At 39.3% G+C, this 243793-nt stretch overlaps 3 protein-coding genes and 1 long non-coding RNA gene across 5 annotated transcripts in view; 2 read left to right on the top strand and 2 right to left on the bottom strand.

The window, feature by feature from the left end:
* The first annotated feature begins 1798 nt into the window (after positions 1-1798).
* LOC104145547 (uncharacterized) lies at positions 1799-117788 on the top strand. 2 transcript variants are annotated; one of them, XR_694359.2, is made up of 9 exons: positions 1799-2178; positions 5274-5342; positions 10086-10147; positions 11007-11122; positions 32939-32991; positions 76647-76727; positions 113960-114024; positions 116907-116973; positions 117701-117783. It is a non-coding gene; the product is annotated as an uncharacterized lncRNA (long non-coding RNA). The 2 variants fall into 2 exon arrangements; XR_694360.2 differs by lacking the exon at positions 116907-116973 and having other exon boundaries at positions 117701-117788.
* On the bottom strand, positions 117035-160638 carry LOC104145548 (probable RNA-binding protein 46). The gene is made up of 6 exons (XM_068942358.1): positions 160042-160638; positions 159378-159465; positions 141024-141185; positions 132248-132715; positions 130123-130905; positions 117035-118635 (listed from the first exon to the last, which is right to left on the bottom strand). Exons 1-6 carry the CDS (start codon positions 160588-160590, stop codon positions 118610-118612), a joined length of 2076 nt encoding a protein of 691 aa, XP_068798459.1. The 5' UTR covers positions 160591-160638; the 3' UTR covers positions 117035-118609.
* A 4320-nt stretch (positions 160639-164958) lies between these two features.
* Positions 164959-233723, bottom strand: LOC104145627 (uncharacterized). Its single transcript, XM_068941048.1, has 20 exons — positions 233558-233723; positions 233195-233295; positions 232647-232716; positions 231592-231722; positions 228986-229074; positions 226327-226426; positions 224944-224987; positions 223652-223729; positions 212892-213088; positions 211256-211320; positions 208018-208124; positions 204853-204964; positions 198024-198123; positions 188288-188327; positions 186765-186816; positions 182675-182786; positions 177292-177375; positions 175613-175736; positions 168175-168265; positions 164959-167035 (listed from the first exon to the last, which is right to left on the bottom strand). The coding sequence occupies exons 1-20, from the start codon at positions 233721-233723 to the stop codon at positions 166961-166963; spliced, it is 1938 nt and encodes a 645-aa protein (XP_068797149.1). The 3' UTR covers positions 164959-166960.
* Positions 233724-241457: 7734 nt separating this feature from the next.
* Positions 241458-243793, top strand: part of FGG (fibrinogen gamma chain) — a 6260-nt gene continuing 3924 nt past the window's right edge. Inside the window, exons 1-4 of the mRNA XM_009677123.2 lie at positions 241458-241796; positions 241890-241934; positions 242385-242568; positions 242681-242774. Of these exons, the coding sequence (XP_009675418.1) occupies positions 241725-241796; positions 241890-241934; positions 242385-242568; positions 242681-242774 (395 nt within the window). The 5' untranslated portion in view covers positions 241458-241724. The remainder of the gene's footprint in view (positions 241797-241889; positions 241935-242384; positions 242569-242680; positions 242775-243793) is intronic.

Genomic DNA, 243793 nt, shown 5'->3' with positions numbered 1-243793 from the left:
CTAACCTTTTCTGTTCTACTCTGTTTTCTTTCACCATCCATCTAGTTCTAAATACCCAGCACAGCAGAGCGCTCCTTTGCTTTTTACTGTTTTTCTCTATTCCTTCTCTCAGTTCAGAGAAAAGGCTGAAAATGCTGAGGAGCTTTCCATTACTCCTCACCAGAAGGTGTTTTTATGTTGCAGAAAATACTGACAACATTTTTATTTTTATATATTGCTAGCTATTTTGTAAAAGGTATTCAAAGGCATGCTTCTGACACTTATTTATATTCACCAGGCATCATAGCATCCCAGGACAATTATCAGGTTGCAGTTTTGATATCCATTTGCTGTGTCACAATGCAGAGAAAAGTGTGTCAAATCATGTTGCCTGGAGAGGTGCTATTTTTGAGCAAAACGTTGAAACATGGCATCTCCTCTTTCATTTTCCTGGACAGTAGGAGAGCAAAGAGCTAATCATTGAAAAAAAATCTCACACGCTTGTTATCTGTGAGAAGCTAGCATTTGAATTAGTAGATGATGATTTGCTCTGCCTATAGTCGGTATGTTCCTGTACATAACAGCAAGAGTAAAAACCAAAATCAGTCATTTTCTTACTGCTTTTAAATTTAATTTGGTATTGTTTTCATCAGCTTTAACTGAGCTTTGTTTATTGTAGCTACATGAACAGAAAAAGAGCTTTACTATAATTAGAGATAAGAATTTGTTTCTGTTTAAAGTGCTCTAAAATCCACTGCTCATTTCAAATGCTGTGGAATTTAGTGGGTGTCTAAAGGGTGTATTAGGATGTGTTAATATTGAAATCTGGGATAATTTGAGCTGGAGATTGTTGAGGAACAATCCCCCAGGCAGAAACTTTTTTTTTTTTTAAAGTTTGAGAGGTTCTTATAACGCAGTGTTGACATTGTCCCCAAACAATCAAATCACAATTCTGATCATGCCTAATTGATCTCAGTTGCTTGACATTTCCCACTGCTAGCACATAAGGCTCCCTACCCAGCATCAAGTAAGGAACCAAATTTTAAAGAACAACATTCTCTAAAACCAGACGAAACAGTTCCCTCCTCACACTCCCACGCTTCATCCATCTCACAGTGAATTCAGCTGAAGCCACTGCAGCTCTTTTCCCTGGCTGTAGGAAGAGAATAGAGGCTGCTGGCAGGCATAGCTTAATTCTTCAGGGTTTTTTTTTTTCAGAGTTCTTTCTGCACTAGATATCCTGCAAATGTAATCATACATCTTCCTCTGTCATCAGCCTGCATAATTAAAGGCTAAATCATGACATTGCTTTGCTTTGAAACATGAGAGCGAATACTGTTAAGCTGTCAAGGAGCAAATCTGGAAGCAGAATAGCTGCATCTCTAGTGCTGTAGATGCCAAAATCTTTACCATTTACATAGTAAGTGTAACCCCTTGGGGTCAGCACTGAGAAACGCCCTTTTTGGTATGCCCCAGGGAAAACTTCAGTGGCATCCAAGATTTAAATGACCTTTGAAGGCTCACTAACCTTCATACTCTCCTGAATGACCAAGAGTACCCATAGTAAGAGTTGCATCCCCTAAACCATTATTGCAGAGGCAAGTGTGATGCAGAGCACCTGTGTCAGCTGACTAAAGGTAAATTGTGAGCATCGCCTATGCAGCATTTTCTGAGTTCCCTAGCTTTACGTCCCCAGCAGTAAAAGCACTAAGAACCTGTTGAGACTACACCCATTTCCATCCTTGGCTACCCTGCATGGGGGAGGTGGCTGGCTCCCAGACAGCAGCTACTCACAGACTCAGTAGATCATGCAGGGAATCAGCGTCCTTACAACTCTCTACTCCCTACCTAATCTTGATTCAGTCCACAGTGGCAATCCCAGCTGGAAGCCTAAGAAAAGATCAGTAAAGCTGTATTCTCCTTAGAATCAGTTTGAACTGGATTCTCACTTCTCTTCTCTCTGCATGAGCACTAAGCCCCAATTTTCTCTGTCTGTCAATATATGTCCATTGTACAGTCTTCCTCATGCTCCTTCCTTTGATTTCTTTTCATCCTCTCTTCTCCTACAGGTCTCTCTTACCATTCTTGCTTTATCTTTAAATGACTGAAGAAACATAGAGTCTTTTTCAAACAGCACAGTGTTTTACATCAGCTGTAACATAACGTACCTCTTTACAACTGATCTGCCTCCCTCATAAGGTAAGATACTCTATGGATTTTGGGAAAAGAAGGAAAAGAGGCATCTAAAAAATAACTCTTGTGGGTATAGAAGGGAAAAAATAAGTAGTTCTATAAGAAAAGATCATTAGCCAAGCCAGCTGTGATTTTGGACAGTGTTCAGAAGCAAAAGTACAAAGGGAGATATACAGGTTGCATACCTGCATGCACATGAAATGGTTGTGTCATTTTTCCAGGTATTTTTACTTTTAGGTTGCTGGAAACAGTTAAAATCTGAAAAGTTGGAAATTATCTATCTTTTGGCTGAGGCAGAGCCAGCTTTCCAAATCTTGTAATATTATTGCCAGTATCAATGCACTGCTAATGTTTTCTCTTTAAGTCCCAGGTGCTAGTAGCAAGAGATTGCAAAGGAATATCAATTTTCATTTTTTGAGTGTATTTTGAGCCCTTCTGCTCTCCGCGAAAAGTTTGATGCTTCCTCAGAAGTGTAGTCTAAAAGAATAAAGTAGGAAGTAAACAAACTAGTCTCACACTTTTCCAAAGGTATGGATTTGGAAGATTTGAAACTGATAATACTGTGTATCATAATTTTAATCCAGTTGCAGGAAAATATTCCTGTTTGTAGTACTTAAAATGTTATTGAAAATGCAGTAAAGGGCTTTCTTCACTGTAACCTGTTATGTTCAGGTGCTTTCCTGATTCAAGACCTTTCTAAAGTTACAGTCTGAGCAAGACAAAGAAAGAAGTTAGTTGCTTTGCAAAATTAGACTCAATTACATAGACAGAATTCGTGCCAGTGCTGAGATTTGTATCTACCAACTTTAAACGTAGAACAGATTTCTTACTGCTAAATTGGAAATGCATGAAAATTCAGCTTATAATGAAACCGTTACACCAACTTTAAAAAAGCAGCAAAATTGTAATATAACAAGTCTTTCTCCCAACAATCTTTTATTGATCTTTCTAGTAACTTTACAGTTAGATGAACTAATATCACAGTAGAAGTAACTTGTGTCTAATAATTTATGTATCAGCTATGGCACGTTTATATACAACACAATATACAGAGCTGAAACATGTCAGTGCACAAATTTTGTAAGCCATCTGCATATACTTCACTGATGGAAAACAATTTTAAACTATCTTCCCGAATTACTGCAAAGTGCAGCTTTCACATTGAAACGCAGAGTATATTCTTAGATGCTGTAAAGATTGCACCTCAGTGTAGGCCAGAAAAATTGAAAGAACTGTTTGATATAGGTCGTCAGTGAAGTTCACTAAATTTGTGCTGGGTCAGGATTATAAGAAATTCTAAGAAGCACACCATTCTATATAGAGAATGGTCCCTATGCGACGCTCCAGAAAAGCTGCTGATCATCTAGTAGTGCATTCAGCTTCCTCTGCATAGGGGTTCTCCTGTGTACAGTTTGACAGGCATTAAATATTCAGTTGGGCCATTTCCCAGATTCTTCTTTCAGGATGCCTTTAGCGTTGTCCGTGAAATAAACGTTCTACAAACTGCCATGTAGTGCACTAGTCTGCCTTTGAATCCTGGCTGCTCCTCAAGCTCTCAATGGAGGTGAAGTCTATTTTATTCTTTGACTTTGAACACTTGTAAGCTGTGCTTTAAGGATAACATGTTATCCTTTGTTCTACAGCACTTCCCTTACTGAGGTCATCTTTCCTATTGCAGTGTTGGGGTTAGTGTCTTCCCATTGAAGACACTAATATTTGTAGCTTATTTCAGCAATGATAATACATACTAAGGGAAATTAAACACTGAGTTAAACGCAGAGAATAGAGGTTCACAGGATTTGCACTAACAAACCTGCCCCACTGATCCCTCCCCAAGAAAATTCTGTGAGCAAGGACATTTGAAATAGGCTCAGACTGATGCTTGTAGCGACCAGCAGTGAGATACGTGCTGTTATATGATTATTTTTTCTATGTTTGTGCTTGTCCTTCCAGCCATTGAGAAACATAATGCTTGTAGGAGGTTATGCTTGCCCTCATGGACTCAATAGGACCATTTCTATTCCTTTCAGAAAGAGGGATTCTTGCCGATGTTTTTTATATCTCTTTTGTTATATGGGGGTGATCAAAATCTAAAAAATGGAGACAAAACAATTGGTCAACATTCCAGAAGTTTTTATTGCATGTTATGGTGTCTGAGAAGAATGATTCAAATCAAAATGAAAACGACTCTCAGAAGATTGAAAATAGCTTGGTTCATCTTTGCACAGGAGAAATAAAAACAAATAAGTAAAAACTGTTAAGTGTAACATTGTAACTGCCTACCTAGCAGCCTATATTCAGGTGAACTCCCATTGGCTTAACCTTATTCGGTGTACATTTCATCTAACAGGTCCTTTATCACAAAGATGCTTTAAATACCAAGAAAGACAAGACAGGAGACAGAGGCGGCCTTTTAAGAAAAGATTATAGAGAAGTATGATAAAAGTAAAAGGGAAATAATTTCAAGCAAAATCAAGAGTGATCGTTGTCTGACACTAGAATTAATAATAAACAAAATGAAATGCAGCCAACATAAATGAACTCAAGTTTCCCAAATGTAAAACTCAAAGAATTTATTAAATATAAAATCATAACTCTATCTTTATTCTGTGTGTACTTGGCTCTATGAGTATGAAAAGTATGTCGTAGCTGGAAAATAACGTAACTGCTGCTTGGTAAGTAATACCTTTATTTTGTTTGCCTTTTTAAAGATGTAGATTTTTTAGAAGCTGCCATTTACATCCATGCTTTTTAGTACTTTATGGCTATGAAGCAAGCTTTGAAATGCTGAGATAGTTCTGATTTCTTGGATTGGTAATCGGCTCCTAAAACAAGACCTCTGATAGTGTCATAGATTATGTGGAGGATGTTAAAAATTATCTTCTTAGGACCTTGTCACGAAGGGCATTCATGTTCTTGCTTTACCAGGAGAAGAAGTTGAGACATTAATACAGTTAATATTAAGGAATAATAGGAAAAAAAAGCAGGAATAATTATGCATGATTACTTAATATAATTCAGTAATTCACCTATATTGGGTTAAGCTGTGCTTCTGTTTCTTGAACTATATGATTTACACGCTATTCACTCTTTTGTTGCAGGGCTGTAACAGTACGGACAACAACTTAAAGAATCATTGAACACTGTCCTCAGAGGACAACTGCATCCTGGTAAGAGATGTTATACTACTATTGAGGAGCAGCGTTTTAGGACCTCACACTGCATTTTTATGAATATAGGTGCACCTGAGTCTGCATCACATGCAGAGAAATGTTTCTAGTTCACATCAAAACTAGTTCACATCATTTTGTGAGGTCAAAATGTGGTTATGTACCTCTGCCCCTCATATAATGCATATTGTTCTGGAAATGTTTCCAGACAAGATTTCCGTATCCAGATAGAAATTAGGCCTCTGCCTTGGCCAAAATAACATAAAGCTGTTCAGCAGACTACAGATCAGAGAGTTCAATTATTCAAACACAAAAGAGTGAAGATGAGAGAAGGGAGAGCTGCAGGTTGGTTGACTTCCAAGAAATTTGTGCCTGACCTATGGCACGTGACACTAAACAGCTGCCCGTGGAGACAGTTATGGTCTATAAGTTGTCATTACATTCAGTGGTCTTAATGCTGACCACTGTCAGTTCGTTTTTAAGCATACTCCGTTGAGCCACAGGTCTAAAGGTTTGATTGTCCCTCTATAAAGAGTGAGTAATTCCTCTGCTTTTAGCAGTCTGCAATACAGGAAAAACTCTGTTATGCATGTGCGGTTGTTTTTCATGGTTGAGAATTTTTATGTAAGGATTCTGATTTATAAACTTTGCAGATGTGTATTTAAGAGCAATTCAAGAATTTACCTTCCCCCAGTTGTCTGTGTGGGGATGGTACTTTCCTCTCTGCCGGAGGTCGTTGCTCTTACAGTAGAGACAACTGAATGGGTGGTGCACATGTGCATGGTTCATCGCCTGGCACATTGATTTCAGCTTACATTATTTACAGGCTGAGCTATGAGTGTAGTGTAGGAATGCTTTGATTCATCATCCCCATGGGACTTATCATCTCTGTTGCACTTAGCGGCAGTAGCTAAAGTGCTTATCAGTCCCCGCGGGTTATAGCCAAATTCCGCGGGTATTGTGGACAGAGTCCTAAATCCACCCCATAGGGTGGACACTGTTTCCCACCCTGTGCAGCTCGCTCTTTGGAAGGGGGCAGGAGGAAGATTAACTGGCTTCCAGTGTAGCTGTGTCAGCACAATCAGCTACCCCTGCTAATTAGGAGAGGGCTAGGTACATCCAGGCTCATTGTCCCGAGAAACTTTGCACTCAGGAGTTCAGGAAGCTGAAGTGCTAAAACTGGCCATTTGGGATTAAACCTTCAGAAGGATTTGGAAAAATCAGTAACTATCTTTGTAAAGCCTAGCTTTTAAACAGGGAACTGACCTGTAGGAACCGTTATCCTGTATTAGATACCAAGGCTGCCACATATAAAGGGAAACTGGCCACCTAGGAGAAAATCCCAGGAGGCATCAAATCAGGGAGAAATTGGGAAAAGATTGTGAGTTGTAGGACAAGTTCTGAATAGTCAGCCCTCCAAGGCCAGCTACTTTCCTAGCCTCGCCGTGGAAGAAGGCATCAGCCAGGATTCTCAGTTCTGGGAGTGCTACTGCAGTTGGACTCATAAACCAGTCTAAAGTAAAAATGGCATTTCTTAGATCTTCCTGGGAGATCGGTGATCCCAGCTGTGATTTCACCTCTAATTGTTTTCCATATCTATCTCTCCTGCTTCCCAAAAAAGTACCCCCCCCACCAAACTAGCAAAGTATTTCCAAATGAGTATCTGCTGTATTTTGTGTATGGTAGAACATCTTGATGAGAAATGCAACTTCTACATCTGTTCCGCTTCTGTAGAAAAAGAGATTGAACAGTTGTCTCCTACATGCCAAATAGACTAGTTTACCTTAGCAAAATGCTACTGTGGATGGTACTCATCTCTTTTCTTTTGTTTGAATAATGTGCAGTCTGAGAGTGACTATTCTAACAGACCTTTCTGGGATCTAGTTTGTGTATACACCTGGAGCTACTTGGCACACTCAGGATTTTGTGAATGTCAGCCAGCAGGAGGCACTGAGGGGCCACTGTGGATGTAAACCAGGAGAATTTAAGCACCTCTACAGTTAGAAAGCAGTTACTCAGAATTTCTGAAAATTCTTAATAACACATTTTAGAAATAGACACCTTAATTCACAGATCCCTTTGTGGATTTGGCCTTTGTAACCTGGAAGGTATTTCAAAATGTGTTGGTGAATCAGTGGGAGTTAAGGGCTTTGATATCTTGTGTGCCAGATTCCATTTTTAAGCATCTAAATACCTTTAAATGTCTGGGCCCTGAAGAGTTCTCTGAAGCACACCAAAGTGTCAGGCTTTTCCACAGACAGAAATGACCTTCCTTGAGCAAAGAGGTTGTAGCACAGAACAAAGAAATGCGTACAGTGTTCAGTAAGATCAGAAGGTTCCTTAGAGTTATGCATTCCTATGTAGGAAATAAAACTGTAGAAGATATCCAGGCATTGATAATTATATTCAACCCATTAAGTGCAAGCGTCATACAGAGAAGAATCATTTAGAGTTGACAGGTTTTTGTATTGCCACCCTTAGGCTTACCCCATGTTTAGAGTAACCCCCATTGCTTTCCATTGACATTAATGACCCACTAACAGTTAGATTCAGTGGTTGGCAGAGTGCCAACTTTCCCCTATGCCGATCCCCACCTCCTGCTAGCTAAGCTCTCTTGTTCTCTGGATGCTGTTGCCAAGCTGGGGCCAAAGGGTGGGGCAACAGCAAGTGCACCAGAACTAGCTCTTCCCAGCATAAGTTGGTGTTACGGCCACAGCTTTATCTTTGGGGATGATGGCAGCAGAAAGTGTCAGTCTCCAAGGATAGCCTTCATCACTTGGCAGCCCAGCTCTGCTCCTTCACCTCCTTCCAACCCAGAAGGTTCAGCAGTTTGAAGGGAGCCTGCTGCAGTGAAGCAGGGGGAGCCCTACTTCTTGCAGGAGTGGAGGCTGGAGGTGTTTGACTGCATGGGGATGGGTGCTGGGAAGGGGGTGAGCGAGGAGCGCATCTTCCATGCCTAGGGAAATGGGAAAGTATACGGGGATTCTGGGAAGAGAGGCATGATAGAAAGCACAGAGAGAGGGAAAGAGGAAAAAAAAAAAAAAGAAAAAAGAAGGAATGAGACCTGTCTGTCTTGCCAGCTTTCTATAGTTCCCTGAAACCTTCCCTTCACCCCCCTCAGAGCTCCTCAAACTTCAGTATTTCCCACTTACCCTCATTCCCTTACTCCAGGAAGCTGATGTCTTCACTGACTCCTTCCAGTCCCACAGCCATACCCCTGAAGCCGTTCATGATTGGTTCCAATCTCCCACCCGAAGCGTCACCTCCTCAAACCCATCCTAGCCCCTCTGCTCCATCTTCACCTCCCCATAGCCGTACAGTCCTTGTGTAGAAACTGCCCTGCCCCTCCTCACCAGCCAACGGGCTTTCCAGCCGCAAGGGCCCCTGGGGTAGGCAGTCTGGTTTGCATTGCAAGGGAGTCTGAGTGAGCTCTGACTGGCTGCTATAACTTTGCTCCAAGGGGGAATGCTTTCTCACCCAGCAAAGCCCTTTGAAGTCAGCGGGGCTCCTCTCATGTGTAGGTGCTCACTACTGAGATCAAGGAGTGTATAATCAAATCTGAAGTATTCTGCCCTGGAGCAACCATTTGTTGCACTTCTCCCAGGGCCTGAACAATCAGTACTTCTGTGGGTCTGCACCTCAGTGTTGTACATAGCTGGTACTTACCTTAAGCTTGTTACTTTGACAAAGGTAGATAATTATTCCAGTATTTCAGTCTTCTGTTTTACTATTATCCTTCTTTGTCACAGTTCTCATACAGAGAAGAATCCTGTAATAATTATATTCTGTGAAGTTCATATAAGGCCAATGTTTCTTCTGCATTTTGCCTTTGTGTAACTATCTTCTGTCTGATACCAAACTCCAATGTTGAAAAGTAATATTTTACTCAGTGATCAGCAAGGATGGGGTTAACTATACCGTTAACTATACCCTTACAATATATGCATGTTCTTTGAAATTAACCTTTTAATTTTGATTAACATCCTGGTTAACAAAGTGTCCATGTATATTTTAGATAAGAATATATTTGACTTTTGAATACATATCTCATCCTATTAAAGGTTAGTTACTTCAAATTATGTTAGATTTATGGAACAGATGCCTACTGATTCTTTCTCTCCTTTTTTCTTATTCTTCAGTTTCTCCTCACTTGAGTCTGATCTTTTTGAGGCAGTGGAATAGGTTGCTGATTAGAAAGAGAGTCTTTTTCACACTGCTTTAAAAACTAGTTTGGCATGGGATCAGATGTAATGTGATACCCGAGTAAAGATGTGCACATAGAGCATAGTGGGTATAAATGACACAGAAAAATAACAAGAGAATAAGTTAGTGGAAACTGAGATTAATAGAGAGAAAAATAGGGGAGACATAGAAATAAAGCAAACAGCAGAAAATAGAACTTTATTGCCTCCTGCTATTGTAATAGCCTCACTAGAAATGCGTAAGTTGATTCAATTCATAAACTGTTAAATCCTCTTCTCCAGATGAGAAATGGTAACAATGTAAAATTCATGGTATTGTGACTGCCCTTTATCGACAATGAGCAAACAGCCATGACTTCTGAGCAGCTTCAGCTGCTCAAATAACATCTCCACTACAGCCTAATGCTAGAACTTCAGACTGCACAAGAAATGTCACAGAAGCTTAAAAATTTCTTAACATAAAGTGATTATTATGTATCCTAGTCTTATTGGTCTCCCAGCTATTCATATTCAGGCTTTGAACTGTCTGCTTTTATTCCAGCTCCACCATCCCAGTTACATAGAAATTGTTCAGGAAATCAGCACCAGTCGTCTTTGTGACTGGTAAGTAAATCAAAAAACAAGTGGGGAAAAAAGCAACAAGCCGTTTGGGAAACTGAGAGGTTCTTTATCACACTTGCTTGATGATACTGAAGCTACTATAAAATGAGCTATTTTTAAGGCTCTCAATTAGGAAGGAATGAATAACGGAGGTTATTAACGTTAGAGTCATTTGCTTCAGGACTGTTATTTCAGCTCTCATTTAGGCTGATAGTTGCTGAAACTTGTTAGCGGCACAGCAACTCTCTCCTGGTCTCAGTCCATTTCTAGCAAATTAGGGCTCACAGAACCCTACTGGCATGAACTGTCCTGTCAAAGCGACCTCTTATAAAGATGCAAGATTTTGATGTCCGCACATGTCAGTTAAACATCTCCTAAAGGTATCCTCAGGCATCCTGAACTGTTTGTAGGTGAACAAAAACTCTAAATTTAAGAGGATTCTGACTTCTTATTTATGCACACATACAAACAGAGTGTTCCCAGATGCTGAGATTATTGATTTGCTCTGTTTTGCTAAGAGAATAACAATGGCATAAAGAACAGGAGTTTTGTTGGAGAAATAATGAAGTGAAAAATAAAGATCAACAACAATTACACTAATGAACAGTTATATAAAATCCATTCATTAAGAGGCAGGAAAAGAAAAGGGATTATAATCCTGAAAGGATTTTAGACATGGAAAAGGTAATACAGTGGATAGCTAGATCTGGTATTACCTCACAAATAATGCTGTATATGAGAGGAAAACCAGAGAAATAAAATTTTCCTCCTAAAATTTTACCTACAGGAGAAAAAAGAGTGACTTGAGGCTGCATAAAAGAGGTGTTTTACTAATACCTGTAATAACTTTTTTTTTCTACAGGACTACCAAAAAATAGGGACTGACCAGTTTCCCATCCAGTCACTCATCTTGGGACATGCCATGTGCTCTATAAAGAGAGTAAAGAGTGGAAAGTTATGGGGAAGTCCAAACCAGCAGTAAGTAACAAAGAAGAGAATGAAATATGTTTATTTGAACCATTAAAGGAAATCAAGCTTTTATCACTGCAGTTGCAGACTGATATGTAGTTCTCTAAAATCTGAAGAAGAGCTTATTAAAAAACAAAAAACATGGAGACAAGGTGGAAATTGCAATTGCCTTGGTTGGCTGCCTGCCTGAGATCCCAAAGAACAAAATTTAAAAACTGTGTCTTTAAAGATGTGATGCTTAACTAACAACAGCAATAAATCTCTGTCAGATACTCATTTGCCTCAACAGCACCCAAACACAATGCAGATAACTTACTAGTTTATTGCAACAACAATAAAAACTGAAAGCACTAAAACGCACAAAATTGAGCCTGAATATTTGTTTGCCCATATTTTCCTGCATGTTGCAATGTAGTTACCAATTAGTGGAGCTCAGCTTGACTTTCCTGTGATCACAGATTCACTCTTATGTCCTTGTTTTTTAAGCAGTAACCATAACAAATCCTTATATGCTTTTGAATCATGATTATTACGTTCATGAAAAGTTTCTGAAAGTAAAAATATGACAACAGTATCTTTGTCTTGAGATAAGTTTTCTTACCAGCTTTGAAGTTGTTTTTTGTCTGAAGCCTTATGTCCAATAATGTTAGAACATTAAAAAGCAAATGATTTTGACATTTCATTTTAATAGCCTCACTTTGCTTTTGCCAAATATGAAAAGTTGAACTTCTGGGACATGTACTTTCCTCAACAGTGTATTTTTGGGAACACTGAGCTGGGGAGTGAACAAAAGGGAAAAAAACAATTGACTCAATATCAGAATAATAACCCCTTTTGGCATGAATCACAGGCTTTTTAAAAGATGGAAGGAGGGAAGAAAAAATCTTGCTCCATTCTCCATTCTGATATTTGTAAACATATGAATTATTCACAATGTAGTCTAGGCCTCTGTCTTGTTCAGACAATAAACTTAAGATTCCTCCCTTCAGAGTGTTCACACTTTGTGAACCCAGTGATGCACCACCCTAAGCTATGTAAGAGAAGAAGATGCATTTTAGAAGATGCATTTAGTTTAACAGAAGAACACACTGCACATGCAGTTTTAGGAGAATCCTAGATATTTCTGCATGCCGGTTCCTTATAGCTCAGAAACACATGAATGTGTCTCCTTCCATGGGACCAAATGGAAAAAATCCAGAAGCGAGAGACAAGGATGATCCACAGAGGAAGAAATTGCCCTTCAAAAACAAATTGAAGGAATTGGCATTTTTTTCTCTAAAGGAAAAAAGAAGATTGTTGTCCAGGTGCCCTCTCTAGCTCATGAAGTCTTTGTATCGTGGGTTGGTAGAGGTTGAGAGGTTGTATGTGCCCCAAGAGAAAGAGCCTGTGTGTCCCTCCTTTCTACTCATCTAGCACTAGCCACTGTCAAACACAAGATATTTGACTAGATGGATCTCTGATACGACCTAGGAAAACAGAATTTATCCTTGCACACAGCGCTTGTATTTTTATAACCTTCCTGACTGTTGCAATTGATAGCTTAGGAAGTATTTCAGAAAAAGTGGTAATTGAAAGAGGAATTGATGTAGCAGGAAGACCCAGAGAACTGAGAGAGGATCCTGGTCAGCATTGTTGCCGGATGGAGAAAAAAACAAGATTACAAACCAAATGGAATGTTATCCATGCAGTTTTTTAACAAGATATAACAGATTGTCACATTTGGAAAGATCCATATTAGTTTTACAGATAATCAAACACTGTCTGAATTTTTTAAACTAATGATACGGAGAATATTTCTGTCTTCTATCTTTTTCTTTTTTGGTCAACAGTATACATGTGTTAGGAATGGAGATTCATAAGAGTTTGGAATTTTGCAAAAACTCTAGGATTCCTTATAAAAGTGTGGGTTTCCACCAAAACAATCTGAAGGTGGAAGTCATTTCCTTTGTACTCTTAGAATAGATTTTTCAATTACAGTTTAACAGTGTGTGCTATTAAATGACTGGAGAAGAGCATTTACCTGTGCACAGATCTACGCAGAATAATCTAGTACAATAGGAAGTGCAAATTGTCAAGAGCATTATAAAAATACAGGCACCAAGTGCAAGAGTAAGTCTTTTGAGACAGTCTGTTAAAAACTGAGGCAGTTTTTTTTAAGCTCTGGCATACTGAAGTAGAAAGCATCTGTGCCATTAGGTGTTTTTTATAGGTAGAGGTAATTGTTCTTAATTATAGCTAAGAAACTTGTTTGAATCTGATCCCAAGAAACTTACAGTTCTTTTCAGAAAGAAGCCTAGACATAGTCTGTGCTTCAGAACAGTACTTTAATGCTCTTGAAACAGCCCTTTCACTTGCCATCTAAGGTTCCCAAAGTAACTTGTTCAAATTGTGCTCAATCCCACCTTAAGAATAAAAACCTATTGCAGAAAAACTTGTTCTAGTAAAGTGCTGAGCCCCTACATCAGCTCAAGACAATTATATGAAGTCCTGTTCTTACACTGAACAGACAAGTGAAGTCTGGAAATTTTTGTGTAACGCATTTTTTCGGCAACAGAATAAAGTAGTACAAATTGTGTTGTCAGAGAGGAGGAAGCAGTTACATTTTCTGATTTCAGTGTGCTGCTCTGTGGGAAATGTACAAAATACCATCTAAAAGCATGAAATAAAGTAGAGGCCGGAGGATTATCTCTCCTAAGCAAAGCTGCCAAAAATATTTATGGAACTGCAAATCTCAAGAGCATAAAGCAATTCATACCATGTTAATGTTTGTACTGGGAACTTTCCATTAGTAAATATATGAGAGGGAATAATCATATCCATCCATCTGCTTAGTGGCTGTTCAACCATGGAAGTTGCTACATGTCAATTATTAATCCACCTGGGATTAGCAAACCTTTTATTGAGGGCTAGTTTTCTCTTTATTTGTTCATATTTTTTTCTGCTATTTAAAAATATATTTTCTTACATATTTCTTGCAGATATTGCAGATGTTTTCTTTTCACTGATATGTTCCTTTTTTGATACAGTTCTACAATCAATCGCATTACTTTTTTCTAATAGAGTGATTCGGGTAAATGAACCAAATCATTTTCAACTTACTCAAGTTCTTTCAAGACTCTAACTTCGATGCCTTTGTTACAATGAAAAGTTTGTTCCACTGATAGTCATTAAGATTTTTGAACAGCCATGCTGTTGTTATTTTTGTTGATCAGGTAGTGAACTTGCCTGTTTCTGGCACAGCAACTGACAGGAATGCCAAAAAGTGTTCATAAAACGAAACTCAGAAGTGTCTATTCCAGATAAAACAAGAAACCAGTGAGAAAGGCTTCTGGTACTAGTACTTAAAAGCTAATCAAGCAAGTGATGTGTAACATTAAAGAGAAATTAACTTCAGTGAAAGAGAGTCATTTTTTGAAGCCAGCCAGTAATACCACACTGAGAAATCATTGATTTTAGCTGGAATCAAGAAAGGTCATTTCATTTTTTGTTGCTGCATGATGTTGCTTTTCACGAGTTGATTTCTGTCTGGACAGTCTTCATTACTAATGCCACTGTAATAGCACAGGGGTATAATTACATAGCATCAAAGAAAATCTTTGCAGTAAACATAGGTATTAATTCAACTTACTGATCAGAACTGTTGTAGAGAAAAAGCTAATTTAATCATGCTAATCACTGAGCATGACTCATCATGAACAACTTAATTTTGCAAATGCATGAATAAACAAAGAGACCAAAAAATAAGCTTCATGCATTACAAGATATTTTTTCTTATTTTTTAAATTATTTTAGAAGAATACAGAAACCATTAGTAATAAGATTACAAATTCCAGCTTAAGTTTACCTATTAAGTCCTTACCAAAAGGCAGGTAAGTAGTGTTAGGTATATAGCCTATATGAAAAGTTTGCCAATACTAAATAGCAGTGTTTCACTCTATCTTGCTGTGTTACTATTCTCTAGTAGTACCGAGAAAGCCAAGTGAATTAGAATCCCACCACGCGGAGCATTGTCATGCAGATGCACACAGTAGGAGATAGTCTGTGTCTCAGGGACATCACACTCTGTATAGACACAGGTCCTTGGCAGAGAAAAGAAACAGATAACTTCACTCAAGTTCACTGACTTTCCAAGACAGTTCAGTAACAAAACTCAGACCAGAGCCCAACAGTGCCAGCAGTCGCCAGCCTTTCATTTCAGTCTTTTGTGCCCTGCCTCCCCTGCCAGCATAAGCAGCAGGACTTCTTGGCTCTTCTGCCACAGCTTTTACTCTGCGCCAGGCTGAAGTCCTGTTTTTTTCGTTCTCTTTCTTCTAAGAAGACTGAAAGTGGACTGGATACAGAAAAGTTAGAGGAACTAGAAAGAGACAGATTTTATTCTTGACCAGGGCTGGTTTATATCCTGCAGACAGAGTTCTTTGGAGGACTGTCAAGACCAGAATGCAACCTTAAATGAGAAATCCCTATCTCTGTAAAGCCATAAACATACAAATGCGTATGCAGCCAAGACTTACACAAGTATCTTCACTTTTGAGAAACGGAATTGTGGGTGGTCAGCCTCGGCAGTTACCTTGCGCATCTGTTTCCCCGCTGTTTCCTTGGCCATGAAAGTATACCATAGAATCTACCTATGGAAAATACCTGCTGAATCCTGAGCAAATAGAACAGCCAATAAATCAGTCAGGCTTTAAGTCTCTTACTTTATGTTAACTGGTTTATACATTCTTAATGTACAGTGTGCAGCATTAAAGAAATATATAGATGACATTTGTGGGGGGTTAATGAAAGGTAACTTGCGCATTAAATAGATAGAATAAATACATCTTATGAACCTATTTCTGTCAGTAGTATATGGTGTTTTTAATGCCATGAAGTAATGTCATTTCCAGGTGGTTTACTTTCCCAGATTTCTGATAAAGTGAGGGGAAAGTAGACATACGGCTTTATTTATTACAAATTATTATTATTTGCAAAGGTGTTTTAAAATTGATTTTTTTGCATAAACGTAGCAGATTTCCTTGTTTCAAGGCAATAATGAATTCACAGTACCAGAAAATTCCAACAGATATATTGTGATACATTTATATATAGTATATATCCTATATATATTAATAATTGTGATGTCTTTCCACTAGTATAAAAGTGATGTTTGTTCTCATAAAAGCTTATGCAACTGTTGCTTTGCATTTCTCTCAGGTCAAAACCCACAGATTTTCTGAATAAAGTTCAGTTAGAAGCACTAAGCTTCACCTGCTTCCATGTCAAAAGCAAAGAAATAAAATGCAAATACTCTGCCATTTCAAAGCACAATCACAAATCAGTCCCCGTGCTGATTGGCTTGCATTGAAAAGTTGGCCAAGATTTGAGAATTTCTTCAAATACAATCTACCAGTCAAATCTGAAAGGAAAAGCAAAAACTGACAGATTTTGCCAGGTTTTGGATTAGTAACTTTTACGGTACTTTGGTGGGTATATAGCTTGGATAAGAGACCTTCTCACGTTTAAGGAACCAATGTCTTCTAACACTGTTCCCTATATTCTCTCTGAATGTGTGGTGTTTTGTTTCTTTTTTTCTTCTGCATTTAAATGAGCACCAGCTGTAAAACAGGGATCCAAATCCTGATTCAGACTTCTCCCAAATTCAGAAGTGTTTGGTTCTATAGTTTTAATGTGGGCCCATTTGTCCTTTCAAATGCTCTGAGACAGCAGTTACACTTTTTCTTAAATGTAAATCCCCAGGAAAAAATCGCATGCTGAAAGCTCAAACTGACAGCAGCTCACTGCTTGATAGTGCAGTGCCTCAGTTCTAATGAGGAGAATCAAGATAGTAATGATACTTGCATATGTGCTCAAATACCTTTATGCTTTTTAAAATTGATGCGTTTCTTAGAAGATTTTTGTATAATTTTTGTATACACCTGATACGATTGTTATTTATCGCTTCATAGTGAGGTTGCAGTTCTTAGTTTGATGGATTTACCAAGCAGAAAACATGAGGAAAGTTTTCTGCAGTCTGGAGCTGGAGGATGTGTGTCTGAAAAAGTGTATATTTGCAATTTTTTCAGACTGAAAAGCTTTCTTCAGTCTTTATCATTTTTCAAGGGCCCTATTCTGTCTGCCTGATGAATAATTGTAGAATGATACCTTTGTGAAATAGCCTGTTAGACCAAAGTAACTTGATTTTCTGTCTATCTCTGTTGTGCTTAATTTGTCTTACAGTTTTTCGACAAGGTATTTGATAGGGCCCTTCAGATACTACGTGCCTCACCTCACCTGCATTTGACCTTACTAGTCAAACCTTGAGTTCCATATCTACAAATTAAATAAGCAGAACTGTCTCCTACCCTGATGGGACTGGGCTTATTTGCCATTACAAAGTCATAATGACAATTTTGCAGAGGCAGAGTAATCATAAAAAAACGTTGTGAAATCTGGACGTTACATAACACACTCAAACTCCAGATGGTGAAACTAAGTTTTCTACAAACGCTTTTTAGTATTGCTGGGGGAAGGGTTGTGGAAAAGGAAAGTCAATACTGTGCATATGAACTGGAATTTAAACCCGCGCTTACCGTTAACTGAGCAGGGGAATTGTCTTGTTGCTTTTCTTTTTGGCTCATTCCCATGTGCATCACGTATGACTTACCATGCAGGATAGGATATAAAATTGTGAAGCGTTAAAACTCTGGACAGAATTAGCTTTTTCAGAGGCTATCTGTTGCTGCTGTGGCACTTGGAGGATCATATCATGGGCTGCAGAACAGATAAGTGTTTCCGCAGGCAGCAGGGTGAAGCAGATCATGTCTTCAGATGATACTGAAACATCTAGGTTTCTACTTCTGAAAAGTCAGGATCCATAGTAAAAATCTGACTCAGTCTCCAATCGGGGGAAAATTTTTTTTGGCTTTATTTTGTGGCTTTTTAAAGTTTATTTAAAGAATACATTTTAAGCTCATATTTTGCAACCAGAAAAGGCACAAATACTCTACCCAGTTCTGAATAACACATAGATATTTAAGTATTTTGCTGCCATGTGAACCAACTCATGTATCTCTAGACCATAGCATAGCACTCCATTTGTCTCCTCCACTGCTTTCTAGTACTGATGTCTTTTAAAGCAGCTGAACATAATTGTGGATTTTATTGGTTAATGACAGCAGATTCATGATTGTCCTCGGACATACAGTCGGAAAAAAAGCATGCAAGAACCAGAGAAAAATATCCCTTTTCTGTAACCCCACCTGGAATCACGATTCTTCTCTCAGCAGTCATGATATGTTAGTAACTTCTCTAGAAAGCATGAGGCCAGAACTGTGCTAATCCTGACAGTGTGGCATTTAAATCAATCCTTGTCACGAGTGACAACTGTGTAGTCCTGTTTCTGCTGCTGTGACTGCACTTTATTTTAGCTGTGAAGAATTGTAGGCATTTACATTTGGAAGTACCTGACCTGACTCTCAATCCTTTACAAATTGCTATTCTGCGTTAAATCCAGTGGCTGAGACTCTACTAAAATACACAGACCTAATAAGCTTTGTCATTATCTCTCTTCACCATCATAATATAGCAATGTCATCTAAACATAGGTAAAGAAAAATAAATTCTCTAATCTAAGAAGAATGGTCTTGGGTGCCTTCTTCAGCTGCTGCTTTCATGTTTCTAAAACTTATGTCTGCATAAAGCAGTGAGAAGAATAAAAGATCAGGGACTGAGTCAATGAAGTTGTGCCAGGCTTGTCAAAGCATCCTTGTCCGAAGTTTTTTCTTCTAAAACTGAGCTCCTGGATTGCAATGCTTCTTCCACTCTCTGCAGTTGCCTTCAGCATGATGTGCTCTGTGACATTTTGGCTTTTTCCTGCCAGTGGCAGTCTCAAGGATGTTATGGCTGAGATGTTTTGACGTGAATGTAAATTATGAGCTACATTTTAACAGTTCCTATAGATACTTGGACTCTCATCACCATCTGTTATAGCTTCTTCACTATTGATTTTAAAGCCAGGTGTGCTTCATGGGCGATTCCAGAGCAGAAAGTTCCCAGCTGCGAACAGCCAGCCAGGATCCAGGACCAGACACAGCACCCACGACACCCTAGCTCAAGTCAGTGCTAACAGAGCACGCTCTGTGGTGCACTGTTTAGGCCTGCCCAGTGGCCGATACTATTTTTTGTAATAGCCAGTGTTCACGCATGAAAAATACTGGAAAAAAGCTGCTTTTCTGTTGACTTTTAACAGGAAATTTCTAATTCCAAAATGCTGCATGTTGTTTTGAAAATCCGTCCATTTAGAGTGAGAGAAAACATTCAAATATAGTTGTTTGAGGAGAATAGCATGGAAGCAAGTGCACATCCCCAACACACTCTCTCTCTGGCTCATGTTAGATGCTCTCTCCTCTTCTGCGTTATCAACATCAAATTCACCAAACGTTAAGAACATCTAAAGGGAAGATGTTCTTCTGCAATGAAGCAGACTTATATCTCCAGCACTCCACTTCTATCAAACTATTACTGTCTTCAAGTCTTCACACAGTGTAGATCAGACTAGACTGAAGAACCCTCCAGACCAGTCTATTGTAAAAATGATACTGATTTTCCTTTAATGTCTGTAGCTCAGACAGTGTTTGTGGATAACCTCCAGTGAAGTACTCATTATTTCTGTCTTGAGAAGTTTGAATTGCACTGTATTGGAGCATCTCTGAAAGCTGTCTTCCCCCTTTTCTCCAAATCTTCAGCCACACTCGTAGCTAATGCCAAAGCATTAAGCCCAAGGTGTGATCTTCATATAACACTGTGGAGAAAGAAGAGAACAGCACAATCTTATTGTATGGGGCAATTAGTAGGAAAATTCAAGGAATGAAAATTATTAAAGTAAATGGACTTCTAACTTGAAAGGAAGCAAACTGAGATTGAGGGAAAGGGAGAAAAGAAAAGATTAATTAAATATAATTAAGCAACAAAATAAGACAGGGTGGAATAGCCTACTTAGATATCTAGGTTATAGAAAAAAATTAATAGAAATAAATAGTGTAATGGCTGTAATGAGAAGTGTATTTGTTTGAAATAGGAAGGAGAAAACAATGATAGCAATTTAATACTGAATTAAGATCAGCAAGACTCTAATATCTTTTAAAACAGAATGCTGATAAAAGCAAGAGAGAGCTCTAAATGAGGCATTTCACGGGCCAGTGTGGTGAGCTGCAGGAATTAACATTTATGGAGAGTCTCAGGGCTTTTTTCTTATTTACTGGGATTTATTCTGAGATTTCATAGTCGTATGGCCTTCTTACAGCCCACTTTCTTGGCTGCAGTTCATTTTGGATAATTATACTCTGCCTGCCGAAATACATTCTGTGCTTTTGCCTTCCTGTGAGTATTTTCTCCAGCATGTGAGCCTGAGGCTGGGTCAACGCAGGAGCGGAAAGTGAGGAGGCAGGGAAAGCTCTCTTCACCTTCTTAGGCTCTGGGAATCTCTGTCGACCAAGCCGCAGCCGGCCTCTGACGTTCGTTGAACTGATTATCAATGGTCTCGGCTATTGCGCATTCTAGTCGTATTTTCAAACGTGGTGTTGCAATGGGGATATGTGTTTACAGATGAGGAGCATGTGCATAGTCTAAGGGTTAGACTTTCTTAGCAAAACACCAGTGTTGTGGGTTTTATAGTTATTAAAAAAGAGCTATCTCTTTTCGGTGCAATGTGCTGCAGAAAGCCATGGAGAAGGGACTGTGATCTTAATTATACGTGACGTTTGTGTACATCTGGGACTATTTGTTATAATGTAAAAATAAGGTAATAGATGCTGTTGACAAATAGTGCTTTTGTTGTGAGAAGTTAAAGGAGTTCTGGAAGAAATGAACTGACTTTATGATACCACTGACTAGCTACAGAATAGTGCTGACCCTTTAGAAACCACAGACTCTTTCAAATGCTCAAGAAAGTACCCTGCTGATGAAAAGATCAGCAGCAATCTGCAAACATATTTGAGCTTGAAGTTTCTATATTCCAACTGTGGAAACTAGCTAGAGGGATTTTTTTGCCACTTCTAATGCTTCGTTTTAGTCTGGACATAGGAAATGCAGCAACCAGTCGCGTGTTCACATGCCTTGTACACAAGATTAATATGTTCAGCCTTTTGATTGCACTTGTGGCACCCTTGCCATGCTGGACTCCTTTTATCAGTTTAGCAATATGGTTTTGAATTTCTTAAGCACTTGGAACCCTATAACAGCGCTCTGAGGAACTTCGCAATGGCAAAAAAGGGTGAAATGTGAACTCAGAACCCATCTGTTACTGAAAAAGGGTATGGACACTGCTATACTTTATTATCTTTCATGTCTCCAAGATGGCATGACATTGTCCAGTGAGCCTTTGCTATGTCTGCTCTCTATCATCTCTTTTGTTTAGTTTTACCTGCAGTGCAATCAAACTGACTTCATAATCAAGTCAAGAGTTTTTAAGGAGAAGCAGAAAGAGGGCAGTTAATGTTTTAAAAACCATTTGCAAGATGAGGAAATGCAATAAAAATTCTGTTCTGGTTTCTATGTTGCAGTAGAATTACCCCCAAGATACAAAGGTAGTCTTCATAAGAAAGAAGCATTTGTCTAGTATCCTAGTAAAGTTCTTCTCTATTTAGGTCCTTTCTTTCAGCATCTGAACTGTTCATCAGGCCTGCTGTAGACTAGTTCAAATCTGCCAGTATCTATCCCAGAGCAACAACTTTACAGCTGTGGAAGGAAAGGCCTCCTTTATGTAGTAGTATCCTTTTAAAATATGAGATTAAATATTAAGGGCTTCTGAAGAACTGCAAATCTTGTGAAGAGCTGAGATCTCTCAGTATATTTCATGGTTCAGAAAAACTGTGTTTCCATGGCATTCGCATGCCCGCTTTGCAGATCGCTTTTGTACTGGCCAGTGGTGCTGCATCACAATTAGAAATAACCAAATCTCAATTCAATTGCTGAATCATAAAGGCAAGGGGGAATTTTTTTTAAAGAAACAGAGGGACGGACCATTGACACCCATGGCAAAATACAAGGTAATAATCACATGCACCAGCAAACCAAAACAGCTTGTATGGTGTTCTTCTCTCAGAAATACAGTAAATTAGCAAGAAAAAACTCTTTCAGGCTGACCCAAAACACATTGTTTAACTTAAAAGGAAATATTTGATTTCATTCTGCACCGATTGCTTTGCTTTTGGTTGGGTATTTTTTTATTTTGTCTTTAATACAATTTCATTTCAAAATAATGCATGATATTTCAAAATTAAAAATTGAAACATTTTATTTAAATCAAGCTGAAACAGAAAGTCCTAAGACTTTTTTTTAAACAAATCCTCCTCTGTGGCATGAACCCTTCATTAAATTTACCTCAGATTCTCAAAAGCTTTGGTCCCCTCCCCGGCCGTTTTTCTCTAAATTTCCTAGTCACTGAAAAAGTATTGTCCAGCTCTAATTACAGTACCTTCCATTTTCAGTGGATTTATTTTTTAGTCAAAGTGTGCACTCCAATCAGTAAAGCAATCTGGTAAACACCCTTTATGAGATACAACATATCATAATAATTTTGCTGCCATACAGATTTGTTTCAACCAGCTGTGGTTCCAACAACCTTTTATCACATGAGGGCCTAGGAATATGTTTGCAGAAGTAAGTGCCCTCAAAGTAGGCAGCGTACAGTCTAAGTAAGGGATGCTGAACAAGTAATATAAGTAAATATAACTAAAAAATATATATATGTCACATTTAGTTAGCATATGCCAGCCTTCACTGTAGCTATTTTGACAGCATATTTTCTGCTGGAGAAAATACTGAAGTCATTTGCTCTTCTGAGCCCTCTGAAATCAATCAGGATTTCTCTCTTTATGAGGCTCAAGTTTTTACCTGCAATATACAGTGAAGTCAAGGAATCGTGTAAACGATGTAGTACATGATGATATGAGACTAGGAACAGTGACAGAACACTTCACTGAGTAAATCCAGGTGGAATGTGTATTAATGGATGAGAAATATGAGAGGTCAAGAATATTTATTCAAATATAAACTTCCATCTCAATAGTTATTTTTGACTTTCTGTATTTGTTTAGTACGCTTTTCTGTTGGATTTGGTCAGTGGAATGCTATACTAGTGTTCCCGCAATGACTTATGCATGTGCATGTAGTTGAAGTAATCCCACCAAGTAAATGCTCAAAACAGCTTTTCAGTACAGCTTCATGACTTATTCATGAGGCATGCTGTTTGCAAATGAGACTGCAAATAGCATCCACCAAAGGAACTTTCTTCTGAATCATTATTAATGGTGTCTAATAATTTATACACAAAGCTGCATATAAACATATGTTTTATGTTATAATTGGTTTTGTACCAAACTATTTCTAGGTAAGTCAGATAATGAGCAATAGCAAAATACTTATCCCAAGCATTACATTTTGCTACTGTCTGCTCCTGGAGATACATTAACTACAGTATTGCTTTAGAGATCTGTTTCTTTCTTCATAATCAGACTGTAACTGTGGTATTTTTAAGGGGAAGATATTCTTCAGGTTTCCATCCTTCTTCCAAGTTTCCATCCAAATGGTTTAGAGAATAGAATTACACATAGTGCTTCAGCTGTTTTATGTATAAAACATGTATATGTTTTATATTTATCTGTGAAATACAGGATTATAAATTTAGCTGCCAAAAAAAAAAAGAAAAGAAAAAGATTTATTGTCAATAGCTTCTCTGTAAATCAAGACATTTATATTATGAAAACAACTGAGACTTTCTTGTTACAGTATCTTTCAGAGAGTCATCTTTCTTTAAGCATATGCCTATAACTGAAGAATTTTAGAGCCAGGAAGCACTAGTGTTCTCATCTGCATTAAAATTAAGTTTCATAAGGAAAGCACAGACTTGCTAAGGATGAGTTAGTAACTGTCTTATACACGCACGTCTTAAAACTCCTTCTCTGTATAAGTAACTTCTTAATTTACAGGTCAAGGTTCCAAATAACAGTGAGTGTTTATAACTGGATTCTTTGGGAAAAAAGCAAACATTAAAGATAAATAATTCTGAAGTTCTGCTTTTATACAATATGTTACGTTTTGTCTGTGTTATATCCAGAATAATTTTGAAATGGTTGCTTCATGCACATCATGATTCACAAGGTTCTTCCCCATGTCAGTTTAGAAGTAAATAAGGTGATCTTCATACCTTCAGATGGTCTTTTGCTGAAACAGTTGTTTTTCCCTTCCTATAACTATTTTGTCAGTATTTATTTTTACTGTGTGTCACCTTACTGTGTCCTGAAGAAACTAAGCATTTTCCAAGTAAGATATTCGTCCTTGGAGAAGGAAAGCCTAAATTCCAAGAGATGTCGATATTGCAGTATATGACTTCCGTGTCCCCCAGCCACTGTAACAGTCCTGTGTAAGGTACCCCAGCTCCCTGCGCAGTGTTAGAAGAAAGTGGGGCTCATAAGAAAGGGGTTCATGAAAGCCAGCAAACTGGTTCACATGAGCCTCAAAAGTAGGCAGGTACTGCAATGTAAGGAGAGAGAAGTGTCTAGTGAGGATTCTTGGCCATAAGTTGTGGTGGGAGAGGAGTTACCTACAGTGGGTCAAGTGCCTTCATTAAGGAATTAGAGACTTTGATTAAGGCACTCTTTTAGGAGGTGGAAGGCCTCCTTTCACATCCTCGCTTTGCTTAGGTTACCCTGAAGACTAGCTGTAGGTCCCCCACATCCCAGCAGAGCATCTTTACCCCTATGCTTTTGGGGTAGTGAGAGTTAATGCTTTCCAAGCTGTTTTTGCTGGAGTTGTTTGTTCCAATAATTGGACATTTGTTTAGACAGAGGCTTGAACATGACTCTGTGGTCTACAGACTCAATCTCTTCCTTGCAGATTCTCTTTTTCTATGTGACTCAAAGCATATTCACTTACTAATGGAAAGTTAACCATCTCCAGCAGAAAAGGTTATGATTGCCTCCTCTTAGCACAACAGTCCCTGGTGACTGCAGCATTTTGCTATTTTCTGAGAAACCTCCATGCAATCTTTATTTTGTAAAGATTGGAGTTGTAAAAACAAGCTTTTTTCACTTTGTGAGTCCTCTAACCAATGATAGTTAGCAAAAACACAGTATCTACATGAAGAAAGTTTTGTCCCCCAGTTGTCTTTTGTGTGAAACAGCCTGGTCCAAGAACATCGGGCTAACTCAGTCACTAGAACTGAGATAGGCAGGGGAAGGCCTAGGTTGAGAGTTTTGCCTGAGCTGTAACTTGGTGCTCTTTGGTGACATAAGGACATAGCTGCTTTTGTACATGACTACTAGAAGAAAAGTAGGTGTGTATGCCTACATGGTAGGTGACAGATCAATATAGGCTTTAAGGATTGTAGTGACACCTAAGTGTTTGACATAGGTCTCTAGGGTGGCAGTTAGGCAACGTAATTTCTTTGTGAATCTAGCAAACTACACTCAGGCATAGCAAAAAGGCAAGAACTGCAAAACAATAGAGAGAGATGGGGAAAGGATAGCAGTCATTAAGACTATGTTGCTACTTATCAACAGTTAGTTCATAAGGTAAGTTGCTATTACTGCTTCTTTTAAGATAGTAAACACTTAAGCAAATAATCTTTGAGTAGATCCATGAGGACAAATCTGATTCAAGAAAACTCTATAATGCTTTGTGATTGTATCTCTGACTGAAGAAAGGGAACTTTGATCTCCTCGTTTCTTTTGTCTGTTAGTATTTGTTGAATATTTCTCATTCGGGTGGCTGGAAATATTTGGCTGGAAATACTTGATTCTCAATTTCCCATTCAAAGGTTAACAGTCACCATGTAGTAACTGAAACACAGGAGAAGCAGGTCTGCAAATCAAACTGTAGCATCCTCTTTTAATTAAACATAGGTTTTAAAACTCATGCTATTGTTCCAGAGTTTTCCCTCAAGAAGTGTTTGCCTCACCTTCAGCTTAATACTCTTGTCCTTCTGTGTGTACAACGGGAACAAAGCGGTTTTCCTTCAGTAATACCAACCTTGGAGGATTGTATTTGAATAGAAGCTAGCAAAAAGCCTGGAGGTTTACACCAACTTTCTGTTATAATAGGCCTGTGTAACTATATGAAGAGACTAGGTAATACTGAAATGCTGCTCCTTATCAGAAATTTTCCCAGCAGAAAGCTTGGACTGACTGAGTTGAAGTGAAAGTTAAATAAGGGTCAGGATGGCTAAGGTTTTGGACCAAAATAAATCCTTTCTTAGATCTTTTATTATAATTTTTTGCTAACATCTTTTGGGGAGAGCTAAATGATCCCATAAATTCACATGAAGCAGCAGCATCCTGAAAAAGGAATTATTTGGCATTTTCCTGAAATAGCAAGACCAAGAAGAGCTCCCGTTCACTTGTTGCTTGTCAATGTACTGGGGAAGCTACTGGGGAAGCACTGAGTATATGAGACTTCCAGGAAATAAAGTTTTATACAAGAATGGGGATTCCCAGAAAGCGTTAGTCTATCATCTAGTGCATTCCATTTTCTGAGAAAGAACCATTGTCACCAATCAGGAGCAAAGTTTCTACTGACAATGAACAAGGATAAATATCCTGTGGTCTGGGAAAAGCTTAACATGAAGAATGGGAGAATCAGCAAAACTTTCCTTGCCAGAAGACCTCTGTTGTCTCTTTTACCTTTTAGCAAATTTGTAATATTGTCACAAAGCCACTTGGGGGCTGAATAGCTTACTAAACATGCACAAACATATGAAACATACACAAATTGCTAGGCTTCAGTCACTCAAATATATACTTCTGATCTATCTCATTTCCAAAACATAAACCCAGTGACCAGTACCAAAGAGAAACTCAATTCTTAAAGGTATTTTTTAGAGAATGACATCCCCAGCCCTTACCACCTAAGAAATGTCATAGTCAGCAGACAGGCTAGAAGGAAGAACAGCGATAAAATTGTTGGTTGGTTTGAAATCTGTAGGAAATGATTTGGATACTAATGCATAGTGCAACGGGATCAGATGTGAACCGTCAAACATTTAGAAATTTTTACATCTCATTTGTTATTATATACTAACTATTTTTTTAGGACAATCAAAGGAAAAAAGTCTCAGTCTGAACAATTTTAATATCATTCAGCAGTGGGTTGCTATCATTTACCATTTTTCAATGCTCTCAGGCATTTCAGTGTTTACAAATAATGAGTATTTTTTGCTGCTCTTCTTTTCTTTTGTTGTGATTGTTCTTGTTGTTGCCTCTGTAGCTGAAAAGCCAGTGCAATTTAGTATCACAACTGTTTGTACTTCCAATCAACTAAAATCATCCCAAATGTAAAATCTGCTCACTTAGGCTTACACCCTAGATGAATTTGGGCACAGAAGCCATCCATTTTGAAGTACTATCAGGTGATTAAGTCATCCTAGAATGGAACATTTATTCATGTTTAGCAACAGGAAGGGGAAGAGTTTGCTTAGCCTTATATGAACGTATTTAGATTGAGGGAACTCACTTCACTTTTGCGTCAGTAAAAAGTGGAGTGCTTTAGCGGTAGAGATCAACACTGGATGAGTTTTAACTTTCATGAGAGCCTCCAGATTATAACAACTCAATAGGATGAGTCCAGTTACATGCAGAAATATAGTGCATTTATTACAGCATAGCACATGAGAAGACAGTTTCTTGGTAGATACTTCAGTATTTGTAGAGTCAGTGATTGCTTAATCACTGACCAAGTTTTGTTGTCAGAAAGTTTAACTCAGCACAGATGCTTGTTCCTGTTCATTGGTTGCTTTTCTGCTTGAATCCAGATGCATCTTTTAACAGCAGTTCAATTAATCCAGGATGACAGAAGCCAAAGCAAAATGGTCATTTTTGACAATTTAGGCAACTGGAGAAAATATTAATAATATAAAGATTCAGAATATAAATATTATGAACAATATTTAAAAACAAAAGAATATAGTTTGTAGTATCAAAACGAGGCTCTCTTTAGAAAAAACAGAAGAGGTCGGAGCTTCATAGGGCTGCCCTAGCAACGCATCACATTACTGGTTCCTATCAGCAGCTGAATACCTTTTCATGCATAAAATGAAATGGCTAGTTAGAGAAACAGGGATCAAAAAGGGAACATGCTTGAACGAAATACAAAATACAAGATTTTCTGCTTTAATTCTCTTAATGTTATTAAATGAGTAAAGAGAAGTGTAAATAGCAAAGATTAGTAACCCAAAGCAGCAAAATGATCAAGAAAAAGTGAAATCTTGCCTTCCTCATTTCTTCCTACACTCTCTCTTCCTAGGTAAAGCATTAGAGCCACAATCCCTTCAATACTACCTGCAGGATACGACTTAATATTGAAAATATTTGAGGAAACAGTATAGCACATCTGATGCTATAGAACACTTTTGCAGGAGAGTTCCATGCATACAAAGTAAATATCTGGTGTTGTGTATTAGGGGAGCTATTATCGTTAGGATTTTGCATAAAATATGCTTTTCTCTTTAACATTGTGCAAATATCTTTGACTTTGTCGAGCTACAGCTGCTTACAAGATCGTGCCGAAGCTACAGCAACTCTTAAGGGCCTATCTTTCACAGCCTTGTTAGATACACATGAGCCAGCAGTCATTCTTCCCAGATACAATATCCTTCTGTCAATTAGAAATGGCTCTTAGCTTCTTTGGAATACCTAAGTAGTGGGAGATAGAAAATTATGTCCTTTAAAATGGGTCTATGGGAATTAGGACTTTGTAAAAACAGTTTTCAAGCATGAGTAAAAAAAGAATCACTGAACTAAAACTCACGAGCAAAGTTATCCTTGAAGACTCTGAAAGAGAAGTCACACAAATAGGCATGAATCAGTCCATTCTCCCTCTTACCCCGGTCCTGAAATACACTTTCTTGAAACTTCTTCTGGTTCCAGAGTGTAGGAAAGAATATCAGGTTAAAGTCAATGTCCTAAAAGAGTCTTAGTGCTGGAAAATGCTTTTGCAACTCTGGGATTTACATCACAGAAGATCTGGCCAAAAATTTTCTTCATTCAGTGGGAGAAGATTATGCCTTTAAGAGTACTCCCATATTGTACTCAGGAGATGAAATTGCATTGGATATAGACACATCTGGGCGAGTTTTATTCGAGTGTTCTGGTTAATACTACCAAGGAATCCAGGGCATCGTGGTTTTCATTCTCCTCTGCACGATATAACTTGGAACTACAAGCGTTTCTCTGGGTATAACAGCAACTACATTCCATTTTACAAGCCAGGTTTAGGATTCCTTGTTCATCACATGTTAACAGCTATTGGAGAGATTTTCTGCAGCAAAATCTCCAAGTGGAGTCCACTGGAAGTCCACTTGCTGAAACTATTCAATATCATTCTTGCAGGAAGCTCCATAAAACCCCAGTAAAACTGTAACCCTCGGTGCTGCTTTTCCACCACATAACAAATATTTAGCTAACAAGCTACTTAGCTCCTGACTGGCTAGGGGAGCTCTCTGGTATTCGTGAGGACAGGGAGCAGAGGAAGAAACACAAATGCATATCTTAATATTTTGTGAAGTTAATTATGACAAAGGGCTCCAGGAACTTACAAGGCAAGAGGAAGGACAGCAAACACTACCCCAGCCACAGCTCTAGTATTATCTCTATATTCCCCAGCAGAGTAATGTAAGGATTGTGGTGACCAGAGGAGGAATGGCAATTCTATTTTTGCAGACCTAGGTCACTTGTGGACAGGGGCATGACTTAGTTCTATACCTGAACTACCATAAAGTGAATTTGTTTGAACATTTAAGTGACTAAAAGAGAAGTTTTTACAAGTTCTAATTCATCTCAGAATTCAGTCCGTATTAGCTTATAGAGGTAAATGTAACTTTAATTTGAAAGATGCCTCTTGTGACTCATAACCTGGTTGTTTCCTGTCAAAGAAGATCCTTTTTTAAAAACAGGAAGTGCGTAATAGATGGTGCTTCATGACCAATTACATTATTATTGAATAATTGTATTAAGGGTAAAACCAGGAGCACTGGCCCTTGTAATGAATTGGAATTGGTCACATCTAATTAATGATCATAGGCAATGAAATTATGTAGCAATTAAAAATTAATGCAGTCTACAGATAAAATTAAAAGGCAAAGTTAATGAGTGGGAGCCAAATCCTTAGGTGGTATCTATCAGTAGAATCCCCCTGCAATAGGACTTCACTAGTGTACCTCACCCGAGAATATGGGCTTTTCAGCCATGTTATTTAGATATGTTATCATTTACTCCTCTTACATGTCTCTAATTTTAATAACCTGAGTTAGCTTGGAATATTATTTTTACTCACCTGTTTTCCAGAGAGATGTCATGATGACTGACAGAGCAATCACTTGTGAATCAGCAGACACGGTTACTATCCCTGCCATAGCCACTGATTTACTAAATGTCCACAGGCAGATTAACCTTATCTCCTTCTGTCTGGATTTTATCAGTTGTCATGTAAGGATAATAAAACAGTTTGGAGCTGTGAATTAAATGTTATTGTATACATTGTTGTACCTGTTAAAGTTGCAAGTCTGTTACCAACTACAGGCATTTAAATAAAAAAATGTTCTATCATTTCACTGACTATATACAGGAAGAGGAAATCGCAGAAATTGTTCACACTAGGGTCTGGGGTTTTTTCCAAGCCTGTTCCAACAGACCACTAGAATTCCTGCTTCAGCCAGTCTTTCTAGCACTAGGTTCAGGATGCCAGAAGTTTGGCCGTTCTTATGTTCTTAGGTGTCTACCATGTGTGTGCAGTGGTTGCTCTTGTGGCTGATACAACAGGGACTTCCAAACCATATAGCATAAACTGGCACAGCTTAAATGAACGTTCTTTTGACTTTCACCAACAGAAGGTATATCCGCATCAGATATAGATGTTTTGAATACACTTGTCTGCCCACCACCCAGATTCAGAGTGAAAAATCAGATCTATCTTTGCAACTGGAATATAGCACCTGAGTCAAAATCACCTTAAACTTTAAGTCAGTATGGTTCAGTACAGTGTTGCATGTATTTATCCGCACAAGTCCAGAAACAGTTTAATGGTAGGCTGCAACTGATGCGGCTACAGTCCCACTGTCTTTGCTCTGGATTTCAGATTTCAGGTCTGGCTTACACATAGCCAGCTGTGGGGACATATGCATCCAGTGTAGCAATAACTTGAGGCCTCCAGTAATTTAATTCCAAACACCTCCTTTTATGCAACAACCCCCAAACAGCAACTGAACTAGGGGTATATGCAACTGAAAAGCTGAGGAACATTGCCAATTCCTGTGAAATTTTCTAGAGGGAGAGAATGTCAGCTGGAACTGCTAATGTGTTGAGGGGAGATATGTTAATGCCCTCAAAGAGTTTAGGCCCACGTGGAGGAAGGCTCCTGTGGCTGGCAGATCATGTCTCCAGGGCTGCAGGCACTCTGTTGCAGCTGCTCTGGAAATTCTCCCTTCAGCAGCCTGATTAGTCTCACCCTGAGGGAAGGTAAATGGAAAGCAGATAGCTTCTTGTTTGCCTATTTCTAGACTAGAAGGCTGTGGTACTTCTACTCTTCCTTCCGCCCTTTGCCTTTGAGAGGAGAATGCAAAATCTTGATGGTGAGGCTGGTTTAATGGGCAAAACTGACCTAAGCAGCATTTAGCAAGCAAGTAGTGGGTAGATGTAGAAGTTGTGGAGGACTGATGCGTGGGCTGTGGGTCACAACCTGCTGCATGTAGGCTGCTGTAATGCAGAACTAAAATCCCTTTCTTGGTAAGTTTAAGTTAATGCCTCCCTTTCTTCATAGTGTGTATGAACAAAAAGAATTTAAGAGACCAAGGAACACTATGGATCTTAAAGGCTGGTTTCATGGCCATGAGGGATGTCAAAGTGCTGACTCCTCATTCCCAAAAGGCCAGAGGAGTAATAGGGTGTTTTGGGAGGTGAATCTAGCAGTACCTGCTAAAAACAAAAGACAGTCACTTGTAGCTAGGGTTGGATGTGGTTTTTAGACGTCGAAGGTGCAACAAATACAGGTTGCTGAGAGTGACACATTCCTGAAACTGCTGTGAATAGTTCTTAGACTTTCTCACCAAGCTTACAGTCTTAGATGCTTTCTCTTGTGAGTTATTTAGAGTCTGCAAGGTTTAATCAGAATTGCTTAGTGCCCTACAGCTTTTTCTCTTGATCAGCACAGAAGTCAAAGCGAAGACTTTTTTATTACTATTTTATTTTTATTTATTAATTTGTTATTATTTTATTGATATCTATTCTATCATCAGTAGAATCCAGCTTTCAGCTCATTTTCCCATTTATGATGTATATTCCAGGAGCAGAAAGGGAGCAGCATCTTCCTTGTTAATAGTATTTCTTGTTTCCTGTTGGGACAGACTGACGTCTTAAAAGTATTATCTCACAAGTGACCTAAGGGCACTCAGCAGCCCTCAGGATGCATCAGGATTGGAATCTTACTTCTAGAGAGGATTTAGAGCATGTTACAGCTTTTTGTAGTAGTGTTTCATAGTTTTGGTGTCCTAAGAACTTCAAAGCAGAACTGTTTGTATCTCTGTTGTCTAAATCATTTTAAGTTGAAAAGGGGAGGATGAAGGAGAGAAAGAAAGCTCCATTGTTATGTGCTAATAAGTTAACCACAAAAACACATAAGTAAGTTAGAAGTAAATATATAAGAAAGACAACAAGCAACCATTAGCGAAAGAGAGTTTTCCATTTAAAGTGGGAAATACAGGACATTTTCTGGTAAATATGCCCCTTGCTTTTATTGATGAATGGAACTGTGACTTGTGTAAAAGAGATTAAGTAAGTCTTTTTTTTTTTTTTTTTTTTAAAGGGTTTCAACGGCAAGAGTGAAATTTGCATCAGCAAGAGTTCCTCTGTCCACAGGTAACAGGTGTTTTGTCTTGCAGGAGGGCTGACTAGGGGCTATTAGAACTTGCTTCATTAGCAGCGGTGGCCTTTGCACCTGCTACAAGGCTTTAGGGAAGAAAGATTTCTCTCACAATTTTAGACCGTATTTAAGCCTATGAGTTTTGGCTGCAGGACTGTTGTTTTAGCAAGGACCAAACAAGACTTTTACTTCATTACACACAGAATTGCACAAACTTGCATGTTGTAAGCAGTTATGTAATGCCAGAAATATAAAGGATTTGCCAAAAGTGGTCAATTTCTGCCTATGTCTGCAAACAGACACACTTAGAGGGTCAAGTGGCATACTACTGAATCCAACAGAATTTAGAACAACAGCATAACTTGATTCACAAGAGTAATGAATTTAATATGAGAGATCTAAGACAGAATGGGAACTTAAGGAAATTTAAGTAATTTTGGAGGTAGATGCTTTGGTGCTTTAAATTCTTAAAATGGTGAGGTAGCCCCTACAAAAGAAGATAAGCAATGATGTACTTTACTGTCATTAACTCTCAGATCACTTTCACCTGAACCTAGGCCCTTTTGCTTTGTGGGGCTCAAAAACATGAGGTAAGTGCATGATATTCTTAGCTATTTGAGAAGAATATTGAACCTCACAGGATGACTTTTTGGGGAAGATGTTCAGGCTGTTTCAGTGTTACTTTTTTCTGAAACTGAAAGCTTATTGTTAATAATCTGTGGTACATAATTGGTGTTAACTGTGTATCCCTTAATCAGTAGCTCCCCAATTAGTACTTGGACATCATTTGCCTGGTGAAGTGGAAATAAGCTGTGCATGTGAACTAAGTTATATTCTTTTTCCTACTGACAACAAAAACAGATCACACAAAACGAGAGGAAAAAATGGATATGTTGTGCAAAGGGGAGTGTAAAAGTGTTTGTTTTGGAAGGTTTACCGGGGTGATAAGGGTAAGGAAGAAGCAGATCTCTTTCAGTACGACTGGCCTGTAACTGGAACGTATGCAAGCATGAGAAGGCCTATCCAACCCCATTCTGTTTATCCATGTTATCTCATCCAACTGAATGCGAATTCAGGTTCTCTGGTCAAATATATTCAATCCGCACTGGAACCCACGCTATCATATCTTCACGGCTGGCTTGTAGACAAACAGCCATTGAAAAGTAGTTTTCATGTATTTATACTTGGGGCTAGGAAACCTTTGTGCTGTGGTACAGTTCCATAAGAGCTTCTAGGGAAGAGTGACTATGAGGGGTACCCAAGCATTCCCAACCGGGAATATAGATGAAGCAGTGAAGGGTGTTGTGACTCCAAAAAGATCTTTGCTACTGTGTCTGTGATACGGTGCTATAGGGAAATACAGAATGGCTGAGCCTGTGTAGTACTCTTCTTAATGTCCATGGTGTTCAGCAGTAAATAACAGAAATTGTTGCAGTACTTGCTCTTTCGTATATTCGGATGTATGATATAGTGTTCAGGCAGAGTTCATCTCTTCCCTCTTACTGACATCTCTAACAAAAGAAAAGTTTTGATGAAGTCCCTAAACCTAACGTGATGGGTCAGTATCAAGGGCTACTCTAATGTACTGTGTCAGTGGTCAGCAGTGGATGCCTAGGGAAACCTACAAGAATAGATCAAATAGTGATACTTTCCCAAGGACCAATACTGCAGGTCAGGAACTTCCTGATGCCTGCTGGTGTGTGCCTTTTAGAGTCCTTTTGGGTTCAGTTCTATAAATTTATCCTGAGGAACTAGGTGCAATTTTAACTGTGCTTTGCTTGTTTGTTGTTGTTCTTGTTTGTTTGTTTTTTACAAGTTTCTTACAAGTTTCATTGAATTTCCCTGGGTCTTGGAACTACCACTTATCACTTACCCCTCCTTGGCCCTCTCTCATGCTGATGAGACCTAGCCCATTGAGTCACTCTTCATATGGAAGCTGGTTCTTGATGTCCTAGTTGTCCTGTATTACTGTTTTGTTTGCATATAGAAAGGTTAATTTCAATGAGAGCATTATTGTTTGTATATGATTTCTGCACTCCTTACTCAGGCAGAAGTCCCACTGATATTGATAGGGAATGGAAAAATGAATCCTGTATATCTATAAATGTATTTATCATTCCCCGCCAACAGTCATACCTTAGGTACTGGGTGGATTTTTGATGCATATTCCCAGAAACCAGCTCTGCATCCTAAAAATGTGGAATCCTTTTTTTTTTTTTCCTCCTTCCATTTTCCAGCCATTCCTCTGCCGAAATAACAGCAGCTAAACCACAGAACATGCTGATTTTTTTTTTTGAATTACTGTACCATGAAATGTCAGCCTATATAGTTTCAAAACACTGCATTGGGCTAAACACAAATATTAGCTCCAATAGGTTTCACAACCAAAACCTCATGCAATGCTCTGAAAATGTATAAGAAATTTCGAAGAATTTAATAATAAAACCTAGTAGATGGCCAGAAATAGTAAATACTTGTAAGCTTTAAATTAGAAAGTTGCTTTGTCTACTTGTTTGCAATTCTTGTGACTTCAACAAAGTCAAGTGACTGCATAATCTTGGGTATGCAGTGACACTTTAGATTCCCTTGAGCGTCTAAGACATCTTCAAGGAGCTGGCAGATAGGACATGTAACATACGGGAGACCTACAGCCTTCTGCAATGGCAGCTATATGCTGGATAGGATACCGTAGGCATTTCAAGTGGCGTTGGATGCCTGTGTTTAGGAAGCTATGTCCTGTCCTTTAAATCCTGTATTTTTCCATCCATTCCTTTGCCATTAACTGTGACTTGGAAGTTAGAACAGGGAGTAATAAGCTGAGCGTTATTGTTTGTAGGTAGGAGATTGCTCAAAAATACTATGTGAAAACTCTGACAGTCACATGATTTAATTTCAGTGACACCAAATATTATCAGCAAATCTGAAAGTACATATAATTGGCTATATTAAAGGTTGTTAAGCAACATGGTAATACAAGTAAACAGGAACACATTCTTAAAATCTAGTTACTTGGGAATTACACTACTTGGCATGCATCTTATAATGATTCTGGTTTTATTTTTGCCAAGGCAGGCTAATAAAGCCTTCTGTTAAGTGGGGGAAATAGATATGATTCCTTGCTTGTTTGGCACATACATAGGCTAGACCTCAAGACTATTTTGCTGTAGGGGCATTTTGATAAGAGATCTGCAAGGTTAGGCTATACCAACAGAGCTGCATAAATGATCTTAGTATATAAATTATATAAAGTGAATAATTATTTAGTCAAATAGAGTGTAGTTAGGAGAACACGTAGTTAGGAAAATATTTGCAATATAAATGATATAGCAGTGTAACACAGCATGCTTGAGGGGTTGTTCTTTGGAGCAGCTTTCCCTGGACAATAGCTTTAACAGCTATTGGTTAGTTTGTCTTTTATGTGAATGAAAAGAATAACCAACTGGTTAGTATTTTTGCTTATTAGTGTTCCTTTTACTGTATTCATCATAAATGTTATGGCTTATTTCGTTTCTCCTATCCCAGTTGTACAAAACACACGGTAGCAGCTTTCAGGTAAATGTCCAGCTGTTCAAAAGGAATAGCTGAATTATTTCCCTTGGCTCTACACTCGCATATTTCTCATTCAAAAGGAACTACAATTTGATAAAACAGAACATTAATTTAAAAACTGGTCACTTTTCAAATAGAAGAGAGGGTTTTTAATCTGTTTTGAGCTTTCAGTCTTTTTTTTTTTTTGGGGGGGGGGGGGTAATATTTTTCCAGTATATTTTCAGGTATTTTATTATTGCACTGTTTAAATAACTATTACATATATGTTAAATAAGATTCTGACCTAGAGCCTGTGGAAGTCAGTAAAGTCTCTCACATCACTTCAGTGAGCAGTGTTATCACACTGAGATTTACTTAGCACCCAGCAAGGATTATTATCTGATATCTGGCCTATGGAATATTACAGCATTTTGACAGCAGTGATATGGGGGTATCTCTCTTTTCTTCTTATTCCTGAGCTCACTTTCCAGCAGTTATCAGGGCTTAAACTTACTTGTGTAAGTCAAGCTTTGGTAACTGTTTGTCAAGGGTATATAAACACTTTCCATAGTAAGTGTGAAGACCACAGGTGTTACAAGTTTTAAAAGATAAATTGGTAAACAGTATCTGTTTGGTCATGGTAAACATGTTAAACTGGCACAACCAAGAATAATGACGATAACTAAGAAAAACAACTTTGAGGATTCTTAGCAGCTTCTTCAAGGAGTCTCAAAGTTTTTCCAAATAGTGCTACAGAGATCTGCCAAATTCTGAAACTGTGAACTCACTGAGAGTTTCAAATTGAAAGAGAATCAGCTCTTTTTCTGTATTACACTTCTGAGCTGTTTATCAAAATTCAAGCCACAGAAAACCTTTCTCTATAGCAATTTCATTTATTCTTGCCAACTCGCACCCTGCTGCAATTTGAAATGAAGCATGAAGGCTGCTGAAATTATCACGTCCCTTTCACTGAAACAGCTGCTGCCAGAACAGGTTGTAGCTCTTTGAACATTTATCTATAGTACTAATGGCATTAGCTACAGACATATGGATTACAGGTCAATATCTTCTGTGATTTCTTTAAAGACACCAGATGGTAATGATACTCTCAGAATGAGGGACTGCTACCAAAGTGAATAAGGAGCTCCAAAATCATCATAACTTTGTGGGTGGTGGGAGGAGGGTTGGAATGGTCTTTATAATTTCTATAGGTCACAATTTGATTTTTCAAGTATCAAATGGATTGCCTCTACTATACTGAGAACAGTGTGTATTACAGAACAGCAAACAAATTTCAGCATAAGGGATAGAAGAATTAACTTTCAGGGATATTCAGAGCTTATATAAAATGACTGACAGCCTTCTATTGGTATGGGTATTAAAACTACTACTATAGACAACTTTGTAAGTAGCCTCATTTAAAGCACTAACTGTATTCCTCATTGCAGTCATATATAGTATGTGCTATACAGGCTAGGAATAATAAGAAAAATCAGTGGTAGATATGTGTGTGATGACTAGTATTACCCATGACTGCTATAACTGACACATTTCTGAACTAGTTCATTTTTTCAAATCATTGCTTTTGGATATATGTTTAACAGTCAGCAGTATTTAATACATGCCAGTATTGAATATTTTGTATTTCCCGAAGGTTTTAAATATCTGAATTAGTGTGGCACCTCAGAGATCATTTTATGGAGAAGTACAATAGGAATGATACAAAAGACTGCTAACCAGTAGTCTTCTCTCACTAATGGCTACTTCCTCGGAGTTTGTATGTTTTGCACAGTGCTCCTTTGGACTATGACTGTTCCTAGAGTGTTAGGTGTGTTGTCACCTATTTCATGGGCTGAAATTCAACAAATATACTAGAGAGAATAAAATATTTTTTTTGTCTGTTTTAAGCAACTATCAGATATCCGGTCGTCTGCCTGCATATGCCGGTACAACATTTTTTCGAAGGCACCTTTTGTGACGCCGAAGGAAGGCTCGGGTCTCTTTCCGTTAAAACATTTCTCTGTAGCGTGAGTTATGTATCAGTTGCTTTTATTTTGTCTAACTCCTAAAACAGATGGGCAAGGCCAACTCTTTAGTCTTTCTGAAAGTCAATTAGGACTCAAATTTTAAAACTTTTAGCTTATCTAATTCTATTTAACAGTTGTTTTGCATCATTATTACTTGAGAAGGAGGCAATGTCTTTTATCTGTTAAATAATGCATGCGCTGTAATATGCTGAACATACTCTAAAGTTGTAACAGTTCATTTGCAGTAAATGACAGAAAAAGCGCAAGCAGAGAGAAATGCATCTGCCAAGATGTAAAATTAAAAGAACAGATTTGAATCAGAAAACATCCTATACCAAATTAAGTATCTTGTAGCTTCACTGCAGCTGAGACAGTAACTACTCTAATCAAGGCCGAGGAGTAGTTACTTGCAATCTGTAGGTACCTGCAATTTGCAGTTTAACCAGCAATCAATGGTTCCATCCATTAGTACTTCAGGATGGGTGGACTAATGATACACAATACTGACGTCCTCTGTAGGCTAAGTCTAACCTGCAGGGTTGGGAATACCATTTCTGGCTTCAGGTGCATATTGCAGCTGCACGCTGTTCCATATTGAACCAAGGACAAACAGTCTTCATGCTCCTTTTTCAGGTAGGCTGAAAAGGGATAGTTTGTCTCAGCCAGTGTCCTTCTATGGACAGCTGCAGGAACAGGACTGTAGTGAATGCTGGGAGTTCTCATGTCCTCGTGGCCCTCTTTGGCCACTTTTATTCAGACACCTTTAGCGGTGCACAGAAAGACTCTGCAAGCAGGATAGATACAGCTTAAAGGCATACAGCAATTATTCACTGGCAAATGTGCACATAAGACAGTTGAGCTTTAATGATCTACTTGGCTAAGCATTAGTATGCTCACCACTTCTAACAGACTCCCAGAGACTTACAGCTGGTCAGGGAGGTATCAATCAGGAGCTGAAGGGTCAGGCTCTGCTTCTCCCGGGAAGAGATCCTTGATGTTACTTAATTACCATCTTCCACCAACTATTTTCATGCCTTCAGAATTGTACACCTTCTAACTGATGTTTTCCCTCTTGAATCCTTGAGCTACTAATAATCCCCTTCCTAATAGTTCAACCTCTGCTTGTAATTCTAACTTTCTTGTCTCGTGTGGCTCTACAGAATTCCTCACAGCTCTCTCACATCTTAAAAATATCCTTAGAAGTCTGAGGCAAGGTTACGCAGTTGGGATCTAACAGAGAAAAGGCCTTGGGTCCTTAAAGTATAGCAGAACCCACAGTGGTGTGAGTATTGCAGAAAGGGTTGCACAGAGCAGGCTACACCCTGCAATGTAGGTATAATTGAAACGAGTGATATTTTTTGCTGTAATTTTAGCAGAGTCAGAATTTCAGCTGTGGAACGGAGAACTGTATTGACAGATATTCGTTCTCACCCTTGACCAAAGGACTTTGATAGAAGTTACCATGGGAGATGAAAGATGGCATTTAAATATCTTTACCTCTTTAAGCATACAGTGTTCATTTCTAATCTGATACATTCTGAGAAATTTTAGCATCAAACCATTTTTTAAAAATATCCAAGATGTATCTTCACTTCAAAATGCTTTCTTTTCAGTTGCGCAATTAAATAATCTCTATTTATTTTATATTTTATGCTGCAGCTAGTGAAGATTATTTTCCTGAAAAGATTAGCAGAGTTGTAATCATTCTGCCTCAATACACAGAACAAAAGAAAGAACATGCAAATTTAGGGGTGGGGGACGACCTAAAAGAAATGACATTTCTCTTCTACTCTGTTACTTAGCTATAATACACTGTTCATCCATTCTCAGGGTAGATCAGTTTCTGCACTTCTTTAAATATTGGATAGTTTGCTAAATAGATTGTATATGAAGACATCTGGAATACTGAGATTTTTCTGATGATTCACAAGAACAGCAGCCTCTATCTTTGTAGGTGCTGTTACAGCAAATTTTACTCAGAGACGCAAGTTGCAGTTTCTTGGCAAAGTGTGCCATGTTCCCATACATCTGAATGTACTTTAAAAAAACAGAGCAGTGATTTAATAACAGTGATCATGCAGGTTTAGGTAATATAAGTAGAAATGTGTTTACCTGAAAGATCCTTTTCCTGTATCCATTATAGCCTGCTGCCCCTGGGTAGGCCTGCCATTCCCTCACCTGCCTACTTAAACTCTGATTTTGAGAGTAATCCAAGCATGCAGGCTTCTGTGAGATTTATTTTCAGTATTGGTATCTTTCAAGGCTTATGATTGTACATAAGAAAATTCTATATATATGTTTTGTGATAGAACTTCAACCTGCAACTTACTGGGTAGTAGGGAGCTGGGGCTCTTTTTTAACCTGTTAAAAATCAAAATATCAAAGCCTCTTTTTTAGGCCCTGAAGTACTAGAAAGGAACAATTTATGCTGTACAATGTCTGGTGCAAACATTTTGACAGTGATACTTTTTTTTTTTTCAGTGTTAGGTTGTGAAGCATATTTCAACATGAATTTTTAATTTACTGCAAGCTGTACAGCATTGATGAGATACAAGCAAGGGACTGAGATATCTGGTTAGCTTTCCCCCACCCCTACCCCCTCTTTCTTTTTCTGAATTCTGGAGAACACTCTTGGTTCTGGAAAAGTCCTCTCTGTTGGAGACAATGCGCTGTCCTGTACAGGTCCCTACATGAGGTTACCTTCTTTCACCTACTCTTTCTCAAGGAAATAATCTCTTCTAGTGTTCAGTAAGAATATGAAATGATTTCTATTCTTTTATCTTGATTCTTTTACATAACCTTCTGTTCCTCCCCCTATGCCCCCACCCCACAAAAATATCCCCACCAAACAGGCAAAGCTCACAGAAGGATGAATCTTGCTTCATGTGGGGCAACTGTTCCTCAGCAATGCAGATGCTCACAGAAAGCTCAATCTAACTCTGTGTAAGAGCAACAAAGCTATTTTCGTTGGCCTCGTCCAGAATTAGGTCATGCCTGTTGCCTTTACCGTAACCATAAAGGGAAATGCTTTCTAATACAGTTAATAAGTTATAAATATGAAAATTTTCATCACTTAAGGAGTGACTTTCAGCATCCTTAATGAACAAAGGAGAGTCTGAAGGAAGAGCAAATGAAGTCATGAAATGAAAGGAAATGCTAGGGTAGGGACAAGAATACTTTCAGCTCTTTTTGTTTTTTCTAAAATCTGATCTTTAAAAGACAATTTCCTTTAAACAAATGCTCAACCTAGATGGCATCATACATAATAACTAAAAAGCTTGGATTTATAATGTAGAAAGGCAAAAAGCTTTGAAAGGTTTCTACTGTGTGATTGTGAGGAATGACCTCTGAGGAATAGAGCTTAATACGGTTTTGCCCTTCCCTTCCTGATTAATGACTTTCTTATTGTGAGAGAAATCTATCGTTATTAGCAAGACTGTTGTGACTGCTTACAAAGATCAGTTTCTCATAATTCACTGGACTCTGCTTTTTTTTATAGAAACTATTTTGTTAATAACAAATTGGCAGCATAATAAATTCCCTGCTGCATACCTCTTTTTTTGAAAGTTACAAGGACATGATACATATTTCAAAGCAGGTGCCCTGAGGTGTAAAATATTTTCTCTGAAAGGCCTACCTTCAACATACACGAAACCTAAGTAGAAAATACCAAAGAACTTACGACTTATTTCACATATAATACTCAAGACCTCACTAGCTATTAAAAACTTATCAAAATAAGACTGTGATAAGAACCACCTAGCAATACTATATGAATCGCTAGCAAGTAAAAGCTTATAGTTTAAAAAAAAATGCAAATGAAAAGAATTGACAGAAATGCATTTATGTGGTTGTATTCTTTCTCACATTCTTAACCATGGAGAAAACCTGTGAATGGGGCCTGGTTCCACTTCTCAGTGCTTGAGTATAAAAGGGCCTTCATTGTAAGCCTCTTTCTATTTTGAGGAGAGAAACAAATTATTCATAGTACTTTCAACATTTTAAAATAAAATTAAATTCAAATGCATATTTTCAGAGAGGAGTAGATAATTTCAGAAGTATTTCTAAGACCCTGCCAATGAGTTGCCTCATATACCTTGCAGTAACTTTCAAGGTATTCCGTAGGTGTTTCATACACCACAATGTGCTTCATACACAGCAGGTGCGTTTCCTTCCTCTGCCCAGCTTGCATCAGCATCTCTGTCTTCTTCAGTTCACTCCTCCCGTTGTCTCTAGTCACAGGATTAAAAATAATCTTCTCACCTTTTGTGTTTCTGAGGACCCCTTCTAGTTCCTGACTGGTTTTGGTTTTTTGGTTTTCTTTTTTCCCAGCACTCTCTCAATGCCCCTCCCCCTTCCTTTATTTAGGTCTCTCTCATCACAATAATTGGCATATCACAGTTCCTCCCCATGAAAACACTTGGATCTTCTTTTCCCTCCAAGCACCTTTACCACTTCTTTCCACTTGCAGTCTCACTGGATGGAGTATTTAGCATGACTGAAGTTCCTTTTCTCCTTCCAGTCCCCTTCAGTAACCTCTCCAGGTGCCTTCCCCTCCACTAAAACAGATCTCACCCTTGCTTTAACGCCCTCCTCCTAGCCAAGTCTCACAACCAGTCATCTACTCCTACCCTTTGTGAACTCCCAGTGTCCTTGGAGACTACTGATTTGATTCCACTCACTTTACCTTCTATGGCATTGTCCACTCCTGATTTTCATCTTGCCACTTGTTCAGTGCATCTTCCAAAGGGTTCTCCTGCACTAACAAATAGGAATATAGCTTTTATTACAACCACTCAGTGGATTTTTTGCATTCTTTTAAACAAAGACTTTTTAAAAAAAAATTCCTCACGCTCAGTTTCTTTTGTCTTTAATGTGGTAGAGCTGTTTTTAGCTGGTTAATCTAGATTGTCTGTGATTATGAATGTCAGAAGGAAAAACTGGAGACTGTGACAACACTGGTTTGCAACACTGGTATTGCAATCAATAAAAATTCATGTTTTGCCTCAGTCGCCAATTTTATCTTCTTAATTTACCTTCTGCCTCAGAAAAATGCTCATCCAGTAGCTTTCCAATTTTCATTCTGTTTGCTTGTTCATATTCTCTGCATCATCAGTAGCATCTCTGAGGTTATTCATTTTTTCTCCCTGCTTCCTGGCTGTGGTCAGAAGCTGTGCGCTTGTCCAATTTTGATATGAATAGGGACAGAAATTTATTCCTCTTCTTAGGAACTCATTTCTTTTCAGATTTCTGGTATGTAGCTGGGCCCAGAGGTATGTGCGGACATCCACATTGATGCAGTGGGACAGTGGTGGAAAAGAGATAGGACATGTGTTTGCAGAGCCACGTGTAGTTCTGACACACAAGCCAATGGCCCACTCCTGATTTTTGGCATGTATCAGATGGTATAAAAGGGACCCCTCTGATGTCCCAGGTAAATGTAACAGGATAGCATGGTCCAGCTCTCAGACTCCAGGCTGGATCCTGGCTGCAGGCTAGTTCTGCCCACCTCTGGGGTGGGGATCTGGAAGTATTACTTCTTTTGCCAAACCTTCCACGGGGATGGCAGGGTGCACTGCACAAGGAAGCCCCTTGATGACAGTAGCAGCAAGTCAATTTTTTTAGGGCTGTAGCCACGTAGGCTGTCCTCTGCAAACACCTAATGTTACTGCTGCCAAAGTGGTGGCTGAGAGTCAAGAAGCTGTCATTGCTTGTTCTTCCTGGTAAAGAGGTAACCCTTAGTAAATGTGAACAAGGATACAGAGAAGCTACTCATGGCTGGATCTAATCTGGCTGAGGCCCTGGAAGAGATTAAAGTAGCTTCAGTGATGGTGCATGTTATGTAATGCTTCTTGTTCTTCATTCTGCCATCCTCACAGAGAATGAAATGAGTTGAGATTTCTTTTAGAGTCCAAAGGGATTGTCTTACCTGTTGGGGGGGGGGGGTACTTCATGCCAGCCCCATCTGCATATTCTGCATTCTGCTTTTCTCGGAGACTGTGCAGCTCCAGGTGTCCTCACCCCCCACTGCAGCGGAGTTGTCAGAGGGCTCTGTACAGTGTGTAAAGGTGCATCATAACACTGTTGAAGAGGGCTGGAAGCTGGTGAGCTCTCGTAGAAGGAGAAAGGCTCTTGCTCCTCCTCAAGACTTACCCTTGAAGAACAAGTTTAGTGCCCTCCAAGCTGAGGAGGAGCTGGGCATGGCTCCAAGGGAGGCAACTGGCCTGGCAGACCCTGTGCCATGCAGGAACCCCCGGAAGAAGCGGCGAGTGATTGTTGTGGGTGACTCCCTGCTGCAAGGGACAGAGGCACCTATCTGCCGACCTGACCTCTTGTCCAGAGAGGTTTGCTGCCTGCCAGGGGCTCGAATAAGAGATGTCATGGAAAGACTGCCAAGGCTTGTCCATGCATCAGACTACTACCCTCTGCTGCTCTTCCATGTGGGCGCTAACGACACGAAAGGCAAACTGGAAACTGTCAAACAGGACTTCAGAGCTCTGGGAATGGTGGTGAAGGGTCTGGGAGCCCAGGTCATTAAATCTTTCCTGTGAGGGGAAAGGATGGGAGGAGGAGTAGACGAGTTTTCCAAGTTAACAACATGTGCCGCTGGTGTTGGCAGCAGGGCTTTGGTTTCTATGACCATGGGACCCTGTTTGAAGATCAACAGCTGATGGGGAGCGATGGGATCCGCCTTACCAAGCGGGGCATGCGCGTCTTTGCCAACAGGTTGGCCAGCCTGGTAAGGAGGGCTTTAAACTAGGCAAGATGGGGAAAGGAGAGTGGTATAGTGGCAGGGTAGTCAGTAAAACACCACTCAAGTCAGGATGCCTCCAGCGGGTGCATACAGCCAGGGGAGACAGCATGGAACATGGCTATGGAGGATCCTCTTGCACCTCTCCTGGGAAGCTTGCATGCTTGACTGGCTCTCTGAAATGCCTGTACACCAATGCACGCAGCATGGGGAATAAACAGGAAGAGTTAGAGATCTGTGTGCAGTCACAGGGCCATGATCTCATTGCAGTGACAGAGACATGGTGGGATAGTTCACATGACTGGAATGCTGTCATGGATGGCTATGTGCTTTTTAGGAAAGACAGGCCAGGAAGGCGAGGTGGTGGAGTTGCTCTTTATGTGAGGGAGCAGCTAGAATGTATGGAGCTCTGCCTCGGGGTGGATGAAGAGCAAGTTGAGAGCCTATGGGTAAGGATTAAAGGGCAGGCTAACATGGGTGACACTGTTGTGGGGGTTTACTACAGGCCACCTTACCAGGAGGAAGTCATCGATGAGGCCTTCTACCGACAGCTGGAAGTAGCCTCACGATCACAGGCCCTGGTTCTCATGGGAGACTTCAACCACCCTGACATCTGTTGGGAAGACAGCACAGCTAGGCACAAACAGTCAAAGAGGTTCCTGCAGAGGATTGATGATAATTTCTTGACCCAGGTGGTGGAGACACCAACGAGGAGAGGTGCATTGCTAACCTTGTACTAACAAACAAAGAAGGTCTAGTTGGAGATGTGAAGGTTGGGGGCAGCCTTGGCTGCAGTGACCATGAGATGGTGGAGTTCAGGATCCTACGAGGAGGGAGCAGGGCAATGAGTAGGATTGCAACCCTGGACTTCAGGAGAGCTAACTTTGGCCTCTTCAGGGACCTACTTAGGGGAATCTCCTGGGGTAGGGCCCTAGAAGAAAGAGGGGTCCAAGAAAGCTGGTTAATATTCAAGTATCACCTCCTCCAGGCTCAAGATCCGTGCATCCCTCTGAGTAAGAAGTCCAGCAAAGCAGGCAGGAGACCTACATGGATGAGCAAAACATCCTGACAAAACTCCAACAGAAGAAGGAAGTATACAGAATGTGGCAAAGGGGACAGGCCACTTGGGAGGAATACAGGAACGTTGTCAGAGTGTGCAGGGATGTGACAAGGAAGGCTAAGGCCCAGTTGGAATTAAACCTGGCAAGAGATGTCAAGGACAACAAGAAGGGGTTCTTCAAATACATCAATAGCAAAAGGAAGACTAGGGAAAACGTGGGCCCGCTGCTGAATGGGGCGGGTGCCCTGGTAACAAAGGATATAGAGAAGGCAGAGTTATTGAACGCTGCCTTTGCTTCAGTCTTCACTGCTAAGGCCAGTCCTCAGGAATTCCAGACCCTGGGGACAAGAGAGGAAGTCTGGAGAAAGGAAGACTCTCCCTTGGTGGAGGAGGATCGGGTTAGAGATTTTTTGTCCAAACTTGACATCCATAAATCCATGGGCCCTGATGGGATGCATCCGCGAGTGCTGAGGGAGCTGGCGGATATCATTGCTAGGCCACTCTCCATCATCTTGGAAAGGTCCTGGAGAACAGGAGAGGTGCCTGAGGACTGGAAGAAAGCCAATGTCACCCCAGTCTTCAAAAAGGACAAGAAGGAGGAGCCAGGCAACTAGAGGCCAGTCAGCCTCACCTCCATCCCGGGAAAGGTGATGGAACAGCTCCTCCTGGAGGTCCTCACTAAGCATGTGGAGGACAAGAAGGTGATCAGGAGTAGTCAGCATGGATTCACCAAAGGGAAATCATGCTTGACCAATCTGATAGCCTTCTGTGATGGAATGGGTGGCTGGGTAGATGAGGGCAGAGCAGTGGATGTTGTCTACCCGGACTTCAGCAAGGCTTTTGACACTGTCTCCCATCACATCCTCCTAGGCAAGCTCAGGAAGTGTGGGCTAGATGAGTGGACAGTGAGGTGGATTGAGAACTGGCTGGATGGCTGAGCTCAGAGGGTTGTGGTGAGTGGCGCAGAGTCTAGTTGGAGGCCTGTAGCTAGTGGTGCCTGCCAGGGGTCAGTCCTGGGTCCAGTCTTGTTTAACTTACTCATCAATGACCTGGAGGAAGGGACAGAGTGCACCCTCAGCAAGTTTGCTGATGATACTAAACTGGGGGGGGGGGGGGGGGGTGACTGACACACCAGAAGACTCTGCTGTCATTCAGAGGGACCTGGACAGGCTGGAGAGGTGGGCAGAGAGGAACCTCCTGAAGTTCAACAAAGGCAAGTGCAGGGTCCTGCATGTGAGGAGGAATAACCCCATGCACCAGGACAGGCTGGGGGCTGACCTGCTGGAAAGCAGCTCTGCGGAGAAGGACCTGGGAGTCGTCCTGGCGGACGACAAGTTGACCATGAGCCAGCAGTGTGCCCTCATGGCCAAGAAGGCTAACGGTATCCTGGGTTGCACGAGGCAGAGCTTTGCCAGCAGGTCGAGGGAGGTGATCCTGCCCCTCTACTCAGCCCTGGTGAGGCCTCACCTGGAGTGCTGGGTCCAGTTCTGGGCTCCCCAGTACGAGAGAGACATGGAGCTGCTGGAGAGAGTCCAGCGGGGGGCTACCAAGATGATGAAGGGACTGGAGCACCTCTCCTATGAAGAAAGACTGCAAGAGTTGGGCCTGTTCAGTCTGGAGAAGAGAAGACTGAGAGGGGATCTCATCAACGTGTATAAGCATCTGAAGGGAGGGTGGCAAGAGGATGGGGCCAGCCTCTTCTCCATGGTGCCCAGCGACAGGACAAGAGGCAATGGGCAGAAACTGAACCACAGGAAGTTCCACCTAAACCTGAGAAAAAACTTCCCTGTGAGGGTGACAGAGCATTGGAACAGGTTGCCCAGAGAGGCTGTGGAGTCTCCTTCCCTGGAGATACTCAGAAGTCATCTGGATGCAATCCTGGACAACGTGCTCTAGGTGACCCTGCTTGAGCAGGGGGGTTGGACTAGATGATCTCCAGAGGTCCCTTCCAACCTAAACGATTCTGTGATTCTGATTCTCCCAGCAGGCATCTTCAGGCTGATACTCAGCTGCTAATATAAAGCTCTCCCAGGGAAAGGCTTGGAATCTCAGGTGGGATGTATCATTGGAGACATGCTGATCTACGTCAAGATGAGAATGTGGCCCTGCAGATGTGCAGTTAGGATTGCAAAGTGCAGAGTGAGGGAACATCAGTGCACTAAGGGCATGTGTTGAATATAAATACGTGAAAAAACAGTTCAAATGCTGAGTAATAAAGACAAATTGAAATCTGTTTTCTTCTGCTGCATTCTGTTGGGTTTTTGTGGTGCACTTGCTGTTTAGTGATTTATATGTGCAGCCCTCAGAGGTTTATAATACTTTTTTTGGTTGGGGTGTCAAGTCGTGATCTATTTCCACTTCAGTTCGAATGTTACCTTTTAATCACAAACATCGTTCAGCTATGCCCGGAGTTGTCAAGCTCTGTATAGCTCCCTCAGATTGCACCAGAACATGCCTGTTTATAGCCAAAGCCCTAAGAGCTCTGTGAGGTGGAAATTGCTGCAGAATGAGATATTCACTATGGAATTCATGCAGTGCCATGGAAAATGCCCCCAGTTATGACCAGCAGACTGCGACTATGGAAGGTATAGCCTTGCATTCTTATCTTTCAGACCCTTGCCAGCTCTTGCTGACTAGAAAGACATCTTGGACTTCAGGAGGAGGACAGAATTGATGAACAAAGGTGGAGGAAAAGCAGGGAACTTGACAGAAGAGAAAAACAAGCAGCACAAACTCTTTTCCATCCAATAGAAGCTTTACATTTCTGTGAAACATGTAGAATAAATGGATGGAGTGAATGTCTTAAGTATTCCAGGGTTACCCAGAAGCTGTACATGGCACCTTGAATTTGGCCTAGTTCCAAACTACCCCGGTTCTAGAAGAGTTGGAGGGCTGATTCAGATAATGTAACTGAGAAAAGGCAGCTTCGATAGCTAATAGATGCCATCTGCGGACACCACAAATAAAAATGTTTGTTCAATGGTGTTTGTAATGGGCTTGGTGCAATAACAAGAAAAAATGCAAGGTAAGACTGAACTCAGGAGGAGCTTTGTTGTTGCTTTCATAAAATCAGTATTTCATTTGGGGAGTTTTCAACTAATCTGAGTTGGTCGGCTGTGCGTTAGGGGAATAGCACAAAAAAACTGACCACAATAACTGGATTTGCTGTTTACTGGTGTAGAGCTGACATACACCATAAAGCACAGAATGGATAGACCCCCACCTAGTACATCCAGCAGTGTCTAATAACAAAGTATGGGATGTGACAGTCTTACAACACTGAACTACACATGCTACTACATGCAATTGACTGAGACCTTCTTGCTCTACCTCCGTGTTCAAAAAAGCTTCTGCTGGAAGACTTTCGGTTCTGATGGTTAGGCTCCCTTCTGTAGTTTCCTACATTTAATGTGACTAGTTTATACCGATTTGTTCTTATGTCAAGACCGCCTTTCAGTTTAGGTAACTCTTCTCCCAACGGTGCTGCAGATATAGCTCCTGCTTGTTAATCTTTTGACATGGATTCTCTGTTCTTCTAATCATCCCCCACACTTGTTCTGTTCAGAGTTCCTTGCTCTTGAACTTGGTGACCAGGATTATATGCATTTCCTAGTGCCTTTTATTATGGGACAAATACCTGCTGGTATCTCTAGTCTTAAAAAGTCTAACCTTCATGGACTAGATCCCAAATAAACAAAATATTCAGACCCCCATGATTATTCTCCCTCTGAAAACTGTACCCCACTCTCCTTTCCAGAACTTTATTCCTTGCCCTGTAGTGCTCATTTGTATGCATATCATGGAAATCCTAAATTGGCAATGTCAACAGCAAAGGGTCAGAGCAGGCTGGAACAGGTTGGGAGAGAGGTGCAGGGAGGTGTGTTATACTAGGGCAACAGTGTTGATGACTAACAGGCAAAGATACTTGTCAGTATCCAGCTACCCTGGAATCCAAAATGCTATAAAGTATGTTCAGTCAATATAATCTCCTTGCATCTTACTTGCAATATGCCTTTCATGGAGTTTTTTTAGAATAATGTATTATATTGTTTTTCCATCTGGTCGAAAGTATTGCAGTCTTGAGACTTCTGTTTCTAAAGTCACAGGAGAAGTATAGCAGTATATATAAAGTAATGCTTGCCTCTTTCTCTCCTGGCTCTTTCTCTTTTCTGTTGCTGGCAGGTTTTCCAATTCAGTTTTGAAAAGAAGATAAGATTAGAACTTATTAAAAGATAGTGTTACATATCCCTCACTTTAGTTTCCAGAATCTTTCAGAGAGGGAAGTAGAAATGATAACCGGACTCCTTTATTTGAGGCCGATTCTGCTTTTCTTGCTTGGAAATTCCAATAGAAGAGACAATAAAGCCTTCTTTTTGCACCCATTTCAGAAGACTGGAAATTTAACATTGGTGTCAGATTGCAAGGAGAAAAAGTAAGAGCGCGAACTTGTAAACCTCAGCAACTGTCTCATTTCTGGTTCTTCTCCCTTGAAGAACTTAGCCTATATTAACAAGAAGTTATTAGATCTTAGCATTGGTGCCATAAAGATTTCATGAGCTAAAAAGGATAGGTTAAATTAGCTAGGATTAAATTAGCTAGGAACAAATGAATTGGACAGGCTAGATTAAAGCATATAAACAAAGAGAGAGATTAGATTAGAAGTAACGGATTAGATGGACTAGGTTGCTCTGTGAGAAGTGCTTCTGAGAAGTGGGAGGGATATTCAGTAGTTCTTGGAAGGTTAACAGAAAGAAATCCTTCACTCTGAGTTGCCAAGGTGGTATAGTCATGATAAAGACAAATGAGACCTAGAATGCACACTGAGAGGCATTTTCAGTAAAGGGAGGCAAAATATTGAAGCCACTACAGAAAGCTCTAGTGAAACCTTATCTGAAATATGGCTACTGTACTAATCATTCAAAAAATGAATTCAGACTGGAAAAAATGCAGAGGAGAAACAAATATGAAGATGAGGGAAATTAAAGGTCTTTTTTTATGAGAGGCTAGAATTGCCTTTCATTCACAGTAACTGGGGATATAAATATCAACCAGCAGAATAGTGGAGCATGACCTTTTAAAAAAAGATTTTATGATATATATGACAGCAGCAGACTGTCTAGGTCAATTAGGAGACCTGGCTAAGTCTGTTTCAATCAAATATATTTTTGCATGGTGCTGAGATAATAATCACATATTTTAAAATAACCATATCCTGAAACACAATAAAAATTGTACCTTAGTGGAGAAGCTAAGCAGAATTTGCCTTGTGCAAATAGAAGACATTCAACACCTCATAGAATTAGACACACTGTCATGATCTAACATGGGTCATGCTAGGTTCTTTTTTTAATTTATTTTTGTCAAAAATTCACAGCTGTGTTTGGTAGACATTTTGGCTCTTAACCAAAATAATGTAGTTTTTTATTAATGTACTGTATTCCAACTTTTCCCTAGAGTTAATTTTCTTGATTCAGAAATTGAAATGTTAGTTTCTGATGAAGAAAAATTAAACAACAAAGCTGGTAGAAATAAGTTAAATATTTTATTAGCCATAAATGCATGTGCTTTTTATCAGCATCATTATGAACAAGGTTTAACATACTAACCTCAGTGCAGAATCTATTCACCGAAGTCTAAATGAATCCTTGGAAGCTGACAGTTCCACGGCTGCTGATGTTGGCACTAACGTACTTTGCATTAGTTTGCCACAGCTGGAGCTCTTGATTCACAGGCATGAAAAGAATCAAATTAATTTCCCTTCCTTCCTTCCTTCCTTCCTGCCTACTTACAAACTTATTTAAATCACAGTGTAAATTATGGACCAGCAGCAAAATGTTCCTGTGGAATATGAGGCATACAGACCATTACACAGAAAAACAGACCATCAAAATATTTCAGTTGTTAATATGGAGGCCAGACTGAAATGCATGTAGATGAGGAGGACTGGGAGACTCTACATCCAGTATTTAGAGTATGCAGTAGAAACATCGTAATGGCTAACTTTTAGACAGCTAAATACCAGACCCCAACAAAGCATATAAGCTCTAAGCTTTTCCCTGAAATAAATTAGGAACTGATGTAACAGTTCGTGTTTTACCGAATCTGGGCCATGGCACACTTTTTTCTCCTTATCCTCTGTGTCACTGAGGCTGATATGCAGAAGGCTCTCACGGAGATCATTTCTAGTTCGGTCAGCTAAAGAAGCGTTGCAAGCTACTATATTGAAAGAATATGTTCTAATTAGTTTCTTCTGGAGGATAAAATGGGAGAAGGACAGTTGGGGAGGATTAAAGAGAAAAATGTCAAACATGGTACTGATGTCTTTGCAGGTTGGAGATGACAGATGTATGGAAGGGTGTTTGCAATTCCTGTCTCAAACTGAATACAAAATGTCAGCAGAAAAGCTATTAACTAGTCAAAAGATAAAAAAAAGCTTCCTCTTTTATACAGGTGTATGCAATGACAGTAATAATTCAACAGTCATTATGGCAAGGACAGTTTCTGTGCTCTGTGTCCGTTGTTTGGCTGACATCGTATCTGTTACCAGCCAAAGACTTCAGCATGCCTATTCTGTATTTCTATCTCCTGTTGATACTAAACAGGAAACGTCTCTTCTTCAGCATAGAAAACCTGTGCTTTGTTATTACCCTGTTCTGAGCAAGAACTGCTTTCACCCCTCTGACAGGACTAGGGACTGGGTAGCGGTGAGCACCCCTGCAACAACCCTTCTGGCACTGTAGTTTAATTGTTGTCAGAAGCCATATCCTGTTTAATCATAGTCATGTGGTAGGAACCAGGCCTGATAGCAGGATCTGCAGGATGGTGAATATGAGACTGCAGAGGAAAAAGAGTACAGAGTTTCCTTTCCCAGAGGTAACAGAGGATGGATATGTTATCTGCCGTAAGGGTGAATTTCCTTTTTTTTGCTTGAGCTCTTTCAAGGCATTAATAACGTCCTGAGGTGGCAATTTCATAGAAAGTGATAAATATTAGTAAAAATATGCAGCCCAGAAGTAATGCAGAGAACAGAGAATTTACCAGAAAGGATGGAGAAAGCGACTGCACTCCTAAGATCCAGGCCTAAGATTGATTTACCATCTCTTTGGCATGCACTGGGCTAACGCAACTCCTGTACGCAAGACAACCATTTCTGTTTCTTTTGAGGAATATTCAACACTTACAAGGACCAGACCCCACACTTACAAAGTTTTCTTTAAAGATCTTGAAGTTTACAGTGATTATAACTTCTGCTCCATTAACAATATAGATACTTTGTGATACTGATATTGCAAAAAGCTATGTATTTTTTCTGCCTCACTTAGGTAAAGATTTATCATAGGCTTAAGAGAATCCCACTGTGTAAAGATACGTGCTAAATCAATTCCTTCAGTTTATCTTGGCCCAGCATATGACAGTGTACTTTAAATTGGTTATTGGAAGTTCCTCAGGCATTTAGTCCTGTCTAATGCCAAAACCATTAATCTTGTATCTGCAAGATATTCTACCTGTTGTCACTGGGCATGCATTAGATATGTAATTGCCTGCAGTTAGTGAGCAACACCAGTCAATTCATTTCTCTGTTTTGCAGGATTTTTTCCAGACACCCATTCATCTCTTCTGATCTGTTTCTTGCTGAGCCGTAGACAGTAATTATAATTAATATACTTCATTTTGTAGGGAAATTTGAAGTATGAATATTAAAATACAAATTGTTCTAAAGTTTCATCCTTCTGCCGAGAAAACAGGCATTTCAACAGCCTATTTAATTAGAAGGCAGTAACTAAGCTAGTAAGTTATGGACCAATTCTCATATAGGTCCCCACTGCCAAATCAGTATATGCATTGCTAAGAACATCTACACATAACCTATAGAGAGTGTGTACCTACATGTGGATGTAGGTATGTGAGAGTGGTAGAATCTGGACTCAATATCTAACATTTGAAGGTGAGCAGAAGGAAACTTTGTATCTTCTAAGTGACTTAAAATGTATACTCCATAAGCATTGCGTTAACCTGTCTACCAGTCTGTGAATATTTCACATAGTGTGTTCTGCCCTCCCAAAGAACTCTTGGACACTTTGGAAGTCCTGGATACATGTCAGGTTTCAGGTGGCTCACTGCTAAGCTGTGAATTATGAGCCTTGAAGCTTTTCCTCGGGCTCAGGGCTTCCTCATAACAGAAGGTTGATCATTGGAAAGGAAGAGGGTAACAACACATACATGCGCAGAATTGTTCACGTTATATTGCTGTTCCTCTCAGTTTTTGATTTAAGGCTGAATTCTAAGCCAAGAAGCCAGATGAAGCAATTCTGTAACATAACCATAGCTAAAATCCAGCCAGACACAGGATAAAAATTCAAAAGACAGAGAAATCAGCCAGACATGTTACATTCTGCGTTGTATAAGCTCACATATCTTCCTGCCTGCAGAAAGTCCATTACAGTGCTGATGGCCTGGACCAGATTGTAACTGCTTCTGGCAACATTTAGAAAAGGAGGACGAAAAAGTCCTTTACAAATGACAAGCAGTGACACAGTTATAATCCCTCCTAACTCACAAATTGGGTAGAGGGGAGGCTGAATCTGTTTCTTCTACAGAGAGCTGGCAGAGGATCTAAAGACACTTGACAAAATGTGATTATGCAGTGCAAGACTAAGATGGCCTTTATGCCTTTCCTCTGAGCCAGGACATTCTAGAAGTGCATCTCTCAAGCCATCTTCTAAAAATACTGTGACCCGTCCCCACAGATGGCTTACAAATGCCTGAATTTCAGAGGCAGCACAAGTTCACTAGAAGTCAATAGGCTCCAAAGTATTCCGTACTTCTGAAAGTCTGGGCATAGTTTTTTATGGTACTTTGTAGAAAGGGAAGGTCAGAAAGCAAAGCTATGTGAATATTGCATAGATTATAACTGTGCGCACAAACCCACATTTACACAACCAAGTACTTTCCTTTATATATTCAAGCATGCACAAATTTTATAAATGAACAAAATGGATTTGCTTTAGAAGATGGGCATTTTTCTTCAGCCAGCTTGTTAAATTAAACCCAGCTTACTAATGGCAAAGCAATTATCTCTATCGGAAGGCACTATATTTAAAAAGAACTGGATCAGACACTCTTAGATTAATAATTATAGGAGTTTATAATCTTTGCTCAAAGATAGGGCCAAAATACAAAGAACGCTGTTGGTGTTATCCTAAAAACAAAGTGTATCTACTAACAATTGAAAAGCAAAGTGTCAGAATGATCTAAAACAGAGTCTATATCATGTAGTAACAATCTATCATTCGCCGAATAAGTTTGCAATTTAACTATCACATAATGATCCCAAGGAAATACGTACATGGAAAAAAGATGTTTTTTCAGGGAACTCTGCAATGAACCTCAGATCGTTTAGTCCCTTGCTGAAGTGAATCTTGCATAAAACAATAAGCATAGATTTTTAATTTCCAAGTAGCCAAATACAATAGCATTTAGTTTCAAAAAGATCTGTTTTGCCAGCTATAAATTCATAGCCAAGTTAAAAAATCAAGAGAGAATCATCACTGCAAAGGAAATATGCATATGAAATATAGATATGTCAAGGTATGGTTAATTACATGCTGCAATGCCAGAAATACATACTGTACTTCTTACATTTCTACAAGAAATTTAAGATTCTAATTATTCAGTTTTCTAAAGCGCTGACAGAAGTCAAGTTCTTATTTTCATTATATTATAATCAACCTAATAATATTTTCTTTTCCTATCATTAAGCAATAATTTATGGTGCAGTGCAAGTAATTCAGCTTAATTGTAAGAACTGCAAGAATCATCTACCTATTTTGAACATGATGTGTGTTCCAGTGTCCTGACAACAGTGAAGTGAGTTTGAGCTCTTAAACATAATTTTCAACTTGATTTCAGCTTCTACCTCCCTACATGTTCCCTATGCATCTCATCTAGAGTTATACTGACAACAAGCATCCTCAGAACACACTTTTATGGATGAGAACTAGTGATACATAGTCCAGTGAAAACTGGCTGAAAACATATACTCTTGGGAAGTTGATGTTTATTTACAGGCTCTATTCAACTACGAAAGCCTGGAACCACCAAATGTTTATATCACGTAATGGGATTCATTAAGTAGTGACTGAATAGTGTAAAAAGAATTGAGAAAACAGTTGTACATGGGGTCCTGTCTTGCTGACCTGTTCCAAAAAAAGATGGAGGAATGATTACATGCAAACTACTAATGTTACTTAAGGAATAATGTTTAGGGAGAATGTCAACATACAGAGGGTAAAAATGCAAAGGAAAGTCTGAAAGGCCTGCATTCACTGCCATTTATAACTTTCATGTTCAGTCAGGGACATTTTTCAAGGGTAAGGGTAATGTCTGGAAACATCTTGACTCTTCAAGGAAAAATCACTTCAACTGCTTACAAGCCCAGAAGATGCTGCTTTCAATAAGTGCAGCTTATTCAATCTTTGCAAAGGTATGGGGTGTTCCCTTTGTTTCCCATGGGATGTCTCCCCTGCAGTATGCAAGCCAGCTCTTTTGGTGAACCAGCAGGGTGAATTGGGAGTCAAAGCATACATGCTGGTGTGAGCTGCTGTGTTCTTTTTAAAAGGTATAGTTTCTCCTTTCTTGGAGTCTCACTGGAGCCCAAGGGAAGGTGGTGTTTCTTTGTTTAAATATTCTGTTCAAGAGCACTTGCCTGATTACAAAATTCATGACTGGAAGTAATTCAAGGAAGTCTTTTGCAAGTGTAGCAATTAAGCTACTCATTCTAGGATTGCTTGGGAAGATGGCAGATTCAGTCTTCTGGTTTAGGAGCCTAGATGCAATCTTAAAAAGTGCAGATTTTCAAACATACCGAGGTGCTTAAAACTGCTGTTGCCTGTTTAGAAATCCTCTCAAACACAATCACAGAATTGCTGAGATTTGAAGGGACCTCTGGAGATCATCTAGTCCAATCTTCCCCTGCTCAAAGCAGGGTCACCTAGAGCAGGTTGTTCAGGGCCATGTGTAGTGGGGCTTTGAATATCTCCGACAATAAAGAGTCCACAACCTCTCTGGGCAGCCTGTTCCAGTGTTTGATCACCCTTGTAGTAAATAAATGTCTTCTTATGTTTAAATGACCCATTGCCTTTTGTCCTTTCACTGCATACCACAGAGAAGAGTCTGACTCTTGTCTGTTCTACTCACCCCCATCTGGTATTTATACATGTAGGTAAGATCCCCATGAGCCTTCTCTTTTTCAGGCTAAACAGTCCCCACTCTCTCAGCCTCTCATCATATTGGGACAGATGCCCCAATCTCTTAATCATATTCATGGCCCTTCACTGGACTTGCTCCAGTATGTCCATGTCTCTTGCACTGAGGAGCCTAGCACTGGACCCAGCACTCCAGATGTGGTCTCACCAGTGCTGAGTCAAGGGAAAGGATCACCTCCCTTGACTTGCTGGCAACGTTCTGCTTAATGCAACCCAGGATACCATTGGCCTTCTTGGCCACAAGGGCACATTGCTGGCTCGTGGTCAACTTAGTGCGTACCAAGACCTCCAGGTCTTGGTCTCTGCAGAGTGGCTTTCCAGCCAGTTTGGCTCTGTACTGATGCACGGGGTATTTTCTCCCCAGGTGCAGGACTGTGCATTTCCCCTTCTTCATGAGACTCCCGTTGGCCAATTTCTCCAGCTTGTGAAGGACCCCCGAATGGCAGCACAACCCTCTGGTGTATCAACCCCTACCTCCCAGTTTTGTATCATCTGCAAACTTACGGAGCGTACATTCTCTCCCATCATCCAGGTCATTAATGAAGATACTAAACGGTACTGGCCCCATTATCGACTCCTGGGATATGCCGTTACTGATCGACCTCCAGCTGAACCTCCTGCCACTTCTGACAACCCTCTGAGACCAGCAGTTTAGCCAATTTTCAATCCACCTTATTGTCAGTTTGTCTAACCAGTTAGATGCCAGTTGTGGCACACTGGCAAAAGTTTTGCTAAAGTCAAGCTAACGGCACCCACTACTCTCCCCTCACCTACTGAACCAGTCATATCATTGCAGAAGGCTATCAGATTGGTCGCGCATGATTTCCCCATCATAAATCCATGCTAACTACTCCCAATCACCTTCTTGTCTTTAATGCGTTTGGAAATGGTTTCCAGGATTATTTGCTCCATCATCAGGGATCAAGGTGAGGCTGACTGGCCTATAGATCCTTGGATCCTTCTTCTTGCCCTTTTTGAAGATAGGAGTGACATTTGCTTTATTCAGCTGTTCGGGAGTCTCCCCAGTTACCATGACCTTTTAAAGATAATCGAGAATGGCCCTACAACAACATCTGCCAGTTCCTTCAGCGCTCATGGATGCCAAAGTGCCTCAGCAACTTAGGATCCCCACCTTCATTGAAACCAGACTCATAAATGTGGCAGAAAAAATAGGAAGTGGCGAATGAATCTGAATTTCTTTGAAAATTTGACCCTTTGGCATATAGGAAACTGAATTTCACAACAAATCTGCTGGGATCGGAAAGGGAGAATATAGAGTTATGGTTTTAAAAATATGTAACAATGCTAAAAAGATGTTAAGCATAATATAAACTTTCCAGTATATAGAAGCATTATAGGCCAGATTCAAAATTCTCTGCAGCCATGATTTCAGCTAGTTTTGTGAAGAAGTTGAGTAGCAGACACCAGGCCTTTTGGCAAGGACTTCAAGTTGAACAAATATGGAAGCTTTGCTCTTCTGGAAATGCAGATCACGCTTTAGATAAAGGTTCCATTTATATTTGGTTCTAAAAGAGCTAATGAATTTTTAGCTATCTCAGTAAACAGTTAATCAGTTCCTAACAGAAGTTTGTAGCTTATGATAACCTTCATACTGCTTGGCTGTGTGCATGTAACAGTTATTATACAGGCTACTTATATCTGTAGCACACTTCTAAAATCTATTAATAATTTAACTACTCTTTATAAATTTTAAATCAAGTCCTGATAGAAAGTGTAGCCAAAAATCCAGCATTTTCCTGACTGGAAAGCACAGTTCTAAGAATCTGGTCCCAAATGTAGATACAGAGCACTTGAGTTTTGGGCTCAAGCCAAGAATAGGTAAAAGAGCCTTCAACCAACTATGTTGGCTGGAATACTCAATCTGTGAATCACAAGAAGAAGATTAAAGCCTGGCAACATAGCACATTCACTATACACTGTAACTATTCCACAGTGCAAAATTCATATTTTACTAATGAATGTACTAATCAAATGGAGCTCATAAAACATAAACCCGTAGAGTTTTCATAAAACTCAAAGTTCGTGAAAGATGATGTGAATGTACAAAATACTTTTGCCAATAAATGCAAGACAAAGGTACTACCAGAAAAATCTGCAAAGAGCAAACTTTTTATGTTCTTGCTGTAATCTGTACTGTTTCAATGGCAAATGCATATAGAACACACCAGGCACCATACTAAACCTGTTTATCTTGAACAAAATAGAAACATGTTGCTTTTAGGGAATATTCATTAATGTTTTTTCAATTGTACTTGTTTTCTCAGGTACCTCCAACATAAACCAACCTAGTATTTTGTAATTAAGTTCTTTAAAGTCAAGTAACTTTCCTTTTTCTCCTTTCCTGTCAGTGAAATCATATTACAGAAGCTTCTTCTACATTCAGCTACACGGCTTGCTGTAAAGTGCTCGCTTTTCTCTTAAAAAATAGACATGGCACATAGCCACCCCTCAGTACGGTCTGTCATCAAATCACCTGTGTGGCATAATCCCCACCCTGTTATGTCAGAAAGGTAAAGTGTATGCAGCTGTCTATCATTCCTTTATGCCTATTAAACCTTTGATGAAGTCAATGTGAGCCAAAAGAGAAAGTGGAAAAGAGATGATCCTTTCAAAGCTTTGTGAAAGGGTATGCAGACATGCAGTGAGTTAAAGAAAAATATACTATATAAGTATGAAAAGAAGAACAGATATCATGGAAGTGCATACTATTTTTAGCTTAAATTACCATTAAAATGACGGTCTGCACTTATATATTAATGAAAATTGCCTCTGTGCAGCTTAGTGGCAACTTTACTGTAAGTTTTATGTAGATGAATTAATTTAAAACAATTAAAATGTTACCATTATTCTACTAGTTCACTTAAGATTTGGAGTGGAAGACAGACAAGTCTGTCCATCTTATCAAAGGGAATAAGACAGCAAAATGCCATCATGGCCTTATTTATTAAAAAAAAATACCTAGATATATATTATATGGATTACATAAATATTTTTATATTTCTATAAATACACCCTTTAGATCTATGTCGAATTTGTTGCATGCATTGGACAATACATAAATACAAAGCTAGTGTTACACCAAAGACTTTTTCACTATTTAAGAGGCATAACATCATATATTTGTGTAAATTGTTGCTCAGTTTCACAGAATCATAGAATGGTTGAGGTTGGAAGGTGAACAGGACCTCTGGAGATCATCTAGTCCAACCCCCCTGCTCAAGCAGGGTCACCTAGAGCACGTTGTCCAGGATTGCATCCAGATGACTTCTGAGTATCTCCAGGGAAGGAGACTCCACAGCCTCTCTGGGCAACCTGTTCCAATGCTCTGTCACCCTCACAGGGAAGAAGTTTTTTCTCAGGTTTAGGTGGAACTTCCTGTGGTTCAGTTTCTGCCCGTTGCCTCTTGTCCTGTCGCTGGGCACCACGGAGAAGAGGCTGGCCCCATCCTCTTGCCACCCTCCCTTCAGATGCTTATACACGTTGATGAGATCCCCTCTCAGTCTTCTCTTCTCCAGGCTGAACAGGCCCAGCTCTCTCAGCCTTTCCTCATGTGAGAGATGCTCCAGTCCCTTCATCATCTTGGTAGCCCCCCGCTGGACTCTCTCCAGCAGCTCCATGTCTCTCTCGTACTGGGGAGCCCAGAACTGGACCCAGCACTCCAGGTGAGGCCTCACCAGGGCTGAGTAGAGGGGCAGGATCACCTCCCTCGACCTGCTGGCAAAGCTCTGCCTCGTGCAACCCAGGATACCGTTAGCCTTCTTGGCCACGAGGGCACACTGCTGGCTCATGGTCAACTTGTCGTCCGCCAGGACGACTCCCAGGTCCTTCTCCGCAGAGCTGCTTTCCAGCAGGTCAGCCCCCAGCCTGTCCTGGTGCATGGGGTTATTCCTCCTCACATGCAGGACCCTGCACTTGCCTTTGTTGAACTTCAGGAGGTTCCTCTCTGCCCACCTCTCCAGCCTGTCCAGGTCCCTCTGAATGGCAGCACAGCCCTCTGCAGTATCAGCCACTCCTCCCAGTTTTCTGTCATCAGCAAACTTGGTCATCCAGGTCATTGATGAGTAAGTTAAACAAGACTGGACCCAGGACTGACCCCTGGCAGGCACCACTAGCTACAGGCCTCCAACTAGACTCTGCGCCACTCACCACAACCCTCTGAGCTCAGCCATCCAGCCAGTTCTCAATCCACCTCACTGTCCACTCATCTAGCCCACACTTCCTGAGCTTGCCTAGGAGGATGTGATGGGAGACAGTGTCAAAAGCCTTGCTGAAGTCCGGGTAGACAACATCCACTGCTCTGCCCTCATCTACCCAGCCAGTCACTCCATCATAGAAGGCTATCAGATTGGTCAAGCATGATTTTGTTTTGTGAATCCATGCTGACTACTCCTGATCTTTGAGTGAGGGAGGTTTGATATTTCCAACTGCTAAAGAAAAATCTCCAAACCATGAGATTACTTAAACAGACATGGGTTTTTTTTTTGTCTTAATTAAGTTGTCTTAATTAAAAATATGTATTTTATGTGCACCTTGATTTTGAGTTTCTAGGTGCAGTTTTTCCATGTTTTCAGTCATCTATTTCTGCAACCCTGAGGACTAGAAAATTTACTTCCATGTAATATCTGAAACTCATTAATTTCATGACTGCAGTAGCTGTCATTAACATGCACAGGTCACAAAGCTGCTAATAAAGTCTTAAGAACTGGCCGTGCTGGCACAGCACATTTCGTTCGGAGTGGACTAATGGGCCCACTTTGGGCCCACTGCATCTTCGCAGGCAGAAGCACCAAAACCATCCCTCCAACTGACTATCCCACCTGGATTTTTTTCGTTATCGCTCCTCTAGTAAACTTGTTAACCAGTTGTTAGTTAGGTAAAGAGTGAGTCCCCATAGGAAGCAGTACCTTGAGATATGCAGCAGCAGCAGCAATCGCATGGCTTCTTGTAATGAGAAGTGAGCATGGCATGCTCTGCTGATACCCCTTGAATGTCAGCATTTTAAGAAATAGTTTATTTTATGCCACTGGAAAATGGAAACATTACATAATACTCAACATCTACAATTTGTGTTTAGGATTCAGAAGAGAAGGTGTAATGAGAAGAGTTATCCTCTCTCTTTCCCACATAAAGAACCTTTGCAAGTTGAAAGGAGATGTAGTTGCTATCTTTTAACTTAAGTATGGTTTTGCCACAAAAACAATTATGCATAAATGAATGTCCATCAGAATTTTCTCAGCTAAAACAGAGTTAACCAGTTGTGAGATGAGTATAATGACATAGAGATTTTAAAGGTAACAGCTAGTTCCATCATACTAGTATAATTTGAGCTGACTTAGAGAACCCATGAACACATGGACTCTTACACCAGTGTACAGCCTTTGACTATATTTTTTGTTAGCAGGTATTGCAGAAAAGCAAGACCGAATATGTAAACAGCTGATGCTGAGGACTTACCCTGGACAATACACATTTTAGAGATTTAACTTCAGATTAGCTGTAACCTGATCCCATGGACTGCACCCCCATTTACAGTTAGAGCATATTAAAAGCATCCCTGCAATGCATCTTCTGTTTTAGTTTCATCCAAAAGGAATCATGTTTGCATGGTTCATGACAACTCTGGGATGCAGTCCAGAGGGCAGTAAATGGGGGTGGTTGAAGATTTGCTTCAAAAGTGTGCTTCTGATCTGAAATAAGGTGGTAATGGAGAAGCTCCCTTTGTCTTATTCACTAAACCAGCAGTCCTTATCCATGAGGACTAGATGAGGTGATCAAGAGAAAAATTAGAAAAAAAAAAGAAAAAAAAGAGGTTGCATTTGTTGGTTGCCCTACTGTCTGCCTTTAGGCAAGGAATAAGCAACAAGAGAATGACAATTCTGAAGATGGATTATTGTTCATCTGAATTTTTTTTGGGCAGTCGGCATCATTGCAGCATGTTTTGCATTTCTTCATTTGCTGATATGCAGAGTGACTAGGAGATGTGAGCATTTATCATCTAAAGAAGTCTGATGCACTGGTATGCACTGGTAAATGCATAATGGAATTGAAGTTCACCTTCACAACACTATATTAGGTTTGTGCATTCATGCATGTAATGACTTTGCTGAAAAACGTATAAAGTTTGGTGGTCAAGCTGAGAAAACCAAGGCAAGTACAAAAAAGGAAATAGAATTTTTGAGCTAGAAGAGAAAGATTACAGATGTTATACTTTGGACATGAGAGAAAGCAGACCAGTTACCAGGGGAAAGTAAGAATGTGGAGAATATGGCAATCAGGTGAGCACACGCATGACATCTACCACAAAGTAGGTAGAACAAGCCCCGTGCAAACAAATAGATTTACTATTATGGTTATATAACAGATCTATTTTTTTTTAATTCTCCAAACACAGGACAGTGCTGCAGACACATTTGTAACTACATCCCTTCTCCAAATCCTCTCTATTTACTAGTAATTAGATCAACTGTTTACTAACAGTGGACACCATGCTAAGCATTATTATGTACTCTGATACTGATTTTTAGAGCAACAGACATCAACTTTTCATAGAAATGGGCAAATTTATCTTGATTTATCTTACACTGAAGTATTCAGTCATTAAGGGAAGAGCAATGACTGCATTCTTGTGGACGGTGCTGTATCACTGGGTCTCTCTCACATCTGTCATGGTTTGTTGCTCTGTAAAAATTGTACTCTGTAGATATTACAGCAACTAAAACACCTGATTACTTCACGTGTATTATAATATCTTTTTAGGCAGCAGGAAGATGCATGTATCTGTTTTTATCCTGCTAATTATATACATATATACAAAGAAATAGGCAATGGAGCATGAGGAAAAGCCATAACAAATCAAACGAAGGGAAGTGTTTAGTATTCCTGTCTGTCTGTGATGAGTTTGGTATGAAAGCAAGAACTGTATGCAGTCTGACATGCTCTGTGTGAAAGTCGTCACTATTGTATGCATTCGGAGAGAGAGAATTAATTGCTTTAGTCCACCACTTGTTTGAACTCTGGATTGCTACCCTCTGATGCAGTCAAAGAGATGATTTTGGACTCTCAGATCTAGAAGATTCATCCACTTTCTCCAAGCCAGGATGGGCTGTCTCTATGCCATTCATAGCAGATGTCTGTCTGCTGTGTTCTTTTGTACTTTCCCTGATGAGGATTCCTCCACTTTCCCAGGCTACATACTCCAGTGCTTTGCTATCCTTACTAGTAGAAAGGCTTAATGTGTGAAACAAATCTTCTCTGTTGCAATTTAAGACCAATATTTGTTCTCCTGTCCTTAGTGGACATGAAAAACAGCTTATTCCCTTCCTACTTGCTGCAGCCTTTTATATACTTAAAGATTGTTCTCATACCCCTTTCTCTATTTTCATTTCCATTCAATCATTCCTGACAAGTCTTTTCTCTAAAAGAAGTGCCACTTAATTAAATTACTGAATGAAATTGCCCTTTCTCAGCAAAGCTTCAAGTAATAATAGATCTAAAATGACCTCAGCTTGGGCCTAAAGATTTGCACCTGGAATTTTGTATGCATATGTATGCATACATATCTGTATGTTCTAATGATCTTTTAAATAGTAATAACAGTAATTCTGGATGCTGCCTGTGCTTGACGTTTTGCTTCTACAGGCCAAGAATCTTTATTAAAGCCTGAGTGAAAACCTGAATTTCAACACTGAAAATCTTGCATAGCAAGTACCAAGCCACAAACCCAGGCTTGTGAAACTCCAGGCATTTGGAAGCTGAGGCATAGAGAATGAAGCTGAAACAGGCAGAAAGACACTACAGCAGAGAGAATAAGGCAGGCAATTAGAGAGGGATAAATTGATTCAGTTTAAATGAGGTTCCTCATAAAAGCAAACCAAAACTCAATCTGCAGAAGGCTCAGAAAAGTCATGTGCAACTCTTCATTACTCTTCTGTCAGCAGTTTTCTCTTTTGGAGTTTTCTCTTTTGGAGAAGTCTGCTCTTCCTGCTGGCAGCAGGTGCTCTGTAGTTGTTGCAGAGATGTGCAAATAACTTCAAGAAACATGAGTACAAGCATTCTGACAACCCCACACGTCCTTCTAGAGGGTTGAGCATAGCACTTAGTGAGTGGCTTTGTTCTCAGGTACAAACACACTTTGCTCACAGCCTGTGTGCTGCTGAGAGAATCTCTGACCCAAGTAAGTTTTCCATTAATTCTCTGGTGGTGATTATAATCAAATTGCAAAATTCTCCATTGATCTTTACTTCTGTGGCTTTATTACTTTAGAGTGATCCTAGGGTTACCTAGGCAAAAAGTATCTGAGCCAAATCCTAGAATGTACACCTATTTTTCATTCTATCCTAATGCTTCAGTAGAAGTAAAAGACTGAAAGCAAACTGCATAGAAATTGAGTAAGAATCTTAATATGTGGCTTCTTGTTACAGAAATTTCATAACAAGGAGATTCATGAATTTATGTTTTTAGAGATATGCAGTCATTAAAATGATAAGAGATTATAAGGGATAAAGATAAATACATTACTGCAGTGCAAATAAGGAAATTTTTGCACGGTAATTCTCTCATTGGTATCTCTTTTTCTTCATGTTCTAAGTCATCATCAACTAAAGCTATTGATATGATTATGAAAAAAATATGAGAAGATTATTTCCTGCACTTACTGCTACATTTATGGATAGAGAGCTTCAGTGGCTGATAGAAACAATTCCCAAGCGATAAAATAATTGATCATATTTCAGAAAAAAATGTGCTTTTCCTTTGTTGTGATTGTACAAATGATAAATATGACCCAAATGATCCAAGGAAATTCTGAAGAAAACAGAACTGTTTTTGTTTGAGCAATGAGAACAGCACTGGGATTTAAGTGAACAATTCTAATAAGAAACTTATCTGCAGAACTATTAGTATAGTTCACTATGAACAGGTACATACCATCTCTGACTGAAGAATCCCTGCTGTTAAAATTTTCCCCCCGGCCTTAATTAACATCACCCTCTCTTGTAGGATTTACCAAGAGGCATACAGCTATCTAATTCAGTTCAGTTGTTGCCAGAAGTTTGCACACTAAAGTTAAAGATAAAAATGTGTTAAATTGTCACATTTTCAGGGCCAACCTGAGCAGATCCAGGGGCAGATATGTCTCTAATAGCTTTGTGGGATATGAGAGAGTAAATTTTAAGTTCCCAGGTGAGAACCAGCTCAGAGCAGGCATTCTAGACTTACTGGGGCAGTCAGACTGTAGGAGCAAATGAGTATGTCTCCCGTAAGCCCTGGCTGTCAGGCCTTCATGTGCCCCAACTCCCCTCTGTGCCAGCTTTGTTCCCCACATCTATTTATGCAGGTGGATGGTGTTGCAAGCTACTGCCTATAGGCACTCCCAGTGCAGTAGGTGTTCATGAGACTCTCACAGGCATGAGGCCATGTGTATGAAAACAAGTGGCACATGCTTAAATCTGCCTGCAGTCAAGATAAAGGCAATGGCCAGACCTTTAGGGATACTAAGCATCCGTGAGTCTCACAAAATTCAATGGAACATGCCCCTGTAGAGCCAGAATGTTAGAACTGTCAAGACTTGACGATAAATAGAAGATAATGTAGCATCTTAATGAGGTATTGTCACCCTCGATTAAGTCAGTAAGTGTTTTAGTATGGTCTTTAATAACCAAGGCTTTCATCGTATGTAATCATTGAGAGTGCATTAGAAGAGCAATATGAATAATAGCTGTGTGCTCTGAAAATTGTGGACAGATGCATAAGCTATAAAATCTCTTTCTAATACACTAAAGAAAGAAGAGGAAACGCCTCTGGAGTTTTCCTAAACAAAGTAGAAACATGAAATCGTTAAAAATATGTGCCACATGCTTTTACCTATTGTCATATTATAGCAGCTCTGGGCGTATGAGGCCACGGTTTGTAGTGTGTTGTTGTTTAAATACAGTTTTTCTTTCTCATCTGTCTGATTCTTCTTGCAGACCCACAATGATGATAATAAAAATAACTTTTACATCATTATTAGAAAGAGGATAAACGGACTATCCATTTGGAATCAAGGGATGAATAGTCAACATCAAGGGAAAGTTTATAAAGCATTTTCTGGTGTTACTACACCCACTCAAGCTCCAGGGAAAATGATTATCAATACTTTGTACTGAACTGTTATCAGTTTCCTTAAAGGCTTTGCTTTTATGCAAAATTACAAATAATTTAAGATCAAAAGAAACATATTAGCATGGAAAATTTGTCTTTCTCATAGAATTAGTAATAACAAAGATAATTGGCCTGCTTATGAAAGATTATTGCTTCTGAAGAAAAAGTTAGATATTTCATAATATTCAGATAATGTTACATTTGTTAAGTAAGACGAGTAAGCACACATAAGGGTTAGTAATGCAGTAAGGCATATATGATCTGATATCCTGAGGAAATCATGTAAATGTTCTGTTTTCATATTTGGGAAAGGGGATTGATTTTCTAAACTTTATCTGTGATTAATAAAATTGCAATGAGTATTCATATCCTACTTTGGCCATATTTTTATTAGATATTTTATATCTGTACAATAATTTTAAATATCATTAATAGTTTTTGATATTATTTTAAAATTTGAGCTGTTCCTTTCTCACATGAGTTCAATTATCTCCCATTTAAATATCCATTATCTTGCCAGAAGGAGGGAAAAGAAGTTCCACTGAAAAAGATGATAGACTGAAGTGAGCAAATGCATCCCATAGCCAACAAAATACCAGCAAAATACCAATGTGTACCTCATGGGATAGAAAAGAAAGCCTGTTGTTGTAGTCAAAGGGAGAAAATGATTGTAAAGTAACTGTTCTTCAAGAGCTCTTTTCCTGCCTTTCAGAAGCCTACATTACCACCGTAACTTTCTGACCTTACATAGCATACCCAGGTGGTAGATAGAACAGCTGCATAAAACGAGGATAAATGGCAGAAATGCAGGGACAACGGACAGAAGTTGCCATTTGTGCAATATTAGAAAGAGCTTTCTTCCAACAGCCATATACAAAGTACTGGACAGGAAACTGGCAGAAAGCGTGCACTTTTCTAATAAAAGGAATTTGTAAAGTGTTGCCAGGCAAGGAGAATATCTGGTGTTAAAGGTTAACAGGGAGTTAATAGGATAGTCACCATCATACTCACAACACCACACACTTACACAGTCAAAAATACAAATTTCAAGAACTTAAGATAAGGCTATCTCTGTGATGAATAGGACAATGTGCCTCGTCTATGCGTTGCAAGAGAGGGTAGGCTGTACCACAGACCCTAGCACCTGCAATCAGGTTTTCTCAGACTGTAGAAATCTATATTGTTTTCTGTTAACTTGTCTACACAGGCACCAAGTAAAATGCTTATTCCATCAAAGGACAGAACTTGTGTGATCATTGGATATATTGGGGTACAACTATACACATGCTAAGTATCTTATCTCTCAGCAGGACTTCTTAGGAGAACATAGGCCCCTATTAAGTCAAAATGACTTGTGAATGAGAGCTCAGAATGTAGTGGAGATCGTGCATGTTTCCTTGCACGTGACATTGGAGATGTGTCTCTGCTATATTTTGGGGACTCTCTAAAAAGGACTGTCCAGGCATGTTGTATTTCTCCTTGTAAGAACCCTCCCATTGAAGGGAACTGCCAAGCACACTGATTTTCTTGGTTCCCCAAAGTCCTATAGATGCAAATGGTCTCTCTCTGTCTCTGGCCGTCTCAATCTAGCAGAATGCAGCTCGCTGGGCAAGCACAAAGTCTGAAGCTCTGTTTCCCCATACCTCACTCTAGCCCTATAACCCTGTCTCCAAATTTCTCCATGGATTACTTCAAATATAATCTCCTCCTTTTCCCTTGCAAAGCCTTTCAGAACCTTCCCTTCCAATCTCAAATTCCTTGTTTAGTGCTGAGGTGGGGCTGCTACCTCTGACCAGCCCTTAGTGCAGTTTTCACCTCTGAACCTGCTACCGTTTCATAAAAGCATTTTCATCCCTTTCCCCATGCTGCTGCTCACTTTTGGGAGGAGTTCCCAGTAAGCACCAGCAAAGCTATGCCATTCTTCTCCTTCAGTCTCCCTGCTGAAAAATTTCCTTTGTCCAGAGGCCAACGAAGCAATCAGCAACAGTTATGCTACTGGCATGCTGGGAGCTATCACGATGGCTGATCTGATACAGTTTTTCTCATATTCCTTCATCTGTCTCTGCACGTCATGCACTGTCTGCTGCTGTAGATTTCAACTATCAGCTGTCGGGGACAGGAACCACCCTTTTCTTCAGATTTTGTGCTGTGCCTAGCACAGTGGGGGTCTCTATTCTTAACGTGATCTCCTCATCCTAGCCAAATATAAATTAATATATTGCTACAATATAAATTCATATATTGCTACAGTAACAATCAATTAAAAATGTGCCTAATATTGAAGTAATGCATTCCTTCGCAAGAGTAAAAAAATGAGCAAATCTCTTTCTCTTTACAGATTACTTAGGTTATTTCTTAGGAGCCTTATAAGAGATGCTTGTAAGGTAGGAAAGAAGGTAAGGACATCAATATCTAACCCACACAACAACATTGCAAGGGCAACTTGTCCCACTACCAAATATTTTGTGCTGTGGGAATTTAATTTTAGCTTATGTCCGTTTCATGGAAACTGTAACCTAGATACAGAGCCACCAAACTGATAAACATAAATAAATATTTGGCATGTTATGAGCAACTGTATTTCAGAGGAAATTATTTGAATTCATTTATATAGATCATAAACCTAAAAGTAAATTACAGCCATGAATTGTGGCTCAACAGAGTTCTCTGAACTGTAATAGCAGAGAGGTTTAATATAAGGTCTGTTTTTCTGATTCCAGAAAATGGAGTAAAACTTCCCTTTCTTAAAATAATGTCAACCCTGCCTCTATGCATTTGAATCTATAATAACATTTAATTATAAACCTCATTTTTCAGCAGAGTTGAACTAAGTGACAAAGAAAAATACTTCAGGTGAAAGGAAGAGCCACAGATTGGAAACAAATGGTAAACAATTATGCTCACTTACATAGCAGAGGAAAACACATGATGTGAAAATCTCAAAAACAGTATTAAGCTTTCCAATCAAACAGTCATAGCAGTTCGACATTTAGAGATGCCATAGATTATCATCCGAATCCCGTGCTGATTTTGACTATTTACAGGTTCACAAGCAAAACAATCTAAGAGCAGAATATGGGCGTCCTTCACTTCTCTAGGCTACTGACTGTCACAAAATCCTCTATTGAGAGGAATGGAAGATGTTTGAATTTCCTTTATATCATATGTCACCTCTTTTGATCAATTATGAAATGACACAGGTAACGATCTTAATTGTATACACTTAGGTTTGAATCTTCTTATTCTTATCAAACATCTTATTCTTAGGCAGTATTAAAGCACTACAGAAAAAAGTGAATGCATCATAAAAATGTAAAATAATTTAGAAAGCCAGCACTGCTTTGCTTAAAGCTTGTGATTATATCACCAAGGAATTTACCATGTCATTCTGTCTGGCACTATTTTATTTTACTTTTGAAATGCTCACGGGTTTCTGCGTACCTCTGTACAAATGAAAACGTCTTTACTCTTAAATTTCACATGGCATTCACATGATTTAAAAAGTAAACAAGCTTGCGGGGTTAAGTTCCCAAATTCAGCTGAGCTACACTCAGCATTGAGCTTTAAAGGAAAGACAAGAGAAAAGTGACTTTTGTCATCTTGACACTCTTTGCTTTGTCTTATCCCTGGCAGTAGCAGGAGTCTTTTTGAGAGTTCGTTCATATCAAGGTGCTTCATATTTCATCTGTACCATCTTCATTTGTCTCTGGCAATTATACATTTATCAGGCTGACTAAAAATAACTGAAAGGATGACTTTGTTCGCTCTGTTAGGAATTTTCAGTATATCTGATACAAGTTATGCAGTGATAAAAACTATATAATTATGTGATTATTATTCTATTTCACTGAGTAAGTGATGCATAAAGTTTTGTTAGTGAGTAAAAGGGATAGTCCTCTATTCACTGACACATTACAATTATTAGGCATTTAAGTGTGAAAATAGGTAATTAATTAGGATTGCCACTTAAACTTAGAAAAGTCAAGATGTGAAAAAGGTTGATATCCTCTCTAACCTACCTACTGGTATTTTCTTGCCTGATCAAGCCCAAAATACTACTATTATTAAGTTTTAATTTCTGGCCTTCATTGTTTTATTACCTGTCTGAAAGGGTAATATGTTCTGTTTAGCTTTAGAATTAAATTGTGCGTAGTTACTTGTCATCTTTTGCCACATTTTCACTTTCTTTCATATAATAGGTCTTAAGACTGCCAAGCTTGGACTTAGGAGAGAATAAAGAGTGCCTGAATTATGAAACTTGGTAGAGAAAGTTACTAAATGCCGTCAGTACTGATCAGATAGGGTAGTTGTGATTGCAAGATAGAAAACTATTCATTCCAGTGAGACTGCAGAGTTGTAATGTAGGCTAGAAATCAGTTCCTGTGTTGCCAGTTACTCAACAAAACTCACCTTCTCTTAGAGAACCTTCCATTTTAGTATTTCAGCTATTTTTGAGCCCAGATTTTAGAGGATGTTGTGAATCTTTGCCCCGATGCCTTACATGAGAGGAAACTAATAAACATAGCTGGAAAGAGGGAGAATAACTAGAAGGAACTGCTCAGACTCCTGTCAAGAGCCCATAAATAAACCAGACTTTATTTTCTTCTCCATAAGGTATTGCAATGCTTCTACATACAGCAGAATCTCGTTATTTTGCACTTCATTATTTATATTCTGAAAAATTCTCACAGTCCACACAGAAGTCAACAAATTCTTCCCTCATCCAGTAAAAAAGTAACAACAGAAGCTGAAGGGATGCTTTATTTCCAGCAATTTATTGGCTTTACAGAAAAAAAAAAAAGATGGCACTTTCACTTGTCTGCAGATAATTAAGACTAAAGATGCATTACCAACATTAATTAAAACTAATTCCCAAATTCTACTGTACTTCAAGATAACTGTACTTATATTCATCAAGAATGCACTCTCCTTTCAGAGGAGCAAGAAATATAATGCTCCCCACAGAATTTCAATGAAGCTTTGAATCTTTCCTTTCCATGGGGAAGTATATAAACAGATGAGTAAAATAGAAAACTTTATTTAAAAAATTGAATCAACGAGAAAGAATAAATGATTTTTTTTTTTAATCGTCAGCATGTCCCTCACTTCTGGATGGACATATTTTCAGTACTTTCAGCTGAAAGAATTTATTCTATTCATATTGTCCAAGGATCGTAGAAGCCAGCTTTTCTGAATAATAACTCAGTGAAACAAGTCAAGTATGGCAGATACACAAACAACACAATCAAAGATAAGATCATTTTTCTTTCTTAAGAACTACTTCATATTTTTTCCTCTATTATTCATTTATAGCGCATAGCAGCCTTGGTTTTGGCAAATAATGCCAAAAACTGAGGATTAAACTGAGTAATATCATATAAAGTAACAGATAGGAAAAGAAATGGTTTAAACACAAAGCTAAATCCCACTGCTGTGAATTCAGCGCAAGAAAAGGCCCAAAAGGCCATTTATTCAAAGGACAAAGTCCAACAACTGAATGGCAGGAAACGCATAAATATCCATCTGTGCAACATTAACAATGAGAACATCTGTTTTACTAAAATTATTACAAACCTCCAGGTTTAGTGCAAGACATTCTTTTTTATGTATAAGCCCATCATGCTAATCAACAAAGGAACAGCACTGCAAATGTGGGATCCAGCCCAAAGGTTTTGTGGTGTTTGGAGCCTTATAGGCTTTTCACATCTTTGTAATTTAATTGGTAATGAATATTCTGGCTATTGCTTTTCAGCCAACTTCTGCTTGCATGTAACAAGTTTAACACCAGATTTCTAGTCCCACAACAAAATCAGACAAAGGTGGAGCAGAAGAAGATACTGATTTTTGATTTGTGAGAAATACTATATAAAAACAAGTAATAGAAGAATTATATTGTTAAGGGAGATACTGACTGCTGTTACAGGAGATATGGACCTGAACTTTCTCATGCAATCTCTTTATTTAGCACAACTCAGATTTTCTAATCTGGTGCTGCTTTCTCCGGAGGGCAACAGGAGTAGCAAAACAGCTGATGTAACTTTTCCCACTGCCAGAATGTCTATGACATATTCAGTACCAGTGGAAAATGCAGCTGCTAAACAAATTCCTAACTCAGGTCCTCGAGATTGGAAACCTAACCAAAGCATCCCACAGTGCCCACGTGGCTCAAGTGTCTAGCTTTTCCCCCCTGGGTACCTGAGCACGGTAAGAATGGGACACACCTGGGCCTTGCTCTCACGTGTGCATGAGACATGCACTCTGATCCAAGATCTCAAAAGCACTTCCAGGTGTCACAGTATAGACTTTAATTCAGTGGTGCCTGTTACAGTGGTCTCTTGGCTGTTCTGTCAAACTCCAGAAAGGAACAGGTAACACAGCTGGTATCTCCAAATGCTGTCTTTCTCTCCCAGTGCAGAGCTCCTGCACTGCAAGAATCCAGTTTGTAGAAGTGTAAAAGTCTAGAAATGGCTTCACACAAAGTCATTATCCCTGCATGTTTTATGCATGCTTCAAACTTTTGCTATATATTTTTGATACCTTTTTGGTATGCTTTTGATACCTTTTGATCTATATCAGGTTGACATTTTAATCGATATTTATCAATCACAATACTATAAAATATAATTCTGTGTAAGGGAACGTGAGCTGAACAAGCAGTATGGGGGAAATAGAGGAAAACTAGGAATTCAGAGTGAGCCTAATTCATCACAGACACATGTGCAATTGTCTGCAGTTCTAACATTTAATTAAGATTCGTGTGTGCGGGAAAACAGATTGAAAAATATTCTTAAGCCGATACTTCAAAAGCCAGAAAAGTCAATGTAAAAACATCTATGAAGTTTTTAACATTTTATTTTACTATGTGATTTTGTAGGCAAAATGAGGCAATTTACAGAGCAACTAAATGTTCTGAAATTTGATGACAGTTACATAATATGACAGTGGTTCAAAAAAGAATTATCACATAACTTTCTGGCTCAGATGGCGTAGAACATAAGGTTACAATGTAGTTAGTAATCACCAGCCAACTTCCTATCTTATCAGAAGCTATTTAAATGTATCCAGATTAAACTTTACAATAGCACAACTGGGCAAAGGAGCTTTCAAAGGCTTTCTCTAGTCTGCAATAGATCAGGAAAAGTGCAAGGACAGCTTCTTACTTTGAAAAATCATTGAATACCTTTTGCTCCAACCAAAGGAAGATGAAACTGTTTTGAAAAAAAAAAAATTGACTTTTTTATTTTAAAGAAGGTTTGATTTGAAAGTGTCCTTGTTTTAAATTATTTGCCTCACACAGATTAAATCTCTTTCCAGCTGTCTCAGATATGGCCCTCTTCAAATCCATTCACTGGCTTTCTTCCATCTACTGCATTAGATTTTATCTCTAAGGACAAAATCTTCCTCGCCATACACACCTCCAAGTGCTTTCTTCAATAATGTTGAGATGTCACCTTTACACCTTGAATGTAAAGCTTTATACCTTTACCTCCAGCCTTGCTGGATATTCTGATCCTTCCCACAGTGTGTTTACCACCAACCTATTGGCTCCAGTTTGTGTCCTCTCACCTCATATGTGCTGACCTTATTCCTCCTTCTCTGTCCGGTTTCTTCTGTTTAACAGCAGTTTCCTTCACATCACTCCCAAGAAGTGCTAATCTAATAAAACAAAGAAAAATGGGATGATGATGATTACTGTCATTAATCTCCACTGATTTTATATGCCACCACCCATTCCTTACATTTCATCTGTTTAGATGGAAAAAAAAAAAACACTAAAAAAACCCCACTAAATCTCTTTGTCCACAATAGTCCTAAGACCAATGGGTCAGGCAGGAGCAATCAGTTGCACTTCATAAGCTACGAGATAGCGTTGGGTGCTGCTGATCCAGTCACCCATCAAATGTCCGATTTCCTTTTGACAACAGTTACCCAGCCACAACTTGCTTGTCCTTCACAGTTGCACAGTGGGCTTATATTGAAGGATCATCTCCAAACTAATGCTTTATAGTTTGCGTGGCAGAAGCTCACTGAAGTTGCCTTCTGACATGGAAAATGGATTACTGAACCTTACTGATAGGAGTCATCACACTTTTAGGGATAAGAAGTGTGGCATTCCATCTAGCTGTAAAAGATCTCATGAAAGTCTCATGCTCACCCACACTCCAAAAAGGTCTGTTGAACACCAAGCTCCCTGTTAGTGTTCCTAACTCACAATGCTGGCAAATAAATTAACATTTTCACGCTCCAAATAATTGTGTAAGTCAGTCCACAGTCTTCAAGTATCAGTTCCACAGGACCATGTTACTTTGCCAATGTAGATGAATTTCCATCAGTACTGTGTTCCAGTTTTCTGGTGTACTGTGCAAGATACAACCAGGATACATCAACACTGATTATTCTCTGCTTACTCTTTCAAACAGTTACTAAGGTCTTTCAGGCTATGATCCGATGAATGGAGGCTGAGCAGTGGTTCCATTTATATAGCGAATTGCTGTCTATCTATGTATCTGTCCTCTACCCTGTCAACATTGCCAGGCAAGGCCAGCTGCGTATGAGGGTGAATGTTGTCAGCACCATGTCTTGCCCTGAGGCTGGTAATTGTTCATGGAGGTGAAGGACTCTTACCAGTTTGTGCAGTTGTTGTAGCAGATATACAATATGCCAGTCTAGCTAGTATTCAAAGCAATTTGACTTTGCCTGCTAACAAACTCACAGCCAATGTCCAAAAAAGGGCTCTGGTGGGTGACTTGTTCTTGCATGTGACTAAATAACTTAACCTTTCACTTGAGCTTATAGATGGTTAATAGAAGATATGTTTCCTGTGTCACAATAAATAACACTTTTTCTCCTCCATATTTAGGCTTCAGCTTATAATGTTTCTTGATTGAATCATTTGCTGGACTTCATGTGACTTCATAGATAAAACTAGTCTTGCTGAGAGGTGAGTCACTGTTGTCCTTTCAATTAGCAAGGACTTATTTTTCTAAAGAATGTGAACATTTCTTGTTATGCAGAACAAATATTTAAAATCTGAATCATCACATCACAATCTTCTGTGTTGTTTTTGTTCTCCTCATACTCAACGCGCAACCAGTAACACTTGTACTGATAAATATCTTCCACAGCCACAAACGGTTTGCTGATGATAGCTAAGGTTCTGCTGTCTTTCCTTGTTACAGCACCATACACTTGTGTTTCAGCAGGTAGTGTATTATACCTACACAGCTTTCTACAAGATCTCCGTCCTTCCAAGGGTTTGTTTTCCCTGTGAAGCTACATTTCACATGAAATATTGCTGCTCCCATGGGAAGCAGCCTCAGGAACTTCCCAGAGCTTTCTCCCTTCATGGAGGTGTTGTTGCCTACATCCTTTTATAGACTGGCCAGATTTTAGTAATGTCTAAATTGGAATGCAGCTTACATTCTGGGCAGCATTTAGAAGAGCAAAGTAAAACCATGTAAGAAGATATGTAGATGCATGGTGGAGCTATGCCAGGGGTGGTAGGCAAAGGTGGTGGGAAAATGAATGCTGGCATACGGCTCGGGTGAAGTGGTCCATTTTCATTTCTTAAACGAAGGTCCTTGTAACTGGCCTGGGACTGTACTTTAAAAGTATTTCCATGCCCAGGAAATTATGAGGAAACAGTATGTGCCAGGGTTATTCTGATCCCTGTGTTAACCTTCTAAAAGCAGTTTTTTAAAAAATCATACTTTTAAATGCGCATACGGTATGGCAGGATTACTAGGCATCCTCTGTGGCAGAGAGACAATGTTACACAACAGAACTTACCACTGCAAATGTCACTACTGGCAAATTTTTTAAAAAAATATACATAAAAAACATATATTTGCATATCTCGCACAGCAAAGGTTAAAACCCTAAATACTACCAACTTTATCTAGCAAATAGCTTCTACTTGCTATTCACAGTGTCTTTTAGGGATTCTTCAAAATTGTCAGAGATAAACAGGGTTAGCTTTATTGGCAAATATGCAAACATACATACAAAGCAAACTGTGAAAATAGCTAATCCGGATGACATCTGTTTACTTCCCATTTTTAACAGGTACCTTCATCAGCAAATTCCATAAAGGCCAAGGAGGCAGATAACGTTAAAGATTATGTTGTTTCTGTGTTTGCATAGATTTTCCTCCTTGGTCCCAGCAGATTTCCCACACATCTCAATTTAAAAACATTTCAGTTAATGACTCATATGGTGAAATCCCCATATCAGCCACACTGTTATGGAGCAACAAACCCAGTCTGGCACAGTGACTCCTAATACTTAGCATCTGAAGAGATAACTCACAAGAAGAAAGAGAGAGTGAGATAGAAAGAGATGTAAAATTCAAAATCACAGTTAAAGAAGTGAAACTCCTGGCATTTCCCTATGTCCTGTTTCTCTTACTGTACCAAGTGCAAAATTGTTTAAGGTCAAGTGTTCGCTAGGCAAAGCAGCGCATGCTCAGTGTAGCATAAAATACACTATCCTTATTATCACAGAGTCCATTTAAACTGAGAAAATGAAAAATGTCACTATGCCCTAACTTGCAGGAGAAAGAACAACTAATTCTAAGAAAGTTCAGGGCTGAATGGTTCTGTTATAAAAATGATGACATTTGCCTCAACAGAAGTAATGCCTACCTGGATCAGTTCATTTTCTTCCTTATCTATTACTGCAAACCTGTTGTTATTTGCCTTGCAACATTACAATCTCTCTTCGGCCAACGGTAAATCAACTTCAGGCTAGTACTTGCAGGCAGTAAATAAATAAAAATAAATATTTGCCACTAAAAGTCTCAGAAATATGGAGGTCATCTTTATTCTGAAGATTTGTAAAGGAAACATCTTACTAAGTAGTTTTTAGTATATTTCTAGCTAAGACGGTTTCACCTGAATTTTTCCCTTCTCTCAGCTGTCTGCCCTGTAGGTACTCTTCTGTGCTTCATGGGGTCTAAGTGGATATGAAGAAAGTGCAGAGCCCAGGGCTTACATACTCTCGTAGTACCTATGAGGGAAGCAATGAGCTATATCTACCAGCTTCCCTACAGTCTGGTACAAAAGTCATTGACTTCTTTATACCAGTAGCAAGTGGTATTTTGGGCAGAGAAATAAATTCCTCATCTCTGTGACTTTGGAGTGACACATACTTTACGAAGAGCTTGATCCATGCTTAAAATGTGTTCTACCTTTTTTTCCTCTCTGAATTTTCTGGAAGTTCAATATCCATGAACAAAGCTCTGCTCGCTTCCTGATCCGATGTGATGTGAATTACTAATGATTGGCTTGATAACTACGGAGAGGAGCTTGCAGGGGTTTGCAGCTCTGGTACTGCCAAGGTCTGAGGAAAGTAATTCTGGCTCTGGCTTTTACTGACAGAAGATGACAACCGTCTCCATGCTGTGTTTCCACTTTGAAATGGGCTGGAACAACCTAGCTGTATCCTGCCCCCAGTCTGTTAGCTGGCCATCTCTCACACATCAGTATTCAGACACCCAGCTGCTGGGCCCGCTCAGCCCCTGCTGTCAGTGAGATGACATGGCCCAACCCAGGAGCTTCATTTATACTCTCCGAGATCCATATGCTGTTTCAGAGCCATGGGCTAGCCCCTCTGACTTAGAAAGGCAAATAAGGGAATGCTTAGGCCTAGGCTCTGCCATACTGAAATACCCGTATTCCTCACAGAAGTTGCCAGGATGTTTGAAAGGACCTGCTTCTTCAAATCCCTTCTTGTCTTGCTATGGTTCACATCATATGGTAAGAATGAACGGCAATAACATCCTCATTTCAGTCTCTGCCCAAGAGATGCCTATGTTATCAAATTCTTTTTGCAACAGAATGTGAGATAATTGGACTAAAGAAGCACTGTAAAAGAAACGTAGACAAAAACCGTAGTGAGGTGCTTGCAGATAATTCCATATGACTTGGAGATATTCCTTTATCTCTAGAAAGTGTATTTTCAAAGGGAATAGAGGAAACCAGAGGTCCAGAAGTTTGCTTTCCCATATATCATCAGTGGGTCCCTGGGATATTTATTTGGTTCCTTATCTTTATGAGCAAGAATTTAGGGATTAAAAGTTCTTTAATAAAACATGACATTCAATTTAGGAGCAGAATGACTTGACTTTAAAGATGTCCCTTTTTCTGATGCATGCACTGCTGCAATTTAGCATCCTGAATCTATCTATGGAGAGGTCAGAGAGTCAATCTAATTTACAGGGTAATGCTGGGCAAGAAAGGAATCCCAGCAGTTGAATTCAGTCTTTCCTTAACTTCACTGGGAGCTGGACCAAGTTCTGTCCTAGACCAGCCACGAAAGTAAACATTCCTTTGTACGGCAAGATTTAGTTGCAACATTCATTCAGGATATGGTAACAGACACCGAGACTAGCAGTTTAAGGCCAGCTAGTTTACTGTGAAATTGTGGAATACTAATAAAGGCAACAAAATATTATCATGATTCCAGTCAAAGCAGCAATAAACCGAGCTACATTCATAATCTTGAGCTAGGGTTAATATCTGGGTGTGTAAGGACTTACAAAACTGTGGGTACCTTGAGGAGTTGAGGTTTGTTGAGGAGTGGGAGGTGCTAGACATGTAATTACAGCACGAGCCAATATTAGCCTAGAGTTGCATTACATCTTTGCATGCTTGTGCCTCCAGTGGAAGCCTGAAGTGATTTTCTTAATACAATAGATTCAGTATCTGGGGTATAACAGCAATGACTTAAGCACAGAGAAACCCCAGATGTACCTGGTATTACTTTTAGAACATATGTTAGTGATTGTTGTGCAAAGCACTTAAAGGGACTTGTCTGTCCTTCAGTCAATGGGGTTTACATTCGTTCGATGATATTCATTAAATGTGCTGATGGTTTTAGAAGAGCTAACATTTTTCTTGTTGCTATGTCTTGCTTTCACAAGATTAATTACTGGCCACCTGTTAGAGTATATGTGCTAATGTATCAGGCTGAAAACAGTGAATATGAGAAGCCTGCTTTGACTGGCTGAACGAGCGCTTTCCCGGACTGAAGTGTGCAAAATGAAAGTACATTACATTAACAGCAGAAGTGCTTTCTGACATACTAAATTGCTTGAAATGGAAGAATTTCACTTTCTTTCTGTTCCTGTGTCAGGCAACCAGTTCAGAAAAGCTGAATGCTAAGTAAGGTAAAATCTAAACAGAAATGGCTCTGTACTAACTAAAGGCAGCTCCACTCTGAAAATCTTGCAGCTATATCATTGCAGCACTGGGTCTGCCATAGTATAATGGGTAATATAATCTCCCATCTCAGTGCTGCAGTTTTCAGAGCTGGCTGGCATCAGATAGTCTTGATGTGCAGATAAGGTGGATGTGTGACTGCACCCTTGTAGATGCAGATGTTCCGGTAGATCACCTCAAAGGCCTCTTGCAGGCCAGCACAAAAGGCTGATAAATTGATAAATTTAGTCAGTCAAAGGCCTTTTGTTAGTGAACCTACGCTGCATATTGTTAACCACCATCCTACCATGTATATACTCTCTTTTGGATTATCTTATACACAAATTTTACAAGGAGCAAGTGGGCTTTGCTTTGAACTAGCCACCAAGACTTGTGGAAAGTGTAAGTGTTTTCGGTCATTTCTGTTTGCAAGACCATCTCGAGAGTGGAGAAAAACTCCTCTTTACAAGTCTCCAATATAAAGTTCTAGCGTAAACCTGCATGTAATCTGAAATTCTGTTCCTTACAAAGAATATGTCAGGGGACAGAGCAAGTATTTTGTTTTCTAAAGCTCCTCAGCAAGAGTATGGAAAAGATGCAAGACAATACAAATCTGCTAAACCATTCCGTTAATAACTGAGATTCTTTCACAGAGTCATTAACTTCTATTTCTGAGTGTCTTGAATGCCATAAATAATTCATATGTATTGATAATTTGCCTTAGAATCACAGTATCTTTCTGATTATTTTGAATACTTACATCTAAATACCACTCATTCTTAAATAATTAATTTTTTATTGGCAAAGATTTTGTCTAAAGAATCAAGACTATGCATTCAGAAATAATTAGGCTACTGTATTGACTAGATTAATTCCTTGATTTTTTTACTAAGTGTTTCTAAATAGAATCTTAAGCCTTTATATTCTCTGTTGTTACAACTTAAAAAAAGGTTACTAAAGCAAATATGTATACATATGTGTATGTATTTTTACCTATAACAGTTAAGTGATTAGAATTACCACCATTAATAGGCAGTCTGCAGTGATGCCCACACCAAGGAAACAAATATGAATTACACATCATAAAAGCAGTCACCTGAAATAATTGCAGCTATCAAAGGACAGATCAACCAAAGACCAAATTAAACCCTAGGGAAGATCTATCTATGCAGAATTGAAATAGACAAATCGATGACATTAATTATCGCTAATATGGCCTTGATGCAGTTGGACAAGCTAAAGAAAAAGATTTTGGACAGTGGGGTGGACGTTTTTTGTAGAGAGAGGGGTGGACAACGTGTCGCTCCCTCCACAGAAGCCAGGTGAGATGGGCCTCTGCGGTCCTTGCAGACCTATTAGTACCGTTTCCATGCTAACATGGAAAGGGTAAGCACCTTTAGAAAAACAATTCACAGATGGAAATAGGGAAACAGAATATGACAGGAAAACAAGAACCGAGAGTGGCAAAAGAGTAAGGTTTAAAGACTTCTTTTTGTCCTGGAACAAAAGCTGTTTCTTTAAAATGTTTTACAAATAACCCCCCCTCCCAAAAAAAAAAAACAAGCAGAAAACAACAACAACAAAATTCCACCTTTAACTCAAGGAAATGAGTTCATATGTCACAGCTTATTCCTGTGCAGACCCTTGAAACGGAGTGTCTCTGAAGGCAGCCTGCACATCACACTGGAAAACATTAGATGTGCCCTCTGTTGCACATGCTATAGTGCTTGGGCAAGCAGATGTAATTTTCTGATTGAGCTGAATGCTGGCCTTTCCAGAAAAAGCCTAATTACAGCAACTTTTCTCATAGGAACACAAACAGAATCATTGCTTTAACATTTTTGACAAAATCATACCATTTCTTGCTTTCTTTTCCTTTATATATTTTACATAGAAAATAAGCTCTCTAGCACGAACCTCAGAGAGAGTTTGTTGCTGAAATCAGTCTTCCCAATTAAAAAAATTGGAAGTCTGGTGTCAGAAGAGGGAAACAAAGTGCATACTTACAGCCTTATGTTTTCCCTGGTGGAGAAATGCTTTACAGACTTAGAGACAGGCAATTCTTGGCTAAGGGTTTTTGCTGACAGCCACGACGTTTATTGATCGCTGGAAACCCCAACTGGAAGACCAACAAAAGATCTAATAGCAGGAGTGCTCAATACATAGCCTGTTGATCTACCTGGCTGCTTAAAAGTATAGTTCAGGTTTTTTATAAGAATTTGTCAGGGCCATGAGAGCAAAAATAGACCTTCATGACCCTGACTGGCCTCCCCTGGGGCCTCCACCACCCCTCTGACCTGGGGCAGCGTTTCCTTCCAGCCTGGGGCCACCAGTCCCTGCCTGAGCTACACCTCGATGTGCCTGCCCTAGTCCTGCTCCCAAACTGCTGTTTGGGTTTCCTGGTTTGACCTCGGGTCTGACTTGTTACCTTGTCTTTACCTGATGCTCCCTGGACTGCTGGCGGGAGCTGTTGCCCTTACCACCCCGCGCTGCTCGCCCGGCTCAGGTGCAGGGACACTGCACCCTGCTGGTGCGGCCACCCGCGGCCCTCGCCTTGGGAGCAGCCCCACTCTGGCTGTTCCCCGGCAGAGTTGTGTGTGAGATGATTTTAAAACATCCCTTTAAAGGGCAAAAGCGCTTTCTCCAGCTGAACATGTAATATAGTAATGTGTTATTTCTTGAGCCTTGGTTCAAGGCCAGATTTTCAGGCCTTTTATGGTCAGAGTGGGAACAGGAGTAAGATTTTTTTCCTACTACTTGCAGGAGCTCTATAAACACAGCAATTAGTCTCCTGCACCAGGGAAGACGTTTTAGCTGTGGCACTTCCCGCAGGAGAAGCTTTGAGGAAGGAAATGTCTTTTAAGTTTTCTGTTGGAGAGTTATTCTCTGATCACAGCGTTGTCAAGGCAGATAACTGGCCGTTTGTGAAAGCCTACAGTGTTCAATGCCAAACGTGGCAGCTAGAAAGTCACAGCAACTTTTGTGAAATTCGCAGGCTATCAAATAACTAACTGGCCCTCAGGAATCTCACCTACTCCTGTCTCTTCAGTGGAAACCAGATACCAGACCTGGCTACACGTTTCTCAAGGAGCTCCAAATATAGAAGGAATAAAACACAATGCTAAAAAGCGAAAAAATCCTAAAGCTGTCTCCAAGAAACCCATTACAGAAAAAATCCGTGACCTACACAAGATGCCTTGGGCTTCTGAAAGCAGCTATCCACCTACAGATTACAAAGAAAAAAATGCAATTGCCAGAATATTAGGATTGTGTGATTTACAGAGGTTTCTGGGATGCCCCGGTCATACGCGCAGTACTGATTTACACTGGCGTTCTCCTAGCCAAAGAACAGCGCTCACAGCAACATTAGATGTGCTTTTCTGAGGACTTTTTACCATGGGACCATGACAGCTCTTAATTAGGATGTTTTCAGTGGTAGATAGTGGCAAGAGGAGAGGAAAGGAAGGGGAGGGAAACGTGCAAACCTTGTTCCTGTATTCCGGAACTGGAGCCAGGAAAGGTTTCCGCCTTCCCTTTCTACCTCGAGTAGAAATCTTGAAATCTCTAAGAAGCGGGAAAAATGAAGGCCAGCAGTAATTTACAGGGGAAAGACAATTAATACATTAAAGCTATTTCAGAAAATAATCCCTTTTGCTCCATCACAAGTGCTTTCTGTCATCTCTGCTGAGAAAGGCTGCAAACTCCACAGGCAGGCTGGAAAGCACCACTGAAAATGACTGAATCACTGTCTTTCTGAATAGGAGCTCTGCCGGAACACCATGCCTTTGGAGTGAAGGGCCTGCTCAGCGATCTCCCTTCTAACCTTGCAGAGAGGCTACGGGGAATCAGGGGCTGCTGGCAAATTGTCGGAGCACTTTTCTGTATCCTAGGGATACTGAGGACGTTTTCTGTTGTTGCTTTTGTTTTGTTTTTTTCCAGGCCAAATTGCAGAATATGTTTTACTCCTTTATTTATTTTGAGTTGGCAGTATGATCACAGTTTACTTAACTTCGCCATCTAGTGCCCAAGTTCACAACAGACACCTAAAAAAAAAAATTAGCAAGATCCTAGAGGGTGTTCGTAGGAGGTTTAATGCGGAGAATATTACACCAAGGCTGTGTTATCTTGCATTTGAGATAACTTTGTTTTGAGTCTATTTGTGTAATTCCACAGTTACTCAGCTAGCTTTATTGGGCGACTTGCTGCAGAGGCAGTACCAATTTTAGGGAATTAAAATAAATGAGCACCATGTCTAATGCGAAGAAGGTTTCAGGCTTTGCATGGGGCTTTGAAATGTTTTAAAGGAGTGTTTCAAGAAGTAACTAAATTCTTGCAAAGGCTGATGGTAATGATTTCTTTACACTCTGCTAGTACCAAAGACATGATTTTTTTTTGTGTTGATAAACCTTTTTCACAGAAACGTTTTGTGATCATAGAAGAAATTGTCTGAAGAAGTTTGTTTGCAAGTATTATCATTATAAATACCAATTTTGCAGTCCTTTGTAGATTTATACATGCTAACTCTTCCTGTGGTTGGTGTCTGAATCTAAAGGGGTTTTCTTCAGCGGCATTGTAAGTATTCCACACGGCTTTTTGAATGATCAGTTTAGCTTACAGGAAATTTCATAATAAGATCTATTAGATCAGCTGCATTAGAGCTAATTTATCATAGCTACCTGTCACCTCTTCCTCTTCTTAAACGCTGAAATAGATGCACTTTTGGGGTACAGAGCAGGTTACACATACCAGCAGGGAGAATGTGAAAAGACACCAGCTATCCTCAGACACAGGAGTCCGACTTTGAATGAGGCTAGCACAAAACCTCAATATTGCTGAGTTGCAGTGAAAACTACTCCACTTTGTTAAATATCTTCCAGTATAACTAAAGTGAAATATGTCCGTGACCATCAAGCCCTTTCCTACAACCTGAATGTAAGAATCCAGCCATTCGCAGGTGCCTAGAAGAGTGAGGTAACTCTGACCAACTTCATGCTATGAATCTGTCACCTGCAAGTGCTCAGATACACTGTAATGGCAGGCAGCAATAAAAGCTTGAGGGCAAAGTACATAAACAAAGTGACTGCCAAGCCATTTGAGCAGAGACTGACAACAGTGACTGTATGAATTCTAACCCCACAGTAAATGTAAGATTCAAAACAGAGAGAAAAACAAGCAAGAAGAAACAGATTGCATGTACTGCTGGGTATGAAAGCATATTTGAGTAGTTACCAGGGAATCATTAGTACACAGTAAATACACATTTTAGCTTGATTTATAGTATCCTGCTCATGTAACCGAGGCTTAAGATAAATAGATGTGGTGTGAAATCAGTAAAAATAATTTGCAACTAGTGGGAGGTAAACAGAGGGGCCTGGGCCTTGCCTATAGCTTGGACTAGGATTCTGAAGTCCTTTGCTTGCCTATAGAATATAATATCAAAAAGACTTTTTGTAAGACAAGATGTGTGCAGGAGTTAATTTCTGTGGGCCTTGGATTGGACCCAAAATACTCGAAACAAAAACCTGTCCTTAAAGATGGAGACCACTTGTCAGCAGAAGCTTTGATTAATGACGTGTTTCAAACAAATATTTAAGCTATTCTTGCCTGAACTGTATAAAGATTTAAAAAAAAAGAATAATTAAAAAAGCTGTATGTGTTTCTTGGCAACAGATTATTTGGTTTGGCAGAGGAAAATGCATTTTCATAGGATCTCTGATTGAGCTTTCCAGGAGGGTAATGCACACAAAAGTCATTTGAGTAAGCAGTATGAACTAAATGGCTGCAGAGTGATAAATGATAACCCTACGTTTATTTTATTATTTATATAGTATCTATATTATTTATATAGTACATTTTAAAAATAATAGCACTTTAAGATTTTCAGCAACAGAATCCTAAGAACTTACAGTATCCACAGAAATACAATCCAGTGCTGCATCAAACAGTTCAATGGAGATTTACACCTTAGAGGAACCAACCTTTCCCCAGGCTAAAGGATTTTTTTTTTAATTCCATGAAATTCTGAAAAGATTTGAAGAATAAATGTTTCATCTGTCTTTCCTTCTCCCACTTCCTGAATAAGTTATAAATAATCCTCCAAATGCTGCAACAACACTAGAGTTCACTGCACTTGCCACATATGGTTATGAACACATGATATGCGATCATGGCTATATACACGGTCAATGCAGCAAATCTTTGAAAACAGATTATTTATTTATTAATGTATACTCCAAATAAGTGGCTTTCAGGCATTTGAATATACATTTTGTTAGTGTGGCAAGGTTTAATGATCCCCGTGATCCCATCAAGGTTTAATGATCCCATCAGTAGCTCATCTCAGGAGAACAGGACTTTGGAAGAAATGAAACCTTCTGTTACAGCAGGGGACTCAATACTAGAGGCTCGTTAAGCCTCCCCCAACAGTGTACCTTGATGAACAGAGGTGACACACTGAGAGGACAGACAACAGCCACAGTGATATGCTATCTCAGTCTGTCAGACTTTTACAGGGAATACTGGCGGGCCAAGTGGAAAGACTGCAGATGTTCACTTAGAGTACCTCTGTTACGTGGTTGTTGGAGAAGTGCACGGGAGTAGGCAACATAGTAAGAAAAGACACTACAGATGAAAAAACAACAATAACATCAGAATATCTCTCATTTGACTTTAGGAATTTGCTATTTAGATCAGCTAGACAGTACTAGCAATATAAAGCCAAAAATCATAAGCACCTTCTCCAGTCCCTGAAATGTTAGGATCAGGTGTGTTGCTGAGGTGAATTTGCCTCAGTTGAGCCACTCCAGAGAGGAACCGTGCCTTTTCTGTTGCACGCTCGATAGTACCTTCCATCTAATAACATCTCTGCTGCCAAAGCATTTAGTAATTCCAAACTGGTCTGTAGATTATGCAGAGGAGATGTCAGACCCACTGATTTCCAGAAAACCCTCCTGTGAAAAGTAGCCATCATTTTGACAGTGCACAGTGCCAGAATGCAACCCGAGAAGAGTGAAGTGGCAGGAGGGTCTGTGGTGTGGTGTCAAGCACAGCGCTGGAATTCCTAGGCAGAGCTATGATAACCGCTATTTATTTTTGGTTCCCTGGGCAAACTAAAAGCTCACAAAAATACATTTGGGGTCAATCTCAATGTTTCCCTCAGCCTGAAAATAAATATTTCACAATTGTTATGTTTAATATTGTAATACATTGTATCTCAGTTTAGTTTACAGATGTGACTAAATCAGAGAAATTTGGACTCCAAACATTTTTTAAAGAAGTTAAAATGTGTTACACATGAAATGTCTAAAAGAAATACTTTGATTGTGCTCATTTTCCTCTTGGAGCTTGGCTTGAAGGAACCCAAAAAGGCATTTTGGTAAATAAACTCTTCATCTGAAATACTTTTACCAAGCCTCTGGTCTAACTTGTGCACTAATGCTGGTTTTCTATAAACACATAAATTAAATTTTTAAGGTGTTTTTCCCACTGTGTTAAAGGAGTTGGTGATACTTTCTCCCCAGGATGGAAATTGTGAAGTAAAGTTTTTATATTGTTTAAAAAACACATTACATAACTAGCAGTAATCAAATTATGTTACAGTTTAGGAAGAAAGCAAGAAATACTGAAACCTCAGGGAAAATGTAGATAATGGAATGTAATTAGTTGTATTAGTTTCTGGCCAAAAGATTAGATTTTATATCTATACGCTTATTAAAAGTTTTACTAAGTGATGGCAACTGATGAAGACTTTCAAATCGTATCCAAATGTTTGATGGCTGACCAACATTTTATGTGAGGAACTGCCTTTTTTGAATTGCTGGGCAGACTTTGTGATAGGTCTCAAGGCAGGTCTCAAGATTTGAAGACTCTTTTGAAAAACTAGGATCCATTCTTTAGCCACTCTGTTCTTTAGAAAGAGCCTGATTGATCTGTGATATCTGATACAGATCTTTGATGAACTCACAGCAAGGAGATGGGAGGCCTGTCTTTAAAAAAGTGGAAATACTATTCAAAACTGGCTTTGACTAAGATGCACAATACTCTACAAATGGCATCTGTTTATAATCGGTGTGGTTCACTGCTTATCTAAGAACTTTACTGTGGCTGAATGTTACCAACTGCTAGAGAAAGACACCTTGGAGGTCATTTACTTGATATCATAACTGATGATAACTTAATGCCATCATCTGCTAGTAACTGTTCCTAGCAGCCTTGGCTGTTCCTGAGACCTGTTCTCCTGAACTGAAGTTCTCAAATCTGCAATTTGCAGATGACAACTCATAACTGATGTTCACGGTGCAGCTGCATGGGTCAGCTAGAATGTTTTGCCTTGTGCTGAAAGGTCTTTCAGACCCGACATAGAGCCACCAAAAGCAGAGCAGCAGTGGGTGGTGATCTGACAGTGCTGTGCATGATCTGATAGTCCTGTGCACTTCTTGGAAAAGTTTCGCGTTCTGATTCCCAAAGTGTTGTGGAGTTCGGGGAGAGTTCACTACAGAGCTGATATATTTGCAATTACTTTCTTTCAGAATTTTGCATTTATAGATTTCTTAATTTTCAGTTATCCTAGTAGATTAAGACCTGTTCTTAAGCAAATGTTTTCTGGAACACAACGGGAAGATAAACTTGCTATATGAGTAATAGTAGGCATGGCCTGCAATGCAAAAGATACAGATTTTTCCTAATCTAGATGCCAGAGGTTCGCTTATCTACTGAGTCTTCATTAGACTGTGATGATATTTCTTTAAAGACTTTTATTTGTTTGAAAATGTCTAGACGTTGATATATTTTACCAGCTTCATTTTTCTGCCTCTATTAGCAGCTGATTCTTTTATAGACTTTGCTTTCTTCAACACAAAACAAGGGTACTGAACACAAAGGCAACTTGTGCAATTGATATAATTGGTATATTTTAGTTGTGCTGTGAAGAAATACACACTGCCAGAGATGTGTTCAATACTAAAGAGGTACATGTTAACAATCTCTATTGCAAACAAATCCGTTGCAAACATTGTAGTGGCATTTTAATTATAAGGGTGCTGAACACTAAAATATATGAGACTAATTTAGTTACTCAGACAATGAGGCATTGGGTTCTATTATCTTTTTTTTTTTCCAGAAATACAATTTTTAAAACTCCACCAGCTTTGATAAATGCAAGATAACAAGTGTCCCACCAGAATTTCTTGGAACGCTCTTGTACAGAAAGATCAGATTGTTTTTATCTATTTGAAAAAAGCAAAGTTCTCCCCACTTGAGTAAAAGCTTATGGATTTTTCAGTTGGGACCTGATTTTCCAAATTGCGCAGAAAAGATATCCCTGCTGAAGCAGCTCTGCATCTTTTCCATGAACGTGGGCCTGAAATGGACTGCTAATAGTCACCTTTTCCCCGACTCATAACTCTGAGCAGCAGTACTACAATATACTAATTTGAACTAACTGCTATAGTAGTTTAATAAAAAAGGTTGTTATTTTTTTCCTTTGGCAGGCCATTTTAAGGTGTCAGCTCAAATTTTTGGCACTGACATAAACTCTTTCCACAGAAAAGCTGTTCCTATTCTCCACAGGGCTGTTAAATGTAAAAGCAATAGACTTCATTCTTCACTAACTGTAATTTTTCCACTCTCCTATTACTCTAATTTTCCACCATGCTATTGACAGGCTTGTTGGCTCTGCCCTACCAGAAGAAAGGGTTTTCTTGATTTATTTTGTCTTGATGACATTTTTATCACAGAGGAGGAGGTGGCCTCCTGCTTCTGCATACACAATTTGTTTTCACATGGAAAGGAGAGGAGCTGTAGCAGCAGCTGCCCCTCCAGCTGTGAGGCTCCCTCAACCACAAATGTGGGCTTGTCACTGTGGCGCGACGACCACATCTGCTGGGCCAGGCCCTTTGCTTGCACCCTGCAGCTGTGCTGGGAGGTAGTTGCTCTGCTCGGTAGAGTAGAGCAGTGAATATTCAGCCAATGTTGCCAGGGACTGACAGGAAGGTAAAATACAATCAATTGTGCAACTCTGGGAGAAATCACACCTCTGTGAGGGTGGTCATATTAGCCTTCTTCATCAGTCCCCTGGGTCCATTAGATCCAAACTCCTAAACTCATTCACTCTTGAAAGTCCAGTGCATATCACAGTCCCTGTGCTGCACTGTGAAGCATTAGATGGCATCCCCGTCACACCAGGTCACAGCAATGAATAAAAGGGATGGTGAAGGAAGGAGCATTGTCTTGAAATAATGAGTTCTCCTATCATCTCACGAATACTGTCCTTAGATTCTCTCTAAATGTCCATGTTTCTCTGAGCTGGTTTGTAAGACTGTATTAAACTCTGAACACATATATGAAGCAGAATGTATTTGCTAAGCTTTGTGCTCACAGTTATATATTTCATAGGAAGAAAAGTAACAATGATAATAGTAACGATGATGTGTGCAATAACATTTTACAACGCAGGAAGTTTTTCAGATCATCCCTAACTGAACATTCCCACAAACCACTAAAAAAAAAAAAAAAACCCTTAACTGTCCCTATCTGAACATATTCTTCTATGAAGATTAACTAGGACCCAGATATCTTTGCCCTTCTCACAAAGACTGGTGTCTTAACTGCAAAAAGTTCCTCTAGTTTCATGATTCTGTTTGTACAATAAGGTGGTGCTCAATAGGAGTCATTTTGAAGACGTTATGAGGACAATCACATCATAAACTCAGGAAAGTGAAAGAAGAAAGTAACATATCAGCGTAAAAGTAATTCACTAGGAAACTGCACAATGCAGCGAACCTATTCTCCACATTTAAATGCCTCACCCCTCCCAAGTGCCTTTGAATTCTTACTCCAAGGACTTGATGTCTCAGGTAATCACTTACAGCTGGAGCAAGGCACTCAGGTAAGGTCAAGGAGTTCTGACTTGAGCTGCACATGATTCAGGCTTAATGTCAAGAGATATTTCCTACGCGGTGTGAATTATTTCTGTTGTGTCAGCTCAGGAAGTCAGGAAAGCAAAATAATTAGAAATAGGATGTCAGACTTGCCATCATAAATGTTTGGGAGCAGAGAGCCAGTTGTTCTGCTTTATCTATTTAGCCAGGAGTGATGTGCCGTTTGGAATTTTAAAATCAATATAAGGTGGCTTCAGTTAGTTTTGATCACCTAGCAGAGGTTTAATTCTGTTCTGCCCCTTGTACTGCTTTTAAAGAAGCAGGAAGCAGATTTTAAAGTGATTTTTTTCATTGTCTGGTTGATTTCTGGAGCTGTTGTCTTCCAGAGAGAGCTATAATAGAGATCAATGTGTGCTGACAAAGGCAAGCGCAATGAAACTCATAAGCAGTGAACTGATACGTCTGTCGTGGGGAGATGGTTTTTCTGCTAAAGGAACAGGAGATAGGAGTACAGTTGTTTTTCTCATTGGATTCCAGGTTAAGAGATACTGCAGCCCCAAAAGAGCTCCCTCATCAGAAGATGTGGAGAGATATTGTAGGAGAGACCGGACTGTTTTAACTGTTCTAACCTTAGCTCCCTCAGCAGAATGGTTTGAAAGAGGCTTGTTGAACTTTCTGCAACCACGAGCCCCACAGCTAGTTCTCCTAGTCCAAGAAGAAGGTTTTCTTGCCCCTGCGCATGCACGGAATTCAGCACAGCTGGTAGGATTAAATGCTCGCTCTTCTTTTTTTGCAACACCAACAGTCTTGCCATCTATAAGTGAGTTTTTTTGACTTTATAATATTCAGTATTATAATTGTCTCTGGGAGCTGAAAGATGCGTGAAATGTTAACCTTTATAAATGAGTGATTCCCCAATCACTGTGCCATGAAACAGTTGCTTAAACTAACTGGAGAAAGAGTGGAATAGATACCAGCTCAGGAGTTCAGGTGACATTAAAAATGAAAGAGAGTATATGAGTGAATAACAGATCATACCGTTATGCTGCAAATGTATTCCCGTGTTCTTTTGAACCAATACTTTAGCCTTGTACTCACAGACAGAAGTCCCTCGAAACGGCGTTAAAGAGGAGTGCTAAAAATTTGACAAAATTTGATTCTGTTCCAGGCTCATTTTATACATATGCTGAGTTTGATGAGAATTTGCCTGAGTAATTAGTACAGGATCTAGTTTGAGGATGACTAGCTTAGACGTCCTGGAACAGTAAAAGCCTGTTAGTCCGCCTTGAAAATGAGTTGTCTTCGGAAACAGATAAGGCCAGTGAAAAGGCCAAGAGATGGTAGGTCTGCAGAGCAAGAAACAGGCTCGCAGTGTTAATGGAGAATGGGAATAGTCTGTTTTGACTTGCATTTGCAATGTAGCCCCTTTGGCTTGAAATCAGTCAGTTCCCTCGCTCTAAGGCCTCAAAATAACAATACCAAATTCTAGTGTAGTTTGAAAAATTGCCAGGAGAAGAAATGCGCTTACAGTCTTTGAACAGGTTTTCCTTTCTTCTTTTCTCACTCTTCCTCTTGCAGTTTTTAACGTTTATGACAAATAGAGGATGACACTCTCTTGCCTACTGAGGGATCCTGCATATCGAAGCTGCAGCTCAATTATCTGCAAAGCTTTTCAGAAATCTTTAGTGCTGCAGAAGAATTTAACACAGATTAACTTCCAGCTGGGAAAATAATAGGTGGAGGTTTTGCTCCTTTATATCTAGGAGAACAAAAAAATAGATATTTCTCATAAAATGGTGGCAATTTCTTTCCTCTGTATAAATAATTACTGTTCACTTGAAGGGGAAGGAGCTAATGAATTCACACTCAGTCCGGTACGTACATCTTTGTATGCCTGATCTTTTGGCCTTGTTCATCTGTTTAGTCATATTCCTTCAAACGTTTATGCCTTTTGTCTGCTGAGAACACTAACTACAAGAGCAAAGGAGTGACAGTAGCGAGAATGTTCATTTGAAACCTCATTTCTAAGCTGCTGCAACATCTACTGCAGCATAACATTTGAAAGAAAAAAGAAAGGCTTGGGATTAAATTCCCATGCCTGTTTGAGTCTTTTGAAATTGCTGCAGATCAGAAAACCTATCTGACCCCTCTGTTTTAGACTGGAAGCAAGCAACACCAATTCTTGCCATTCCCCAACTTTGAACGGATGGTTTCATAGCTTTTTGACTTAGGCTGACCATGTTTAAAGTGACAATATTGCACCTAATCCTTCTGGAGCTTTAGCCCTAAAACAGTGGACAGAACTATTCTGGCTACTCCGTTGTAACCTCTCAGGCCATGTTCCTTTTGAGAGAGAAAAAGATGCCAGGGTGCTAAGCACCAAAGAGGTTTTTCCTCTGCAGGCCAAATTAGCCCTTGCTGTCAGCTGGGGCTCCTCGGGGCCCAGGGCAGCCCAGGTGCTCGTTGCAGGCCTGTGCAGGTGACATGGGTTACAGCTAAGCAGCTGTACTGTTGGGGGGGGAGGTGAGCAGGACCTGGCACTCACCTTCTTTGTTCCTTGTGGAAAAGAAGTAATACAAGTGTCTGTTTTTATTGTGCTAGGGGAATACACACTGGACATGTGCAGGAAAAAGCTCCATTAGGTAAGGGAATACTATTTTTAAATGTCTTCTTTTTGCATTAGCTTTCATACTAATAGTGTACTTCATTTGTTCTTGTTTCACATGATGACTGGGAACTTATTATGGGTGCTCTAAATCCCATCTATATTGTTTAGTAACAAGTCATTTCTCACTACTATCATCAGCGGAGAGCAAGATAACTTCTGTTCTGGTTCATGAATCAGCCAAACTGGTGGTCGACTGCAGAAATCTTATTGATGGGGATGATGAGAAAGGAAAAAAACAGCTTGTTTGTAGCTTAGCTCTTTGAGCATGAGGTACTGGTAGTCAGAAGTAACTTGGTCTGCTTTGTACATTGGGAAATATAGACATAGCTGAGGAAGATGAAGTGTGGGTGCTCCGTTTCTTTCTTTCGTGATTGTTCTAAGCTGGTCTTTTAAGTTATTGTGTTTCCAGGCTGAAAGGTTGTGTTCCAGCACATGATATAAGTGTATGCAGAAGTATATCTGAGATGTAGTCCTAGAGTATCCCCTTCTTTCAATGTTTAAAGGTTCTTTCAGTAAGTTGACTGCAGACAGCTATGCTGGTCAGAAAGAGAAAAGGGGAAAAAATGGTCTGTTCTAACACTTTCTGTCACTGAAGAGACTAATTGGGGAAATATTGTGGAGGTTAAAAAAAACAAAGCACCTGTGCAGAGGGGGGAAAAGAAATTGGGGAGGGAAACAATACATATATTTAGATTCTGAGATGAGGAAATGAATGATATTTGTTAAACATTCTAGTTGATACTAGCACAGTGGTAGCTGATTACAAGAGGAAGCATTTATGCTAATGGTCTTATTTTGTGATTCAATTTTATTTCAACTTCTACCATCTGTTTTAAAATACATGTTTCTGGTAGGACTCTAATAAGTACATGCAGTTTAATACTGCATTCTAGCCACTAGTAGCTGTCAGTGATTTAAATGCAAATTGGATTTCACCTGAATTTGGTCTGCTAGATCTGGTCCCTCTTTGAATTATAGTTTCTAGGCAGTGCTAAGGTGAGGGAGACATTTATAGTAAGATAAGTTTATACGTCTCCTCTTCTTTATTTGGAAACAGTCCATCAAAATGTAGCTAAATGTTGTACTGTTTGGAATGATGTTTTGGGTCAGTGGAACCCACCTATAGCAGGTAAACGCCTGGTTTTCTTCATTAGCTGATGCACAGTAGATTTCATGATTAAAGGTGGACCATTTGAGCATTTTCTTCAGTTGTAAGTGACATTAATCCAGCTAGAGTTAAATACAAGTCTTCCAAAATGTGAAATTAATTTGTTGGCGTGATATGAAGTTTCCCCTCCAGCAAGGAAGAAATCAGTGGTTTCGAATGCTTTACTGAAAATGCTTCTCAAAGGAGTAATAGTGAATGCTCTGTGTGCAGGATTTATAAGAAACTTTGGATGTCTAAAGCCTCTGAGGGCTATGGCACAAAATCAATCTCACAGTGGAAGTTTTCAACACCACTGCTCCCCTTGCTCCATACCGGAGTGTTTAGCATCTTATGTAAGGCGTTCCTCTTCCTCAGTAAAAAGCTTGTGTGTGTGTGTACAGGTGTTAAAGCATATATTTTGTTATGGTAGAAATTACTTCAAAGGAATGCTTTTACTTGGAGTCTGAGAGATTAACTGGCTCTGTGGTACGTTGCTGGTCCCCATGCTAGTACAGGAGGATGCTGGTGGCCGCCTTGGTTGTGAGGGGTATTTGAACATCCCATCTGCCTTGCTGGGCACGGTCATCAGCGAGCAGCGTCTGGAGGCTGCGACAGAAGTGACCATTCAAACTTATGGCCTGGGATGTGGAAAGAAAAGGGGCAAATGTGGAATCCTCGCTCAGCAATAAAAGAAACAACAACCCCAAAGTCTTCATTTTATTTGCTCTTGTGTTTTGTAGCTGTGCAGGTCTGCGTCATTTTCCTCCCAGAGTCCATGAGAAGCAAGGCTCACGCTCCTGCGCTGAATTTGGCTGGTTCGTGGGGTTCTGTATGACTCGCCTCTTTCACAGTTAGCTAAGCTTAATTCGTCACTTGGAGCTCAGTAAACACAAACAAACTAAAAGACTAGTCGGAGACCAAAGGATGGTGTTGATTTCCTTTCCTCTGTGACAGCCTTGAAAGCTAATACAACTTAACAGTACTTCTGATAGTGTTACAAGATGACTTGCGGATGAGCAAGCTGTATATAATGTTTTGTCTCTCTCCTCGTCTTGCCTTAGCCTGATTGTTGCCAAAATATATGTGAGAATATATGAACTCTAAATAGAAGACGCTAAGCACTGTGGGTTGGACTTCCATTATATAACGTCCTTTTGTTTTGTAGCAGATGCTGGCCAACGTAAAATGGGAGTTGACGTTATCCTTGCAATTTAAGGTTTGCCTTACTGTCAGAGCATTAATTTGATCTTCTTTAACCAACTGCAATAAATAACTTACAGATTTTAACATTCAAAAAATATAATGTAGTTGTTTTCATGTGCAACATTTCTTCCTTTGAGATGTTAATTTTTTTTCATCTGAAATGACAGCTGCGCTAGCCAGGAGAATTATAACAGTTCTTGCCCTACTGAAAAATAGATACATCTTCCCAAAATGGGGATTCTTTTGCCTGAAAGAATGACCTTTAACTGTATTTTAACTTACTTGATTTCATAGATGGACATTAATGCTAAGAATCCCTCTGGATTTGCATTGTATGTCTTTTTTAGTACCAAAAAAATCATCATGACTAAATTAGTTCTTAGCACAGTAATAAAACTTAATCAGAAGTAACTGTCTTTCATTTTGAATTTTAAAAATTACATACTGGTTTTGTCTTTAAAAAAACATATTTAGAAATATGTTATTAAAAAAACATATTTAGAATGAGGATTAGAAGAGATCTTCTAATCCTCATTCTATTTCATCACTTTTTATTAATAAACTGTAAATACTCATTCTAACTGTGCCACGCTCACCATGGACCTCATCCCAAGAGACACTGATTATATGAGCCCACGTGGATCATCATCAACGTCCTGCTCCACCATTACTTCTGGTTAAACTAGAGCTGTTTTGTCCTCTCTTGTCCTGGCTTTGGCTATATGCCATCAGTCACTGTTTCTTCCAAGGCAGGCTACCAGCATATTGTGCTTCTTAAGATTTCTGTGTTTGAAATAAATGTAGCTGCAGCAGAACTGAGAGGGTGTCAGGCCTGCAAAGGCATGCTTGTACTTAAATTTCTATGTTCTGTATTGCACTGGGCCTTACTTGCATGCATGTATTTGCATGGCTTGGGAAGTGTTATATTACATGAAGTAAGATTAAAAGTTGCAGACGTTTATGTCTTGCTGCACTTTAAGCCTGCAGTCACAGGTGGTGAGGAGGGAATACTCACATGTGCAAAAGAAGAATGAGGGATTTTAACACCAATACTGAGTAATGCACACAACGTAACTGCAGTTAAAATTTGTCCATCAGTAACTTCACCCCTCCCCCCACCCCCATGCAATGATACATAATAATGTTGATGAAATCAGTTAAGCTTTCTTCTGACTTTGACTTTTGACTTTGGCATAGTCACAGTTTTGCAGATTGTCGTTACAATGCCGCTATGAAGGGGAGAAAGACTTGAAATGGATGTGAGTAGGGAAATAGCAGAAGGAAAAAATATGTTGGAGGCACCTAGTGCAAAGGGGAAAGCGATGGCATAAAACGCCTACTGCTCCCCTTGCAATACAGTATGGAAAGTATGGAAATCAGCTGAACAGCATATTTCTGGTAACTCCATCTAAGCAGTTTTAGTTTTATTGCTTCTTACGATATTACAGTGTAGTGCTGTGCCAATAATTGAGTGTGATAGCAAGTCCATAGGGTGAAGAAGTCTGAGCAATTACCAAGGACAAGTTGCCAGGTTTCCTGGGACCTATCAGGAGTAAGCTGTGAGCCACCTGTGACTTTTTTGGTAGCAGCAGGATATGCCAGACCCTGGAGGCTTCCTACTGTACAAAAATAAGGGTACATGCAGTCATAAAGTGGGGAAGTTTGAGGAGTTATGGAGAAAGAGGATGGCTGGAAGGTGTTTCCTCTGAAGAACGTTTCATCCTATCCCTCACTCTTCTCAGTCTGCTCTTAAATCGTCCCTAAAAAAGAGGGAGCCAACCTGGCATTGTACGAGATGTGCTGATGGTGGCCAGCTGCCAGTTGGAGATAGACGTTGGCTTGGAAAGTCTGGTGCAGTGCGCTTGTTCACTGAGGCAGCAAGAGTGAGATCAGATGGGGATCATCTGGGTGGGTGCACGTAAGGGTGGCCTGCGTGGCTGAAAGCTTTTGATGTCCTTGCATTCTTGGTCTTTCAAGAGTCTGTTGTTTGACTTTCTATTATTTCTTTCGTGTGAGGGAAAATCAAAGAGAACAGTAATAAATTACATCTTTTCAAGGCAGTATCATGGTCGGTTTACCAGTTTGAGGAAACCTGAGATTTGAGACTGTGCAAGCTTAAGCAACTTGTGCCTATAAATCTGTCTGAATTTATGATTTATTTCTCACTGACTGTAGTTCTCTCTTCTCCCAGACCGGCCTGTACTGCAGTTTTCCACCCTTAAAATAACAGAGAAATGTTAGCTCAGAGTAGATGTGAGGAGAAATGCATCTGAAATCCTTCTTTTGGTTATGAGGGTAGCAAAGCCTTAAGTGCCTCCTGATGTGAACGTGGTGGTGCTGCTGTGTCCCTTGCTGGAAGTTCACTCCCGTTCGCGAGCCTGCTGCCCAGTCTGTTTTTTTGGCACTCCACAGGCCTCCTGTGGGAGCAGTGCAGCAAGCTTCCTACCAGGCAGCTGGCAAGAGATGATAGTTTATGCCCTCTAAATTGCTGAAGGCTTACCCAGCTATACAGGGCAGCACAAAAAGGCAGATGAGGGTGAGGATGGGAAAGGATCAGTGAAAATGGCATGACAGACTGGAAGGGCAGCGGTGTGATCTGCTGCTCGCTTTTTGTGTTCTTCGCATCCCAGCCTCCTGCTCTGAAACTACCTAAAGTCCACACAGAAGCTTCATCTGTGTGAAATTAGCTCTGTTAATAATCTAACTTGCCTGAAGCCAAAATCTGCTACTGCTTAAACGGTTACGAACTGTGAATAACTACACTGAAGCCCATAGTAGTATGCAGAAGAGATTAATAAAAGAGATGGCCTGTTTACCTTGATGAGAAGATTGGAGGCATTTGGAGAAAACACCAGATGTTTTACCTGAAATGAGATGCAACAAGCTCTGTCACCAGGAGAGAGGCAGGCCTGCCCGTCTGCAAACCAAGTGCTGTTTGTGGACCCTGTCCACGAGCAGTTGCTGTGTTCCTGTGCCCTCGCTCCTTTGCAAAGAGGCACCCGAGGGTCGCCCGTGTGAGCAGCAGCCGTTTGGGCAGGTGCTGCCCTTGGGGCCTGGTGCTCTCTGAAGGGCCATCCTGGGGGAACCCTGAGGACAAGGCTTCCCTTGCCCTGCTACTTTAGGGTGGCCTGAAACGTAGCCACGCAACCGCTCTGTTTCGTTTTCATTTCATACAGAATTTTTCTTGCTGTGAGAGAACACGTGAACTAACATTTTGCTGGATGATCTGCTAAGAGTGGCACCTCAGGACCTTAAACACCTCTGAATGATGGAAAAATTGCCTGGAAAACTTCCATTTCGAGCGCAGGGGAGGCTGCCGAGGAGAAACAGGATGTGCCTCCAGCATCTTCTGCAGCAATGATCTGGTTCCTTCAGGTCACCAAAATGAAAGCAGTTTCCTTTAGGGAGCAAAGCTCCTGCTGCTCTGTTTGCCAGACAGCTCTGCTCAAACAACTGGTAGAAACAAATAGAGATGGCCTTGGCAAGGCGGGAGGAAAACTAAAGAGATGAAAAATAATGAATGAGTTTTCTGTTCATCGTACCATGCAAGTTTTAACAACCACCTAAAGGAAAACATTCAAACTTGCGGTAACCCTCGAAGTCTTGCACTTATTGCAATGTTGCCAAACTCATGAGACAGACCTCTCAAATCTCATGACCGTTACACTAGGATAATATACCCAATGCTTTGTAGGCCCTATTGAAAATGTATTGTTTGTCTTCTGTTTTTTGAGATTCCAGAGTTCCCCTGAGTCATACTTAAAACTTATTCTTTATAACTCGAGTCAGTAGTAAAACTTTGCTTAATTGATCAGACAATTTATTTTTTCTCTCTAGCAGCTGGAGCTCTAATAAACTCTGACGAAAATGTTTCAACGAAGTTGTGAAAGCTGATGATGCTGAATTTAATCAGTGATGAATGCATTTGAAAATAGAAACAGTAATTGTTCTTTCTTTTGGTAAAGTATGACCAAGGGGGGAAAGATGACTGCCTGTAAACCTCAGTGCATAAACAGCAGTGTATCTTAGAGGTGTCAGAAAAACTGAGGAGTGTAAATTGGCTGTGAATAATCCTTGGTCACAAAATGTGAGGAAAGTCCATAACTGTCAGAGCAGTGAAGATCTGGAACAAACCCTGTAATAGTAGTGGGAGCAGCAGTGTTTTCCTAAGAAGGAGGGGACTTGCCTTACGGAAGGAGTTGAGTTTGGTTGTCTGCTTTCTCAGGGAGCGTCTTAGGATGATTTGCGGTCTTCCTAAAGAGAGAAACTCACACTATGATAACTCCCCAGGGATGCTTATCTGTAAGCAAAGCACTTCTAAACCAAGTGCAAAATGTTTTAGCTTAGCTATTTTATTTTAACTCTATAGCAAGAGACTGAAACTTACTTTGAGATGTAAACCAAATAATGATCTATAAAGTACTTAAATATGTGTCTAATAAGAGATCTAATTATATATGTTAGACTGAGTCTTTTGTTAGCATCTCCTAGATCATGCTGGGACGCTAGCCAGGCATGATTTCAGGAAGCGTAAAAAGACTAAAGAAAATTAACTGGAACTTGTTTAATTGTAGCTTGTGGCTTTGTTGTTGTGTTTTTGAAGCATTCAATGTTTTAATCTCCCTCTCTTCTCTCTCTCTCTCTCTCTCTCTCTCTCATTTTTCTCTTTTTTTTTTTTTCTTTCCCTGTAAATATTCTGGTCATCTCAAACAAATTTTCATTGGCATAACTTGTGAGAGAGGAAACATGCCCTCTAAATGAAGACTTGTGCAATCATTTCCTTGAAATTACAGTATAGGAAAATGGAATTAATATTTTGCTGTGACTCAAAAGTGACCTTTCCCAGACTGATGCTGTCTCTAACAGCAGGCTTGCTCTTACAAATGCACTGCTCTGGAAAGCTGATATGTATGTTGGGCATATTAAAATAAGAAATATTAGCTGATTTCTCTCCTCACCCTGAGTTCTCACTGGCCTATCACAAGTTATTATGAAAAATGTTGATGGCATATTCTTTCTGAGACCTTCATGGTTCACGTGCACTGCTCGCAAGCCTGCCAGCCTACTGCAAGGCAGAGACCTTTCTGCATTACATCATTTGCTGCAAAATGATCTCGTCTACGCAGACACCAGTGTTACCAGCTCCTTACCTGGCCACAACAGTTATGTAGGGATGCAATTAGTAAATTTTTGGATATACTGGGAAGTCTATATAGATGTGATTAAATGCTGTGAGACTAATCTGCTGCCTTGATGTTTTAAGGATTGTGAAACTAGATTTAATTCAAGCCAATTTAAGATTAAAGCAAAGAAAAAGAGTTTATTTACAGAATTCAATCAGGAACTGCTTTCAAAGGTTTATAAAGACACAGGACAGAAAGGAAAGGAAACTGCATGCAATCAGGATGTTAAGAGATGAAATCTTAAAAGTTTCTTTTCCTGTAGCCAGGTGACAAATGGATTTACCAAACGTGCACTGGCCGCGGACTCTTGCTCTGTTGTACGTTCCCATTCCTCAGGCAGCATTTGTAGCAGCTCTGCCCAGACGTGGGGGGCTGACACCTTCCTGTCCCTTCGGTTCATGGCTTGCTAGGGGAAAGGAGTGCAAGGGCATCCTTCAGTCTCGCACCTGCCTGCCCCCATGTGTCTCATTTCCTGACTTAGTCACACCTTTGGAAATGCTGATGGCCCTGGGCCTGACCAGCTGTTGCCACCTCCTATCCAAGTAGCGAACAGTTCTTGCTCAGCATTACCCTGTGTGCTTTCTGGAGTCAGAACCTTGTTCAGGTAGGAAGGGACCTCTGGAGGTCTCAAGTCCAACCCTTGCTCCAGCAGGGCTAACTTCTAAGTCAGGTCAGGCACATGGAGGCCTTGTCCAGTTTAGTTCTGAATATCTGCAAGGACAGAGATTCCCCATCCTCTTCAGGCAGCCTTTTGCAGTGCTCATACACCTTCTTTGGGAAGAATTTTTTCTTTGCCTGGTTGCACTTTCCCTTGCTCCTACCTGTGACCATTGTTTCTTGTACTGTCAGTGTGCAACTCTGAGAAGGATCCAACTCTGTCATTGTGGAGCCCCCCAACCCTTGCATCTGTCAGATCCTCCCTTAGCCCACCCTTCTCTGGGCTGAATGTGCTTGGCTCCCTGAGCTGCTCCTCGAGCATCATGTGCTCCAGCCCTCAGCTCTGCCTCTGGCTCTGTGCTGGGTTCTCTCTGCTGGGTGCATCTCTCACCTGCTGTGGGCAGGGAGCACAGCTGGACACTGTGGTCCACGTGCAGCTTTGAGTGCTGGGTATTGGGGCATAATTCCTTCTCTCAACCTGTTCTAACTTAACCTCTGTACGTAGTGAGCCTTTTCACCATGAAGATGCTCCATCAACCTCAACTTCTCATCTGCCTGCCAGTCCTTTCCCTGCAGAGCTGTTCCCCATAGGACAAGTCGGTCCCTGGCCTGGGCTGTTACGTTCAGCCAAGCCCTTGATGAACCTGCCGCATCTGCTCAGCAGCAAAGGGTTGGTGTTCTGGTTAACTGTGTAATCTTCCTCTCCACGTACTGAATCTTGTTTTGCATGAAACACATTTCTGTCACTCATATTCCAAATAACTGTGTAGATAAGTATCTCTCTCTTGCTAAAGACTAGACTTGACAGTAAAAAAAGTACTCCAGAGTGATAATGGGTGATTTAAGATGACTGAGCTCCTCCATCCTCTCTCTGGCATGCTATGTGTGAAAAACATGTATTTGACATAGTATTCTTGTATATGCTGGTTAATAATGTTTCCTAGAACATTTTTTTTGTAGGTCAAAAAGCTGTGGCTGAATCCTCTTCTTGATGTAAGACATGTTTGACAAGTTATTGCTGAAGCTATGGACTATTTATAGATTATTTTACTATTTAGTTCTGAATGCATGGTACCTAATAATAAAAACAATACTCTAGAATCATCAAGTATTTTTAGGTACTTTCCAGTATCTTTCTGTTAACACTTTACTTTGAAATTTTTCTGTGAAGTAAAGAGGAAAGACAGTTTTAAAATAGTTATTTCTTTCCTTCTAAGGGGAAAAAGACACAAAAGAGATAGCATATTTCTAAGCCAATACCTCTAAAAAAATTATTGCATAATAAAATTTTGAAGGCTGAAATATCACCTCACCAAAGTCAATGGGATTTTTTACCAGTAATTTTTGTGCTGCTGAGCTTCCATTGCACCCTCCTCTTGTTGAAGGAAGGAGGTTGAATCAGTCAGTAACGTGAGCACATTGCCTATAGGGAATTCAGTTTGGGGGAGTTCAGTGAAATTCTTCGCTGAGCCAGAACAAATTTCTGTTTGTCCTGCCTCCTCTTTTGAATGCTATTTTTAGCCTATTTTCATTGCCTAAGTGGGTTTAAGTTGATGCCTCCATCAATAAACGTGGTTGTCACCACTGGCATCACAGAATGGTTGAGGTTGGAGGGGACCTCTGGAGATCATCTGGTCCAACCCCCCTGCTCAAGGAGGGCCACCTAGAGCACGTTGTCCAGGATTGTGTCCAGACGACTTCTGAATATCTCCAGGGAAGGAGACTCCACAGCCTCTCTGGGCAACCTGGTCCAGTGCTCTGTCACCTTCCCAGTAAAGTTTTTCTTCATGTTCAGATTTCAAGCCTGAGGGGAGTGGGCTGAGAAATGGGGAAAAGGAAAGAGATGAGGAAAGGCTTTACGTCTCGGGGTGGAAGAGCTTGGATTCGTCTTCAGTAATCCAGTTAGTGCAGGTAAACATACAGGAAAGGAAGCATGTTATTAAGGACACATAGCTGGGACTGTACAAGCTTATTCAGATCAAAAGACTGTGTTTGCAATGCAAGTGCTAAAACCAGTTGGTGAAATCTTTCCGGCTTGTGCAAGTATTCTCATTGAAATCAGAGGGGCAAGAAAAGCAGGAGAAGGTACTGGTGTTGTAGCAGTTGCCCTTCAAGAGCTGCTTCTGCCTCCAGCATGCTGAGCAGGGGGGTGCTCTGTATCACCTACACGTGCCTTGTTTTTCATGTGATGGGCTACTGCAGAATTATAGTTCATCTATCTCGGCCAATTAAGTCTGATAATTAAAGTGGCTTTTTTTCCCTCTGTCAGATTAGTCTCTTTAGCCATAGCATTATAATTTTTTTTTAATTCATCTTTAAAAACTCATTTTCTGTGTCTGTGTGTTGAGACCCTGGCTCAAAATAGCAGTGCAACAGCAAAAGCCGAGCTGTTCTCACTGGAGAGACGCCAGTCCCATTACCCTAAACGTACTGAGAACTGATAGAATCTGGCTGCCTTAGTGACTTGAAAGACGTTTTTAATTTCTTTCAAAAATGGAAGTTAGCCAGATCCCTGCCTTTTGAGAGTGCTGACATTTATTGTATGGCTGGAAGGGGAAGTTTCTGTATATTTACTGCCCTGTGATACCCCTGGGGTCCCCACTGAGGCACTCATCCCCACAGACCTACCTCTGGAGCCCTGGTGTGCCCCCGCACCCCGCTGCTGTGCAGCAAGTGCTGTCCGTGACAGCCCCACGCAAAGCAGCAGCCCTTGGGAGGGCAGCGCCTGCGTCCACACACCCGGAGGAGTCTGAGATGGTCCCCAGCCCTTCTCCGTTAAACTTGTCTGCAACAACTGCAGACAAATCCTTCAAGGAGAGCCTCGCTCCCTTCCCCTTCGCCTCTTCCCCGTCCTGAGTAACGTAACTGTCTTGGGCACAAATACATGCAGGTGTCTGAGGACTATTAGATGTGCACACTTTTCCAAAACAGGTGTGATATTAAACTTTCGATGCTGAAGATCTTTGTTCTGAGTTTTGGCTGTGGAGCTGTTACACTGAGTAGGCTCTGGTCCATCACAGCTGAACAGAATGGTGACAGGCTTGGGGCTCATCTTGTTGTCCCTCTGTGATGCTCATTCACTTGCAAAAGCTGAGATATTAGTTTTAGTATAGAGGCTTTTTTCAGGGAAAACTTATTCCAGGAGGCTGTTGTCATAGTGAGCACCTCTGATAAACACAGCATGAGCAAGCGCTTTGAAAAAAGGCATGGAATATTAAATAAGAGACTCCTAGTCACACTAGAACCTGTTTCTTGAAAGCCTCTAAATTTTTTCAGTTATTTTCAGGTATTGCAGTGTTGGAATTTAAACAAAAAAAAAAACCTTTAAAAAGCTAGAGTTTCTTCCATTTCAGAAAGTTGTATATTAATTTAATAACCAGAAAAAGCCTTTGTCTAGGTAATCTAAATTATCATTAGTTTTCTTGTCATCACAGGCTGATGTTAAAAATGAATATTACATGTTGCTCTCAGTCTGGTACCTTGCACATATAAGGATTCACTGTGATAACACATCATCTTTCATGCTACATAACTGCCTCTTACTCAGGTAGCGTATGAGCTCTGCTGTCTTCAAAGCCTAACTTGAGATGCTGACTTTGTTCCACTGATTCCCATCATTACTTGGTCTAATATGGATAGTGTAGTTGTATTAGAAATTCAGTTTAACAATTCTCTGAAAGTGGTGTGGGTTGCAAAGCAGAAGATGGGTTTTTTTTGCTCGTCAGGCTTGCATTCATAGTCTTCTCATAATAGGTGTATCACGCCTTTCTAGCGCAAGTGAACATATGGTATGAAACTTCCTGGTACTAAAAAAACCTTTAATTTCAGGAGTAGAGTTTCTAGAAGAATCTAGCTGAAAAATCACAATCTTCCCTCTTTTTTCCCCATGTTGTAGTATAGCTGCTGAAGACTTTAGTCTGATGCAGATAAGATTTGATTGTGTTTAAGAGCCAACTTTAAAATTCTTATGTGACATTTAAGAAGTCACTGTCCTAATGTTGCTTTTCAAAATTCTGATGCATATCCACTGTACTAGAAAATGAACTTCTTGGAGTTTTTTTTTTTTTCCAGTCTGTTTCACCAATAGCATTAACGTTCTGTGAATTAAATACTTGTAGACTTATCTCCTGATCCCTTATTAAATTAGTGCTTAGCCAAATATTCATATTTGGCTTTCATAATCTTTCTTCATACATCCATCCCTCCAGATAGCTAGTCACTTTGATGCTCTTCTCTGAGCTCCCTGTGAATGTATTTGTTTTGGATTATTTTCCCCCATAGGTAATAGTTTTCTTATTTTCAAGCCAAAAAAAAATCCTGTTACTTTCCATCTGCCATCTTTCCATCTTCCATCCTTGAAACTCTTGGCTTGCTGACATTGATCTCATCTGAGGACCCAACACTTGAGAGCTGAGGACCTTTGGAAATGTAATAAGGAAGTACTTTGTCTTACAGGTCCAGACTTAACATGCGTGTATCAGCAAGTACACACATGCATCAGATATTCCTTCCTGGTTTGAGCTGGTGTTTGCTTTAAATGTCGCTTGTTTACGGCCCTTCCAGTTCTCCACCTCTAACTTACTGAGCAGAGGAGCAATTGCAGAGGCTGATTCACCTGGAGGGCTGGTAAGGGCCCTGCAGGCCCTCCGTTATCTGCCACAGCAGGGTACCACAGATTATCCTAGATCCGCAGCGCTGGGGCTTTCCTGCAGTCGGATGTCTGAAATTTCTCTTTTCCATTCTTTGAACTTTGTGCATTGGGGACTGTGTCTAATCAGGTCCTAGTAGCCTAACCTAATGCCTCTGGACGTCAAGGAGTATCAGACAAATGCCAAAAGATCAGACACTAAAAATGAAGGCAAATAAAGTAGAGAGGCAAGCTATTGCGTGTCTTTATGTGTATTAACTGGTTGTTTCGTGTATTAAAAAGAAAAAAAAAAAACTATCCTGACTAGTTGGGCATCATGCAGAAATGTGTATGGAGTACTCTGCAGGTAGAAAATGCTGTTGTACTTGCCCAAGCGAAGGCAAGAGCCTGGCAGAGATGTTTCCAGTGTGGTGTTGACAGTTCAGTTAAGCAAATTCTTCAGGATGGAAAGGGAAGAAAGGGAAATTGCTATTAGGCTTTTCTTCTCCCAGATACAAGAAATAGCTCTTTCCTACTGTCATAACCTTATGTCTAGTTTCAAAAAAACTCCATTATATATCATTTGGAGAATGATTATATACAGGACCCAGCTTTATGATCATCAAAATAAAATAGCCAGTTATTTTTCTAACATCATTAGGAAGGTTGGTCCTTCATAAAAATAGTTATCTGGAGAAGGGACTCCCAATGTGCTGCAGGAGCCTTTTGATTAGAGCAGCTAACACAGGTGTCTTGGCAACCTGGGCAAGTCCCATGTTGGGGAATCTAGCCTGAGGACTTTGGCAATGAGCTGGTTTGGGGAAGTGAAGGTCTGCTGTGACCACTGTCTGTCTGCTTTCCTGGCCTGGGGAACTGTTATTTCTGAAAGCTGTTCTTAGCTTTTGGGCTTTTCATCCCATATACTTCTGTTACTGAGACCAACTTAACTATAAAGCATCACAAAACGTTCATGTGCTTCGTCGGTACTTCACGTCCATCCTTGTTTCCCCTTGCAATCCCCACGTCGTTCTCAGCAGGGATTCTGGCTGATGCAACCTACATTTCTGTGTGCGTTTTTCTTGCACCTTCCACCCTGTCTGTATCTCCCAGAACTGTCAAGATAACGAAAGTCCCCACTAAAAGTCCCTGCACAAAACGTGAGCACAAGAGACACAAAACTGTTTGTCAGGTGCTTAATGAATGAAATTGCACATTTGCAACTATTCTGCGAAGATGCTGCTTCTAACCCATACTGTTTCTAATGTCATCCACAAAGCCCGTGGAGGTGCGAGTCCTTCCTCCAGGTGCATAGCCCTTCCTCGCCCCTTGTCCCCAGACGATGAGCGTTTTGCCCTTGGCCCCTGAGAGCAGTCCCATGAAGGAATGTAGATACTTCAAGTAAAATGAAGCAGGAAAAGGAGGCTGAGAAATAACCATGGCTTGCTTTCGTGTTGTCTTAGCACCCGAGCCACGCTGATGCCTGCGACGGGGCGTGCTCAGGCAGGGCTGCAGGTCAACTAAATGCACAATAATTCTTTAAAACGCATGGTCACGTAACAGTGTCTTGATCCTAGACCAGCAAATTTATGTTAATCCTTTTTCTTTTAGTACTGCCACGGTACCTGCTTATTAGATATATCAGCATAAATCGTATCCCTCGATCGTGGGGGGGTATTGTTCCATTAGGCGGATATCTGCTTGCCAGAGAGGATCATTAGAGATGTGGTAGAGGCATCAAACTCTTCCTCTGTATAACAACATCTGTAGAAGCTTAATCATAAGGAAAAAATTGAGATTATATTCGCCACTTAGCAGAAGCCTGTAGTGTAGGCTTCCCCTCGCCTGGCTCTGGAGCAGGTGTGATGGACGCAGCGGGGCTGGCAGAAGCCTGTAAGCTTGTAAAGCTAAATCCGTAGTCAAAGTAATATCTTAGTAATCTTATCCCCAAAGTACCCTTAAAGATGGATGTATTCTCTTTGGAAATATTCTAAAAATGTATACAAACAGGATGTTTTGCTAGCAAACAGGGGAACTGAGAGAGGTCAACGTTGTTTTAAATAGAAGAATCAGAATAGTTGTGCATAAAGGGCGTGCCGTGGTTTTGTTTTGTTTTAAGAAAAAATAGTGTGAGCAGACAGGGAAAAAGCAAATAATCTTCACAGACTTCATTATATATATATATTTTATGTAGTAGTAGATTGAAGCCTGTTGTACAAGAACAATCAGTGACATAGTGAGAAGAATATTTAAGGGGAAAAAAAATGCCAAGCAAGGTCCACAAAATGATGCAGCAGTGATAAAGAAAGAATCTAAAGAGAGTTGATGAGAAAGATAACATAATTTGAGATATAGCTTGTTAAATTGACTTGGCAATTAGGCCAAAAGCAGCAGATGACTTCTCTCTCACTACTTTTTTTTTTTTTTTTTTTTTGGTCTGGGTCACCAGTAACCTCTTTGTAACATCGCTTTCGCCCAAGAAAGTAGTAAGCGTGTGTCAGTGGAGGTTTAGGTACTTTAATAGTTTCCTGTGATCCTCCCTCTGCAGTGGGCTTCAGGAGCTCATCCTCTTCTCCTGTTGATACAGATTGAATATCAAAATTACATTTTGCCCTCTGACACTTTTAGCAGCTGACAGTACCCGGGAAGCCCTCTTCTGCAAGAGGGATCCCCCGGGGCCGGGAGCAGAAGCCCCGCTGGGCTGCTCCTCACTGCCCATCTCCAGCGGCCTGAAGCTTTAAGCAGGTGATTTTACTGTGCTCTTACCTGTTTGCTGCCAGGTGGGTTTGTCTATCCCAGAAAGTTGCTTTTGCATTCAGGCTTACCGGCTTATTCTGGTGTAATCGCTTTGACTTGTCAGGTGCCCTTATACAGGGTGAGACGGAAAGAAGCACCAAGGCGTTTAAATTTTTTTTAATCAAAACAGTATTTTCCAAATTAAGATTGTGTGTTTTTGCAGGCAGTTACAAAGAAAGAGTAACTGTTCATCCTAGTTAATATCAACTGTTCATTAAACAGTTACTCCTGGTAGTTATTGAAATATGTTCTACTATTTCTGACATATTTAAGGTAGAACTTAGTCAAAAAGTTAATCGTAGTTCATTTTCAGGAGCAGTAATACAGCTGTATCTTATCTACAGTGACTAAGATTGTTTGGATATAATATTATCATTTATAGTCAAATATCCACTCACCCTAGCATTACGGATCATCAAAATCAAGCAAGTTTAAGCAAGTTATGAAGCACATATCCATGTAAATGCAATTAAGAACGCCCACTGGAACGTAGATTTCTATCCCTTCTTTTCTCATCTTTTCCTCAACTCCCTCCCATGCAATGGTAATTGAGTTGCCTTTTTTGTCGTCTTTAAGCAAGCTGTTAAACTGCCATGAGTCTAAGTATAATTCCTTTAAAGTGGAAATGTAAACATTTTTCCAAAAAATCCATCATAAACTCTTTCGAACTATTTAATAAACTATTTCAAACAAGATCCTGAAACGAAGCCTGCTCAAGCGGTGCTGTTCCTTCTCTTTAGACCGCCAGTGATTTCTTCCTTGGTTCGATGCCTTTTCCCCGTCTCTCGGCTTCTGCTTGACCACCGGTGCGCCTTAGAGCGTGAGTGCGTAGCATAACCATCTCTGGCTGGCAAAAAAGATGAAGTGTTTAGAAAATTGCGGGCTCACTTCTAATAAGGCTGTTAACAAGCTGGAGGAGTCTCTAATCAGATTGTCCTCTGCTACGCTGAATTTTTTAATGGCTTGGAAGTGCAACATGGGTTTATTTCTTCTTGAAGCAGAAAAGCTGCAGAGCTTCTCCACGGTGAGGTGGGAAGAGAGGATGTGGAAGAGTTAATGCCAGGATAAAAACCTCTGAAATAAGCAAAGCACTTTTTTTTTTTCTGTTTTCCTCCCTTAATAGAGTATTTTTTCCCCATTCCAGTGGATTACTGAAAATTTAAGCAAAGATAGCTTGTAAAAAGACGAGTCACATCTGTACAGGAGAACAGCTTCTTTCCATTCTGGAGTACTGGTATATCATACGACCGAGTGAATCCAACGGGCGCAAATCTAGTACGATATGGAAAAGCTGACTCTTCGGGCAAGTAATTCCCCGTGAAGACGGCAAGAGTTTTGCAGGGAGGCTGCTGCCGCAGGGTTCCTGGGCCAGCCGTCGCTACCCACCCCGAAAGGAGCTACGGCGGCTTGCTTTTATTGGGCTTCGACATTTGGGGGAGGAAAACAGAAAGCCGAACAAGACGTTGCATTAATAATGTATTAGCTAGCTGTATTTAGAAGCACTTTGGGGTTCACTGAATTCCTGCCTTAAGTGGTACAATATATGCTATATATCCCAAAGCGCTAACACTGAACGGTCCTAACTAGCAGAAGAGTTTGCAAAAAGAGACAAGAAGATCTGATGCTCTTAATAACTGAATCTTATTTAAAGAATTCCTATTTTTTTTCTACTTTTAGATGAAAATATGTCACATGGTGTTAGGTTTTTAAGTATACATTTTTGTCTAAACAACGCCTGACAAATTTTCTCTGACAGACATACCGTCCTTTTGTGAATGCTTGCATCTGCGTTTGAAATGTCGTATGAAGGGAAGATAAACGTGCTGGCGTGCTCCTAGTCTGCTCATTAGGCCAGGGCCAGCAGTCGTCGTACAGGCTCATTTCCTTTCCCTCTTTGCTGGGACTGAGCCTCTTTGCTCAGGACAAATCTTGAGGTTGTTCAGGGTGCGCTGAGCTAACAGGTTTCTGACCTGGGCTGTGTATCAGGCACTGCCCTCCCTTCCTTTTCAAATGATTCATTTATCAAAACTGGTCGGCGGCAGTATGTTAAGTTTGGCTTTCCCACGTGCGCGTTGGGCGCCGGGAGCCCCGGCTGTGCCCGGGAGGCGGGAAGCGGCCGCCCCCTCGCGCTGCCGTTTTCTTGCCTGGAAACCCGCGGCGGCAGCGCCCAGCGCTGCTTTCTGCCCGACCTCGAGAGCCGCCAGGGGTCTGCCGCGGGCCCCGTGGACGGGAGGCAGCGTCCTCCCTCGGGGCAGATAAACCCACACCGGAGGAGCGCGCCTTACTGACGTGCAGCCTGTGTTTGGGGAGCGGGCTCCGTCGTGCAGGTTCAACTGGGGTTAAAGGTAATGGCGTTTCGCATGCTGCACAACTCACCAGAGTGCTCCCATGGTCTTATTCACAGCAGCGTTAAGCGGTTACTAAAACACCAGACAAACTTCACACAGCGCTGCAAAAGAGAAGCAGGGAAACGTAGCTGACAGATATTAAGAGAGACGAGCTGTTACCAGCATGGAAAGCTGGCAGGTAGCTGTGAAGAAAGTTTCCTGAGCCCAAAGCAGCGGGAGCTCTCAAGAGTTTAGGAAATACTCTCTGGATGGGGAGAAAATCAACTATTTCTGCAATAAAATGCTGCATCTGTTTAAAGTTAGGAGACCCTGATCTGATTTATGTTGCAGTATTTGGCACCTTGTGGGCTTTGATGAGGCCTGTCTGGAAGATGTGCTTTTGTGAGATACGTTACTGGGCTTGCTCCAGAGACACAGAAGGAAATTTAATCATGTGTTATACTGCTGGACAAACTGAGTGATCTAACGGTTTCCTTTGGTTTTCATTTAGGAAATTCATAGCCTAAATGGTTGACCAAATCCATGAATAAAATTAATATGATTTCATGGTAGCTGAAAACCATATGCTTTTGTAAGGGGGAAAAATTTATAGTGAAAATTTCATCAAAATACATGCCTTAGTGTTGAAAGAGTCCAGGTAGCCTTCTCCTGTGAATGTTGCTTTAGAAAGTGGAGGTAGCTTTCTCTTTTTTCAGGTTTTTGTTTGTCTAGTGAAAAGAAATCTGTAATCAGCGTTCCTGTGATCAAAACTAAATGTTTCACTGTAAAACTTGATGTGCGGAAGGTCTCCACCACCCCCTTTAAGAAGCTCATGTTAGGAATGAGCTGTTAACTATCTTCTGATATGCCTCTGTTTCTTGTGGTTAAAAAAAGTGTGTGTGTGTGTGTGTGTATATATAAAAACCAAAAATCTCCTTGGATTCTATGAGGAATTTGACCTTTAGCCTAAGCTGCCTTAACCAAGATGGAACTGAAACTGGGCCCTCGCACCCTCTTGTGTGGGCCCCAGAATCTCAGTGTCCTCCTGTAGGTGCTGAGTTGACTTTTGTCGCACACCTCCATGCCCTTCTTTGCCATTTAAGTTTTGGAGACCCCTGAACTCCTCAGCCAGCACCAGCTGATTCTTGGGAGAACAGAACAGCTTCGCGCCTGAGCCCAGCCAGCCCTTCCTGTTACTCTGCCTGGTCTTCCTGAGCCTCTCTTACCTATCCCACATGTGCCTATGCTAAGTATGGACTTGCAGACAATGTAATGACCATAGTCACTTGTTTTGTTTAAAAAAAAAAAAAAAAAAAAGGGGGGGGGAACAACCCCTCCCCCAACTCTGAGAGGCTATTGGTCTTTCCCTCTTATACACAATACTGGAGTTAAAGCACTGACCTAGGGTATGCTGGGGAGGAGGGGGGACGAGGGGTTAAAGGTCTCTTCCTTCATCAGTCTTGAATCCAACCTACTAATCTCCCTTCTCTAGGAGATGGTTGCAAATATGAGATTCTGCCTATGAAACCAAGAGGGAGGCTCCCAAATCATAAAGAGGTGAGATTTAAGGCGTATCTTTTGTATTTCCCATTGGTTTGGCAAGTGTTTCCTTCGCTCAGAGCGCTGACCGTTGTGAAATGGTTTTCACTTGAAATATTTTGACTTCTTGCAAACTGCTTAACTTGCTGGAAACTATTCTTGCCAATCTAGCCCTTTTGTCTTTGCTTGCACATAGCAACTTTTCCAGCTTTGACAAAAAACATTTGACTCTAAATATGCGTTTTATACACTAGGGAATACTTCCCTCTGCAGGAGACTGTAAGTTAATAGCAGTTATAGCCTGTGGTATGGTTAGGTTTTCCAAGTTATTTCTGTTGAGTTTCACAGATTTTTCACTGGCTCTTGACCATAGATAAATACTCCATCAATGTCCACGCAAAATATTCTAACTGTGGTCAAAGCTGTTTAAGTTGATTAAAGTTCTTGTATTGTCAGGTAAGAGATGGAGAGAGAGGGTCTTCCTGCGGTCAGTCATGGCTTTCTAAAGGCATGTGGCTTCCTACCTAAACTGAGCTTTAACGTACAGATGAGCCCCTGTAAGCTAAATTAGCCTTTGTAGCTGCTTCTGGTTCCTGCACTGGTTATTTCAGGTTTTGATTGTGCCAATTATTTTGTGGCAGTCAGTCACAAGCTCCTGTACCTCGCTGCTTTCCCCTCTCCATCTAAAAATGGCAGTATTATGCCTTCTTTTTGAAGCACAATTTTTATATACGTGCAGAGTACAATCACTGTTGTTTGATCTACAAGCCAGTACTGTACTCGGTTATTAGTGTGTGTTATTTACCTCTTTCAAGTCTATGAGTTTTAGCTCGTTTGCTAGCTTTGGTAAAAGCATTGCTGGCTTCTCAGAATGCAAGACTGGAGCTAGGACTGAACTATCTTGGCTTTGCAGGCCTCTGTTTTGCATGTATCTAGGGGTCTGCAGGCTTTCTGAAATTTCACCCAACTTCAAGCATTACCTAATTTAAAAAAATCCCATGAGCATGTATTTGCATTCTAGAGCCTTAGGAATGTTACCTGGTGTGACAGCAAAGAGTCATTTGATTGTTTCATGTCTGTTGTTTACATTTTATTAGAGACAGCAAGAAAACCTTTTTTTCAAGAAAAAGACAAGCCTTACAATAAATTAAGCCTTTCTGCAGCAAGGCCAAAGCCATGTCAGTTGGATGGAAGCCCATTTAAACAAAAAGTTGCATATTTTAATACTACCCTAGGCTGTAACATAGCAAGGTCGGGGGGGGGGGGGGGGGGGGAGAGAGCCTTTTACCCTTTCTCTTAAGGGTACTTGTTCAGCCGCAGAAAACGTGGCAGCTACAATGTGACCTGGTTGTTGTACTGGCCTTGTCAGTGTGGTTAAAACCTGGGGAGGGTGGGGGGGGCTCTGACTGGCTACTCTACTTTTTCCCTCTTCTCAGCTGTTTTTGTGCCTAGGGATAGTAGGCTGCTATGCCCAGCATGCTTGCTCTGTAGCATAGACTTGACTCCTACCTCAGGATAATAAAGAAATAAAATAGATGGAAAAGAGAACTAAGAAAAAAATGACAACCTTTTTTAATTTAGGGCAGCTTTTTAATGCCATGGGTTTAGTGCAAAGGAAATTGGACAACCCTCTGTTTCACTGCAGTTAGTGACCTCTACTTTCAGAGGGGCTTTAGGTTTTTACACCAATTGTAGCACAGGGGAGCATATGGATTCATTTTTGACCAGCATGATACAATATTACTGTTTAAAAAAAAAAAAAAAGACATCATTTCTCCTTTTTTCACAGTTTTTTAAAAAGAAATACGTCTGTGTTTTTTCCTGAAGGTTAATAAGCTCCAGTGAGACTCTCAAAAATCTGAAAAAATATGCTTGCATTTTTGCAGTGATTAGAGATTTTTAATGGCATGTTCTAAATAAACTTCAAAAACACTGAATTACAGCAACTGAGTTCAACTGCTTCCTCAGCTGCTTATTCCTTATACCTTTGATATTATCTGCAAAACAAAGACCCAAATTCTGGCTGAGGGCTGTAGCTGGCATATAGCCACACAGGTTTCATTACACTCAAACTTTTGATCATGGTTTTGTACAGTGACACTTGCTGGGAATACTTAAAAATAATTGACAAACAACATGCTTATGTTACTGATGATAGGAGTTGCTCAGTTATTTCTATCAAAACTGGTTTTTACATGAAACTACTTCAACGGTGGGAGTAGGGTCTAAAAGCTGAGCATGGAGGAGGCTGCAAAACTGAAAAGCATAATCCCTCAGCTTGGTGCAGCACTGACCATAACTGCTTCTGTTCTCTGCGAGCCACCACGCTCCAGGGCTGCACCATCCCTCCAACCTTCTTGCAGGGTCCCCGCAAGTGGCCAACAACTCTTGTGGTACCAAGAGTTGGTTGGCCCAGACTCCCATTAGAAGTACTACAGGATATTCTGCTTTATGAAGTCTCTTTTTGCACATAAAGTTTATCATATTTGCAAGGTGTCTATTTTAAAAAGTTACAATAAAAAAAAACTTGAACAAGACTCTCAACAAATAAAAATACAGCTAATTTTTGCAGTTTGTAGGCTGGAATTCTGTCTGACAGGCACAAATACCTTGAAATTACTTCCCCTCATCCTGTATCAACACTATGTTATTCTGTCTCAAACACTGAATTTTACTTTAGCCTCAGGGTCCTGTCACTGAAGTTTAAATACAAAGCAAAGCAAGCTCCCATTCCCCCTTCCTCTCAGCAGAGTTTCTTAGGAAATCAGAGGGTTTAACAGCTTTTGATCATGATGGAAGCTATTAAGCAAACATGCTTTTTAAAAATGACCTTTTTTTTTAAAAAAAAAAAAAAAAACAAGGTTTCAACTAGACACTTAATTATACTTCCTTCTGTTCAGCAAAGTACCTGAACTGGAGCCCCTGCTCAAAGCTGGCTACTAGTGAAAGGAAAGTGAGCTCTGCAAAGTAAGTTCCTGAAGGTACCACATGAAAGATTAATCTTAGAACAATGGCCACACACCAAATACTAACAGCATAAATTTAATATCAATGTTCAAATTCAAGTACAGAAGTCAAACACATGATTTCAACATTAAAAATTACAACGCTTAAACAGTTACTATGTATCTAATATCAAATACAAATTAAGCTTAACTATTATAACTGCACCTAAATTAACAGCCAAAAAAAAAAAAAATATATATATGTATATATACTGGTGTAACATGTTTGTTTAACTAAAATACGTATAGGACCACAGTAGCTGACTGCTTTAAGAAAAATTATTCAACTTTAAAGAAATCTTTCCATTGCATAGTTTTCTGGCTACATAATATTCGCTTTTGACAAACGCTTTTCAGACAAAACAGCTTACAACCAACATTTGCATAGGTCAGGCCATTAGACTCTTAACATATGCCACTTGGCCCATACTTTGGCCAGAAATTGAAACTATAAACCAAATTTAAAAAGAAGGTTGATCCACTGTACTCATTTCAGGAAAAAAAACCCTGACCTTTATTCTTTTGTCATTCGATAAATAAAGCACTTTACTGAGCAGCGCTAAGTAGTCAAGCTACAGAAATAAAGATAGCTTACTCAAAATGAATTACACATACCCGATTTAAAAACTTTAAACTTCAAAGTGAAAATAGTTTTTATGTAAAATGATGTTTTTTTTTTTTTTTTTCAGAAGAACACGGCCTGATTAGAGAGTGAGCAAGCTGCTGTTCAACATGGCTACTGCAAGTGGAACTGCGGGTGCCGAAGGACAACCCGGGTGAGCGCGTGGCCTTGAAGGCAGGGAGCACCCACGTGCTGCAGCAGGGACCTGCCAACAGCAGGAAATGCAACTTACCGAGCTGTACGTAAAGGTACAAGGAATCTGTATGTGTTAAGATTTTTGTCCATTTTTGTCTCAAAGAATTAGCTAAAGCAGTGAACCCCAATGACTGCAGTAGTGCTCCTGGCACAGCCTGTTGCTATGTTGACATAAAGCCCTTCAACATACCAGTCCTTTATTGGTGTAATACTATACCAGAAGCAAATATTTTATTGAATGTGGTCTTCCTGTAAAATTTTGCATTAAGTTACAGAAGCAAATCTGAGTGTGGTATTCAAGTATTACATTAGACTGAGGAATGAAATATTGGGAATTCTGTTTATTTATGAAAAGGCAGAGTAGCCAGTTGGATTTTTTTTTAAAGCTTTGCTTAAGATTTATTACTTACAATACAAACTAAAAAAATTCTGCCCAAGACTCAATGTACAAGGGTAGGAATTAGAGCAAATTATTTCAACACTAAAAATAAGCTACTACTACAGCTAATAAAATATTTTTAAACAAATTATCTCTTCAAAACAAATTTAATCAAACATTAACTAAATTTAACATTTAATTTCACTAATCTTTAAAGTGAAAAGTTTAAAATACACATGCTCTTTGCAAAATTATTAGCCAATAAACATGTAATTTGTATTTCCAGTAATTTGTGCATTAGTGCGGTGTTGTTCTTCCTTTCGTGGCAAGATCCAAAGTAACAAGTTCCAAACTTTCCAACTACTCAACTATGCTCTTCAGGGCAACGTTCTCCAGGAAAATTCAAGCCAAATAGGGTGTACAGTTGGCTACAGAGAAGGGAGGGGGAGGAAAGAAATCAAACTTTTTATTTTAACAAGCATACTGCATTCTCAATTCCAAGAACTTCAACTATTAAGGAACTTAAGATAAAGGTGTAATGAAAGCTTTTATGGTTTTTTTTTTTCCCAGACACTGCATTCTTCCCCTTCCTCTCCCCCCCCGTACTAACTCAACTGAGAAAAGGTTTAGTCAGCAGCTGAAGCAACATCAGAAAGGACCTAGTTAAAAAGGAGAAATTAAAAATGAGAAATAATCTCAGTTTTGTTTTCTTCCACTTTCAAACCTACAAAAATATATAGCACATTAAGTAAATGTATAAAAACCTTATACTTTAAAAAATTTTCTTTGGTTTTGAAGCTCAGTATTGTCTCAGCCTTTAATTCTTTTAACCAAACTTCACAATAATGACCCTTTGTTTCACCTCCGTTGAACAGAAAATATCAATGAGGACAACTTCAATGTGTGTATTAGATCACTAATTTTTGTATTCATTAAAATTATGAGTTATTAATTTGTTACATATGAAAGACTGCTGCTACGGTATTGTTATATTAAATGTATTTGGTACTTTATATCAAGGGAAGTACCAAGTTCTGCTACACACACTCCATAGACAATCCCTGTCTTCAGTGTGGTCATCAACTGACCAGAGAAGGGCACTAAATTCAGTGCTATTTTGAAGCTACTGACTCCACTGGAATCAGTCATTTGGTCTAACACTGTTAAATGTGTTAGGTGTTAAATGTTTCTTAGACATTTTTCTCCAAGTTCTTCTATAAAGGCCCAGGCTTACTTTATGTTCCCCTGTCTGTAAGCAGCAAAGACACAAAAATAACTGAATCTTCGGGACAAATGCTGAGTGACTCAGATTAGAAGCTTCCCGCAGTAAAGTTAACACAGTGCATGGATTTAACGCTATTTTCAAACTGCCTTATAAGCTTTAAAAAAAAAAAAAAAAAAACAAAAAACTCACGACGCTCAGGAAAGATGGTAATCCCCATTTTAAAAAATGAAAGAGTTCTCAGAAGTGACAGACAACCACACATAACTAAAATTCATCCACAATGGCATGTTCCAGGAAAGCGAGCACTTATCTTTCTGGAATAAAATGCAGAAAGCTAAAAATAAGTTATTCTTTGCAAATTCTAGATGATGTAAAACATTAGACTTTTTCTTTCACAGGAAATTGACTACCCAAAGAAAAAGTTCAAGTCATCAGTGTAATAACTCCAGTTCTGAACATAAATTTAAACCCATGCTGCAAATACAAGTAATTCACAGATGAGATTGGGATCATCTTAAGAGTGAAAAACCATAACCTTTCTTTGAGTGACACTACTGACGTGGTGATCCATCAGCAGATTGACAGCAGTAGAGCCTTGGTCTGCTTTGAAAACCAAGAGGGCCTGAACTGACCATTTCTAAGAGCTTCCTATAGAGTACGCTCATGCAGAAATAACCCTGGGACCAACTTCTCTTAACAGCCCAATCAGTGCAGCCGAGGCAAATCCTGGAGGGAATACAGTCTTTCCAGGTTTATTCACCTCTATTCCACTATACTGCTTTCAGGGACAGCAAAGCTATGTGCCTGTTCAGGGATAGTGATAAAATGCACATATGTAGAAAAGTCATCTGATAAATATTTAAGGCTTCCAGCTGTACACCATAAAGGAGTATCTTACATGACACTCGAGACTTTCTAAAGCCACACAGACAGACAGACACGCACCCCCCCCCCACTCAATTTATATTTGCTAAACAAACAGCAGCTTCTGTATTTTTTAAATTTAACTTCAAAGTTAAAACAACAACTACTCTCTGTAGTGCAACAAACTGCAGTTCCTGATTTTAAGAACAGACTTTTACAAAGAAAGTCAAATAATTCAGAGGTGAAATGACTCTTAAAAATCAAAGCATCACAGAGAAACTGAAAAGATAGATACTGAATAATGACAAAAATCAGCATAATGCTTAGATAACTATAGTTTCTAGAAAACATACAGTACTTCGCTGTAATTGTTCCAATACCAATAGAGTAAATTTTAATAAAGCCAACCAAGACTATGTTCAAGTAAAGAAAATCTATATTATGAAATAGTAAAATAAAAACATTTCACTCTTGAATGTGACACCATTAAAGAGAATGTCCAAACTCTAAAACAGCAGCTTCTACCTTTACCTTTGCTCTGAAAACCAGATGCTGAGTACAGCCCCTTTAATTAGTTTTTACAAATGTTAGCCTTGTGAATTGCTACTGCATGCGGTATTTAAGAAACTTAAACACAGGAATTCATAAAATGCGTGAACTGTTTCAGATAATGAACAACATTAAGTGGTGAACTGGAATTAAACTCTAATTTATATGCTATAATTAGTGGATAAAATGCTTTACTTTGATACAGATGCCTCAATGCCTTTTTAAATTTTTCCTACTATTTTTAAACTTTCACTTTAATGGAAGAATTAATTAATTTCCTAAGTAATTTCTCAACAAAACATTCCTATCCTGCCCCATGGAAGCCTGTGCACGGGAACAAATACCTCGGTTGTGGAATATGTTTCTAAAACCTTTCAGAGCCCTGAAAAGTCTTTACGGAAATGTCTTCCTTCTTCCCTCACCTTCCCCCACTACCCTCAAGTCAGACTCAGTTGGGAGAGAACTCCCAGGACTCAGCCTTTGCTACACAGGGTGGTATCTGAAGGACTAAGAAGAGGCTCTGCATCTTCTGATCAGCTGTATGGGTCCACAACTACTGACAGGCTTTCCTCTCCCTGAAAGAAATTTCAAATTACAAATTAAAGAGATCACTTTGCATCAGCACTAAAAGAAGGATAATCACATGTTGCACAGAAAAAAAAAAAGGCGTTTCGCAACATCAAATGCTTGACACCATATGAACTAAATGGTGAATATCCACCTAGTAGAAAACAAAGTTTACTTAATTTTTACAGGATAGTTTAGGCTATCCAGTTCTCGCTGTGCTCACCAGCTTGATTTGCGAGGCACTCTTTGTTTCAAGAAATCTTTTAGAATAATAACAATTAAAAAAAAAAGTAAGCACTGTGAAGGCATTCAGCAATCCTTGGTAAACTCTGCAACACAGCCTTAAGGAAGGGAAAGCTGGGATGTGTTAAATCAAGATACAAGACTTCTTGTACTATAAAGACCTGTCAAAAATTATATAATTCTGTCTCTTCTAAAGACAGAAATAACATAATTCCCAGTACATTCTTAATAGAGCAGTTTGCTGAAGTTTCAGTTTTTCTATCTGTTACTCCTAGGGGAAACACCAGTGCAGACCTATGCAAGAGAATAAGGGGAAAAACTAGGGGGTTTTTTTGTTTTTTTTTTTTTTTAAAGTTTTACGATAGATATAAGAGATATTTTATAATTGTCAAACACCACAATTTTGCTACCCTTACTTATTATCAATTTGTTTTACTCTACACAACATTCCACTGAAATCAGATGGGCTATTTAAGCAATATTCCACAAGACCACCAACTACTAGAATTTGCTCTTTGCTTTATTTCTAAAATGGTTTAAGATAAGTAATTTAAAGACAAAAAGCTCAACATGCTAATTTTATTATTATAGAAATAACAAAACAATGTGGTCATTTATTTTGCAAAATAAACAGTACAAATAAAACTTAGATTTCTGCATGTTTTGTCTTGGTCTTCACGTTTTGCAATATATATGCTTTGTTATCAGGCAAGGCATCACTGCTCATAGCTTTTTAACTATTTAAAACAACAGACTAATTTTCACTTGGACTAAGAATGGTGCAAATATTTTTTCATACCTAAATTTAGCTTCAGCTGTGGGAAGGGGGAACACCTGTCAATCTACTCAAAAAAACTCAACTAAATGATGATGTAAACTCTTGAATTCTTATAAACGCAAGAAATTGCTAAACATACCCTGAATTAGTTCAGGTATATGTCTCCAGAATACAGTAGGAATAACACTGCGGTATGAAGAGAGAGACTATCACCACACTCTAAGACTCATAGCATCTTAATTAAAAAAAAAAAAAAAAAAAAAGAAACGTTATCGCACTTACTAAACTGACTGAATCCCTAGGAAAACTTTCACGTTTTGGGACGCTACGTGAAATAGAGTTCTGCTCTAATTTGGCTTTAGTATAGGACTATGAAAGTCTCCTCCCCTTTTATTCTCACACAAGGAAACTGAAGGGACTACTCTGTCTTTCAAACACATCACACAGGCAAGAAAGATGGGAGGGGACAAGCTACAACCCGGGGCCCTTGTGACTCTCCCTCACTTCCAGCACAGGAATGTGCCTACAGCACATGCAGGACAAGAATCCATTCTTTTAATCAATGCCCACAGTTCTCAACCAAGTAGAGAAGTTACTAGTAAACACAACAGAACAAGTTTTGAAGTTGTTTAAGTTAGATTTGCACACACTATTACAACTGACTCCATTTTAAAATAAATGCCTGTCTATGTAATTACATGAACTGAAAAGAAGCCAGCACAATATCACAAGGAAATTTAGTGCACAATTTTTTTCCTTTAGGAGATTGGTCATAGCCTGTGCATGCTTTAATTATGTAATTGTATGCACTGTTACATTACAGTGATTTTTTTTTTTTATAATAAATAATGCTTCATATGTATTTATAAAAACAATTTGCTCTCCAACTGAAAATAGTGCATTATCCTGAAACTGTGAACTGGCAAATATAATCTGTAAAAGTATTCTTTAACCAACAATTTAACAGCTGTTCATCAATGTGATGTGGACATGCAATTATAATCAAGTATGTATACATTTAATGCACCAAATTTTACAAGCACAATTTTCTAAATAAACCAGTTTAATCCATAAGCTAAAAAACCCAAGTAGCAAAACTGAATTTCCCCGAACCAATGGAATTCCTCCAGCACTGAGTGAAAACAAAAATTCTCAGAAGAACGTTCTGCCTTTTCGATGTTCAGATGCTTATTTTCACTGAAGAAAGGGAGGCAGAAATTATACAAGCAGAGCGTGGCTCCACCACTTCAGGTTCTCTTGCCTATAGCTCAAAGTCATCTGGCTGGGCCAGCTTGATGCTACAAACTGCAGAGCTACACTAACGAAGCCGCATACCTGAGTGACACACACACTGCCTCTCGGTAGGCTTAGCTTAGGACTGCCATTGCACTAATACAGCTTCTGGACCGAACGTGGGATACAGATTCACAGTTAACTAACGCAACTATGTGGTCTTCAAATTAGAGCTGCCTCATGTCTAGTCAGCTTACAGCACAGTCTGTAGAGGTGAAAGTAGGAAATGTTACATATCGCTTTTAACTGCGCACATTTAACGGCCAAGCATCTTTTGCAAATAACTCAGAAGTTGCACAACAACTTGGATCAGACAAACTAAAGTTTGTGTTGAAAAGCTTTTACAGTGCGTTCAGCTTTTTTTCTATTCTGTTCTCCACTACCACCTTAAACACTCACCTTCAGGAACTTCAATATGTAGCCTTGCTCAGTTTTTCATATAAACTGGCAGTTAGGCATGTAATTTGCATATATTTAAACAAGCCTGAGGTTTTCCCCACCTTGTTCTATTCACAGTTTCTATAGTAACTTTAAAAACATAGCTTATTCATCTTTCAGTGCAATCATATGTTTTTGTTTTCTCTTGAGCATCCTTTTCAAAATATTCTGGTGACACCATGTGGTAAATTGTTGTACCGCGGTCTGTTTAGGACTACTGCATATGGTATCAACCAAGTATTCTGTTATGTGCAATGGAATACAAAAATAAGTAGCACCAAAAAAAAAAAAACCCAAGGTGCTTTGTATTAGATAAAGGAGATTAACAATCATAAAATTATTTGGGGGAATACAATGGATTTGAGATATTTTGCTTACTGTGTTAAGGAAAGAGAAATACTGCTGTACCAATATCTTCAAAAGGAGAAAACAATTTTATGTCTATTTACAGTATAACAACATATGGATAAAAAAGATACACTACCTGTAATAACCCAAGAGAAATATACGGAAGTTCCAGAATCAGTATTCAGTGATTATTTTTACATTATCTTTGTCTGTAGAAACCTTTACTCTTGCAATTACAGTTCTGCTTTTTCTACTGACTAAATATAAACAATATCTGAAACGATCATGGAAAAGAGACTTCCTGTTTAGTTTAATCATCTCCAAACTCTGTCAGGTGCAGAATTTATTTGGGAAAAAATTTCTCGTTTTATACATTCAACTTATATTGTACAAGATAAAATTATTTACATAAAAAGAAGTGTTTGCGTAAGAGATCACTGATTGTTCTTACATCACCAAAAAACATGAAAGAATAAGAAACAAGTCTCTGTTCCCTTATATTAAGGCAAGCTTGCAGAATCCTCACATGGTAAGAGGTTAAGTATCAACTAACTGTCTTCTCTCAAACAAATCATCCTCTCCACGTGCAGCACTTAGCAAAGCACCTTGAAAACTAATGTTTGCAGTAGTGCAGTGCTACAGTGATTGCTCATTGTTACTCCATAACTGCAAAACCTGTTGAATATGTAGTTTTTCCACATACACCCTTGGGAACACAGCATTACAGCACGTTTCCAGCCACGACCATACTAGTCTGCTGAGAACTTGCTGACCCCAAGATGCTGGCCTGCTTTCATATGTACTGCTACTACACAACATTAAAATGTTGACAGTATTTCCGACTCCTTTTAACCAGAAGGGTTACTAACAGCAAATAGGAAAGGGAAGGCTTACACACCTCAAAAGAAGAGAGCTGTGATAAGCTATTAAAATGCTATCTACTCTGCAAAAACATTTACAACTTTCTGAAAAACTCCATGTCTCAGCACCAACATCAACTCCGTATCTGAACAAGAAAAGAGTAAATAAACCAAGAGAGTATTTTACTTTTAAGAAGCAGAAACCTTATGAAAACAGAACCTAACTTGTCTAAATAAATCCAAACAAGGCATAGGGAAAAAAGGATTAAGAGAACACTGAGTGTACCCAATGGCTTCTCTACCGAGATCAAATCAAGCGGACTATTTATAGCAAGAAAATTTGTGATTGTCCAGTGTAAGTAACAGCACAGGGAACCTGAATTTCAATTCACTTCTTGAACTTCAATTCACTTGCAACAGAAGTGAGGAAGATAGAGGCTTTAATGCTATGCACCATTCAAACCCTATTCAAATATGGGGGCGGGGGTGCGTGTCAAAGCCTTGACTCTGTCTTCCCCACTAACACCAGTCAGCAGAGATTAAACTGTAACAGGAAGAAAATGCAACTATTCAAATAATAAAAAGTCTTTGTCATAAAGGAAGAAACGTCTGAAGCATATTTTATTACCTCAGATTTTGCAGACAGCTTTCCTTCTTTCTTTGTTCCTAAAAACACTGCAAGAATTATGTTCTGCTGCTAACCTTTATAATAACCCTCTGGCAAAGTCACACTCATGCACGCTGGAGGCTCTCTGGACTTTAGCATGGCACAGAGTACTAGACAGAATTTTCTCATTTTTCATTCTGGTTGGTAACAATTTTGTCTATGCAGTTAAATTTTCAAATTCTCTCAAAGCAGCCCCTTCTCATCCACTTACCTTAATCTGCTTATATGATTCTAAAATAAAAAACCATACGCATCACAAAAAATTAAGTGGGTATTTTAAGCTCCTATAAGAGAAGTTATTAGCAGTAGCAATTCAACACTGTCTCATCTTTGCACACTCATGTTTACAGCAAATTGCTTCCAAGAAAAAACACACTGATGCTTTTCTCAGTATCACTGCTACTTACAGGGACACACATGTCCATAGAGCATCATTCATCAAACATGCCAGACCCTATAGCAGACACTTCAGCAAGCAAGAGGGATCCTCTATCACATCCAGCAACTCTTCTTTAGCTTCAGACAGTTCTTTCAAAATACTGTGTTAAGTTAGAACAAAAACAACCTCCGCAGATTAGTTAGGGAAGAACTTTTCTATTTCTTGGGTCCTTAAGGCTATGTTTCAGTATCAGGACAATTTTCAACACCAACACGTTTATCAACATGAAAAAGCTGTATCTTTCAAAAGACAGTGATATATGTCTGCTTTGAAAAAGGACTCTGCATGCTCTGTGCTAGGGCAAATCCTCAGTACCAAGAATGTACAGAGGTCACCAAAATAAAAATAACTTTTGTAGTTCAAAGATAATAAGACAGCATTACAAACACTAGGCCATTAGTTGGACTGCTTTTAAAATCTAAACCTGGGATCTGGAAATCCCAGTAGGTAAGAACTCACAGCATTTGAAGCGCTACCAAACTTTTAAGAGAGAGATTGTTAATTTCAGTTCACCTTAAAACGTCTGCCCTAGAGTACTTACAACTGTAACTGAGAAGATGAAAAAACTAAAACATACTTTCTTAAAAAAACAAAAAAAAAAATCAAAACAAAACACTTCTTTACATTCCGGTTTTGACCACAGTTGTGAATAATCATTCTTACTCAACTATTTCCTTGTAATTGTTTTGGCAATTCTTTCTCAGAGCAATATGAGAGAGAAAATATTTTTTATCTTAGACAATGCTAGCTGAAAGGCCCAACATGGACATGGATATGCACAGCCAAGCACAGAACGTGAAGCTGCCTCCATTCTTTAAACAATAAGAACCCCACATCACTATTTCAAGTTTAGCATTGTTTTAATACTTTGTGTTCAGGATTACACAGTTAGAAAGGTATGCCCCTAATTATGCTAGCTATGAAGAAAATGGGAAAAGATAATTAGCCTTACACATTATCTAAATGCATGCAAAACCAAGCACAGGTACTTTACTGTTTTATTGTTAAAAATAAATAAAGAATTCAGTTCACTCTGACCATCTGAAAATATCATCCTTCTGTAAGTGACAAACTAATGCAAATGAAACATACTGCTGCTAAAGTAGAGAAAACTCATTAGGTTTTGTATTTTAGAGAGTCTTCTTCCTCTATGAACTTTTGGACATGCAAAAGCAATAACAAGGAGAAGCAAGCTTCTGAGCATGAGGAAAAAGCTTGTTTGAATTTTAGTTCTACGTTACAGTAAAAGGCATCACAGTCAAGCCTGAAATAAGTCAGCCACAAACTCCATCCAAAAGGAAAACCTCACCATAATCTAAGCATCAAGAGACTTCCAGAACAAGTGTACAGTAGCACTATTAGGAAGAGAAGGATGGCAACACTTTTAACAGATTTTTACCAGCAGGGACTTTTCCAACCCAACAAAACTAAAACAGGGAAAAGAAAAAAAAAAAAAAGAAAGAAAAAAAGGCTTTCTTATAGCACTTATTATTTGTGCTTCCATTTCCCTGAAAATTTAATTCACTGGGCCAAAGTTATCAAGTAAAATCATCTGAAAAAACATTTTTTTACCTGCTCTCATTTTGTTTTCTTCCATTTCTACAGCAGAATCAACAAAGTGAAAATCTTACCCAGTAGCAGAAGACATCTCAAGAAGAGATGGCAAGAGCTCATTCTGACCTTAGAAATCAAGGCTATACACATTCAGTTTTCTTTAACAGTGTCTTTTTAAAGTGGATGCAGTCCCAAGCACGCACAGCAAATCCAGAAAGGATGGCTTGCTATTAATGCATTGTATGATCGCATTGCACTTATATTCCAGAGCTGCACTACACGTGCTTATATTCCAGAGCTGCACTACACAGGGTTACCAAGTCTGATGCTAGAAACACTACTTGGACCACACAGAGCAGACACTTCCTCCTGAGAATGCCACTTCTTTCAAACTGGAAGCCCATGCCTTAGAAGGCTGACATTCTAAGGCATCCTTTACTTAAAACTAGAAAAGTGAAAAAAATTAGTGATCTATTAATACACAGAAATAATAGTACACAAAAGCATAACCTGCTTGAACTTCCTAGATATTACAAGAGACTCAAAAACAACTTGTTTATCATCACAGCAAAACACAAAAACAAGCAAATGAAAAAATGAAACCACCTCTCCCCCGCTCCCTAAACAACTTGGCATTGTTCCTCTTCTGAACTGTCATAAAAAACTAAAAAATAAAACAAAATACCCCACAAAAAACTGCTACAGACAATGAGAAAAGAAACTAGTTTGCATTAGCCGACCATTTCCACTGCAATTTACACAGAAAAGAACTAAAGAGCTATGACTCTAGGACTCACTGGAGAGGTATTTTGTCAGGGTAGAGAAATATTAATGTCACTATGCAAAACATTGGTAAGATTTTAGAATACTCTATGTACAGTCCTAGTCATGCCCAAAAAAACCATTCAACAGATGCACAAGAATGCTACTCAGCAGCTCAGAATAATGAAGTGACAGTTTCTAATACTTGTCAAATTACAAAGATCCGTTCTATCTCTTTTTCAAATATTCCATACCTAAGGGCCAGAAAGGGAAAGTGAGAGCTAATTAAGCACAAGGAGAATTGTTCAAAAGAATGAATGGAATAAGTCATACAAAACTTTGTCTGGAAACCTAAGGAATTTCAAACCATCATGGTACGTACGGTTCTGCAACAGCCTTCAAATCTGAGTACCAAGGAGCCAAGAATCCAGTTACTTTTAGGAAGGACTCTATCAGATGATTACTATATTCACTAATGAAACTACTTGGCATTAGTAGTCCAGTTCTGCATTCTGGATGCTATACTACAATATTACAAAAGTGGAAAATGCCAGACAGGAACTAAATGGGAGAAGTGTTACATGTTATATTATTTATGTATATCAACTTATACAGCAAGAGGGATAACATATACTGACAGAACTGGGGTGAACTGCCTCCTCAGTTATGAGAAGAACAGACTTATAATATCAAAACTCCCCTTTTCTAGCAGTCACATTTTAATTTTACAAAGTGGAATATATATAAATGAAGATGTTAGGCTTGGAAGTAATTAGGAATAACTGCATCCCTACTTTCTCCCACTTACTTTCTCTTTAAAATAAATAACAACCACCCGTACTAAATGACAGCGGTCTTTACCCAAAGATGCCTTCAGCAGAGCCCTGTAATGATACTCTGCTATAGCCTTGAGAATGTCTACAGAGAGAAATCAAACAACAGCTTACCAGAGCTATTTATTTATCTGAATATGCATCAGCCACTTCTGGTTTACCTCTCAAACATTAAATCAAGAATACAGCAGCCTTTCAAATAAATTTTCAGCATCATGTAGATGACCTTATACCTACCTAAGCCACTAAACAGGTCATCTAGTTCTTCCTTATAAATCATTAAGGCAGATAAATGAAAGCAAAAATGCCCCCACATTTCAACAGTATAAATGCTGACACAGTGTTCCTTCAGTTCCTCTCACCCTGCTGTTCCATATTGAGCTGAGTATGCAAGATATACACACACAGGACAGAAGATGTACACATAAAGAGCAATTTTAAAGCAACTTTTCTAGCTTCAGTTCTTAAGAACTAATTAGAAGCATTTATGCTTACCTAGATGTAGAAGTGTAAACTGTGCTGCCAACTCCTTTGCATCTTCTAATGTTGTACAGAGTTTGTCTGGCATGAAATAACTCTGGGAACCGTTTGCAATACTAGGAATAACTATCTTGTACACTAAAAGTATTTTCCCATCCTGACTTGTGGTTGAATACAAGTAGTACTCTGGTGGTGCCCAGTTATTTTTATTGCAATAATAATCCAGATGCATTACTGCAGAACTGAAGTGACTGGATTTTAAAGAATACATGCTAATTGGAGTAAGCTTTGTTCCTGGAAAAAAGGGGTATGTGGACCTTTCAATTTCAGGAGGGTTTGGACTGTGCTGGCCATTAAGACGAACCGAAAGACTTGCTGTTTTTCCTAAGGATTTTTGATGACCATCTTCTTTGTTAGGAAACCCTAACAGATTTTCAGAACTGGGACTAATTTGACCATTAAGATGTTGCCTCCAAGTACTCTCTTTGTTAACTGGCTTTGCCAGTGTTACCTCAATACTAGCTCCATCAATGCACTTTCCATTCATTACAGACATAGCAGCAACTGCATCCTCTCGGTTGAAAAAATGAACAAAAGCATAGTCTCTCAGCTTCTTTACACGTTCAACTACTCCTGGCTTGAACTTGTTGAATTCAGCTTTAATTGTGTCTTCTGTAGTAGATATCATTAAATTTCTTACATACAACACTTTAACTCTCTGCATTGTTTCTTCATCAACTTCTTTCTCTGGGTCTGCCCAGTCTACTTGAATAGTGTGACCCCAGAGTTGGAATGTTCCTACAGCAAAGAAGCATTATGCCAGTAAGAAAGATGCAAGGGAAAAAAAACAAATGATATCTAGCTCTTACTAATTACTTCTAAAAAAGTAAACAAACATGGTACACATTACATGAAACAGTGTTTTGTTGCCTGCATCCACTTAGCAAAATATGAAAAAACCCTACTACTTGATACTTGAAATTATTAAATAAAATAAGACTTGGCAAAAAATTAGAAATGTTCATATCAGTACTCTTTAGGTTCATTAAGCATCATTACTTGTCAAAACACAGATTTGATCACACACACACCAGCCATGAGCATGAGATTTTACTAGTTGGTAAACACATTATCTTTAATAAGATCAACACCTAGAAAAATAAGCGTAACACCTGTAAAAAGTAATCTGCATGTATACGCACTAGCATGAGCCTTACCGTATCTTGCAATGGACACTGAAAACATCCACTTAAAACACGCGCACACACACAACTTGTTAGTCATTTCAAGTCAACATTTTGAGTAGTACAGAACTGGTTTTACATTCAGCGATCTGGACATATTTCTTCCATCACTTTGCAAGGCCTATCTAAGTCTTAGATAATACTCAGTCACTAACTATTCTTTGTCAGCCACTAACACGAGACTGGCTGAAATCTTGGAGTTGATAAATACATAGAGTTTTGTCATTCATTTCAATGAGATCAATGCTGTATTATCTGTTTTAGTCATGCTTAACTTCTGTGGTTCTCCAACAATGCTGTTTTATTTCTTTCCTGTTACCCTTTAGCTTCCTTTCTTTACCTATTCCCTCCTCTTCATTTTCAATTCTTCCTACTTTCTCTTCCTCAAAAGACATAAAATAAGGTGTGAAGAAAAGTCTTTTTCTACTTGTTAAACTCTTAGAATCATTTTTTTAATAAAAGGTTAAAGACTGACTTTCAAACACTAAGATATGGAACACCAATAACATCATTCATTCTACTCAAAGGAAATAAGGGACACATTCCAACAATTACACTTTTAAGCTCTCAACTTTAAAAGCATTCATATGCAAGGACTAGTACATGCAAATGAAGACTGGATGTGTGCCCAAGCAAATACATATCTTGGTGTAAATTACAGTAACCTGTGTTTATAAAGCAGACATCTGTTCATTCGTTCTCAAAATCACTTAAAAGTTGTATTTCTTAACAAAAAAAACAAAAAACCAAGAACCTGTTTATTCATGAATCAAAAAGAAATCCTCTTCAGCTGAAAGGTAGCACTGCCTAATTCTATAACTCTCAAGATACTATAAAGCAACAGCAACAAACATGAACACTCCCCCCAAAATTCTGATCAATTAAAAAAAGTTTACCTGGGATTAGCCTTCTTCTAGCCATTGCAGCTGCTCTGTGAGATTCATATTCAACAAAAGCAAAGCCACGATTTTTAGTTTTATCAGTGGCATTTGGATAAACAATGACATCTACCACTCCTTCTGTAACTTTTTTCATTTCATCCAGTATTTCTTCCTTCTTCTTTTCTTTTGGAATTGCTCCAATAAATAGTCGGCAGTTGTCCAAGCTTACGCAGACACCAATAAATTTCCCTGGACGAATTTCATAATTATTAAGAATCCTAATGGCTAGTTGGGCCTCTTCTTTAGTAGTGTACATCACAAAAGCATAGCCTCGATTCTCGCCGCTGAATTCCATCATCAGCCTGAACTCATAGATCTTCCCAGCTCTCTCAAAAACAGGAACTAATTCATCTTCATACATATCACGAGGAATCTTACCCACAAACACTTCACATCCACGAGGTGGAGGAGGACCTTCCCAACCTTAAAATAAATTATCCAAAAACAATCTTAGTACAAATGCCAGACATGCACTTTGCTCACACATTTTGGGGATGGGGAAGGGTATTTATTCTTAGCATCAGTTTAGAACTGAGATATTCTCATCAAATATTTAAATCTTGCTTCTGTTACATTTAAAAACTAAATTGCTGGCTTACATCACTCTCTGCCCCCCCCCCCTTTTTTTACTTCCTTCTTCCATTTCCTTCATTTGAATTTGTATGACAGCCCATTGCAACTAGCATTATGTAAAATACTGACAGGCTTGCTGTAAGAGTCTATGTTTCAAAGATTTTTTTCCCCTTAAAATTACATGCCAGTTATTAATATAACTGATACGTAATAATTAACCGAACTGCTAGAGGAAGACTAAGTTGTATTTTCTACCCTAATATCAAAATGTTGCAATTGTTTCTCTGCACTTCTTGCCTACATTTTAATAAATTATGGTCAAAGTCCTCAGTGCCAGTATTATTTTCTCCTTCACATCATTCAAAAGGTCTGAACGCTTTGGTTCCACTTTCTCCTTTCATGCACCAAAAGAGGGTTCCCTTTGGAAGGTAGGATATGGAGCTATCCCTTCTTCAGCAGCCAAAAAAAAGAGAGAATACCTTTCTTCCAAAAAACAGCAAGCCACAATTTTCCACTAGCTGGAGCTGGATGGTAGGAAAAAAAAAAAATCATCTACAAAACAAGTGAGTTCCTAGTTCACATCTGAAAGTTACAAGCAGATCCCTGTTTCGACCATTAAGCCAAGTGGACACTCATATACCCTTTATTTTGTATCCCTGCCGTGTATGTTGAAAGATATATTCAATACATAACGTAAAAAAATGCATAAATACATTTAAAAATATGAGGATAAGGTCTGCAGAGCAAATATGGCACTCTAATAAGCATTTTACAAAATATTTTTAATAAATTAGGCAAATGAATTAGAAGTTTCAGATGCGGATAAACAGTTAAATCATAACTAATATTTTTTTCCTAAAGCTTTGACAAGAAAGGTTCTTAGCAAGAGAGAAACCAAGGAGTACAAAACTGGCAGAAAAGAAGAAACAGCTTGAAAGATGAGTATGAAATGACAAAGCATAAGGAGGCAAGGGAAAAATGATGACAGTTGACAAGTTACAACAGGAAGGCGATAAAATATTTTACTTTGGCTTGAAGTTCAGAATAAATTATACGTACATGACTTTTGTAAATAATTTACAGTTTTTTCCTTCATGTAAGTATCATCAAAGCCAAAGTAATTTAATCCTGATTTTTTTTTTTTTTTAAATCAGAATCATTGGGCAATTTCTGCCTTCTTGCACAACAACTTTTCTTCTACAAGCTGTGTGCGGTACACAAGGCATCTACTAAGGTGATCTGAATTAGCATTCATTTGGAGCCACAGTGTCGCAGCTAACTTAGGGAAGTTTTATGCAACACTGTTCACATAACACTGTTTTACACAGCATTCAACCTTTATATCATTTTCAGCTTTTTCAACCTTTATGAGCACTTCAGCTGAGGACTGACAGGACAAGGCAAATAATGCAGGATGCAACCAGTATTGCCATCATTCACTGCTTGCCAGTTACTTCCCCAAATAAAAATGCCTAACCCAACATTACATCTTTCAGGAGCTCCAAAGAAAAGCAGCAGCACACGCCTCAGTCAAGAAAAAATGGAGGAGGCTATGCTTAATACTGTAAGGAAGTCATGGAATTAAATTACAATGTTCATTTATTAGCCAGACTCCAACTTCTACCATCATCCTCAGACTGGTAACTGATTAACAGTCATTCGAAGTAAAAGTCAACTATCACTGAAAAAACTACCTTCTACTTTTAAAGCTACATAAAAATTCATCATTTGTACCAAAAACATACAAAGAAATTACATGTTCAGAGTTTTTAAATTCTTTTAAGATATCTGAGCTCCTAGAGCCAACTGGGAGTACAGTTTTGACTCCTGACTTAGGGACAACCTGGTATATGACCTATTTGCCAATGCTGGGTAGGTATTCAGCAAAGCAAACATGGAATCAGTTGACCAAAAGCACCATCACTCCAACAGTTACCAACTGATTCATAAGTTTCCTTCATAAGGTACCTTATTCATCGCTGGATGAGAGATTGTTGGATTCCCTTTTTGCAGCAGTTCAAGTAAACCAACTTTAACCAACATTTTAACTATAAACCTCCCACTGGTTACTGGGATACAATCCATCTCAAATTTTCTTCCATGTAATTCTCCTACTGACTTATGTATCTAATTTTTACATCTACTGCAATCTAAGCACAGGATCCAAAAAAGCAATGAAAAGTCACTGTTTTCATTGCCATACCTTATACCTTACAAGTACTTTTTCTACAGGTAGCATATGCTGAGCAAGAACTGTGCTGCTGCCAAGAGAGGTTAAAAAAAAAAAAAAAACTTTTGTAGTGTTAACTTTCAGCCAGATTAGCTCCTTGTTCTGGATAACCTGCCAGCCACACAAACAAAATGGCAACAAGAAAACACAGCTGATAATGAAGCCATCTCTTTCCATAGCAACACATCCCTTTAGAAACCACACTGTAAGCAAACAACATTCATAACACAACCCTAATTTGCATACTATAATTGTAATTTAACAGAATCACAGAATGGTTGAAGGTGAACGGGACCTCTGGAGATCATCTAGTCCAACACTTATGCCCCACCCCGGCCTCAACTTCTAGGCAGGACTGCCTAGAGCATGTTGCCCAGGACTGCATCCAGATGACTTCTGAGTATCTCCAGGGAAGGAGACTCCACAGCCTCTCTGGGCAACCTGTTCCAATGCTCTGTCACCCTCACAGTGAAGAAGTTTTTTCTCAGGTTTAGGTGGAACTTCCTGTGGTTCAGTTTCTGCCCGTTGCCTCTTGTCCTGTCGCTGGGCACCACGGAGAAGAGGCTGGCCCCATCCTCTTGCCACCCTCCCTTCAGATGCTTATACACGTTGATGAGATCCCCTCTCAGTCTTCTCTTCTCCAGGCTGAACAGGCCCAGCTCTCTCAGCCTTTCCTCATGTGAGAGATGCTCCAGTCCCTTCATCATCTTGGTAGCCCCCCGCTGGACTCTCTCCAGCAGCTCCATGTCTCTCTCGTACTGGGGAGCCCAGAACTGGACCCAGCACTCCAGGTGAGGCCTCACCAGGGCTGAGTAGAGGGGCAGGATCACCTCCCTCGACCTGCTGGCAAAGCTCTGCCTCATGCAACCCAGGATACCGTTAGCCTTCTTGGCCACGAGGGCACACTGCTGGCTCATGGTCAACTTGTCGTCCGCCAGGACGACTCCCAGGTCCTTCTCCGCAGAGCTGCTTTCCAGCAGGTCAGCCCCCAGCCTGTCCTGGTGCATGGGATTATTCCTCCTCACATGCAGGACCTTGCACTTGCCTTTGTTGAACTTCAGGAGGTTCCTCTCTGCCCACCTCTCCAGCCTGTCCAGGTCCCTCTGAATGGCAGCAGAGTCTTCTGGTGTGTCAGTCACCTCCCCCCCCCCAGTTTAGTATCATCAGCAAACTTGCTGAGGGTGCACTCTGTCCCTTCCTCCAGGTCATTGATGAGTAAGTTAAACAAGACTGGACCCAGGACTGACCCCTGGCAGGCACCACTAGCTACAGGCCTCCAACTAGACTCTGCACCACTCACCACAACCCTCTGAGCTCGGCCATCCAGCCAGTTCTCAGTCCACCTCACTGTCCACTCATCTAGCCCACACTTCCTGAGCTTGCCTAGGAGGATGTGATGGGAGACAGTGTCAAAAGCCTTGCTGAAGTCTGGGTAGACAACATCCACTGCTCTGCCCTCATCTACCCAGCCACCCATTCCATCACAGAAGGCCATCAGATTGGTCAAGCGTGATTTCCCTTTGGTGAATCCATGCTGACTACTCCTGATCACCTTCTTGTCCTCCACATGCTTAGTGAAGACCTCCAGGATGAGCTGTTCCATCACCTTTCCCGGGATGGAGGTGAGGCTGACTGGCCTCTAGTTGCCTGGCTCCTCCTTCTTGTCCTTTTTGAAGATTGGTGCGACATTGGCTTTCTTCCAGTCCTCAGGCACCTCTCCTGTTCTCCAGGACCTTTCCAAGATGACTGAGAATGGCCTAGCAATGATATCCGCCAGCTCCCTCAGCACTCATGGGTGCATCCCATCAGGGCCCATGGACTTGTGGGTGTCCAGTTCGCCTAAATGATCTCTAACCCAATCCTCCTTGACCAAGGGAAAGATCTCCTTTCTCCAGGCTTTCTTCCTAGTCTCCACAGGGTCCGGAATTCCTGAGGACTGGTCTTAGCAGTAAAGACTGAAGCAAAGAAGACATTCAGTACCTCTGTCTTGTCTGTATGATATATTTGAAGAAGCCCTTCTTGCTGTCCTTGATATGCTTTGCTAGATTTAATTCAAAATGGGCCTCAGCCTTCCTTGTCGCATCCTTGCATACTCTGACAATGTTCTCATATTCCTCCCAGGTGGCCTGTCCCACCTTCTGTATACACTTCCTTCTTCCGTTTGAGTTTTGCCAAGAGCTCTTTGTTCATCCATACAGGTCTCCTGCCCGCTTTGCTTGACTTCTTGCTCATTGAGATGCACTGCTCTTGAACCTAAAGGAAGTGATTCTTGAATTTTAACCAGCTTTCTTGGACCCCTCTTCCTTCTAGGGCCCGATCCCATAGGATTCTTCCAAGAAGGTCCCTAAAGAGGCCAAAGTTAGCTCTCCTGAAGTCCAGGGCTGTGATCCTACTTATTGCCCTGCTTCTTCCTTGGAGGATCCTCAACTCTACCATCTCATGGTCACTGCAGTCATGGGTGACCCCAAACTTCACCTCTCCAACCAGCCCTTCCTTGTTTGTCAGCACAAGGTCCAGCAGCACATCTCTCCTTGTTGACTCCTCTATCATGTGTGTCAGAAAGTTATCATCAGTGCTCTCCAGGAACCTCATGGATTGTTTGTGCCTTGCCGTGCTATTCCTCCAGCAGATATCAGTGTGGTTCAAGTCTCCCATGAGAACCAGGGCCTGTGATTGTGAGGCTACTAACAGCTGTCTGTAGAAGGCCTCATCTACTTCCTTTTCCTGATCAGGTGGCCTGTAGCAAACACCCACAATAGTGTCACCCATGTTAGTCTGCCCTTTAATCCTTACCCATAAGCTCTTGATTCGCTCATCATCCACCCCTAGGCAGAGGCCAATACATTTCAGTTGCTCTCGCACATAAAGGGCGACTCCTCCACCTTGCCTTGCTGGCTTGTCCTTCCTAAAAAGCATGTAACCACCCATGGTAGCATTTCAGCCATGCGAGCTTATCCCACCACATCTCTGTAACTGCAACGAGATCAGGGTCCTGCAGCCACACACAGAACTGTAGTTCTTCCAGTTTATTCTCCATGCTGGTGCATTTGTGTACAGGCACTTCAGAGAGGTATTCAAGCGTGCTGATTTCCCAGGAGGGGTGCTAGAGGATTCCCCATGTTCTTGTCTTGTAGGTACTTTCTTAACTGCATGCAATTGCATTTCTTACAAACCTTCTCAAACATCCTAGTCTCAGTTGGCCTAGGCTATCACTTACAGTTAAAGGGTAACTTCCAGCCTAAGTAAGTAAGAAAATACATGAATAATTAAAGGAGAGGTATGTAATCCATGTTAATGAACAGATTTATGGAAGATATGTCTTTTCAAACACATCTAATTTCCATATCTGAAAAGGTTAACAGATTTTAACTTTGAAAAAGGAATACATTTAATACTGCCTAATGTTCTTATTAAACAACTGTCATTATACTGTAACTACAATTTATTAAATAAAATAAGAACAGGCTGAGCTCTCAGAAAAAGTTTAGTGCTGCACTGGAGTTCTCTAACCAGTGCCATTTTCAAAAGAATTTCAGAGGGCTCCATTCACCTCTTTCATGGAGGCTGGTAAAAGCATGTAGGTAATTTTAGATAGGAGAAACTTCCAAAGAGAAATCACTTTGATGCAGCTGTATGTTAAGCTAAACGTGAGAATAAGCAATACAGTTCACGCTTGCGGGCATGATTTAAAAACATACAGGATCACAAGCCACAAGTAAAACCAAACTGAAAGAGCAGCACAAAGAATTTACATTCTTTCTGCCTGAGTTCATGACGTTGATTCAAAAAGAGTAATTCATAGTTTATGTGATATAACCATGACTAATGGCAAAATTTAGCATACATTGCTGATGTCAACAACAACATCATAAGTATTTATTTTGCTTTAAGTATTTTTTTCCAAAGACTTAAGGAGTTAATTCATTTAAGTCAGAAGAAAAGGAAGAACTGGGATAAAGGTATCTGACAGATTATTATATGGAAAAATAATAAGAATTAGGTGATTCATCAGGAAATTCATAAAAACAATCTCGGACTAGAAATAAAGCTCAAATTCAGCAGGGAAGATACTAAGCATTTTAACAAGCTACTCAGAGTAGGAACTAGTAGTTAATCCCATCTTGTAAAGTCTCACAATCAAAACCAGACACTCTTCTGAAAATATCTGTTAGCTAAAAAAGTCATCAGGCTCAACACAGTAGTAACTGAGCAGGAAGAAAATGCTTAAGATAATCAACAGCTCAAACTAAGTGATCCAGAGGCCACCTCTTTCCTCACCATGCTTTTGAGAAAACTAAGAACAAAAAATGCACCAATTTTGTAGGGTGAAAAAAACCACCATATTTTATCTCTAGGATATGGGAACAATGACAAAAAACGCTTACTAGGGAAAGAACTAGTGAACTTAGTGAACTATTTCTCTCCCTCAAGCTTCTTCATTCAAAATAACAACAAATTCATTTGTTTTTATCCCTTTATTTCACAAACTTTCAGCCTTTGCAGCACAAGATAAACCTGTTATTTCCCAGTATTCATATAACCATTCATTAAACTGGAATGATCCAGCACTATCTTCAAGCAAAAACATCTTTATCAGTCCTACTCAAACCTGCGAGTTGTTTTAAATTTGCCTTCCAAAATAAATTTAAGTGCTGAACAAAGGCTTTTTTACTTGCACTACCTGTGAACGTGTTACACTTAGTTTCCTATAAACTAAATCTATAGCAGTAGTTTCAACCAAGTGTTTATTTAAGCAGCGTATAGAGGGATTTCAAGGTGTGAGATTTACTATTACCAAGTTACTTAATTACAGTACTAGACATAGTATTTTAAAAAGATATTTGATACACAACAAAAATAAATCTTCCAAAGCAGTGACATCCTAACAAGTTTACTATATCTGATACTACAGCCGCTGTTTCCAAATCACAATGTACATACCCTATACAGAGTTTACTTCTGTACTGCAGGATTTAATTCTGTATTTTGCCTTTGACTTCAGCAGAAATGTAACTGGGTAAAAACCATCTAATGAGAAAGTTTGTTTTCACAGCAGTAACGTACCAATTCACATGCAGAAGCCTCCCACTTGTACAAAGGTAAATCCCAACCACAAATGTAAAAAGGGAACTATTAGTAGTTATAATGTGAATACTGTCCTCCTTGTTCTCTGGAATTTTTAACAGTTTTTTTTTTTCCTGTTTACACATAGGTGCACACATAACATTTTTTCTGTTTTCAAAAATATTGAGTGACAGAACAGCAACACATTGACAATAAACTGACTGTTGTACTTCGCTGTTAAAAACACGCTTGCTTTTCCAATTAAGGTTATAAGCTCCAGAAGCTCAACATTTATTAAATTTTCTTCTCAGAACAAATTTTTTTTTTAAGTTATGTTAGATGTGGGGAACAGATTAGTCAACTCTGAAAATGAAATGATTTAGGTTATCTTCATCAGTGGTATCCCCAAGAGCAGGTTTGTCAAGAAATGCTCATGCCAATGCAGGTGGTAACAAAGGAGACATACTAGTTTAGGATATGGTCTGCCTGCTACCACTGATTTGTTTTAAGTGCCACTAAATGTTTCCATGCATGTTCTCAGTCATATGGAACATACACAGCATTTTCAATTCCACATTTGCTTTGCCCCAGACAACTTTAACTGCTCTTACCAGCTGTGACTTCCTAAGCCCATCAAGAGCTATTCAACATAGTTCTGGCACAAGAAATCTCAAACTGCTGAAGCTGTAAAAGCACACCAGAACTCTGTATGTGTTCTGTTTCTTATACTCTTTCCCTAAGCATCTGCTACTGATCACTGTCAAGATACAGGCCTGGGGACAACATGAATTTTTGGTCTGACACAGTATAGCTATCTTTATATAAAATAAACTCTAACTTCATAATCTCTAAAGAAACGCCTACCTGGCGGAGGACCACCAAATTTTCTTTGCCCATTTTCTTGAACCATGCTGTATCCAGTCTTCTCCATCAGAGCCAGTAACGCAGCCTCATTCTGAGTACCACTTCTGACTTTGCCACATCCATTTGTTACATCTGTATTTTCCTCATGCATATCTGCAATATCTTGAACAGAACATTGCATGTATTTTAAATTAAAAGAATTCCAAGTTATCTACATACAGAAGCTACCAAAGCATAGAAAAACAATTTATGCTATACTTGACTATTCACTGTGACTTTAAGCTTAGCATAAAGCCTCTAGCCTTACATCCAACTACAGTCATCTATGTACTCGCTTTGAAAACATTAACCAGCAACTATAGAGTCTATATTCAAACTTTTGTAGCATGCAAGTCACTCTTCAGTGGTATCACAGCTATTTTATAAGCAGGCTGTCTTTCAAGTACACTAAAGAATTCTTTCATAAATCATCATGTGTTATTGCAGTTGTGTACACCTATACACTATTCAAAGTAACAAGTTCCACTTTCTTATTATCATGTTTTATAGAAATTCCAGCAACTTTGAAAACTGTATTTGAGTCCAACAAAAATACTTAGGAACTGCATTTTAAGAACTACATTAAGTCCATGTCTAATTAGCGCAAAGAGTTCAAAGAACTCAGGAACAACAATACAATCTACCTAAAACTAGTATATAATAAAACTAAGCAGAACAAGCTGACAAAACTAAGGAGTTGAGATAAACCCACCTCTGGGCATCCTTATTCTGATGCTGTTATCCACTTTCACAATGGCCACAAAAAGGTTTTATTACTACAGTTATTACCTCTCCACCCACTACTTCCTGGTATGCCAAGACCCCCTACCACAGCTTTGCGTTTCTGTCATCTAGGTGATAGTAAACAACACAAAGGAACCCATATGCTATTACTAAGTCCACTAGTCAGGCTCCTTAAAGAAAGGAAAGTAGTAACTTAAAACCTAGATTTTCTCACTGCCGCTCTTTTTTTCCTTCCCCATCCTACTGCTTCTTTTCCCAAGATTTTCTGCCTTAAGGGTCCACAATACTCTGCCAAAAGCAATCTTCTTCAACACTGGTATGATCCCCTGCACAAAGAGTAAGCAGAGTGACTTAAAACAGCCCACTCCCTGAGCTTTGCTAGTCTGATAACATCTAAGACCAACTGCTATACCCCTCATTCTCCAAAATAAATATTCCAAATACAAATCACCACCAGAAACAGAAGCTACAACTCCTGTTTGTTCTTTAACACTTTTTGTATGCTCAGCTTGCTTTGTCTTCACTGTCAGACCCTAATAAATAACATCCTGAAACCTCCATCATTTATTTTCTCCAAGAAAAGCATTTAATGCCAACTTCAATTCCACATACAAAACGTCTTCTTGTCAGCACACTATTCGCTGAATAATGAAGTCAAAGTTTCTTAGTTAAGACCTCAATCAAAAAAAATCTGGAAAGCTGAGTATAAAGAATACTAAATCAGAGAGCAAATAGTGCATAAATATTCACATGTCTCTTCACTAGGCATCCCATTACTTAAGGGCCCAAGAACTCAATTAGTTCAAGCACTGCACCAAACCCAAACTAAGTCCACTGCTGCACTAAGCTGATGAATGCTGCCAAAGGAGAGGGAAGAAGAGTTCAAAAGCAGCTATGACTTTATGTTTTCCCCTACAGATTGAAACTACAGCCACTTTTTCTTCGTCCTCCTTGTGGCTTCTGGTGGCTTTGTACAAACCAAGGCTGAACTCTCTTATCTAGTCTGACTACCTAAATCAGCTATTACCTACACATTTCATTTATTTCACATGACAGCAGATTATTAACTCCATACTTCTAAAGAAAAGAACTGCTACTAAAAATAAAGCCATACTTAGTAGGTTACATACAAACATTACTCCATCTCTCTACATAGTTTTCAGATTATTACTTGTCATACTACACAAGCATAAGTTTCCACACTCAAAACATTAAACTTCCCCATGGCTGCTGAAGCTTTTATTCTTAACATATTCTACTGAAACTACCTCAGTATCTCAAACTAATATGATTTTGCATATGTTGAAAGCAGATTTTTAAAGTATTATATGCTGTAATTACTTATGGCTAGATTGAATTTCACGATTAAGAAACCCCTTCCATTGCTAGTTTTGAGCATGCTATACAGTGGTCTTCCTGTCTAGAGCTGGATATGCTCTTTTGCCCAACAGCTTAGAACGACTTTGAAACACCGTACTGTCAAAGCTGCTCCTATTTGCAAACATACCTTCTTCTTACAACAGTCTTCACATAACATTATAACAGACTGTATACAACCATTATTACAATGGTAATAAGGTAAACTATATTTTTTTTCCTAACCTAGAAAAAGAATGGGTTTTTTGTGCAAAAAATAAACAGTTCTTTTTCTATCAAGAATGTACTCATTTTGGGGCAGGAAGCCATGTAAGCAGCCATTCTGGAGAGAAGAAGTCGTTCATATGACACCCATCACAGGTCATTAAAATAACCAATCCCTAAATGATCCCTGACTTCATCAAAATCAGATTCCAGAAAGGAAACTGGACACAGCACAATGAAGTCCTGGAAGTCAACAGCTACAGACAACAGCACGACTTCTATTTGCTAAAATGGTGCTCCGTCTCCTCTCAGCAAATTCATTACATTTACCGTGTTTCACAGCCTGCAGGCTGCACGCAGAGAGATGCAGTAATCAAGAAATCTCTTGGTAGACTCAGGGCTAACAAGGTATGGAGAGACCCCGATAAAGTCTGAAGTGAGACAGAGGTAAATTAAGTTCCTCCTTCTCTTATCCAGTTCAGCCAGCCAGCCAAGAAGAACTTATCTGTAAGAGTAGCAATGAGACACCAGATTAAATCATAAAAGTTGCCGAGGGTGCTGCAGCACACAGCTGAAGGCAGGGAAACTAAGAAAGGAGGCACTGGGGAGTGAGGACAAGAGACCAGGGGACAAAGTGAGAGGAGCAGGAAGAGGCCCGAGGCTGAGGGGGTCGCCTGAAGAGACAGGCCAGGCATGTGGGACCACGGGAGCAGTAAGAGGGAACAACAGTAGCCCCGGGAACACCCTGCTTTACTCGCCGCCGACTTGCGTGTTGAGGGCAGCCACCACCGTCCCATCTCCTCACGCCCTTGCGTCCCTCCCCGCCGCCTTCACCTTTCCCCACAGTACAGCGACGACACAAAGTCACCACCGCCCCCTCCCGCAGGAGGGCGAGGCCGCAGTACGACTCCCCGCTAGCCTCCAACAGCTCTGCGCCACACCGGGAAACCGAACCTGCTGGAAACGGCCCCCCGCGGCACAGCCACCGCCGCCACCCCACCCACCGCCTCGCTCGCTCGCTCGCTCGCTCGCTCGCTTCAACACCGCCGCTACACGTTTCCCTCTCTCCGCCCCAAACAGCCAATCACCCGCCGGCCGAGGTGGGCACGGGCATAATTGACGGGTGATCCTAACCAATCAGAACGAGGGGGGGGTGTGAGGCCTCGCACACGAGCTATTTTAAAATGCGCGGCCGTTGGCGGAAAAGTACCGGCGGTGCGCGTGACGCGGGGCCGCGAGAGCCGTTTGGAGCGTTGGGCGCAGGCGGCGCCGCGTGACCCGCCGCGCGGGCGGGGCGGGAGTGCTGGCCGCCTTGTCAGTGCTCCCCTCCCTCCTCCCTGCGAAGGGAAGGCCGTTAGCCAGCCTCACCATTAGCTTCTCGCAAACAGAGTGGTCTTTTTGGTCCCCTCTCTGAAAGTGACTGAGGAGGGTCTGGTGTGCGCTTGTGCTTCAGGGAGCATCTGCTGTCCTGCAGGCTCCTCTTGAACGTTAATAGCTAAGCAAGATAGGTCTCTCTCCGCTTCCCGCTGTTTTAAGTAGTATTTCTGTTACCTTAATTCAGTAACAGGAGCGGGCCCTGCTGGGGTCAGTCGGCTCCCAGGCCTGGCCGTGTAAGGCGGCTCCGGAGGGCTGTCGGCATCCCTCGGGCGGGCCGCTGTGGCCCTGCACGGGCGGCACCCTGAGGGGCACGCGTCCCACGTACCGAAACCCGATGAAAAGTACCGCATTAGTTTCAAATCCTGTAATTTGTTGCTACTGAAATGTTGTGGCCTGTTGTCTCCATCTAACAAACGAAAGACTCCCAAGGAAAAAATGCTGACTTACATTACAGATCCACTACCCCCCTCCCCCCCCCAAAATTAAATGCTTACATGTACTTTTTACTAAGCCAGAGAATCCCAGAAACTTTATCTTAGGGACCATCCTTATTGTAAATAAAGTTTATAGCAATCTAATTTTAGATAGGTATCACTATAAACGTGTCTTTTAATACAGGATCTTAGACATTTTACCTAGTTAAGTTTGCTTATTTTTTTCAAAGGGAAGGCAATTACACTGCTTTTATAAATAATATATTCATTGTATATTTTACAAATTCTGTCTTTATTAAAAAGTGCTGAATGGCTTACATACCAAAGCTATTGCCTTTAAGATTAAATTTCACCACCTTTTCATTTCAAGTTTCCACAGTTTTTTTTTTAATCACATCTAATTCAGCCATGAAACCTCTAGTAAGAATGACTTAGGGGTATATTACATTAAATGAAGTTTGCAGCATTTGGACTGCAATTCAGTGTCCCTGTTACCTTGGAGACTGCTTACTTCCGGGCAGAAATGTCCATGTGTTTGAGATCTTACTGCTGATTGAAGGTATGCAGACAAGTCTCTTCTCATTTAAGAAAACTCTTTAGCATTTTCTTTGTATTTCATGTATGTGACATCTTACTGGATGGGTTACCATGTACAGCCATTTCTGGAGTACAAATTACTCTTTGCTACTGCAGGATACAGAAGCTCAACAGCTGTTCAACTGGAAATTTTTACCCATGTCAATATTTAACAGCAGCAGCTCTCTAGAAATCATATAAAGTTGCAGTCAGGTTTTTCACTTTATGAAATGGCATAAATAAAGGAGAAAATCATAATAACCAAAAAGGGTATTCAATGTCTACCTTATCATATCCTAGAAAACATCAAAGTCAAACCTAAGAACTAAAAACTAATTTGTTTTTCTTGCTGGCCGGTCTCTCTAAAATAAATTAATGATCTTTTTTGCCCTTTGTTCCACAGGTGCTAATTGGGTATTACTGTTCTCAATACCCCCTTGCCCACAGGTGCTAGCTGTTTTTTTCTCTCTAGTAGTCTAATCGTTCAGCATAATTAGGTTTTACTAAGAACAACTGTTTCTAACCTGTGGATTTTGCTGTGACTTGTCAGATGTGATGAAGAAAGTCTGAGCTGAGGGGTTTTATGCCTTTTCTAATAGGAAGCAAGGCAAGGTTTATAGGGGAATATTTTTTATTAGCTGAAAAACAGTTTCCTTACCTGAAAGGTTCTCATAGCTAAAACAAAACTATTCAACTGAACACTCTCTGAAATGCTGCTTTTCTTGTATTAGAAATAGAAGAATCCTCAGCAAGCAAACCTGAGTCCATCTTCTACTTAAAAAAAATAGATATAGTTAATTTTAAGATTTTATACAATGTGTAATTGTATCAAATAAGTTGGAATAATTGTAGGGTATAAGCCATCTGTATTCCTCCTCTAGAAAGGCACTTCCATCAGCGAATTCTACCTTCTTTTCATTTCTTCCCCCTTTTCTCATATAGCACTTGATTGTACTGAGCTTTCAAAAGATATATCCCACTCATTTATCAGTAACCATCCTTTGGAAAACTGATAGGAGGAGGAGACTGATTACATTTTCGCTCCCGTTTCTAGGAGTGACAACTGTTCACAACAAAGTAACAGTTTCTGTCAATTATAATTTATATATATATATATATATAAATAAATAAATACATATATATATATGCGCACCACTCTTCCCAACTAATGCCATATTTTAACTGACTTATTCCTAATAAAGGCTTACTAGAGGATGGGAAAAGAAGGCCAGGCTCAGAAGAATGTTTGTTATTTATCAGAGTACTTAACTTCTCCAGTGCTTTATTGAATGAGCACCCTAGTACATATTTGCTTAATTTTTAATCTTGATAAATAGAAATGTGGTTGAAAGGAGATCATTTTACAAGAGTTATGTATTCTCTGGAAAAAGCACTTGGCACAAATTCTACCTAGAAAATGACTTACATATGATAAAATATGATATTTGCCCTAAAGTTTTATAGTGTTCCTATTAATCTCTAAGAGACACTGAGTTAGTTTCTTCACAAATGTCTGCTCAAAACTGTCACAGATATGAGGGAGGAGGAATAAAGGGCAGAGTTCTGGCAAGATTATGACATTTATTCCTTTGGGTAAATTTGAAAATGTGAAAAAGGTCTTTTTCTAACATATTTTATTTCACAGTGCTGCACCAGACTGTTGCTGTAATGCAAAAGTCCTTGATGTTTTTTAACTTCTGTTTCATTGGAATGCTAGCAAGCCCCAGCGCATATATTCCTGGAGTGGACTATTACTGCAGTTGTAATATGTTTTAATAGAAACATAGCTTTTCTTTCTTCTTTCTTTTTTGTCAGAGTAAGTTTTACTATGGCCTAGAGGAGGAAAAGAGGGTATGTAGTATTTCTGCACAGTGACAGGTTTGATATGTAGGTAGCGCAAATACTTTAAAAGGAAGCAGACATCCTTTGAAGTTTACACAAAGGTCTCTGTAGAAAACCGAGACATAATATGATTGTAAATCTAATTATAGTAAGCTGTCCAGAAAGGCTTAATTTCAGTCAATCAATCCATTTTATTTCAGGTTCCATTTTATCAAGTAGCTGCAATGCCTGTTCAGTAGGATCCTCCTAACAAGGCATTCTAGCGCCTAGTGAAGGGTCTTTCTTCTTAAAAAGGTACAATTTGTTCTTGTTCAATTTTCTTCCTTAAAAGAATAGGGATCTTTTTTAATTATAAAATCTCAAAATCAGATATTGCTGAAATAAGCATTACTGTAAAGAGAATTAATTGTGAAGAAAATAACATACTGAAGTGCTCGCTTTGCTTTGTAAACCACTTTGAGGCACACATGCAGAAAATATGCGACATGATTTTAACAGGCACATGTGAAAATAATATCAAAAAATGAATCCTGAAACATGTTCTCTGTTCAGGTATACTGATAAGAACATCAGAAATTTCACTCAAGTGAATTAAATCAGCTGCTGAGTGTAGTGATGTAAAATGTGCATAACAACATGTAAAACCTGCTTACTTGGCTTTTCCCTTGTGTCCTTTAGAACTACTGCTTACTGCCACCTTCTGTATCTGACTCTTAAAACTCTGTACCCTCTGTGACTAAGCCATATTTTTAATCGCTGAGAGAAACAACTGTTCCCTGGCAGTACAACTGACCTGTGGAAGGGAAGGAGCAGACTGGAATCACTGAAAAAAATAACACTGCAAAGGATTGGTGGAAGAAATAAATGTCAGGAAATAGATGGGAAGAAAGGAAGAGGAAAGGGCCAAAGGTGATAGAGAGTCCTTCCCATAAATACTGTAATTTTTTGATTCTGTATGGTCATAGAGTGCTTTTCTGTCCACGTTTTAGGCAGACTTTTTAAATGAATTCTGAAATAGCAATATATCCTGTGCATGTCTGTACAGCAGCAATTAAAGAGGTTTTACTTTTTTAGTACTTCTGAAAGTTACTACTGCCCTAAGAACCTTGAGACCAAACTTTTTTTCCCTACAACTATGTGAAGCACAAACAGCTAGAGAACAGATTTCCTTTATTTTACCACGGATACCTCTCTCAGTGCTCATCTGAGAACTCGAAAGATCAGAGATAGTTCACTCTCAAGTATTGCTCAGTTTTTGATTCCTCTGTAAAGATTGTCAGAAATTAGCTCAATTTATGGTAGTTTTTATGCAAGTTTTATAACATGTTTTCAGCACTGGAACCAAATAGGCATCAAACTATGAAGTCTTTGGTCATATCTGATCTGAGCAAGACATTAAATGGAAGTTTATCAGTGAGCCTAGAGACTTCTGTATCACATTACATTCTGCACCTTCTTTAATACTTCGGTAAATAAACTAGATTGAGTGGAACAGTTGAGAACAGGATTTTATTTGTACTTTTCTTAAATATTTAAATACACCAATAGAAAACATTTAATATTAAATAGTTCCTCAATATTTAAATTATCTTAACTGTAGTTTAGAAAACTGAGAGAGTACCACTATTTCTTTATGCTGTTCATACCCTGCTTTGAACTCCAGCTTATTCTGAGAATCCTAAAAGACATGGATTTATCAAGCTCACACCCTTTTAATTCATAATGCAGCTGCTGTGAGCTGCTAACTAGCTGTTAAGTCAGGAAGCTCAGGAAACTCAGGACTGTCAGTGCCAATTATAGTTAAACAGCTTATGATGCTTCCCTGTAATGTTCTTTACATTTTTCCTGAGGCTTTTAGGAGTGTTTAGACATGCAATTAAGAAAGTCTAAATCAGTGTAACCCGTTGTTTTTTTTTTTTTTGCAGTTCTTCCATTTTTATGTCTAACAAACACACACAATCCCATGACTTATCCCTGTTTTATTTTAACAGTATTTTTCAAGTAAACCTGAAGGAGTGCTTTTTAAAAGCTTTTTTGTGCCTCGTGTCATACAAAGCCTAATGACATAATCAAAACTGTAATAAAAAATAAAACAAGAGCCACTACACTACAGAAAACAATAAAGAAAAGTGGAGTGTTCTACAAGTTAACTGTTCCTGATTTCTGATTGATAAGGTATTAAAACAGTGAAACAGGAAATCAGAATAAACACTTTTAAACATACTGATCAGTTACCCCATCTTAGTAACGATCTGTTTTGCTGATTCCCTTAACGCAAGTTTAAGAGTTAACTATTCTCAATTTAGGGAAAAGACAGCACATTTTACCAAACGTACTGTAAGAAAGGATGTGCTACTGGTAAAGAAATTGATTCCTACGTTATTAGTTATGTCTTGGATAGCCACTAGGTGGGAGTATGTTATTTTAAAAGAAAGTACGTCAAACTTGGATGTTTTTATTTTGAAGTAGCGTGCAACTTTCTTTCCCCAGCCCATGGGGGGTTATGTAACATAAGCCAAACCACCTCGAGTCCTTAACTGATTTTGGATACGCAATGCTTGTGTCTGTACTGCACGCTCTGCAGAAACCGCCCTCTTTGCTGTTCCCCCAATGGTAAGAAGGGTAGAAGCCGTAGGACGCTTGTACGTTGTCAACTTGAAGGTTGCAGGCAGCTCGCTATGTCCCTGGAGCTACCCTAAGCAAAGACTTACTAGAAGTGGCACCCTTCAACAAGCAGAACTCGTATCCAAACAAGGAACACAAGCACTCTGCATAAGCAAGTTACACAGGGACAGTGGCCAAAAAAGATTCTGAGGATCGACTATAAAAGCTAATAATAACAAAAGCCTTGTTACCAGAAAAAACCCAGACATTTGCCAGATAGGGAACAGACAGATGATAAAGATATGAAAAGCGCCTTGTGAGGGAAATTAGGCCATAACAAAAAATCTGAATAGATTTTTTTGGCAGTAATATTCAGTATAAAAGCGTTCAGAGAAATTCTCACCATAAACCCATCTTTTCTAGCATGGAATATAGCCTCACTCCAGTCATAAACTGACAGTGTCAGTAGAAGCCATTTTAGGACAGGTTAGTAAAAATCAAAGTAACAAGTTGACAAGACTGGGTGCATTCAAGAATTCTAAAGAAACTCCAGTATGAAATTGTTGGGCTGATAGGTGCAATTCCTGAAGGCGGCTGTGATACTAGAACTATTGTGCCAAGTTAGAAAGGCATTTTTAGAAGAAATTCAGCACAAATTTGTGAAACTGCAAAACAGTAAATCTCAATTCTACACCAGGAATATTTGAGAATTGTAAGACTATAAATGGAGAAAATGAATGCAAAATCATTATTCATTGTTCCCTGCAGTATTGGGGGGGTGGGGGGGGGCAGCTAATGTAATCGTCAGGCAGCCAATTTAAAAAAAAAAAGTGCTTTTTCATATAAAACAATTAATCTTACCACAGAATGTTTCAGAGGCCAAACAGATAAGTTAAAAATGAAGTAAGACAAGTTCATGGAGGGTAAGTCCACTGGTGAGTATTAAACATGATGAAATGAATGCAACCTTCAAAACAGGAAGTTCATGAATTGTTGCTTACTTAAAATTTTGAGAATATACCAAGAAAGACTCTCTCTGTATGCATACTCTGTCCCTAAGCACTCACTATTGCTCATTGGTGGAGAAAGAAAGATATGGGGCTAAACTGACCTTTGCATATTGCCAAGTACATTCCTATATTCTTATATTGCTGAAAAATTTGGCCCTCATCTTTAAGCTTCCAGGCTCTCAAAGGTAGTTAAGTTGTTAACAGCGTCTGGCTCTAAAGGACGCTCTTGCTACAGCTCTGCATTGAGAGTCCAAGTTTCCTATAAAATTAATGGAAATAGTTGTTTTCACAGAAATATATCTTCAGAAGCCAGCTGAAGAACGCATTGCCTAAACTAGCAGAAAATGAGGTAGAAATACAGGTGGCAGGATAGAAGCAACTGTCTGTAGACAGCTATGTGAATAGATTTGAAAAACTACAAAAAATTTAAAAAGCTACGTGATTTATAGCCTGTAAAAGTCTTTAAATCGTAATTCAGTGTAAGATTCATAGTAATCAGGCAGTTCATTTTTGAACGTCATTACTGTTTTTCCCCAGGTACGAGATATTGGGGAGGTCAGGGAATGGGAGGAAGTATTTCATATCTAATCTTGCTCCCTGTGAAGTCAGTGACAAAGCTCCTGTTGATTTCAGCCAGAAGAAAGGCAAGTCACTGGCGCTGCTGTAATAACGAAGCTTAGAGTACTATGCACTTGATGGCGGATCTGATGAATTGCTCAGAATTTGTCCTAGCAGGGTAATTTTAAATACATGGTGATAGCAAAGTGAACCTTGTTCTTCTCTTTTGGATTTTTTTTAAATATAACTTCCCTTACTATTTTTAATTAGGATCAAATGTTTTGTCTACAAACAGATATCTTGCTCATGTCCCGCTTTCTCTTCCTGCTCAATTATTCAGTAAGTTTACAATTAATATGTCACTAATTGAGCGTCCTTCCCGTAACAACAGACTGTTGTTGCAAAGGTTTGTGTTTAATTGCAGGATTGAGTACTGTCTGAGAGAGAGAGCTCTTTAACACAAATACTCCCCCAGCTGAAAAATGCAAATGACAAAGTTATTGAAGGAAAGTAATTTCTATAACTGGTTTGGGTGGGTATTTTAAGTTTGCCTGTAAAAATATTCTTTACAAGTCATAAAAACCTCATAATTTTGGAACACGTTTCATGACTATTTATCAGGTCTACTTCCTGTACAATTGTCCATGCTTTAAAAGTGTTAGATTTACTGGAATTCATCAAAGACATCAGAAATAGAAATGCTCCATTCCTCATTGGAATTTCAATATATTGGCCAAGAAGAGTTATTACAGAAAAAATTATACGGCTTTCTCCAGGCAAGTTTTTGAAAAGACTATTCCCAGTCCAATCCCTGTCTGCTAAATAAATGATGAAATTGCACAACTAGCTATTTTAGTTAGTGGTTCCTACATGCAATGTGACTGAAACAACGCTACTTGCTCTCAAAAGCTGGGAGTAATAGTTAAAGAAAAAGATATCTTTGCCATGTGACTGTCAGTGCTAAATGGCTGGTGTACTGAATGAAGAGCTGTTACTTCTGCCTCTATTTCTCAACGCCACATCGTAGTTTATGACACATTTAGAATTGCAAAGGAGCTGAGCTGTATATACACACTGAGCTTTGTGCAAGACCAACAAACAGAACATGGCTGTGTGACTACAGGTAGCATAGGCTGCATCTTCAAGTATACTTGAGGCATTGCAAACTTGCACACCTTCTAGTCCGGGGTGATTCTCAGCCCTCAGGCATTCAGGTTCCTCTTCTAAAGCCTGGGATGAGTTAGATACCTCAGGAAGGACTCCTCAGAAACCAGCTGAGCTGGAACCTCTGTAAAGTAACCCATGAATAATGAGGCTTGGGATGGGACTTGAGTAGTTTGGGGAATATTTGCATGACTGAAAGCACACACTCCTAAGCTTTTGCTTCAGGCAAGTTGGTATGACTACAAAACACAGGACAGTTTTTGCTTGAAATTAAGTACAATCTTGTCTGCAGACAGAAACAGTAAAAGTTACCCTGTTTAGTATCTAACTCCAATCTTTCCACCCGAGGTGCAGGAGACCTCTCGTTATCTTCACACCCACTTTACTTTTGATTAAAATTAATTACTAACTTATCTTTCCTACTGTGTGGCAGTAGCAGACATATCCTTTCCTATATTTCTATGCAGTGTTAAATGGAAACATGCAGGTCCACAAAATTGCAAGGATTGCAGGTCCAAATCTGTTTTGGGTCTAAGACTGCAGAAGCTTTAGGTAGCCTGATAAGTTTAGCAGAATGTAAGTCTTCATTTGCATGTATTCTTAATTACATAAAATAGTAGACCTCCTTAGCCTCACAGAGTACTGATTTCACAGGCAAAAATATTGTCTTCTGGTTTAAAAAAAAAAAAAAAGAAAAGAAAAGTTTTGTATTTATTCAGTACATTTAACGCAAGGAACCCACAAGCTTACGCACATATTAACGAACTCTTGTAGCTGGCCAGTGTATAGGGAGATTATCATCCCAGCTATAGAAGTGGAAAAGAATAAAAAAGAGAAACTAAAGGCAATCGTTAAAGAGGTATTTGACTAAAATAACAGTACACCAAAATAGCAAACCTTTGATCTAACCTGAGTCTCTTCCTTATTTTTACCTGGAAGTTTCCTGAATGACTGCAGCTTGCGTTGTGTCAAAGTCAAAAATGTCCCAGTCTTGGTGTTTCTAGTTCCTGGAGAAATCTGAGGTCTAGTTCCCACTCAGAACCTCACTGAGGCCCATAGACATGCAAAGCAACACTGAGGGCCCTTGAGGGCCTAATATGCAGAGCCCAAACAGAGCTTAATCCAACACAAAGTGGTCAAGGAGCCATCTTCTCTCTCAAATTCAGAGCCATACGTGTTGCCTGACTTTATAAAAATAGTCCAATAGAAACTGTCCTAGAGCAGGAGGTAAGATTAGAAAAGGTGAAAACAGCCACTTGTAAAAGCCCAGAGACTCTCCCGGAGGAGCACAGTCCCCTCAGACTGAGGAGGGCCTAGGAACCAGGCCTCCCACATCTCCAAGAGCTCTGTAACCATTCCCCTTTTGCACTTGTTTAAACAGTAGTATAGCTATTTTCATTCAAGTGCTGCTCCATCAGGAAGGAACTCAAAAGTTTTGAGTAACAAATGGATAAAGGCAGGTCTACCTGAAAATTCTGGTCAGATCCATCAAATAAAAATCAGAGCATAGGTCTGTGTAGTTGTACATGATCATCCATACTTTTTAACTGTTTGCACAATGCCAGTTGCAGCCCATGGTAACTAGTGGTCTCTCACTTGGGACAACACAGGCCTGGGAGCATTACCTGTAAAGGTGAGAGGGCAGCAGAGGGGAAGCTACACTATACCGGTGAAGAAGGGCATTTAGCTATACAGACATCCATCACCACGCACCACTACATGATCAAAAAATGGGCTCTAGGCCCATTTTTACCACCAGCTTACAGCCTGCAGCATTTACAGTGCACCTTTCAATGTAAGGGAAGGCATGATAATTTGTTTCATCTCAGCCCTTACAGGAAGCCGTCTCAGACCCCCTAAACTCGAGCTGAGACAGGAGAGCAGACATCACTGTGCCCCATGTGCCTGCCTAAGTAGCTCAAGATGAAGCTCCTGCGTTCTCGCTCTTCAGAGGCGTGCACCTCTCTGCTCACCAACCTGGCCTTCAGCATGTCTACTAGGGCCTGCTCTCACAAGTAAAAGAAACTTACTTATCTACCTCTCTTACTTTCACTGCCTCATTCAAACAAGTTTTTGGTGCTGTGATGCAGTTTTAGGGGAGTATGAAGCTGATTTGCTCAAAATCACACTATTACAAAGCAAAGATGATTCCTTTCTAATTACCAGATTCACGACAAAGAGGAGGCAGCTGGTAAAACAAGGGCCCAGGGCTTGATAAAGTTCCCTAGAAACAACAGGATTTAGAAGAAAAGCCTTACAGAGCATCTCATAGAAAGGTGTCTACTCCGTGAGAGACAGATACAGTAATCATAAATTAGCAGTTTCATCACAGACAGAACTGCTGTCCTGCAATCAACATAATTTTAAGTCTCCTGTAGATCCTGCCATTTCTTAAGCGCTTAGGACCCTATCCTAAATGTACTTTTTACTTCAGAAGTTAAGTTATGCCCTGGCGCACAGCTGAGAATCTAGTTTTAAGAAATTATTACCAAAAAGCAGCCTCAAGTATTCTTGGTGTTACATTCCTACAATGGAGGAGATGGTTTATTTTGTCAGCACAGTATTCTGAAAGATTCCTGTAAGGTTTACAGGAAAGTGCAACGTGCTACAGCAAAGAGCCACAAACTAGTAAGTTTCTGTGTCTTAATTTCAGACGAGTAAATCTGTTCCTAACGATCTGTTCCTAGCTGCTTAGAGGGATCAAGTCCTGAGCTGTCGTAAAGGGCAAGTAGCAACTGGCTCCTACAGTCACCTGAGAACTTTTTTTTTTTCTCATTTTAATGGAAAAAAGAGATGCTAGTGACTGTCTAACACTGTATCATTCAGTGTTGTGTGATACTTTATTTAATGTGAGAACATGCAATATATAATACTCCACCATATCATCTGTGGAGATCACAGTTCTATTGTTTCCTGTTGCCACAGCTTGCTTTCTAAAACCTGTCTGGATGATGTCAAGTCACACACAAGTTTAATTCCCTCTTCCCGCCCCTTCAGACTTTAGTAAGTATTGCTATGATTTTGTTTTCATTAAAAGTCTCAGTGGTATTTATATGTAGCGTTCTCCTTCAGCACAGGAGGACCCAAAGGTGAAATCAAGCAGAAGATGACTGTTCAGCCACACAAATGAATCATTATTTACATTCCAAGCTAACATAAATACAAACAGAAAGCTCAGTGTTCTAATCTCTTCATTTAGCAACATTTTTTTCTTTAAAACACAAGTTTTGTAAAAACATTACTAGTGTTGTAAATGGTCATTTTATTTCCGTTTTCTTTGGAAAGCAAAAGTGAAACATCTATCCTTTTAGCTTGATGTCTTCACTACTTGCATTTCCCAGTGGCACAGTGGTGATGGTTGTATTTCTCCATTACATATTCAGGTTTAACCAAACAATTTTTCCAAACAGCACTACCACTAGAATGAAGTGCAGCTCTAGATTTACACTCCCCATCACCACCACTTGCAGTTAACAATGAACAATGTCATTTCTAAACTCCCACATTTCCAAACAGCTGTACTGCTCCAGTTTCCAGTGTTTTTCCTTTATAACTAGCTCCTTCACTTCAATGGCATCACAGTTGAGGTCAAGTCTGAAATGCAGTGCTCCACCTAGAGCAAGTAGTTATTTTTACTCAACTTGTTACAGAAAAAACAGTTGACATTGACATTCACCAAAATATTTCAGGGCAAAACCACCACCCGCTGAGCTGAACATGAGAATTCATGCCTGCTAGACTTGTTTTTCCCTCTCAGTATGACTGATCTGACTCATGCTTGACTTTTAACAAAACTTCCAGGTCTCTGCTAGTATGACAGCTGGTAGAAAAAAAAATTCTAAACATATAGCTCAAGTTCTCCCCATATACCTCTACTACTTATCTCTAATGAAAGGATATAGTAGGACATTCTAGACTGTTTCATGGTATTTTGCAAGCTTCTTAAAATTCACACTTTAGAGCACTTCCTTTCACTAATGCGGCTAGAAGTCTGTAAGGAACTAGTTTCATTTCTGTCATACTGACACCTATCAAAGTCCCGACTTTGTCCCCCAATCTAACTTGGATGCTTCCTTCTCAAAGGAATTGCATTAGCAAAGCAGCAGCATTGGTCCTTTGATACTTCTGAAGCTACAGCGACAACTTTTCCCCGCTGTCCAACAATACTACTTATGATTTGGTTACTAGTCATGACCCCGTTGCTTATTGTATAAATGACTCATACAAGTTACTGGAATTCTTAAAAATCTCAAGTAAATAAAGGGGAAAAGAAAAGCCACCTGTAATCACACACCATGTAACTGCATGTTCATGGACTGCTCAGTGCCCTACTGGGATATGTTAGAGAAAGGCTATAACGTTATACGCAGTTTCAAGAGGCAGGTAGACATTTTAAAATGAATAAATTCTATTTATAGAATTACATTAATGACCACAGTTCATACCTTATGTACAGCAAGTAAAAAAAAAACATGTTGGAATTTATGCAAATATTACTGATGTATACACTATGAAAAAGCAATTTGTGTTAATTAAAAAAACACCTTAACTTTTAAAGTTTACCAGAGACAGATACACAGACCACTGCAATCTCTGAAAGCAGAACATAAGCTGTTTATAAGGATCCAACAATAATTGATATCCAACTGCTTTGGATCTGGGTTGCAAACTGAACCAGTACTGAAAACTGGGCTGAAATCCCCTCTCAGTTGGTGACAGCAGCACTAGCGCTGTTGTTTTCTGTGAGACTGGAATTTCACCCCAGTCTTTACATTCTTTGTTGGTTAGAGTGGAACAGCCAGAAGAAGAAACATTATTAAAGACAGCCAAGGGGACTCACAGTTCAAGAATCCAATCTTCAGACAGCTGTAGGGTCTAGAGGAAGGAGAAGGGAGTTCAATAGTACAGTTAAAATGAGTATTACTCTAAAAAACATTTTGAAAAAATGGAAACTTCAGTAGCAGAGCTGATTACAGGATACTGAAAACCATATACAGAAAGAAGTCAGTCTGAGGTTCAGTCCTTGGTGAAGACACTGTTGTGTTTGCCTTGGACTAGAAAGCAAGGCAAGCACAGTGCATGAACAAATAAGTGCATGTATACCATACAAGACATTCCAGGAGCTGAACAATTTATTTCCATACATTGAGACATTACTAAGAAAAGGAAGGGAGGAAAAAAAAAAAGCAATAGTCACTCAAACAATTGACTAGATGATTTCAAATCAGTTTATACTTTGATAAACAAAAATGCTTTGACATTGAAGATAACGCTTTTTTTAGCACCAGCTGCCAGCTTGCAAATGAATGCTTTTTCACAAGTCAAGAAAGATGTCTTCTTTCACAGAGAGGCATCCTGTTTTAAGGTGGTACCCAGAACGGCAATATAGCGACCAAAGGAACTGCTCCAGTGATCCCCAATGCTTTAAGGCACTCACATGGGTCCTGTTACTGAGGGACAGTAGGAACTAAATTGGCTTCCATTCTCCTCCTCGCTGTGTGCGCCCTGGAACACTGGGAATTTGCTATGGTTTTTATGATACCAGCTTTTACAAAGCAAATTGGTTTCCTCCTATATCTCCTAATCCCCCCCTCCTATAGTCATTTATGTTAGCTAACAGCTAATAACAGCTGTTATTAGTAAGGAAAAGGCTGAAGAATTGCAGACTTTCCCCACCACTAATCCAATCAAAATATTGTTAACTACAGTAGCAAGCGTCCACAAAATTTACATGAACAAGAGATCTGCGTACACCTCCCAGAAATGAACGCAACAGCAGCCAATCCAGCCCGATGTGCTACTATAGCAGAGAACACTCAGGCTAGAGGTTCCCTCCCCCTCCCCCCCCCCCATCAGAAAGGGTCAGTTTAGTTCCTTCTGTCTCCATTAAAGGACATTTTAGGAATAGAAACAGCAACTTCTGAATATAAACTGTATGTATGAAATTAAGAAGCAAGTAGTTTGTTCTCAATATCCACCACTGCATGATGCTCCATCATTTGTTTTTATTAATAGTTATAGCATTCAGGTACACCGCTAAGAAACTGAAGAACATAAAGGACGTTATCAGAATCACTTAGGGCTAAGGGCAAGCAGCAGAACTGCACTGCACCCCTACTTTTGCATGGCTTTAAAGCTGTGTTAAAACGTACCAACCGAGATTTTCGGGAAAACTATTACTTGGCTTACACAGTAAGCTACTCCTTGTGCACTGTGTTCTAGACAAAGTTGTATTTAAAAATGGCACACAAGGTTAAGAAATTTTGCTTTACACAACGCTGATGAGTAATTTGTGTTTTTATAAATACAGTAGTATACATCCTATATACAGATGGTGGCCACAGACCTCTGGGAAGGCTGTTAGCCAGCCATCCACAGAAAGAAAGGAATAAAGATAGTGGGGAGCGTGGTGGAGGGTGCCAAACCTAGGCAGACTATGGATGCCAATCCCACGAGCACTGAAGCAAGAACGCTCCTCTGGTCCCGAATAATCATCTTCACTGTTTCACAGAACTGCAAGAGAGCAAAACGTCAAGGTTGAAGAGCAGAGCTTTAGAAAAGAAAAGCTTTAAGCAGACAGCTTCAGATAGCTCCTCTCTATTAAAGACTGCCTATTTTACTACTACAGCCCTTCCATGGGCTACCTTGAGCCCAGTACAAAGTGGAAATAGGTATACAGCCCTCTAGAGTCACTCCAGCACCCGCTCGTGACCTGAGCTTTATTCCTGCTGTAACAGCACACGGTACCGGGCACTGACCAGCCCAAGCGCGTTTTAAGAGCGGGTTGGCTGCGGCCTTACGAGTTCAGCTTCGCTTTCCTTGCCAATCCAAGCCAACAGAAACGACGGCAACTTGGCCCCCAAGTAGCCCGGCCCCTGCCTTACTGCCCTGCAGCACCACGGCCCGGGGCACCTGGCGGAGCGGCCCCGGCCCCGGCCCCGGCCCCGCCTCCCCCCCCCGCCGCGGCGACCGTTGGGCGGCCGTTGAGCGGCCGCGCGGGGCAGCTCCGCGCCCGGTACGCGCGGGCACCGCCCCTCGCCGGGGCCGGGTGGCCAGGCGCGGCGGCGGCGGCGGTGAGCGGCGCGGTACCTTGTCGGTCTGGAAGCTGACCGGGGCGCCGTAGCGGCAGTAGGTGACGAAGTGCTCGCAGTTGTTCCAGAGCAGGCTGTAAGCCGTGGCGCCCACCAGCTTCTCCGCCCGGCGGGCCGCCTCCTCGCTGCCCAGCACCTGGTCCTTGAAGAGCCGGTCCATGTGGTTCACCAGGATGCTGCCGCCGTAGGCGAAGTCCTCCACGGTGTCCACGCGGATGCTGGCCACCTTGGCGATGACGCCCAGGATGAGCCGCTTGTTGGTCACCACTTGCTGGATCTGGCGGCGGTCGTCGGTGAAGGCGGGCAGGATGTCGGGCATCAGGTGAGCGACGCGGTTGTCGCCCAGGTAGATGCCGAAGTGGATGAAGAGGGTGCGCGGCACCTCCAGCAGGTCGCCCCGCTGGAAGCGGCTGGTGTCGTAGCAGCCGGGGGCGGGCGGCGGCGGCGGCCGCTCGCCGTCGGCGCCGCCGGGCAGGGGCCGGACGTGCACGAGGAGCAGCAGCTTCTCCAGCAGCAGCGAGGCCGCCTGCGGCACGGCGTTCTTCATGGCGCCGCGCCCCCGCCGCCGCCGCCTCCGCTCGGTGCCTGGGCCGGCCGCCGAGCACCCCCGCGCCCCGGCCCCGCTTTTCTAGGCTACCGGGCGGGGCGGGGCGGGGCGGGCCCCCGGCCGGCCCACTGGGCGAGCGGCGTGCGGCGAGCGCCCGCCCCGCCGAGCGCCCAGCCTTGAGGGGGCAGCGGCGGCACCGCCACGGGGAGACGGACGGGCGGCCGGTCGCCTTTCCCCTCCGCTCGGTTTCTAGGCGGGCACCGGCCGCCCGTGGCGTCCCGGCGGGGAGGGGAGGGGAGGGGTGCGGCGCGGCGGGGTCGCCGCTAGGCAGAGCCCCCTCCTCGCCCGGCAGGTGGGCACCGGGCGCGGGGGCAGAGGCAGTGTCCGTGCCCGGGGGCAGCGGAGCGGCAGGGCAGGGCAGGGCAGGGGCGGGCGCTGCCGCAGGGCCCGGCCCGCCGCCTGGTAGCGGGTCGGTAGCTGCTCAACGCACCCTTCTGCCTCGAAAGAGGAGGGGAGAGCAGGACGCGGCGTTTATAAATTTAACGTGCCCTAAAAACGCGCCAGCTAAGGAGGAGTGGGAAAACGCGGAGGCCCGTTCCTTCGCGTTTTGTTTCACGCTAATCCATTATGTAAATACATAAATCCTGGCAACAAAGCCCACAAAAGAGCAGCTCTGTCAGGTCAACAAAGCCTCCCCGTCCGAGGCCAGTAAGTTCCAGTAGCCGAGCAAATTCCCGCCCCCCGGGGCTGCGGGATGATGGATGGGGCAGACATTCATCTTACCTGGAAGATGACGGGCTGGGAGAGCAGTGGAGCAGGGGGCCGCTCTCTCCTTTCTCCACCGCCCCAGGGCTGTGGCCTGCCACTGAGGCCCCGCCGCTATCCCCCAACACGTCGCCATCCGCTTTTGTTCATGCCACAGACGCTCCTGCTTCAGTGTTTTCACTCTGGCTGAAGTGGGAAACTTTCGCCTCCAGCTGAAACTCAGAGCGGCTTGGGGAGAGAGGAGGAATAGTTTTTTTGGAGCATCTTCCTCCAACCGCAGACTCATTCTAAAGTTGCCAGCTCCGATGATCTAACTTCCTGCAGGTTGTGGATGTTCAGGCAAACACAAGAATACACACACAGTCAAGTACGGGGGGGGGAAAAAAAAAGAAGCAAGAAGAGGAGTAGTACTGTGTAACAGCTTGGCACCTCTCCACAGGCAAACCATGCTGAAACAGCAAGTTAGTTTTCCCTCCTCAGTTGCTTTAAAGCTGAGAGCCAGTGTTAAGACTAAGGACAAGATCCCTAGAACAGCCATGGGCTGCCAGAGCCCTTGGCTCACTCCCATACACCAGAGAAACAGTTCAACATCCCTTCCTTCCCACTGGGAAACAGCTCTGGTACGAATGGAAAAGCAAAGGAGATGCGGACTGAGCAGGCTAGAGCCTCCTGCCACCTTGGATACTGAACAGGTTTGGTAAATAGCATCTGAACACCTAATACCTCTTGCATACCAGAAATAAGAGGCCTATCAATGACCCAGAGCAATTTTTCCACTTCTCAATGAAGAAAAGAGATCAGAGGAGTGCATTCTTTCACTGCTCCCTAACTGGAAATGAAAACTAGTGTTGCCTTCTTATTTCCTCCTGCTCAGGGCGGAAAGAGCAACTTTCTGGGGAACTGAAAATTTTCAGAGAAACAAGTCTCACCTTGCTTAATTTGCAAAGGAATAGAGAGGCTCACAGTAACCTCTTGTTTGGTCACTGATTACAGGCAAGACCCTCAGCACTTCTTACCAGTGATCAGGCATTTGGGATTTTCTGTGGAGAGCATCAGCCAAATTTTTATGTAACAGAGGCTTAGCCGTCTCAAGCCCCCTACTTCAAAATCATGTCACTTATAAAAGAGAAAATACCTTTTGTGGTGCTGGCAGGACTGCTGTGGACTAGCCACCAGCCACATCATTAAAATAGCGTCTTTTCAAGTGCCAGATGCTTAAACACCTTTGGAAAGTTTGAAACTTTTACTTATGCTTAGTAAACACTAACACGGGGAGGGGAGGCTTTTTTATTGTCATCAGTGCATTTTTAAGGGACTGAGAAAGGAGAAAAAGAAGAGATTAAAAAACCTGACCACTATAAAGGGTCACAGCCATTTGGTGATGGTCACAGTGGCCGGCCCAGAGCTGCAGCACTGTGCCACACACAGCCACAAGGTTCAGACTCCACAAAAGGCTCTGGGCACAACCTCAGTCCTGGCACAGAAAGGTTTCTCTCTCCCTTCTGTGACCACAAGCACTGGTCCTGCCCTGTGCTGCTATCTCAAAAACCTCCCTCTCTCCCCTTTTCCAAAGCTGCCACGTGTGGATAGTCTTTGTTGAAAGAGGTAAGCATTAGATACCTTCTGAACTGTAGATGAAGACTAAGGGATTCTGCTGAGCTCCCTGACAGAAACAGACATTTCCAAATTGGACCTTCTCCTTGGAGGCATCCTGTGTTTGCTTTCTTAATGCCAGTTAACTTTAATCCCCAGATCACCAGGGTCCATTACAAGTAAATCCGGAAAGGAAACCTGGGATGAAACCAAAGAAAAGTGCAATCCCAGAGAGGAGGAGGAGGAGGAGGAGGAGGGGGCTCAGAGTCTTACTGAATGGGAGGGTTTCAAATAAAGTGACAGGTGTGACATTTCTGCAGTGGAAACTTCCTCCTACACATCAGGGTAACACCTGAAGCACTAATGAGCCTTGTTTCTCTCTCCCCCCCAACTGTTCAATTACTTTGAGGTCCGGATACCTGATGGAACAAGGAAAGGCATTAGGCGACAAACAGAGAAGCTGTGAAACAGCTTCACTCCTCCAGCTAAAAACCGTATCCCATTGCAGCACGTGAAATTCAGCCAGTTAATGCTTCACTACCTTAAAACTATTGTGGAGCATTAAGAGAGCAACATCCAAAGCGCTTGACAGAACAACAAACTAATTTCTGAATGAAACCATTCAGATTCTTGAAAGGCAATCTGCAATTGTTAAAGTAGATTAACTGCTTTCAAGCTCCAAGGGCTGCACTCCTATTACTTTCAAACTGCCATGATGCAAACCGAATTTAAGCGGTATACTTAAAATTATCTTTCCCTCTGCTCAGAAGGAAATAAAACACATGTTTTAATGGAAAAATGTTTTCACTGGAGATGGCTAAACTGAAAGGGTACTTTGTACCTCAGCCTAAAACTCTAGCACATTCCTTCTCTCCTTCTTGTGTCATTTTTGTAAAATATCCTTTAGACCTTTAATACACAGATTAAACTGCACCACTGCTAAACTTCATCACAACTAAATCACTTCAAAATACTAAATATGACACACCAAATGCTGCTGAAGTATTTGTTTGGACTGTTAGCTGCTATAGAATAAATTCATGATAGGACCTATGATTTGAGAGTTAGGAAAGATGCAGTAAGAAAATTTAGAGAAGAATTTACAGCCTTCATTCTGCAATGGAGATGAGCCACAGCAAGAAAAATTCGCAGGTAAGAGGTGTAAGTCAGTTTCCATTATACTGACTCTCTAGTATATTAGATGGATCATTATCTATGAACTAGTCATTATTATTTCCATCCTGCTCTCCCAGCAAACACAAAAGGCAAAAAAGCAGAAAAGGAAGGCAATTGGAAGGGTAAGTTCTTGCCTACATGAGCAACAGCCCTGGTTTAACAAACAAGCAAAATGCCTCTGTTAACTGATTGAAGTTAAGCCAATGGTAAGTACTTGCTATTTACAATGCTATGTACTTGCTCACCTGCAAGTACAATTTATGTTTTACCAAACTTTTTAATTACTCAATCTCTACTGCAGATTAATAAATAAATGCAGCTTTAACAAGCTTTCAGGTCAACTGGGATTGCTGGAACAAGTACAGGTTCATGAATTTCAAATACGTTAAGGAGCTCAAGCAGGATAAAATTCTTTGGATAGGGATTTTTAGAGGATACATTTTGCAAGAAAAGTATCTGAAAAGCAATGCTATTTGGTGCAAGAAAAAAGAAAGGATAGAAGATGTGTTTGTGAAGGACAGTTTCATAGCACCCAAAAAGGCAATTCCAGAAATAAAAGTAGCCTCCCATATCCAATCCATTTAAACACTGTACAGCTTTTTAAAGCAAATTATGCTTCCACTGTGGAGTTATAAATGACTCTCTAGAAAACAGTATTAGTAAACTCTCTCAGTTTTTGCATTTAACAAAGTCTCAAGGGAAAAGGGAACCAAACAAGACAATACAGAAAATTCCAGACAAGTGAAACAACCCCAAAACACAGTATGAATAAGTTTTAAACTAAGTATCACTTTCTTCTAGTAGAAGAAACAACTTAAATGACTAAACCAAATCTGTACTTGATCAAAGTTTACTTTAATTCCAAAACAGTTGCATATGCATTTACAGAGTCACTTAAACAGCATATTGAGTAAACCGCATATATTTAGTGTAGCCTTTTTTTAATCCTTGTAGGCTTGTTACCGAGATCTATCACTATTTTTTTTAATTTCCTCCCAATGGCTTTTATTTGTTTGCTAAACAAATAAGCTTTCAAATTATTAACAGCAGTTTTCTAATAAACAATGAATGTAAACATGATAGCAATAGCATGCCACTTCCCCTTTAAAATTATAAAGTTGTTATTTTTATGGGATGAAGTCATAACTTTACTTTTTTTGTGACAACCAGACTGAATTGTGTTGTATAGCCAGTCATCAGCACTGTCTGTGTAAGAGAATAACATGTTTACATCGCAAATGAAGACGTGTGGTTAAATCATAGTTCCATTGAATTCAATGGAAGATTATTGCCAACTTGCATAGAGATTTCACTTATGATACCTTCAAGTCAAGTAAAAAAAAAAAAAAAGAAAAAAAAGATGAGATGGGAACAATTCAGTGTATAGTCCTCGTTAATAAGAGGCTAGGAAATTAATAGTCATCGTAGCACAGATCAAGACTTAGGAATACTGACAGGGAAGTTTAGTGAAGTTTACAAGATACTTGCTTTCATCACTTCATCCAATATTAGCAATGCTTCATTCTGTCAGCATTGAACAATTAATACAACCTCCCCAAAATAAAGGAAAAGATATATTTCTGAATGTCTGTATGTCTGTACAGTCAGAGTAATATTTATATGCCTTACTGCAGAGGAAATACAGACAGTTAGTGGGCCAGAATTTCCACCATCTCAGTACTATTCCAGGAACTATGATATGGGTCTCTGAGTCTCTGCTTAGTCAGATGCAGATGTTTGCTTAGGAGTATCCTAATTTATATGTGGTGGTAATGCTTCCCAGAAAGGGGGAAGGATGGATGGAGAAAGGGAACAAGGAAGATGATAACCAGGAGTCAGAACCGAGACATAATGCACTGCATTCAACATGGTCTCCCTTCATGGCAGGGAGCAGACCTTCCTGTGAAAGGTTTGTGGACCTTTCTGTGCGAAGGACAACACAAGTAACAGTTAAAATTAGCTTAATCCAGGTGCAACTGTGATTCAAAATGAAGATGTAACAGTGGTGAAACAAAAGGCGGCACCCCTCCGCCACCCTGGCCTCTTTCTCCTTGCTAGGACTGCATCATCACAAGAGAGGCAGCAGTCAGTCTTGCTCACAGCATTCTCCCATCCTTATTTTGAAATTTATTCCAGTGCCAAGAACTCCAATTAATTATCATTTAGTGCTTTTCAACTGATGGATTAATTAGTAAGAGATGTTGAAAACAGTAAAAATAAAAAGATTTTCAGTAATTAGACAAAGTGCTGGAAGTTTAGTGCATTACCAAATGTCAGTATTTACTATCAGTCACTATATGGCAATAACAATTACTACATTTTTATGGTCCTATTGGGAAAAACTGCTCTTCAGTACTAGACAGTGCTGACTTCACAGTGATACATAGCAGGTGATCCAGCTTCATTCTAGGCACAGGGCAAATACAGTTGACACAAACTCAACTATAGTGGTCCATTTAATTTTCAAATAAAGATTTAAAGAAGGAAAAGAAAGGTGACTGAACAGGATATAACTTTCGTCATGGAACACTGGGTTATCTTCTTGTCTTATAATTGTTATGTTGCAATTTAATTAATTTTATTTTACAGGAAATAAATTAATTCTTCATCCAATGTATTATCTAGACAGGAGATGTTATCAGTCACAGACAAAGATATTAGTCTGGTATAACTCAAAACATTTGCTAATCTGTGCCATATAGCTAAGCCTCTGAGAGATAACTGTTGCTAGTTTCCCCTCTGTAGCTTTTTAATATCTATCTCAATAAGCCAGTTTTTGTTTATAACATGTTTTTATACTACTCAAAGTGTTAAAAGTGTATGTATCAAACACCTGTTATTCTATTAGTGATTTTAAATCAGGAACATTCTTTATCTGGAAATCCAACAACATCTGTCCAAGTGCTTTGCCCTGTAAGAAAAAACAAACACACACACACACACAATCTAAATACACCCTCTTTTTCAATTCAGTTTTTTAAAACTGTTAAATAGGATTTTTTTTTCCATAATCAGAACATGCGTTCATTATGCTTCACAATTTTTTTTTGTGTGTTTATATATACATACATATAAATTTTGGGTGAGTTTTTGCAAGCCTTGGATTGCATATTCACACAAGTTATATTCACCTTTTCCATTCATTTGGCTTTCTCACTAGTAAATCAAAATACTTAAGTAAGGAAAACTATGCGGTTAGGGTTTTCAAGCATTTAATCTTAATTAGATTGACCAGAGTTTCTTCAGTCTGTTTGTTACCTAGCACAAAAATTATTTTTCAGTTTCACTTCTACCATCTGATTCACACACTATTCATACTTTGTGAATAGTCTTGTTGACCATGCTGCGATCATTTGCAAATTAAGGCATTTCTCAGCCTATGGTGGCAGAATTATACTTCACTGTAGCCACAGCATTACCACGTTAAGGGATATTATCTTCAGGTTTAAGAGACGTTTTCAAATGCTTAATATCTGAAATGTACACTTGTAAACATTTTTTAGTTTCAGATCCAAATAATGTGGTCAACACAAAAAATCTCCTATGCATCTTTCCCCGCTCTTCATATTTATATTAATTAGCTATAATTTAACTATATTAATCATAGGCTTTGCTTGATGTGGCTTTGTAGAACTCTTGCAAAGTCAAATGGAGTTCACAGTTGATGGCTGCTACATGTACAAGGAAACAGTTAATTAGAACTGTCTAGTAAATTCTTATTCTCCAAAATTTGACAGCATTTTTGAGAATCTGATTTAACTGGTATATCTAAAAACATAGGTAGCACATTGCAAAGGACATCCAACTCGTAAGAGTCTTCAAATCAGCTACCTTTCATATGCACACATCTTTTCTACTAAATATTCTAAATCAGCTCTATACTTCACTACATAGTTTTTAATGCGGTAGATAATGTGTATTCATGTGAAATCAAAAAGAACTACACAGTCAAAAACTACTGCTTACTGTTCCAGCCTAAAAGCTGGTTATAAAGAGACAATGCAATACATAAATATAAAAGGTAACTACATTAAATGCTTAGATACATGCCTGTGGGTCACTTCTTAGGGATGCTATGCCACCACCACCAAGGGCATTCTTCAGAACAAAATTTAATCCATGGATTCCGGGCAACTCATATCTGCAAAATAAAATTTACAAGTTGCGTTTTAGTAGATGAAAAACAAACAAACAAAAAAGGAAGCCAACTTATACAGAACACCAAGCCAGAGGCAGCATGCAAAAATTTTAAGCTTGTAACGATGTCCCCCGCTGCTGGGTCAAGCATATGGGTCAAGATGATTAGAGGGCTGGAGCATCTCTCCTATGAAGAAAGATTGCAAGAGCTGGGCCTGTTGAGCCTGGAGAAGAGAAGATTGAGAGGGGATCTCATCAACGTGTACAAGTATCTGAAGGGGGAGTGTCAAGAGGATGAGGCCAGCCTCTTCTCCGTGGTGCCCAGCAACAGGACAAGAGGCAATGGGCAGAAACTGAACCACAGGAAGTTCCATCTGAACCTGAGAAAAAACTTCTTCACTGTGAGGGTGACAGAGCATTGGAACAGGTTGCCCAGAGAGGTGGTGGAGTCTCCTTCGCTGGAGATATTCAAAAGCCGTCTGGATGTGATCCTGGGCAATATGCTCTAGGTGACCCTGCTTGAACAGGGAGGTTGGACTAGATGATCTCCAGAGGTCCCTTCCAACCTAAACGATTCTGTGATTCTGTGATATATATAAGTCAACTGAAAATTAACCCTTGGCCTTCCCCTTGTTCCTCCCCCGTGCCCAAATCAAACTCCTTAATAGTATTAAGGCAGGATCAAAATGTAATCATTCTCTTCTAACTCAACCGCAAAATTCACTAATTTCTAATTGAGGCAGTTTTCTAAATTTAAAAGAGTTAAAATGCATAAAGAAACCTCAGCAGGCAAGAGGTTCAAGATCCAATATGAACAACGATCACAGTGGGCAGTATTTTTAATATCTTCTAGTTCTGTTAAGCAAAAATAAAATCATTTAATTCTCAGATTCTCAGAACTCCCTTTTGCTAACACTAGCTGCCATCTGATCAGCAAGTTATGCTGTCTATTACTGAGAAACAAGTTGGTTCTAAAAAAGAAAAAAAAGTAAAGCTACATTTGAACACTTTACCAGAGTAAAACACTTTAAGATAAAACAGTTCTATTTCAGTGTAACAGACCTTCTTTATTTCTGTTCCACTGCCACAGTAAGCATTTTTCCATCCCTCCTTTTGATTGGTGGAAACTTTTGTAGAAATTTAGCAAATACCTCTGTGGTTTCCTAATTAAACTGTTTCAAATTCAATAAATAGGTCTATAGCATATTTCCATGAGCCTGTCCTTGCACAGTTTTTCAGTGCTGTCTTCTTTTTTGCATTCTTCTGGTGTTTCTATGTTTTTTGTTTTCCCCTAATATTGGAAATGATGGCTTTCCTGTATTTCCTTATGAAATAATTTCATCAGTACATCAGCAAGACATGAAGAGTAACTGAAGAGTAACTGAAGAGTAACTGAAAAATGTTTGACTGATGATGTTTGACTGCTACAATTTAAATCATACGTTCTCCAACACTATTTTTCTTTAGTCTATCTGCTTGCAACACATTCTTCAGATCTGTCCTCTAAAATAGCTGGAATTTCTTGCAGTGCTCCTTCATCTTCAGTTTTATATTACTGATTTTGTCACTTTGAAGTTTATCCTTTTCAGTCCTGTTTTGGCATTGCAAAAATTATGGCTGTTGCTGATATTCACTGCTCAGTATGCCCTTGTACCTTAGACAGATGACCCAAATCACTACTGGAAGATGAGGTCAACCTATGGTTCTGATAAATGGCCTAGTAAATGCTTTAGTTCTTGGTATGTTTTGCAAGTAGTATTCACTGAGTGTCTTGCCCTCCGCACCTGACTCCTAGACCACGATTTTTTATTTTCTGTCTGCTCTTTTATTACCACATTCTACTTCAGCAGAATCGTTGTTATTAGGGAAAAAAATTGGTGTTAGTATTCTGTTGACCATATTTTCGAAGCAGCTATAAAACTTCCCTTGTCTGTTTCTACATCAGAATATAGAAGGCTATGATACATCTTTACGAATCTAGTTAGTAATTTGGCACTTCTGATACACTGCTTTGCAAATTCTAAGTGGATGAAGGAGTTTTCAGTAGACTTCATCATGAATGAACCTTCGTCCTTTTACAAGCTTGTGGTTATTCCTTTTTGAAAAGATGACCTGAATCTACTCCAAACTTATCATTTCATTCTGATAGAAGTTTTATGCCCACAGGAAGTCATCTCCATCATATTTTGCAGTAACGAAGAGAGGTCTCCCAGAGGTGGGTGAGTGGTTGCTTGTTTCTTTTTCTATTTGTTTTGCTTTATGGCCAGCAAAAAGAGTTCTTGGCACCTTGGTTATCACTAGTAAAGTGTGGCCCCTGCTAGAAGCCATCAGATAGTGTAAAGGATCACTCAAACAGTTATTTTCCGATCAAAATTGTAGTTTGCTTCATCTTCATAAAAAGAAGGCTGTACAAAGTACTACTTTCAACTCCTCCCATCACCTTTGCTTAAGACCAGCAAAAGCACTGAGGTACACCAGTGTACATTCATAATTTAGGTAAAGCAGGAAAACAAATAGCAAGTCCATTAAGAAATCCTAAATTATTCAATACCTACATTTGGAAAGAACCTGAACTTGGAACAGGTTGCCCAGAGAGGTGGTGGAGTCTCCTTCGCTGGAGATATTCAAAAGCCGTCTGGATGTGATCCTGGGCAATATGCTCTAGGTAACCCTGTTTGAACAGGGAGGTTGGACTAGATGATCTCCAGAGGTCCCTTCCAACCTAAACGATTCTGTGATTCTGTGATTCTGTGGTATTACCAGTAATCCAACAAAAACATCTGAAGTTCTGGCTAAAATTAAAAAATTGGAACAATAACCCAAGAAACTGAAGCATACACACTAAAGTTCTTAACTCCACCACTCCATTGAAATTGCACTGAAAATTGAGACACCTATTTGATGAATTTTGGAAACAGGACCCTTCCTGACGAAAACACACAAAAGATCCCTGTCATAGCGTTCATGATGTGGATGATGATAATAAAGCCTTGACCTCATTAACTTCAACCAAAGCAAAGCAGTGCTAGTTTTCTGTAGCATACTACTACACAGGATGAAAGACACAACACATGCAAAGTTTACAGAAGAACAGGCTTAGTGTAAGAAATCCTGCAGAGACCCAGTATTTACATTAAGAACTACAATGAGGCTATGAATCAGAAAATACTGTGTAGGACTCAATGACTTCAGAATAGAATAGTTTCATATACAGGCCTGAAATGGAGCTGAATTTGTTTGCTATAAGGTATTGTCATAGGTAAGATAATGAAGTCTATGGAAACTCCAACACACTGACACAGAATGAGCAGGTAACAAATACATAGAAGATCTACAGGTTTTCCTTTTGTGCCTCCCACAAAAAGCATAAATGAGCAAACTGGAAAAAACAACAGGCCATCTCCCTTCAAAATCATTTATACTAAAACAAAGCATCCTTGAAATTTAGTTGTTTAGGTGTTGTTACATAACATTAACATTATCATAACATCATCATACTTGAAGGCAAATGCATTGGGAAGGTAGGAAAGTTTGAAATCGCTGACTTCTTGATATTCCCATTGTCTAGTAGAGCACTGTCAGATTAATCAACAGTAAGTCATCTACATGATTTAATACATTTAACAGCATAATCAACCACATAGCAGAATCAGAACCCCACAGAATTTTAAACCAAAAAACTCTCAATACCAATTACCAATAAACCATACACCATGAGAGCTGGAGGTCTATCAAAATACTAACAGTAAATTTTACCTTGAAAACCTGGCTATTAGTTCCAGGCAATGGAATATTTCCTAACTTCCAGATCTCTCCACCAGATTTAGAGTAACAGAATATGTATTCCAGAAGCTAATACCTCAGCTCTCAAGTTACAGGAAAATCACTCATTTTGAATCAGGAGAGAAACTGAACAGTGCATCAAAGCAGACACAAATGACAAAAAGAGTGGAAGAGTGTCATTTTGCCTCCCGCAATAATTCTGACAGAGGGAGCAGATAATATAAATAACAGATCTTAATTTGGAACATCAAAGAATGGCACATTCACTTCAATTAATTTGAGGAAATATTTACAGTAACAGATTCTAACTAAAAATTACAAAAATACTCAAAGGGCAGTATTTGCAGTATTTTAAGGCCTATTTGAAACATTTGATGTCCAAAATATTTGTGCACACAAAACATACTTCCACAAAAAAAAAAAAACGCTGTAACCATCATGATAGTCTTAAGCAGCAACAATGCATCAGCCAAGATGTTACCAGGTGTTTGCACAGCATAATTAAACAATTTAAATAACTGTAATTAACTGAGAGCTAAAATAAGTAAGAAAATACTATCTAATTGCATAATTCAATCAAAAGTTTTAAGAGCTGCTTTTAAAAAGCACAGAAAACAAAAAATCCTTCGACGAATACTAAGGCTGTGACAGAAACCAATAAAACAAGGAAAATTCACTGTCCTAGCTGAACTTTTATGCTTATGCACAATGGGGTGCCTGCTTAACTACTTCCTTTAAAAGTGCTGTCCGTATGTATTCAATAGAAGTCAAGTTTCCCTGTGAATTTCCTGTTAAAAATACATGGAAATTATAGCATGCTTAAAATCGTTTAGTGCATTTCTATCAAGAGAAAGATGGCATTCCTCCTGTCAGAGGGAAGCAGGAGATGAACTTGTAGGCTAACAAGAGATGTCTGCGTGAGCGATACGCTGTAGGAAAGTACATGAGGCTTTATTTTTCATAATAAGGATATGTACAAAAAACAATTTAGAAGTGTCTGTGTCCACATAAGAAGCACTGCTTTCCTGTTCTTCGATTCTTACTAAAAGTATCCCATAACAAGAAATCGGCTTTCATATTAGATTTCTGAGCAACCGAATGCTCTCAGAAGGAAGATAACTGTCTTTCAAAGACAGAAAAATAAATTAGCAGGTTTTTACAGAATAACTTTCTTATTCTTCTCAAATAAGTGGCCTATGACCACTAAGTGAGAAGTTTCTTATTCCTTTTCTTAAGCTTATAACATAAATCCTTAATAAAACAACTTATAGGTACAACGCTAATACTGTTCTCTACTCTTTAAAATTATCAGATGTCAATTTATAAGCCATTGTATACAAAACAGATAGATGACCTAGTATTAACAAGATGGAGGGCAAAAATGTCTCTAAAAAAACAGCAACAAAAAAACCCACACCACACACAGAGTAAGATCTTATATCTACCCTACATTTTACTACAGCATTGATGCTGCTGATGCTGTTACTTACTAATGCTATTAATGGCAGTAACAGTCAGAACGTTTATATGTGTTTACATAGCAAAAGGATGCCTGGCATCCTTTTTTAAACTTAGACCAAGTTTCTGCCTGAATACAATTATCTCTGCCTTGCCTTCCCTTAGATTGGTCTGACTTCCTGCTGGGCTTGCACATCACCACTACGCACAAGAGAAAAAAATGTCATTAACTCAAGAATGTACTCTACATAGGTGGGTAAAAAGCAATTTCATAGATTTTTTTGAAAGAAAATCTTTAAAGATTGTGCTACCTGAAAACCTGGAACCTTCTGAGTTTTCAGTTATATCTATCAAAAATAATCCTATCTTTTCTCTCCATGTGGCATACCTATTTATATTAATAGTTTTAAAGAAAAAGAAGGAAAGGCAATTGGTTGTTAACCTCTGGTCAGTGGTGAGGCAGAGCCATTGCTGGTATGTTTTTAGTACCAAAAGAATATATACTCCCCCCCCCCCCCCCCAATCACTCGCATTTTAGGTAAAGGAAATGAAAGGAAATGAAAGAGTAAGACAGCCCTTTTAACGACAATAAAAACTAAAAATTAAACAAGCATTTAAAATAGAAACTGCAGAATCTGAAGCACATGAGTGTAATCCTTATAATCCTAAACATTTCCACAAAAGGATCTATTCTTTTCCCCAGTAGTTTTTCAATTCACTCACAGAGCTCCATTATCACATCATTAAAAGAAGCCAAACCCAGGAACAGATAATCTAATTAATCAAAATAAATTGGCTTTAGCCAGACACAGCAAACTTCAACTTTTATTTATGAACATAAACAGTGTTAAGGAACTACAATAAATCAATTTCTAAAAGTACCATTACAAGGCATGACACTTAATTTTTTGCCCTTCTCTGCTCTGTTTCAGAGAAAATTCAATTACCTTCTTTAATATTAGGATTTATTAGATACTTACAAAATAGTGGGCAAGATCTGCATTGAGCAGCTTACTGAGATAAAGAACAGTACTTAGAAAGAGCAGTGGTTAAAATAGCCCCAAGCTCTCTCTGAGCTTGCAGTTGCACCTTTCTGAGCCAGGCTCTTTAAAGAGCCAAGCGAGATACTTAACAGTTTATCCAACACCCATGACAATATATAATGATTTTGGTAGACTCTCCATCTTGCAGTATAAGTGATATATTGATAGTACAACTTATATCAAAACAGGTTTTAGAAATACTGAAGACTGAATAGCCTGTTGCAATATTAGAATTGTGTATCAATAAGACAGTCAACAGGTTTTTAAAACTTTAGAAGGATGAGCCCTATTATCTCATACTACAAGAGCCTTCAGTAGTCCCCAGAAAGGAGCCTTAGCATCAGCCATGGGAATGAAAATGTTTTGTATGCTGTTTACTGGCAGAGGATACTCTAGATCAATACCAGGTAAATGTGTCCTATTTAGGATGCACATTATGTTCTCATATTTTGAAAAGGGAAACTAGATGTGTGCTTTTTTTTAAAATTCTGGCTTGGTGAAGGTAGCAAGAGTGCAGGTGAGGCAGAACTCAACAGAATACATTCTCTGCTCTCAAGTGCGTAAACTTCATAAAAATTGAAGCCTTCTGCAGAGACAGTGATAGGATGAAGCAGGTTTCTGATGGAACAGCAGGTAGTTTGGGGCTCCAGCTGATAATGGTTTTGTGCATGCCTTTCAGATGGTATCTTGGGGATTTCGAATTCCCAGTTCTGCAGTGGCTCAGAGGCTTGGGAAGCCTCAGTTAGTAAGGCTCCTGCAGTCTCCAGATGTATTTTCCTCTCACTTTTGAGCCATTTCTCAAATTACTTTAGAAGTTATTTCTATTTTGTGGAGGCATATCTGTACTGGAACAAAACAAAGTATCCATAACATTAATACGCTGATTTGGAGAACTTACAACGCCTCTGCTAAACTGAATCATGCCTTTGTCCAGCTTCAAGAGAAGACCAGGTTCATTAAAGACAATACAGGCAGGTTTGCAGTATTTATGTTAACATACTTGAAAATAATTTCTGATACCATCATGTACCTACACACAACTGTGGATCGAGCAGCAAGCTACTCACCTTGTTACTAGTTTTTCTTCAGGTTGTTCCCGCTCTAAAAGGTGTTGGAAGTAGTCCTCCAAGGCCTGAGCAGTTAAAGTTTTCTTTAGGTATGGATAGTAGAGGGGATGCCGTGCTATCACACCTGTCAGGTATAGCAGGTGTTAGTTGGAATATAAACTATTAAAACCAATGTGTACTTTTCCTTTACAAACTGATTTGAGAGCATCTTCTCATCTGAAACTGTACATATGGCTCCTCTTTAATGAATACCCGAATAAAATAGCATGACAGCTTTCCATTTGTCAGTAGAGAGGTAGTGCGGGACATGACAAGAAGGAATGCTCCTGGACTGATATTATTAGACATTTTTCTATTTGCAAACGGTCTCATGCCACTGAGAGACATCTAAAGAACAACAACAAAATCACAACAAACAATCCATGTGCAGTTCTCTTCCCTAAATAGCTCACAAGATTTAGGTAAGTAATTGCAATTAACCATAATAAAGCATGATCAGATCAGCTGGGGAGAGAAACTGAAGCTTTGGTTCTTCCCCCACTCCTTGCATGAGATTCGGTTGTAAACGGGAGAAAACATAGTTGCCTTGTTTTTGCTATAAGTAGGCTTTAATAAGCGTTACATAACTTCATGTTGAAGCTGAGGTTCCATAGCAGGATCAGGGAAGCAGGAGATTTGCGTCTCATAGGAATTTGGTTCCCAATGCAGGTATCTTTAAATTAAACTTTGAAATTCAGAGATACAAACTTACAGATCAAGTGTCTTGTTGTTGTTCTTTATTAAAGCAATGATTTCTCTAGATCTGAGGAAGTCTATTAACTATTGTTCATGATTTGCCAATGCTACACTGAAATACAGGTCAACTATAGTTTGAACAAAAATAATCAAGAGTCCTTCATTCTTCAACCCCCAGAAAAACAGTTGCACAGACAAGGGCAAGAAAACTATATTCCTTAGATATAAATGAACAAAATTTATCAGTTTTAGCACAACAGCTATTAGCAAATCAAATCCCAAACGCACCTTTAATTCATAATGAGCTTTGAACAGCACACGCTCTCATCTTCCAACAAGTAAGAGAGCCATTTGTTGCATGCAGAAGTAAGGAACAGAAGGAATTATTAAACAATGCAAGAAGCAGCATAATCAATGTAAAGAGACTGCACACTGAAATATACCATTTGGATTAACAATGTAATTAAAAATAATCTCTTACATGTAAGAAAGACTTTTGTACTTCCTAGCATTATCAATGTTTTAGCCATATGTTATGAAGTTCACATATGGAAATATTATACATGATCAGACAACCATGAGATTATATTAGATAACACATACGCACAAATAAGTAGCAACTAAGACATGAAGGAAACCTTAAAAAGGCATCGCTTAACTCTGGGGAGCTTGACTTTGCAAATTTGTAGCATTGATTTGCAAGTATTTTTTTAGTACCTCAATTTCAACAGCTGCTGAACAGAAAACTACAAACATTCCATTAGTAAGATCCAGGCTTTGCATGGATTAATTTTTCTTTCAGCATCAAGGCAATAAGGGAAAAAAAAGAAAAAAAAATAGCAAGTGATGTGAGAGATTTCCAAAAAATTTAAGAGCAGCACTTGGTGCCTAGCTCTTATTTGAAAGCCTTCCATCACTTTAGAAGGAAAGAAAAAGAAGAATACCTATGTTTGCAGAATTGCCTTTGTCTCCGCTTCTAGTGTAGGCAAGGTCTTCTAAGCGATAAGTATGCGGACCGCTTGGCAGATCTAGACAATATGAAAATGAGTACATTTTAATAACAGCTACAAATAATGGTATACTTTGAAGTAACAATCTTTTCAGTCTGTATTCCTGCATTGCTTGTAGTATTCCCATGAAACTTCCCAAAGCTTTCTCCATAGAAACACCTACCAAATGAAATATCAGGCTGAGCACCATACTACAAAACTGATCTCTCCTGCTCTGTTTCTTAAACGCCTTGTACCTTTGTACAGCTGAATGCTGTGCCAGCCATCCCCTCTTCCCCCACCACCTCCATGTTGGTGTTAACAGCGTAGTATTTCTGAAGCAGACGCAGCAGCCATTTCTCATTTCTTGACTGGCTGATGACTTTTACCCCATTAACACGCATCTCTGCTTCCAGTGCTGGTGGAAAATAAATGTAGTTGCTACTGTCCTGATAACTAGTTACTGTCTGTACAAAATGGTCACAACTCCCCTTTGAAGACAATGCATCTCTCATACTCACGACTATAAAGATTATTTACTCTATTACATAGAAAAATCCCAAGATTTTTTTTTAAAAATGAGTAGTTTGTAAATATTGTAGTATTATATAAGAAAATGTGGTTCATGCACTCCTACTAATTACCCTATCGTGTGTGTGTGTAAAAAGTGAGCAAGCAGCAAACCCACCCCCACCCAAACCCAGAAATTCAATCTTTCTGGGTTTGAATCAGACTGTCATCTACACAGTTTAAGCAACGTTTGATATTTAGTTTCACAGCACAGACCTCTTCAAATTGTGCAACTGTTGATTAATGACAGCAGTAGATTGTCACCATCTAGTTCCTGTTCCCCACAGCGAGAGATGAAGTGCTCATTTTGCTGCTGAGTTTCAGTATTTGCTGGTTAGTAGCATATAGCGAAACTCAAAACCTACGTTATATCGCAGTTATTGGGCAGAGAGAATCTAGTGATTTGCAACTCGTTCTGCTTCTGTTCCCATTTCCCTCTGGCCCTATCAGCTCCCCTGGCACCCAGGGCTCCACTAGCCCTCTTACTTTTCAGTCCAAGCATCTCCAACAGACGGATCTACACTCACATGTAGACTTCTCATCCATTCAGTTACCTCTTCCTCTCCTACTTCCCCTTCCTGTCATTTTCTCATCTTTCAGTACACAAGTTCGCAGCTTTTTCTCTCTCTTTGCTGCTGGCATACCAGTAGGGGGAACATTCAGAGCACAGAAGTGACTATCTCCCTGCTTTCTGTCACAATTTCTGGTGCAACAGCTCTTGGTGACAGCCACAAGACGCAATTTCAGGGGAAGCCTTGCTGGGTCTCCAAACAGTTTAGCTGAGGCATTTTAGTACAGACTTATGCTTCAGAGCACATTAGATCTGAAACACCAACATATATTTACTGAATACATGAGAAATGTCATTCTTCAGGTACTACATTGCCCATTTTGAGCAGATTTTTTGCAGACTGTAGGAATTCCTCCTCACAATCCTTCCCAAGTTTAAAAGTCTGCTATAAAACATGAAGAACTACCGCACTATTTTCAAATGAAATACTTGTAAGACCTTTTAGCATGGCCAAACAACATTTTCATCAATAACTTGCTGACAACCTTCTGGAATATTGTTTCCTTATATTTTCCAAAAAGGACTCAGCCTATGCCACACGCTTGTCACAGAAAATTTCAGTGTAATGTGTTAAACTGACACATTTTAAGCAACTGAAAAGAGGGTTTTGTAAATCAAGTATGTTAGACAACCTTCACACTGCCTATAAGATATAACGCCACTTGAAAACGCAGTCTCCCTTTTCTGTATTGTTACTGCTCCTGTTGATGATGTCAAAGTAGTGGGTTTTTTAATTTTACAGAATGAAAGACCCAATGCTAAAGACGTTATGCTCAAAATGAGCCAAATATAGAATGCTGACTAAAGGCAGGCTGTATTAAAAGAAGTTCATTAGCATAACTGTGCTGATTTAAATTCCCTCTCAAGGTACCAAGGTGTGTTTAAATTATACGTAAAACAAATTTAACAATATGATTAAGTTCAAGTATGATTTAAATTAAAGTGCATCAACTATTGAGGCATGGGTAAATAGGCACTCTGTACACAACTTTGTCAGCTGACAAGGTAAACACAGCCCTAGCCAAATTCTCATCACCTGCAACTCCTTTCTCTCTAGAGAATTACTGGATCCTCTGATCTGCTCATGTTAATCAAACATGAGCCAGACTATTTAGTGAGACTATTTAGTGAGCTGCTGCAAAACTGGTCAGAGGGAAAATACGTCCAGGTCCTACTGACAGCAGTTTTTACTGTCTCTGCCAGGAAGGGAGGCAGCAAGTCCATGGCAGTGGCAGCTGGAGAGATCCCAAAAGTTAATTTGGGTATGGGAGATAGCGTGGATGACAAAATGCCTCACTACAGCATTGACAGGTAATTTATATAGTATACCTTAGCTCATGCCACTTAATTTGATTGAAACGGATCAGGGGCCGTGTGCAAGAGTAGCTCTGCTAGCATATCTGAGTGGCAATAACAAGGAAACCAGTAACAAACATGGGGCTGGCCATAGCACACCTCTCCTCTTGGCACAGCTGGATCAGAAAGAGGACACCTACCCACATCCCAAACAACAACGTACTGGTGTTTAACTGCTTTAGTTAAGACCTGAAGTTTTATAACTATATATTGGGTCCCTGTCAGAAACAAGCTGAAAGAGTGATTATAGTTGAGTCTAGCATTATGGTTTTTCATGGGTAATAAATCACGATAGCATCAAACTTTGAATGATAAAAGTACATAATAAGAAGAGAACCTAGGAGTTCTGTTTCGAGCTTGATGATCACACAGCCTATCCACATTCACTTCCAGCAAAAACGTAAGCAGAAATGTGCCACAAAATTTGCCAGAAAATATCACAGGGTCTATTTATTTAATTGGAGAATAGTATTTATGATTAAACAACAACTCCATCAAAAGAGAGCATCTGAAGCAGTCCAGCTGAAGGACATTGCTCATTTTGGCTAAATCTACAATACCCTAGAAATTATATTATTTTTAATAATTTTGTTCTATTCACAAGTCAAGAAAAAAAAATGTAGTGTTTCTTTAAAGATTGAAGTAAGAAAGTTTAAACTGTATAAGCTCTCCATCAAACAAAATTTTACACACAGTCTCTGACAGAGTCCCCTTACAAAACCAGTTCTAAAAAGTGTTCTGGTGTTCTCATTTATTATCACCCTAATTATTTATCCTTCATCATCTGTTTATCAGGAAGCTGTTTTCATTTAATAAACAGCTCAAACAAATCTACAAAAGAATTCTCTTCGAAGCTAGGGCAAATGGTGAATCCAAATTCCACCCTCCCAGAACTACTTCTAGCAGCATTTTTGAAATCCATTTTCACATTTTTTTCTTATCAGTTCAAAGACAACTAACAGTCCCTCACACTCAAGATAACCAGGAAACATAAAGAAAAATACTTCCCTCCTTACTAAATGCTGACAGAAAGTGTTTCAGCAGAAGTTAGTCCTTCTGCAGTCTAACCCATTTGTCTGTTTCTCATACATTGCCGTCCATGGACTAAGCCAAAGAAGTAGGTAAGCTTTTAGCCACATCCAGAAAACAATTCTATTTACAACTAAGGGCAAAAGTTTAGAGGTCTTTCTCAGGGGAAGCAACCAGAGGATTTCTGTTGACCCTTGAAAGTGAAGTTTTGCCTGAATAAAGCCTGAAGAATTCAGTACTTAAAACCCGGATGTTGGGCACCTCAGAATGTTTTCTCTGATGATAAGAAGGCATTTGAGAGCAACAAGTAGTCTAATAGCTTTTTGTTTCACCAATATTTAGCATTGCAGTCACCTTAACAAATTAGGGACTTTGCTAACCCCTTTATTAAACAGAAAAATGACTTCCTATTTATTAACTTGCCCAGGTTTGATATTTTTCAGTCTTAGTTAAATCCCCTGTGGCCTTCCCTGGACTCCCAGGTATCAAATAGAGTCTGCTATGACATTAGATTTGCAACAGACATAAGCAAGAGATAAATACATTCTTAAGCGTTTAACTAGCTTCTGTGTGACATATAAGCAATCATACATTAAAAACATGTTTGAAAGGACAGGGGAAAATGAAATCACTCATGGCAATTAGGTATTCAACACCAGTAACTTTAAAGAGCAATAAACACTTCACAGCCATATGGGTATTTGAAAATTTCTCTACATGATATAGAATATTCCCCACTAGTAGTTATGTTATTCTATTACTGGTTTTGAGAAATACTCTATTACAAGTTTTGAGAAATACTACATCACCTACATGCAGAACCTACAATAAATCTTAGCATTTTGATGCTAAAATTGATTTTTATTTTCTTTTGAAGTATACACTGACTTAAATACCTGAAGTATTGTCTTAGCATAAGCACCATTTTTAGAAATAACTCTAACAAGTGATCTTTAAACAAGTCACCTCATTTAGATTTGAAAATATCTAGCCAGGATTTTAAATTAATTCTCTCATTTCTCTGGTGAGCAAAACTAAAGCTCTCTGACCAAAAGAGAATTATGGAATTTGCTCTATGTTAAGCAACACAGCATGTAATTCTGCCATTAGATAGGACAGGAAAGACTTCAGAAGTCTAGTACTTCCTATAATCCTTAACCTAGTACCTAACTTCTATGAACTATTCAAATTGAGCACTACTTTATTGTAGATGGTTTGATTTACTCAGTTCAGCTCACTGCTTTCCTCCTTTTAAGTTTATTTTCTTCTTTCTTCAGAGAATTTGATTAGACAAGTCTAACAGCAACTTATTGGCATGCTGGATCATTTACATAGTATGTAAAGTATGTATTCTTCAAGCATCACTAGTACCAGATGGGTACCATTCTTGTTTATTTTGTGAAGGCTCACTTATGCAATATGGCTGAATGTTAATTATCTATATTTTAAGTATTCTGTGAGTTTATTCTCCATTGTGAACGCAATTATTTTAAGGTAAAGTAAAACCAATTACTTCCAGGATTAATGAAGTAAATCTGCAATATACTTTTAAGTCATATTTCAGTTTCAAGCCAGTATTCTTGTGTTTTCAGTTGTGTCTAAGGTTTGGTTGTTTTGAATGACCGTTTACTTAAATACTTGTTACAATCTCCATTACGCTTATACTGTGTGATGCTTCCTTTCCAAGAAAAGTAGCATAAGTATTTTGCAAAGGAGTTAACAACATGCAGCATAAAGAAGTAAAATATATTTCATGGATAAAATCCAACATGGACAGCAAGTGATACGTTAACAAGTAAGAGATGAACATACCTTTCAATTCACTGTTAATCTTAGGTGGATCAAAGGTAACAACTTCATCTGATGTAAACGTGAGATCTTCCTCAAATGTCTCAACATGCTGTCCATTTAAAAATAGGTTGATCTGAAAAAAAATGCCAATTTTCAAACTGTCAAATTGGAGAAATCCAGTGCAACACGTGCATAATAAGGAACATTTTTAATTAAATATTGATCTGGAAAATTTTCAGTAATGGTTTTATGGATAAGGTCCCCCTCCTCTTTTAAATAGTAATAATAATAACAATAATGATCTACTCTGCTCCTAAAAGATATCTTCATATAGGGAGGAAAACATTAAAAAAAAAGAAAGTATGTTCTTGTAGCAGAATAAACCAAACATACTGTTGTAGTAGATCAGAGAAACGTTCTATCCAGTTCTGCGCGTTTTTAAAGGAAGACAAATCTCCTCCTTCCTTCTTTAAGTGCAGCAGTACTATATAGAATTTTTGTTTCATGACTCTTGTCAGTAAATCCTAAAAGTTTCCTTGCAAGTTTCTAGCTCCTACATGATTTAACCCATTTTTCTTTTTAATGTCACAGTCCATATTAATGACAAATTTCTTTTTGGATTCTAAATTCATCTTCAGGTACATTCAGTGAAAGCAAGTTTTAGAGGTGATTTTTCGTGGAAAACAAAGGGAGCATCTGTTCACTAAGTATGTTCGCTTGTCACTTTTTCTAGATGTCTTCAAACAATCACATGCAGGTTCACTATCAACCTCAAAAATAAAAGTCAGCCCTGGATGATGTACTACTTTGCTTTGTAAGTGAATACTGAGTTTCTGTCTTTTCCTGTAGATGTATTAAGGTGAAGTGTCTGTTCTTACAAATGCTTTTTTATAAGGAAAACATAAAATGAATACATTAGGGGCCAAAGTAGTCCCTATGAGTATTTTGGCCATTCACCTTTAGCTCTGGAGTAAGTCTATCTGATATAGAAAGTTATTTGCAGAGTTCTGGGTAATTAAACTTTGCATACTTTATTTCAGTGGCCACCATATTTTGACATCTTTCCCCCAAAAGAAAACAATCATCCCATGGCCTTCACATATGTGGCACACTCTCCTTCCCTTTCTAAGGGGAGGGATTTCTTCCCCCTACATCATTTAGTAGCTATGACCTCACGGAATCAGGCATGTAGGTGGCTGGGGCAGCACTGGAAAACGATATTCATCCTGAATATTTTGTTTTTATGTTGCGATGAAAATACAAACTAAACAAAAAAGCCCTGCTCTTTGTCTTGCATGAACAGAATACAAGAGGAACCCCTGGTCCCACAAAGAAATCTGAAAAAAATACATATTCAAGTGTGCCATATCATTAGCTGATCAAGCTGTTCACACAGGATATACACAAAGGTTCCTCCAGTCAGATTCACTCAGAAAAATTAGCTGCTTCATTTCATTTGCATTGGAGACCTCCCAATATTAAAGACTCAGACACACAATCAGGTTATGCTGCCATAACAAACTAGTGTACACCAACTCAGCTGCCATACTTGTCAGTGTTCATTCTCATTGCTCACTGCAAAATAATTCTTTTTTATTCACTCGGCCATCTTTCATAACATTGTTTTTAGAGAACCGATAATAGAGAAAAAGGCCTCCAGTGCCTGGGCAAGGGGAAGACACAATTTACAAAATATTTGAAAAAACTTGTTCTTGCCTGAATCTGCTAGGATTCTTCTCCCCAGTGAAGCGTGTTTTAAGTTACCTTCCGAATATGAAAAAGCACACATGGAAAAAATACCTAACGTTTGCAAATGTAAAATGATTGGTAAGCTACGACAAAATTTGGGCCATTGCAAAAGAGCAGTGAAAAACAACACACAGGTGAGATACTGAATCCAAATCAATATCCAAAAAGCTGTTATCAAACAGAAAACAAAAGAACCCACCATGGCAATATTAATATACCTGAGCATCTCATTACACGGTATTTTTGGTTTTAGGTTGAATGCTCAAATAGGTTTGTTTTAGCAGTAACTAGACTCTCTGTAACTGAACTCCAAACCTAGAAGAGCAGGTAATTCACACCTTATTTACTCTGTAATCTCTAGCTGGATTGTGGTTGTTAACACATGTCTCAATTTTCCAGTCAAGGACCTGAATCACTTAAAACCACACTTTTACATGACCACTAATGTTACTGTACTTCAACAGTAGTAGGTCGCACGAGATTTTGTTAGTAACACATCGACGTATCATCAGATCCTTGACTGCAAGTATCATCAGATCCTTGACTGCAAGGATTCTGATTCTCTGTATTGAAAAGAGTGAGAGAGACACTGCTTGCTTCCTCTGCTAAATTAAGTAACTATTTAATTTCAATAGGCATTTTACTAAGTCTGGAACACTGTGCTAATTAACATATTTACACTTAATTTGATGAACTAAACAGCAACAGGCTAAGTGTTCGTAAAGATGATGATTTCACATTAAACTTGGCAAAGACAAGCCGTTTGTATAAAGCAAAATGTAAGTGGCAATAAAAATGTAAGTATTTGAAGTTCTTTAAAAGACGAGAGAGAAAGGTTTTTGTAATGCTTCTCTACCATGCACGGATTATAAACTCGATTTTAATAATTGCACAGCATCTTTCTTGTCAATTTAATCTTAGATTATTTCCCACTAATGTAGAGCATCACTCAAAAAATCTAACGTTTTTTGCTTACCTGTGCTAGGCACTGTATGCATGTTAAAAAAAAAAAAAAAGAAAGAAAATGAAGCAATCCTTTCCTGAAATGCTTAAAACACTGAAATTGATTGCTGATAATTGTTTTACTAAGTTTGTTTTCATTAATTGTTTTTTGTTCTTTTCACTTGCTGCCTTTGCTCTTAAGGCCCCCCATTCACCACACTAAGCTGAAGTCTGTCACGATACCTGTGGTCTTACACAGACCGACATTCTGCCCTTTGGTCGCTTTCTTGACAGCAAATCAATGACAAAGCTCTTGCGTCACTATTAGGATGACTTAGCATGAAATGCATGCAATATACTTCTATTGCTTGCTAGAAGTCAATTAAAGGCCACAGAAAAGGAAGGGTATATATGCAGCTTTGTCTGCAGTCTCCAAAGGATATATTAAATATCGATGGCAATCAAAGAAGCAGCAACACCAGCACTTAAAAACCCAAACCTTGTATGTATTCAATAAAACTATTTTCTTCCTCAGGCTTATTTTGAAGACTTCAATCTGCAGAGAGATACATGCATAATGGAAAAGAAGTAGGGCTCTAGCTTAATGTGTTATCTTACAGTGTCATTTCTGACCTAGGACCGTCCAGTCATCTGAACTCTAACTCCTCAAACTGACAGAAACTACTGTTACGAACTGAGTAAGGCCACACAGATAGATCTCATTCACAGGCTCTTCCAAAGTACTCATCACAATAGTAGCTGAGTGTCTCACAGAGCTTAGTAATTCTACAGTTTTTTGCAATAGACATAAGAGTAGAAATCACTGCTCCCATCTTTACAGATAGGGAAATTGAAAGGAAAAGACCAACTGTCCTCTGATCCTCACAGGTTACATATCAAGAGAAATTCATTGATTTTAATAATTATTTCTAGTAGCATACGCAAACAGTAGGCTGAGATACAAAAGTATTCAAATATTTGCTCAAGTTCACAAGATTAAGATTCAAATCTCCCAACACCCACTGCCTTCTCTTTAAAGGAAGACCTTAATTTAGAAAAGTATTATAATTTCTACTAGCACCCCTTGCAAATGCTTTAAAAAAAAAAAAACACAAAACACCAAGCATGCAATTCTATAAACCTGTAAAGAGAAGTGAAGTTTTGGTATTCATTTTCTGTGAGATATTTGAAAATTCATATAGGATACTTCACAAAAATTAAACTGCAGAGTTTGCATGTTCAACTGTTGAAAAATACTCTGTGCAAACAACGCTAGTTTCTGGGAAAATACTTTTAAATGAAACTTACTAGTACACATTGCAATTTTAAGACTCAACAAATCACTGAAAAATGCTGAAGTCAGCATATTTTTCAAATGACTTCAAAGGGAACAGAGCAGGCCTCAAGGAGTAGCTCTTACCTGGACATTGCTTTTGGGATAAAGGAAGAAGAATGGTTTCAAAACTGGAGACCTAGACACACAAAACAATAAGCATAAATGCATTTAATCAGAAATTAATGAAAACATCAGCTCAGGCATCTTTAGATTATTCAGACACTGGAAGAAAATTGAGAACTTAAAAGCTATTTAGCTGTGGTTAAAAGTGGTTTTCCACACAACTTTGATAAGCCTGAAAATTGCAGTAATTCCATAAACTTCATTATTAAGAAAACAAGATTTTGTAAAACAAACACACAAAACACCACACACACAACCACAGAGAGAAAGGAAAGAGGAAACTAAGTGTTATCTACTTAAACATTTCTAACATCAGGAATGGCCAACCAAAACGTGCATTTCTTTTCTGCTAATTTTTAACTCTTAACTGCCTTGTGCATTTGAAGACAAGACAGCATGTGAAAGTTTGAATCCATGCCAGAAAGATAAAAGTATCATATAAAATAAACTGCACTTCTAAATACATCATTTTTATTCTGGTCATACGTTAGCAGTAAAGGCAAAAAATTCGTTTTAGTAAGGACAATAGTTTTGATATTATTCCTTTTGTCCATCACATTAAACTGATTGCATTATTCCGACTTTAACTTTCTTCTTCTGTTACAATCAAATGGATAGACAGTTTCACTTTTCAGTAAGCATCTGTTGGTAATAGTTTTGAAAAAATTTCAAGGAAATATTGGAGGGAGGGGAGAGAAAGGGAGAAGAGGAGCAAAACATTTTCTTAAAAAAGAATGCACTTACATGGTAGCTGAAGTCTATGGCACTGTGGTTAGCCCAACACTGATATCTAAGCTAGTTACATAGAGCTAGTGAAGTGCATCTGCAGTCCTCTCCTATCTCCCTGTGCAGAGGACAGACATACCTTGCAGTATTTGCTTAGGGATAGAAAAATTTCAGAAGTTCTCATGAATAAGTATGGAAAGGTGAGCATACGAATCACCAGCAGATTTTAGCCACGTACAGAAAGATACTGAACCAAAATAGGATTTTTTGTATGCTCCAAATTATTCTGTTCAGCCTATTTAATGGGTTCATGCTAACATTGCAAAAGGAGACATTTTGTAAGGACAATTCTGTGGGTGTACTGACCTCACAAAAAAGCCAAATCTAGTTGAAATGGCTGTGCCTGTATTCCAAACTGAACAGGTTCAAGCCAAATCTGGTCCAGAAACCTTCACATATTATAATATTCTTGGCTAATGCCTTGCCATACAGTCGTGGGTAAAGCTTTCCCTATAGTTCACTAAGCAAAGATATTGCTGTGAGATGACTGGAGACTTCAGTGACTTATATCCAGTAATTCAACAGAGAAGTCTGCTATTGAATGTGTACCTTGTAGCACTCACTATTATCTTGTTACTAGCTATTAAGCATAACAGGCAACTGAAAGACTTTTTAGTTGCTTTTGTTTTTGTTTTTTGTTGTAGTGGTGAGAACACTATCATCATACATTAAAACAAACTGATCAAAAGTAAACTTACACTCTGGGACGCCCTCCAACAACTCCAGTGAGACCAGGGGCTGGAAATGAAAATAACAAAATAATTGTTACAGCCATTTTCAAAACACTGGCACTCTTACTTTACTGTAGCTTGAATCATCTCTATGGTTCAGATTTAATAAATACTAGGAAGCATCTAGCAAATTATGTACAATATCACAAATTAATGCATCCAAACATTTTATGCATCAAGTAAAAAAGGTAGAATGTAAAAAGTACTGAGACTTAAAAAAAAAAAAAAACTCCTGAATTTGTTTCAAAATGTGCAAAATACAAACTAAATTGCATGAAGAATTTAAGATTATTTCTGTATGCCAGTGCCAAGCAGGTGATACATTTGGTAGAAAAGTAACTTGGTTTTTGTTTGTGGGATATTTTGCTTTGCCTTGTTAAAGAGAACGGAAAACACAATTCTGACCTGAACCATAACTTGTTTAAATAGTTGTTTAACATGTTTTTTTTTATTTAGAATGACTGTTTCAGATGCACCCTTCTCTTTGGCATTTTCATTGGTTAACTTAGATGTTCTTTAAGGTGCTGGGGACTGGAGATCTCATTCGCTCTTCAATACATAGGAAAATTTAAGGGCTTAAGTCACTGGTGCTAGCCTAGATTTACAGTACATCAGCACTGTGATTCGACTCGTCTAATCTCAACACCGGGTGGCCAGGCTTTAATACCATTAAAGCTATCTTAACAGCTCGGTATTTCTGACAGAAACAGTTCTGCTCTCCTCATCGTGAGGATAGCTTCTGATACTTTGCTTTGCCATGGGCAGTGTGCACACATGATACATTAGAGGTCCATATACTTACTACTGGTAGGGGAAAGAAATGATACACTAGATCAGTTATGTCAACCTAGGAAATAACATGCGTGTAAGAAGTACCCCAAAAACAAAAGCTAAGAAAAGTTGCCCACATGGTACATTTACTCAAATTAAACCTGGCTGGCATGTACTCACTTTGCTTCATGCTTCTTCCAGGTGTGAATTCGCTTTGCCCATGCTCTAAACAGATTGAAAACCATGCAACTATGCCAGTGTGGTACTAAGCTTGCACTGATAACCTCTACCTCTCGGTAAACTTTCTTAGCTTGGATTCAGTGCCTTGCTAAGGTGGATGTGCAGTAGTGGCAGCACACATGCTGCAACACAGCATAGGTCCAGATTATAGAGGACAGCTATATCCACATTCACTGTAAGAGTGATTTCACTGAAATAACATTTAGAAATGTGTTTGAATGAAGTCTTTGAAAAGGGATGTTACATAAATTACAGATATAGTTTTACCTTGATCACACTGCTCTATAATCCGAGACACAGAGACATATTTTTAATCAACAGTACTTCAGTTCAGTGCATATCTGAGTGACAGAGTCACAGAGGGCAATTACAGTAAATAAAACTTAAAAGTTATGGAAGAGGTCTTTTGGCTGAGGCCAGTTTACAGTCACTCTGCCAGCTTGGTCAGTGCACAAGTGCAATACTTGTGCATTATAACCAATTCACCAGATAAACACACTTCACTAACTGTATTTTAGCCAGAGGCTAAAAACACAGCAACCTTTGGAAGGTGCTACGGTTGAGAACAACTAGAAGAATTAGGGGCAGGTGGGTGGGGGGTGTGTGTGTGTATATGTATGTATGTATGTAAAAAAAAAAATAATATGGTAATAAAGAATGCCTTCAACTAAAAACACCACCCGCAAAGTTACATTTAAAAAAAAAGTGGTAGTGGACAGAACATGAAACAATCTCTTACATCACATTTGCAGAGTTTTAAATCACCCAGTGGAGATTCAGTTCTATACCTATTACCTCTGTGCTCTCTCAAGCAAAGGAAGAAAACTGTATTAATTATGATTCAATATTAGTCCCCTCTGCCCTGCTGTTATTTTACTGAATTATGATCCTAATTTTTTGTTTATTTAGGTTGCTGGAGGAGGAGGCTGGATATGGTAAGGTCACATTCAAAATACAGGTTCATAAAGTTAGTTCATTTAAATTATCTGTGGATTGTCACATGGCTGACTTCCTGCTAGGCAGCTGAACTGCTCATTAAGGATACCAGATTTTTGCCCTGAAATCAGTTTCAACTTCCTGAAAGCTTTCAGAGAGCTCTTCACTCGCCTGCTCTCATACAATGGAACTTGGCTCCTTCAACAAAGCAGTTCTCTAAACACTAACAGAAAACTATCCATCTAAGCAACAACTGTGCTCACACCTCAAGGGTGCAACAACCACCTTTTACTGCTATTTCCTAGTACTAGTCTTGCAAAGTTCTCCAGTGCAAGCTTCTGTAACAGCAGTCCTGTCTCTGGAGATGGTACAGATACCCCTGCAAATAAATACAACTGGAGAGCAAGGCTACAACAATATCCCAGTTGCCATTATCCGTTTCTATCTTACAATAATCCAGTCTATTGTTTATGTTAATATAAGTAAGATTAGTATTTACCTAGGAGCACATTTCAATGTCATCTGATGTTATACATGTATGTAATTCCTGTTTAGACTTTAAGATTCCATTCCTCCTCCCTGCTTTAAGCAATTTTGATTTACACTTGATGATTTGTTATTTGTGTAAACAGAGAGCACTAGAGCACAAGACCTCACCCGCTACGGCTCAGATCCCTACTGCATTTCTCAAGTAAAGCTGGGAGAAGGCAATGGAAGGTGCAATACAAGCGGGTAACTGCAGGTTTGCCACCGTGGCCAGAGCTATTTCCACAAAGTTAGCTGTCATCTCCTTAGAGCAATTGTTGTCCCCAGATGCTTTCCAGGGAGGAAGACCTCCTCACGCTGTAGTTCAGGCTCACTTTACGTTGCTTACTTAAACATCTGTGCAAATGCCCACCCTCCCTCCCTCCTTTCTGGAGGGAGACTTATCTTTGCCTACAAAGACAGGTAGCATGAATCATTCATTGTACTTGTAGGGAGTATCAATCAGGCTGCAGCATCAAGTAGACAGGATTATCAGCTATCTTGAAGTTGTTGATCTCCTTACCCAAAAACTTTGCATGAGCACCACTAGCCATCAGACCTCCGTTCATTAGTCCATCAAGGCAGATAAAGAAATACTGCTCATCATGGTGTCATCCTATCTGCTACCAGTCACTCTCTTGAACAAGTAGAGCTGGCCAGGACTGCCAACTCTAGTAGGTAACTGCCAGCTTCTGCTGCCTCAGCACAACACTGATGCATCACACGCTGGGCTGAATGCCTGTGTTAAGTTAATAAAACAGGGTCCTTCCTTTCAATCCATTAATATTCTGTTCAAGGTCAGCTTTAGTTACAGAATTTGTCTGGTGTAATTATCATATCAAATATTATCACTCTTATTTTGCCTCAAGGGTCTAATTCAATAGCCTCCTGTTTTCTAGGACATTTCCTCTTACAATGCCTGAGGTTGCCTGATGCTAAAAATTCTCTATGTGGCTGCGCATTTAAAAGGTATGGGTCAATACTGGGGATTATGCCACTTAAATTCCACTAATTTCATTAACACCCAAATATACGGCATGACTGGAGGGAGTATCAGGCACCAAGCCTACTGAAGTCACTGATACCTGCCAGCACACAGCATCTCTGTAGAGCAATTTACTTCTATCTAGGTGACTAAATACTCATTTAGGACCCTTCCTTTGGGAATTAGTGCTTAAAGAGTTTTGAATCTATACTGAATCTACAAATAAAGGATTAAATATTACTCAGCAAGTACTTATCTTTGGTTAATCTGTACAATACTTCATACATTCTTGCACTACCTTTGCAATATGACAGTTTATGCTGCTTTACATGAGGGCGGTCACAGCTCGCCCTTCCTCATCCTCGTCACACATTCTCCTCTCCTCCCTTGCACCAACTCTGGTGTTCAAACAATCATTTCAGGGAGTGGATACACTGAAAATCCGCCCTAGAAAAAAGAATGCTTAAAATAGGCCCAAAGGAGCACCTATTTAAGTATGTGAAACTGCCACGTTTTAATATACATTGCAAACAGATAATCTATGCCATCTGCATACCCTGCAAAACGCCCCATGGCAGGAAAAGCTCCTGCTGGAACTTGCCATCAACCTAAGAGATGTAAATTTGCAGCAAAACAAGCTTCATTAGTACCAGCCCTCACAATTATTTGCTAGACAACAGAATAAAACATCATGCAGTATTTGAAAGATGCTATATCACAAGAAACTTATTTCACAAAACGTTTTGGAGTATAAAAGGTCAGAATGTTCTGACTAGTCGAAAACCAAAGAAGTAAAAAACTTTAAATAGCTTAAAATCAACAGGTGACACTTCTTTCTTTGAAACTTCACTGTGTTCCAAAACACAATCATGTCTCTTGTTTCTTGACTTGTATTTTTTTGACCCTAAATCATTTGTCTCTCATATTTCCATTGTGATTGAATAAACTCAACCAAAGGTTATCAATACACTTACTACATATTTTAAGGAAAGATATATATGTATGTACGTATACACACACACACGTATTTTTATAGTAGTCATTTAAGGAGTCTAATTCTGAGCATTATGGGTTTTATTTTAAGTGATCAGATAGAAAAATCTGAAATCTAGGGTTCTACAATCAACAGCACTTACGATATTGTATATATTTTGTATTTTTACTGAACAATCTTTGTTTATGGGGGTCAATTATATGTTCTTAATTATTCTATCAAAGTCCTTTGAATAGAGCAGATAAAATATCTTCTGCAGTATTATTCTCAAACAAAAAAAAGTGGGAACTACAGTAAATTGTTAAAACTAGGACATTTCTCGAAGTATCTTCCAACATGCTTATGAGATCAGTCATAATATTTACATATACTCAAGCACTTTAAAATATCAAGCTGTATTAACCAGCTGTCATCTTAGTGTCAAATTCCGGTCATTTTAATGTGAAATAAAGGTCAGCACGTTATTTCAGCTATTAGTGAAACATTTCTTAGCTACTGAAGCCCTATTAAACCGAAAACGTCAACTTCCCTCAGCAAGGCTCTTCCCGAGCCTCTTTTATTCAGAATAAAATCCAATGTAAAGATCTGAATTTAAGGAATACACAGATGACAATATATACTGTGCATCAAGAAAAATTATTTAAATGTTAGCCATACAGCTGACTCAACTGTATATAATGAAGATATTTTCCCTTAATAATACAAACCTGGTTTGTGGTTATTAGCTTTAGTGAAGCAAGAGTAAGTTTTCTTTGACTGCACTATACAGAACTGAACTGAACTCCTGCAGGCTACTATAGACTTAAAAATCTGAGTCGGAGTTCATGAGCCTAGGATTCGTCACTGCTGAGCTTCAATAGGAATTCCAGTGTTTTAATTCCCACTGTGATCTTAGCAAAGTACACAAAAGCTTCCTCTGTAGAAGAAAAAAATAGCTCTAAAACCCCTTGTATAAAGGCTAAACATTACAGATATATTTAAATCATTCTTTTCTGAGTTTATGATCAATTTTCTAAGTATAGAGAAATAAAACTAAGTAAACAAAAAGTATGATTTTATTCATTGGGGGTTTATTAAACTCAGGTATTAATTGTAAAATTGAAAAAAAAAATTAGAAAACATTTGTATCCTTTTAATCCTATCATAATAGCAGACTCCAAATGAAAACTGATTAAGTGTTTAAACTAGCAAACTAAATATCATGCTCAACATACGTTTACAGTAAAAGTGTTCCATTCCAAACACAGAAAATAAATAACGAATCACTCATGTACAGCACATCTATGTGCACAGTTAACTTCAAATTCTTCTCTGGGCTTAAGAATCTCTTATGCAAGTTTGAAATTGAGATTTGTACTTCAGAATAGTACTGTGAGAGTGTATGCTCATGTGCCTCAATGGTCTTCACAAAAACAGTGGAAATTTAAAAAGCATTAGAAAAAAATTAGGAAATAGCTATAAAAATTGTCATCATTCATTCCTGATTACATAAGTTTACATTTTTCAAAGGGTGCGGCTCTCCTAAATTACTCTCTTGCATATTTAACACCTTTTATTTATTGCAGGGCACAGTAACAGACAAGCTTCAGCCAATTCGAACACATACATAATACTCCTTTATCTTTTCCTTCTGACATTGAGGAACAGATTTCATAAGGAATAGGAAATTTCAAATCAGCACAACCCCTTGTAACGGATGTCTTCTTTTTCTGCTGATTTTCAGAAACAGCCACCACAAAGGAGGAAAAAAAAAACCCAGCAATTACAAATCAGAAATTGTACAGCTTTTTCCTTTTAAGAGGACTGTTTTAGTGCCCCTATATAAAACAATGCATCATATCTTAAAAAGTTTAAAAACAGCCAAATCTGCAAAATCAGTCAAAAGTTAAGAAATACAGACATTAAGACTTACGGTTCACCAGCACAGCTAAAAGCACATTTCTGACATGCAAGCCATAGCACCCTGAATTTTAAGGGAACATAATGCTTCTGCTGTGAAGCATTATGATGATTATTTCTCAACAAAATTGTTTCCAATATGCTTTTTAATCATGCGAAGAAAAGGAATATCTTTTTGTTTTTACTCATTCCTTGCAAATCCTGAACAACTGTAGCTGAAAACGCCCTCAAAAATTTATCAGGCAAACAGCTCAGAAAAATGTTAAATGGTTTAAGCGTATGCTAAATGAAAGCAACCAAAACTAGGCTTTTGCTGCTGGCAATTAAAGGAATTAATAGCTCAACTATCTATAATTCTCATACTATGATACTACTGCCAAAATAAAACTAAGTCTAGCTCATGGTGGCAAGCACGACTAGCAGACTGAATGAACCTGAACACTTTCAGGTCACTCCAAGAGTGATGGTGCTCCTGGATTCTGTCACAGGGGATGTAGCTGGTAAACACACATAAACCTAAGAGCCTGGGCTTGCTGCTGCCTCCCCCTAATAAATCTGGGTACTGAGAAGTCCCAAGGACCAGAGCAGGAGCAATTAGGACCCCCCTCCAGCAATTTTTACAGAGAAAGCAGAGCCTAGAATTCTGATTCTAATTCTCTTCGTGTTATGTCTCCTTCTGCTACCTCAGGAAAACATCTCTAAAGCAGAGATAATACTTTCTGATATCACTAGATCCTGTAAAGCTTAGTTAGTTCATGTTTACATAGCTTTCTATTCTTGGATGAAAGGTGCTAAATTTGACAATTATTGTCTGTACAACTGTCCACATGTTACTTTAACGTAACGGAAACCAAACTGCTATGGAGGTGAAAAAAAATATATAGCTATAAACAATATTTCACAAATGTTAGATACAGTCCAATTAAAATGGGAGAAATTTTTCAGGTTTTTAGTTTTGTCTGGTACAGACCAAATGAATGTCAAGTCCCATGATTAGAGAATTCACCTAGGGGAACAACAGTCGGGATTCTGGCTTCTGTTCCCAGAAGAAGATTATTTATACATCTATCCAACAAGAATTTTAACCCAAATGTTGTCTACAGAACTGCTTTAAAACAATTAAGCAGTGGGCATTCCTAGTTCTGCTCTTCACAGCAGGTTTTGCAGCCAAAACATTCGCATTTCCTTTAGCCAGACTTAACAGGGCTTGAAAACCATTGCTGTAGAAATACCAGATCAATATGCAGCCTACTAAGCATTTTAAGCCCCAAATCTGGCCCCTCTCTGCATACACAGAATGTAGCTGTGCAGGTAGTATGGAAATCTACCATGCAACAGCAACTAAAAAGAAATGACAGCGTGAAGCAGTTTTAATAATCTTCATAGACACTGGAGATGCAAGGCATAGTTAAACTGACTATTTATGGGCTTGTTCAAGCATCTGGGAGCCCATCAGTAAGTAGTCTCTGATGCCCTCTGACACTGGTAATTTACATTAAGCAGGCCAAAAATCTTGTAGGCCTGTACCTGGAAAGCAAACAAGTGCTATTGGACACTGGATGCCCAAATGATTCCAGAAGCGTGCTGTTTTCCATTGCTGCTCATTAGTGGCCGTTCCATCAAGTGAAGCAGATTTTCAGTGAATAAATGCTACAGGATGTTCTAGAAAGTTCAAACAATTCCTTTATAAAACAAAACCAATGCCACCGCAATCATCCAAACAGACTGCCGACCTTTCTCCCTGCCTCGGAAGGTGGACACCTCTGTCTCCTCTCTAAGAGCCCTGGGAACAACAACTGTCAGAAAGCTTGCCAGCTGCGTTAAAACACAGATGTTCGCATATCACGGTAACCTCGATGTTCATACTGCACATACACCACCCAATCCAGGTACCGCCAATTTTTGACTTTTTCATTCTGCGGATAACAGTGGCGGAAGGAAGAAACTGAAACCTTAATAAACCTAGCACTTTCAGTCGTCGAGTTACACAATAATTACACAATAGCTGCTTTACAAAATGAGGCACAGATTAGGAATGTGGAAAGATAAGTATATGTGCATTAACTTCACTTCTTAAAAAGTAGTGATTATTTTCAAATCCAATCAGCTTTTCTTTATTCAAAGAGAAATTTGTTTATGGGTTTGTCTACCATATATAAAATAAAGAACAAGCACAGATCTTTACTTTTAGGTATGTTATGTCTACTTGAATAATGAAAACAGAGACATTCCAATTATGAATCCTTAATTATTTTTAAAAATGAAAGCTTGGTCAAACAGTAAAAATACCATTTTTCATTCATTAAAAAAACAAAACACTTTTTGGAAGCAAATTACATCTACAGTTAAGTGTTGATCTACTAACCAGCCTTTGTAATTGCAAAATTTTTTAAAATCATCTCCAGGCACATTCTGCACAATTGTGTTTTATCTAGTAGGGAAAGGGGGGGGGAAAAAAAAAAAAAGACCATGTGTTGACCCTGCCTCTATAAACACAACCCAAGTACTACATTAACTATATCTCTGCTACCACTATAAAGACAGCAAGACAGAACTTGCACATGTACATACAGTTTCAAATCCACAGAAAATAAAATGTTTATTAATTCCTTAACTTCAAGGCAGGAAAAAGCAAACAACATCATCATCACCACTACCCAGGATTTTAGATTTGCTATGGAAGTTAAGAGATTTAAGTTCAGTTCATGTAATTCAATTTTGAAGATCCTGTAATCCCTCAATATATTCTTCTGTAAGTTACACAGAAGCTATTGCAAAATATCTAAGCTGTAGCACTCAAAAATAAACTGTCCAAATCTTTTTTGTCTTTAATCCATTTAAAAGAAAGGTGAGTATCCATGGAGTGGCAGCAATCAAATCACAACACATGAACGTGCTGCTTAAAACTGAGAGGCATACAGTGGTGACAGATAAAAGTCACTTGGGAGGAGAACAGAAAACAAAAGAAGAGAACAGTTCGCTCAAAATAATCAAAGTGAAAGTCTTCCTAAAAAGTTAAGAGAATGTCATGTTGTCACATGTTAGCGTAGCCATGGCTAGGAGAATAAAAGTAACATGATGAAAAAGGGAAAAAATGCAGGAAAGGATGGTAGCAGCAACACAACAATGAAAACTCTCAAAGGAATAAAAAGGTGGACTTGCAAAACTTTCATTTTTATCGTTTTGTTAATGTCTGTAGGCCCCATTTCTACAAAGAACATAAGCACATTAAAAAACTCTAGTTTTACTACTCACAGCTCTATCAAACTCGTTGTGACTAGGTCTTTGGGTGCTACTCATGCTCAGGAACAAAAACCTAACTTTCAGATTCTTAGAAAAATGTGAGTATTTACCCATTCCAGTTCCAGCTGCTGCAATCTCTTTGGAGAAGATTTCTACAGCCTCTTTTTGCTTATGGTGTACAGCAAGCCAAATAACAGCTTCCCGAGGACCCTGCTTCCAAAAAGTAGAAAACGAGTCATAAGAAGATCAGCTCATATGCAGAGCATTAGTTAAATTTGTGAAACTGAAAGAGAACTGTAGATAACCATTGAAATTAACAGAAGTTTTAATGCTTGCCACTACTAACAGCTATAACTATTTTCATTCAGTGATGTTTCAAGGTGCAGTCAACATCAGCGCAATTTTCTATTAATGTTTTCATTATCTTTCTCCTTTTGCTACCTTGAAATCAACTATTGCATATTTCCAAAGTGTCTGCAAAGACTTGTGTACCTTCTCCAACTATCTTAGAGAATCAAGCACTATAATAATCAACATTTTACACATTTTGCTTCATTCTCAATAGGATACACAAACTTACTTTCCTCTTATTTTAAGCCCACTGAAAATACTTTGGAATCAAGTTATACAAGCCATGTTCACTTCTCTTAGCATTAAAAGGTAAGCAGATCTTCTAACGGAAAAGAAGTCAAACCTATTCCTTGGGGAATAGACAGACGACTGGAACTTGTAAAAACCATCGCGTTTCCACAGACAGCAGAAACTACTCTAAAGATAAATCCAACCAATGCACTGCCCTACCCTACAGCCAGCAAACAATCCCTTCAACAGATAAGCACTAACTGTCTCTCATTCAGGATTTTCATTCTGTAGGAATCTCCTTTTCTGCCACTGAAAGATCCTCCACTGGGATCAACGCACCAGCAAAAGCCTTACAGTGAACACCAAGTCTTACTGAAGACAAAGACAAGTTTTTAGTATGTTAGTATTATTTTCTATTAAATAAAATTCCATTTCTTTAAGCAAACATAACACGGCTCTCTTATTTATACAGAAATCCTCAGCTTTGTATCTGAACGTGACCTCTGAATACTCTCTTATCCCATCTGAGGTAGGCTTTTGCATGTCATGTAGTCAATTCAGCTTCTGTCAAATTCAGGTTTCTTGCCCCTTAAAAAAGGCAAACACTTGCACCTATGTATTTCTTCAAGAATCCATCAGTAAGAACAGTCTTTGGGTCTGCCTTGGAACGTCTAGTCTTTCGAGCAGATTTCAAAGTCTGTACCTGTTCCTAAATCAGTCTCCCTTCTTTTCCCAAAAAACAAGGATAAGCATTTCCATTGTTCATATGAAATAGGTTTGCACAAGGTAACAAAATCTGCTGGTTCACATTTTCTCACACAGCATCATACAAAAGCATGGAGTCCTGCTGCAGAGCATTTCTTCTTTCTGGTAGCCAGCTACACTACACAATTTAAAATTCGTGTTAAATTCCTCTTATGTCCCTGTTAGAACTTTCCAAGGTCATATCAGGTTTACATAAACTTTAGTTTTTCACTTCAGACTTGATTCCACAAGCTCAGTTTTAATTTGTCTTTCTTTGTGTCAATGAACAAGAAGTTTCTAAAGGCTTCTTTAGTAACCCTGCACGAAATTCTTGGCTTGCTTAAATCAATGTAAAACTCAAAACGGAGGAGTTTGAGTAAAAGATACTAGGGGATGTCTTCCAGCTTCTGTCTATGTCCTGTTTTATGTCAGTAAGAAAGGCTATATTTCATGGAAGCATGAAAAATATACCAAGTTTTTTTTCTACAGAGCTCAACAGACTTCGTAACACTCCAAATGCCCTGCCTAAAGAATACCGACATTCGTAGCTGTTCTACTAAAAATGTGAGCAGCAACGCAGAGAAGTGAAGGAAAATCCTAACAAACAGCTACTTAGAGGCTGAAGAGGATCTTTTTCTGGAAGAAAGGAACTACTAGATTTTGGAGGATTCAAGACAATTTGCATCTATTCTAGACATTGCTATACCAGAAAATTAACATACATGACTAAATAATTCATTCTTAATTTGTTCCAACTTTTCTCCTTACATATAATCATTTCTGAAGCATTTATTAGCTTCCCAATGTGTGTATAAAATTATGACAAATATTTTAAAATAGCATTAATCTCCTCAGCATAATACTTTTAACAGGTTTTAGCAAAAAAACCTTTTCCATTACACATACAGAAACTTGTGACATTTCTGAAAACATCAGAAATGAAATACTCAGAAGATGAGAAGGATACAGGTATTGCTACAATTCAGCAGCTACAACTTCAAAAGGCAGGGGCTGAGGTAGGAGCAGGGGAGATGTTTTTCTGATCAGGTGGAAAGAATGGAAGCACGACTCCTTCAAGGAGTTCTCCCTCCTCTGGACTAGGGAATAGCATCACCCTACTCAGCCCCAGATTTTTCAGGCTTTAACACTGAAAAAGAGAGAGGGAAAGGCAGAGGTAACTTTCTTCATGGTAACAGCACCTTTCCTCCAACAGATGGAAACAGGAGAGACAACGTTATCACCTAGAATTTACTGGCAGCCAGTTGTTAGATGAACTGAATTAAAGTTGTGGTCAAACCAAACCATCCCTCTCATCCTTCTTGCTGTATGTTTAGATGTTTACTCACTACCTGAAGTTAAATAGGTGTCCCTGATTTAAATATGACTTCTAGTCCTCGAAAACAATTAAAAAAAAAAACTTAAAACAACTGCCAATTTATACAACTGGCAGTGAAAAATGTTAAACCATTATGCCTAACAAATGTACTCACTGGAACTCTAGCAAATTTAAATTTAATAATAACATAATATCAAACGACCATTTTTTCAAGTTTTTAGACTGACTAGACATTTTCTGTTTTAAAAAATAGGCCTGCCTCTTCAAATAAGCAGCGAAACTAACTTGCTATATCTAAACTCCTAATTTGCCTAGCTTTTAACACAGCTCCTAACTCTAATGTTACTTATTTTAGTTGTCCACATTTCTGTAAAGCTACATCCTTTAAAAGCATTACATAAAAGTAAACAACAAACTGAATGTTAGCTTTCTGAAATACTGATGTCTTGTATATTAGTGTCATTTCCCTGTGTATATATAGTACATATTTCCCAAAAGCAGTATTGTAGAACATGTCAACATTAGAAAATCTCAAGTCAAATTCAGGAATTTAAATAACTTCAGCAATGTAAGAACATGGATGTATTTCCTACTGGCAGCTGCTGAAATGCTGTAGTAATCTATACCAAAATCCTGGATACTGTGAGATTATTCTGAAGAACTGTACTATTAACACATATCACTAAATTTTGTATTTCAATTCAAATAGACAACACACAGACAAAACACATAAATGAACAAGCTCACTTGTGCCACCTTATACTGAGAGAGGGAAACTTCCTTTTAGTGATCAACTAAAACCCAGTAATAAAGCAAACCTCCTCGTTTCAGTGTTTTTAAGCCCAACTCCTAACCACTTGTAAACTTGAGAGGTGCCACTAGAATAGGAAGTAATGAAATCGCATGTCTACAGAGAGGTACTCTAAGGTACTGTAACTGATGTATGTATAAATCCAGTTTCAGTTAATTTGTTTCATCTTTTTAAGTAATATTACGCAGACATACTCAAAGGGAGAGATACACTGTTCATTTCTCAGGCTGCAAACTCCCTGCCTGGAAAAAGCCTGCAAAGATGGTATCACGTAGGAAAACCTGCAAACCTGATTCACACTTCTAATTATTTCACCTCAATACCCACGTAGGCAAACCCTAAAATAAGAGTTTAGCAGAACTGAGGTGGGAGAGGTTATATTTTCCACCACGTTATGTATCACTGTGCCACGAAGTTAAACGACAGAAATTTCCTTTTAGGAATGTACAAAAGGATGTCCTGATCAAGTTTGTTTAAGTAGTAAGAAACCAATCAACTTCCTGACTTAAAAAAAGTTAGATTGTTCTAAAAACTGTTACTACACAGAAAACATGCAGCCACAGCACAAATTCAAGTAGAGATGCCTTTTTTTTTTTTCCACTCACTATTTCAAAAGCTATCAAAATATTAAATTACTACTAGTAGTAATTAACAGGAAATATTCTTGCAGAAAACATACTTATGCATTCACATTTGTTTCCAGGTTCTAAACTCTATCATATCTTCAACATTCCCAATAAGTTCTATATTTACTTCCCACCCATGGATGCAGGATAATGAATGATGCAAATAATTTACCAAAAAAAAGAAGAAAAAAAAAAGAAAGAAATCCTGTCCTGAGTGTGTGAATCCAGTATCAAAACCACAGATGTAGACTATTCTACAGTAATTTACTTTACAGCATCATAATCAAACAACACACAAAAAACAGCACAGTTGTGTTTCATTGATTCTTAATGCTGTGCTGTAGAGCGAGTAGACAATGGATTTTAGTTAATGAGCACTGCAAAAATGATGTGCTTACATCCATATTCAGCACATACAAGTTTATACGTATCAATACACTTGTATATATAAATACAACTGTATATATAATACACTTGTATTTTGTAACTCTAGTACCTGTAACATACTATTAATATGTACCCTTCGTATGAAACATCCAGTATTTCCAAAAGATGAACTTGTTGATGCTAATGGTCCCACAGCCCCACAGAAAACCACAGAGCAGGAGATACTAAAAATTAAATACCACTAGGGTTACTCAGTGCTGGGTTTTGTCCTTTTTGTGCTCATGTTGTGTTCCTGCTGCTAACATAGCAGCTAAACAAGCTATGAGAATAGCATGGGAGGGCCATGTAAAAAAAGACAGGGAAAATAGAGAAGGGAAAGGGTGCAAGTGTTTCTTCATTTCTCAAGGCTCCTTTCTCTTGCTATGATTAGACAATACCGAGAAGACCTTCAAAGCTCCTCCACTTAGCAGCTCAGTCTACAGTATGTGAGCAGAAGCCTGTGATATTCTGCGATTTCTACACAGTCTGTGATAACTACAGAGGCAAACCCAAGAATTTACAAAGTCCAAACTGACTGTCTTTGCTAATGTAGCCAAACCTCCTTCTCTTCTTCACAGAGGAATGGACTTCATCTACCCAGTTTGACAGACCTGTCTGGGAATTAGCCCAGTCATACCAGACATTTACAGTGACCTCTGAGTATTGTTTGATACACTTCTCCTGTCTTAATATGTATGTATATACTTGTCTCTCATAAATTTAGATGGTAGAATTTTCAAAGAAGGAACTGTTTTTCTTGCGTGTTAACATACTGCCTAACATAACAAGGCGCTGGTTTTGACCACTGTTATTTGCAGTCCAAACGTCTAGGAGAATACATGATTCCTCCCTGATATCCCAGAAGGCAGATGCTTTGCCTAGGATTCTGCAATTTTACATTTTAAATGCGAAAGTAAGCTCCACTCCTCCCTCCTCCTTCTCAAGCTACAACTGCTGCTTTCCAGATGAAAACTCTTCTGCTTAGTTTCTCCTAACTGTTGGACAAACAGGGTGAAAGGGAAAGGCAGCAGAAGGATTTCCCATATCTCAGCCTCAACTCTCACGTCCTCTATCAGGCATATATGGGAAGCACATACAATAGAGATAACACTCTATTTACTTTTAATAAAAAACCTTGGAGTTGTGGTTGAAATATGATAAATACTATAAATATTCAACTTGGTTTGGAAAAATCTATATTTAGTGTACAGTAAAATAGACAAATTAAACAATAAGGAGACGCTCCTTCTCAAATCATTATTCACTCTATACAATAATCAAGACAGAAAACATACTATGTAACCACATTATTAAAGAATGTTATCACAATGACTAATCATAAGGAGCTGGTACTAACAGAACACAGACAAGTTAACATCTGGAACATCTGTTCCTGTTCGAAAATCTTGATTCTGCAATCTCAGTCATATGCTTTTAACACAGTAGGGTTTATGATCCTAAGAAGGAAAAAGATCACATTATATAGATGGTTCATCAGGAAGTGACTCTTGCTGCTGCACAGAATTAAATTGAAGCTCAAACACTAAAATGAACAACTGCAGATATAACTTAACCAATTTCTATGAACAATTAATTTCTACAGTAAAAAGTCCCTTCTCACTATTGTATGTTTTTGTTCCCTATAAATACAAATACTCAGCTATTTTAAGTGTGGACATTCCTTGTATCAAACTCACAGAGCTTTTTGCCACATGCGTACCTTAGAGTTTCGCAAGACATTGCCATTTACAAAGAAGAATTAGATGCTACTGTTTTGGAGAAAGCTAAACTGTCTAAATATTTAAAGTGTATGTAAGTGAGGACAAGATTTACAGCCTTTAAAAAAAACATACACAAAAAAAAGAGAGAGAGTTTCATATTGTAGATTAAGTAAATTTACTGCGGATGTCTCAGTTGCTATGACCATCATTCAGATTCTTACATATAAATGTAAGAGGTCACAAAACACAATACAAAATGATGAGCTGAAGACTGTTTCACAGATAGTACTCACAGACAGTTTTAAAGCTGCATGGGAAATAATAATTCTGCCATTTCCTGGCTGCAATCTCTTGACTGTGGTCTTTTAGAGTTATCTTTAATGCAACTTAAAAGCTTACATCACAAGAACTTTTATAAGAAGATATTTCTTTAGATGAACAACATTAGAACAGACTGCAACAACATTTTTGTAAGATTTCACAACCATTCTCTGGAAAAGCCAATACTGCAAAGACTTAAGTCTTTGCATAATTTTGCGCACCAAGTAAGTAATGACACTGAATTCTTTGCAAGATGTTGGGGTGAAATTCCTGAGATGATAGCAACTTCCTTTAAAGTTACAGAAAAGATAACAATAAAAAGAGATTAACAGAGGTCAACAGAAGTTTAAAAACACTCCACTGAATACTTACACCATCTATAGTTCTTCTAGCATGAGGTCCATATGCATCTTCAGACCCTAAAACCTGTACGTTAACTGCACTGTAATCTTCATACCCAAGCTGACTGAAAATAAGACGAGTCCTGCAACAAATGATGTTTTATTAGTGCACTGCCTCAAAATGATTCTCTGAAATAGCCTTATGTGATCCACAGCAGTTAGCTCTGTGATGTAGACTGAATATCACTACTTTTCACTAGCCAAGTACATTTGAATACTACAAATCGAGTGATGCTGTCAAGAAATTACACCTCTGAATTTATTCCTGGGTTTCAATTTGAATCTTTTCTTTACTCAAATTATTTGAAAGATGATAGGCAAATACATGGATTCCAGATCTTTTACTTTCGTCTTTAAGACAAAGACAGTTCAAAATATAGTTACAATATATACAATCTTCCTGGTTTTCGTACTGGAAATTCAGTTCCTGTCTTTGTTTCTCCTGTAAGACATTATGAACAACCAATAAACACATGAAACTATATCACTACATCACAGGCACCAAGGAAGAAAAATTTAACTGAAGAAGGAACTTTTATTCAAACTTTAAAGGTACTTTTTTGGGAGTAATGAATATACAACTCAAAGGCCAAAAAGTAGATGAAATTTTTAAACAGAACTTTTCTTCATTATCCATGCATTTCTAATCTGGTACTGTGAAAGCCGTCAAACCCTTTTTCTAAGAGTATTTCCAACAAAAGCACATTGTGTCAAGAATGCCAAGTCTGTCCTATTATGCTTAACAATGGGTATGGACTTTCTTTTTAGATAGCATAAAAACACATTGCTATTTTCTCATTTTTTTCCATCCAGGTCAGCTTCAAGAGAGCCACCAATTAATAAATACTGGGTTTTGTCAAATATTAAATTTGGATTAAATAGAGCATTTGCAACAACTCTTAAAATATAGCACAATGCTCAAACACTGAACAAGCTGACAATTACTAGTGTAGTTTAAAACCGTCAAACTCTGAAACCATTAAGCACCTAAACTGGTTTCCCCAATAACCCTTTGTCTGGCATCCTTCCAGTTGTTGAAAAGATTTTATCAGCTGAAACATGGGAATTAAGCTAGAATCAGAAAAATATTTTGGATCAGTGAAACATTTTGAAGACTCTGTTAGTATGCCATCATTGTCAGTATTAACTGCGGTAACTGAGAAGTAAAAGAGTAAATGAGACTTAAATATCAAATGCAACTTTCTAATTGTTGTATAGAGACGAAAGTGGTCAGTGTAGCATAGAACGGGGCCATTTTTATTTTGATGACCACAGAAAGACAAATACCTGATTTAAGGCACTTAAATTTGCAAACTATGTTTGCAACTAATTTTTGCTAAGTTATTTACCTAAAAATAGTTAGCTAGAGACATCAGAATTCAAAATACATTCTGTAGGTAATTTTTAGCCCATTCACGTGCCTTTGTAATGCAACAGAGACACTGAAGACTACCTGAAACACATTTCACACGTATTCTGCCAAATCTTTCCTGCATTTAAAATTAATAAATGAGTAAAGGAGAGGAAGCATGCAAGAAAGAAGTGAAAGCAGTAGCCATATTAAAAGCTGCTAAAACTGCTTAATACCTTAGGCTGCCTATTAAATTAAGTTGTACAACTGAAGCAGCTTAAGTCTCTATGCTGAAATCTATACTTCTTGTCATTAGATGACTGGGAGGAATTTAATTTATAAAATACTAGAAGCTGGCTACCTGAAAGATCCTAACTGTCCTTATGACATTCTCTTGCAATAGAAATTGGTGGAAAGACTGAAGTTAGTGTTCCCTAAAAGGAAGCATTTCCTGGTAGAGCGTTCTCTGACAGGGATCAGAAACGCCTTAACTGTTGTTCTGTACCTAGGTTCGTATACACACATCTTTTGGACATGCTGCATAAACAATTCCTCATATTACACTGTTCTCTATACTATAGGGCGATGCTCTATATTGTCAATTTTAATGCACAGAACTAGCAACAGCTGCTTGAGGCATGACTCTCAGGCTAGATGCAACTCATCAAGCCAGTTAACCAGCCTTTGGCTATCTCCCACCAGCCCTATTCTGAGGATTACTCAGGACAGCCCAGTAAGCAGGCCGAATTAATTTATCGGTGGTAGTGGCAGCAGCAGCAGTGCCACAAACTTTCTCAGTCAGACAGAAGATTCATGTAGTCCAGTCTGAAATAGTGGCCAAGAGTAAATGAAAGCAAAATTTAAGAAAAGTAAATACACCATTCTTTTCCAGAATACTTGCCTAGCTTTCAAAAAAACAACAAAAAAAGTGTTTTTCAGGGATTTCCTGAGCCCTTGAGTCTTTGTATTTAACAGATCTTGAAGGATTTTTTTCTTTATTAATATATGAGGAACAATATGTTACGCTGTAGGACCACATGAAATCATGCATTTCTGACAGGCAACTGTCCTAGCATACTTGCTCCACAGGTCTATCGTATGATGGGAGAGAGATCATATGTGTAACATCATGCAAAGGAAGTAAATAGCTAACAGCTAGAAAGATTGGGTGCTACTGGAGTAAATGTTCCAAGACTTTTCTGAGGATATGGAGTTACATTTTTAAAAGGAATCCCTCATCCCCCACATACACTGACATGAAAACATGACTACAGGTGTACTAGGCTGCCTTACAAGTAGAAAATTGTTCTGGCAGACAAAATAATTTCTGTCTCAAGGTTGCAAATTAAACTTTAAACACTTAAAACACGATCTGGGTAAACTGCCTACATGTCACAGCACTAAGACTCTTGATTAAAAAGAAAAAAGTTCTGTGGGAATCAATGAAACCTGTTTTTATTTGAATTTCTCTCTGACATCTAAAAAAACGTTAGTCTGACTTGCAGCTTTTCCCTCATTAATATGGGTCCCTCTCTGCTATCTAGCTGTCTATTTTCAACAACATTTGAGACCTCTTTCCCCTCTGTCAAATGTAGTTATACCCTGAAGGCAGGTTTCCTAAGGAGACTACTCATATCTTGAAATGTCCTTCCAACTGGAAGATGATGATCTTCCAGGATTCCTTCTAGTTGGATATGGTTGCTATCATATGCACAGTTCACCGTTCTGTTTTGATTTTGACCCTAAAAACAAAACAACAAACTGTTCCAAATCTCAAATACTAACCGTTTCAGAATACTTTCCGCCGTGTGTTTTCCTTTTTGTACAGCCTTTGGCCCTCCCACTGGGCAGACAGCAGTAGCTCTGAAACCATCAAGGTAAGTGGCACTTACCTAATGATAAAGGGAGCATACAATTACATGGGATTCAGTATTGATGTACTATAAATCTCTTTGACAATCATTCTTCATAACTAGTAAGAAGTGGAATAACGGGAAGTCGTCATCATCACCATGGCATCAAGAAAACTTATTCCATTATTTAAAATGCAAAATTGTACTGGAGGAAGTTTCAAATCTGCAAAACTGTAAAACTCAGAACTGCTTCTCACTGTGATTTAAAAAAAAAAAATTCTCTTGTACATATCCACTTTGGAACATAGGATACATTATGATGTTGAAAAGCTGCATAAACTATCAACAAGAAATAAACTAGAAATAAATTTTCCTGGAGTGTTGCAGTAAATGCTGGGGGCGGGGGGGGCAGGTAGTGTGTGGGTGTGTGCGCGCACGTGTGCGAGTGTCCGTGCGCGTGTGTTAAAAAGAACACAGCATATGTTGCAAACATTTAAATAATCATTTTACTACACTTCCAATGTTACAACTGTTCAACAGAGCTCTAATACAATAAAAGTAATGATCATAATGCGTGGCCATAAATGGTAGAGGGGCTTTAATAAATTTATCTAAATTAAGTATGATGAGTATGGTCAAGATAAGATTTGTTACCTAACAGGAAAAACAGAGGGAAGGATCTGCTAAGATATACGGTATAACTGTCTACACACAGAAGTGTGCTTCCTACAGTAAGTTTTCCAGCACTTTATCCAGTCTACTTTTAAATGTCCCAAGTAACAGGGCTGCAGCTATTTCTTTTGGAAAGCTATTTCACAGGTAAGGTATTGATCTTTATTTCCCTCCAATTTTACTTTATATCTCACTTTCTCTTACCACTGTTCCCACTAACTCCATTTCAACTTTGATGCATCAACTACATGATTCTCCTCTAGGCTTACTGCAAAATTACTGAAGGATGTAAACACACCCTTTAAGTATTTCTAGCTTGTTATAATGCCCATTAAGTCACTTTTTAGCCAAGTCGACCACACTAAAGTTCACGTCCTAAAAATGACTTCTCAAGTAGACGTGCTTTGCCAAAATCCATCCATTTGACACTGACAGACAATTAAACAAAGAGTCTCAAAAAATGAAAATATTTCACAGGAACTCTTAACTTTCGCATGTTAGAACATTATTACACTGTTTCAAATATTAAACATAAGATATATTCAAAAAAAAGCCAGAACATATATTCATATCACCTCCTTGAGAGACTTCTTACTGTTTTACTGCTATGTAAAAGAAAGAACTGCATTGATGAATAATAATAATAATACAAAAATCTCATTCTATTTACTTGCTTCCATTTCATGGTTCATTAACTGAAAGTCTCAATCTGGACAGCTACAAGCACAAACAACTAAATATAACCACTTCCACTTTGAAATGGTTCACTTGATCTCTTATTAACCTTAGTTATTTTCATTATTTCCTTTAGCGGTACAAAAGCATGCAAATGCAAAGTCAAGAACAGTAACTGCAGGTGCACAAGGCTGCTGAAGACAAAAATTACTGGAGGACACTGAGCAGAACCAAGTAAGTTTTGCTCTGAACTGCACGCTCAGATCAAGAAAGAGTAAATATTTCTTGCTTCACACATGCACTGCTGTCTGTATTTGCCAATATCAAAATTTCACTATTCAATACAGGAGTAATAGGAAGCACTAGGGTAGCTATCATTTAGATAAAAGGATTTTATGTTATGTAAAAACATGTGCTCTTCACTGTCATTTTTTAGGAATTACTGCTAAATTGACTTCTGTCAGTGATATCATCACTGGTTTAAATTTTATTTTTAAAATTAAATATATTTCAGAAATGTGTTTATATTTTAAGGGATTTTTTTTTTTTTAAATTCAAACACAACTACAGCTTATTTTCAGATTTGAAAAAATACATTTATTTACAGACACAGGTCACCCAGGAGGGAAATTTGTAATGAGCATTCTTGATCTAATAATTAAAACAAAATATACAAAAGCCTGACAAGACAACATTGTACTGAAACTGGAGGGTGTTAATCAAAAAAAGCCAATGTTTTATTAAATTGGGTGAAAGTTTAGAAAAATTCATGATCCAATTATGCTGCTACGGTACTTTTAAAATATCAAAGCCCGTTTTCATAAAGGTGATTACTAGAAAATGAAAAGAAGTGAAAACCTTGATGACTGAGTACCTGAGAAAGTGAATTGCAGTATACTGCTCAATGCTAAAAAGCCTTTGGCAGCATGCTCCAATTATGGAGCCTTTAGAGAGTTCTGTCTTCTAAATGGACGTTACAACCTGCCAAAACCAAACCTTCCTTAATGATGATGATATTTAATTTTGAAATATATTTTGGAAAACCTGTGAAACTATCTCATATAAAACCGGTTTAAAAACTGTTTAAAATATGTTTAAAATGCAGTATGAATTAAATTTATGCTTAGGCACACGTTTTATCGAACAAATAGAAGTCTAAGCAGATCTGCGCGATCCAGTACTTAGGTTAACTCACGTTTGATATGGCCACACTAAACAGTCAATTTCTGGCCTTAACCTTGTTTCTGTAAAAGTTAGTTTTCCCATTAGTTTAAACAGGAAAATGATCCAGCCCTACCAGTACTTCACCAGAATTGTATTACACTTGCATCTGCTCAGGGAAGGGAGACCAAGGGAAGAATAATGTCAAATGAAACTTTGCACTTTTACCAGAAGTGCAAGTTTCTTTCAGTAGCATATTTCAAGAGACTATATAATTGCTCTCTTGACAGATGTAGTTACTCAGTACTTAACTTTTGAGAAACAGCTGGCAGATACACTTCATAATGAAATACAAGATTGGCATGCCAGTATAAATATGAACAAATATTGTAAAAATGACAGTGGGGTGACAGACTTTTTTTTTTTTTTGGAAAATTATAGAACCACCTGAGCCTTTTCTGAAGATTTCTGGATTAGCCTGTTATATAAATGAACATTTTCAATATATGAGGTAGTTTTTTTTTCTTTTCTTTACTCCTGGGGGAAGAAAAATAAAGATTTTAATATGGTGGTGGTTTTTGACAGAAGATACTTAGTGTTATCTAAAAAAAATGCCAGGTTGAAGTCAAAAATACCTTACGCTCCATAGAAGGAGATAATACCTTATAAAATGTTGAAGGAGGTGATCCTTTTGCTCCATGAACTTTCACTGCCCCACCTTCAATACCTAAAATAGTTAAAAATCAATACTTAAAGTTCTTCAGGATAACTTCAGAGACATTTGCTTGTGATACATATCAAACAACTATACTTAAAAAAAAGAAACATTGATACCTGTACTGCCACAGAAGAAAAAACATTTACTACTCAGCCCTTCATGCCTTGGGAAAACACAGACAGCAAATTGGTGACTAAATTTATGACTTCAGTGAACATTTTAATATCATCCTTGAAATGTTTATTCATGCACTTAAAATACTTAACACAGAAAGTAACCTTAGGACTTTGGACTCAATAATTATCTCCCATTTAACAGCCAGTTATTGCAGTCACATATAGCATTCAATTTACTGTAGTTGGCTGGAGCAGACTGAAGTCCTTCACTTGGCACATAAACAGAACAGGAGAAAGACAAGAAAACAGCGAGAGCTTATTTGCTGGGAGCTTGGCAAGTGAAAAAGTAATTTAACTGTAGTTTTCTTGTTGCTAACAGAAACAAACAGCCTGAACATATGTTCCAGGGCAAACGTTGTGCTCTGTGGCAGGTGTGCTAATGACAATAAGAAACTGGAGAAAATGCTCCCATGTCATCAGGTCTGACCTTGTGCTGCTGAAAATCAACAGGCACAGTCCCTTGAAAACTAGCAGTGCAGGACCAGCACCTCATTTATGTGTCTATCAAACACAGACAGAATTACCCTGTAGCTCACCTGTAGCTAACCTGTGCTTTAAAATATTTAGCAAACAATTTAAAGCTTTATATAAATATTCTGAGGAGATGAAAACAGAAATTCCTTCAGCACACATCTAACAATTGAAAGGGACTAGCAGAATTTTTACACGTCACTCAAAAATAACATTCTCGCTCTCTCCACAGGCTGACATGAGGTTAACCCACTCTGTCAATACCGAACAGTATCTCTGCAGTCAGAGTACAGATCTGGAGGAGCTTTATATGCCAGGTGATGGAGAAACACTAGCAAAAACCTCACAAAACAAAATACATGGCATTCATTGACAAAAAGAAAACAGAAGCACCTCTCAGTTGCAGCACTGCAACTAATCCAGCAGGATAATAAAACCAGCAATGTAAACAACAAAAGCAGATAGCTTGCCCTGATCTAACCAGAGTACGTGTCAAAGCACTTCAAACTAAAAATATTTAAGAAATCTGCCTATTTTCCATCTGCTATATTTCTAAGAGGACTAACTAAAAGTTCATGTGAAAGTTCATTTTAAGTTCAAACATGTCATATCGGGTCATTTGCAAGCTAAAAGTTCATAGCAAGGTTAGGGTTCTCCCCCCCCCCCCAACCGGCTTTTTTTTTTTTTTTTTAAAAAAGAACTAGAGTAACAAGCTGGCCTTATTGGACTGCCGATTATGTGGAATGAGCAGAAGTTTTACTGTACAATTTTAGCCTAACTTATTATTGAAGCAAAGTATTTCTGATGTTATGGAGTTCAGAATATTATCACAGTACAAATACGCAGAGGAAAAAAAATGGAAACCAAAGTAACTGTTTTAGTTTGATAACCCAGTTCACTGACCTAGATCTCTTAACATGTTATAGAACTAACCTGGAATTTCAGTGATGGAAACTTCAGAAAAGTCACACGTGACATCTGGTAAGAGATAACGCCGAGGGTTGCCCACTTCATACACCAATTGTTCGGCCACAGTGCCAAAAGAGATTAGCCCCCCCGTGTCCGGCGGTTTGGAAATAACGAAGTCTCCTTCAGAGGTACATTCTACAATGGGAAAGCCTATGTTATGCCTGGAATATTAAAAAACCAAAAAAAAAAAACAAAAAATATACAACTTAAAAATAGGGAGCGGGAAAAGAACGATTAACAGCATATCAGCATTTCACAGCATGTACACAAGAAAAAGCACTGAATAAACCGCTAACCAAGATAACACGGGGATGCATTTTATTGCCTGGCAAAGGAGTGCAGATATAACATCAAACATCAACAGTAAAGGGACGGGAGAGGAGAAAGCAATGGAGGAGAAACACCAGTTAGGACACTAACAGAAACCGTAGCAGTAGGAGAGGTAGAAAGAATTAGAGGAACTATAACTGAGGAGGCAAATTCAGAAGAAAAGCATGATTGCTAGTTCTGGCCAGAGAAAAGATTGAGAAAAAGTCAAACTAAGTAGTGTCATCCTAGTCAAACTATAGCAGCAGACACAGAATGAAGGTAACATCTGGATTTGTAAGAAAGTCAAAGAGGTAAAAACAGTCTGTGCCAGAGATCTCAGAAACCAAGAGAAGTAGGAAACAGGAATAATCACAGCTATTAAGGACAATTTCGCATGTTTGTGTTAAATTATATACACAACAAATCATAATAAGAAAACAGGAAGATAGAAGAAATTAAGATCTCTAGATCAGAACAGTAATACAACACAGAAAGACAGAAAAATCAGGCACAGCAAAGAGAAAAGGCAGTAAAGCAGCAAATTACAGAGGTCTTCATAAATGAAAATATTCCCCCTCCCCACATCTTCACAAGATTAACATACAGAAAGTCACCAAACAGCTCATAGTGAAAGGTACGCTGCCACTGTTACAGCAGCAGGACAGCATTTTCAGGACTATGTAGAGCAGATCTAAATAGCTGCTTTCCAGGTTGAAAGGCTTTTCTTTCATCTCCAGAGAATTTCTTTCAGCAAATGTAACGATAAAAACGAAACCTGAAAATCAAAGCAAAGCCTTAATATTCTCTTAAAGAGGCTGCCTGACTCACTCCCGTCTCACAAGAAGTTGGAGATTTGTCCAAATAAAGTTTCCCAGGAACAGAAAAGGAGCAGCTGACAGAAAAAGGGGAGCTAAGCAGATAGAGCCCCTCACAAAATCTAAACTGTTCTAAAAAGGACCTGATAATAAAAGGTGCTGAAGATCACCATTCCCATTAAAGTCAATGGCCTTCAGGTCCTTTGTATGTTACTTAAGCTCAGTTCATCCCTGAAATTAATTATCCGTGGGTGCTAGCAGAACAATGTGCTGAACATACAACCAAACTGGTTATTAGCAAAGGTTAGAGGAACACAGTTTGGATAACATAAATCCACAAAGTTTTAAAGGAAGTAAGTAAAGAAACCAGTGAACTCTTATAACTGACATTTGTAAAAGTTCATGGGAGTTTGGACAGATTCCTTAACATGAGGAAGCTTCAAACATAATTCCATTATTTAAAAAAAAAGGATTAAGACACAAGCTCTGTTACTAGAGATCAGCAACTTTAACACTGATTGTATACAAAACTTGGAAACTATGGTAGCTGGGGAACACCTAGAAAAGCCCACCACGAATCACAAAAGACCATACTTCATTAGCCTGGTGTTTAAAACTATTTAAACCACTAAACAGATGAGGAGAAAAAAAGAAACCTGTGAATAGGGAGAACTGATTTGTAAGAAGCTGGTGATTCTAGATGATTCCAGATTTTTTGAGGCGAATAGGAGGGAGAAAAGACACCGGCAGAAAGTATGCAACACTCATCATTTTAAAACGTGAAACAAAAGAAAGCAATACCCCAAAAATAACTCTCAATTCTCAGCTTCAAATATCATTGTAAGCTAATAAACTAACATATGTAATTACCGCACTTTTACAGATGAGGAGACAGACAGAGGAAGGAAGGTGATTCACCCAATGTTACACAGCAAGATCAGTGACTGAACAACGCTAGAATTAAGGAGCTGTTAACCTCTTAGTGCCATGCTTGTGCGCTTTGGCCCTACTGTCTGTCTTTTCTTCAGGCAATACCATCGGGTGCCTTGCTAGCAAGCTGAACGCAGCTTATTTGAATCACTTACCAAAACTTAAATCACTTCTATCAAGACAGATTACTCAGTGCAATCCAGGCAGTGCAGCCACACTGCAAGGTAGCAGGGAGAACAGGCATCCTTCTAAACCATCGACACATGCAACTCTTAAGACACACTTTTGTGCACCTACTCCCCAGTCATCTTCGCTTTGAAAGTAAAATGTAAACTACAGATATTCAACTTTCTGCTTGGAACCTCTGAGTCCACTAGAGCTTCCCTCCTGCCGCCTCCCCCCGCCAAAAAAAAAAAAAGAAAAGAAATTAGAAGAGAAGTTTGAAAAAATTTAACATTGATTAAACTTCAGTTTACCCAAGGTCCGATCTGAAAAAGATTTGGGCCATTAAAAAACAAAACACGAAAACAAGACAACAATATACCGAGGCAAAGATAGAACTGCATCCCTAAAATGTTTGAAATCTGGCAAAGACTTAGGTCACTAAAAGTGGACCAACCATGGAAGGGAGCAGACAAACAGTATCAGTATAAATAACACAATCATTCAAGTTATTTGATATGTAAGAGGAAAGTATGATTCTGATTTTCCTGATATCTTAGGACCCTCCATGGGATCTTTCTGGTGGAATTTTTCACATCGCCATAGTAGCGGGGAGGAGACCAGATAGGAACAACACTTGCTAGAACAGTAGTTTCTAAAGCTGAGATGTTGTTTGCTATATACAAATGCTATTCAACTCTTATCACTTGCAGCAAAGCGTTGCAAAAGAGAAGCATTTGAAGAAGATAGTCTAACAAGAAAGCAAGAGGGTAAAAATAAAAGTGGTAATCTTCCTAGGAAAGGCAGGCTGATACAGGAAGCTAGGATGAAAATTCAGAGGTTTGAACTGAGATAGAGAAACTAAACTTCTGAATTTTCCTATCTCCAGCCTTCCATATCAAATAGACATTCTGCTGAGATGCAGAAACCAGTAAGGGGGGGGGGGGGGGGGAGAGAGAGAGAGAGAGGGAGAGAAGGATTTATCTGTTCAGAACTAAACAGAAAATTAAGAATCTACACTGCATCCTCTCCTGGAATATTTTTTGTACAGCCTAAGACAGGATCTATACTCCTGCTTCATAGCAAACGAAAACCAGACTAAAATACTTCCTCCTTCTTAGCTTTTTTGGTAATACAAGAAGATGTCGAGAATTTTGTTCAAGGTTGACACTATATCGGGTAAGCTTTAGGTGTCTGAGACACTTTAGCCACATTTAAACCAATCTGAAATTCAGGACCCAAAACATTAAGGAAGAGGTCAATGTATTCATAGTGACTTATTCTTTGGCAGTCTATCAAATCATTATTCTCAATGTCTGTTGAAGAAGTGAGGGCATTGAAGAAGGCTTTTTGTCTTCCTCCAAGATAAGGACAAAGGATGTTTCCTTCTCAACATTCAACATCACCCAGAGAAACCTTCCTGAGTGCTCAATTAGTAGCAGAAGACAATGTGTTCTGCCAGGTCATGTCAGCTCTGAAAGCTTCCTTTTTTTCCAAGACACCAAATCTCAAACTGCTCCTGGGGAAGGGAGCTTCTGTTCACTTTCAATACAGGTATGGACCTGGCACACTTTTTCCCTGCACTCAGTGCTAGTTTCACTTGTGTCCCCCTTGAGCTCCTTTTTCTTTATATTCCCTTCAGGAAGCCCAAATCATGAACTTAGATCATGTAAAGAAAAACTAATCCAGTGAAGAATCATTAGAATTTTACGATAAAGTATTATTATTCAAAAAAAAAAAAAAAAAAACTATGAGATCTGTTCAAAAAGGACAAGCTCCAGGTCTCCTACTTCCAGTTACAACTCTCCCAGAGTGTTCCTCTGGCAAAGTCTGACTGACATGGACAGGACTGAACATTCAAGAACGTAATCAACTGTTGCTGCATAAAACAAACAATGAAGCATTCCTTTATCAAATACATGGATTTGCCATTAAGAATACTTTCATTCTAAATTACAGTACCTAAAAGTTACTTTATCTTATCCATATACACCCATACCACATACGGTATCAGTATGACAGCCTGACTCAAAACGACTCAGTAACAATCTCCATTCTAACCACATATGGTGAGCCAAGTCCCACCGTACAACAAAAAGCCAGGAGTACTTCCAGCACTGGTGTCAGTCATATATAGGCATTAACCTAGACATTTATATAAACGCTAAATTAACGCAAACAAACTGAGCAAGAAGCCCCTACACTCTATCAATATTGTAACAGGCTCTCTTTGGGAAAATATCCTATGCTACCTCATAACAGACGCCAATAACAACTTGCATTAAAATGTGTCTTCTTAATCTAAAAAATGGACTCGGCATATTGCCATAAGACATTACTTAAAATTTATCTTCATCCTGGAAACAAACCAGGCTAAATTACCCCTAAGGCATCAGATGCCACAAACCAGAGATCATCAGGAATATTCTCCACTGTTGCTGTTTTCCAATTATTCAGTCAAATGACAGCTCCTTTAATCTGGAGTTAGAGCTCACCAGCAGCAATAGCTACCTGGATAAAGTATTCTCGTGCATAACCACATATACTACAATTACACCTCCAATTTGATCAGCGCTTCCACTAAAAGAAATAATTCTGTCTCTGACTTACTAGCAGGTTTTGCTGAACAACTAAAGATCATACGTAATCTGCTCTGTAATGTGCCAACATAAACTCACGTAAGCCACGGTCAAGTCGTAACCTTGTACAACACAGCAAGGGAATTAAACCACAAAACTGTGAACTTGCACTTCACCAGTGGTCAATTGCAGTCATGGCAGCCAAAGGGCATGCTTTCATAAAAGGACTGCATAAGTTTAATGATAAAGTCCCCCAGCAGGATGGGGCAATATCAAGAAAAAACGAAACAAAACACAGACAAAAACTGAAAAGAAACTAGTAAGATCTATTCCGATTAAATTATATGATTGTGCAATTAATAAGAGCCAACACTAGAAATAAAAATATTAAAGTACTATTAGAAGCATTTTGAGCTGTTCTTTTAATATGGAGTTGAAACAGAAGAAATACTGTAAATCAAGTTTGTGAAAGGAGATGGTAACTACCACTGCTTTATCCAACATGTCTGTTGCGGTTTGTATATTTGGGTTAATTAACTAGAGCCCTGAATAAATCTAGGCTAAGATTAATCCTCAGAAAACAAAAAAAAAACCTCTCAGCTCCCCTCCCTTACAATTCAGGGTTAACTGAGGAGTTAACAGGTAAAGCAGGCCCTCACTAACTGCAGCATAGGTGCAGCAAAGTTCAACCTGGTTCTGCTGCTGAAGCCAGCTTCTCATATCTGCAGTCACTGTCCTACTCTAATAGGAACTAAGGCTCTGAAATTGAACCTCATGTCAGTTCTCCATCCTGACAAACATTTACTCTTGGATCAATTTTTTTCCTGTGTAAAATGCTGATTCTTCTGCAGTTTTGGCTCTGAGAAACGTTATCACCTGAGACATGCCCACAAGCTGTAACATGAATCGTCTACGAGAACTTGATCTGCTCTTAGACATCCTTCTCTCTTGCTGTGTTGCACATCTTACACTATTTGCATTACACAAATAATAATCATATATGATCCATATTCGGTCCTGATATGCTCAGTGGAAAAATACAGTTTCTGAGATAAAATTGGATCTTGCTTCCCCCATTTCTCTAAGTACCAAAACCCTGAAGTATCTCACTGGCCACTACTGGCAAACTGAACTGATTACTGGCAACACAGGAGAAGACAGTTAGTGTAGCATATATACTTGTGGAGGAAGATGCTACAAGGTATCCCCTACTCCCCAACCACCTCCCCAAAAATGCATATGACATGGAAGTGGCCAGGGGCCCAAGTAAGCTATGGTATGAACTTTCAGCTTTATAGCTAATACAGTTTCCTGGGATGTGACTCAATGAACCTCAGGCTGAACAGAGCTCAGAGCCAAGTTTCTCAACTCCCTGGGCAAGTATTTTAGCCACAATGCTATTAGGCAAAAGCAGGAAACGCTACGACGTCTAGCTATGTTTTTTTTTTTTTTCCAAACCAATTCAAAACTGCTAGCATGCCTCAGGCAAGCTGAGCACATATTTATGGGTAAGGCATCTCTTGATATACAGGTATCCATCATGTCTTTAAGCTCTGCTGCAATTCAGATTTAGGCAGAATTTAGCTATATCATCCGTCTCCTCAGACTAGGGCCCTTCAGAGTATGCACAGTACATAGCACTCTAAATGCCCAGAGAATTTTCAGGTCAACCAGACAGGCTGCCTAGTGATTCCAGGTGCCTGGAAACAGATGGTGCTGCAGAGGAAAGGCATTCCACATTGCTGATCGGGACTTGCATGCTGGATTCTGTTCAGGTCCCAAATTAAGCAATCTGAATCCAGCCCTTAGAGACTACAACTATTGACTTACCCTTTTGGTCATCCCAGGCCAGAGGATTATGCAGTCTCAACCACTGTACACTCTTGACTTAGGGCAAAATGTCAGTGTTTATCATCTCCTCAAAATGATTACTACTGATCAGCCTTAGTTTATTCTCTCCTGCATTTCAAAATAAAAGAAAGTACTAGTCATCTACTGGCACTAAATAATAAGAGAGAGCAATGTCCAGGGTTAAACAAGAAAGAAATTCAGAGCTGCACATTATCAATATACTTTTGGTACCACAGTACATTTGGACTCAGTGTGAATTCCTTATTGATCGCTGCGGCTAGACATTAAACAGGGAGTGCTGATGCATCAAGCAAAAATATTAATTGCCTCTTTTATCCATCCGCTAGAACATATTACTGGACAAAACACAGAAAAGGAATGAGTCTTTTGATAACTTTATTTACTTAAAATCAGTAAGTATACTCGGTAGTCTTCCGTAAACTGTGAATTAATGGTTTCCTGCATCTTCTCTACTAAACATCAGAGAACTCACAAAAAGGATGACTTCAGGAGCCTTCCCCTCACTGGAGAAGTAGATACTGTCCATCTTCTCTACCTGTCTGCCTGTTTTAATGGAAACTGGTAGAAATTTCACAGCTTCAAGATTCCTGCCTCCAAGTTAAGTACACTAAAGCACATTAGCAATGCATCCAGCATTACAATCCAGCACAACTAGAAGTGTCAGTGCATTAGGCCACCTGACTGAAATCAATTAACTCAAGCTTCTAACAACTAAAACAATCTGGAGAGCCATGAGTCAGAAGATTTACTTTACTCATTTTATATTAAAATCTACTTTGCTGAGACAATGAAGATAAAGGAAGAGTAGCTTAGGTTTTAAAAGCTAACTATTCAATTGCCACAATATACCCACATGAATGTTCCTGAGACTTAACTAAAACGCTCTTTGGCAGTTGCATTCAGTTTCCAAAAGTGGTCTGTACCAAATAGTTCAAGAAAATTCAAAATATTACGTTGGATGAATGTAGCAGGTCCCACTCATTGCCTCAGTACTCATAGAGACACAATAATCTCGATTTATCCATAACTTATGGATTTTTGCTTATGCTTAAACAGTAGACAGATAAGGCTTGTAGGTCTAAAACTTGATCTATAATTTGCTTTATTTTTGTCTACAAGTTAGAAAAACCCATGCTCATCAGGCCTGCTTAAAAGTACACTTTTACCTTTTTCAATAGCCAAGGACTGAACAGCAAAGTGGACTATTCTCAAGAAGAGAGGAAAAAAAGAAAAGGCACAGACAATGGAATAACCTGAGTCTGACCACAACCAAATCATATTCCATAATGAAGGTAAGCGTGTGAGTGCAAGAGCGAGAGAGTGAAAGAGAGCAAGCACATGCAAGTGAGAGAGATTGCCCTCTAGTGTTTAGTCTCCAGAGGTAATAGCATAAATGGTGCTAAAGGTATTCTTAAACTCTAGTGCTAAAGGCCCAGTAAATGTCTGCAAAGCTGAATGACAAGCATTCTTGGCTGCACTAATGTATTCATGGTGGTCAGAATTTCACATATAAAAGGCACTAACGACAACACAGGGATTCGACTTGGCTTCTTCCTCCTGCATTTACTGACTCTGTTGGGCTGGTTTGGACATAATTTTGCATACCACAGATACTAGGACTTACTGAGATTTAAATTACACAAACTTACTTTCAAGAGATTGATAAAAACGTACCTCTTTCTAAACTAAGCAAAAATCATTAATAGACTATAGTCGAGTATCTTCTTTGAGAACTCCATTGACCTACTGGCAATATAAGCAATACTGGTGACAGCAGATATTGCGTGTTTTGATCATTACGGAGAAAATATGAATAATTATTATAAGATTACATGAACCTGCATGTATTAACAACCAATTTCAAATGTTCAAATAAAAAAGCCATTTTTTGTTAGCTTAAGAATGAACAGACTACTGTTAATAAAGCTAGCAAATCGAAAATCCATTTATCTGCAACCTAAAAACTTTCATAGTATTTCTCCTTAGTTTACTAGGACCTATTTATAATAAACAACTATTTCTTGAAAAAGAAAAGAAAAAGGTAAAGCTCTAACAAATCAATTTTTCACTATATCCCAAGCAAATACACTGGACCACAAGTCTGCTTTAGTCAAGTCGTCTATTCTGCCTCTCCAAATACAAAATTTTAAAGCTCAAAAATGATTTGGTTTTTGTTTTGAAAAGCATTACTAATAAATCCTATGGGCAGAATACCATGCTTGCATTTCAAGAATTTGATCAATTAAATGCCTGAGACTTCCTGGAATTACAAAAACATTTATCAGTTCTAAGGCACTGCAATAATGCTTCAACAGACTTAATCTGAAGGTAAATAAATTATTGTTATAAAAATCAGGCACAGTTCAAATGTGTGCATGCAGATGGTGGGGATAAGGTAACAGAGCAGTATTTAGTGCTAATCTTCTATACTCGTTAGTAGCAATTCAAGTTACTACCAGTCAGCTGTATGCTACAAGACTATTGTAATTTTAGACACACCTCTCTGATTTACATATATATGCCTTAGTATTAGTTATGCATGTCTAATAAATGTGTATTTGTGTATGTAAAATTACTCCTATTCTTATTCCAGCAGCCCATGGCTTAAGACAGTCAAACGTCCTTTTTTTTTTTTAAACTAGATTGTCATTGCTTACAGAAAAATCTTTAAAAATAAAGAACAAGCCAGTACTTCAATACAAAAAAAAAAAACCACAGGGGGATGGTTCCTCATTCTTTCACAAATCAAAGGTCTGTTGGAGCATAATAAAATCATCAAGAGATACAGACACAGGGATAAGATTAGCACTTATAAACTTCTGAACGGAGCAAAATGTTTCGTAACTATAAATCTTGTCATTTAACATTTGTCATTCCCATTGAACATGATAATGAAGAGCAAGCGCAGTTTGTTCCGGTGTAATGGCCTTCTAATATGTGAAGAGAAACGTCTGCCCCTCATCCCTTCCATGTAATACGTGTCTTCACCTGTAAGTCAACGGTGTTCAGTGACTCAGAAGTGGAGCGCTAATATCGGGATCAAGCTCTGAATTAGCAACAGCCATTACAAGGGCGGGCGGGGGGCAAGCGAGCGCGTCTACAGGGCATGGCTGTCCTGCTAATTCACTGCATCTGACCTACAGACTGTTCCCAGTGGCCTCCTTCCTAGAGTCAGCTTGGCAGCAGGCGTATGGCCAGATGAAAGCACTCTTCTCTCTTACATCCCTCCTCTAGCACTTCACTCGTCACATAATGGAAGCACTGCCTTGCTCACGACAAGGCAGCGGTCAAGATTCCTCCCTCTCACCCCATGAAAAATGTGAATAAACCACACCCAGAATCATTCATCCTGTATAAAACATGTTCCTTGACTGCTTTTAAACTATTCAAAAACAAGTTGATTGAAAGCAGGCTACACTAGACCTTCCTTGTGGCCTTTTTCAGCAGGCAGAAAGAGACCTACCTCTGTGGAGGTCTAATTCAGTAGGTCTGGACACATGAGCTGAATGTAACTTTGAAAGGACAGTAATGTATTCGGATGAACAGACAGTTCAATGCACTTATGGAGATCAGGTCATATGTCAGGAGAGGACTGTGGCATATAGTCATTCCTGCCAGAGTAAATTATGTGAGAGTGGTGACTACACAACAGGCGCCTGTGATCTAATCGAAGACTGACAAAAGAGCACATAAAATATTCTTATTGTCTTTCCCATTACATATAGTGATCTATCAAAAACTATAATAAACTTTTCCAAAAAGCAGACGACAGAAAAGGAAACACCAAAAGAGAGAAGAAAAAAATAAAATAAAATAAAAGGGCTGATAAATGTTTCAAATTATCTGCTTTTCAAGTTACCAAAGTCTCCAGTTGACCTGAAAGGAAAATTTGAAGAGGGAGAATGAACTCTAAGGCCGGAAAATATGAAAAGGCAAATACTGCTCCTCCTCCCTCTTCCTCCATAAAAAGTGAAAACAGATTTCACAACACAGAAATAGCAGGAAACCTTATCTTTGGTTCCCTATAAACATGCATGCCGATGTCACGGTTACCTACCAGTCGGGTACTGCATGCCAGTCAGTGAATATTCCACCTGTACACTGAGCACCACATTCAATGAGATGACCTGCAAGGCTGGGAAGATGACACACATTCAAATAATTAAGTATTTTGTAAAACAAGGTTTCACAAATCCAGCCTGAAAATATTATAGTACAATGAAAAGAACGCTAAATAACAGAATACGCTAAATTTTTTTTCATAAGCATCCAGTACTATGTTTACAAACTTTGCACTAAATATGACTAAGGATTTTGAAAGTCTAACCTAAGAAGGCTTGAAAAAACTAGAATTCTACATGAAGGAACAAATGAACTTTCTTAAAAAAAAAAAAAAAGTGAAAACAGTCTAAAAAGACATCATCTGACACCAAAATTTGAGTGCTCGTTTCCAAAAATCTTCATCAAAATTCAGTATTCTGGTTGGTTTGCATTGTTAACAACTAAACACGCAAAGCCCACTTTTAATCAAGAACTATAAGGTCTCAATCAAAAGGTGAAGGACATCCCTGAACTATCGTATTACGATTTTCAAATCTTTGATTGCCATATTCTGTAAATACTGAATACTTAAAAGAGCTATGAGAGAAATCCTGCTCTCTCTAAACCAAATGGTTGCTCACTATATCTCCAATTCACTGGAGCCAGAACTTCTTTCCGTATTTATTCTCGAGCCATAGGAGCTCCAAAATACTACTACTAGGTGCACTTAGATCACCTAAGTAGTCATTCATTTTTATGGACTTCAATACAGTAAAGGTGATGCAGAAAGTTAAATTAGATAAAGCAGATTTTTACCCTGTACTTTCCACATCCGATTCCTAACCTTGGGATTTACAACTAGTTTTGCAAAGGGGGATACTCACACTTAGCTTCTGCAAAACCATATATGGATGCTGACCAATGACTGAATCTTTCCTTCTGTGCATGTTTGAGGACAAGAGCTGCTGCCATCTCAACTAGTAACAGTGATGCCCAAATAGGAAAAGCTGGGAACCACTGGTCTGTACTGTAAGACTTCACCTCTTTTGACACAAAACGGACAAGAAGAAAAAGTTATGCTGTTTAATCATTCACTCTTTCCCTCATTTTGTTATTTTAAATCGTTCCAAAGTGAAGTTTTTATGATTTCAGTTCCAACAACAGATTATTAAGTGAGCCTAACTGTAACATTCCAACAAATGAAATCAGTAATACGAGCACTTAGGGATTTTGCACATTAAAGATCTGTCATTCTGATGTTATTTGATATCGAACATAATTTTACCCATTTCCTCTTATATCATTTACCTTCCTGCAGCTAATAAGTCAAATTCATCCCTATTCCAGCCAAACTAGAAGAAAAATACAAATATGTTACATATACAACATTTTATACAATACAGGAAACAGCATATAGTATGTTCACTGCTCTGAGCAACAACACATTGTACATATTTTCTAAGTAACTGCAGAAATCTGAACAACAATCTAACTAGTTGGTAGGAGCTGCAGGTGGATTTGAGTTGCTACACTGTAAGAGAGTAAAAGAGTTCCGATGTGTTTCAGTTTTCCTCTTATTAATACGTCCAAACTAAAATAAATTCTCAAAGTCTCATCCTCTTCATAATACTTTAAACGGACGACTTTCAAAATCTTCAAAACTTGCATATACTATAGGGTTAAATATCTAACAAATATGTTGTGCCACATAAACAAAGCACTATTTTCCCAATTTTTGAAATTTATCAGTTCCTGGATCACTACTGGTCCGTGCAACTACAGATTGTTTTTATAAGTTCAATGTAACGCAAACAATATATTCCTTGTTTCTTACTTAGGATTTAACAGAATCCACCATAAGACATAAATAACAGATAAGGCCTCTCTAGAGTAAATAATATATGCTGGCAACTGTTTTGAGTATATAAATAGATAGGAATAGAATAAGAAGTCATAACGGCAATTATAAGAGGGGAAGTTTAACTAGAGATTATACAGTATTTTATATGCATGAAGTCAAATAAGTAATAAGTTTTAGAAAGGACATCTGTAACTAGACATTAACATGTATCCCAGTATATTTGTAAATGTGTACCAAAAGAAATCTTGAATGTTCCACAACGTGTGGTCATTCAAAAAGGTGTACATGCTATTAAAAACACTGCAGAAAACCACATACCCTGCCTTTTATTATTTCTTGAAACTGAAAGAATTTGAAAAACGTCACACTGAAACTCAACTTCTTCAAATAAAACTGCTTACCCATTGAAAAAGGCCACTGTTTTAGACCACCTCACAAGCCTTTTCCCCTAAAAGAAAACGAGATCTACAAGCGCCACCTTGTGGTAAAGAAAATTATATGTTTCTTAGCCTTATGCACTAAATTTGAAAGTGGAAGAAGTTAAAAGCGAAATCCTGGTAAGACAAGGCAAAATTCCCTGAACTTCATTGAGATGATTTCCAGTTTCATGGTATATACATGTTTAAATATTCCTGCCATAAATTTAGAAGCAGTGAAAGTTGGTAAAGCTTCATGCACGTAAGCAAAAAAAAAAAAAAGAAAGAAAAAAAAAGTTAAGAGTTCACTATTTTTATTTTTGCATCTTTATTTTCATAAGGAGCAGAAACATCTGACAATGATTACTGAATTCCCATACGTTCAGCATCATATGATAATTAACTTGAACTTACTGAATGAATGAGGGGTCCCAATACAATCCCGCTGTCAACACATCTACCAGTCACAACAATATCAGCTCCAAGGTCAAGAGCCCTGCTTATTGGTCTTGCTCTGAAGATGACAAAATAAAACAATGTGCGTTCTCACTTTTTAAAATGCCGTTTAAAAACCAGTTGCTTGCCACAGATAGGATAAAAATCACTTACATGTCCTGATCACATAAATTAACGATCAATCAGTCATTTTGTATACACAGTGAGTGTTTTTAAAAATAACATCCACCACTCTAAAGAAGAGCATTGTAAACTAATTATTTTTGAAGAAATTGAGGCAACAGATATTCCAGATTAGTTAGCCCAGTCAGAATTAGCAGTGCTTGAAAATATTCATCCAGGTGAACTGCTCAAGTTTACACAGAAGGTTAGTAAAAAATCTTTGCCCAGAACGCGCGTCTCCTGGCTTCTAAACCCATGCTCTGTACTGGATCCTTCTATTCTTCACGAAATAAGCAGCTTGAAAACACACACCACATTATTTGGGTGCTTTTTAGAAAAATCTTGATTTTGTTCTTAAGTTTCTATAAAGAGACTTAGTCCTGCTCTTGTTAAGAAAAAGGTTAGAATGCACAGAAATTATCTTAATGATATAAATAACCTACAAGGTAAATAAATACATATGTAGCCAATCCTACATAGACTAAAGGATATTAGCCAGATAAATAAGCATATATGCAGTATACCAGAAGAATTTATACCTCTGAGCACAGTGTGAAGTAACAGTCACTGGTAAGCAGCATAAATAGGATTTCTGCATGCAAATATGCAGGACAGTGACACAGCAACTGCATAACTACCTTTAAAAAAGTAGTATATGTCACTAAGTGTAGCAGCAGTCTGGATCTTATTATTAAAGATGTACATGAGTTCAGTCTGCAAAATTTATAATAGTCCAAATCAGGAGGGACAGAAGAAACACTTCAGAATCTACATCTCAATGCAAATTCTTCAGGTGGAGTTTACATTCTGAATCAAAAATAAATCAACAAAAAACCACAACCAACCAACCACCCTCTCAAACTGTAAACACACCTGACTTAAGGAATTAAAAAAAACCAGATCAATCTGCAGAACTTACAGATTTTACCCAGTACGTTATGATTTCAAATTGTTTTACAGGCATATATAAATTTCCCTTTGCTTTACAAATAAGCCTCCACTGCTGGTGATGTCAAAGAAAAATGTAACTTATGAAGTACAACTAAAAGGACTAAAGGACTGGTAGTAGCTTTGCATTTCAACTCATCCGAGAATAAGCAGTCCATAAAGAAATGTTCACTGCATTAGAAAATAAAGAGCAAGACTCTCCTTTCTCTGCTGTTGTAGCACTTGTTGGCAAAGCTGAGCAGAAGCAGAATTTTAGAATGCATTATCCTGATAACTGGTCTGCTTTTGTCCTCTCTGCTTTGAGTTGGACTTTTTTTTTTTTTTTAAATCATGAATAAAACATGACTCATTCAAGATTGGAGTTAACACTTTCTTACGGTTATAAATATTAATCATTATTTCTTAGACCTCAGTTACTTATGATCCACAAATGTTGTGAATCAAAGATTAACAAACAGAAAATCTAGTAACAACTATAACAGGAAACACTAAATACAAATCGAAAGAGTAAGCTATTAGAAGATCTTTGTTTTATAGAGAAAAACATATTTTGTATTAGATTAGGGTACAGTCATACCCTGCCACGTGCCAGTGATGCATTTCTAGAAATTGCCGTGACAGTGACACAAGAGAGAGCAGGGCAGTTTTTCCCCAAAAAAGATTAATGTAATAATTAAGGGGTGCTGTGTGTAGGGACTTAAGAAATACACAGAAAAGAAATACAGAAGGGATGGTATATAGGGCATAAAGGGTGAAAAAGCAAAAGCAGGATCACCAGGACTGTCAACTGGAAGAGATGCTAGCTTTTGGGAATGCCTGACTCTTGGCCATTTCTCAGTCCTTCACTTTTGATAAACTTGATTTACCTTGATTCCTCTGAGGAAACTGATGACGACAATGCAAATGTCATAATTTGCACTTGCAATGTCACCATTCACAAACAGGCAGTTAGAACACTCGCACTTAAGAGGTTGTCAGGAGGTGTTCAGTATTTTGAAGAGAGCACCTAACGTCTTTCACAACAGTCATCTGTTCCAAAAAGGCAGCCTCCAGAGTTTCAAAAGCACAAAATCTGACACACAAATCAGCCTGACATACTGCAGGCTTCTACAGCATTCATCACGTGTCAGGGTACCTCAGCTCCCGAGTTGTGTTTCTCTAGGGATGACAATCCTGAACAACCCCGCTCCATGAAGTGATAGGATACTCTGCATATGCAAAGGGATTTGGGGGATTGTTATAATTAAACTAGTGATTTTAGCTTGAACTAAAACCTGAAGAGTCTCAGGAGATGTCATGCTAAAGAGGCACAACTGGCAAAGTTCTAAATTAGAAAATTATTTAGAAGCAATAAAGGAAATAAATTTATTTTTTCTGTTTGCTTTAATTATGTAATGGACAACTTTAAATACTAGGTTGTTCTACCTACAAATCAAAATCATGTCACGTAGTCAATATGTTACTCTCCCTCCCACCCCAATAAAAACAACTTGTTTACGTAACTCACCCAAGGTACACATTCATGCTGTGAACGCTCTCTGGAAATTGTTTGCCACTCTCTAAATCAGTGATACCAGCTCCTTTCAGGTTCTCTTTCTATTAAAAGAAAAAACAAAACTCAAGTCTATGAATATCTTGTAGTATTTACTGTAAACCTTTTATTGATTTCAGACAACAGATCCACTTTGTAGCAACTCTTAAGAAAAGCATAATTGTTGGAATTCAAAACAAAATACAAATCAGTTCAACAACTTGCAGCTTTAGACACACTTTTAATCATAGTGTTCCTGCACACTGAAAAAGAAATCAGTCTTTAAAGAATGCAAGTGCATTCACAGATGATCAATCACAACGAGCGGATATATTCTTTAGGGTTTCAAACTGTCTTTAATTCCTGTAGAACTGAATAAATCAAACCACACCAAAAAAACATGTCTGCTGTAACAGCAACGGTTGCACGGCCAGAAAACAAGGCTAATACTGTAGCTCCAGGCAACGCTTTGCTGTTTTCCACAGTACACCTTGTTACCAGAAAGACCCATTTGCACGCGAGTGTGTTTGTCTGTGCATGAGGCAACTGGGCAGACTAGGGGATCCAGAGGCAGGCAACTGGACTGACCCAACGTCTAGGGCTACTTTCTGGCAGGGTCCTTAGAGCATACATGCATGCACGAGACAGAGCGTGAAGGTCTGAGAACCAGCAGCTGGAGCAGGGCTGCACACCTTGGGAGCTCACACGCCCAGGTGCTAGTAACTGGGAAGACCAGGTGGATCTAAGGGCCAGCTATTGGACAGACTGAGTGTCCGAGCTCAGCTACTAGAGGGATCATCCATATTGTATATATTTTCCACCAGTGAGCTTTTATCGTGATCATGTGGAGATGGGAAACAGATTAGGTCACTCATGCTGCTTGTGTTTGCGTGAGTATTGTCTCTTCTGTATGCGCTGAACCATGTGACTGGCTTGTGTGTCTGCCTAATTTGTGTGTGCGTGTGTAGATGGGTGTATATGCAACTTAACACATATATGCACACCTGTATATACATGTGTGTATGTTTCTATACACATCTATGTGTGTTTGTGTGCATATATATATACACACACACGAACATATACAGTGTGCACATGCACCTATGAGAAATACATGCTCAGCCTTGCCAGTGGTTGGACTTATGGACATGGAGCTGCAGCAGCCTCACCTCTATCAGACTACCAGATTCGGCAACTCCTAACAGAGCATCAATCAGGTTAGAGAATAGTTGACATTTTATAAATAGTAGAACTTTTCCTGGACACTTCTCAACATATTGACCTGGAATATTCATAGCACCTTGACAACTTTTCTGACAGCTGATCTTTCTTTTTGAGATCATTTGATAACATTAATTTTTTAAAAAAATTGTTTTTTAAAGTGTATTTACCTTCAACCTTTTCTCCAAGTATTTTCCACCACCGTTATCACTATGATAATTAGCTGGTAACCTAGCATTAAAAAAATCCTTCTGTTTCTATTGAATTTAGTATACTATGGGTAAGGACTGAAATCTTCAAAACTACAAATAACATTTCCTACTGTCATTTATGATTTTTGGTGTCAAAACTATAAAGTTATCTCTAAAGCTGTATTTTGCTCATATCAGTTATGTACCGACAATAACACAGAAAACGATCCATTTCAGATCAGAGATATCCATGCCAAGCTCAAATAACAACCATTCCACCATCATACCAGTAATGAACTACTGGACCACTGATGTTACGCTAATTTCAATAGGACAAACATTTCTTGAAAGAAAGTCAAAGTATTGCACATAATTTGTGAAGAAAAGTTTATTCAAACTTCTTCCGTACTCAATCCCATGCAAGGACTAATCAGAGTCTATGGAAATTAATAATTTGTCAAGTTGCAGGCAGAGATTGAACTGTAGCTCAAACCTATCACCTCTTAAATGTTACCAATGCATAGAATGGTTTTCATGGTATCTTTTCAGGTACGCCCAACATTTTTTGCAGAAACAGATTTTATACAGGAATGAAAGTCCTTTAAAATAAGACCAAAAAAAAGCCACACACTTCCTCTCTAGATTTCAAATTCTGTGAAGAGATTCAAACTTCAGCTCTCCCACTTAAAGCTACCTTACTGGATATAAGCAAAGTAACAGCAGGTAATGAGTGCAAACTACTAAAACCAGCCAGGAGGCATGAACACTTGGAATACGTGGTAACTACACCACATCTTAGTTTAAGAGATTAGGTAGGCATTATTATTTAGTTTAGACAGAAGCAGTAAGTAACAGCACATCCTATAGTCTCCTGAAGAGAGAGAAGACTTTAAATCAGGGATTCAAAGTCTGCTTCAAAAAGGCACACAGCAGCAGACTGAGAACGAAATTCACCCCTTTACACACCAAACAAAATGTGTCAAAGATTATTTTCATGCATTAAAAAAAAAAAAAAAACAAAATGAAGCAGCAATTTTTAGATGCTTTTAGCAGTAGAAAGATACTGCATAAAGATGCACAAAAGAAGTTCTCATTGGATAATAAATGCCATCTTTTGCTATAGAAAAGAACTTTCACAATTCTACTAAGCCTTAAGACAAAGTAAAATACCTCACTCATTAGGTCATCTCCAGCAACAACGGCTATTTTCAAGTCAACATCTGCTTTCTTTGCCACCTCCTGAAGGGCAGCCGCACAAGCAAGTGGGTTAATTCCTCCGGCATTACTGATGACGCGAACACCTAAACAAAAAAGACAAGCCAAGTTCAGCAGCATTAACAATCATCTGTATTTCAGACACTTAAAGCATGCAGAAACACAAGCAAGACATCACCTCTGCAAGGTGTCAGACATCTAATCACGTAGCGCATTAAAATTACATTGAAGTATCAACCTGCATTATACTGTGAAATAAAAGGATTGAGTCGCTGTAGAAGGGTTATACAGCAAAATAATTGCTATAGATCATCTTGCATTTATACACCATCTCTTCACGTATGGAAAGTAACTGAAGAGACACAGACATGATGAGGATAAAACAGACAGCGTCACAACAGTTCCCACAACCACAACGTTTGACATTGGTCGTTCAGAGCAGCTGTGCTCTTCATACTACTTCATTTTAACAGATCTATGCATCTATATATAAATTGCAGACTGTATTGGAAGCTTAGGAGAAATAATTCACTTTTTCCTTTCAAACTGAGTGAGCTACGAAAACATACTAATATAAATGGCAAGAGAAATAAGTGAGCAGAAAATAAGTAACGTTTGTATATAAAAAGCTAGAACTATTTGGGAACGTTGACAAGTTTTTAGTTTGTCAAAACAGACTTCAGACGTTTTCAACGCAAAGATTCGCAGACAAAGTTATCTTCCACTCCCGAATTAAAGCTAGAATAATAATTACATGGAGATACGTGTATGTTTATACTTACAGGCAAGCATTTTAAATTGACCCAGTTCAAGTGTTACCACTAGATTTCCACTTCGCACTTGTCAAAATCAGGGATGAGACTTCTGCTGGTGTTTAAAATATTATTCTCAGAGAAGAGCAAAACGCGGGGTGGAAAGCAGCTGCTTCTAGTTAAGACGCACTAAGGAAAACACATCCAAACGACGACTGAACGTCACGAACATACGCACTCGCGCGAAGAGCGGCGTACCTTTCCTGTGAAGGTCTTTTATGTAGGGAGCCACTGCGGCGGAGACAAAGTCAGGAGCGTAACCCAAAGCCTGAAACAACAACAAGCTGTAACTCGCTGTTATGGATAAGTCAACCCAACCCCCTTTTCGTGGCTGAGGGGAGAAAACACTGGCGAGCAACCACTTCTCGCAACGCTTACGTAACGCTGCGGAAGAGGACGCGCTCGTTTTCACTCGGGACCAAGTAAAACGCCCGGCTTGTGAGAACAAGCAACGGCATGCGAGTAGGAAAACGCAGAAGCGAAGGGGCCGCTTGCCCAAGAGGCGGGCAGAGGCCGGGCGGAGCCGGCAGGGCGATGCAGCTCGGAAGGGGGCCTGGCAAGGGCCGCCTCCAGCCTCGCCCGGGGGCGCTGGGCCCGGGGCGGCCCCCCCCGCGCCGCCGGCCGGCCCCGGCCCTGCGCCGGGAGCCGCTCTGCTTTGGGGGCCGGGGCAGCCACTGCCCCCGGCGGGCGCGTTGCCAGGCCCTGACCCTCGCCGGTCCCACCGGGGCAGCGCCGCAGCTACTTACGGGCGACCCGGCCTTGGCGGCCGTCAGCAGCGACATGGTGATCTCGGAGAGGTAGTCGAAGACGAGGAAGTCCAGCTTCCCTCCGTACAGCAGCTGCGGCACTGGCGGGCGGAGACGCGCTGGCCGTGAGCTCCCACCGCCCGGGCCCCTCCGCCCGCCGCCGCCGCCAGCTCCCCGCCGCCGCCAGGGCCTCGCCGCCCACCCGCTCCCGCCGCGGGGCCGCTCTGCCCGGGCGGCGGCGGCGGCGGCGGCGGCGGCGGCTTCGCCCCGGCCGCTTACGCAACGCGGCGGCTCGGGGCGCTGCGAGCTGCCGCCCGCTGCCCGGCCCGGCCCGGCGGCCCCCGGGCTGCCGCCGCCGCCTACCTGCGGTCGCCGTGTCCCCCCAGAAGCCCGAGGCGCAGCCGATGCGCACGGCGCCGCCCGCCGGCGGCTCGCACCCGCCGCTGCGCCGCCTGCTCCAGCCGGCCGGGCCGGCGGCGGCCCGCAGGACCCGCGGCCCCCGGCGACCCAGCAGCGCGGCGCAGCTCATGGTGGCGGCGGCGGCGGCGGGGCGGGATGGCGGCGGCGGCAGCGGCACCGCCCGGCTCCGCCTCCCCCGGCCCGGCCGGGCTCTGTGGGGCGGGCACCGGGGGCCTCTGGCTCTCCCCCGTCGGGGCCGTGTCGGATCTTTATATTGTAAGTGTATGGTGATGAGCGGCGGCGATATGGACGTAGAAAGGAGCCACCTTGAACATACTTCAACAAGCACTTCTGACGTTTGTTCGTGTCTTTTTTTTCTGCCGGGTGCACAGCCCGCGCAGGCGAGCGTCGGGTTGCACTTAGGAACGATGCCCTGCGAAATCTGTCACCCAGGAACAGAAATAAGAGCTCCGCCGAGATCGCCTGGGCCCAGACTTCACGCTACAAGGCTGCGTTTCGGCCGGGGCCGCCGTGCCCCCCCCCCCCCCCCCGCCCCCAGCCGCAGCCCAGGGCAGCGGCAGCCGCCGCCGCTCGCCGGCAGCGCTGGGTGCGCCGCACCTCCCCCGACTTTAAACACTTCCTTTTTATTCATATATAAATAAGCTGCATGCTGTTTTTAGTTTTATATTCACATATGAAATTATATTAATGTGTAAAGATGCGCATGCGCGCACACTCACACACACACACACACACACACACACACACACACACACACACACACACACACACACACACACACACTCTCACTCTCACTCTCACTCACTCACTCACTCACTCTCACACCACACACACGTACGCGTTGGCATGGCAGTCCATATGAATACATAAATCCAGGTATAAATCCAGAAGGGACTTTTGACTTCTCTTCCGTATGTTTGCAGCGTGGAGTTTGACAGCAGCGGCCCACGGCTCTATGACGGGTTGGGCCTGGCTTTGTCGTAAAGCATTTTAAAGCCCCCCGCGCAGCATGAGTACAATTTTACCAGCCTTTGCATGGGGATGTTCATGTATGCGTGTGTCAGAGAACTAATATGCGACATGCATAAGACACTGCATAAGGTACTAATACATAAGTGCTAATACACACCTATGACTTAATTGGTCTGTCAAGCTAATTCATTAAATGCAAGGACAGGGTTTAGGATTGCTGCTGTTACTTGTAATGGTGCGCCGGAGAGCTGAAGGGATCAAAGAAGGTATTTTGCTGGTTCCCTCAGCAAATGCTTTTCTGACTCAGTTTAGACTTGTCCTTAAGCAAGTAGGCCATTTAATAGGGTTGTTAAGGCTCTGGCAAAATCATCAGTTTGATCAGTGAGAGTAATTTATGCGCCCCTCGGATGCTCTCGCTTTGATTAGGCAGATTATTTTCTGTGGATCTTCAGTAATTAAAGTTATGATAAAGACGGCGGGGGCGCAGGTTTGTGCAGGGGTGTGTATGAGCGAGGACTGGTGCCTCATCCCGGATGAACGTCATGTGGGGCGTCTTGGTTTGGTCATCCAGAGGCAGCCATACAGCTACATATCCCCACGCTGGGTCTACAGCTCTATCCAGCAGTATATATATGGTGGCATATGTAGTTCTGGAAAATGCCCTTTCTGTATATTTAACATGGATGAACATAACTGTGTCGGTAGGTGGCTGTGGGTCCTTGCGACAACTGACAACGGATGTTTCTGCCGAGTATTGCCCCACCTTCTAGTTTCAGCTGTTATCGTGACTTAATGCAGATTTTAGGAAAAGGCCGTTGCTCGCTGAGGACACTGGGTGGCACTGTGCGGTTGCTTGTGAAGCCCCAAAGACACTACAGTAGTTAGGAACAAGGGTACGTGAAATTAGTAGATGGAGCTGCTGGTAAAAGCTTGGCTGTATTTGTGGCCCAGTTAGGGGGTACTGGTGAACAATAATAAGACACTGTGACTCTGTCGCCCCGTAAGGGTCACTGCCCATCAGCCTCACATACAAATTTTAAGCCAAAGCCAGATTTTGAATTCCTTTGCTCATAAATTATGAGAGGGAAAAAAACCCAATCTTTTGGCCTGAATTTTTATGCCGGGTGAGGCTGCTGGAGAAACACAAAGGTTACAGAGCGGAACATACAGATTAAAGAATATTCTTTCTTTCTTGTTCCCAGTTCTGATGTAGGTCTGTCTCAGATTCACAGTGTCCTACAGTGACCCTAAATATGTAGGTTTACTTTTATTGTGTTAATGCCATTAATGTTTCAAAGGTAGGCCTGTATTTCCCTCCCTATAAACAGATTTGTGCGCCAGCCTGGAGCACAGACGATGCGTAGAGGGAACGCACAGTTCATTCTCCTGTTACCATCATCCTGAATTAATATTGTTCACAGCTAATCCTGGAAGTCGGGGTGGACAACACAGATTTGAAAAAAATATGAGAGTTTGTTGTTCCAGATCAAATACAGTTTCCACGTATTTTTCTAGGATTTTGCTGACAGTCAGACTTCCTCTGGTTGCTAAAAAGAACAAGCAAAGTATTTCACAGGCCAGGTTTTTATTGTCAAATAGATTACTTTTCACTATGTTCCCATTAATGTCACTGAAAATATGTTCCTATCCAAAACAACAGTATAAACAGTTACCAACATGTATTTTTGTTTATTGAGAAGGCTCTGTTTAGTTTATGGAAGCTTTGGCCTCTCAACTAATTACAAAATATTCAGCAAATATTTGACTGTATTACTTATCTTATTCCCACAAATTAGTGCAAATCTTTGTTTAACAAATGGAGTTCAAGGCTCTTGCCCACAAGGTAAAGTATACATTGCAATCTCTTTTTTGCAGATAGTCTAAAACCCAACCTTTTCTCAATGAATCAACAGTTGAAAATGATCTCTGTAAATCAGTACAGAGAGAGAAGTTGCAGCGTTGCATCTAATACCCCCAAATAAGGCACAAACCACCCAAAGCTCAATACTGATGTTTGACTGTTCCCAACATATTGTTTGCTCTTTTTAATATGTTTAGTAGCTTCCTAATATTTTTAGGTACAGCATCATATCCTCAAGTGAGAAACCTTGACTGCGATAAAGCAAGAAAATAATCTTCTGTAATCATGGACTATATTGATGTTGTTCCTTTATACTACATTTCTGGTGGTTTTTTAGAGATAAGTTCTCTCTTAATTCCTCAACATTTGAATGAAGTTTGAATAGCATCTAAAATGTTATTTCATTTGAAAGTAAGTGTCAAAAAGGAAGACTATATGATTTTAGAAAATAAAACCATCAAACCATTATCCAAACCATCCATCAGCTGACTCATGGACCTGAGGTATTTTCAAAAATAGTTAAATGATAGAGCACCTGGATTGTTGGCCTTTTTAATTGTTAAGCACTTTTGAAAATTTATCTGTAATTACATTTGAAATCAAACTAAGAACAATGTATTCAAGTAAAGAAGCCGTATAAAAACTCTGTTATTCTTTGCAGAAATCAAAGGTGTTTCTTCAGGGTCTTTTACATGGCTATATTACGTAGAAAAAATGCTGGAAAAAATAACCACCACAAGAACATTAGTCAGAAGTCAAATGGCATTTAGCAATCGTGCATCAGTGTGGTTTCCCTGTTCCAATTTAAAAGTGCATAATATCACATCCTTACTTAAGAATACATTCTAGCAGGAGTGAATGGGTCTTATTGATGGTGTGCATGCAGCAAAATAGCCTGCAAATTCTTTCCAAAACGGTCCAAATGGAAGCCATAACTGACATGAGACAGATGAATTTCAGGCTTTTTCTTCACTTAGTTTTCAAAAGAGACAGACCCATTCCCAGACGGTGTCTGAACAGAAGCACAGTCAGTATCTATACTAGTTTCAGAAGTGGAAAGAAGTAGAAAGCCTCTCGCATGCAAAGCAAGTGAGAGCTGATTGTTGCTGACTCAGAAGTTCTCGAGGCCTTTCACTCCCAGAAGTGTGAGGAAGCATGTTGGCTGGAGAGAGTGGACTGTTGAATTGGCAAAAATGTTGCCCTGTACTTTTTGACTAAAATTTAAATACTGAAAGAGAAAGAGAAAGATGACATACAAAACTGTATTTTTTTTTCATTTTCACTTTTCTATTTTTTATTTGTAAAGCGGTAGTTTTCCTAGCACACTGGCAGCATGGCTTCAACACTACACAGCTGTTTAACCATCTCTGTTTCTCATCCAAATTATCAACTCACTCATAGACTGGCCTGGCAAAAGAGTCTGTGCACACCAATCTATATAGCTTATTAGTAGTACAAGCCAGAGTAACTTATGTTGATGATGGATTGTGAAGTAAAACAGACATTTTTTTCAGTATTTACTTCTGGGTTTTTTTTCAATATTTGTTTTTGGTATTTATTTTTTTATAAGAAAATTCACTTCTAGAGCACCTGAAAAAACAGGCAAATCCAACTCAAGCCCACTCAACAGTTTCAGTTAAAACAATAACAAAATCCCACTGGAAATGTTAAAGTATCATTCTAGCATTTCTGAAATTGTATATATTGATCATGTTAGATTCGTAAGCACACATAAGTATGAGTCATACATTTGGAAACAGTTGTTTTTCCAAGACAGCCGTAAGAATGCTTTGATATTCAGGAACTAATTTACAAATAGAAACACGTTTCTTTTCCTGCTTTGTATTTCTGAGGAAAGATTTACTATGAATAATAGCAAGGTATTGGATAGTTTCCCAGTGGCTCTTTGACGATAATAATAAACTCACTGAATTATAGCTGCATTTATATGGAGGTACGGAGACAGAGAAGATGAGGGTGTATCTGATGAATAAAACGCTACTCACCCATTGAGCTTCATTAACAAGGCTGTTCTAAACAAATAATGATTCACCTTTACTATCTACTGAAATAATAAATGGCAAGAAAAATGGTAAACTGAATTTGAGAACTCTTCCTTCAGTCTGTGCTACATTAATCATTCCTAATTCGTTAGCAAATCAGCAAATAAACCTGCTGGAAAGATAAATTTGGTCATAAAATCAACACAGTCGAACTATGTTGGACATATAGCAGAGTACAACTAGATCTCTAGAGCATTTGGGTCAGCTGTTTTGCAGCCAGGACCAACCAAGGGAAAATAGTATGTAGGGCAGGAAAACGACTGCATAGCCGTTCCACTAAGCATAAGTATTGTTTTCAACCTAATGAGAAAGTAGGAATAAATTATTTCTAAGTCATGCCAAGTGAAACCATAGAAGGAAAGAGAAGGAAGCAAGGATGTGGAAGGATTAATCACGCAAGGCTAAGTCATGACCGTGTAATCAGCAAAGCAAACAAACATTTTGTGAGGTTTAAATAGCTGCATCTCCTGCCAAGAAGTACAAGAGGTTGCCACCAGAAATACAACTAGACAGCACTTATACAGTATACACATATTTGCTAATCATTAAAGAAATGTTTCAGATTGATTCCTTTGTGAATATAGATCTATAAAGTGATCCTAGAAAGTTGCATAATACAAGCAACTTGCTGAAAATTCACTTTTCCAACTCCTAACCCATTTGTAGGCATAATGATCTGCTTGTTTTCCAAAACCAACTAGCAAATTATTTGGAACAATGAAACTCTCACATTGTTTTTTGTTACCTAAGATATTAAGGACTTTAGTAAAAATTATCACATTATACATTGAAATTATTTCATTACAACTGTCATCATATTTTAATTTTAAGATGTTAGACATTTTATCTCAAGATTAACTAATGGTTATCACTGGCAGTACTGACTTTTACAATCTTTTGTGAATCCTGAAATTCCTGCTTAGCAATGCAAGACCAAAATTTCCGTGTTCTGTTACCAAGTATAGTTCTGAAAGAGTATCACGCCTATATGTACCATTATTAGTGAAAAAAGAAAAGGGCATGTTCTGAACTCTGCTAAGGGATGAAGGATACCCGGATCGTGTTACGTGGTTCACCTGTCATGTTGTGAACGTTACGTGCCCGTCCATGCTCTTGAATGCACGTTTGTGGTTGAAGTTTGCCCAGTTATTTTGGGAAGTTCATGCCAGTGACCTACTCACGCTATATAATCTTTTCTCACGGAAGCCTGGTGGTGCACAGCCACTGAAACTGTGTATCCAGGACCCTCTGGCCCCAAGAGCAGCCTCACTCCAGCAGAAGACCTGCAGCCTGTGAAGCAGCAAAGCAAGCTCAAGCAATGTGTGAGCAGCAGTGGCAAGGAGATTCTCTCCAAGTCCAGTGGGTCCTGATAGTCGTTTCCTGAGCCCAAGTTAAGAGCTCCAATGAAGCAATGATAGAAACACAACAAGAGCAGGTTGACTTTTTACCCATTTCTATTTATTTCGTTTTCACTATGTGGGAAAAAGGACCAACCAATGCAAGATTTGCAAGAACAAACTTCTAGGGTCATCCCTTCAAAAGGATTTTTGGCAGGCAGGCAACTGAATCACCGTCATTGGTATGGTCGCTACAAAGCTGATTCTCCCATCCACAGTGCTTCAGCTTCCACTTAAATGTCCCATAAGTTTGATTTTTAGCATCATAAATGCTCACATATGGTTCTGGCAATGTGTTTTTGGATCCCTGAACATGATGGGAACTTCCCAGTTGGCCAGGTGAAAAGATGATGTACAGGGCAGGAACTCTTGTGTTTCACGACATAATCATATCTAATTTCGTAATAGTATAACATCTAGCTTTTATGATGTGCTTTTTTCTTACGGTTTTTAAATAGCTAGCAAAGAAAGCTGAAGATCAATACTGCACCTCTACAGTACAGAGGTGAAGACATTTGCCTGAAATCATGAGGCCAGCCAGTAACAGATCTAGTGGTGACGCTCAGCACTCCTGAGTCTCAGTCCCACCTTTCTTCTCATCTTTTGGTCAATCATACACTGAAGTCAGAAGTCACAGTCCACACTGCCCCATCGCTCCTGATATGGTACAGGCACAAATGCAGGCTTTCTCTGAAGAAGCTGTAGCCTAAACAGAAGATTTAGGTGCAGAACCTGAGTAGAAAGATATTAACACTGGTATTTTACAGAGAGTAAGCAGAAGCACGTACAGAAAATAATTCTCCTGGGATACAGTCTGTTGCAGAGCAGGGATCCTGTCACCAGTCTTCTTAGGTGTATTGAATGAGGCAGAGTACAAATGTAAACTCAGAGTCAGCCTCTGCCCCCAGGGAGATAATAGTTTTATCTAGAAGTAGTACATTTCCGCAAACACTAGTTCCAGACGCATGGCAACTGACAAAGAAACCTTTCTGATCCTGCGATACTGAAAACATTAATTCCCCACAAGGAAATTTTGATCAAAGTTGTTCAAACGGACTCCTTGGATTGAGGGATGGAAAAGGTCCACACTTTCATTGCCTGTGAGAAATACCATGGGCTTCTTTTTCCAGATACGCCACTGCCCAGTGTGGGTTCATACCTTTCTCTGCCTCAGTTTGCTCTTTCTCTGCCTCAGTTTTGTCATTTGCAAAATAGGGAGAATGGCGGTCCCCTTCGCAAAGCACGCTGAGATCTGCTGAGGGAAAGTACTACATAGCAGCAAATTTTTCTTTTTATTTATTTGGCTGTTGATAGTTTGTTGATAGGTTAGTATTGATAGTATATTGATAGTTTAGATAGGTAGTATTTACTAGGCTATTGATGGTTCCTACACATAATTCAGAGGGTTAGTATGTCCTTATGCTCATTAAATGAAACTTCCGTCAGGCCCCGTTCCAAAACCCTGTGTGAGTTTTCTTGCTCTCATGTTAGTGGAAGTGGTGTCTCCGTGCCCTTTTCCACCTTTTGGCCTGTCTTAAGACCGCCTGGCTGGAACAGAGATAAGGTGGGTGAGTGGGAAGCGGGTCCTGAACATTGGAGGAGGAGGAGATGTGTGCAAATTCCAGGAATCTACCTCAAACCCCCGCCTCTTCCCGCTACTTCCCGGTGCCCGCCCCCCGCTCCAGCCTGCTCCATTAAACCGCTGCTCTGGTGTGCCGAGGACCATAAAGGCACTGTCCAGGGCGCAGGGTTGAACATTTTCGGCTGCTGCCTGCACTTGCCCAGAGCAGCCGGCAGCGCGTGGTAGGGTGGATGCAATGGTGCTCAAGCTGGGCAGCTGGGTGCCTCTGGGGCCTCTCTTCTCCCTGCTCTTTTCTACTAGCATGGCGGTAAGTGGAGCTAGAGAGTTTTAGAAAACATGTCAGTGCTGAAAATGCTGTCAGAGAAAATTCACTGAAAATGATCTTCTTTCTTCTCTTCAGTACATCGCTACTAGAGAAAACTGCTGCATATTAGATGAGCGATTTGTAAGTATCTGAATACTTTTCTTCTGTGTTAAGAGGCTAACTAAAGCTTTGTTGCACTGGTTATGAACTAGCGGCACACATTTGTACCTTTATTTGAGCCTCATTGTTATTTTCTACACTTATTAAATGCTCTGTGCTTAAACCAGTTATTAATAGCGGTACACATTTGTTAAAAATGTACAGGAGGTTGCACTGTTGATAAAAGCACTTATCCAGAAGGCACTAAAAGTAATAGCATGCACTATTTTCTTGTTATGTGTGTGTATGTATATGTGCGTGACACTAAATTGTCCCTATAAATTCAAATACTGCAGACAAAATGGCAAATGCCTACCTTTTTTTTGTCCACAATTATTTGTATAAAAAGTGACAGCAAGTTTTCCTGCCCAAATATTCTGCTGCTATTTTTTGCTCCTGAAACATTATCAATTATTATTCTTTCCTCTTTAGGGTAGCTATTGCCCAACTACCTGTGGCATTGCAGATTTCTTTAATAAATACCATCTCACTATGGATAATGAACTGCAGGAAATTGAGGGAATTTTGCAGCAAATCACTAACTCCACAGCATCAACAGAGCAATTGATCCAACACATCCGAACCATCAGTCCTCCTGAGAAGCAGACACTACCAAGTGAGAATACACAAATAATGACTCCATTGAAAAAATATCATTTATGCAGTTTGCTTGTTTTTTCATTTGCTCAATTAGTTACATTAATTTTACATCTTTGCCTGTTTTACAGATTCAATTGATGGATTTACTCAAAAGTCCAGGAAAATAATTGAAGAAATTATCAGATATGAAAACACTATTTTGTCTCATGAAAATACTATACAGTAGGTATCTTCCACCTTTGGTATCCCAGTCCAGACCATTTTCTTTCTCTTCTTTTATCAACTGCATTAAGGCTTTCTCAGAAAGGTTTTCTGTGCTTATCTGGACCGTTACGCTCACATTTTTAATAGCTGTCTAGTAAGTCATAATGAGGATCTCATGTAGCATTCTTTGCTCATCTACCTAACCCATTAATTGGGCAAGAGGTGCGAGATGAGAATGTTGTGAAGGCTGGCAAATTTTTTATTTATGTTTCATTTGCTATGTGAACTATTCCTACTAATTTTGCCAAGCAGTTTGGCGATTTATTAAAATGAGTTCGTGCTGTATTGAAGAGTGTATTGAATATCCATATAATCACTGACTCTGGCTAATTTTACTGCATATATCCATGAAAATCGGCTCTTAGTTCCGCTGATATAAATCATAAGCAACTATAAACTCAGTGACCTTCTTTTGTAAATAGACGTTGTAAGATAGGATTGAAAAGATCATTAACTTTTCCAAATGTTAATGGTATGTTTTTTTGACCTGACTGTAGCAAAATCTCCCTTCCGTATAATATTATATCAATGATGACTTAGGCCCTCTAGCTATTGCATCAGTTTAGTTGTACAACCTATGTTTTACAAATGTATCCATAATTAAAAAGAATAATTTATCATATACTTCAGGAGAAGAAAGAAAAACTCTCTATACAGTTGTATTCATGTATTAATTACTGGTTTGAGCTTTGCTGATTGGAGAGATAAAGTCAAGTCAAGTTTGGTGTAAGGTCAAGTGCACGCTTTCCTGTTTTGGCCAGTTGGGTACGGAGTATTGAATACAGGACAGGAGCAAGTCACAGCGAAGATAAAGGAAATGAGGGACCATGCTTCTCATGGTAATCTAACAACAGAAAAGGTTGCAGCCTTTGGAATGCAATTTTGGTTAAAAACATTATGCCTACGTGAAAATTGAATTCTGTTTGCTTATTGCCATAGTTCTGCTGACTGTTTACAAGGGGCAAGCGGGTAACAAG

This window comes from Struthio camelus, chromosome 4, assembly GCF_040807025.1.
Source record: "Struthio camelus isolate bStrCam1 chromosome 4, bStrCam1.hap1, whole genome shotgun sequence".
NCBI classification, from domain to species: domain Eukaryota; kingdom Metazoa; phylum Chordata; class Aves; order Struthioniformes; family Struthionidae; genus Struthio; species Struthio camelus.
This window is presented reverse-complemented; position numbering and strand designations above follow the sequence as displayed.

Bases quoted from the DNA above. Each gene is read 5' to 3' on its own strand.
- LOC104145627 (XM_068941048.1), bottom strand. From the start codon at position 233,723: ATGAGCTGCGCCGCGCTGCTGGGTCGCCGGGGGCCGCGGGTCCTGCGG. The intron at 233,296-233,557 runs GTAGGCGGCGGC...TCCGCCCGCCAG, and splicing joins GGGGGACACGGCGACCGCAG to TGCCGCAGCTGCTGTACGGA. The intron at 168,266-175,612 runs GTGAGTAGCTTG...TTTATTTTGCAG, and splicing joins GAAGAAAAACTAGTAACAAG to ATATGAGTTGCCCGGAATCC.
- LOC104145548 (XM_068942358.1), bottom strand. From the start codon at position 160,590: ATGAAGAACGCCGTGCCGCAGGCGGCCTCGCTGCTGCTGGAGAAGCTG. The intron at 159,466-160,041 runs GTACCGCGCCGC...GCTCTCTTGCAG, and splicing joins TCAGCTTCCAGACCGACAAG to TTCTGTGAAACAGTGAAGAT. The intron at 130,906-132,247 runs GTAAACTTTTTT...TCTTTGCTGTAG, and splicing joins TAGAAGAAGGCTAATCCCAG to GAACATTCCAACTCTGGGGT.